The sequence below is a fragment of the Ursus arctos genome, unplaced genomic scaffold (genome assembly GCF_023065955.2).
Source record: "Ursus arctos isolate Adak ecotype North America unplaced genomic scaffold, UrsArc2.0 scaffold_7, whole genome shotgun sequence".
Lineage (NCBI taxonomy): Eukaryota > Metazoa > Chordata > Mammalia > Carnivora > Ursidae > Ursus > Ursus arctos.
The window spans coordinates 11,113,012-11,355,884 of record NW_026623089.1 but is presented as its reverse complement, the minus strand read 5'-3'; the positions used below and the strand labels follow the sequence as shown (position 1 = coordinate 11,355,884).

Below are 242,873 nucleotides of genomic sequence, written 5' to 3'. Positions count from 1 at the left end.
GGTGTAGATTGAGTGGATTTAGACAGTAGCAATGAGAAAAGACAGAAGGTTATGGATACGAGATAACAGGGAGGCAGAAGGGTGGGAGAAGTGGAAAACTGAGATAACTCCCATGTTAATGGCTTGGCTGTCTGCCCAGATTGTGGAGCCCTTCACGGAGTCAGGAAATACAGGAGGAAGAACAGGTTTCAGGGAATGTTAGTTTGGTTTTTCATCTGCCGATGGAGCACGTATTTGAAGCTGCTCAGTGTACACGTGGATACAGACATCCGGAGCAGAGGCAGAAGCCCAGACTGGTTTCGGGAGGAGTCTGTCTGCAGATGTCATTGTCGTCTCATCGTCTCAGTATGAGAGAAAGCATCACCTGGGGAGGGTGGAGAAGTTAAGAGGGCTGAGAACATGGGAGGATACTAACCTATCAAGTCAGAGGAGGAGGAACTATCTGAAAAAAAAAATTGATAAAGAATAATCAAAAAGAAAAGCTTCTATCTGAAACCCCTTAGGATGGCTACTGTCAGGAAACAAAAATAGAAAATAACAAGAATTGACAGCAATGTAGAGAACCCTCGAGCACCGTTGATGGGAATGTTGAGCGGTGCAGGTGCTGTTGTGTAAAAATGTATGGCAGTTCTTCAGAATTAAAAATAGAACCGCCATATGATCCAGCAGATCCACTTTTGAGTACATATCCGAAGGAATTGAAATCAGGGTCCCGAAGAGATCATTGCACACCGATGTCCGTAGCATTATTCATAACAGCCAAAAGGTGAAAGCAAGTGTCCACTAACGGGTGCATGGATGGGTAAACTAAATGTGATACCTGCATACAATGGAACGTTACTTGGCCTTAAAAGGGGATTTCTTTTTCTTTTTTCTTTTTTAAGATTTTATTTATTTGAGAGAGATCGAGAGAGAGAGAGAGAGCACACAAGCTGGGGGGAGGAGCAGAAAGAGAGGGAGAGGCAGACTCCCCGCCAAGCAGGGAACCGATGCAGGGCTTGATCCCGGGACTCAGGGATCACGACCTGAGCCGAAGGTAGATGCCCAACCGAGCCACCCAGGTGCCCCAAAAAGGAAGGAATTTCGCACACGTGCTACAATGTGGAGGAACCTTGAAGACCTCATACTAAGTAGAATAAGCCAGTCACAAAGGACAAATATTGTATGATTCCGTTTACATTCACAGAGACAGAAAGTAAAATGGTGGTTGCTAGGGTGGGGAAGAGGGGATGGGAGTTACTGTTTAATGGGTGGAGTTTCAGCGTAGATGATGCAAAAGTTCTGGAGACAGATGGCGATGGTTGCACCATGATGGGAATGCATTTCTGCCACTAAACTGTACACTTACAAATGGTTCAAATGGTGAATTTTATGTTGTGTATTTTACCACAATCTTTTAAAAGGCTCCAAGAGAGATTTCTTCAAGAAGATGAGATGTAACGGACACCTGATTTGTTTGGTCTTATTGAAAGGAAAGCAAATAACTGAGGGAGTATTTTGGGATATGTTAATAAGTACACAGAAAACCCCATGAACAGAAAATAAGCCATTTACCAGCTCCTTAAAAAGAAAGTTGTATAGGGGCACCTGGGTGGCTCAGCTGGTTGAGTGTCTGCCTTTGGCTCAGGACCTGATCCTTGGGTCCTGGGGTCGAACCCCCCATCAGGCTCCCTGCTTGTGTGCTCTCTCTCTCTCTGTCAAATAAATAAATAAAATCTTTTTTTAAAAAAGAAAAGCACAGCCCATGGCAATTTCAGCACCTACTGTTATCAGAGGCTGCACTGTGTAAAATCATCTAGAATCAATTTAGAAAAATCACAAACCTATGATCTGCATGAAAAGGAAGAAGTCCTCAAATCTGTGGTCTGTAACTTTGAGGACCACGAAGCTGTTAAGTCCTCCGGAGGTCTTGTCGTGCTCCCCCACGTTGTCCTTGGACTCCCTGGTATCAGAGTCGGCGAGACCAGGGTCCTACTCAGCACAGTCATCAGTCGGGAGACTGCCTAAATTCCTCACCCCCTCGTCCTTAACCCCATATTCCTAACCTGAGATTCTTCTACTTGCTCCTTTTCACCGGCTGTCAAGGATTGCCAGAGGAAAAATGGATAACCTTGCCGATGGACACCATTACAAATTTAGTTTCTGACCTCCACTGGGCCCTTAAAGCCACTCAGTGTTCTTTTGGTCCCTCTGTCTCTCCCCCATCAAGTATGTATAAAGTAGCACTACAGGACTGCTGTAAAATGTCAATGGAATAACACATTTAAAACATTTGGCCCAGGCTCTGAGACAGGGCGCTGAATAAAGAATCATTTTTATATACAAATTATTCCCAAGTCTTTCTCTCTCCATTTCCTGAGCTCCCTACTTGAATTCTGAATCTCATGGGCTCTTCACCCCCCTCAAAATTCCACTCTGGCATCCACTGTCTTGATGAATGACATCATTCCTGCAAGCCAGAAACATCAACCATGTACTTGACCATCTCTCTTACTCTATATTCCTTTAATCCCAGAGTCCCTGTGCATTCCATTTCCCCTCTGACTTGTCATTTAAATCCCCTCCCCCCCCACCTTTGGTCCACGATATCCACTGATAATGGAATACCTTTCCTTCCCGGTCCTTCACGCCATTACTCTCTCCCACTTCTAATACACTACCCATTTTGACACTAATCTTTCTTTTCCTTTTTTTTTTTTTAATGGGATTTCAAGTGTACAGAATTGGATTTATCACAGTCCTTGGTTTTCAACACACTGTCATCATTGGTCCACATGTGGCCGTTTTTAAATGTATTCATGTTTTAATGAAATAATGAACAACCGGGCACCTGGGTGGCTCAGTCAGTGAAGTGTCTGACTCTTCATTTTGACTCAGGTCGTTATCTCAAGGTCGTGAGATCGAGCCCCACGACAGACTCCACATTGGCGTGGAGCCTGCTTAAGATTCTCTCTCTCCCTCTCCCTTTGCCCCTCCCTCCACCCCTGCTTGGACGCTGGTATGCTCTCTCTCTCTCTCTCTCTCTCTGAAAAAAGAAAAAATAATAATGAACAACCATGATCTCGTCATCTAACCTGGGAACCAGTACATTGATAATAACATAAGCACTTACAGGGTTCTTTTATTTCTCATTCCTCTACCTTCTCCCCACAGACGTAAGTCCTATCCTAAAGTTGGGGTTTACCATTTTATTTTCTAAATTAGAATTGTAATGCGTGTACATGTGTGTATATATATCATTTAGTTTTCCTTCTCATAACTATGGAAAAGTATGCAAGGCCGTATGTACTCTTGCTTTTTTCACTCCTTCATACTTACTACCTTGGCTAAAATTTTAAAAAAGATTTGACAATTCCAAGTGGGCAGCTAGAACTCTCATATGTTGCTGATGGAAATACAAAATGGTATAACCATTTTGGAAAACAGTTTGGCAGTTACTTATACAATTAAACATATACTTTATGATCTAGCTATCCTACTCCAAGTTAGTTACCCAATTGAAATGAAAACTTACACCCACGCAAAACCCATACAGGAATGTTTACAGCAGCTTTATTCACATTCACCAAAAACAAGAAATATCTTGTGATAGTTAATTTTATGTGTCAACTTGGCTAGACTATGGTACCCAGCTGTCGGGTCAAACAGCCCAGATGTTGCTGTGGGGGTCTTTTGCAGTTGTGATTAACATTTACAATCAGTTGGCTTTAAGTAATGGTTACCCTCCATAATCTGGGCGGGCCTCATCAAATCAGTTGAAGGCCTTAAGAGCAAAAACTGAGGTTTCCTAAAGAAGCACTTCTGCCTTGAAGCTGTAACATAGAACCCCTGCCTGAGTCCCCAGCCTGCTGGCCAACCCGACAGATTTTGGACTTACCAGCATTCCTTACCACCCACCCCCATCACATAAACTAATTCCTTAAAATGAATCCTTTCTCTTGATAGATAGATATAGGTATCGATACAGGTGATAGAGATAAAGATAGATGTAGATATATGTATGCTTGTATATGTGTCTATATATCCTATGGAATTTATTTCTCTGGAGAGCCCTGATACGTATCCCAAATGTCCTCAAACTTCTGAACGGACACACAAACTGGTTCATCATCCATGCAAAGGAATAATGCTTAGCGAGGAAGAGGAATTAGCTAGGCAGGCAACAATAGGAATGAACCTCATGCATCATGCTAAGTGAAATACACCGCGTTCAAAAGGCTACATGCTGTATGACTCCGTTTGTATGAAAGTCTAAAAAAAGCAAAACTAGAAATGGAAAGTGGTTGCCCGAGGCTCAGAAGGGCTGGTGGAGGAGTTGACTACAAAAGGTATAGGGAGATTATGAGGTGTGATTGAATTGTTCTATAGCTTGATTTCATAATGGTTACATGACTAAATTATACCTTCATAAAAATGTGCTAAAAAATGAATAGGAGGCAGTCATGTAAAGAAAATTATTCCACCGAAAAGAAACTATATGGCAACATAAAATTGCCACCTTAAATATATTAATTCTGCAATATAGTAGCTATCTTTTTTATTTATTAAGTTGTAAATTTTAATTCCAGTATAGTTAACATACAGTGTTATATTAGTTTCAGGTGTACAATATAGTGGTCATCTTAAAAATGCTGTCATAAAAAAAATAGTATGTCATGTCCATTAAACTTAAGATATGTACTCTACATAAATTAAATATGCCTTGATTTTTAATTTAAATATTGTTAGTTAAGAAATTTATACAAAGGGGCGCCTGGGTGGCACAGCAGTTAAGCGTCTGCCTTCGGCTCAGGGCGTGATCCCAGCGTTGTGGGATCGAGCCCCACATCAGGCTCTTCCGCTATGAGCCTGCTTCTTCCTATCCCACTCCCCCTGCTTGTGTTCCCTCTCTCGCTGGCTGTCTATCTCTGTCGAATAAATAAATAAAAATCTTTAAAAAAAAAAGAAATTTATACAAAAAAAACCACCAATAAACTGAGACTAATAAAAACAACAAAAATCCCATGTGGTTGTGTGTGGCTAGTTAATTTTTCACTGCTGTTTAGTATCGCCTTGTGTGCCCATTGCAATTTATTCATTCTTCTTGTAATGTGCATTTTATGCTATCATGTATGGTGTTGCTATGAATATTAAAGAATGATTTCATAAAATATTTGTCCTTTTCTTGAAAATCTTTAGTTACTTCCATTGCCTACAGGATAAAAGGGGGGACCTTTGGACTGTATCAATAGGATGTCCTGGGCTCTGGCTTCTGTCTGGATTTAGCCAAAGGGGAGTACCGGCTAGGCTTGCCAGATAAAATACAGGACACCCCGTTAAGTTTGAATTTCAGATAAGCAATAATTTTTTTAGCAGAAGTATTTCTCGTGTAATCTGGCAACCCTTGTACTGGCAGGAAAGGGAAAAGAGAAAGGGAATCACATTTATTCCCCAAACTTCCCACCTGCTGGGCCACTGCCATAGTAGGCTGGCTGGCTGTCCCAATCATAACTTGCCTGGCAGCCCTCAACACACAGCTCTCCAGCTTCTAGGAATCGGTCCTTCCTCTTGCTCCGTCAGGCCTAAAAGTGGTAGTTAATAGCTCGCGGCTATTATTAGTATCGGGATACTGTACCAACTTCTTGCTGTTACTAAGTCCTGCCCACACTTTAGTAAATAGATCCTGATTCATTTCTTTTCAACTCTCTACTTTGAGTGTGTTGTCTGGGCCGTGCTGGAGACAGACAAGCCTGTGCCTCGCTCTTTGAGACAGAATACACAGATCTCCCCCGCCCCTTTTTTTTGGCACTCCCACAGCAATTTGTGTATACCCTTATAAGTCCTGGAAGGAACTTATATGGGACTGTCTCTCAGGCTCAACACACCAGATCCAGTTAAGCCCCTCTGATCCTTTCTGCTAGTTGGTCCCTCTTCTCTCCTTTGGGGTGGGATCTCCTATCTTGCTTTCCTCTCTGCACCTTTGGTATGAGCCCTGTACTCTGAGCTCTCTAGGCCCCAGGTCTCTGAGACCTCAAGAAACCTTTTCTCTCTGAATAAACCCAGATCTTGCAACAGAAAGGTGTGGCTTTCAAGGCCACTGTCTTAGTTAAATGTTTGAAAAATCCACTCAGGAGCCCTGTGAACTTCTATGACCTTCTAGGCCTTCGTGCCAGACCCTGACACATTCTTCCCCATGAGATGAGAAATGTTACTGTCTTTATGGATGAGGGCCGCAGGGCAGTAAGAAAGTGTCAGGATAGAATAAAGCCTCAGTTACCTCCAAATGTTAAGCCACAGCGAGGTACCTAGTAAGTGAGGGTTCAGTGCTTAAGAAAGATTTAAAAAGAGTTAATAATACCGGTGCCTGGCTGGCTAGATCAGTGGAGTGCGTGACTCTTGATCTCGGGGTTGTGGGTTTGAGCCCCACGTTGGGTGTAGAGATTACTTAAAAATAAAAATTAAAAAAAAAAGACTTGATAATACAAATAGTTAACCCCTTATTGAACGTTTCCCCCGGGCTGAGCACCGCACACACTACCAGTCTTCAACACGCCTGAAAGACAGTCAGGCGTGCCACCTGAGTTTCAGCTCCGGCCATCCTACCCTGCGCTCTGGGATGCCAGGCTGGGAGTCTGCAAGCTACGCTTCTCCTTCGTCAGAAAGAGTTTGGAAGGTGAAGGAAGAGAGACTTGCTCCTTCCTAAATCTGCTTGCTGATCGCCTCGGAGCAGCAGATGGCTCCAGTTTCCAACTTCTTTCCGCATTCCTGGCACAGGCTGGGGGAGGGGAGCGGGGAGGCCTGCACCTCGCATGTCTGAGCCCAGCTCCACAACACCCCTCCTCCAAGATCCCGAGGTAGCATGTGGCTGGGAGCCCCCTCCTATAAATTTATAGGCTCTTGTGATGGATTGTTACACCGGTGACCCCCGATGGATCTTGCCTCCTGAAATCCAGGCCCTCGAGCGGTCCCCTCTGGCAGGACTCGGGCTAGATCAGGAGATGGGCTTTGGCGAATGGGAGCAGACGGGAAGCAGAGGCTGGATGAGCTGGACGAGCATCTGTACTCTGGGATCCCTTCTCTCAGACTGTTGCCACCAGTAACCTCCTTGAACATGAAAGAGGCGGAGAGAGATTGAGAGAAAGGCCAACGCCTCAGATGTCCCAGCCTCCCTTCCAGTGGAAGACTGCTGCATGAATGAGTCTAGGCGAGACCAGCGGAAGAACTGCCTAGCCAACCAGCTAACCCCGAGGGGGTAAGTCTCTAAGCTTTGGGGTGGTTTTTGAGCAGCAATAGGTCCTGAAGCAGTTCTGGTAATCCCAGCCTCTTCCCTCCACCAGAGGGATGGTGGCTGCTTTCTGTAGCTATTCTCCATGACCTCAAGATACCCGTTTTGTTCTCTCAGCCTTCCAACACATGTTTCACGATCTCCCCATGTTCTCTCTGTGAACTCAACTAGCGTAATTTCTGTTTCCCTGACTGGACCCCAGCTGACACAAGTGCTGTTATATCCATTTTACAGATGAGAAAACTGAGGTTCAGAGAAATTAAGAACTATGCCAAAGGTCACTGCTAATAAGGGCCCCAGGCTGACTCCAGAACCCTTGCTCTACTCCATGGTAACATTATTAATCTACAGCAATAGGTAATTGTACTGTATAATAAACAGGTTGTTCCAGATTATTAGGATGACGATTATAATGAAGTGGATGTCACCACAGCAAGGGCTCTGTTCAAGATCCGGAAGGCTCCAGCTCCTGAGCCAGCAGAGGGAGCTCTGTCCCTAAGGACCCAGCCAGAGGCTGGCTGACCCAGAGGGGAAAAAAGATAATTCCCGTCATGGTCACAAGATTTGGAGCAGCTCTTCACCATTGGACACTTTATGCTCCTTGAGGGAAAGGGAGAAAAAGCAATGTGACAGTCATTAGACCCCAAGAACTGTGTCCATTTAAATTGTCGAAATATGAAACTGGGGCCGCCCGGTGTGAAGAGGAGTGTCCTTCAGGAGAAGGAGTTCAAAGTTCCTTCCTGTCCTCCTCCCACCTTGTGCCTGATTCCACTCCAAGGTTAAGAGGAGTTTCTCTGGGGTCAGCCATATTTGCCAGGGACAGAGTAACTGAGTAAAGAGACCTTGTCCCCGTCCCCGTGTGGTTCTTTCCTGAGTTCCTTCCTGTAAGATAATAACAGGAGGAACATAGGACAGGACTGCTCCCTCCTGGGAGAGCTTCTGGCTGTCTGGCCTGTCCTCCCTGCTCCCTTGGCTCCCAGACCTGCACCAACTCTGCACTTGCTCTAGAAGTCTTCTCGCTCCTGCTCTCTGGAAGCACTCTCCCTGATGATGATGGGTCTCTGTGAAACCAGCTCTTCCTCCCATCCCAGCGGCAAAACCTGAGACTCAAGTCTGAGCTCTGGAGTGGTAAACACTAGACCTCAAAACCTGTAAGCAGATCTCACAGCCCAACCAAGGTGGGGAAAAGAGGGCAGCACGGGGCCAGGCCCTCTTACCTCTTCTCCCTGCACCAGGGCTTACAGCGAGCACTCATGGGTCCCTTGGCTTCCCAGCTACCTGTCGTGGCCTCGGATTTTGGAACTAGATCTAGGTAGAAGCAATAAGCCAAAGATCGAATTTGGACATTCTCGACCTCCCCTAGCCAAAATGCCATTTTAAAAAATGAGGTAATAGGTAACACATACTAAGGAAATTTATCTTCTCATAATTCTGGAAGTAGGAGTCTGAGACCAAAGTATTGGCAGGATTGGTTTCTTCTGAACCCATCTCCTTGGCTTGCAGATAGCTTCTCCCTGTGTTTCCACATGGTCTTTCCCTGTGTGCACCTGTGTGCTAATCGCCTCTCTCCTAAAGATATCATCACCTACCCTAATAACCTCATATAACTTAATCACCTCTTTAAAAATCCTCTCTTCAAAGCCAGTCACATTCTAAGGTACTGGGGCTGAGGACTTAAACACATGTTCTTTGTGGAAGGGATGCAATTCAGCCCTCCATATAGACCACGTATGTCAAAAAATAAATAAATAAATAAAAGGAAATCCACATCCCAAAGCAATGTAGTGAAATTGCTGAATGTCAAAGACAAGGAGAAGGTCTCAAAAGCAACCAGAGAGAAAAGCCACACCTCGCTAAACTGTAGGATGCCTCTCCATCAAGCATCCTCAGATCCAGCTTCCAAATGAGCTCAGCCCCTGGCCTGTCTCTCAAGAGGTCTTGCCCTGAGATTTGCCTTCTCTGAATTTATACGGCATTCCAAGCCTGTAATGTGGCTTTTCTGTTCACCTGCAGCTGAGGGGGGCTGGCAAGGTCACCAGACCTCAAATCTGTCTCCCACACACACCAAAAATTAAAAACCCATTTGGTTTACAGCATCACTTTAAAATCGGATGTGTGTGGGGGTAGCTAAAGTGGACAGATGGGGTCTGCATAGTTGTCAGTGTAGGAGATGGGGTCGGTCAGTATGCTGAGCTGGGAAAAAAAAAAAAAGTAGCATAGACAGGATATAGTTCACAGTTTTGCCAAAGGTCCTGAAGGCAGGTGTCTTTGGTGAGGGAAAATGTTCCCTGCCACCCCTGTCTCTAGTGCTCATGGTCACCAGTGCCTGAGGCCTGGCATCTTACAATTTAAATTGTTGTGGGGGGTGGGGCGCCTGGGTGGCACAGCGGTTGAGCGTCTGCCTTCGGCTCAGGGCGTGATCCTGGAGTTCTGGGATCGAGCCCCACATCGGGCTCCTCTGCTATGAGCCTGCTTCTTCCTCTCCCACTCCCCCTGCTTGTGTTCCCTCTCTCGCTGGCTGTCTCTGTCTCTGTCGAATAAATAAATAAAATCGTTAAAAAAAAATTGTCGTGGGGGGTTTTTGATCTACTGGGGGGGGGGCAGCATCAGTCTTAACCCCGATTGTACCAAACATTTGTCTCTGTGCTAGGCAAGACCTCGAGAGATGATTGGTGAGCTGACTGATGGGAAACCCTGGAGAATCTTTGTCTGCCAGAGCCTACAGCGGACTCCGACCTGCTGGGGTGGGGTGGGGGGGTTGAGGAATCAGAACCGAGCTGTCCACCCACTGCTGTAGCCGCTGCATCCACCACCGTCCCCTCCTGAGTGGCAAGAGGCCTCCACCTTCTCCACGGACCTCCACTTCAGTGCATTCTCCACGTCGCGGTCAAATGATCTTTTTGAAAAAATAAGAATCAGACTACATCACTGTTTTGCTTAAAATCTTCTGTAACATTGGGAATGAAATCTAAACTCTTGGCTGTGGTCTGTGAGATCCTGCAAGATAATGGGCCCCATTGGTAGAGTTTCTTCTCTTTCTCTTCCTCACTATGATCCAGCCATCTGGACTTTTCTCAATTCATCAAACATAGCCAGCTCTTTCCCACCCCAGAGACTTTGCCCTTGTTCTTCCTTTTGCTGAGAATGGTCTTTCCCAGCTCTTCCTGGTGCCAGGCCTTTGTCATCTATTAAAACCCAGCTTGTATATCCTCTCCCTCACCTCCGATGGGAAGTGGATTCCCCTAGTTAGTCTTTATTTCATCCCTGTTTATTTCCTTCTTGGTGCCAATCATAAGCTCTACTTGTTTTGTTTGCTTGCTCTGTCTCCCTATCTAGAATCTGATAAGACAGGGACCCACCTCATCTCTTGCCCGTTGTATCTCTAGCCCCCAGCACAGTGTGGTGCATTCAATAGACTTCACACGCTGGGTGCTGTCCAGCTGGGGTCCCTGGACCCTGCAGAAGAATTCTTACACTCCAAGGGAACCCAAAGCTCAACAGAGTCACAAGAACTGCACCTGTGGCCCAGTCCAGCTCAGTTCCCAACCATCCCAGCTACTCTCAAAATGCAAATTGACCCCAGGAGCCAAAAGTAGTTGAAATGCAGAGCTAGCAACAGTTTACCTCCATAAATTCGACTCCCTGTTGCTCATGGTATTAACTCTGGTTTCAGGCACTCCCACTTCAATTAAGACTTGGCACACTTCAACATACCTCTGAACAGCAGGACACTGATTGAATTCGAGGTGCCAGGAAGCCAAATGGAAAAATAATAGTAAAACCACTGGTCCTTTTACATTGTAGTTAAAAGCTTGAACAAACAGCTATTACGCCTCCTCTAATGTTCTATTCTCTTCCAAATTAATCTGGAATAAGTAGAGTAACTTACACTGTTTTTAACCTGCCCCATTAGGCATGTCCAGTGTGGTCCACGGTGCTCTCAATGTGAGGCTCCACTTTGTCACCCAGCTTCACTGCTGGCATGCAATGTGGGTCAAGTTTATAAGATCTGTAAATGTTGAAAAGAAGGTTTAATTATTCAAATGGCTTTCTGCGTGTATTTTCAAATAAAACTTCTAAACAAATATGTAATTCTATAATTAAATTGTTCCTCCTTTGGTCATATAACTAATGGTACACCCATTCAGTGAAATACTGCTCAGTTATTTAAAAAGAATGAGGGCAATCTATACGCATTAATATGGAAGCACGCCCAAGATTATTAAGTGAAAACAGCGAGTTGCAGAACAATCTCTCTGTGTGCATGAGTATGTAAATATATTTTCTTGCAAGCATAGAATATTTCCGGAAAGACACCCTAAGTCATCGCTGGAAGTAGAATGGTGAGGGATGATAATCGCTAAAGTATGTCAGGCGCTTGCTCGGAGCCCGCCATTGCACCAAGAGTTTTCCAAATGCCTACATTTAATCTCCACAATGACCCTGAGAGCAGGGACTTACTATTATCCCTCATTTACAGATGAGGAAACTGGGCCAAGAGAAGTAAAGTAACTTAACTTCAGTGTCCTATATTGAGGGCTACATATATATATTTTTTAACCTTGAATTTGCATGATTACTTTTCCATCATAAAAAACTAACTCCGTGATGATTTAAAATCGTTCCCTCTTGGATTTTGAAACCAACAGGGGCAGGGAAAATGCTGAGTCTCACCAAGTTCTATTACACCAGCATAATCAATAAAATACCATAATACATCAAAACCCAGATTGTGTGGCTTCTAGCTCGTGCCCTTTTTCCGGCAGCCTTGTAGGGAGAAGGTGGTAAGGAGCCGCTGAAATCATAATGAGGACTCCGCAGAAGCAGGAGCCCAGGAATGAAGAAAGGCAGGGGGAGGCCGTTCTGATTATGGATGAGCTGACCCCACTGCTCACCACGGTGACATGAAGGGAGGCCCCCAGACTGATGGGTCGCACTGCCCCCAAAGTAGCCTAAGCAATTCAAGATCAACCACCAGCTGCAACCTTTTATCCAGCCCCCCGCCGATAAAACCCATTATTATTAAACACCTGCTACAATGCCTCCCACTAGCGCTTCGTTCGACACCCACGACAGCACAGAGCTCCGTTATCCCACTTCAGCAGCAAAGAATCTGGCACTTTGGGGAAATTCAATAATTTAAGTCCCACAGGAAACTGCAAGGTTGGGACTCGAAGGTAGGTCTGTCTGGCTCCCTGTTAACTCCAACACTGGGGCTCCCATGGGTGAGCTGATGGCAGCCGGATCTCCTATGTTCAGCCCTCCTTCCTAAGGACTTTCACCCAAATTGTGTAAGATGAAAGAAAGAAAGAAAGAAAGAAAGAAAGAAAGAAAGAAAGAAAGAAGGAAGGAAGGAAGGAAGGAAGGAAGGAAGGAAGGAAGGAAAGAAAGAAAGAAAGAAAGAAAGAAAGAAAGAAAGAAAGAAAGAAAGAAAGAAAGAAAGAAAGAGAAAGAAAAACTGCAAGGCTCCTGCCTCTGAGCCAATCTGTCTGCTCCCCAGTCCTCCACACTAGAGGAACATGGCTAAAGAAGCATCTGCTACCAGATCGCCCTATCTCCACCCGCCTGCCGACCTCCGAAATCCCCCTGTTCTGCCGCTCACCAACCCCAAATTCCGGAACTCCGCCCCACTGCAATCTGAAGATAGTGTTCAGAAACTCCAGGGTCTGCGACGTTCTCGGAAGGGCCCATCATGCCCTGAATCTCACGCTCTAGAAATCCGATGTCTTGAAGACAAGATCCTGCGGCGGGTCCTAAAGGACTTTCTAACGCTAAAAATAATGGTGACGGGCAAAGGCAGACCCGGCCAGTCTCCTGCCGCTCCCTTCCTTGCACTTGAATACGGGGCTGCCTGGAGTCACAGGTATGCACGCGCGCACACACACCGTTTTATTTTTTATTTTTTAATTAATTAATTTTTATTTTTTTAAGCTTTTAAAAATTTATTTGTCGGAGAAAGAGAGAGAGAGCGCAAGCAGGAAGAGTGGCAGGCAGAGGGAGAAGCAGCCTCCCCGCTGAGCAGGGAGCCGGATGTGGGACTCGATCCCAGGACCCTGGGATCATGACCTGAGCGGAAGGCAGACACCTAAAGGACTGAGCCACCCAGGCGTCCCCACACCCCTTGTTTTCAACCTGGGGGTCTTGGCTTGCTCTTCCACCTGCCTGAAGTGCCCTGGCTACCTGCCTTCGCACGACTGGCTGGACACTCAGCTCGGAGAGTGTGTCCTCCACCTCCAGCTGGGCTAATGCTTTCCCACCGCTAGGGTTTACTGCCCATCACAGGGTTCCTAGCCCGTGACATTGAAATGTGGCTCCCACTTTGGACCTCAAGTCTCAAGCTGGCGCCCAGGTTGCTCAGGGTCTTGGCTGATGTCCGGCATCCCAGGGGTGCTCGGAGCAGGTACGGCACCCTGTCCAGCGGTGGTGTTCGCAGCCTCCCGGAGGCCTCTCTGAGGTGTCATGGCGAGGTTCCCGCGGGGCAGACTCATTACATAATGCCAGGGCTTGTAAGTTTGCTGCTTATCCGAGGTGCATCTGCACGAAGCTGTAATTGAAATAGCTTCCAGGATGGAAAAAATCACTTCTAGAATTTAATTTCCAAGCTTGTGGCCTGGATCGTTCAAGCTGATTACAGGAAATGGTTGGAGCGCTCATGCTCCCTGTGCTGGATCCAGATGGGTGTGTTTACTAGGCTGAGAAATGTTAATCCTGTCTTTGGCCCCAGAAATGTCTGGCATTCACTTTGGAGGAGAAGAGAAAAATAGTGTAGTACAGCCAGTTAGCCTCCGTTATATTTCTCTTAAAGAATGTTTACTGGAAACAAAGTGAGGGGGGAGCGGTCTGCCAATTTGAACCTGGAGGGGCTGGGGGACCTTCGCTGTTCAGGACTTAGTGTGCGGCTGTTATTTTCAAAGGGCAGAAAAAGAATTTTGAGCACCATCAACAGCCTGGCCCATGCCGAGAGGGCTGAATGTGGACAGAAGGAGCACACCAGGAGAACGGAGCCGAGATGTGAATCTGCTCTCCACTGAGGGGTATCAGTAGGACCGTGCATGTGGTCAGATGATGACTTGACAAATACTAGCTCCACGTTGACTGAGCCCGGGCTTTTTGCCAAGCATTATGCTAAAAACTTCACATTCCTCCTGTCATGTGATCCAGTAACTCTTTGCAACAGCTACCAATTTTATCCCCATTTACAGTTGAGGAAACTAAGTTTCAGAGGGCGACTTGTCCGAAGTGGTACTTGGCCAACACTTCCACAACTTGACACAATTTTTAAAAAAACCCCTATGGCCGTAGCGCAGCTAGCCCTGCCTCAGGCTGGCCGCCCCTCCCCTGTGTAGTGAGAATGCACTTTCCTCCAGCTGGAGAACAGCAGGTGCCCTATGGGCCCCTAGCAAACGTTCTTCCGCACGGCGCTCAAGACCGCATAGACGACAGATTTATTAACTAAATGAGTGACCAGCCACTGCCTGCCCGGTCCAAGCGCTCTGAGAGTCTGTCTTTGGTTATAAGTGCAGTAAGCAGTGAGGGAGAGGAGTAGAGCTTTCTGGGCCTCCCAGAACGCTAAGGTGACAGCGAGGAGGGGAGGAGTCCCTCTTTGTCAATCAGGAGTGCGTCCTGATGCTGGCGCCAGAGAGAGCGTTGAACCCCCCTGTGGCCCTGGAGCTCAGCCCTGTGACTCATCCCCGCAGCCCCTGCCTTGCCTATGCTGTGTGTGGAGCTCTGTAATTAGTTAATGAACTATCTGAATGATATTTCTCTAGTCATTCAACCAGCCCCGTCCTCAGGGTGTAATTGTATTTAAGGTTATTTAAAAACATTGTTGTATCCAAATAGAGTTTACATCAGCAGACAGCCTGATTAGTAATCCTGCTATCCCTGGTGTATCTAAATCGTGCTATAAACTGCCTGGTGAGTCGTGCAAAAATGGCTGCCCCAAGGAGTTCCTCTCCCCCACCCCAGCGGGGCTCTGCTGCCAGAAACAACCGAACGTCTGAGAGGGGAAGTGGCAAAAGCAACCTGTGGCCAGAATCCAATTACCCTTGTTTCAGAACAGACTGTTTTCAGAGGATGTCTCCGCTAATTTGATGCTCGTCTTTAGACATGAACCAACTCTTCCTTATCTTTGCAAGAAAATATGCTGACACGGATCTTGGTCTGTCTTCCTTTACCACCTTTTTTGGAAATATGAGTGATACAGTTAAAAGCCTGGGTGTGGCTTGCTGAGCATCTCCAAGCCTCCATTTCTTTGTCTGTAAAATGGGAATCATCGCAGTCATGAGAGTTGACATTTTAGTGCACGGTTCCAAGTGTTTTGCATGAAATTATTTCATATGGTCCTCAGGATAACTCTGTGAGATAGTATTAGGTACGGTAACTAGGTACTATTATTATCCTCACTTTTCATGGCAGGAAACCGAGTCACGGAAAGGGTCACTAACTTCTCTAAGGCCACTTCCCTGCAACTAATGGAGCCAGGATCCAAATGCAGGAGATTTATTCTAGAACCTTTGGAGTAACCATTCTGCTAGTCTGCCTTTTTTTTTTTTTTACAAGATTGTGAGGATTCAGTGAGATTCGCTAAATAAAGATTTACTGTGTCAATACTGTTCTAGGTGTGAAAGTTAAGGAAAAACCCCTGCCCTCAAGGATCTCACATCCTAGTAGGGAAGGATTCTCCATGTAAAGGATTTAGTGCTACGCCCAGGACAAAGCCAGGGCTCAGTTCCAGCTGTTAGGGCTTTAGAAGTTTCTGCGTATTTTGGTTATATATGTACATGTTGTAATGCTCCTATTAGATTATAAATTCCCTGAAGGCAGATTAATTTCTGCTTCTTTTCTGTATGCCTTCCAACTCCTACTCCTTACATGTAGTAGGTAGTCAGTAAACATTTATTGAATAAGCAAACCTATTGATCCTGTAATACATGAAAGAATTACAAAAAGTGCTTTCTCCATGTATCACTGCAAAAATTCTCAATGCAAAGTCAATCTGTAGCTATACCTGCAATGTAGAATTGTGCATCCATGTCAATTGTTAGGAGGATCAAATGAGATGTGCATGAAAACCTCTTTGAAAACTGTAACGCACCAAAAATCGGTAATGTGTTATTGGTATATGTGATACGGAGAGGGAGAGAAAGAGAAAGACAGAGAAAGACAGAGAGAGAAAAAGACAGAAACAAAGAGAAAGACAGAGAGACACACAGAGAGAGACACAGAGAGAGAAAGAGAGACTTCTGTGCTTCCAGGGGAGCCGATGCTAATCCCAGGGCATGAACTGCCCTTCCTGTGTGGATGGGAACCCACCAACCACACAAGGCAGCAGTGAGTAAATAGCAAGTATTTGCACACAAGCCAACACGAGGAAATTTTCTTGTAAAGAAGCGAAAAGGTATACTAGTTGTCTATTGTTGCATATTACTCCAAAATTTAATGGCTCAAAACAACAGCAAACATTTCTTACTTACCACAGTCTCTGTGCATTAGGAATTTGGGAACAATTTAGCTGGATGGTTTTGGCTCCGTGTTTCATGCTGTCAAGATGTCAGCCAGGTCTGCAGTCACTGGAAGGCTTGGTTGGGGCGGGAGGAGCCACTTCCCAGGTGACTCACTCACAAGTCGGTGCCGGTCCTGGGTGGGCAGCCTCAGCTGCTCCCCATATGGGCCTCTCCACAAGGCTGCTGGAGTGTCTTCAAACGTGGCAACTGGTTTCCCCCGGCAGGCGCGATTCAAGAGACCAAGGCGGAATCTACCACGTTTTTTATGTTCTGTCTTGGAAATCACACACCCTCTCTTCTGCAGTATCGTGTTGGTCACACGAGTCGGCCTCATGCAACGGGGCAGGGGGCTATATATGGGGCGTACTGGGAGGCGCTGACCAGGGGGCCATCTTGGAGGCTGGCTACATGAAGGGGACTTGGGGCTCCGAAATCAAGAATAGTGGCCACAGCTGGGCCCCTTAGAGGTAAGAGCGGGAAGGCATCCTGGAGCCAAGGCAGTTCTGGGCACTTGAGTGGCAGACATCCCTGTCTTCTTGTTTTCCCCCTTCATGTCACCCTGCTACACCCCTCCTGTCTTCTGCCAGTTCCTTCCATGTTTCTCACTCTCCATTCCTAAAAGGAGAGCCTGATGGGTCAGTTCCTCTTTTTCCCAGGTCATCATAGGTTACCTGACAGCCTGCAAGTTAGCTTCTGGGATCCATCCTAGCCCAGACGTTTGGGGGAGTCAAGGTTCACATGGTCTAAAATACGGACACCTGAGCACAGGGGTCAGGACAGTCTCACTGAGATGACCTAGTGGAGGATTGCGGGGGTGGGGACGGGACAGAGCTCAGCAAGTGTAGTCTGCTCCACAGGCACAGGGCCAGACAGAGGAGCCACAGGTGGGGACGAGGAAGAAAAATACGGACAAATAAGTTGGTCCCTGGCCTCTCTGTTTAAAGAGGAAGATGCCCATAACCAGATAATTTTAATTAGACTATAGTAGAAGTTCCCTGGGGCAGGCCGGGGGGAAGACTTCTTTTTTTTTTTTTTTTTTTTTTAAGATTTATTTATTTTAGAGAGAAAGAGAAAGCCCGAGTGGGGGAGGGGCAGAGGGAGAGAGATTCAAGCAGAATCTCTGAGCACAGAGCCCGACGTGATGGGGGGCTCAGTCTCACAACCCATGACATCATGACCTGACCTGAAGCCAAGAGTTGGGCGCTTAACCGACTGAGCCACCCAGGCGCCCCTTGGGGAAGACTTCTTAAGAAGACTCCTGCCAGGGCCTTGAAGGATGAGATGGAAAGATCCAGATGAAGAGAAGCAAGGATGGCATTTAAAGCAGAAATGATTTGGGGGAAGGTGGGAATCTGTGGTAGGACTGGAGGGCAGGCCGGATGGGAGAAAAGCTGGTGAGGTCGGTGACACCGTGACAGAATGAGGAAAGGACTGTGGGTGGCTCGGAAGTCCCCCCCCCCCACCCGGCCCATAGCAACTCTAGAGGGGAGGCCAGGTCCAAGGCTTCCTATAAAGATTTGTAGAAACCTGCGAGCACCCAGCCCTTCAGGTTCTGGTTCCCGAGGGGCTGTGTAGGATTTGAGGAAAGTTGTAGTCTCCATTAAAAAAGACCGCCATGCTTATGGAGAAGTAATGGCTTCTCCCCCTAATGACTAGTTCCCTTTAATAGCAATCCCTCCGAATATAATTCCGCCAGGATCCAAATTAAGCCAGGCTTTATTCAGCATCAAGAAGGCCACATCTGCATAATGAAAAGATTTCGTCAGAGCCCGAGAAAAGTCTCCCGGTGGGCTCTCCATCAGACACCTCCTCATCCTCCCACAGACAGTCTCCCAACCAACTCAGAAAACGCCTGGAGAAGAAACGCCTTGGAGCAGTTCAGGCCCAGCCAACAAGCTTCTTACAGAGGACTCAAGATTCCTACGTTAAGTGTCCTACGGCCACTTTTATGTCTCACAGACCATGTTTAGAGTGGGACTTCAGAGGTAAAAGCGAGCTCCTAGACTTCCACTCAGAGACATGTGTGGCTTTGGTGAAGCCTGGCCTTGGGTTGGGGAACCTTCTGTTACCGAAGTTCCCAGAAACTGCGTGGCTTGTGGTTCAGCACCTGCCCTCTGCAACCAGCCTCCCTGGGTTTATATCCGAGCTCTGACACTTTCTACTGTGTGACCGTGGCTAAGTCACGTGAGCTCTCAGCACCTCTGTTTCTCATTTGTGAAATAGGGATTGTCCGAGTCTGTTTAAGCTGCTGTAACAGGACAGCGCACTGGGTGGCTTATAATCAACAGAAATTTATTGCTCACAGTTCTGGAGGCCAGGAGTCCAAGATCAAGGTGCTGACGTGGTCTCATTCTGGCGGAAGCCCCCTTCCCAGTTCATGGCCAGGGCCTTCTAGCTGGAAGAGGGCTGGGGATCTCTCTGGAGCCTTTTATAAGGCGCCCTCGTGAATTAATCACATCCCAACGGTCCCATCTACTATTACCATCACTTTTGGGGGTGAGGATTTCAGCATAGGAATTTTGGGGGGGACATAAGCATTCAGACAGACCGTAGCAGGCATGATAACACTAACACCTCCTAGTCAGGGTTCTTGTGAGGAGTAAGTGAATTATCCTCATAGAAGATTGGGAGCACTGGCACATAGAAAGCTCCATGTGTTTGCCATTATTATTATTTTAGTGCAAATTAATGCATCTGCAACTCTTCTCCCATTAAGCTGTAACTATAACAAATTGTCATTTGCAGTTAGCTGTTCGAGCCAAGCATCTAGCTCCGATCATGGAAGAAAGCGTCCAGTCACCAAGCTCTGCTGCTTATTACTCCTAAGTACACTTTGACTCTATCCACTTTTCTCCAGTATAGATGGTATTTATACAGCAGGCTTTGGACCCAGAGTGCTGGGTTCAAATCCTGACTCTGCTTACAAACTGGGTGACCTTGGGCAGGTTCCTTAACCTCTCTGAGCCTTAGTGTTATCTATAAAATAATAATAATGATACTTACTTGACAGGGGTTTGCGAGGATTGAATGAGATCATGCAGGTACCTGGAGCTTAGACATTCAACCAAACCTAATTTTCATTACCATTATCCCCATTCTACACCATCTCTCACCTAAATGTCCATTAGCCTCTCAACTAGTCTCCCGGCCTCCAATCTTGCCTTCCTACAAGGCATTCTCCACATGGCAGCCCAATGATTTTCCTAAAAACACAATCTGATCACGTCACTGCTTTGCTTAAAATTCTGCCAATGATTCCCATTGCCCTTGGTACAAGGTCGCACAGCCCGAGAGAGGCCTCCCTGGACCTTCATGATCTGGTCCAGCCTCCTTCATCAGCCAGAGCCCCGCTCCACCGTGCTGCCACCACACTGGCCTTGTTTCACATCACGAAGCTTCCCCAGCGCAGGCCTTCGCACACGTGGTTCCTCCGCACGCTCTTACGGCTCAGCTAACTGACTCCTGCTCACCCAGCCAAGGCCAGCTCACGGGTGACTTCCTCAGAGACGCCTTCCCCAGCTTCTGGCCAAGGAGGGCTGGTCCTTCTTGCTGTTAACTGATGTGATGAAATTCTTTGTATAGTTTTAATGCCTGTCGGTGTAGGAACTTGGTCTGGGGTTTGTGTGGTTCACGAAGCATTCCCCAGAGCTTGATGTAATGCCCGGCCTACAGTAGCCACTCAATAAACATTTAAAGAATTGTGAATTATTGAATGGATCAATTAAACAAATGTGGCATCCCTGCTCAGGACCTAACCCTCTTCTCCGAATGCCACTCCACAGAGCCCTAGTGCTCTGTGCCCTCCCTTGCTCTGTGGGGGCAGGGGCAATGGGACACACCGTTGAGAACCCAGCAGGCTGAGGACAGGCTGCCCTGTCACCGAATCAGAGCAGGAAGGCCCTCTTAGAGGCTGGGCATCCTGTTTCCCTGCTCCGTTAATATAGCCGGTGACCTGGAGCTCACTCCTGTTAGCAAGTTCTTCCCCATTTCGACCTTAATTCTGTCTCTTGAAAAGTTCCCAACCATTCGTGAGATTTTTGGGTGGGGGGGGAGAGAGAATGAGTGGAGGCGGGAGGGGCAGAGGGAGAGGGAGAGAGAGAATCCCAAACACAATTCACGCTGAGCGCAGAGCCCAATGTGGGGTTTGATCCCACAATCCCACGACCTTGAGATCATGACCTGAGCCAAAATCAAGAGTTAGAAGCTTAACTGACTAAGCCTCCTAGGTGCCCCCATTTGTGAGATTTTTATTTTCTTCTATGACTTCTGTATTTTCTGACTTTTATAGAGTGTATATAAATTGCTTTTGTAATTAGAAAACAATACATTTTTAAAATTTTTGAACACAAAACCTAGTTCTGCCCTATATATATATTATTATATACATATATATTCTTTTCCTGCCCTTTATATTAACAAGGAATCTACTCGCTGGCCTCCCCTCCCACGTTAGATTGGTGACTGAAACCAGCACACACACAGTCTGGCTTCCTGTGCCCTAGGACCTGCCTGCTATTTGCTCTGTGGCTGCCATTAATTAGCAAATGCTTTTTTCAACTTGCAAAGGCATTACCAGCCAGGAGCTGCCGGCCTGCAGTACCATATGGAGTCCCAGGGGGCCACCAGGTCCATCCCAGAGGGTCTTCCTCAGCAGTTCACGAGTCCGTCTTGGCTTCTAATGGCCAATCAACTGTATGGCAGAGCTTCACGGGTAATCCATAGGATTTGAATAAAATTAATCCACGACACAGAGGAATTCTGGCAAATCAAAACGGGTTTTTCCCAGGTGCAAGTGGGTTAACCTCTGGCCCATGGCCTATAAGAACAACCCTAAAGAACACAAAGAAAGGCCAGGTTAAGGCTTGTTGGGTGCAATGCTTCATTTACACAAGACTTTAAAATTTAAAACATGCTTCCAAACAAGGATATATAAATGCAGGTACTTAAAGTTTACTCACATTTAAAAAAAAATCAAACATAAAGGGAATAGTGCTAATTATTCCTCTCTGTTTCCCAAGAATAAGGCTTCTTTTTGTTAGTGAAAAGTGATAAAACGAAACCAGTTTGGCCTTTCAGGGTAACCAGCTGCTGCCCAGTACAAGAATAGGATCTTTAAACACAAATAACAACAACCAAAAAAAAAAAAAATCATTAAATAAGAAAGCCGAGTTCCTAGAGGGATCTAAGGAAAGAAATAAAGAGGGCCTTCCCAGTTTAACAACTCATTTTCTAGAAAATGGAAGTGGCTTCACAGAAATGCTCTCAGAGGTTTGTTCACCACAGCCTTGGAAAGGGAAAGAAAAACATGTATTCAAGCACAACGACAACAAAAGAGCTTATATCCAGTAGCCGAGAGGTGGCACAGAAACACCAAAGTGGGGAAAAGCTAGAGAACTTTCTCTGATCAGCTAGACACTCGGGTAAGGTGGGGAGACCTGTGTCTGATTATGTTACCTTCATATACACACACACATATATGCACGTGTGTGTGTGTGTGTGTGTATAGAGAGATTTATTCTAAAGAATTGGTTCACATGATTGTGGAAGTGCAAGTCCAAAATCTACAGGGTACACCAGCAGTCTGGGGATGCAGGGAAGAGTTGCAGGCCCAGTCCAAAGGCAATCTGCTGGCAGAACTCCTTGCTCGGAGGCCATTGGTCTTTGTTCTCTTAAGGCCTTCAACTGATTGGACGAGGCCCACCCACATTGTAGAGGGTAATCTGCTTTACTCAAAGTCCACTCATTAAACCTTAATCTCATCCAGAAAACATCTTTATAGAAACATCAAGAATAATGTTTGACCAAATACCTGGGCACCGTGGCCAAGTTGACACATAAAATTAGCCATCGCAGTAGTGTTATTTCCCTAACTGGAGTCTACCAATCTGGAAGGCACAGGTTGGCTCTTACCTGTCTGAATCTTCCCACAGGGCCTACTTGAGAGGTGATTGTCAGGGAGCGTTCCATAAATCCCCAAAGAGTGGAAGGATGGAACGGTGAGACCTGACAGACCCTCTGGAAGCAGCCTCGTGCATCTTCTGGGAACAACAGAGGATGTGTGACCAACAGCAGCTTGATCCCCAGAGTGCAAACCACAGGGCGGTAGAGATCCCAAAGGCACAACCCTGATCCTTTCTCTGCTGTGGAAAGGACTCTTCAGCCATACTCAGTCACACTTTCCAAGACAATAATAGATCTAGATAGAAACGTCTGTTCATTTGGATTTGAGCTCAGCACAGCCCTAGCCAGTGAAGGAAAGACAAAAGAAAAACACAAAAGCGTGTTGTGGCTTAGGGAGAGATGTCCCACCCTGGTCTCCGACCATCTTTTTATGATGTACGTACCTGTTTCAAGCTTCATCTTTCTCCCAACCCTATCATTAACTCTATGCAACAAGCTCCACATCTTACCTGTTCCTCCCACCCCAAACCAAGCTTAGATCAGCCCCCTGAGATTAAGCAGGCTCAGAGGAGGGCTACTGCTCTCCCAGTTCAAGCTCAATTTTTTTTAAAGATTTACGTATTTATTTGAGAGAGAGACAGAACACGCATGCAAGCAGGGGGGAGAGGGAGAGGGAGACAAGAAGACTCCCTGCTGAGTGGGGAGCCCAACATGGGGCTTGATTTCATGACCCTGAGATCATGACCTGAGCTGAAACCAAGAGTTGGCCACTCAACTGACTGAGCCACCCAGGCACCCCTCAAATTCAAAATTTTAATTCTAAACCCAGAATCTAATCTCCAGGCTTCCCCTTGGTTCCCCAGCAGGCCGCTGCTTAGACTGGAAGAGGAGGGAGGCCTGGGCCAGACATCTCAAGCAACTGGGGAGGAGGTGGGTCCTCAAGCCATTTTTAAATGCCAGCCCCCAAATTCATGTACTTGTAATTATCTGGTGCCCATTTAAAATTCCTTCTGCATCTGTAAAAATCCTTCTCATTCCTCCTCAGTCCCAGTAGAAAAATGGGCAAAAGATAGGTACAGACTGTTCAAAGAAAAGAAATTCCCAATGTCTCTTAAACACATGAGAAGATGCTCAATTACACTTATAATAATAGAAATGCAAATTAAAAGTACAAGGAGAATAAAACAGACTGGCGAAGATCATAATGTTAGGTAATGCAGTCTGGTAAGATTGTGGGGCTGGTGCAAGGCTAACCTTCTCTGACCTCCTTGGAGAGCAATTTGGCAAAATATCTCAAATTTTAAAATGCACTGGTCTGATGACCAAGCACTTCCACATCCAGGTATTAATAGATTTGTACATTCATGCAAAATGACGTGTGCCCAAGAATATACATTGCGGCATTGTTTGTAATAGAAGACTGGGGGGGACGATCTAAATGTCTATTAATAGGGGACCAGTTAAATAAATTGACCACTACAGCCACTTCAAGGAATAGGAAGGTCCATATGGACTGATATGGAAAATTTTGAAGGGTTAGTACTAAGTGAAAAGAGTAACGAGGATGCCAGTGCCTGGTGTGCATTTGTGAGTGGGAACACATGTGCGCATATATGTTGGTAAATGCACGGAGCACCCCTGGAAGAACGTCCAGTAACCTGGGAACACTGGTTGGTTCCAGAGCAGAGACCTGGGAGGCATGGAAACATCAGAAGGAAGGAGGTTTCTTTTTCACTGAGTACCTGTGATGGATTCATTTGTGACCCATAAAAAGCCTATGTCGAAGTCCTAACCCTCAGTATATCAAAATTTCCTTATTTGGAAATAGAGGCATTGCCAATGAAATTAGCTAAATTGAGGTCATGTAAGAGTAGTGAGGGTCCATAATCCAATATGGCGTGTATCCTTACAAGGGGAAATTTGGACACAGACAGGTGCACAGGGAGGACACTGTGTGAAGACAAAGGCAGAGACTGAAGTGACTCTCAGCAAACCACTAGAAGCCAGGACAGAAGCATGGAACGGGTTTTTTCCTGCAGGCCTTAGAAGGTACAAACCCTGCAGATACCTTGATCTTGGATTTCTGATTTCCACAACTATGAGACAACAGAAATCCATTGTTCTAAACCACCCCATTTGTGGTGCTTTGTTACGAAGACTTAGCGAGTGAATACAGCAAATGCGTACTATACCCTTTGGTGCCTTGTATGTTCTGTATCATGCACATGTATTATCAATTAAAAAAACCATTTTTTTTCCAACACAAATATTTGTTCCTCCCTGAAACCTTCCCAGATTCACCAGGCTGGGTCAATTGCTCCAACTTTTGGGCTCTGAGAATATTTTTATCTCTGCAACATCATTTGCCACATTGTCATGTAATTTAGCTGTTCACAGTGCTCTCCCTTCCACAAAAGGAGCCAAGCCTGCATTTTATTCATCATTGTACTCCTAGAGATAAACCCTCAAGTGTTTGCTGGAATGGATGACTAAATGGGTAACTAACTAGACATTTTTCACTGCCTTCCTACAGTTCCATCACTATTTACTGATTTTTGGCTTGATAAGCTATCAATTCATGTATACTTCGTGAGGGCAACATGGCTGAAACCTGACTCTAAAATTTGGAGGGTTTTGATTGGTGGAAGGAAAACACATCATTTAAAAACACACATAAGCGAGGTGCCTGGGTGGCTCAGTCGGTTGAGCATCCGACTCTTGATTTCAGCTCAGGTCATGATCTCAGGGTGCTGGGATCGAGCCCCACATCTGGCTCTGCACTCAGCGTGGAATCTGTTTGGGATTCTCTCTCCCTCTCACTTTGCTCTTCCCCCCTTCTCAAATAAATAAATAAAATCTTAAAAAAACAAATAAAGACACATACAAGCTTCTGCACACCAAAGGAAACAAGCAACAAAACTAAAAGACAAGCTATGGAATGGGAGAAGATATTTGCAAATCACATTTCCGATAAAAGGTTAGTATCCAAAATACATAAAGAACTTATACAACTCAACAGAAAAAAAAAATCCAATTTTAAAAATGGGCAGTTGGGGCGCCTGGGTGGCACAGCGGTTAAGCGTCTGCCTTTGGCTCAGGGCGTGATCCCGGCGTTATGGGATCGAGCCCCACATCAGGCTCTTCCGCTATGAGCCTGCTTCTTCCTCTCGCACTCCCCCTGCTTGTGTTCCCTCTCTCGCTGGCTGTCTCTCTCTGTCAAATAAATAAATAAAATCTTAAAAAAAAAATAAAAATAAAAATGGGCAGACGACATGAGCAGATATTTCTCCAAAGAAGACATGCAGATGGCCAACAGACATATGAAAACATGCTCAACATCACTTGTCATCAGGAAATGCAAACCAGGGGCGCCTGGGTGGCTCAGTCATTAAGCGTCTGCCTTCGGCTCAGGGCGTGATCCCGGCGTTCTGGGATCGAGCCCCACATCAGGCTCCTCTGCTGAGAGCCTGCTTCTTCCTCTCCCACTCCCCCTGCTTGTGTTCCCTCTCTCACTGGCTGTCTCTCTCTCTGTGAAATAAATAAATAAAATCTTTAGGGAAAAAAAAAGGAAATGCAAACCAAACCACAATGAGATATCACCTCACACCTGTCAGAATGGCTAAAATCAAAAACACAAGAAACAACAAATGTTGGCGAGGACGTGGAGAAAAAGGAACCTTTGTGCACTGTTGGAGGGAATGCAAACTGGTGCAGCCACTGTGGAAAACAGTATGGAGAGTCCTCAAAAAATTAAAAATAAGACTACCATATGATCCAGTAATTCTACTATGGGGTATTTATTCAAAGAACGTGAAAACACAAATCTGAAAAGATATATGCCCCCCTGTGTTTATTGCAGCATTATTTACAATAGTCAAATTATGGAAGCAGCCCGAGTGTCCATCGATACATGAATGGATGAAGAAAACGGGGTATACATACACGACGGAATATTAGTCAGCCACTCAGTCATAAAAAAGGATGAAATCTTGCCATTTGCAATGACATGGATGGATCTAGAGGGTATAACGCTAAGTGAAATAAGTCAGTCAGAGAAAGACAAATACCATATGATTCACTCATATGAGGAATTTAAGAAACAAGTGAACAAAGCAAAAAAAAAAAAAAAGACAAACTAAAAACGGACTCTTAACTATAGAGAACAAACAGATGGTCACCAGAGGGGAGGTGGGTGGGGGGATGGGGGAAATAGATAAAGGGGACGAAGAGTATACTTATCGTCGTGAGCACTGAGTGAGGTACGGAGTCGTGGAATCACTGTACACCGGAAACTAGTATAACGCTGCGTGCTAACCACACTGGAATTAAAATTAAAAATAAATACATAAGTAAATAAAAATAAAAACACATACAAGAGGTTCACTTCAAATGAGTTGGGAGTTCAGTACTTTCTGGGGAGATCGTTCCTCAAACAGGAAGAGGGGTGAGTTTTGTCTGGGGGGAGAGGAAGAGTTGACAAAGGCCTCCTCCCGGCACCGCTGTGCTTGATGAGGGACAAATAAAACAATTTGCTGCTCGTGCTCCTAAGGGTGCTTCTCGTTACGGGTCACAGAAGCTACCTCTGAGCTGGGTGACAGAGATTGATGATATGGCCGCTGAATATGTCTCCTAGCGTTGCCTTAACCTACCACAGAGCGGGCGGCTTCAAGCAACGGAAATCTATTGTCTCACAGTTCCAGAGGCTAGAAGTTGGAAATGGAGGTTTGGCAGGGCTGGGCTCCCTCTGGAAGACTCGAGGGGAGGCCCGTTCCTCGCCCATCTTCTGATGTTTGCTGGCAGCCCTTGGCACATGCATCCCTCCAGTCTCTGCTCCGCCCCCACCAAGCCTTCTCCCTGTGTGCGTCTCTGTGTCCGAATCTCCTCTTATAAGGATACTGGTCATTGGATTAGGGCCTGCCTAATCCGGTATGACCTCGTCTTTTTTTTATATAGCTTTATTTTTAATTTTAATTTTTTAAAAAGATTTTGTTTATTTATTGGAGAGAGAAAATGAGCAAGAGAGAGCAAGAGCAAGGAGGAGGGGCAGAGGGAGAAGCAGAGGGAGAAGCAGACTCCCCACTGAGCAGGGAGCCTGATGCGGGGCTTGATCCCAGGACCCCAGGATCTTAACCGACTGAGCCACCCGGGCGCCCCCAGTATGACCTCATCTTAACTTGATTCCACCTACGAAGTAAGGGCACATTCTGAGGTTCCTGGTGGATATGGATTTTTGGGGGGGAACACTACCCAACCTAGTAGAGCTGTTCAGCTGGCTAGGGCTCACTGGGAATGGAGAGGCAGCAAAAGAGGAAGGAGTATGTAACTTTACAAGTAAGCACAGGACTTGGAACCAGGCAGACTTGGTTACAAATCCTGGTTCTCCCCGCTGGTCAGCTATGTGAATTCGGGCCAGTTACTGAACATTTCTGAGCCTGTTTCCTTGTCTGTGCAATGGGTTTAATGACTCCTAGGTTTGCTGGGCAAAATAAATAAGATCAGGTCCTGACCTGCTTAACACAGCGCCTGATATTTTAAAAATTTAGTTTTGGGGGCGCCTGGCTGGCTCAGTCAGTGGAGCACGCAACTCTTGATCTTGGGGTTCTTAATCTTGGGGTTGTGAGCTCGAGCCCCACGTTGGGTGTAGAGATTACCTAAAAAATACATTTAAAAAAATTAGTTTTTAATGCTAGCGTCCCCATTTCCACGGCTCCTGCAATGATATGGCCCTAAAAGGGGGATATGTAGAGAAATAGCGAAACAGGATAGTTTATGATTAAAGGCCCAGAGGCCTGGTACAGAACGTACCTGCCACAGGAGGTCAGAAGCGGGGGCAGCTGGACTTGAGCAGGCCGACTGTAACTCTTAATAACAAACAGACGCGGAGTTAGAGCTGCAATCTAAAATCCTACAGCTAAGCCGCACGGTCGCCTCTCGAGCAACATGGGAGTCAGGGGCACCAACCCCCACGCACAGCTGAAAATCTGTGTATAACTTTCGACTCCCCCAAAACTGAACTACTAATACTGTTGACCAGAAGCCTTACTGACAACATACACAGTCCATTACCACATTCTGTGTTACATGTATACGGTATTCTTACAATAAATAAAGTAAGCTAGAGAAAAGAAAATGTGAAGAAAATCATAAGGAAGAGAAAATACATATACAGGAATGTACTGTGTCTATAGAAAAAAATCCACGTGTAAGTGAACCCATGCTGTTCAAATCCCAGTTGTTCAAGGGCCAACTCTATGGGTTTTTTCCCCTCCCCCTCCACCAGGGTATATTTCCAGAGCTTATCACTGAGGTCTTCATAGCACAACTAGACCAGACATGTGCTATTTTCCTATCTGCTCGAACACCTACTGCCCGGGGCTCCTCTCCCCTTGTGCACTCGACCATCAGGACATTAGGGAGAGGCCAGAGCTTCCAACCAGGCGGCCCTGCCTTCCTTGTCGATGCTGCCCAGAGCGGAAGGGTCATGTTGGGAGGGGTTGGCTGGTAGAGCTGCACATGGCTGCATGTGTCGATCTCTGATAACATCCCAACGGCAAACAAAAATGACTTGGGATGATCAACATTTTGCCCCGATCAGGGAGAACTGGCTGTTCTCTTATGCCAGCTCATGTGTTCCATTAGAAATGGATTAAATTATTCAGACGCTGAAATCTTTCTGGGTGACATTTGCATTCGGAACTCACCACGATAGCCGGGCGTGAGTCCACAGTCTCTGACCTGTGTTGTGAGTCAATCGGGGGCATCCCCATCATCGGGGGCCTGACGTGATCGGCCACCGCAGCCTGGGGCTGCTCTGTTTCCTCGGCCTTGAGAAAAATTACATGCACAAAACTTTGTTTCTGAATTGTAGGTTTTTAAAATTTTTCCCTGGTGACTAGGGGGACGAAGCCATCGATTCACTTATTATATTTACTGAGTGCCTGGTGAATAGCACGGGCTCTAGAATCAATTGCCTACATTCGAATCCCACCTGCACAAATCATGAACTTTGACACTGAGCAAGTTACATAGCATCTCTAAACCTCAGCTGCTTCATCTGTAAAGGGAGAGTCATCATAATACCCTCCCATAAGGCCGTTGAGAGGATCGTTCCAGGTTTGGTTGCTCAAAGCAGATTGTGAGACAGAAGTCAGCAAGCAGGGCTTCTTGAACCAGTCCTTTTAAGAGCAACACCAGTGAAAGGGAGAGCAGGAAGCAGAATAGGGCAGAGGGGAGAAGCTGAGCTCTGAGGCAGTGCCAAGGAAAGCAGGAGCCACCCCAGGGAGCGCTCTGCAGATGGGAGAGTCCTGAGCCCTACCCTGAGTTGGACCAAAAGGCAGGGCCCTTGTGCCCCTCAGGAGATCAGCCCCTGCATGCCGGGCACTCCTGCAGGGAGATCTTGGGCGAGGCAGTTTCCCCCAGCTCAGCCAGTCCCCCCAGGACAAGTGAGATTGATCTTCCTCTGATCTGGGGAATAAGTTCTTCATTCCTGAAAGGGGATCACAGCCTCCCCAGCAAAGATGAGATCATCTGCATAAAGCCCATCACGCAATAACTGGCCTGCAGTAAATACTTAGTCGATGGCAGCCTTTGCAATGACTGCTGTGACTGTACCTGTTCTTTGCCAGGCACTGTGCCGGAGGCTGGGACCCGGTGGCTGTCAAGATTCTGCACCTGCCCTCAAGAAACTCAATCCATAGGCAGACCAGACCATCCAGCAAGCAATTGCAGGGCGGTGCACGGGGTAGGGTGCCATAGGATTTGTAGCAGAGCATGTAGAAGGGGCACGTGCCCCAGACTGGGAGGGTGAAGGACAGTGAGGCCAAAGGGAATACCTGGAGTTGAAGAGCAGTTAGCCAGGCAAAGGGAGCTGCAGGTGCTGGGGGTGGGGGAGACGGTGGAAGATGCGGTGTGTGCAGATGAGAGAAGCGTGTGTATGATACAGCTCTGCAGGCCCAGAGTGGGCACCAGGGAGGGGGAGACAGGGTTTTGTGGACAGCAGGCCAAGGGGTGTGGACTTGAATATAGAGAGGGCAATGGGAGCCATGAGATCATTCTAATCCGAGAAAGGACATGGTCCATTCGTACTTGAACAAGGTCACTCTGGCTGCCATGGGGGCAAGGGATTGGACATGGACAAACTTAGAGGCCATTGCCTGGGTCTAGATGAGAGATTAGAGTGACCTGGGTCCCGCTGGGGGTACTGAAGAAAAAACGCACACAGTCAAGGAATGTTGAGGCGGCGGAATCCATAAGCTTGGCAATGACTGGGTGGTAAGAGAGAAAGAGGAACCCAGGGTCATGCTTAAGCTTCTGATCTGGGCAAATTCCAGAAGGCCTGGTGTCTTAATCCATTCAGGCTGCTATAACAGAACACCAGAGACAGGGTAGCTTGTAAACAACAGAAATTTATTTCTCACTGTTCTTTTTTTTTTTTTTTAAGATTTAATTTATTTATTTGTCAGAGAGAGAGCACACAAGCAAGGGGAGCGGCGGGCAGAGGGAAAAACAGGCTCCCTGCTGAGCAAGGAGCCTGATGCAGGACTTGATCCCAGGACCCCGGGATCATGACCTGTGCCGAAGGCAGATGTTTAACTGAGCCACCCAGGCGTCCCTATTTCTCACTGTTCTGGTGGCTGGGAAGTCTAAGATCAAGGCACCAGTACAGTTGGTACCTGGTGAGGGGCTGCTTCCTGGCTCACAGACAGCCACCTTCTCGCCGGGTCCTCTTGTGCTGACAGAAGAGGCAGGGATCTCTCCAGGGTCTCTTTTATAAGGGTACTAACCCTGTCCATGAGGGACCTAATCACCTCCCAAATGCCCATATCCAAATAATATCACATGGGGGAATAGGTTTCAACATATGAATTTGGGAGGACACAAACATTCAGTCCATAGCACCTGGGAAACTAATGTCCTAAGACCCAGAGGGGAAAAAAAAAAGCCACCACAGACAGACAAGCTCCCTGTTATTTGGAATGTCTCAGAGGAGCTGCGCTCAGCCAGCTCTCCAAGACTTACAGCTCCATTTTATTTTATTTATTCATTTATTTATTTTTTAAAGATTTTATTTATTTATTTGACAGAGATAGAGACAGCCAGCGAGAGAGGGAACACAAGCAGGAGGAGTGGGAGAGGAAGAAGCAGGCTTCCAGCAGAGCAGGGAGCCCGATGCGGGGCTTGATCCCAAGACTCTGGGATCACGCCCTGAGCCAAGGACAGATGCTTAACGACTGAGTCACCCAGGCGCCCCTTACAGCTCCCTTTTAGACAAACCCACTAGAAGCCCCTGATGCAGTACAAGTCTCAGAAACAGATAAATTAATCCTAGAGAAAACTGTTTCGTCTCTGCTTCTGCCTAGCAAAACAACAACAACAACAACACAACAACAACAACAACAACAGCAGTAGAGAATGCTCCCAGTGTTAAAACTGTGGTTGTAGTGGAAAGCAAATTGAACAAAGAGACACAAATTCACTTTGGATTCAATCTTCAATAAACATCAATATTTACTGAATATGAATTCTGAGCCCAGCCCTGTGCTAAGAGCTTCAGATAGAAGAGTAGACACTGACCAGTGAACTTGAGGGTCCAGCTCCTTCGGTAGTAATGTTTCTTATGGTAAATTGGTGCACTGGCATTTGGGTTTATATATTAGTCTCTTATGTGTTTGCTAAGCTGAGTCAATCCCTGGGGCTTACTCACCTGCGCATTTTAACAAAACTGAGTTTTTGGATTTCAAAGCTGACAGGCAGGACCCATGCAAATGGGAAACATTCCATTGGAAATGAATGATCTGGAGGCCATTCTCACAATTGTTGCAAAAGGAGTAACTTGAGGCAGGAAGAGAGGTTCCAGGATATTCTGTAAATTTGAGTTGAAAAATGAGGTCCAATATTAGCCCAAAGTGTTAAAAAACAAAACTCAACCCAAGTAAACTGAAGATCTAATTGGCTTTATTAAAAGATTCATGAATCAGGCAACATCCTGTCTAGCAAATAGATGCTCTGAGGAGTTGTACAAAATGGAAGGTTGTTTTTTTTTTTTTTTAAGGTTTTATTTATTTATGTGACAGAGACAGCCCGCGAGAAAGGGAACACAAGCAGGGGGAGTGGGAGAAGAAGCAGGCTCCAAGCAGAGGAGCCCGATGCGGGACTCGATCCCAGAACGCCGGGATCACGCCCTGAGCCGAAGGCAGACGCTTTAACGACTGCGCTACCCAGGCGCCCCAAAATGGAAGGTTTTTATAAGAAGGAGGGTGGAGTAAGAAAGTCAGAGGAAAAAGAAGGAGGAGGAGGGGAGGAGGAGGAAATAAAAAAGGATTGTTTCAGGCAAGACCTCTTCCCTTAGGAGGAAGGGCAGGGTTCTTAATTTGCAGATAACCTCATCTCCCTTTGGGGGCCAGAGAAGGCCCAAGTGACAGATTACCTCTTTGTGCTTATCAGAAAATTCCTGATTGACAGGTTTAGACAATTTCTGGGGGAGGCTGAAACTGAAATCACGTTAGGTATTAAATCCTGGTTTGCTGACTTGGCCTGCCCCAAGTAACACCATTTTGGACCTGTGGTTTTCTTTTTAATGAAAGCAACTTCCCAAAATATTTCTGGGGAAGGGAATGAGTCTGCATGCCTAAGAATCTGAAATGGAACCTCCTCCAAATTCTCTCTCTGGGGGCACATGCTCTTCCTGGGAACTGCTTGGTTTAGGTTACAAGTACAACCACCACTGAATCAACCAAACAACAATTTTCCATGACCGGACTTGGTCCCTACCTCCCAAATGAAGTTCAAGATCTAAGACAGCAAGAAACAACCTCTACCATAAGAAAGATCCAAACCCAAAAGAAGGTGATTTGTCTTTAAAGTCGTTCACTGCAATGATAGTTTGTATATTTGAGACGCATAAAACCACGGCTGACGCAATCTTTTTTTAGGCGTCCGAAGAAGGCAGGTGAGTTTCTATTTGCACTTGGCATTTTTTTCCCTGGCTTTGTTATGGTGTCAGATCAACATTCCGGAGCTCCTCGGACCCTTGAAAAAAAGTGATTAAAACGTACTCGAGGGACGCCAGTGTCCCCAAGTATCAGTGTATAAGGGAGCAAAGGGTGGGCGAGACTCTAGTTTAAAACCCACGAGTTTAGGCGCACGATGGCTTTGTTTTTATAGGAAGGAGCGGCAGCAGGCACCCTGCGCGCGAGTCCCAGTCCAGGGAACACCCACTCGGCTCCAAGCAGAGGAGGGAGTCTGAAAACCGAAACCGCCCGGCGCACACCGACGACGCCCCGGAGGCTGCCCGCCCCGCCAGCCAGTCTCGGCCCGGGAACACCCGCCAGGGCGGCGGGGCGACGGAGGAAGGGAAGGGGTGGGGGAGGGGCGGTCGGCCGAGGCCCCGCCCACGCCCCGCCCCGCCCCGATTATAGCCGATGACTCAGGGCGGAGCTCCGCATCCAACCCGCTCGCCGCCAACTTCTCTGGATGGGACCAGAAGTTTCTAGCCGGCCAGTTGCTACCTCCCTTTATCTCCTTCCCCGTTGGCAGCGAGAAGGCTATTTCCAGACACTTCCACCCCTCTCGGGCCACGTCACCCCCTCCTTTAATTCATAAAGGTGCTCGGCGCCGGCTTCCCGGACACGTCGGCGGCGCGCACCGCTCTCGATCCGGCCACGGCCAGCGAGCGACTCGGCGCCTGAAGGCCCGGCACCCCGCGACCCGGCACCCCGCGACCCGGCACCCCGGCGGCCGCCCCTCCGGGCCGACCCCGACCCAGCATGAGCGCTGCCACCCATTCGCCCATGGTGCAGATGGCGTCCGGCAACGGCGCCGGCGACCCCCTGCCCCCCGGCTGGGAAATCAAGATCGATCCGCAGACCGGCTGGCCCTTCTTCGTGGACCACAACAACCGCACCACGACGTGGAACGACCCGCGCGTGCCCCCCGAGGGCCCCAAGGTGAGCCAGCCTGCGCCGCGCCCGGGCCGGCGTCCCCCTCGACGGCGAGCCGCAGGGGCGGCTGCACCGGGCGGGGCTGCGGGGACCCCGGGCGCACCTGCCGGCGGACGCCCGCGCCCGGGGTCCGCCGGCTGCGCCCCGACGAGCCCCCTTCCGGTCCGCCCTTGGCCGGCGTCGGGGCGAGGGAGAGGCCCTTGAAGTGGGGGGACACTGCCCTCCCCGGGCCGCGTTTGGTTCCCGGGGTCGGCCCGGGAAGTGCGACCCGCGCGGTGGCGCCAGGTGCCGTCCCACCTACCGGCTCCGAGGGGCCGAGGGCCTGGTGGCTGGGGTGGGCCGGGGCTCCGGAGGGGCGGCCGGCCTGGTCAGCTCCGGAGGCCCGGGCCAGGCCCCATCCGCGGCCTCTGCGACTGCCCGCCCACCCCGGCTGAGGTCCGGGTTTCACTGCTGTCGGCGCTCGGGCAGACGCCGTAGGGGGCCACTCGCAAGCTTGGGGGTGGTCTCGAAGGAATTGTGCCTCCTGAAGTTCCTCAGCTTGGTCGAGGGGCATCTTGACTTCACTGTCTCAGGCACAGAGTGACTCAGGGGACTGATGTAAATACGTTTTTCCCCGTTTTTGTATCTGCAATTAAAATTGTATTACTGTTCGAAACGGTTTTCAGTAAGAATATATTCTAGTATGATTTGTTGAAAACAAGATGTTCTTCTCCCAGGCAGAGTCTAAACTAAAAATGTGAGACTGTCTCATGGTTGATGATTGCCTTAAGACATTGCCTCACACTGGCATGAAAGAGAATGGTTTTTTTTTTTGTTTTGTTTTAATGGCATACATTCCCTTCCTTGTTATGGTATTAAAATACCTGGGATTTGTTTCTAATACACAAATAACTAATACAGAAGTACTTTTGTGAATGCAGCAGAAGTGTGCCTCATTTCCATATCTGCAAAGATATATGCTCTTTAACCCTTAAGAGCATGAAAGTTTAGAAATAGAAATTTGGAATCAGTCTGTTAAAAGAGTACAACTAAGTGTGCTACACTTCCAATTTTCTATAAATTTGAACTATTTCAAAATAAAAACCTTGACAAAAAAGAAATACACTTAAAGAAAGGGTCATGTTATGCTGTCTGGGCAAAATTAAAAAAAAAAAAGCCATAAAGAGCTGGTCACTTGTTTTGAAGACTTAAAAATTCACAAAATTAAAAGTGCTTTATAAATCATTATTTTAAAAGAAGTGTTTGTGTCATCCACTTTCATTTCTATGCATTTTTTAAACGAAAAATATTGATGAAAACCTGGTGCACGACAGTGAGATGTTAAACATTCAACAACTTACGTTTATAAGAAATTAATTGTATATTTTTATCTGAAAATTAGTACAGGAGAATGTAATTAGCTGGGCTGGGCATAATTATATATACTTTTTTGTGTGTCTGTTCAGCCCATAATTGGGTGAAACTGAAGCACATTTCAAACCAGCCCTGTTCCTGCAGCCTGCATGGATGTCAATCTCTGCTGTGGTGTAAATCTGTCATTTCGAGGCCTCCTTCCTATGGAGACACGGACTGTCAGAATCTGCCTGCACCCTTTGTTGTGAGTGAAGGTCAAGTTTGAACATAGCCACTGTACGTGCAGTGTAAACCCAGATTGCCAACACTTTGTTTTTAGAATAAGACTCACCCAGCAAGTTGAGATCTTTGTGTACCCATCCAGTGGATTGGTTAGGCTGTGGTTTCATAAACCTTTTTAAAGGGAAAAAAAACCAGGTTGAGTTACTATTATTCTCAACAAATAGAGAAAACAGCCACTAAATCAGAAGTCTGACGCCAGAAAAGTGGACTTGAAAATTAAGTCAGCATTTTGAAGTTGAAAGGCCCACGAAGATCTTTTTTAGCTCAACCTCTTTCTTTTACTGAGAAAGAAACCCAGACAGTTCAAGTGTGTTTCCAGGGGTCACTCAGCTGGTACTAATAGCAAAGAGAACTATACCAGAAGGTCCTGATACGAGGCAGGGTATCTGCTCAGAAGAAGGTAGAAGTGTCTAGAATTTTTGTGAAACTGTGAAGCGTGCAGGCTGGAATACTTGGTTGTTTTGTGTCCTCCTGGCCACCAAGGACTGCGTGGCTGACCTCTGTGCTGTCATTACTTGGATGGTGATGACTGGATGTGGTAACTCAAGAAATGAGTTCTCTTTACCAGATTAACTACTTGAGGTTTGTCAGCAAGGCACCAGAACTTTGGAAGAGTGCAAACATTCCATTCATTGGCTCTTTGGGAACTTCACGGCTTTCTTACCTGTGCTTTGAGATACACAGAACATCTGGGTGACTCATTCAGTTTCACTTCCATGAATGACATCTTCCTCCAGACTAAATACGACGGAAAATCCTTCAATATTGTTTTATGTTAGAAATTGGCTTCTTAATGTGGAACGAGAAAGGGCCCTGGCATGAAACAGAGGGTGATTTTGGAGGAGCTGAGCTAAGAGGACCCTCTAACCATCCTTATCTTCAAGAGGAGATGAGATCCATCAGTAAAGAGCTATTTGTTAAACATGAAAAAACAGAGGAAGCCCTTTTTGGGGGGAAGACCGCTTCTGGGTGTTTATAGTCTAAGCTTGTTGGTAAAGGAATGGCTTTCATGGAAAGGAAGTGATTAGAACTTTGTGTTTCATTGAGTCTTGTACTCTGTCGTTTTCGAGTGCATCCTCCCACAATGCCCTGAGGTAGTTAGAGTGACTCTCTGTCCCTAGTTTTACAGAGGGGGCAAGTGTCTTGCCCTTCATTGAAGAGGCAGGGAGGCAGGGCGGCTACAGACTAAGACTTTGGGCTTTATCCAGGTCTGCTCTAAGCAACTGGACCTCCCCACCTGCAGTCTTCCTGGATGTTGGGCTTGCCACTAATCTCCTGGCAAGTTCATTCCGGTCCAGGCCCCTTCCCTGGCAGAGAGGTTGGCGCTCACTTTGGAGTCTGAAGATGTGCAGCCGCTCCTCCCGGTTCTCCCCTGACTAAACAAAGACTGGATGCTTTGGAGTGGGGTGCTGTGCTGCTGTCTCAAACCCTCCTGGGACCAGAGGGAGACCCTTCTCCCTCCACGAGCAGGGCTGTTCTAGCTTTGCAGATCTTAGTGGTCACAGCACAGATTCCCAAGGCCAGCAGTCTCCTGGGAAGCCTTTTAAGAACACAGATTGCCAGCTGCTTCGTCCCCCTACCTGCCCCTCTACCCCCCATGTTGAATCCGAATTTCGCAGGGTAGGGCCCAGAAATCTGTACGTCAGAGAAGTTTCCCAAATGATCATGATTTTGCCAGACTGGCATTTGGGAGCCACTGGTGGCCGGTGATCCCATTTTGTAGGGGGAGGGGAGCTGCAATTTAGTGTCGGCCTTCCTGCAAGTAGGCCCTGGAATCCCTCAAAGCTGTGCCTGCTTAACATCTAACATGCAGAGCCTTTGCCTGAGGCCCATTGTCCTTCTTGGTGCAACTCCCCTGGTGCCTGGCTTGTGCGAGTGTGAATATGGGAGTGGCAGTGCCCTGAGTCAGATTTAGGGCAGTCCCAAGACCTTCCTGTACCCCAGAAAGAAGTGAGCCAGAGCATTTCCTTCCTGCTTTGCCTTCCCAGCAGAAGCTCACCATAATAATCTGACAGATTACACTCGGACCCCGGGACAGGGATGGAGAAACATCCTTTCAGAGGAAATTGGAAATGTTTTGAGTTACGATTGAAGTAGAGAGACCCATTTATTTTCTGCTTCAGGTTTAGCCGAGCCTCCTGAATTTTCTTAAAGATGAGATCATTTTGCTCTTTGCAGATCGATTACAAGCTCTTGGGCCTCTTAGCAGAATCAGAGCACAATCAGGAAATGAGTGGCCATTCTCTCCTTTGTATTTTCTAGCAAGTTGCATGATGGGGGAACAAATTCCTTTGCGACTGATGAACAGGGATTTGTTGGGGGGGGGGGTGGATAAAGAGCATGGCCAGATGCCTTAGATGTCCAGCTCATCCAAGACCTTCATTTTACCCTCCAAAGAACAGGCTGTGTTTGGCTTATGTAAGAACTGAACATAATTCGTCCGGTTTTGTAGAGTAGACTTGCCCTTTACGAGGATAAAGCCGGTACCCAGGAGCTGTGGCGGCATTTGACATTAGCCAGGGCCAAGGAGGGCTTAGCTGTTTGATGCTCTTGGGGCTGGTTGTGAGTCGGAAAGCTTCAGACCACCCGTGGGGCTTGATCAGCACTGTCCTCCTGTCCCCATTTCTGAAACGACACACACTTGCCTTATATAAGGCACTCGACATGTTTATCAGTTCCTTTTGACCTTTTTTAAATGGTCTGGTGTTTATCGTCAAAAATAGGAAACCATGCATAATAACCCGAACCTACTCTTCCTCCTTCACATTTTTGCTGCTTTAATGTTGCTCTTAGATATTTAAGACATCTTATGCAGGAAAACTGGGAGCAGAAGACAGAGGCTTTGCTTATTAGGAACCTCTGAGGACCCATTAGTGCTGATGAACACTGAAGAAACCTCTGTCGTCGACCTGATTGTGGAATTTTCGAGTGCCTCCCAGCTCACCATCGCTGGCTAATTGAGTCTTGATTCGGGCTCCTCTTCTGCCTCCGATCTGACTCACAGCTGGACTTTTGAAGCTAAACCCCAAATCCCGTCCTCTGCAAATGTGTGGACATTGATCCTCACTGCTTGCTTGGCACGGTGCGATTGTGTGAGATGTCTGGTGTTATTAAGTCTTCACATATTTCTGTGAAGATTTCTTCGGGGCCTTAGGAGCGAGGCAGCTTGCAAAAGCTTCATGAGAGAGAATTTCTTTAGGGTAGAATGAACCTTATATTTTTTTGTTTATACACACATATATGTGCGTCTGCATATTTATGTGCCAAATGCGGGTTGGGTGCTTTACAAACCTTATTGCTTTAAATCCTCAGAAGAGCTCTCTAAGATGGAAACTATTAGATGCATCTGAGGCCTGTCAGCTGTGACACCACGGAAAGACTGTTGTGGCCAGAGGTTTTACCCTCACCTTTGGTGGGGGGGGGCATCTGGAGGGGTGACAGATAGCCTCGCTCCCCGTGGGCCTGACTGCTTCTCAAAACTCCTTTATGCTCAGAGCTCCCCAGGCACGGACGGCCCCAGTTGATTAGAGACCACTCGTTTCCTGAGCTTAGGAGATGGGCCCAAGTCTTCATTCATTCATTCCATGTGAAATTTACTAAGCGTCTGCTCTCTGCAAGTCATGGTGTTCAATGCCATGTGGAGGACAGGTCTGTCTCCTTCTCTGCCATTCTCCGTGCAGCATTTCTGACGTGTACCTCTCTCCAGTTGGAAGCAGGCTATCCCTGCTCCAGACTCCACGTTACTTTGATTGGAATCTTTCTTCCAAACGGTGGCACTTCCCTGCTTTGCTCTGGGGTCCTGTCTCTTTCTGCTGCTCAGTGCCTGGCAGGGTCTCCAACCTCAGTAAATGGTTCCGTGTGGAGAAGAGTAAAACCTGGGCCGGGCTCCGGAGTGGACAGGCTGGTAGAAGAAAAGCTGCCCTTATTGAAGTGCAGGCTCGAGCCCAGAGTTAGTGGAAGTTGCTGGAAGCCTTCTGTTGTTTCCTAAGCACTGAAGTGTTGTCCTGGGCTCCCCAAGGTCCCCCGGGGGCAGATTCCTTTTTACTGCATTTCTAAATGGCCTTTTCTCCACAAAGGACTTCAGTATTGATTCCCTAAGTTCATCCGTTTGAGTCTGGAGAAGCCCTTTTTTGTCCCTGCCAGAGACACAGCGTCTTGGAGCGGACAAGCTGGAGAGGCTGGGAGCTCCCAGCAGCCAGACGCCGCTAATGCCCAGCTGCACAGAGAGCAGGCTCCGTGCTGTCAAAGGAGTGTCTCTCTCTCTCTCACTTTTTCCCCCCATGTGGCCGGCAGTAAGACCAGACAGTGCACAGTGAGGCTTCTTATTCACTGGCAATTCAGAAAAGCCCAGAATTACAGATTGCTCACTGCCTACGTCAAGAGCCTGTAAACAGAGTGGCTGCCCCAGAGCTCCGAGCACAGAGCAGTGTCCCCAGTGACTGAGGTGAGACTCTTGCCACTGAAAATTCCCGAGCATCCTGTTGGAGAACAGCCATTTCCTATTTTGAAATCACGTCCTCAGTGTTCATTAAGGTCCAATTGTAGATTTTTTTTCCCCCGTTATTTTAAAGGTTCTTCTGAGACCCTGGATAGGTGAGTTAAATCCAGACAGCAGGAAGCTAGGAAAGAATGTGTGTGCAGAAGACAAGGCAGCCACGTCACTTTTTGAATCTTCCACCTTCATCCCACAGACCCTGAGTGTCAAGCAGGGGGACCAGCCCTCCTGCCCAGACAGAGCTGGGTTTTCTCCCTCCAGAGGCGCCATGCTGGGCGCATGGAGCTGTGGTGACTCAGAATGGAGCAGAGCACGGCACTCTCGCCTGCCCTGCCTGAGCCAGGCAATGACTCAGCACCGAGCACTGGGTCCCTGGCCCAGAGTACACTTGAACTGAATGTTCCAGGTCTTGAGCCTCAGCCCGGCTCGACCGGGCAAAACTAAATGCTTTCTCCCCTGCTGCGTTGTACCCTGGGAAGATGAAGGGTTTGAAGATTTTAGCCACAATTATTATTACAGATTGTATAGGTGTGGCAAGAATAGTGAAAGGGTGAACACATCCCTGGCCTTGATGTCAGACAAACCTGGGTTCTGGTGATCTCAGATAAATCACTCCTCTCTGAACCTTAGTCTCCCCTTCTGTAAAATGGGAACACCACCTTGCCTGTCCATCAGGATTGTGAGGTTCAGGGGGGATAGTGCGTGGAAAGTGATGAGTCAGGGCCCTACTGGACATCTGTGTTCAATCCGTGGAAACAGTCATAGCCTCCACTAGAAAGTAGGAGGGGATTCACCACATGGCAGACAGATCTGTCTGGACATGGCTCCCAGGTAGGCCTCAAGTCTTTTTTCTCAGAAGCAAGCCCCTGACCCCCTTGTACTACCTTAGCTGGCTGTCTTTTGACTAGTGTCTGGATGCCCTCAGCACCCTTCCCCGGGGTTCCCATGCCCCACATTACTCGGCGACACAGCAGGGGGGTCAGGCTGTTGGGCCTTCTGGAGCCTCAACCAAACCTGCAGCCCACAGCCCCAACCAGCTTCATCCCTGATTCATCCCTGATCCCTCTGCCATGATGGGCCAGGAGGCACTGTTTCCTGGCCTCTACTGCATGGGGTGGTGTGTTAACCCTCAATCTTGACTCCTTTAGGGGAGTGTTTCCCTCCACATCTCTGTACAGACCCCAGGACAGTTGCCAGGCAGGAGCGAGGTCCCCAGTCAGTGTTTTGGGGAAACTGAGTCACATTACCTAGGGGCTGGCCATTTGCACAGCTGTTCTGGACCCAGCTCTCTAAGGGGTGGAAATGTCACTGCAGGTGGAAGGAGAGGGGGGTTTGCTAATTGCCACTGCCCTCTTGGGGGAGTGTGGTTGTTAGAAGAATGCTTTGAGCAGCTGCTTAGGGTGGGGAAGAGAGTCCCCAGGAATTCCCCTCAAGGCAGCTACCCTGGGTTAAAAGGGCCCTAGCCCTAGCTGCAGTTGGTGAATTGGAGATTTGTGGGGGGAGGGGGCTGATTTTGTACAAAACGCCTATCTAGTGAAGCCCTGCGCCCTGATACCAACAAACACTTGCATAGTTGGTGGCTAGCAGATGGCAGAGCCAAGTGATTGGTCAGTGTTCCACCGTCATATGAGATCAGTCCTTGAAAAACCCATGCAATGAACCATGAGGGAGTCTCTTTATGTAACTTCAGAGTTTGCTTCCTGATATGGAAATTTCAGGTATTTTTCCATCTGTGATTCGTGATTTCAGATCCTTAGAGCAGGTGTCTCTACTCCTTTTTTCTGAAGAGGAACTAGCTAGGGTTTTCATTTCCCTTAAGCCATGAGTTCAGGAGCTGGGCATCGGGTGACTGGGTTTCTTGGCCTGGTAACTGCCCGTGTGACCTTGGGCCACACCTGCTACGTGGAATCCTTGAGGAGGGCTCCAGGGGGTGGGGCATATGGGGAGGCTGGAGGCTGGTGCTCAAATGCCAGCCATGGTCCATGGTGCCTCGCCTGCAAGGTGCCCGCACACCTTGCTGGGGGACACACTGAGACTGTTGGTGAGACGCCAGGAGAGGTTCTGCTCCCAGACAGATCCTCCTGCCCCGCCCTGGCCTGGGTTTTCTCACTGGGTCTCAGGGGCGGGAGTGCAAGGAGCCACAGTCAGAGCAAGTTGAGTGTGGATTGGTCTTCAGGGACGTCCCTTCAGAGTGGCTGGGCTGGGACTTCTTGGAGTGAGAGGGGAGGTTAGGGCTCGGCCCCTAGAGCGTTGGGCTGTGTTTGCTTCCAGATGGTAAAGCATTAGATACAGTTCCCAACAGAGAAAATAGCACCCTTGCTAATTAGTGTCCTTAAGACTCTCGGATAAAGGGGCTTCTAACTCCTAACAGGCTTATTACCGATTGGTGAGACGCTGAGGCTTTAGGCATCGTACACTATAGCCTCAACCAACTGTCGCTCCGAAAAGCTGGGTCTGTCAATAACCGTGTGTGAATGAAGGAACGTGATTGTGTAGGGCTTGGAGCAGGCTCAGTTTACAAAGCCTTTCTTGTGCTTTATTTCACTTAAATCTTGCAAAAATCCCTGGGAGGTGTGGGGATTTTTCCAGCTGGAGAAACTGAGTCTTGGTAGCCAGGAGTCCTGTCTGCGGGCATAGAGCTGGTGAGCAGCAGGGTGGGACTGGAGCTCAGGGTGAGAAACGCTTGAAGTCCGGGGCTCACGCTGGTTCGTTCCTGCTGGTTTGGACACAGCTGCAAAGAGACGAGGTGCTAAGTTTCATCCTATAGAAAGTTTTCCCTGGTGGGAACGTATCGGGACACCTGTCTCAGTGATCCCAGGATAAAATACGTGGGCTTTGATAACAGGCAATCAGATACAGCCTCCAGTAGCCCTGTCACTGGGCTGCGTCCAGAAATGGTGGTCAGCACAGACTGTTGTCTTACCAGAAGCACTGTGCACGGACTCCTGTGGAGGTGGAATTTGCTTGCTAGTCACAATTCACCTGGTGTCCATTATGTGCCCAAACTTGGGCGGAGGGAGAGACCCTTGATCACATGCAGTGGGAACTGGAGGAATTTCGAGTTTGCTGAGGGTCGTGTCAAATTGGCAATAATGCTTACTTCATTTCCATGGCCTGAGCCTGCCAAGCGGAAAGTCTTGGATGGATGTTGAAGCTCAACTGTCTGTGCTTTAGAAGGAAGTTTTTCTTTCGTTTTGTTTCCGGCCTGCTAGAAGTGAGCCAAGCAACTTAACTTCGATCCAGGCCCTAGATATATGGGGAGTTCAGGGTTCCTGTTTTCCTCCATCTTTTTTTCTTTGTTTTAGAAGTTTTGAAGTGTCATTAGTAAAAGTCAGTACCTGACCGTTGTGAATGCTCTTCTGGCCTCCAAACCCAGTTCCTGGATCTGTGCCCTGCTTGAGACTCCTGGGCTGTGGAGATGAAGTGCTCCGGGGCAGCCCTGAAAGTTAACCTTTTGTCACTCGCACCCTTCGCTCAGACCACACTGGTGGGAGCTATGACTTGTAGGTGCTGAGAACACATTGGAGAGCGCTGTGCCACGGAATTGAGGTTGAGGGTTGCTGGGGGCTGTTTTCAGGGTTCAGAGGCCACTCAGTGAACAGGGAACCAGTTGTGGATAGGTCAAGGCAAACCCTGCTCCCCAGCTGTCCCCAAAGCTGCGAAGACTATAAAAGTGCAGGGTTCAGCACAGTGGTTGGCATATCCCTGGTAGGGACCCAAAAGCTGTTGTTCTTACCCTACTTTTAAAGCACAAGGAGTCCTGGGGCGCCTGGGTGGTGCAATCAGTTAAGCACCCGGTTCTGTGTTTCAGCTCAGGTCATGATCTCAGGATCGTGAGATCGAGCCCCATGTCAGGCTCTGTGCTCAACGGGGAGTCTACTTGAGATTCTCTCTCTTTCTCTCTCTCTCTCTCTTCCTCTGCCCCTCCGAGCCCCCTTTGCTCGCTCTCTGTCTCTCTCACTGAAATAAATAATTCTTTAACAACGACAACAACAACAACAAAAGGCACAAGGAGTCCTTCCCAGGGGTCAGTGGCCGCCTCTTCATTTGGGACATGAAACATTGGGACACGTTGAATCCCAGTGACTTCCATTATGATTTAACTGAACACAGTTAAGAGTGGTCATTTTTAGATTTCTTTGATGTCAACTTTTCCTTTTGAGCTTTATGTGCATGTTTAAAGCTAAGGGGACCTTGGAATAAGGGCCATGAACGCCAGAGTGGGAAGGAACTTCACGTAGATAGTGTTTCTCAGTGCAGTCCTGGTTAGGCTTCCCCACATACCTACCCAATCACACTGTCTTGGGGTTGGGCTTAGGGTCTGCATTTTTATGCCTTTTCTGGGTGCTCCTGATGCCCCCTAGAGTCTGAGAACCACTGCTTCACAGAGTACCTGGACTCCCCTTCATTGTACAGCCGAGGAAAGTAAGGTCCAGAGAGGCGATGTGAGCTGCTTATATAACACGTATTTAGGGGCAGATCCAGGTTTAGTACTGAGTGCTGTCTCTCTCCTCTCTCTCCGCATCTCCTAGCTGCTTCCTTAGTGCCCACATTGTTATTAAAAACCAGCAGCAAAGCTCTGGTGCTCTGAAGAGTGCTCTTAAGCAAACAAGACTTGCGTAAGGGCTCACCCAAGCTCAGAATCTGACCCCAGGCTTCTCTCTTAATAATACCTTGTACTTCATAGGGCAGATTCAGGCTCATCTGGGGTAATGTTCTCTGCTTTTTATCCTGGCCATCTCGTGGAGTTGTTTAGTGCCCTGAGATCCGCCTCAAGATTTTAGCGCAGTGCAAAGCAAGGGAGAAGAATGAACCAGTTCATTTTATAAATGAATGTAGGGAGATAAGCGGTGAAAGTCTTATTTCCTAATCAGATCTTGTATATATGGATTCCTGACATCTTTGCCCAAAGATAAAGATGATAAGCTGAGCTGCACTGGAGAATAATACCTGGAGTGCTGTCATTACTCCTTAAGCTGTGGGGCAGGTGGCGAGGGAAGGACCTGCAACGGCCTGTCTGGTCACGTGATCGCAGCCCACCCCTCGCTCCCCAGAAGCGGAACCCCAAGGGGAGCGGTCCCTGGTCCCCACTGAGGTCAGAAGGGGTCAAGTCATGGGTCCTGTATTGAGGAGGCTGGCCTAACCAATAGGCTCTTTCTGGATGTGCTGGACCTTCTTAGGGGACTGAGGAGGCATGTTCTCCTCATACTCTGCGAGAATCATAACTATCACACATTTGTCTCTTTAACTTTTTTTCATTTTATTTTATTTTATATTATTTTAAGATAGGCTCCAGGCCCAGCTTGGAGCCCAGCACAGGGCTTGAACTCAAGACCTGAGCTGAGATCAAGAGTCCAGTGCTGGGGCGCCTGGGTGGCACAGCGGTTAAGCGTCTGCCTTTGGCTCAGGGCGTGATCCCGGCGTTGTGGGATCGAGCCCCACATCAGGCTCCTCCGCTATGAGCCTGCTTCTTCCTCTCCCACTCCCCTTGCTTGTGTTCCCTCTCTCACTGGCTGTCTCTATCTCTGTCAAATAAAATTTAAAAAAAATAAAATCTAAAAAAAAAAGAGTCCAGTGCTTCACCGACTGAGCCACCCAGGCGCCCCACTTTTCTCATTTTAAAATGTTGTCTTTTATTAGATTGTGATGAAAAGCACCATAGAAGACAGAACAAGCAATTTAACTCTTTCAGGTGGTGCTTTTTAGTTAGTAAACACTGACACAGCTGCTACTGACAGGACTCCGACCATAGCAGAGTGGACACGTCGGAAGGTGGGAGGCATCCGTGTTCCTGTTACGGGTCTTCGTCTAGGTGGGAGCTTCGCTGCTGGCTTCAGCTGTTCATTCATGTACAAGTGCTTACTCTTCTATTCTGTGAAGCTGGTGTGGCTTTCTACTTACCCCAGGCAGTGTTTTTCTAAACAAACCCCCCCCTCAGACGGAACTGGAGCATTCTTTTAGATGTGACTGAAGAGATGTGGGGTTTTTTATTAAATGGCATAAATGGATCAACTCCCACGGGACCCAGAGGGCAAAACGTCAAGGCCTCCCGGCTGCCCTTAACCCTCCCAGCCGGCAGCACCATCTCCCCGTCAACCCCAGGCTCAGAACTCAAGTCTTGCTAGTGGCCCTTCCCCGTCGCTCCTGCTGTCCTGCCAGGCACGGAGGCCTTTCCATTCTTCCTCTTGCGCACCTCCGTGGGTCACCCTTCCTTTCTGTGCCCTTGGCCCCGGCTTTGCCCTCACTTCCTTACCCTCATCCCTGACTCCTCCCCTCGTTTCCTGAGGTGTCCTGGTTTCTCCTTTCGGTTCCTTCTGTCTTGCTGAGGCATTTCTTGTCAGCAGCCCTCGGGACAGTGGATGTCGGGCCTCTGGGCCTCCGGCCTCACCGTCTCCAGCTCAGCACGTGCCTTCGGTGCTGTCCCCCTTCCCTCTGCTGCTCGGACTCCCCACCCCGCCTCCAGGGGCCACAGCTTCCCTTCACCAACCACAGGACCAAGACCAGACGTAGCACTTCTTCCCAGACCCAGGTGGCGTGTTGGCTCCAGGAGGCAGTGCCTGCTGTCCCCTCCTCTGGGCAGGCGGAAGTGCTCTTCCTTCCTCCCTCCCTCCTGCCCTCTATCCTTTGTCTTGCCTTTTCTCGTGTAGTTGTACAAAATATATTCAGTGAGATGCACAAAATGCGCAGCTCTTGGCAGGCAGCTGCCGTGCCTTCTGGATCCAGGGGCTTCCCCCAGGAGGAGCCAAGCCGCAGCCAGGTCCATCTAAGGTTTCCAGGCCCTGGGAGGGGCTGAGCTGGAGGCACAGCTAACAGTCGGCTTTGCGGGGGTGGTGGGGTTGGCACAGCCCTCACCTGTTAAAATCGGATAGGGTGGGTGGAATATGGCAGGGGCTGGGCAGTGGGGGGGGGGGGGTTCCAGGGAAGTCTATGCTTTGATAGGTTTGTACATACAATCTATCTGTTTACCACCGTGCAGAAAAAGAACATTTCCGTCCTCACAGAAGGTTCACGTCTCAGAAGGTTCAAGACCCTCCCAGTTACTCCCATGCCCTACGGGACAGCCGCTACTCTGAATCTTCTGTCAGTTAGCTTTGGTCTTCAGTTTTGATTCCTTCCACACTTTGGGATCTGCGCAGAGTGACTGTGTGCCTTTTTGGGGCGGGAACTCCCATGCCATGCTCCCTTCCGGGCGTCCTTCTTGCCTGTGCTCTCCTAAAACCCCCCAGCAGTCCTGCGAGATGGGTGCTGCTGGCTCCGTTTTCTAGATAAGGGAATTAAAGCTCACAGGTTCAGAGAATTATCTCAGATCACAGAACTGTTACTAATAGAGGTCAGAATCAACTGGCATCCTATCTAGGACAGCCCCGTCCTAGCTGGAAAAGCCCATGCATTTCCCCCATTTGCAGAGCCTCCCATGCTCTCTGGGGGGTTTGCTTCCTGTGTGTTTCGTGCTGTCTTCAACTGTCTTGTAAGCCCCTGGTCGGCAGGGATCGTGTCTCGCTGGTCTGGTAAGCCCGTAGTACCCAGGATCTGGGTAGCTAGAAGGTCACCAGGAGTACTCAGTGGATGAGGGCTTCCTAACTGCCCCCCCCGAGGATCGTGAGGATAGTTGAGGCTTTTGTACGTGGCTGCGAGGGAACCGTGAGCCTCCAGGCAACAAGCAGAGAAGATGTCCAGGACTTGTCCGGGCCCCTGCTTCAGGCTGGAAAGAGGGGTGCCCTGGTGAGGGGATCACATGCCGAGATGGCGGGTTAGGAGTCAGCACCGAGTAGCGCTGGGTGTCCTCAGTGCCTCTGCTACGTCCCTTCTGGTGCTTGTCTCACGGCAGGAATTGGCCTCTGAATGTGAGGCCTCAACCCACTGCCTGCTCTTGGGTGACCCGAGAGCCAAGCAGACTAAAATAATGCCGCCACCCTGAGCACGTGGGTATTCTAATCTGAGAGTGCCTGTCTGTTGGTGTCCGCAAGGACACAGCGACACCCTTGCCTCTCCTGTGTGCGGGAGGCCCGGGCAGGGGCTCAGCAGGAGGGCAGCGGCTGGCCACGGGGTCTGAAAGAGCTAAATTCCAGAATTCCAGGGTCCACCACCACTGACTGTTGCACACAAACACAGAAACAAGGCGAAATTATAATGGTCGAGCACGCGAAATGCAAATCAGCTTTCCTTGCTTGTGACTGGTTTTGCAGCAGTGAGTTACACCTGCAAGCTCCTAGATTCTCAGTCCTTGGCATTTGTTTGCAGTTCGGAGAGATGCCTTCTGGAGGAAGGATCGTTCTCCTTCATCGGTGACCTAGCCAGAGGAGTGTAAGTGGCACAGTTCCGTAGCGTCCTCCCCTGTAAAGGACCCTCTAGAAGGGTTCAGGAGATAGTCAAGACTAGAAGCCTTGGGGGTCCCTGACTTTGGTTGCTCAGCCCGTGGTGAGAAATGACATTGCCCCGCGAGTGACTAACCGGCCTTGTTGTCTGAAACAAGATCTTTCTCTGTGGTACATCTGGAACTTGGCCTTCTCTAGGGTCCCAAAATAGCCAGGCGGCTGAAGGGACAACTTCATGAGAGGACACGAGAGGGACCCCAGCCACTCCTCGCCAGAGCAGCCTTTGTTGGCATCATCGGACCAGCATAATTCATCCTCCGTAATTTGTTCTCCTGCTCTGCTGCCCCTGTGTGCCTTCTTATCTCCCTTTCTTGCAGCTTGTTCCAAAAATGTCCCCGGGTAGGCAGCCTGGCCCCACTGCCGCCTCTCTGCAAGGATGTCCAAGCTGTGTCCTGTGTTTGGGTCCCGCACAGCCCTGTGTTGTTAGGAAACGCTAGGACCTTTGAGGAAGCAGGGAAGCTGGCTGTAATTTAGTGAGTTGGACTGACTCATCCTCGCGCCTTCTGATCCGGGTCTCTGATTTGGGGGGCAGTCAGTGGCTCTCCTACATACGGCTGCTGGTTGTCACCCATAAAAGAAACCTGTCTGGCCAGTTTGGGAAATTGGGACGTCTCCGTGCTCAACGGATACCGTGGCTCACCTGCTTTCTCTTCATGCCTCTAACTCGTAAACGGCTGCCCATACAGCGGCCTCGTAGGGGAGGGGATGTCTGCCTGTGAGCAGCCTCGCTCTCTCTGCTCAGCCAGCTTGGCTGACGCCGGAGGTGGGGGAGGTGCCCAGAATCAGTCTGGAAGATGGCACTTAGCGCCATGTTTTTACCTCTTTGGGGGTGTTTTCTTCCCAGTTCCTAACCAGACCGTTTCTCCTTTTTGTGTTGTAGGAACCACCGTCCTCTGCAAATGGCCCTTCCCAGGAGGGCCCCAGGCTGCTGCCCGCTCGGGAAGGCCACGTCGTGTACCCCCAGCTCCGACCAGGCTACATTGCCATTCCCGTCCTCCACGAAGGCGCCGAGGGCCGGCAGCCGCGCCCTTCCTTTGTCTGTCCCCAGCCAGGGACACAGCGATTCCGAACCGAGGCAGCCACAGAGGCTCCTCAGAGGTCCCAGTCACCTCTGCGGGGTGTGGCGGAAGCCACCCAGCCAGATAAACAGTGTGGACAGGCAGTGGCAGCAGCTGCGGCAGCCCAGCCCCCAGGCTCCCACAGACCTGAGGTAAGGAGAGTGAGCTGGTGTATTCTGGGGCTGGCCCCACACCCTGGGCCAGGCACCTGCTAACACGCAGGGCATCTGGGCCTGGCCTGCAGCAGCAGAGGTCACCCAGTAAAGACAGCATGACAGCCCCACAGTGTCCCCCAGCATTTCACGGGCATGTGACCCCACAGGCAGGGGTCATGGCTTATTTTTGTGGCTAAGGAATTGGGGCTCAGAAGGGTAAACAGCTTGGTCCAAATGCATAAAGGTGAAAGTGTGGCATTTCTGGGACTGGGAGCCTGGCCTTCTGGCTCCTAATCTGGTGCTCCTTACTCCTACCGAACTTTCTGAACAGGAACACAGGGATAGCGATGTGTTATTTCATTCAGTTTAGTACTTATGGATCGGTATTAACTGCTTGGAGCTGTGTTGATAGGAAAATGAGGCACCATACCTGCCCACACAGTGTCCCATGGTTTAAAAGGAAACCCAAAGGCGCGCCTGGGTGGCTCAGTCGGTTAAGTATCTGCCTTCAGCTCGGGTCATGATCCCAGAGTCCTGGGATCGAGCCCCACGTCGGGCTCCCTGCTCAGTGGGAGCCTGCTTCTCTCTCTCCTCCCTGCTGGTGCTCTCTCTCTCTCTTGCTATCTCTGTCACTACCTCTCTCTCTCAAATAAATTAAAAAAAAAAAAAATCTTGGGGGGAAAAAAGGAAACCCAAAATAAAGAGTCAGGAAGTCAGCTGCTCGACGATAGGGTTTTATTTTTAAGCCTGAAGCCCATGCTTCAGTGCACTAATACCTAAAGAGTTCTTAATCCAGTTCTTAGCTGGGATTGGAGGGCCAGTGGACCCCAGTAGGACCCCTGAGCAGTAAGCCCTTCTGCGTGTCCCGTCTGCAGACTCTCCCAGCTGTGCCCAGCGGCAGTGTTCGTGAGTGCTGATTCTCGCTCCCTGTCTGTGCCCAGAGTTAGCCTTGCCTTCTCTGGCTCTGTTCTTTTCCTTTCTTGGAGAACTACCTGTATTAGTAATATTTTTGTTGTAAAAATCAAAAGCGACAGGATGCCTGGGTGGCTCAGTCGGTTAAGCGGGTGCCTTTGGCTCAGGTGATGATCTCAGGGTCCTGGGATCGAGTCCTGCATCAGGCTCCCCGCTCAGCGGGGATCCTGCTTCTCCCTCTGCTTGCTCTGCCTGCCACTCCTTCTGCTTGTGTGCGCTCTCTCTCGCTCTCTCTCTGACAAATAAATTAAAAAAAAAATCAAAAGTGACACATTAATCAGAGAAATCTGAATGGGGCCCTTTGAAGCCAGCTGGGAAAACACCCACCTGATTTTCTAGGCGGTCCGGGGGCTGGCCTGCTTCGGGCCACGCAGGATGTGCTGCTGCTCCGTGTGCCCAGCTGCATCCTCTGTAGATTGCAAGGGAAGGGTTAGAGAAGGTGACATCGGAACAACAGCAGCAGCAACAATGGAAGCAGCGCCTTGAGCACTTCTGTGTGTGGCCCTGGGGCTGAAGCATATTCACGGATTGTCTTCCTGAATCTTCTAGTCAGCTTGGGGATGAAGGGGCATCTTTTCCATACTATCGGTGCTCAGAAGGCTACTGAGGGATGCCTGGGTGGCTCAGTCGGTTAAGCATCTGCCTTTGGCTCAGGTCATGATCTCAGAGTCCTGGGATCGAGCCCCACATGGGCTCCCTTCTCAGCGGGGAGTCTGCCTCTCCCTCTTTCTCTGCCTCTACCCACCCCGCTCTTGTGCTCTCTCTTTCAAATCAATTAATTAATTATTTTTAAAAAGGCTATTGAGCTGGTAAGAATTGGGATACTCCTTGGCTCCAGAGCCGCGAGTCCTAGCAGTGCATTTTGGAGATGGTAAGGTTTACAGGTAGAAGGTCCCAACACATTACCCAGAGCAGGCACATAAAGGAGGCAGGGTTGGGGCATCAGGGCAGAGGGTCACTCATGCCTCTACTCTTTGTGTCTTGCAGCGATCCCAGTCTCCAGCTGCTTCGGATTGCTCGTCCTCGTCCTCCTCGGCCAGCCTGCCCTCCTCCTCCAGCAGGAGCAGCCTGGGCAGTCACCAGCTCCCCCGGGGCTATATCCCCATCCCTGTGATACACGAGCAGAATGTCACCCGGCCAGCAGCCCAGCCTTCCTTCCACCAAGCCCAGAAGACCCACTACCCAGCTCAGCAGGGTGAATACCAGACCTACCAGCCGATGTACCACCGGGTCCCGGGGGATGACTGGGAGCCCCGGCCCATGCCGGCAGCATCCCCATTCCGGTCACCCATTCGGAGTGCATCCAGCCGGGAGGGCTCTCCAGCCAGGAGCAGCACACCAGTGCACTCACCGTCGCCCCACCGTGTGCACACCGTGGTCGACAGGCCTCAGGTACGGAGTTGGTGTCCACAGACTGGCCCGGCAGCATCTCTCCAGGGGCTGAGGGGCTCTGTGCAGGTGCCCTGGTTCCTCCGTGGGGCCTAACTAGCTCACACACGTGTTACTGGGGGAAAGCGAGACCCTGGAATTGGCTGGTCATCAGCAGAAACGCAGGCAGGGCAGGTGCTGGGAACTCTCAGTACTTTCTTTCGCTTTTGCTCTCTGTCACTGCAGCTGCCTTCGGGGCAGAACCTCCACGACCTCGGGGGAAATAGCCGGGCAGCATGTGTCGTGTCACTCACACACCTGGGACCCGGGTCCCTTAGCGCCCACCACACTTTTTCAGGGCCCTTCAGATCCCTTCCACACCCCAGCCACAGCCTCGTCTCCAGTGTTCCAGGAAGCTTGTCTCCTTCCTCATGGGTACGCCTTCTCCACTCTGCAAGCCCTTTCTGTTCTCCCCGCCTCTGTGCCTTTGCTCACGCTGACCCAGCTCCCTGAGATGCCAGTACCATCCAGGTTCTCCCCATCCTCCAAGGGACCAGCCAGTCTTGCCTCTTCCGTGAAGCCGCCTCCTCTTCCTCGCGGCATCCCATCACAGTCCCTACGGCTCGGCGTGGGTTACTCTGTGCCTTCCAAAAGCGTTCATCTTACCTGTTCAGCTCTGAGCTTGACAACAGGAATCTGTCTTTCTCCTCTCTCCTGTGGGGCAAAGGACCACATTACATGGCCTGTTGATGAGCTGGCTGGCAGGCTGGCTGGCTGGGAAACCTTCCAGCGTGGTGAAGTCGTAGGCACAGTCCTGTTCATCCTTCAGAGGCAACTCGTAGGGCACATCCTGGAGGAGGAGGTCGTTAGTTTGCACAGCTTGTAGCTTAGCAGAGCCTTGAGCAGCCCTGGGCCTTCCAACGGGAGCAGCCGAATTGGTTCTCTGCCACAGTTTTTAGAAGGAAAGCGCCTCGTAGACAAATGCAGGGTGTCTTACTGTAAATGGGGATAGCACCGTCCTTTGGTTCTTTGTTTAGCTTCTTTATTTGGAAATAATTTCTACCTTACAGAGGAGCTACAAGAATGATACAAAGAAACCCAGTATACCCTTCATCCAAACTCACTGTTAACATTTTGCTGTATTTGCTTTGCACATCGTCCATGTGGTTTCTTTGTTGGAGATTTAATTGTAGATACTGTGCCCCTTTATCCATAAATAATTCAGGAAATATTTTCCTAAGAAAGACCTCATTCGTTACCACAGTACAATGGTCAGAATCAGGAAACTTAACGTCCTTGCAACATGGTTGTCTGATACACAGTCCACTTTCAGATCTCCTTGATAGCACTTTCCCTGTTCTAGGATCTAATCTAGGATCACGAGCACCTCATTTAGATATCATTTCTCTTCATTCTTCCTTAATCTGGAACAGCTCTTCAGAGTTCCTTTGCTTTCATGACCTTGACATTTTCAAAGAGTATAAGCTATAGAGCAACCTCTCTTAAGAGTTTCTAAAGTCATTTTTCTTACCCAGAGATCATTTTATTTTATTTTTTTTAATGTTTTTTTATTATATTATGTTAGTCACCATACAGTACATCCCTGGTTTCTGATGTAAAGTTCGATCATTTTAAAACCCAAAGAGGTGTGTGTGGCTAGTTCTGAGAGGTAAGAGCCGGAGTGAGGCCGTCCGCGTTGGCAAAAGAGGTCTGGTGGAAAAGGGGGTTGTTGGCGCTTCGATGGCGAAGTAGCCGCCGGCTCAGGAATCCCAGGAAAGCAGTTGCCCACGTGCAGAGCTAGACATGCTTCCCCTCGTGTCTTTCCCGTATATTTCCCAGAATCAGCGAAACAATATTTAATCCTATTTCTTCCTTAACCTTGTTTGTGGTGCCCTCCCTTTTAGTGCCTGTTCTAAGATTTCTTTCTGAAGGTTTGCAAAGATTTGACCTAACTGAACATTATAGTGGAATTTAGTATTTTAAATTGGGAGTACTTTAGAAATCATGTAGTCTAACTCTTATTCCCCAATTAATGAAATTAGGATGTGTGAGATTTTTAAAGGAGTTTGGCAGAAACACTCATTAGCAAAGCTGTGCGCAGCCCTAGGCGTATTGCGGCGTCATTCACAACAGCCAAGACACGGAAGCTGCCCAGGTGCCCATCGGTAGATGAATGGGCAGAGCAGCTGTGGGCTACATACACATTGGACTATTCTTAGCCACAAAAAAGAATGAACTCTTGCCATTTGCAACAACATGGATAGAACTAGAGGGTATCAGGCGAAGTGAAATAAGTCAGAGAAAGAGAAATACCATACGATTTCACTCCGATGTGGAATCTAAAAGACAAAATGAGCAAACAAAAACCAAGCAGACCCGTATAAGCAGAGGGCAAATTTATGGTTGCTAGCAGGGCGGTACGCGGCGGGATGGGCAAGATGGGTGAAGGGGGTTAGGAGGTACAAGCTTCCAGTTACAAGATCACGGGGATGAAACATACAGCGTAGGGAATAGAGTCAATAACATCGTGAGAACAGACGCGGCTGTACTTACTCGGGGGAGCACTGCGGAACGTGTGGAACTATCGAGTCACCATGTTGTGCTCCTGAATCTAACAGAGCGTCCTCCATCCCCTCTACTTCAATCATAAAAGGGGGGGTGAGATAGTCACTGAAATGCTAGGAGAGCCAAGATACTTGTTTGAGCACAGCCCATATCGCTTGCAGTCACGTTAAAGAGCATCTCCGCCGGTGTAGCCAGGAGTCCGTGCGGAGACGCGCAGCCGAGCGTTGGCGCCCGTGCCAAATTCTCCCAGACCTAACTATTTTGGGCATCTCGCTTATTCTCAGAAAAAGACATCAGTCTGGGCAGAAACCACGAGGCTGTCATAGACTTAAAAAAAAGATTACAACTTTTTTGAAAGAGGACGTGGGACTGTCACTCCCGGAACAGAGGCTGTCCCCACGGTGTCAGGGAGGGGCGTGTGGCAGTTACTCCTCCATGGCTGCCTCCCCAAGATTCTGAGTCATGCGGGACTTTGCTCTGAGCTAAACTAGCTCGGCAGTCGGCGAGGTTTCTGGTGAGCGAGTTCTCATTTTTGAAAACTACACTGGTTTTCTCTTCGCTGCCCTAAGAATACCATCTACGGAAAGATTGAGTGAGCGGTAACAGACGCAGGGTGATGAGTGGACATGAGTGGCTCGGTCCCACACATGATCAGTACGTTTTCACTCTCTAACAGTATGTGGTTGACTTCAAACATCTCTTTCATCCCGTTAAAGCCGTTCCCCAGTTTTCTTTATAGTCAGTGGTACTAGCAACAAACGACTGCCTGGGACTCTCAGCCAGTTATTAAAAATATCTTTGTGTCCTTGCCTCTTCTCAGCAGCCCATGACTCATCGAGAATCTTCACCTGTTCCCCAACCTGAGAACAAACCCGAAAGCAAGCCAGGCCCAGTTGGACCAGATCTCCTTCCTGGACACATCCCGATTCAGGTGATCCGCAAGGAGGCCGATTCGCCACCTGTCTCCCAGAAGCCCCCACCCACCTCTGAGAAGGTGCAAGTAAAGGTTCCGGCGGCTCCGGTTCCTTGTCCTCCCAGCCCCGCCCCTCCTGCCGTCCCCGCGTCCCCCAAGAATGTGGCTGCTGAAGAGGGGGCAGCCCCCGGCCCCGCCCCCACAGAAGCCACACCTCCCAAACCAGGGGAAGCTGAGGCGCCCCCGAAACACCCAGGCGTGCTGAAGGTGGAGGCCATCTTGCAGAACGTGCAAGGGCTGGAGCAGGCCGTGGACAACTTTGAAGGCAAGAAGACAGACAAAAAGTACCTGATGATAGAAGAGTATTTGACCAAAGAGCTGCTGGCCCTGGATTCGGTAGACCCCGAAGGACGAGCCGACGTACGTCAGGCCAGGAGAGATGGTGTCAGGAAGGTTCAGACCATCCTGGAAAAACTTGAACAGAAAGCAATAGATGTCCCGGGTCAAGTCCAGGTTTATGAACTCCAGCCTAGCTCCCTTGAAACCGATCAGCCACTGCAGGAGATCATGGAGATGGGTGCCATGGCCACAGACAAGAGTAAGAAAAGTGCCGGAAGTGGAGAAGATCCCCAAACTGAAAGCCAGCAGCCAGAAGCCAAAGAGGCAGCAGCTGCAAACCCGGGCAGCACCGGCACGACAGACACAGCTGGAAACCCAGCCGCCCCGTAGTCTCCGCCGAACGCCGCAGACCCCGGGCCCTGGGAGCTGCCGGTGCGCGCTAGGGAATTTTAAGTTGCATGCATTTCAGGGACTTGGAATCCATTTGTTTTTACTATTCGTAGGCGCTTGGTGTACACAGTAACTTGGGTGGAGGCCAAACACACTAATTAAAGGGCTAAAAGGAAAACGATGCTTTTCTTCTGTATCCTTATTCTGTACAATAAAGAAGTTGCTTGTTTCAGAGGTTTAACCCCATTGCTTGTTGTTGGGGCCCTCTCTGTGCGCGGGCACCGCGCGTTAGCCATGGTTGTAAGCTGTCTTCGTGGAGCTCTGGACCGAAGCAGGTTTTGGGCTGGGAGATGGGGTGTTAATTTCCCATCGCATAAATATGGAATCCGTTTTTCAGAAACGTTGCCCTTTTAATGGGATGAGTCTCTTCATCTCATAGCTAAAAATAGCTAACTTTAGATAGAATAAAAAGTGCAAGGAGCCCTAGGAATATCTGTATGTTGGATGACTTTAATGTTACATTTTAAAAAAGGAAAATAAAGTAATAATATAACTCAGGATGGTTTTTTGTGATTTCTGAAGTTTCGAGGAGCGACAGCATCAAGATTGGGTCTCACTGGCTTTAGTAACAGTCCATGGCAGACGCAGTTACAGGCCGGTTCTGGAATCCACGACCTCTCTCTGGGCCCGGCTCATGAGAGAATGATTGTCCGTCACATTTCAGCCTCAGATGGCAGCTGTTACCTGGGAAGACTCGGGGCTGTGCACCCCGTTGATGGGAATGTCCGTCTTTGGATTGGCCCAGCTCAGGAGCAAGGGGCTGGGAGGGTCAGACGCACACAGGAAAAACAGTCCCTCGAGCTGCCCGAGGCTGACCAAAGTGTTGTGTGCAGTCCAGGTCACTGGGGTTGGGAATGTGTTCTGTGAGAGTCTTGGAGTCATCTTTATCGGACACTTCTCTGAGTCATCAAACCGGGCTGGGTTTATGTTCCCAGATTGGGTTCCTAGAAGCCATTGGGGTTAGGGTCACACGCACTCAGAAGCCACTGGGTGGGAAGAAGATCCTTGTTTGTATGCCAGTGTCTTTTAAAAGCTTGGGAAGGACCACAGCTTCTGAATGTGCTAGATTTTGGTGTTTTAATTATAAATCAAAAATGGAAGAAGAAGACAGTCCTGAGAACTTGGAACCCCCAGAGAGCATGCTGACGTAGAGCCCCCATGCCGAATTCCTCAGGACCGGACTGAGTTTAATATTGGTGTGTGACTGTGCCATACAAAAATACACGCTCCCGGAGTTGCCACTCTTAGCCCGCTGAGAAAGGTTGAAGTCATTCGGGTGGGAATCCGCCAGCATCGTTCCTGGGTGAACTCATGTGGGGAGTATAAGCTGACTGCTGATGACACACCATTGATTCTAGAAACCTGAATGTGTAAATAGGGGAAAAGGCTTCTACTGGACTTTTTCAAATGAACCAAAGATAAAGAATATGACCACTTCTTTTTGTGACTTGGGCGTCCATGCTCAACGGACCTTAACGTGAAGTTTCCTTGGTGGTTATGAATCGGACTGATGATATTTTTATCACTAAACATCAGTAGATAGCCCTTTACTGTAGTTAGAAGATTTTTAATCATCCAAATCAGATGGTACCCGGCTATCCAGGTAGGAATTATCTGGCCTGTGTTGGTGGTCTCTGGGTCTTACATGGGGGCAACAGGCTGGCTGTTGAGCTGGCTGCAAAGTTCTTACTAACGTAACTGTCTCGGTCTCTGTAGGAGTCAGGGCACAGATATCCACTGAATATCTGTGGGGGGGGGGGTCTGCTTGTGTAATCATCCCGGTGCCCTTTAGAGAACATCAGAATGGGGAACACAGGCTTGAATCAGAACTCTTGGGTTCAGTTACAGTTTCTCGTAAGAGCTCGGGGACAATGGACAAGTCCCGTAGCCTTTTCCTTCCCTGTGTCCTCAGTCGTAAAATGGGGGAAAATGATTAAATGAAATGAGACATGTGGAGCAGTGGAAGTTGTACCTGGCATGTAACAAATGTTAGTTATTCTCAACATCCTCATGCAGTGGATGAGGCAACAGGAAGTGACATGCCCGCAGAGCCGGGAGCAGAGGCAGGATTTGAGTCCAGCCCCCGGGAGACATAAAGGTCATGTTAGCCTCACCACAGTGCACCATCTTCTTTAGCACCAAGTGGGCTGTGGTGGCCAAGAGGAACAGGACTATCTAAGGACCACAGAAATGTGAAAATAACCTCTTACCTCTTCCTAGGTCAGAGCATTTAAAATTATATATTAATACTATATATTATATAAATATAAATATATTAATATAAGTATATTACACACACACACACATACACACACACACATATAGTATCAAAATCATGTGAAATTCCTGTCTCCAGGTTGAAGCAGATAGCAAACGACTTGGAACTAGCAAGTAATGGCATCCACACTGAAAGCCACTTGCACCTTCAGTGCTGGCAGCCCAGGTCCCTGGGCTTGGTTTCCAGAACTTTCTAGAGCACTCCCCACATCCTCTCACCAAGGGTCTGCACCCCTCCAGCACATTCCCACATTTGGGTCTGCCCTTGGCCCTCTCCCTTCTTGTCCAGACCTTGCTCACCCTTCAGCCCGCCATTCTGTGAAACCTTCCCTCCTTGGACAGTACCTTCCTTCTCAGACTTTCCCTCCCCCAAACTCCATGCCTTCTGTCTGTTTGCCAGGGCGCAATTGTCTTCCAGCTGTTTGAACACCTCCAGTCATTTCCTGAGCAAGACTGTAAATTCCCTGAGGCAGTTCATTTTGAAACCTCCTAATTCCAACGTTGTTGTCCAGACCTGGGCACAGAGGTACCCTGGATGACCAGGAGACCCTTAAAGTCCCTTTGACTTAAGATCTTATGTTTCCCAGGCTTGACTGACATTTATTCCAAAATAAGCATCACTAATAGTTGATGAGAGTTTAGGGTTCTTGGCTGTGCTGAGTGTGGACAAGTTGTCTCCTCTTTATGGGCCTCAATCCCCCCCCCCCCCCGGCCCCATGAAAGGTGGGCCCTGACTAGGGCCCCTCCTGGTGGTCTGGATGCTTCTGGTGAGTCCACACTTCTTACGAGTCGAGTCTCTGTGCAGCTTGGAGCTCCACTGCGGGCCGTGCATTCCTGCAGCTCCTGTGCGAGTGTGGCCACTTTGCCCACTGTTCTGTAACATTATACAAATGTAATCATATGCCAGGGAACAGGATCCAGAGTCGCAGTTATTTTGGGATATGCAGGAGCCTGTGGGAAAATGCTGGAACATATCTGAGTCACTCAGGCAAATACCTTTCTTTCCGTGTTCCAGCATGTTTTGAGCTTCCAGGCGGCACAGAGCAGCTCCAGCAGGCGCACACGCCCTGTGTGTTGGGCCTGCCCTTCCTGAGTGGCACTCCCTGTTTCCCTGGGGTGCTGCCCCCTCCTCTGAGCTCTGAAAAGTAGTGCGGAGGCCTGAGAGGCAGGGCTGGATGAAGCCCTTGGAGGCCTTCTGGGTGGAAAGAAATTTTGGTGACGCCCCCAGAGGGGATTCAAAATAGAAAGCAGTAGTAAGCCCCAAGTAGGTGTAAGGGTGATCCGAATGTGCCATGTTACATTCTGCTGCTTTCTAAAAACTGGAAATGAAATTCCTCCAGTTGTGTGTGTGTGTGCGCGCGCGGGTGCGTCTTCGGGTGTGTTCTTGCTTTCCCGGGACTCAGGCCACCCGTTGTCCAGCGCCGCCCACTGGGAACCAGTCCCCATGGAGGGCGCCGAACAGGGCGAGTGGGGACCAGGAGCAGAGCACAGGGCGGGGAAAACCAGCAACGCTACCGTCCTGCTTTCAGGGAGAGGGAGGGGAGGCAGCAGGAGGTCCTGGGCACGGGTCCTCCCCAGACAAGGGAGCCCAGGACAAGGGGGCCAGAACTGCAGGTGCACCTGGAAGCCAGCCTAAAGGTGGCGCCAGGAGATACGGAGGGGATTGGAAGAAGCCTCCCAGGTAAGAAAGAAGGGGCCTTTGTCAAGAGCGCTCCTGTTCCTCACCCTGCCTGCTCCAGCCTGAGCTCTGCCCTGATGTCTTTGCTTGCCCATGCAGAGGCTGGGCTCTCCCCACATCCCCCGGCTCTTGCCCCAACAGGAGGAGTCCTACCATCAGTCTCTCCCTGGTTTTCTTCTGCTCTCTCTCTCTCTCTCGGAACAGGGCTCCTCCTCTGCCTTAGCCTGCAAAATCACAAACCAGAAGGAAACCTCTCCTCCTTGCTCCTCAGTTTACCCCCTTTATTATGAATATTGTGAAAGAACCGAAGTCACCACCAGGTCTCCCATGCACTGCTGTCCCAGCTGCACCCCCGCCCAGCACCCAGCACCCTGTGGACGCAGTGCTATGGTCATTGGTGCCACACCTCCCTGTGCTTCTCCTCATCAGAACTGCGGGACTCACCTTCTTCCCCTGCCCACTCCTAAACAGCGAGGTCTCCCACGCTCCCTTCCTCGACCTCCTGCTCTTATCGCTGGGGGATGGTTAGCCTGTGTCAACTTGGCAAGGTGACAGTACCCAGATACTTAATCAAACACTAGTCTACAGGTTGCTGTGGAGGTATTTTGTAGATATGGTTAATGTCTACAGTCCGTTGACTTGACAAAGGAGATTACCCTCGATAATGGGGTGGGCCTCACGCAATCAGTTGAAGGCCTTTAGAGCAACAACTGTTCCTGGAAACGACAAAAATTCTGCCTCAAAACTGTACTATCAGCTCCCACCTGGGTTTCCAACCTGCCTGCCTGACTACAGATTTCACACTTGCCTGTCCTCATTGTCGTGTGAGCCAATTCTTTAAATCGCTTTAAAGCACGTGCGCACGCGTACTCTCTCTCTCTCTCTCTCTCTCTCTCACACACACACACACACACACACACACACACACACACGCTGTGTTTCTCTAGACAACCCTGACTGACATACACTGTGCTCTCTGCTCTCACTGCGTCACTGGCTGCCAGTTTCCACACCGTGGTCACTTCTGGGTCTATGTCACTGACACCTTCCTTCTCCTGAGCACCAGACTTCTCTGCCCAGTTGCCTGCGGGGTTCCCTCAGCACCACCTCTGCTCTGTCACAACACACGCCTTTCTCAGGGTGCAATCTCAGATACTCGCAGAGGTCACCACCAGGAGGAGGAGTGACAGAGCCAACTGTCACGGCAGCCGGGTAGGGCCTGGGGGCAGACGTAGGCTGCTACTCAGCCCCGGCCTGTTGATGCTACGTAGGGACAGGGCTCCAGTGTTGTCAGAGTTTTCCAGTGTTCAAGAAAGTCCAGAAATCTGTTCATGTGAGATCTCTCCCTTTTTAAATATTTTTTAAATGTTTTTAAAACCCAGCCGGCCGGACAAACCCCATCTGTAGGCCAGATTTGGCCTTTGGGCTGCCAGTTAGCAAGTTCCAAGTCCCACTGTGCTGTATACACTTAATTCTGTCCCTAGTCCCTTCTGTGGCTCCCTTTGCTGTGAGTTGAGAGAGTGAGGGCTGTGGCCTGGGTTCCTTTGACCTCACTTGGGGTGAAGCAAGTCCACAGGAGAAGGGGGGGCAGACCAAGGGAACTTGGCCACCTGCTCCCATTCTTTCCATCTTGCTGAAATCCTTTTTCATTCCCCTGCCCATCCACGGCTTTTATCCTGTCACTCAAAGACCACCAACAGCACCTTGGGTCTAGTTCAGAGCTGGCCTGCCTTCAAGGTGCCCCAGCCCCTGGCCCCCCCATTCTAGAGAAGTCAGTGGATGCCTCCAGGCCCCCTGTGTAAACAAAACTCACACTCATCCCAGTCACCCCTGCTCTCTTACTGGCCTGCACTGGTCACCGGCATTTTGAGGGTGGTGGTTGTGAGCCAGCCCTGGTGTCAGACTGAGTTCCAATCCCAGCCTCCTTGCTCAATACCTCTGTGACCTTTGGCAGGCTCTTCACCTTTTCCAGCCTCAGTTTCTCCCTTAGTTAAATGGTGACAGTGCGAGTGTCAGACTGTACTTGGGTAACACATTTCATCTTGAGGACAACAACTCATCGAGACGGTCAGTGCCTGGGAGCACTTTCCACTGTTCTTCCCTCCATACCACCCAATGCCAAGGGGAAAGGGGCCAAGGAACAGGTCCATGGTGTTGGTTCTTCTGCTTTGCAACCTCAAGATGGTATCTGGGCAGAGTCCAGGGGAGGGACAATGGCACCCCATGCCAGTTTCTTCCCTCCCTCTCCATCTCCGTAACCTCCCTGTTCAAGTCTGGATAACATCTTTACAGTGCATTCCAGGCAGGGAAATTACGGTTGCAAGAAATGGGGAACAGAGACACTCCCACACCCCCACCACCATAGGCCGGAAAAAGGACCTCAAACAACAGGGTTTACTGCAAAGATCTCTGAGCCCTAAACCAGGAAACACCCAGGCCAGGCCTCGAGGGTAGCAGGCACTGAAGGAAAGCACAGAGCCAATGGCCCAGGGTCTGCCATTGAACTAAACTGCCAGCAATCCCTGAAGTGCTCTGTTCGCTCCCCACCAATGATTAGGACACTTGAATCAGGACGTGATGCTGTCAGGGGAGCACTCAGGTTGGTAACCACTGGCCATGCCAGAGATGGGCCTTCCAGCAGAATGGCCTCAGCAAAGGGAGACCAGGAAGCAGCATGGCTTCCGGGAGCTGGAACTTAACGACGGGCAAACACGAAGGAATATAGACACCAGGGCTGTGAGAGGCACCCTGGCTGTCAATGCTCCTGGCAGTCACCTAACGTGGCAGTCACCCCTCGGCACCCCTCAACGGTGTGTACATGGTCAGGATTGAGGGGGACAGTCCAACCCCAAAACCGGAACATAGAAAAGATGCCCCTTTATACAGCTCTAAATAAAATGCAAGCAAATTCAATCCTAGGCGCTGGGGTGTTGAGCCGGACATAGTCCATGTGAGGGCCAGCTCCCGACCCTTGGTGTCCGTGCTCAGCCGCACCAAGCCCTACAGGCCTGCCTTCCTGCCAGTCTTTCCCAGATACAGGAAGGGCGGGACAGATTAGACAAGCTTCCAGCAAAAACGACCAGGGTAGGCATCAGTCTTGTGGCACTTCGCAGTGGGCTAGCTCCAGGAATGCGGCCCTCTGTGAGCGACAGATTCTTGAAACTGCTCAGCTTCAAATGAGCAGCGCAGCGTGGCAATAATATGAAGTGTGGAGTTAACTCTCGAGTTCGCAGGCTCTGCTGGAGCTGATTTCTTGGGACGTGGATGTGCTTTTCTCAGCTTCTAGCTGTGTGAGGCAGAGAGTTCTGGAAAGTCCTAGAAGAGTCTTCAGAGATGGTGGCAACTGCATCGGTAGCAGGGACATCATCTAGCTTTAGAAGGCCCTCCTCTCCCCGACTTGCCCTTCAATCCCTCCCCCGGGACACAGCTTCCATAACTCCGAACTTGAACCTACATGGGCTCTCCATGGCCACACGGTTTCTCCTTATATCTGAACCTTTTAGCTTCCTCTCCCACTGCTCACAGATTCATCCTCTACATATCTTCTTCTTTTGTGTTTTTAATGTCAGCCTTATTGAGATATAATTCCCATACCACACAATTCACCCATTTAAAGTATACGACTTAATGTTTTTAGTACATTCACGGAGCGGTACAGCCACCATCACAATCAGCTCTAGAGCCTTTTCATCATCCCAACGAGAAAACCCCTTGCTCATAGTTGCTCCCTGGTTTCCCCTAACCCTCCCCACACCCCAGTCCCTGGCAACCACTAATGCACTTTTCGTCTCTATGGCTTAGCCTGTCCCGGTCATGTCGTCTAATGGGATCACAGAATACGTGGTCTTTGTGACTGGCTCCCTTCACCTGGCGTCTCGTTTTCCAGGCTCACCCCTGTGGAGGCAGGTGCCCGTGCCTTCCTTCTTTCCATTACCGAAAAGCATCCCTTGTGTGGCTAGACCACGGTTTATCTCTCCACTCATCAGTTGTTGGACATGTGGGTCATTTCCACCTCACGCGATGATAAATGGTGCTGCCGTGAACACTCACGTACAAGTTTGTGTGTGGACATATGTTTTTTGTTTCACTCGGCATGTACCTAGGAGTGGAATGCCGGGGTCCCACGGCGACTCAGAGCTTAACTTTTCGAGGCACTGCCAGCCTGTTTTCCAGAGTGGCTACCCCATTCTACGTGCCTACCAGCGGCGTGGGAAGGTTCGAATTTCTCCACGTTTCATTCTCTACATATCTTAGTTACAATGTTTAAGCGCACAGATGTGACCGACAGCTCAACGCGGAGCACCGGGTGACGGAGTTCAGCGCCGAGCTCACGCGCTCCCCCCCGCCCCCCCCCCCCCCCCCCCCCCCCCCCGGTCACGTCGGCGAGGCCCAGAGAGCCAAGCCGACTCCCAGCGTACCGAACGCCCGGCCGTTCAGCAGCGTCTCTGGGGAAGAGAAGAGGTCTGCGTGACAGGATTTCCTGAAGGCAGAGCACGTGAGGCCAAGACCAGCTTCCTCCCAGGGCCCGTGCATGCAGAAGGCAGCGGGCAGAAAAGGAAACAGGTACCGCTCGTCTTGGGTCTTGAAATGAGGCAACTTAGTTGCCCCTTGTAATTATTAGCTTGATCTGCTTCAGCCAACACTTCACGGCTGCAGGAGTCAGGTCGAATTTTCCCAGTTAGTCGCTTGAGCACCTGCAGGAGTTCCTAGGAGCAGGAAGTCCAGTGCCTTCGTTGTCAGGCCTCTCCCTTGCTCGTGGAGGTGTCCGAGAAGCTCAGGGGTGCGCTCACGCAGGTCGGTGGGGGTCAGTCCTGCTGTAGGCACAGGCAGAGAGAACGGGAGGTGTGATCTGTCCACCGGCTAGTGAGTGCTTCCGAGGCACGCTCAGCGTTGCTGTTGAAAGGGGGCCCTTTCTTGCGGGGTAGACCCTTGCTCCTTTTGCGGAGACCTGGTCTGGATCCCTAAGGCCTCCCCCGAGGGCCACATTCCAGGCTCTGAGTTCAAAGATTTCTTGGATCGCACGGATACACCCAGCAGGTAGACCAGAGCTCCCGCCTCAACCACACCCTGTGCAGGAACGGGCGCGGGATCCTCTTTAAGTCTCAGGATGGTGGCAACTGCGTGGGCAGCAGGAAAAGCTCCTGCTTCTCCGGCCTGAGGCCCAGGAGCAATGGATATGGACCTTTCCAGTTCACTGAATTGCAAACTCACCTACCTGATCGTATAAGCCGATACACAGTTTACCAGCATAAAGAATGTGGCTGCTCAGAGGGGTAATACGACGAGGTGCAAAAGAGGTTCTGCTAACGGAGGAGGCTGTGGATCTGTGGCATTTGTCAAGTGGCAAAACCAGGAGGGGCCCCGAGAAATGCTCCACTGGGCTGCTCTTCGACCCTTTACATTCCCTCGAGGTGTGATGCTGAGGGGTTCTTGTCACCATAACAAGACTTTTTCAGATACCTGCACCTGAGCAAGAGTCTTAGTCAGCTTTAACAGAACACAGCCAAATACTGTCAACCAATTTTTACCTGTGGGTGTCTGGGCCTCCAAGTATGTCTTCTCATGAACCTTCGCTAAGCTCCCTCACACCTCCCACCCTCACGCCCCCAAACCCCTGCTCTCCCATTTCTGATCTCTCTCACGGACTTTCCCTCAGAGCTTCCATATCCCTTTCTGTCAGTGACCCTGCATCTCTCCCAACAGCTTTTCCTGTCTTGGAATCTCAGAGAGAAAGGGCTGCCTGTGATCTGGAGATTTTGCCTCCAGAAGGCTCCTTGACTATTAGACACTTTTCCACTCTTTCTCCCTGGCAACCAGATTTGCTCATCAAGAGGTATTAAGGGTGGGGGGGGAGCGCGGATCGGGGCAGACTTCCTCCACTCTTTCAGAAAGCTTTATACCACTTCCCACTCAGGGCAACGAGGGCCTACTTGCCCTACATTTTCATAATTAAAAGAATCCACACAAAGATTTTTACCTGAATAATGAAAGTTCTAAGGTGACTCTGGGTTAAAAAAAAAAAAAAGTTCTAAGGTGACTCTGACATAGAAGCAGCTGGCATGATTTAGAGACTTCTCCCAACAGGTGTCCAGTTACATTAACATTTTTGGAGGTAATTTTGACAAATTATTGGGTCATAAAGTCCTTTCAAGCAAAAAAGATCATTATCCTAAATACATTTTTGAACACTTAGGACTTACAAATATTAAAAATATGGTTAACCCTTCCATTTTGATTTTTTCACATTTCACCCTAATGATCAAGATATCAGAAAATACATAGTCTAAAAATAAAGTGACATTTTGTAATTATTTCATGAACAGTTTTAAGGATACATTTTCTTAGAATGGCACAAAAGAGAGAAAGGGAGAGAGAGAGGAGGGGGTAGGTTGGAAGGGAGGAAATGGGTCCCAAGAATAACTTATTAGTACAAAATGTGTGGCTGAAATGATTGATTTTGGGTAAACGTGATTTTTTTCTGATACATTGGAATGCCAAACTCAAAGTCTTTCTTTAGCACTAAGGCTTTACCAAAGCTATTTAAAGGGGGTGAAATCACCCTGGGGGTAGGCGTGGGGGATGAATTTAGAGTACTGGTTAATGCTGGTGTGGCCTCTGGCCTCGGAGGACTGTGGCTGTTAAATTGGTCCCTGGGGTCCTCAGATCCTGGCTCTTCATCCCAGCACCCCCAGTAACTCACTCTGTGTTTCAGAGAGCCCCATCCCCTCCGACTCATGACACTCTGCCTCAGTTCTGTGATTCTTACATAGAATTCAACCACACAAATTATTAAAATCAGAGACGAGGTAGACCCTCTTGACCAGTAGGGGGCGACTGATGACTGTGCCTTCCATTTTTACCCCAGCCTAAAGGAATCCTTTACCGCTTTATCTGGAAGTCATTCCTATGATTGCGGGCTCCGTTTGGAATGAATTACCCCCTTCATTGTTTTTTTTTTTATTATTATTTCTTATAATACAAATGATACGCCAACAGAGATTAGGGTCTTATTTGAAAACCAAGTAAGAGAAGCAAGTACAGGGATGTGGTGTGGGTCTAAAGATTCGAACACAGGTGCACACCCATTCACTCTTCTGTGCCATGGATGAATGAAACACCCCCATTTTCTAAAATTGGGGAGATTTGTGAACCAGAAATAATCGAATTAGCAATCTGATTACCATTCCAGTCTAATAATAGAAACTGATGACACCCATCTGAGATATGGCCCAGTCACATTTTGGTTGGTTTTCTAGCAATGTAAGCCAGAGTGCGGGGGGAAAAGGCAAATGTTCTCAAGCACTTTAATGCCAGGTTTATTCTTTCATAAGGAGCGGGATCAAAATAATGTTGACAGGAAAAAACTGGATTTCCTTGTATGAGACTGGACTATTTTACCCTTGTATAAGACTGGAAACCCCAACAATGAGGCATGTTTGTTTCTTAGCTAACTTGTGAGAAAAACATCCCCACCCCCACACCACCACCACCCCCTTGTCTCCCATAGCCCTTGCTGGTGGCTGTAATCATGGCAAATCAGAGCACCCATCATCATTCCCCCTCTTGGAACCAGAGCTGCCTCCTTCTATGCAGAACGAGCAAAGTATGGGCAGAGAAGAGGCGGAACGTGATGGTAAAGTCTAAAGCCTGCGTTTGAAAGATGCAAGAAAGGAGTGAGAGGCAACTTCTTTCTGTGGAGAGAGGTAGTGCCAGTGAGGCAGATCGGCAGTTCACCCTCCTATCAAGAACAGCCAGAAAAGTTGGACTACACGTATAATAAGATGTGTGTTTGCAAGTGAGCTACCAAGGGGGGCAGGATTTGAGGGCCAAGATCCTGGAGAGAAGGGTTGGCACGGAGATCAGCTTTGAGGCATTTGCCCATTCTCAAGAGGCAGAGACGCTTCCAATGTTTTATGCTAAAGAGACAAAAATTGGAGTTCATGGCCACAAGGAGGAGGAGCCTAAGTAAACCTCTCAGGCTCCCAGCTGGGACTTCCCACGAGAAGGAGTTGACAATAGAAGAACCCTCACAAAGACTGAAGTCTAGTTTCCAATCAGCTCAATTTTTGGGCGGATTAAGCCGAGATTACTTAACCTCAGTGCTGTTGTCACTTTGTGCCAGCTCATTCTCGGTTGTGGGGAAGGTCCCGTCCCATGCCTTGTACAAAGTTCCGCAGCCTCCCTGGCCTCCACTCACTAGATGCCACTAGGCCCTCACATACACCAAGTTCAGACAACCCACAGTGTCCCCAGACATTGCCAAATGCCCCCTGGTGGCAAAATTGCTTCTGTTTTGAAACCAGAGTTTAAGGGTATCTGCCCAGACCCTAGCTGCCTGCCAAAAGTAGAAATAAATCTTACCATCACCTACAGCCTCAATTTATAGATATAGCTTTTCATACATGATATCCAGCACCTAATAAATCATTCTACAGAGTTGGTGAAGTTGACAGACATAAAAAGACAAATCCACAATCATAGTGGTAGATGGTAGGACACGTTTCTCAGGAATTGATGGGATAAGCAGAAAAAAAAAATCAACCAGATTGGACCACAGCATTACTCCCCAGCTGTGAGGAGGGGAGGGTTTCTGGAGAGGGCATCAGGTCTGGTTGCATGAGAGAGGGGTTCCAGAAGAAAGAGGCTATGATATTGTGATTTATAATAAAAAATACATATTTGGTCTCCAACTCTTCCAGGCATAGTTAGCTCTTAAACACTTGGAATTTTCTAAGTGGCAAGAGCTATAAAGGTGTCTTTTGTTATGTGAACAAGGTGACTTTTGGCAAGCCCCTCAGTCACCTAAGAATGGGGAATGGTCACTAGAGGAGCCAACCGTGTAATCAGGCAGGTGGAACTTTCAGACCTACTCCCAGACCTCTGGGGAGGGGAGAGGGGCTGGAGACGGCATTCAGGTCACCGATGGACAGTGATTTAATTGATCATGCCTGCATAAGGAAGCCTCCATAACAACTCAAAAGGAGGGGGTCTGGGGAGTTTCCCAGTTGGTGAACATGTGGAGATTTGGGGAGAGTGTTCCGCTTAGAGAGGGCACAGAAGAGGAGTGCCCTTTCCCCATACCTTGTATCTCTTCCATCTGGCTGTTTCTGAGTTTTATCCTTTTATAATAAGCCACTATTCTAGGAAGTAAAATTTAAGTCTCTGAGCTCTCTGAGCCACGCTAGCAAATTAATTGAACCCAAGGAGGGGTCGTGGGACCCTCCAGTCTATAGCCTCTTGGCCAAAAGCACAGCTGGTAGTCTGTACTTGTAACTGGTATCTGAAGTTGGGGGGGCGGGGGTTTGGCGAAGGCAGTCTCGTAGGTCTAACCCTTGACCTGTGGAATCTGACGCCCTCTCCGGGTCGGTAGCATCGGAATTGAGCTGACCTGTGTAGGACACCCAGCTGCTGCGGGAGAATTGCTTGGTGGGTGGTATGGAAAAAACCCACACATCAGAACTGGGCAAGGAGTGTCTTTGTGGGTCCCCTCTTTCCAGAGGCCTGATGTTATAAGACCTCTCCTCTATGGGTGGTCAAGTTTCCTGCATATATGCAGCTGTTTCTTTTAGTCCTTCCTCTGAAGATGATATTTGGCTGCTCTTCAAGAGCTGCCATCATAGCTCAGCCATGTTGGGTCAGCAAAGACTAGTAAGGCAGGCAAAAGGGCAGGCGGTAAGCACCTTCAGATCAACGGGGAGGTGTCCCCAGTCGGGTGGCAGCTGAATTCTCCTCTCCCACCCCGGCCATTGAGGGACCACCACCAGGTAACACCAGACTTGGACAGTCCTATTGTCTGAGAGCAGTCACTGAATTGAGAGGAAATGAATTAGGACTGAATCTCTGATTTCCATCTCCACTCTCCTCTCAGTACTTTGGCAAGAAGTACTCCAGCACACAGAAGAGGGGCCTGTATTAGTGATACCTGCTACGTGGCAGACATTATTCTAATTGCTGCTAAGACACAGAGAGTGTAAGCCTGGGATAAGAGATGGGTAAGGCCTATTCTTTGCCTTCAAGGAGCTCATCTCAGCCTAGCAGGGGTGAGGGGCTGATCGGCAATGGAACAAGTGAAGCGGGAGTTTGGATGCAGGGTCCCGGCGCCATGAGTGGCGGAACAGAATTTGCTAGTAAGATGCAGATGTAATCGGGACTCCTGTGTGTCGTTCATAGAGAGAGAGGACAGTAGATTGGGGGAATCTAGTTAAGACTTCAAGCATCTTCTAGGGGAGCAGGGGTAACATGAACAAAAAAGTCGGCCAGGGTAAAATGTATGAAGTGCATTCAGGGAAAATTTTTATTCAACAATGATTGAGAGCCTGCTCTGGACCAGACGCTGGGCTCAGAGCCAGAAGTCCATCAGCACACAAGACTCGGTCCATCCCCCATGTTCCTTTGGGCTGACCTAGCAGGGAGGTTGAAAAAGAGGCAATTTCAGGACCTTGATGGGGAGAAGTTCCCCAGCGAGCTGTCTGGAGTAGCTGGAGCACAGAGTATATGCAGAGTGCTCGAGGCAGACATGTCTGTCAGGTTAGGTAGGGGCCATTTTATGCCTTAAAATTCAAGGTCAGATCTTTTGCCCAGTTTGGTGACAGGGAGCTACTGAATTCTGTTGAGCAGGGAAGTGGCAAGTTACACATACACACATTAGGCAGGATCCTGTCTTGTCTTCGATTCTTGTCTTCGTCAGGCCAAAGCGGAGGTCAAGATGGAGAGAACATCGGCATGCACGCAGTGGATAGGATGGATCTTGAGGCCGGAGTTCAAGCCCGTGGGACAGGGAGGCCCTGTTAGTATTCGTCCTGTTTTACTCCCACTGCCTGTGAGGACCAGATGCTTGGCCTGACCTATGGACAAGGCTCAACAGCTAACACTCTGGGGGGGCAATTTCTTACATTTCGGGCCATTTCTTTCCATATAAATCCCTTGGTCACTAGGGCTTCATTTTCCATGTTGTTTAGGGAAAAAAATCTTTAAGCATAATCACGATAGAGATTAACTTTCTTTTCTTTCTTTCTTTCGTTCTTTCGTTCTTTCTTCCTTTTTGACATTGACTCCTTCCAGCTGGGAGAGACATTAGAGATATTTTACAGTCCTCTCACTTTCTTATGTGGGTGTCAGTGTTCAGAGAGCTCGGGTGACTTCCCCCCAGGGGATGGCAGATCTCAGAGTAAACCAGATCACCAGCGTGGGCATTTGATGTTGTTGCCTTCTCACACTTTCCCCTTCTTCTGCTAACAGAAGAACCTCAGTTTTACTTTGGGAAAACTCTGATCTTCCACTCTCAGCCCACGTGGCTCAGATGAGGCCAAACTCCCTCCCCTCTGTACCGTTTCTCAGGCTTGGCTACTCAGCGCCCCAGCATGAGCTCAGTGGCTTTTGCTGAAACTTTGAGAATCTGTCTTTTCCTGGAGAACCTGGAGTTTCCAGGGGTCACCATGCCGAGAAAACAGGCCCCCAGATGAAGTCAATCAGAGGAAAACAAAGCGGAGAGATGGAGTGAGACCAAGTTCTAACAACATAATTTGAGTCCCTGGATCCAACGATGCCTGACAGCTATCTACTCCTGGACTTTTCAGTGTGTAAACGGAACTTTTATTTGTGTTGAATGTCACTTGCAAACGCACCGGAACTAATACATTTCTGACTTGCATTCGTTTCTCTTTTTGACCCACAAATGTTAATCCCTGGGCTTGTCCAGGAGGCCACTTGAGTCTGTGACCTATAATTCCTCCTGCTGTGGAGAGCCTCCCAGCAAGATGATGATGGCAGCAGGGTGTGAGCCAAGGGGTACGCCATGGTTCAGCAACATGGAAAGGAGGCTTGGTTTCTAAAGACTCTGGCCCACGTTGCACCATAAATATCAATGGATTTCTGTAGTGACATCAACATTAATAGAAATACAAACAACCTGTTCCAATGAGAATCTAATCAGGATATACAGAATTCATCATTTCCGCCTCTGCAGGTATATTATACACATATATAAGTATACTATGTATATATATCAATTATACATACATATGTATGTGTACTTATATATATTCTGGTTTTAGAAGTAATGTATTTCCATTGCAAGAAATTTAGAATGTAAAAAATATATATAAAGAAAAAACTTTTCCAAGCTGCTAACACCCAGGGATAATCGCTATTTGCATTATATTTCTTCTTATTATTTTTTCTATGCATATATACTTTACAAAATTATTAGGCCATATATTCACTTTTGAGTATTGTTAAGTGAAAAAGCAGGCTATAGAAGAGAAGGTTAATGACAGCATTTAGGTTGCATTTATGTATATATCTTATGTTAGTCCTCTCAGGTCTGGGAAACATATGTCAGATTATAAATAGACATTTTCTGTGGAAATAAATTACAGAAAACTTCTACTTTCTAAGTCCTACATTTCGGTACTCTTTCACCTTTTGGGGAAAGCTACAGCTCTCCTTTGTAATCTGAAAAAATTAAAATGAATGGCAATTTCCTTAGCCTCAATCTCTCGTTCCTTGTTTTATATCACATACCCAGATGAACATTGCTATTTAGCCCCCAACTCCTCTGTTAAGACCAGTGTTTATAAAGTTAAAGTAAGCTGTATTATAGAGCACAGATCCTGAATGATAGAGCTAGAAACAGCCAGAATATAGCACTCTACCTTTGAAGCTCTGTATCAGAGCCAGGTGCCACTTAAGTCAATGGTAAGCAGTCATATACAGCAGTCGAATGCCCGCAGACGGTGACTTAGCAAGTCTGTGGGGCATTTGGCATGATGTATTATTCATCGAACCCGAGCTGCTGAAGGCCTGATAGAAAGGGACGGTGGACTAAGAGCAACAGGGTCATTGTGGCTCCCCTCCTACCGAGGAGGCATGAGCGGAAGGGCAGCAGGCAGGGGACCCACCCTGTCCTGGGGGGCACAAAGCCCCCATGCATTGGTGCCAAGGACGCTGAGCTTAGGGCTCTGTTCGAGGATGACCTCGCCGCGTACTTCTCCTGACACCCTGCTTTACCATTTTCCCAGCTCTCTTAGGCATTCAACTTCTCTCTGGATTTTCCCAGCAGTATTAACATACCCTCAGGTTACTCTCCTCACTCTATCCAGTTCTCGCCCCACCCACCCCTCTCCTCCCCTGCAAAGCCAAATTTCTTAAAGGAGTTGTCTACACTCATCACCTCTGCTTTCTTACTCCCTGTTTTGCTCAAGTTTTTTGGGAGTGGAAACCCATCTGGCGGGCTCGGGGGGGCTGCGGCTGCCATTGGAAGCCATGTGCAAGTCTAGAGAGACGACCGTCAAGCACAGCTCGTCTCGTAGAAACTTGGAATGGGGACTGCACGCCCATCAGGATCAGATACTCCTCGTCTCCCCTTCCCTCCCCTCCTTTCTTCTCTCCCTCTGTTTGTCTCTGGACATCTCCTCCTTTCTCCCCCTCTCTCTACTTCTCATCCAGCACTATCCCATAATGACCACTCCAGCGCCAGGCAGCCTCAGCGTCTTCAGCTCCCACTGTCAACAGACGGATGCCCAAGAGAGATGGGACTTAATTAGCCTGGTAATTTCCTCAATTGAGGAGACAAGTCATAGGTCACTGGCCTCATATTACAGGATACAGCTATTTTAGGGCCACTGGAGCATGGGCAGAGCAACCTCCCTTGGAAGGGATGGTGGAGAGAAGAACAGGCCATGAGAAGCATCTTTGTTTTCGTCCCGTGCAGTTTTTAACCCAAGGCGATTGGTTTATGTGCTTGGCAGCCTGAAAGCTGCTCTCACTGAGGTCGTAAGCAACATCTTTGTTGTTGAATCCAATGGAGAGTTTCATTTCCTTCTGGATATGGATGTTCAACAGCTTTGGAAACTTGACCCTTCTCCTGCTCCCTTTTCTATGACTTTCATGAAATGGACAATCTTTCGTCTGCTTCCTTCTAGCCTGTCTTGTGGGCTCCCATTTCTCTACCTCTCTTCTCACAGTTGGCTTTCCTCTGGGCCCAGGTTTTCCTTTCTTCTCCAGAGTCCTCTCTTCCTTTCGAGTCCCTCTCCAGGCCATCCCATTCTCCCACATGCTCACCATCACTTGCTCTGCACTAATAGGTTCTCTCTGACCTCCTCCCAGACCTCTTCACCACCTGGACAGCTCCTCTGGGTGCCCTGCAGGAGCGCTAAAGTCACTGTGTGTACGCTTGAACTCATCACCTTCTCCCTTAGACTTTCTCCTCTCCTGTTGTTTTCTGCTTCTGCAGATGGTGCTGCCTTACTGGCCCAAGCCGGAAACTGGGCAGCACGGTCAATGCCTATCTCTCCATCACTCTCCACACCCAGCCAAATACCCAACACAAAAGAATTGACAATAATTTCTTAATATACGAAACACCCAGTGATCTACTTTCTAAGTACCTTTTCTTTCTCCTTCCTGCCACCACCATCATTCCTGGGGTCATTCAAATAGCCAGAGTGTTCTTTTCCTTCCTCCTTTGTATTTTACTACTCATTTATTTATTTTTTAAGTAAGCTCTACACCCAACGTGGGGCTTGAACTCACAACCCCAAGGTCAAGAGTCACATGCTCTACCAACTGAACCAGCCAGGTGCCCCTCCTTCCTCCTGTTAAAAGAAATAGAGTTTTCGTACTTTTATATATACACAAAGACTCAAACAACTACCAAACAATCAAGACAGGACAGCTTTAACAGAAATACATACTTTGTCACTTTTTAACTTCTTGTTTTGCAGAATTTTAAACATACACTAAAGGGGACAGATTATAATTTTCTTGTGTTCCTTCCCCTCCAGCCCCAACAACCATTAACCCAGGCTAGGCCTGCCCCATCTGTATCCCAACCTACTCCCCCCTCATATAATATTTTGAAGCAAAGCCCATATATCCTATCATCTCATTCATAAATATTTCAGTATGGATTTCTAAAAGATAGAGATTTTAGAATACCATTACCACACCTAAAAAGAATAATTCTTTACATCATTAAATATCTAGTGTTTGTATGTCCAACTGTTTCATAAATGTCATACATTTTTTAAAAATTAGGATCTAAGTAAGGTCCATACATTGTGATTGATTGCTGTGTCTTTTTTTTCTTTAAGATTTTATGTATTTATTTTTTTATTTGAGAGCGAGAGAGTACAAGGGTGGGGGCAGAGGGAGAAGTAGGCTCCCCGATGAGCTGGGAGCCCCACATGGGGCTTGATCCCAGGATCCCAAGATCATGACCTGTGCCGAAAGCAGACATTTAACTGAGCCACCCAGGCGCCCCGATTGCTGGGTCTTTAAATGTCTTTTCATTTGTTGGTTCTCTATCTCTTTTCCTTGCAGTTTATTTAAAGAGAAAAACAGAAACTTGTGGTCTGTGCTGAGGTCATACCCCTGTAGGGGGTTTGCTGGTCTGGGTTTTTATTGATTGCATCCCGATGGTGCATGGAAGACTAGATCCTGTCTTCTGTATTTTCTATATACTGGTAATTGGATTTAGAGAATATCCTAGTCAGGTTGGGCTGCCATAACAAACTACTGTGAATTAATGGATAGAAATGTATTTCTCACAGTTCTAAAGGCTAGAAAGTCCGTGAACTGGGTGTCAGCATGGCTGGGTTCTATGAAGATGCTCCTTCCAGCTTGCAGACAACTGTCTTCTTGCTATGTTCCTCCATGGTGGAGAGAGAGCTCTGAACTCTCTTCCTCTTTTCAGAAGGACATTAATCCCATGGGGAAGGGGGCGCACTCTCATGACCTCATCTAAACCTAATTGCGTCCCCAAGGCTCTACCTCCAAATATCATCACATGGTCTGGGGGTAGGGCTTCAACATGTGAATTCTTGGGGGACACAGCATTCACTTCATAACAGAGCATATCTTTTTTTTTTATTAGTAGCATCATTGAGTCAGACTCTTAATACACTGGGTCTTAAGGTTAATTGATTTTCCTTAGTAATATAAACTGCTAGGACAAGTAAACGTTTCTAAATCTGATTATGTCCTCCCCTGTGTAAAATCCTTCAGCAACTCCCCATTTTTCTTAGGCTAAAGTTCAAGGGAGTGATCATGTGATTATTCCCTGGCCACCATGTTTGACCAAGGGGTGCACATGTGACCCGAGCCGGCCAATCAGAGCCCTTTACCAGCGTTTTCTCCTGGAGCAACTGGGAATCTCTTCTCCTAGGAACTCACCCTAAGGTCATTCCTTAGGGTGAGTTCCTGTGGAATTTCTCATAGAAAGTTCTCTCCTTTCTATGAGAAGACTTCTGCTAGCACAGTGGTGCTTAACCCTGGCTGTACAATAAGAAAAGTTCAAAAAAAATACACAAGCCCATGAAAAAAGCCAGACACAAAAGGCCGCGTATGGTATGATTCTGTTTATATGAATGTCCGCCACAGGCAAATCTATATAGAAAGAAAGTAAATTGGCGGTTGGTGGGGGTAGGGAGAAGGAGGAATGGGGAGTGACTGCTGAGGGGTCTGAGGCTTCTCTATGGAATGATGAAAATGTTCTGGAACTAGATATCAGTGATAGTCGCACAACTTTAAAAAGGTACATTTTGTGGTATGTGAAATATATCTCAATGAGAAAAAGTACCCAAGCCCAGACTCCCCCAGATCAATTAACTAAAAAATTCCACGGGTGGGGTCCAGGAGTTGACAATTTTGTAAAGCTCCGCAGCTTATTCTAATGAGCAGCTAGCCGTGAGAACCACTGTGAGGGTAACACACCAGCTCCCTCTCTTCCCTGCTCGCTCCTCCCAGGGGCAAGTAGAGAGACTGGGGAGGGAGCGCTTAGCATGCTTGCTCGAATTGTGTCTCTGTCCCTCTCCCATTCTCGCCCCTCTCATAGATCAGTTCAGTAGAGAAGATAGCCAGGAGCCCAGTTATGACCATAGACCTTAGTCTCTGTTACAAACTGAATTGCCTCTCCCCCAGATTCATACATCAAAGCCCTAATCCTCAGTGTGACTGTATTTGGGCCTATGAGGAGAGAAGGTAAACGAAGTCATACGGGTGGGGCCCTGTGTCCGTAAGAAGAGTACGAGACACCAGGGATGAGCTCACACAGAGAAAAGGCCATGTGAGGACACAGAAGGCAGCCAGGAGAGAGGCCTCAGAAAATTCAAACCTGCTGATGCCTCGAATAGGGCCTTCCAGCCTCCAGAACTTGAGAAAATACATTTCTTTTGTTTAAGCCACCAGTCTCTGGTGTTTTGTTACTGGCAGCGCAAGCTGACAAGGACAGTCCCCAATGCAGCTGTTTCTGTAACAGAGCAAGAGATAGGCAATCATATCTGTAAACCGCGATAAGCTTGTCTTATCTTTGCTAATTGTTATGCCTCCTATTCTTTTTTTTATTGTGTTTTGCATTATCTAGAACCTCCAGAAAAATGCCGAATATCAGGAATAACAGACTTCCTTGTCCTGTTCCTTAGGTTAATGAGAATGCCTCTAGTATTTCATGGATGAATATGACGTCTGCTTTTCATTTTTGATTTCTGTCTCAGTCCATCCAGGCTCCTGTGTAACAACGTACCCCAGACTGGGTAGCTTATAATTCACAGAACTTTATTTCTCACAGTTCTGGATGCTGGGAGTCCTAAATCAGGCCACCAGCATGGCTGGATGGGGGCCCTCTTCTGGGTTACAGACCTCTTGCTGTGTCCTCACATGGTGGAAGGGGCTAGAGATCTCTCTGGAGCCTCTTTTATAAGGCACTAATCCCATTCGTGAGGACTCCACCTTATGACCTCATCACCTCTCAAAACCCCCCTACTAAGACTATCACACTGAGGGGCAGGATTTCAACATATGAATTTTAGGAGGACACAAATATTGAGACCCTAGCAGACATGTTTCTTTAATAAGCCTTGACACGCTGTCTTGTTCCTGTCCACCTGTTCTGTCCACTTCTGTTGCTTCCTCTGCACACTCACTATGCTTTCAACAAAATTAACTACAGACTGTTCTCTGGATTTGCCATACTCATTAAAATGGCTCCATGCCTTTGTTCATCCTCTTCTTCAGCTAGGAACCCCCTCCCCAATCTTCAAATGCCTGGCAGCTTAGAGAGAACCAGATAACATTGTTGTTCCTCTTGAGACCCAGGACATAGGGAAGAAGATTCCTGCTTCTCTCCCCATTTGGGAGAATATTGGAGGAAACAGTCTCACCACTGTTCTCCTCTCCTTTCATTGCTTCCTCCCCGGAGGAGGTGGCCAGTCTGACAGCACTGCTCACATCAGTGGGGAGCTGGGGGGTGGGCGGGACGGTAACTGGTCTTAAAGGCAGGGCCCCAAGCTCCACCCTTCTTTCATTTCCTGAATTCATGTATGATGCTCTTGTGTGGTTAGCACTTCGTGACAGGGCCACCCTCCTGGGGAAGCGGGGTGGGGGGGTGTTGCGGGTGGGAACCTGTCATTCTCTCATTCCAAACACCTGCACTGTGACAGGGAGGGTAGGTCCAGTGACCCTTGCCCTGTGGGCCCTGCCCATTCAGTTCAGTGGAGAGAGAGGAGGACTCCATCTCCCTTAGGCCTAGGTTTAAGCCATGTTCAAATCCAGCTTTTACTGGAGCTTTGCACGAAGGTTGGTTTTGGTTTCCCATCTGGCTAGAGATCCTTGGACATATATTCCATTGGTGTGCATCCTGGAGGAGGGGCAGGGTGAGTGACCCACTTACAGACTCGCTCGGGGCTCTCTTGAAATATTTCCCGGATAAATGAGTGCACTGATTTACGGACCCCAGCCTTCCCCTCCTCCAGGAGTAGCTGCTGTCGACTGGGTACGTTTAATGAGCCAGGCACTATGGTCTCATTGCATCCACCCAATATTCTACTAAATACGTATCATTATTTCCATTGTAGAAGAAGAAATCCTCTATACCACTACCATTCTAACTATCTTAAAGCCAACCTCTGCTTTAAAAAAGTAGCAGACCCCGTTCCTCATAAAATCTGGCTCTATCTCTAGTTAGTCTCCATTCTGGCCTGCTCCTTAACGTGCCTCTCTATCGGTCATATGAGTGTCTGATCTTGCTGAAACATGCACTCTCCTACCTTCGTCCCCACATTCATTCGATCACAAATATCCGTTGAGCACCTACTGTGTGCTGGGTATGGAACCCGATGCTGGGGACATGGTGAGCGATCAAGGCAGACACAGTCTCTGACCTTAATGAGTTTTCCTTTAGCAGGTCAACAGACTTGAACAGAGACAGTGAATGCTACGAAGGAGAACTTCAGGCTGATGGGTGTGAGACAGAGGAAGGTAACCTAATTTGGGGAGCCAGGCTGGACTTCCCTGACAAAGTGATTAATTTAAGCAAAGGTCTCTGTGTGCTTGCTCAGGCTGCCTCTTGGGCTGGAATGCTTTTCTCGATGATTCTCTCTGGCCCCTGTCCATTATTCAACATCCAGATCCAGCGAAATTTCCAGAAGTCTGCCCTTGATTTTTTTAATTAAAATATAAAACAAGGAGCTAGGAAGTAAACAAACAAAACCCAAAAACCTTTAGAAATATTTCATCATGAGGGTAGAAATTGTTCATTGCCTACCGATACGTTTTCCCCTCTTCTTCCTTGGTAATAGCAACCTAAGTTGTAGCTGAATCTTTGTCCGGCCCCTTTGCAGCTGGGTTTGGCTGTGGACTGTAAGTGCGTGCTACCACAAGATATGTCCTTAAAAGGAGGCAGTGAGCTCCTTTTTCCCTCCTTCCCATGCTAATGCTCCGTGAATATGAAGACTGGAGATTCGCCTTGGACCATGCTGATGAGGGCCACCTCCTAGCGATGACGGAAAAGAGGCTGGAAGTAGCCTGGGTCCCAGAGGCCCAGAGAAACACTGAATTAGTTTCCTGGGGCTACCAAACAAAAATGGATTGCGGTGACAATCCATGTGGCTCAAAACAACAGAAGTTGATTCTTTCACAGTTCTGGGGCCTAGAAGTCCAAAATCAAGGTATTAGCAGGGCCATGCTCCCTCTGAAGACTCTAGGGAAGGATCTTTCCTTGCCTCTTCCAGCTTCTAGAGCCCCAGCTGTTCCTTGACTTGTGACAGCATTGCTTCAATCTCTGCCCCCTTGTCACATGGCCTTTTGCTCTGTGTTCCCCTGTGTCCTCTCCTCTTATTTTTTTTTCCTCTTCTTATTTTTTTTTAAAGATTTTATTTGTTTATTTTGGGTGGGGCAGAGGGAGAGAATTTTCGGGCAGGCTCCCCGCTGAGCGTGGAGCCCCACACAGGCTGAATCTCACGACGCTGAGATTGTGACCTGAGCCAAAACCAAGAGTCGGACACTTAACTGATGGAGCCACGCAGGCGCCCCTCCTTTCCTCTTCTTATAAAGGATGGAGCTTACCCTAAATCAAGGACGATCTCATCTTGAGATCCTTAATTGATTATATCCACAAAGACCCTATTTCCAAATAAGGTTGCTTTCTGAGGGTTCCATGTGGACAGGAATATTTGGGAGACACTATTCAACTCACAGTACTCATTACACAAATTCTAAAATGACTTTTCAAGGAAGGAGAGAAAAAAACCTGTTTTCTCTTGTTTATGCCATTATTGTCTTGGGTCTCTGAACCCATACCCTAACCACTAGAGTCATTCTGCAAGGCATGCTGTCTGTAGTCTGCTGGAGACTGCTCTCGGAAGACTGCCTGCCCCGCTCATGACAGGGGCTGGAGGGGGACGGGACCCTCCCCCAGTGACCGTATTATTGGACTATGAACAGACACTTGACCCAAGCTAAGCCAATAACATTCTTTCTTCAGGGGATTTAGAATAGGACTGAGAGATGGCCAGTATCTTAACTTGTCTCTTGAATGGAAGAAATATAAGTGTGTGAATTGTGGGATAGTTAGCTTCTGTTTTTCACATGGAGAGAGAAACAGAGAAAACTGGTCTCTACATGGAAAAAAAACCAACAATAACAGATGTTCAAAGAGAGGAAGAGATATGAGTTGGACAGGAAGTCTGAATGGTTCTCATTCCTTCTTAGTTCCAGGCCTGCTAGGAGGCCTGGCTGCATTTGTGCCCTTAGGTCAGAGATAATACTAGCAACAGGTTCCGAGAGCTTAGCATGGTGCAGGGCATACTACATCATCGGGCATATTGGTCAGGGCACTCTATCCTAGTTTCCACAGCGTTTTGGTGCCTTAACCCAAATTTATTTCTTGCCTCCCATTGAAGTCTTTAGCGGTCAGGCACCTCCTTCTCTTATATCTTATATCTACGTCATCCTGAAGAGGTGGCCTGCAAGCTTGCTGGAACAGAGGAAGAGAGAGATGGAGGAGATGCAGCCACTCTTTTTTTTTTTTTTTTTTGATTGTTAATTTTATTTTATAATTATGTAATATATCTGCAGAGTTTCAAAATCCAATCTACAAAGCAAGGTATATTTAGATAAATCTAATTTGTTGCCCTGTTTCCTCCACCCTATTCCGTCCTTTCCACTAAAGTTAACAATGGAAGAGTTATGTTTATTTTCCTTTTAAAAATAGAAGCAATCATGTGTATAGTTTTCCCTCCCTCTTGATTCAATGCCATACAACTTATCTCTACCTTGCTTTTTTATTTGTTTGGTTTTTTTTTTTTAATTGTGGTGAGATATACATAACATAAAACTCACCATCGTAGCCGTTATTGGGTGTACAGTCCAGTGTCATTGAGTACGTTCACATTACTGTGCTACCACCACCACCATCATCTCTAGAACTTTCCTCATTTTCCCAAACTGAAATTCCACACCCATTACACAATAACTCCTCATTTCCTCTTCCCCCCAACCCTTGGCAACCGAGTTTTGACCATTTTACGTACTTCATAGAAGTGGAATCAGACAATATTTGTCCCTTTGTGACTGGTCATTTCACTTAGCGTAATGTCTTCAAGTAGGTAGAGTCACTCATAGCTGCCTCAGTCCAAAAGTGACACATGTCACAATCCATTGGCTAGGTCCAGTCACATGGCCCCAAATGGACTGCAAGGGAGGCTGGGGAATGTGGACGAACACATGGAATATTTGGTGAGTACTCGGTTCCATGAAACACACTTTTGTCACATGATAAACTCTCTTTCTTGCTTAAGCTAGCTTGAGTTGGTTGCTGTCCTTGCGCCCAAGGAATTAAAATCATATCCATTATATACGTGCATCTCAACATCTGATAAATGGAGGAAGCTCAAAACTGCGGATTCTTTATTACTACTTGGTGATATTTTTGTGCTGCTTTTCAAAATTAGAGTTATGGAATCTTGGTATTAAAGGAACTCTAAATCTGGGGCGCCTGGATGGCTCAGTCGTTAAGCGTCTGCCTTCGGCTCAGGGTGTGATCCTGGATCCCTGGGATTGAGCCCCGCATCAGGCTCCTCCGCTGGGAGCCTGCTTCTTCCTCTCCCATTCCCCCTTCTTATGTTCCCTCTCTCGCTGGCTGTCTTTCTCTCCATCAAATAAATAAATAAAATCTTAAAAAAAAAAAAAAGCAAAAACAAAAACAAAAAACCCTGAATCCAGTTGAAGCAATCCTCTAACTTAACTTTCTGTGGACCACATATCTCTTTCAACCAGCATTTATTAGACAAGTGCACTGAGCACTTATGATGCATCAAGAACTGTGAGGACCATTGGGGACACAACATTGAGTAAAATTTGGTACCATTCTAATTCATGGAAAACAATGTCTGTTGATTCTAATTACTTGTTTGACCTATGACCTAAATGTTTATTATTAGATTGTGCTCATGAGGGAAATTTATGAGCATACCATGAGTATATTTTTGAGTCGTATAATTTCACTTCCTCTTACTTTCTCAACACTTTTGCTGTTGGTAGTACTGTATCAAGATTTCCCCATTTGTTTCTTCTTTGTATTTCTCTTTTTTGTAAAGCTAAATAATAACGATGTCACACTTTACAAATTTTTATGAATACTTCTGCCATCTACCTAGGGATGACTCAAACATTTTAAGCACAGAATAACTTTTCAAAATCTGTACTTAATGACCCAGAACCTATGATTTGACATTATTGCACAGCACACGAGATCAGTAAACATGGCAGGGATATGCAGATTTCTTATATGAATGTGGAATTGGGTGCAGAGAAAGAGTCCGTCCTGCATTGTGGTAATCAAGACACCTGGGTTGTAGTGCTGGGTCCTTCCACAAATTAACTGCATCACTTTGGGGAAATTTCTTTTTATTTATTTATTTACGTATGTATGTATGTATTTGACACATAGAGAGTAAGCAGGGAGAGTGGCAGATGGGGGGGGAGCGGGCTCCCTGCTGAGCAGAGAGCCCAACGTGGGGCTCGATCCCAGGACCCTGGGATCATGACCTGAGTCAAAGGCAGATGCCCAACTGACTGAGCCACCCAGGCGCCCCACTTTGGGGAAATTTCTTAAATTCCCTAGATCTTAGCCCTTCATCTGTAAAATGATGCCATCAAACTACCTGAAAATTTCTTTTTTTCATTAAGTTCTCTGCTTTCATGATTCTACAGAGAACCAGAAGGAAGACAGAGTCAAACATCTGGCATGATTTGGAAACCGTTTGAAGAAAGAAAAAAGAAAATGAGGACACAGGAAAACTCCACAGGCAAAGAAGGCAATATAAAATAATTCAGAAGAGTAGAAAGTGAAGAAGTAAAGTAAAACAAGTTAAAAAGGAGAAGTGGAAGGTAAAAGAAGCTATCATCAGCTTGTTAAAACTAGCACATAGTAGTTGTTGAGAGAATCAGTGCTTTTAAGGAGAAGGTGGACAAAGAATGTTGTGGGGTAGATGAAACAATGTGGGGTCACCATGAATGAATCATTCAATTTTGTTGGTTCTCCTCCAGACGAAGAAAGAATGATTACATTTCATGATTTCCTCCAGCCTCACAACAAAGCATGGTACAGTTGAGGAGAATAATGCTTAGCTCACAGTCACGTGATTCACATGACAATGGGCCCCTGTTGTACAGTGTTGTGTGAGCGGCTAACTCTCTCTGGTTCCTTTGGTCCGTCAGTGGTAATACTGCACAAACAGAAACAGTAGCTCCTGAACAAACCATTGCTTCCCACCCCATCCTCTCTCCTCTTCTCTCTGGCCCCAGTTGTCTTGCTCTTGGGGTCAAAAGAAGGATGTCCCTATCTGTCTTTAGCTTACTCTTCACCTTCTTAGGGCCTATGAGACCTTGGCAAGTTCTCGTGTGCTCTGCCTCTCCTCTGCCACAGCCCTTAATGGGGATGGTTGTGTGCATGACCTTAAGTAGACCGATGGTGCCTATCACAGAGTCTTATGCAGAATGGAAGCTCAAAATGTCCATTTTATTCTGTTTTTCCCCTCTATGGACGTTCTTCTCCTTTCATTCTAAAGAATAGATGAATCATTTAGAGCAGACCATCCCATTTTGCAAGAAGTTTCCTCGGGAAAAACACTATAATGTCACATAAGACATTATAGTTAGATCCTATCTATCTATAGACAATAAGTTTCAAGTCACAGAATCATGAATCTTAGAGATGGGAAGAACTCCTAGAGCTTACTCAGAGAGAGATGCTGGGTCATTTCACCAGTAAATACGGTGTTGTCTCCCTTTTTGCCTAGAGAGATATGGCCTTTGGTGGTTTTAAATATATTTACTCCTGGATAGCAATATCCTGTTCTTAAAATGACTGTTGTGGGTTGAATTATATCCCCTCAAAAGATATATTCAAGTCCTAACCCCTGGTACATGTGTATATGACATTATTTGGAAATACGGTCTTTGCAGATGTAATCAATTTAAGACAAGGTCATACTGAAGGCCTAATCCAATGGCTGGTGGCCTTGGACACAGACACATGGGGACAATGGAGGATGGAAGTGGAGTGATGCATCTTATAAGCCGAGGAACATTGAGGATTGCCAGCCACCACCAGAAGCTGAAAGAGGCAAGGAGGGACCCCTAGAGCCTTCAGAGGGAGTATGGCCTTGCCAACACCTTGATTGAACTTGTAGCCTTCAGAAGTTGTGAGAGAATAAAGTCCCTTGTTTTAAGCTACCCAGGATGTGGTACTTTGGCAGCCCTAAGAGACTAACACACTGACCAAATGACCACATCTTTCTGTCCCCTTTCTTATTTTAACCTATAGAATAGGACTAATTCTTGCTCTCAATAGCTTTGAGATTTCTGATGGAAATTTTAATATAATTAATAATAATTTAATAGTATTTTATATAGTATTTTTATGTTAAAATAATATATAGTTGGATGGGGAGATGCTTCAAGGACAAAGAGAGACATTCTCTCTATAGGTCCTCCTTTGTGTTGCTCCCTCCAGGTCTAGAGATCCTGCTGGGAGAACCCAGGCACCACGGAAACCATCTGTAAAAGCTGCTGATACTTACCTCCTATTACCTCAGAATAAAAATATGTCTTTTAAGTAATTTGAGCACTCGGGGCTGCCATGGAAAATCATCAGAGGTAGCATTATTCTCTTCCTTTGCCCCCCTCTCTTTCTTTTTTTTTAAATGGACTTTTCCTCAGAACTTGTTCACATCTTTTCCCTTAACGCCTCTTCCCTTTGGTACCTGACAGTAATTCTTGTTCTGATGTCATGGGTGATTCCTCACCGAGGCAGAGGTGTTATTTTCTCATTCTATCAGGACCTCAGCTATTTCTTTCAATCCATGCATAGACTTATAGCAGAGAGAAGGCTATTTTGATTGGCTATATTCCCTTACTTGTTAGGTTGTAAAGATGATTATAAATGGCATGTATCCCTAGCACTGCGGGGTTTTGGGGGTGTGTGTGTGTGTGTGTGCTTATTTTAATTCCAGTATAGTGAACATACAGTGTTATATTAATTGCAGGTGTACAATATAGTGATTCAACAATTCTATAGACTATGGTTTTTGCCTTTTAATATGTGAAATTGATATAAATCCCACTGACCTCCTGCTTTTTATTTATTTATTTATTTATTTTTTTTTTTAACATCTCTTACTGCTACAGAGAGAGAGTCACAGAGAGCCTGGAACTGACACTAAGCTCATGACCTGAAAAAGGATCCATTGCTTAATTACATCATCATTACTGATAAGCTTGCTTGTCTCCTACTTTCTAACTCCAAAAAAGGTTTCGTTCTACCTGGTGAAATAGGAATCCTCTGTCCTGGTGCTAGGGATGGTTTTGCACGCGTACTTTCCAGCTTCACTGTTAACTCTTTTCTAGAGCGTTACCAACGTTCTTTCTCCTCAAGCCCTAAAGAAAAATATGAGTAGCTCTTTCGTCGTGTTCTTCTACGCACACAATCCTTTGGCTCTCATCTGTCTCTGAAATCTAGACTTTTTTTGCCCTTTGCTTACCTTTTTTGTGTGCTCTAAGAAGAAGACTCTTTCTCAAATTAGGTCTTGGTTATGCTTGAGGTTTTTATGATTTTTCTAAAAAAAAACTGTGATTATTCTCAGTCAGCTGGCGCGCTCAGACACTTGGTGCTATTTTTAGCACACAGCAAACCTGTTGTTTTCAATTAGATTAATAATGGAACTAACTTTCCTGACTCCGTTTTTTTCCATTTTCTCAGTTAATAAAATATTTGCAATATGTCTCTGAAATTATCATTTTTAATAGGTACTCTCAACGATCCAAGAACTTCACAGAATACATTAATCATGGGTAGATTGTCGTAAGTATCTGGTTTATATATGTCTATATATATAGAGAGAGAGAAAAGATTCCATATCTTGTAGGGTGATTGGATGGACCCCCAAGGGTGGCTAGGGGTGATGGGAAGAAGGATAGGTAAACTGGAGAGATCGTTGACTGTTATTATGGGCTGAATTGTGTCCCCCACAAACTCTTCTGTTGAAGTCCTCAGACTGTAACTGTATTTAGAGATAGGGTCTTTAAAGAGGTAGTTAAGGTAAAATGAGGTCATATGGGTGGGTCCTGATCCCATATGACTGGTGTCCTTATAAGAAGAGGAGATTAGGACACATCTAACACATGGCAGAGAGATAATCATATGAGTACAGAGCAAGAAGGTGGCCAAGGAGAGGAGCCTTGGAAGAAATCAACCCTGAGGACGTGTTGATCTTCGACTTCCAGCCTCCACAACGTTGAAGAAAGAGATTTCTATTGTTAAATAGAAGTAAGTAGCACTTTCTTATGGGTGGCTGAGTTGCTAATACAGCTGGGTACCGTCCACTGCCCTTCCCTACTGTGGATCTCAGCTTCAAGGGCAATGGGCAGGCATGGAGGAGAAGAACGGGCGACAGAGCCATCAATTTGGAGATCTGCTTGGGACCACTCTGAAAGCTCTAGGGACGTCATCGATAGGCTGGCTGGCTGAGATGGGACCCTTCTTGAGGGCAGGGAAGGAGAAGCAGTGCAGGGAACAGCACACCTCCAACAGAGACCCCTGGAACACAGGGAGTTGGCTGCCAATATTCACACTTCAATAATTTGGCTGCTGTCATACTCAATTCCCTCATGACTGATGTTTTATCTTTCCTTAAGAGAAAAATCTTTACTCTCTAGAAATAGAAGGAAACAAGACAATTAATTCGTATAAGCTTCTGTTACACTCTTCATGGCTTTTTCTTCCTAAGTAACATAAGGAATTGCTATATTAAAAGGGGCAGTGAAAGAAAATCAAGCCCTCCAAAGAGACCTACAGATGTTCCTTGGGCAAGTATACTTGGCTGAATTGTGTCCCCCCCAAATTCACATCCATGAGGAGCCCATGAAGGCGATCTTAGGGGAAATAGGGCTTTTGGCAGATGTAATTGGGTGTTCAGATGATGTCATACTGGATGAGAGAGGGGGAGAGGCCATGTGACAGTGGTGGCAGAGACCGCAGGAACACAGCTGTCAGTCAAGAAGTGCCAAGGATGACTGGAAGTCACCGGAAGCTAGGAAGAAGCAAGGAGGGATCCTCCCCTACAGCCTTCAGAGAGACACGGCCCTGCCAACTCCCTGACTTTGGACTTCTAACATCCACAACTGTGAGAGGGTAGATGTCCGTTGTTGGTGGGCGCTGGTTACAGCAGCCCCAGGAAAGCGGCAGGGCAGGGGCGAGCACAGTGCTTGACAAGCACTTGACGGCTTGTGAGTGTTGTAGAGCGGTTACAGGTCCAAAGAAGAGATTTCAACGCTGTGGCGAGTCTTACAAAAGCGGCAGTGGCTAGCACAGACCTCAGGAAACCGTCCTCCCCTTCCTTCCAAACACAACCTACGGAGAAGGGACACTGCCGGCTGAAGTTCCACGAGACAGCCTGAGCGGGTCCATTGTCTCCAATAAGATAACATGCATAACGAGCTGGGAACTAGAGAATGCCTCCCAAACCATGAGTTAATACACCTCCAGTGTAAAGAATCTTCTATATTCTGAAGCATCAGAATAGCTGCTTTGGGATATAAAGTCAGCTAACGTTCAAGAAATCTTTCCCTTTTATGAGAAGCACTATCATTTAGCAACAGGTACAGAAAGTAAGTATTGGAACTGCAATATTTTTGGGTTTTTGGTTTTTGTTTTAAGTAGGCTCTATGCCCCCCAGTGCAGCTCAAACTCACCACCCCGAGATCAAGACTTGCGTGCCCCACTGACTGAGCCAGCCAGGTGCCCCAGAAACCGCAATGTTTTCTTAAATCTCTTAGATGTAAGCCCAAACTCTGAAGCCCTGGTTTTAATGTTTAGTGGATGGTGTGCTTGTCTTTTCTGCCAAAAGGAGTTGTGTGGAGGTTATGGAGGTATACGTTGGAAGCTGATTGTAAATGAAATCCTTCCTAGGTAGGGAATTACCGAGAGGCTAGGTGATTTGTTGGAAATCACACCGGATTAGAGATTCCAAGGTTGGTTTCTATGAGGTCTGATGTTAGAAATTTGTGCCCGACCCTAGACAAGTTGCTGTGAGTTGCCCAATCTTCATTAGGCTAGACGATTGCTAGAGTTCTCTATAATCCCCTCACTGAGTGAGAAGAGAGGGGCATTGGCCCTGTAGTAGGTGGAATAGTGTCCCCTCAAAAGATATGTCCAAGTCCTAACACTCAGTACCTGTGAATGTGACCTTATTGGGGAATAGGGTCTCTGCAGATGTAATTAATTTAAAGATGTCTGCGTGAGATCATCCTGGATTAGGGTGGGCCCTGGAGCCAATGACCCTTGCCCTTATAAAAGCAGAAGAGTTGAAGATTCACAGTGATGCAGGGGACAGGCCATATGAGGATCCATATGAAGACGGAGGCAGAGACTGCAGGGATGCAGCTACGAGCCAAGGAATGCCCAAGATCACGGATGCCGCCAGGAAGCGGGAGAAAGGCCTAGAACGGGTTCTCCCTCCGAGCCTCCGGAAGGAAGCAATCCTGTCAACACTTTTTGTCCTTCTGGCCTCCAGAACTGGGACGGAGCCAGTGTCCGTGGATTTCAGCCACTGAGTTTGTGGTGATTTGTAGGCAGCCTTAGCAAATGAATACCACGCCCTAGAGGTCGGGGGGGGGGGGCGGCCTGGCACAGTCGGCCTCTCTACTGGTGACACAAGAGTAAGCGTGGCTACATGGGATGATGAGAAGCCAGTGCGGCCCATCTTGGCCAGACCAAACACCTGTGGAATTCTAACAGGGGCTGCATCCATTTCCGGTGATGACTTAATATGCTTCATGCCCTTATAGTCCTGGAGCTCCGAAGTCCAAAATCAGCCTCACTGGGCCAAAATCAAGGTGCCAGCAGGGCCCTGCTCCCATCGGAGGCTCTCGGGCAGAACCCGCGCTTTCTTTGGCTCATGAACGTATCACGTCCATCTTCAAGTGTCTCTCTTCTGTCTTCATATCACCTTCTCCTCTGTGCGTGTGAAATCTCCCTCAGCCTTTTTTTCTTCTTAAATTGAGATGTAATTACATATAACATTGTATTCGTTTTAGGTGTACAACATAATGAGTTGATATAGGGACATATATATATCATCACCACTATAGTTTAGCTAATATACGTCACCACACAGTTATCATTTTTTTCTTATGAGAACTTTTTTTTTTTTTTTTTAATGTAGGTTCCACACCCAGCATGGAGCCCGACCGGGGCTTGAACTCATGACCTGAGCAGAGGTCAAGAGTCAGATGCTTAAGCAAGTGAGCCACCCAGGTGCCCCTATGATGAGAATTTTTAGGTCTTGCTCAGCCTTCTTCTTATTTGGATACCTGTGATTGCTTTTAGAGCCCACGCCATTAATCTAGGATAAGACCCTTAATCACATCTCAAGGTCCTTAATCATATTGGCAAATACACTTTTTCCCTGTAAGGCAACATTTACAGGTTCCGGGATTAGGATCTGATAACCGTGGAGGGCTATTATTCAGGTGGCTCTGGGGTGGGGGGGTTTCAACTGTGCTTTTGGTGAAATGTCCAATTAGGGACCTAAAGCAGTCCAGTAGAAGGGCTGGAAGCTTTTCCTCCTGCCACTGAGGGTTGAGTGGGGTGAAGTCTAGGCCTTCAGAGAATGTAGAATGAATACTACCTGTGTCCTCAATTCTCTCTATTCGATTTTTGAGTGTCTGCCTCCTGCTTTCATTCAATCCTCCTCCCAGTCTGGTGTCTCCCAGTCTGGTGTCCCCCAGCCCCTCTTTTGAAAATTCCAACCCTGGGGCACCTGGGTGGCTCAGTCGGTTGTGTCTGCCATCTGCCCAGGTCCTAACCCCAGGGGGTCGAGCTCCAAGCTCAGTGGGGAGTCGGCCTCTCCCTGTCTTCTGCCCCTCCCCCAGCTTGATGCGCCTGTTCTCTCTCTCTCTCTTAAATAAATAAATCTTAAAAAAAAAAGAAAAAAGAAAATTCCAACCCTTTGAACAGGTTAGGACCTATCCCTACGCTCTGTCTCCTCAGTATTTACCACTTTGGGCTTCAGCCTGTATTCCTAAGGGTGTTCCTCTCTTGGTTCTGGAGTGAGTGTGTGTGTGTGTGTGTGTGTGTGTGTGTGTGTGTGTGTGTGTGTGTGTTTGGAGGTTGGGGGGTGAGCTTGAGTTCCATGAATTAGAAGAGGACTGTGGTGCTTGGCATACTTCCTGGCAGTTCCTTGACCAGGAGAGGGTATGACCAGGTTCCTTCTGATTCACTCAAGGGCAAGCACACCTTGCCCCAAGGAATGTTCCATTTCTTCCAGAGACAGCCTAGTCTGAAATCACATGATGAAAACACTTTCTTCCTATTAATAGTACTTTTGAATCCTCTCCTGGAAAATCTATAAGCCTAGCATTATTGAATCAAAGAATTCTTCTTAGCTCCATTTTCACCAGAAGGGCTCCACATTAGCTGGAAGAGCTCCCTCTGAGTCATTTGGGATGAATGGTGCTATTCTTGAACACGCCGTTTCCGATCTCCAAATATATCTCTTGATAGAAGTGAGTGTGTGGGTGTATGTGTACATGTGTTCCCCCAGCTACGTGATTGTTAGTGGATTAGAGAATTGGAGGTACCAGAAGGTATATCTGAGTTTAGAAAGAGGGGAGAGGCTAAAATGATGCCAGAGAAATATCTGAAGGGGGAAGGACAAATCACGGGAGGACAGAGAGGAGGCACAAAATTCTCCTGGAATGTAGAAGCACAGAATGTTCTTTTGTGCTGGTGTTGGGAGCACGGTTTGCGGTGCCTAACGTTTTTTAAAATATGGAGTGTCCTCTTTGGAAAGGAAGATACAGAATGAGCGCAGAATTTGGTACAGGGCTTTGGATGAAATCCCAAAGTCCCGAAGTTTATGTATCACTAGCCTCAGGGAGAATTTTCTGCCTCTGATTTGAATCAAGGCCAACATCCACCTTCTAGTTATATGATTAATACCAATCACTCCTATTCCCAACAATGTGATTTGAGCTAAAAGCATCTGAATCATATATATTAACATATTTCTTCTTCTTTTAATTAAAAAAAAAATTTAAGTAATCTCTACACCCAACGTGGAGCTTGAACTCACAACCCTGAGATCAAGAGTTGGTTGCTTTACAATATATTTTAACATTATACATATATATTATATATATAACATTTTAAAATATATATTATATGGCATCTATGAAATAATATGAAATCTAGTAGGGACACTTTACACATAAAGTAAATTTTTACAAAATTACAAAATGACATTTCTGTAACACTTCATAGCTCAGGACACCCTTTCAGACCTCATTGAATCCTGCTGAGAAACTTGTAAAGAAAATTTTATATTTTCTCCACATTTTACATGAGGGAAGCCAGCCTTGGCGACAATTGGGAGATTTGTCTGCCCACACGGCTTTGATGAATGGAGCAGGTGGCCAGACCAGGGCTTCCCACTTGCCAGAGCTGGTGGGGTCACATGCAACTGGCAAACACTTCTGCCTACCGGGCCTGGAGCAGGGTGCAGGGCTGGTAGGGGGGTGGGCAGGGGAGAAGAAAAGAGAGTCCATCAGACTGTTCTTTCCTACCTGTCTCTCTTCATCTCCCTTGGATTTCTCAGCTCCAAGCTTGGCAGGCAGAATAGTAAGTAATGTGCTTCATAGTTCGGGCCAGCAGGAAACAAGGGGCTGGTGGTGAAGTGGGAAGTGTTTTCAGATCCGGAGTTTCTCTGTTTCTGCAGGTGGACACCCGTCCCTGAAGCTTGCTGTCCTCAGAGCCAAACTCTCAAGTTCTCATCATGAACTCACAAGGGGAGAAAAGTCCAGATCCTGGTCTTCGGACTTTGAATGTAACCCCCACCCCCCCTCCAAATTGTTTACAGGGCATTTTTTTTTTCTTCCAATTCAAAATGAAAATAATTATGCTGAGTCCCAAGGGAGTAACAGGCTCCTTCTGCAATGATGGGACAATGTGGTTAATGTCTGAGTGTTCCCAGCCTGCCCCCTTCACCCCACAGCTGGGGAGCTTTCTGGCTTAGCCTTGTGCTATTGCTTTCCCTCTGCCATCCTCCAAGAAGGGAGATAGCCTTAAGTGGTCAGATTTCAGAGCAAAGAGCTGAAAAAGAGGAAGGAGCCTGGAGAGGAAAGGGACAGCACAGATGCTGAAGGGGACAATGATGAGAAGAAAAGTAAGATTAAAAAAACAGCATACAGAGGACTTTATGGTAATTGAGAAATATACACAAAGGAATTGCATTTCCTTACATTATTTTTAATTGTTCGGAATGGGTCCTTTCTGAAGTTCAGCACTGCCCTGGACTGAGCCCCTTGGGCTGTAGCTTTATAAGCATCACACCTACAATCTAGAATCTTGATTAATTCACAGAACAGTGACGGGAAGAACTGTGAGAAACGATGCACTGCTTACGGGCAACTTAAATGTTAGGAGCTCGCCCTATTCGAGATCAGCAGCAGCATAACTCTAATCCTAAAATTAGATGAGGACCGAATTTTGAAACATGTTCGCCACATCTGCAGCTGGTCTCCTGTTACTCATCATGGGCCTTGTTAAAAACATCATCTTAGAGACTTTGCAAATCCCATTCCACCCTTGACTCCCCCCAGCTGTGTACCCCACCCCCTTGCCCAGCCAGTCAGGAGCAGTCCAAACACCCCTCCTCCAATGCACACCTTCTCCGCTTCCTCGCTGAGGAATTGCTGGAAAATTGAGGGAAAAGGGATGGAGCAGTAACAGGAAAACCGCAACCCTCTGTTTCCTTGTTGATAAGTGCTACCCTTACAAAATGGTGAGACACTGTGAGGTGTTCTTTTTCTTTCACCAGGAGAAGAAACAGTGAATTTAAAATCTGGACAGCCGTTCTAAGGATGCACCAAGTTTCTGCAGGAGCAAGTCCCCCCTTGCAGTGCAAAGTATTCTTTAAAAAAAATCTCTAACATGATTATCTAACAGACAGCATTTTTGACGATCGTTATTGCTTTATGATGGTACCAACCCCAATAGGCCATCCACCTGAGAGCTATAATTGGCAGAGAGGAAGAACAAGCCATAGTTATTGCTGTGGTTCAGAAAATGTGCTTAAGAAAAAACTCCGTTCCTTATGCTCCATTTAAAAAAGTATACAGTGCAGAAAAATGGCTGATATACTTAACCATACCTCGCTTTGACAGCATTTAAGATGTTAGGAAAGCTCAAAAGTACTAAGCAGCATATGAAGAATAAAAAGATCCATGCCTTGGATTTCTGGCTTGTCAGGACAAAGGTTCTAGACCCTTAGGCAGGAGATTACCTAAAAATGTGTCTGTGTGTGGTGGAAGAATGCGTTTTATACACACACATTTAACTGGTGTTTGGTTTTTTTTTTTAATTTAAAGCATTAAAAACACATGGTTAAAAAAACCAAACTGTACAGGAATATAAAGTGAAAAGAAGTTTCTGCCCTCCTTGCATTTCTGATCTGCCCCCCTTTCCCTTTCCTCTGAGGTAAACATACTTTCTGTATTTTATTTCAGAAATATTCTGGGCTTATAAAAACATCTCTCTCATTCTCCCCTTTTAAAAGCCCAAATGGCATACTTTAAAATACTATTCTGCAATTTGGACATTTTCTATTTAACAGTATATCTTGGACATTTTTTCCAAATTAGCTTTTTTAGAACTAATTTTTTAACTGTTTAATTGAAAAGTAAATGCATAACAGAAGGAAGTGAGAGACAGCTGGCTTTCGACAAATATGAAATCATCACTGTAAAGGCTAATTATCTTCCCTCTGGAAGGAGATTAAATGCAGAGAGATTAGATTCATTTTTTCTCTCTTAAACACACACGAAAGAATTATTATAGCTGGTTAAACAATGACTTGGGTGGACAATTTTATCGGGCCAATTAAACACTGAGTACTTTTTAACCCCCCAAAGTATAGAAATGAAGGAGATGATCTTCTCCAGTGAACAAAATGATCTCTTTCTTTTAGACCAATGTGACAATCTCCTGAGAGGCCTTCCCCCTTTTGCCTCTGTGGTGCTTCTCAAACAATTTTATATATGTCAAAGTGCTCCTGAATGGTTGTCACAATTTCCAGTTGTCCCTGATGAAGTTATGGGAGGTGGTAGCAGAAGTTTACTGGCAGACAAATCCATGAGAAATTGGCTGCGAATTGGTCAAATGTAAACATTGGGCTCACGAGCACCTTGGGCCTTTAACCACGTTCACTGCAGAGCTAAGAATGAGCAGACTCCTGACAGGCAGAATATGTATGTTTTAAAAACCCCTCCTTTGGAGAGTTCTCATATACAAACTAGACTGAAGAAAGTTCTCATCAACAAACAGCATACAAAACTGTGGACATGTAGAGAGGAAACAATGTTAAAAGTTAAATTTCACCAGAGGACACTAGAGTCCAATCAGAACCCAAAAATCTCAGAGACAAATAATAAACTTGATACCGAAGGCCCAATCAATAATCAGAGTTGAGTCATTTACCATCATTATTTGCGTAGGTTTAACTGTGTGGACACATTTCCTCACATTCATTGATTTCAGGGCTGGAGGAACCCTTGTGATCATCCCTTTTAATAAATAAAGAAACAGACTAAAAAACGATTTAGTGACCTGAGATCACACAGAGCTGGCTACAACCTAACTCCCCAGCGAATATGCTTAAATGAGTATAAGGACACCATACACGTAAAAAAAAATATGTAATATGCATGATGGTCATTCCTGTTTAAAAAGCAGAACAGCATCACCTGGACTTTCTAGTACAACCTGGGTGACATCATTCAAGGGCAGGAGGGCCTCGAATTAGGAGGCTGGAAGAAAGTGATAGAGGCTAGCAGGTAGCCACAGGCCAGAGATGGGGAGGCCAGCCAGGGAATGGAGAAGCGGTTCAAGGATTCCATAGCAGGAGCAAGGCAAGGCAGCTGTGGCAGGAGACTGGGGACCTGATATCCGCTAAGGACAGAGTATTTCCTCTTTTCAGCCATTCTGTTCAGCCAGGCATGCATTTAGAGAGAGAGGGGAGAACGTCAGGCTCCAGGAGCAACTTTTCTTCAGGTTTGTCTCGCTCCTAAAGATTCTGCTTGTTAACTCCGGATTTATAGGTAACCACCCCCATACAATGGTATTAGTTAATGACTGACTGCTGTTTTCTGCTACGCTGCTATCAGGCAGAACTTTCCAATTAATTTCATTTTAAAAAGTGCTGCTTACCCCTGGCTGCACATTAGGATCCTCTGGGTAGCTTAGGAAAAATGCTGATGCCAGAGCCTACCCCAGTTAGATTCTGAGTTTACTGGTCTGAGATCCTAGCATTGGTGTGTTTGAAAAACTCCCCAGGTGATCCTAATAGGTAGCTAGGGTTGGAATCATTGATTTAAAACATAAGGAAAAGTTTCAATCAACTAGCCAATTGTTTTCAAACAATTACAATAGCATTGCTTTCTTTATCCGGCAATGTGATTCATTAAAAAATAAAATAATTTGTAGAACATACAGTTGTCAGAGGACTTTCTCATTACCTGTTCATTTTTGCTAAGGAAAGTCAACATATGGTTGAATTCAACAGTAAATCTGAAACTGATGGTTCCACTGAATCTCGTCTCCATTATCTTCTGTGTCCAAGTCACATCATGAAAATTTGATATAGTATCACTTCTCTTGATCTTTATGTTGAAGATATCTGGGTAGTCCAGGAGGCTTGGTACTTATCAGAGATTCCAGGACAGTTTGTCATCATGGGTCTTTCTGTGCTATGGAAATTCAGCAGAGAAATCAGTGTGGGCTGGAATAATTGGTAACGTGGAATTCTTTGCTGCCTTGGGGCCCTCTCACTTCTATCTAGGCAGAAGGTTAAAAGTATTGCCTTCCTTTTCTTGTCTCCTGCCGCATTTTTTCCTCCTTTCCTTCTAAAACATTACAGATTACAGGAGATAGGAGTAGCAAGACTCACTGATATATAAAACTGAGAGTGTAATTTAAAGGCCATTGAGTTCAACCACCATCCGAGACCAAGAGATCTCCCCAAGATCGCGCACTAGACCACACCTGGAGCTGGACCTGACTCCCAAGGCCCGTTGGGTTCAACATACCAGCTGGCCTTTCAAAACAGACAGCTTAGAGATATGGGAGGGGGGCCTTTCCTCCTTCCACAGGAGGTTTTCCAGCCATCTTATCCTTGTCAAACTAGATCCCTTTTACTTCACTGATTAATTTTTTGACGTCTTCTCAGACCCATCTTGCTTAATTCGGGGTACGATAGCTTCTGAACTTTACTCCCTTCTTCCTCGCTAGAGCCCTGTGCTAATACTTGTGTTTTTTATTGTTACACGCTCCTGGTTGATGTGTATTTGTTGAATACCTGCTGCTGTCAAACGTCACAAGGTTCTAACAGTAAATACCAAAATAGAGGACGGCCCTGCCCCGCGGAGAGCCTGGCTGGGTCTAGACCCCAGTAACCAGCGTCTTGGGTTGCATTTCCCGGCTCTCCCGGCCTGGGTCTCTGCGGGCAGCTCAGGCCCGGGGAGGAGGGGGTTCCAGGTTGGATGTAAGGAGGCGGCCGGGCTTTCCTCAGGGCTGGAGCAAGAAGCGAATAACCCGCCGGCATGGGAGGGAAGACCCCACCAGTGAGCTTCTGCTCCATAGGTTACAAGGCAGGAGGGCAGCTGGCCCCTGACTCAGCCATGCCGGGGTTCGGCCAGCCGTTGCCTCTGGAGGGAAGGCGGACCCGCCAGGGGCGGGGCCTGGGAAGAGCGGGAGGAGAGTTGAGGGAGGAGGAAGGGAGGGAGAAAGAGCCTGTGGGGAGGAGCCAGGAGGAGAAACCCGGGAGAAGCTAGAGGAGAGGGCGGCGGGAAAGGGCAGAAAGGGGAGCTGAAAGAAGAAAGAGGCGCGCGGGGGAGAGAGGGAGGGGGCGGAGCCTGGGAGAAGCCAGGGGCGGGGCCACGGAAGGGGGTGGGGCCGGGAGCGGTGCCAGGGGCGGAGCCGGGCAAGGGGCGGAGCTGGGGGGAGAGGCCTCCAAGGCCGCCGCCGCTGCCGCCACCGCCGCCGGTGCGCGTTCTCCTCCGGCGGGCCTGGCGGCTGGGGCGCTCCCTCAGTCGCTGTTCCTCGAGGCGCGGGCTCCGGCGGGCCCAGCCGACTAGGACGGCCCGCGCGCCCCCCGCGAGCCGCCGCCGCCGGGGCCGGGGTCCGCGGAGACACGGGCGCGCCCGGCCGCCGCCGCCTCCTCCCTCGGCACCCGGGGCCGGCATGGAGCTCTTCCAAGCCAAGGACCACTACATCCTGCAGCAGGGCGAGCGCGCGCTGTGGTGCAGCCGCCGCGACGGCGGCCTCCAGCTCCGACCCGGTGAGGCTGGCGGCACTGGGTGGCCCTGGGCCTGGCACGGCGCGGCGGGGCTGGGCGGGGCGGGGGGCGAGGAGGGGGCGCGGCCGCCCCTCGGCGCGGGCAGCCGGGAGGGCGCCGCCTGCGGCCCAGGCGCGCGGGGCGGGGCGGGCGCGAGCGGAGGCGCTCGAGCTGTCATTATTTCCTGACGCGAGGGAGCGCCTGTCTCGCCTCTGCCCCTCCGCGGGGGACAAAGGGCCGGCGACCCTCGTTCCTCTGAGCGCGCCTCCGCGTCGAGATCCGCTTTGCTGCCCGGGGGAGCGGACCGGAGCCGAGCCGGAAAGTTCGAGCGAGGGGCGCCTGGCCTTAAAGGCCTCTTGCACTCTGGAGCGGCTCTGGCACGTCCTTCGAGACAAGTTCTGGGTTCGAATCCCGTCCCGATCTCGGGCCACAAACGATCGCGCCAATTCAGTGAAACGTCCTGCGGGAGGTTCACTCCCTGTTGACATCTATGGGTTTCTGGTCCCTTATTTTAAAGATGTGACTTCGTTCTGGTTACCTCATAGGCATCCGATTCAAAGCACCATTTCTTTGATTTTAGTATTACAACTGAACTGCGTTATAATGTTAAACTTTTAATACTTTCGTATGACTCAGTATTGTCATACAGGATGTATCGTGGGGCCATGTTTGGGTGTCGTGTAAGCTGCTAGGAGATGCCTAAGTCTGCAACGATTAGTTTGCGTTAGGAAAATTAGTTGACAGCCGTGAGTCAAACAGAGCAGTCCCTGCCCTCAGAGAGCTGACATAGGTCCAGGGGGCGGTTTCCTTTGTGGGGGCACTCGGTAGCACCTCCCCGTTTGAGGTTGCCCGTTCCTTTTCCTAATCACCTCAGAGAGCTTTCACTTTAGAAATGAGAGACTGGAGTTCTTTAAAGAAATAGCCAGAACATTTAAAACTTATTTGTAATTCTTTTTTTATTAAAGATTTTATTTATTTATTTGACAGAGAGAGACAGCCAGAGAGAGAGGGAACACAAGCAGGGGGAGTGGGAGAGGAAGAAGCAGGCTCCCAGCAGAGCAGGGAGCCCAATGCAGGGCTCGATCCCAGGACCCTGGGATCAGGCCCTGAGCCAAAGGCAGACGCTTAACGACTGAGCCACCCCGGCGCCCTCTTATTTGTAATTCCTGTGTGTAATGTAGACAAGGATTACATGGTATGAATTGAAAAGTATACAAAGTCCAAATGAGCATTTCATATCACAGCTGTTACATGTTATAAGATGGTTTCCAAGGACCTTTTCCCTAATATATTATTCCCAATCTCCCTACTATTCCCTAATATATTATTCCCAATATATTTCCATAATATAATGTTCCCTAATATATTATTCCCAAGCCTTACAGAAGCAGGTGGTGGTATCCTCTTTTTCAGGTGAGAAGACAGGTGTGAAACTTGAGTAACTTGCCTGAGCTCACAGAGAGGGCCTCCAGAACACTTTCCAGCAGGTTCCACTGCTTTCTTATGAGGACCTGCTAGTTGATTTGTGAGAGCAGTGAAGGAGAACTTTTTATTTTTTCCTAGGCTCTGGGTGTATCTTCTAGCTATTACATTTTATTTCCTCTATTCAGAATGGAAGAGAAATGACTGCATCCAGATAAAGTACCCGATGATCTTGGGACAGAAGTTGTTGTAGATGGGATAATTTTGGCCAGTCTCCAGTCATTCTGTTCTTCCTGATTTGACCATTTGCCTGGCACACTCCTCCACCCTGCCCCCAAGTTGGGGTAAGGCTTCAAATGCTCCTTGAAGACAGGTAGATGGCAAAATTCTCCAAGCTGCCAAAGAGCCACCTCTTTAGATTCTTAGGGCTTGACTATTACAGCTGGATGGAATTTGAGATCATCTCCAGTTCACCAGACAGAACATTTTTCTGTGCCTCATTTCCTCAACTAGAAAATGAGGGTTGGGCTTTTGAGTCCTTGTATATCACAGAAATGTTTTTAAAACAATACCAGTTTGTTCAGTATTTGTTCACTGTACATCCCGGAGGACAAGAATTAATGTGTTTTGTAAAGAAACGGGAGATCTCTAGGTGGTCACCTGTGAATTTGGGCAGTTGATTAAGACATATATAAATAGGGTGGACTTCATTATTTCCATTTCTAGCGCCAGTCTCTACTTTCTCTTAGCCTCAAAGATTGACAGAGGTGAACCAAGCTAGTGGAATTACTTGCAAGGAGGTAAGGTCACAGGAGTCCTCTGAATAGCAGGGGTTTTAAGTGAATTGTCATTTTCTTTCGTTTGTGTTTGTTTCTTTTACCAGGAGGCTCTCCAATCCTAATGATTGCTTGGAGATAAATTACTCCCCTCAGGTGAAGTCAGTCAACTCTTCTTGGATGCTGGCTAGCAACTTTCAGTGGAAGGCTACTGAAACCCATACTTCTGAGCTAAAGAAGCTCAGATGAGTCACAGGCTTAAGCCTTTAAGGAATATTCACAGGGTAATCTGGGCCTAGATTTCGGATTAAGCCATGTGATTTGTATTACTGTTCATATATCCAAAGTCCATATCAAAAGGCAAATTAAAACAATTTTTGTCTGAATAAAATGGCTGTAGTCTTTGCAATTAAGTTTATATCACTTCTGAGGATATAGGAGACCACAGAGAGAAGTAGACCAAAAATCTAGAGGAAGGAAGAGGCCATTATGTTTCTGAAGTAACAGTCTGTTTTGACCTTTAGGTGTTCAAGTGTAGCCAGCGAATAAAGAATCCCATACATTAAACTTTACCAAATAGTTTTTCCTATCCAGTATTCAAGATCCTTTCTAAAGAATGGCTATTAATAATGGTATTTTAATTAGATAAGTGCTTTTCAGATCTTTTTCTATAGAATCATTTAATATTGTCTTCATTTTATTGGATCTTTTCCCTCTGCTTTCATGGACAGTTTTGCTATTGTTTGTAATGACAGCATTTAAAATCTCATTGCTTCCTATTGGCTATTTAACTGAATAGATTACTGACCAAGTTCTTTTCTTTTCCAAAGGGCAGTATTATAAAACCCAAAAAGCCTGTGGGCATTGTGGTTTTTGTTTGTGGCTGTTGAACAACCAGAAAACAGTACTTTTCTTTTTCCTAGAGACATCAGAAGAATCACTATTGATATTTAAAGTTAAAATGACCATTTCCTTAGCCTGGAATGTTTGTCGGCCCCTTTTCCTGCCGAATTTATTCTGGGAGACCCAGCTCAGATACTGTGCTCACCCTAGCCCACATCCCAGAATTATTCGTCACATTTATCGTGTTTCCAGGTGCTTTTTATGCCTAGTGCACACTTCGCTTACAGCCCATACTGCATCATCAGGTGACAATAGTTTGCTTGCTTCTTCCCTAGTGGACAGTCTTTCCCCAAGGCAAGGACCGCACTTACTCATCTTGGTATCTGGGCTTTAGAGTGGTTAGGATGAAGAAGGTCTTTTTGGTTGAGTTGAGCTAGAGTCCAAGTTTTTTCTCCATAATATTGCCGTAAAGTAATATCATTGCCATGTTGTGTTATGCTTAATACTAATTTTAGGCCCTGTATTAGAATATTTTCTAATTGGGGCAGAAAATCTCTGTCCAGCTGGGTGAGGAAGTAAATATGAGGAAAGGTGAATTTCCACCTGTGTTATTTTTCTGATTTTAGCATCATTTTTTTTTTTTATCTTTGTGGTAGTATTCCTTATTTTCTTCTTTAACATTGTTTAAATTTTTTCAGTTTTTTCTTCTAGCTAAACACTTAAGTACTGTTATTTTTTTCTGGTCTTTCCAGTTTCTTAAGGGTAGTGAGGAGTCTGCGTTCATACATAGCAACTGCTTTTTGGTGGATGCTTATGTCTTTTGCAGGGTAATGACTACCAGAGATTGTTTTATTTGCTACCAAGGAAAATGATAAAGCTCTGTGTGAATATTCAGTAATCCCCCGAGAGTGGTGTTTTAGTATCTGAGAATAAGAATTATAATTTAAAGGCTTAAAAAGGAATATAATACAGTTTACTATTGGGGAAGGGTGATATGGTCTTATCTCTTTAGTCTTAAAATTGCTTCCACTAAGTCCTTGTGGCTTTGTCTGATATGATGGTGTTATGTAATTTCCTGCTGAGTATTGCTTCATTCTATTCTGAGACTGAGTGACCATAAAAAGATGGCAAAGCATCTGTCATATACATAACATTCATAAGCATGTAAACTATATTTATAGATATGATACTCTGAATGATGAATACCAGAGAACATTTTTTTGGAGGGGATAGTAGCTCTCAGTTAGAATTCACAGAAACCTTAAAAAGTGTTCCTGTTCTGCTTAGAGTTATTTTTTGATGAAAATTATTTTTAGTATGTCATATGAAGTTAACTTTTTTTGAATGAGAAATTATAGTTATGGAATTGAAATCCACATAGAACTTTTATCTCTTTTCAGGAATCCTATTTTATGAAACTAGATTCAGTTTATTTAGAGTTTTTACTGTCATTTGGTATTTACTTTGGAAAAAAAATGATTTTGAACTTTATCTTTTTAAAAAATCATGTTTAAAAAATTCACAAATTACCATGACAAAGCATAATAAGGCATTTTAATTTATTTTTTAAGATTTTATTTACTTATTTGAGAGAGAGAAAGAGAGCGCGCAAGTGAGCACGAGCATGAGTAGGTTGAGGGGCAGAGGGAGAAGCAGACTCTCTGTTGAGCAAGGAGTCTGATGAGGACTTGATCCCAGGACTGGGAATCTGAAATCATGACCTGAGCCCAAGGCAGATGCTTAGCCTACTGAGCCATGCAGGCGCCCTAGGGCATTTTAACTTAAAAATTGATTATTGGGGTGCCTGGGTGGCTCGGTTGAGCGACTCATTCTTGATTTCAGCTCAGGTCATGATCTTGGGATTGTGGGATCCGGCTCTTGGCAGTCTGCTTGTCCCTTTCCCTCAGCTCCTCCCCCCCGCCCGAGTGCTCTCACTCTTGCATGTGCGCTCGCTCGTGCTCGCGCTCTCTCTCTCTGGCATGAAAAAATAAATAAATAAATAAATAAATAAATAAATAAATAAATAAATAAAATCTTTTAAAAAATTGATTATTCAATCTATTGTAAAAATCTTTTTAACCATTTTGTTGAATAACTAGGTTTTTTCTTGGGGTCTTTAGTCTTCAGTTTCTTTTAAATGGCTTAGCAGTTTTATACCCCAAACCACTTTTCTTCAATAATTTATATTTCTAACAGGCTAGCAGTTAGGTTGATTGTACATTTATTTTATGAACATTGATGCACGCAAGGTAGAAAAGACCCCTCTTTCTAAAGTAACCCCCCTTCTTTAGTTTAAAAAAAAAACCAGCCTAACTTGTCTGATGACATTTGCAATCAAGCAGTACAGATTTGGGGAAGCTTTTGTGCATATTTTGTTGTCTACATTGTCAACCGAGATTAATAGTAGTAACAGCAACAGCTTTTATGTACTGAGCATTTTTCTGAATCAGATACTGTTCTAAGCCCTTGATATGTACTGTTTCATTTCATCCCCACAATAGACATCAGGAGGAGGGTTTTATTATTAACCTCTTTTTATAAGTGAGGAAGCTGAGGCACAGAGAATAACTTGTCCAGGTTCACAGAGTAGGAGAATGAGGCTTCTGATCCAGTATATGACTCCAAAGCCACATTTTCCCAGTATTGACAAAAATGTTTTGTAAACCTTTCTACCTTCTTGACTACAGTTACAGGATTTACATTTTTATGGATAGTATCCGAAATATATCTTTAGCCAGCATAATCATTATAGGGTAGCATATGGAGAAAATAAAAAAGCCTCAAAAGTCAAAGCATGCATACTGAGAAAGGATCTATATAGAACGAAAGGCTGATAATGGGACTACTGGTTGGTTCTTTGACCCTACCCCTTGCCCTGACTCCTTGTTGCAAAATTATTTTATGTTGTTACAGGGAATATTGTTATAGAATAGATTGCCCAGTGGTTTTTCCAAGTTCTGGTCAGTTTATCAGGTTTCTCTTAAGTTTTTAGAACATCTGCAGTCTGGGAAGGGACTAGATACAGGGTAGAGCTTGGAGCAGAAACATTGATATGTACTGACTGGGAACTAGTTCAGCCAGTGATGAGCAACCTGAAGCCTTTCCCAGTCTATCTGTTGAGAGTCCTAGATCCAATTTCACAGGCATCCTTGCAGAGCACATAAAGCAGAGAGGGAGTGAAGGAGAGAAGGTCTTCAGGACAACCACCTTCAAAGAGGGCCAGAACCTTTGTAGAGTCACTGGTTCCTAGACGCTTGTGTTCTGATCAGGCCTGAGCCAGCAGATGCCAGGCTTGCCAAAGGCTGGCTTCAGAGAAGAGGCATTGTCAAGGCCTTTGGTGCCAGAAACCAGGTGCCAGAAACCAGGGAATCCTGACAGCTTGGTGTTTCAGAAATTTGGTTGCAATCGTGCAGCTCCCAGATGCCTTAGCAGCATGACTCCCCTTTGTCCTAACTGCCCAGCCTAACTTGGCCCCAGTAAGGAGACAGAAGTATAGATTTATTGCCATTTCCTGAGCACCTGGCCTATAGCAGGTCTTCTGTAAAAATTATATTGAATGAATTGAAATGATTCTAGTCCCTGATCGACCCTGTGTATCTTGAGCAGCAAACGGGCTGTTGGGAGGATTAAACAGAGACTATAAGAACGGAAGACCAGAACACTGCCTCTCTTGCCAACCAAAAAAACCTGTTCTTATCTTCATTTTACTCATAAAGGGGGGAAATCTAACTTTTAAAGTCAGTAAATCTCTTGTCTTTTTCAATGAAAATAAATGGGATACAAAGACATTTTTATTTTTCTTAAACTGGCCCTTATGCAAAAAAAAAAAAAAAATCGCCTGTTGTTGAATTTGGTCCTTGTGATTTATAACAAAATTAGGTGATGGATTTGCAGATAGATGCTAGACTATTGGAAAATCAAACTAGTTTGTTCTGTTGATCGTGCGGATTCTCAGAGGCATAGTCTAACTTTGGTGTGGTTTCATGGGGATTTAAATGGGTTAGATCTTTGTAAGCTGTATTACTATCTTTCTATGAATAAACTAAACTGGTCTATTTCTGTGCAAATGTTTTAAAATATAACCTTTGAAAATTTAGTCTTGCAAACACAAGCCCTGAGAAGTAACAACAATGTCCTAGAACCTCTAACAAATTACTTGTTAGCTAGTCTGAGTTATAATCATTATGTATTAACTGACCATAATTGAGCTGAGAAGAACATTTGGAGTATATTTAACAAAATAAAGAAATAATACATTTTTTAAATTATCAGTAGCTGTTGATAATGTGTTAAGTAGTATTTTAGAATTGATGATAAACCCTGAACATTTAGCATTATAGTACTATCACAACACATACTGGTAGGATCTTAATTAAATCCTATGCTGTTAGGATGACTCATTTTCCGGTTGCTGTGAGACCCTTAAAGAAACTGCTCTCATTCACAAAAAAAGCATCCACTCCTGCCTGCTTTCTTTGGTAAGGCTGGTTGAATGAAACACAGGTTGATTTTAGGTCAGTGTTCCTTGTTGTTTTTTCTTTTAAGTTAATTCATTTTATTTCAGGTTCATTCAAGTTTAAGCATTCATTTCTTTAACTTGATAGTGGGATTATTTAAAAGTACATTTTCTTTCTTTTTTTTCTTTTTTAAAAGATTTTATTTATTTGACAGAGATAGAGACAGCCAGTGAGAGAGAGAACACAAGCAGGGGGAGTGGGAGAGGAAGAAGCAGGCTCACAGCGGAGGAGCCTGATGTGGGGCTCAATCCCATAACGCCGGGATCACGCCCTGAGCCGAAGGCAGGCGCTTAACCGCTGTGCCACCCAGGCGCCCCTGAAAGTACATTTTCTTTATGAATCTTTTTTTTTTTTGAAACAACTTTTCACTTATACTGAACTTCAAATTTCGGTTTCTGCAATGGTCAATATATACAATTTGAAACAGTCACAAAATCTGAAATACTAGGAAATTTTAAGCACTGCCATAATGTTTTTAATTTTAGTAGTTTGCATGTATAATATTAATGATGCTTCTGAATATCATTATACATTGTTTTTATGCCAGGTATATACATTCTTCTCCCTATTTCAGGCATATATACATCCCCCACCCTCGGGCAACAGACCATAGTGTTGAGCAGAGTAATAGCTTGCTACTCTTCCTTCTGGGCAGTTGTGCTTCTTGACTTCCAGGATTCATCTCTAGTAGCTATTTCATTTATTCCCCTTTACCTCTTTCCAGTGCACATCTCCCTTGACTTACGATGGAGTTACATCCTGATAACCCATTGTAAGTTGAAAATATCCTACGTTAAAAGTGCCTTTAATACGCCTAACCTACCAAACATAGCTTAGCATAGCCTGCCTTGAGTGTGCTCAGAACACTTCAATTAGCTTTCAATAGGCAAATCATCTAATGCAAATCCTGTTTCATAATCAAGTGTTGAATGTCTCCTGTAATTTATTGCATACTGCCCTGAAAGTGAAAACAATGGTCGTATGGGTACAGAATGGTTGTTAAGCGTGTGGGTTATTTACCCTTGGGATCACAGGGCTGACTGGGAGCTACAGGTAGTAGGGGGCTGCCTAGCATTGTGAACGTATGGTATTGGCATAACACTAGACCAGGAAAAAAAAATCAAAATTTAAAATTCGAAGTACAGTTTCTACTGCATGAATATTGCTTTTGCACCATTGTAAAGTCAAAAAGTCATAAGTCAGACCATCGTGAGTTGGGGGGGGGCATCTGAACTCCCTTTTCACAAAGCAGCAGCCTCATTTCCTCCCTGTAATTTTGTGTTCTATTTTTTTCTCCTTCCAAATTCTATTCAGTCTGAAATTCTGTGAGTCATTTATTTATTCTTTCAACATTTATTGAAGACCTGTCTGCTGGGCACTGTGCCAAAGAAAAAGGTGGATAAAACACTGTACCCTGTAGCTGAGGCTGTGGTCCAATGGGGGAGAGACTTACACAGGATTCTAGAGTGACAGATGCTGTGACAGAGCTTAAGGCCCAGTTCTGTTGGGAGGCTTGGGTTGGGTATTAAAATTTGAGGTTTTAGTGTTGTCTTTTTTTTCAAGGTGGTGAAAATCTGTTTTTCTTCCTAATAAAGAAAATGGGAAAAAAGGTGCTCTTTTATTTGATTCTGTGAAGCTGCTTCTAGCTCTAAATAGTCTGATTGCTTCTCTAAGAGTGGAAAGCCCTGGGAAAAACTAGCTATATACACTAATAAACTTTTAAGGACTTTTTTTCTTGGCAGACATAACTCTTTGTATGCATAATGACTTCATTCTAATTGGGTACTCAAAAAAAAAAAAAAGAAAGAAAGAAAAAAGGGTTTATGAGAATGAGTAGTGCCTACTGGCCAGACTGAAATAGTACAGGCTCTCCCCCTTACCTCCCACCCACAGGACACTCTGTGTTTGATCTAGAAGCATCTTCATTTGGCCAATTAAAAGGGCAAATCCTAGACCCGATGGTGGGTTTGAAGGCCAGCTTTTTGTTGGTGGGGACATATGGCGGCAGAATGACTATCCAAGCCAACCTAGATGGAAGAGAGTAATAGTTTCGAACAAAGTTTTTAGGAAAGGCTAGGAAATTATTTAAACACCAGCTGGGAGAAAGGTTGCATATATTTAATTGAAGTGCTAATTTTATGCATCTTGGTAGAGAGCTCTAAAATGAGGAAGGAAAATACCAATTGTTAGCTCTGATTTAGCTTTCAGGATCCTATTTCTGAAAGATATATCAAAGAGCAGTTTAGGGGAGCACAGGTGAGGGGTATATCCCAACCCTTGGGTAATGCATTATGAGTTTATTACTTGAGGATTTATCTAATCCTTATTTGAACTGACTAAATTGTCAGCTTCTTAAGGTAATGAGTTTGGAAAATTGTAATTTAAGCTGTACTTGCCTTCATTTATTCTCAAGCCATGTCTTTTAAACATGTGTGTCTCCTGTGCTAGTGTTCTGAATGGACTGTGAAGTCCATGCCTTCATAATTTTATACATTTCTAGCAGGTCCTCCCAGAACCCGATTATATGATCTGACCTTTCACAAAAGTCTTTTTTTCTTTGATTGTCCTCTGTCTTTTTGGAGTTGCACTGGCCTTTTCTTGAGATGTGACAATTGGAACTTTACATGTCCAAGAATCGTAACAATTTTTAGATTGGTTATTGTAGAGTTTAAAAAACAATTTCTGATATCCTTCATGATCATGGTCAAAACTTCGTGGCTCTGTTACTGCAGCATAATTAGATCCCTATTTTAATAGAAAAGTCTAGAAATTCTTAAGATCCCTTTCCTAAGTAGTGTCTCTCATCTTTTAAGTATTCTTAGGGTTATTTTCTGAAATATTTCTTTATACTAGCTTAGATCAGCTTTTATGCCAACTAACTATGTTATGAGATCTTTATGTAGATCGTAGTACTTTATTTCATGAAAGTGATTCGAGTCCTACATGGTGCAGGCATCATCTATGAATCAGACTGATAGGACAAAATTACTAAGGCAGGTTCCACCCAGTAACCTGCAATGCCTTAGACCAGTAATTCTCAATCTGCTGGTACATTAGAATCACCTGGGGGAAATTTAAAAAATACCTGTGCCAGGGCCCCACCCTAACCAACTGAGTCAGACTCTCTGAAGGGGAGGGGCCCAGGCATCCGCATTTTCTAAAGCTCCCAGATGATGATCCTGAAAAGCCAGGACCAGCAACCATTGAGTTAGAGTTCACACTGGGAAATCACCATCTGCTAGAACTTCTAAATTGGATTAGCTCCTTAGCTTGCTGAACGCTGGAAAATAATTACCATTAGAGAGTTCAAAAATATGTGTATCAAACTTTGCATTTATAAGATGGCACCTGAGTCAAATTATTCCCTAACCTGTTTTCCTTGCTTAATTAAATTTTGAGAACTGAAGCATGAGCTAACAATGGAAACTTTCAGTTCCTCGTGTTAGAACCCTTGTCCTCATCTGTTTGACTTTGGTGTTGGTGATTGTCTTTTCAGAGCAATAATATCCTTTGTCTTTAGCAGGAAATGAAACTTGGGTCTGATTATTTATGCATACTCTAGCACCTTCTTTTTTTTTTTTCTTAAAGACACAAGTGAAACTACCTATAAACTTCAGTAGATGTGTGAAAAGCAGGCTTATCTTGGGCTGAGGGAGCGCCAGTCACTCTGGGCACTTGGAATGAATGACTCATGCATTCTGCAGGCACACATTATTTAATCACTTGTTTTCTGTGTACCAGGAAGAGGAGGGCATGTGAAAATAGAAGCCATGTACTGCCAAATGGGTCTGAAATAAGAGTGGAAATGTTGACCTAATGGGTCAAACAATTGAGCTATGACAAAATACCCAAATGTCTTCGGGTGTATGTGACTTTAATTATTTCACTAATTTAAATTTGGCATTATTTCTAAAGTGCTATACTTTGGTAATTTGTAAGTTACCTCTACTAGGTAACTTTGAAATTCCTAAATTTTAAAACCTATTTGCAGATCTCAAATGTTTCTCTTTCAGATTTGCATGACACATGGGACTGTACTTTCCGAAGGAAAGATTAGGGAGCAATCTGTTTGTTGGAGCAGATCCATTACCTGGCTGTTCTTTGTGGAAAGATGCCCACTGGTCGCCCTCTCTGCCATGCGAGTCCTTCTGGCTCCAGAGTAGCCATTAATATTGGTGACAGGGTGTCCATTACCGAGCGTAGTTGACACATATGCTCAGACTACTATCTGCATGTGTCCTCTGTATATACAGACTCCGCAAATACCACCCTTTATTTCCTTAGTGAAGAGTAACAGGTTAAAAACACCCATTTTGAAGCGTACTGTGTGCACAGTGCTATACTAGGCAACAGAGTCCCAGCAGTTTAAAGAAAGACACCCTCCACTCCCTTCCTGTGCAGGTTATGTTGCCTGTTTAGGCCATCCTCTATTGTTTTATCTTGTCTGTACATGGGTAAGGGAAGCCATGTGCCCCTGCTAGACCTTTTAAGATAATTTAAAGTTTCCTCGAATTTTCAGGTAAGTCTTCCATTGTGAGAAATCACAACTGCATTATTTATTATATTTATTGAAAGATAAATGCTTTTAGCATTAAGAGTGCCATACTGGAAAAGACTGGTCTTTTGGGGCTTCCTTTAAAAACCGTAAAAACAAGATGTTAGTCTTATTAAATGTCATTGAAGATCAGCAGTTGGTAGGAGAAATCCATTTTCCATTTCAGTATTTCATGCTTACTTTTACTTATTATTCATTCATTTGGTTCAATAACTATTAAATGAGTGCCTGCTACCAGTGGCAAATAAAACAGGCATAGAATTAAATAAACAGAGTTGAGACTTAAGTCTCTCCTTTAAGTGGTTAGTTGAAACTACACTTATTTTAATTATTAGTATATTAGGAGTTATTTCTACCTTTTACTTATGTTTTCCATTTATTGTGTGTATGTAGTTTGTTGTTGTTTTGTTTTTTCTTTTTCCTACCACTTTCTTCATCTTCCATTGGATAGCTTGAATTTTCGTCAGGTGTCTTTCTGTTGCTGATTAATAGTTATACATTCTATTTATATTTTTCTATGGTTTCTCATGATTTAGTACTTATTTTCACATACATTATGAAAGTGTACCAATATTTGTGTCTTTTCTCCAACTATATTTTTACCTCCTTTTAGATTTTACCTCTTCTAGATTCTCCCTCTCTCCTGTGTGTAGAGGGTCTAGGGGAAGGGAGGAAGCTGCCTCTCGTGCTCAGTTTGCCGTTTGGACCCAAATGGGTTGCTGGGACCGAGACCGGATGCCTAGTTATGAACTGTTCAGACCTATAGGTCCATGTTTCATGTTTTGAGGAAATGAGATTCTGGTGCATATCTAGGCATTGAGATTATTTTCATGAAACATCTATTACTCTGAGAAGGCTTTCAGGAATTATGTCCTGCCATAAGATTTAATAAGTAAAAACATTTTGAAGGTTTTTTTTTTCTTTTCTCCTTTCCTCTTTAACAAAATCCATATGTAGACCCTTGAAATAAAAATCTTGGAAATATTTGAGTGGTGGGAACCTGGAATTCTAAACATATATACATTTCCCAACTTGAGCCAAAGGTTATTGAATATTTATGTGCCAGACGTTGTGTTGGGCACTTTTGCATAATTCTCTCATTTGCTGATTATTACAAACCCTGCAAGTTGGATGGAATTTCCACTTACGGCAGAGGAGCTGTTGCCGAGAGGGGTTCAGAGACTGCAGTGGAGCTGAGACTCTTCACCTGGGGCACAGAGGGCAGGCGGTACCCTCACCGTGCCCACATCTCCAGACTCTAGTCTCCTGGTTCCAGTGTCTGCCCAGGCTGTCCTTGTGTACCTGGCCCTTTCCTGGCACCTGGATCTCTGGCATGAGGCCCGCCCTCTTATGTCCACACACTGGTCCTTACATTCAGTCTCCTATGCAAATCTGCCCTGTCTGGATGGAACGGCTCCTGTGTTTACTCTCTCTTGTCCCCCCGAGTGGTCCCTGTGTAGTTCTTCAGCCTCCTCCTTACAGCTCTTCACCCCCCAGTACCAAGCTGTCTAGAGCCCTCCCTGCATTCAGTATTTGCGTGCCTATTATGTGTAAGCAGCCTGCCGGAGGTAGGGCTGACAAGAGCGTTTTGAATGATCCAGATGGGGAAGGTTAGGGTTAGTGGCAGTGGGTTTGGAGAGAAGTGAAGCAGTCATCAGATATTGAGGAGAAAATCAATAGGACTTGGGAAGGAAGAAAAGCACTTTGGATAACTCCCAGGTTCTGGCTTGTGCAGCTGGAATGATGTTGGGGAGCTGAAAGCCCTGTACAAATGTAAAATGAAGGTATTACACTCCAGAATGTTTTGTAGGGAACCTTATGGTGTCAGAGGTACATTAAAAAGAGCCCTGGACTAAGTGGGAAATGGTGTTCTAATTTTGACAAGCTTGTGTTGTATTGGGCACAGCCAGCCCTAACGTCTTTATCTGAAATAGACCTAGTGACCTCAACTTTGCCACTGTAAGTAGTGAACCCTTCTTTACACTGTGACTCAGTGTAAATTACCTGACCTCAACTTGCCTCTCCAATCCCATGCCATACCTTCTTTTGTCCATTCAGCATTTTGGAACCTGCTGTGTACCATGTACCGGGGACATAAAGCTAAACGAACCTAGGTCTCGATGAGCTTCCTGTTCCCTCAGGGAGATAGGGAAGTCAATAATTAGATGCCAATAATTAGAAACCAAAATAAGGTGCCATGATGGAAATAGGAGGAAGGTTCAGAAGGGCCACAAAAGAGTGCCTGATGAATTCTACTGGGTGGGTGGAATGGAGAATATATCAGGGCACACTGGTGACTTGCTCTGAGTCTGGAATGAAAAGCAGGCAGAAAGTGGGTGGGGAGCAGCATTCCAGACCCAGCCTGCGCACACTGCTGGACGGTTGCAGGAAGGCCAGGATGCGGGGGTGGGGGGAGGCAGGAGGAGGGTGGACAGGACCAGCCCATGCAGACCTTTTCAAGGAATTTGGACTTTGTCCCGAAGGCGGTGAGGAGTAGAAGTGATACATTCGGGTTAGCAATGTTCATATTTATCCTTTTCTAATGCCTACTGCATTTCTTTCACAATATTAATGTTAGACAAACTTGGCTTCAGGGCAAAGAGCATTATTTAAAATAAAGGCACTTATTACATCCTGATTAACAGCAGTTCACCAGGAAGGTGTATTAATCCCGAATGTCCATGTGCCTGACAATGCGGTCTCAAAATCTAAAGCAAAAATTAAGAAGGATAAATGGAAAAATATACACAAAGTGTGAGATTTAAAAAAATAAGCCTTCTCTCAAAAACTTCAGTGAAGCAGTCAAAAATATTAGCAAGTACATACAGGCGTTGAGCAAAATAATCAACAAAGTTGAAATGATGAGCCCCAAAGTTCAATAGTCTGTTCAAATGTTTGAGATCCATAATAAGGAATACTTTTTAAGTCATGTCCTGGTGAACACATACCTGTATGTATGTACCAGGAGCAAGAAAGTGTCATGAAATGTTTCTCTTTACTGCGCAGTTTTTCTATTTTCTGTTCTATTCTGTTTCATTGATGTTAATGCTGATCATTATACACAATCGATTTCATGACCCACTAATAGACTGACACCTTTTTTCTTGAAAACACCAAGTTTCAAGCACACATAGAACTTTTTAAAATTGACTTTCTGGATATCCCTCACCATGCCAAGCATTTTGGAACCTGCTGTGCCCCTCTCTGTCCCCCTCTGTCCTTCCTCCCTGCAAATGGAAGAGGACTTTGACTCCTGTTTTTACTGAGTCAAGGCCATCTGATCTTTTCCTTTGCTGCTTCTCCATTACTATATTTAGCCTTTCACCTTCCAGACCTGGAAAAAAGGTAGTGTCATTCCTTTCCAAGGTCAACTTTTACACCTGTACTTTTGACTTCAGCATCTTGTTTTCCTCCTTGAATATCTCCTCTGGTTATTTCTCCTTGATCATCCCATTAGGAACTCAGTCGTAATGGGTTTAACTGGCTCTCTCTGGACCTCAAAGATTATCTGTGACTATTCTTTTTAGTCATTAGAGCACAGAACTTAGTCATCTTGATAGTTTTTTTCTAGTTTTTGTGTTTTTTTTTTTTTATTTTTAATTTCTTGAACGGCTGGTGTATTTGCCTGGCTCAAAATGCCAAAGATGGGAAAGAGTATTGAGTTAGGAGGTTCTCACCCACCTTCTCTTTCAGCTGCTGTATACCCTGTCCCTTCTGCTTCTCCCACTCTGGAGAGAAGAGATATTTCAGTGGCATTTTTTATTTCATTTATTCTCTTCCTGTCCTTTCCTGGCTTCCTCTGTAGTGGTTCATGTTAACCTCCTATGCATTTTTCACTTGCTGCCCACCCCGCTCCCGTGGGCTGCATAGCTCCGGGTTGTTTCAGGCTAAGACTGTTGGAACACACTTGTCTTTTCCCTACTCAGGCTCTACCTCCTGTCAATGCTGTCAGCTAATCCCTGGCTGCAGTCTTGTTTTATTTATGCCATTATCCGCCTACCCTGGTCTCCAGGAAGCCACAGTCATTAGTTTTTTATTCAAATCTCTCCACAATTGGCCTCAGTTTACTTTTTCCAATCTTATCATCGGAAGCCATCCATTGCAGCCGCTGGTCTTCTGTTCCAGAGAGCTTGCTCCTTTATTTTTATATCTTCTTAGCCTGGTACAGTGCTTGGTTCCTGGCAGGTACTTGATAAGTGTTTCTCCACTGAAGGGACCATTCAAGAACAAACCTTGCACTTTCCTCTGCATTATTTTTCTTGCTGCTTTCCTTCTGCTTGAAGTTCCACTTCTGTGTAACTGTCCCTGGATGCTTTACCTCTAACGTTGTCTTCCTCTTCCGTATTTCTAGAGCTCATTTGGTACCCAAAGGGTAGAGTCCTACAGCTGTGGTCTATTCATCTGGGGTCAGGGTACAGGGTTATGGATAGTGGGAGCTCTTTCCTCAGAGGGGCATCTGTGTTGGTACATGCTGAGACTCGGCCTGCCTGATACAGAGATTCTGGCACATTGTTTGAAGAGAAATCAGGGTATTTTTAGTCTGTACACCAATGTGGATTCCAGTAGAGTAGATAGACTTTTAAAAATTAACAAGGAAATAAAATTAATAACTACGTAATATTGGGTGAAGAACAACTTTTTAAGTGTAAAGATAATGGAAAAAGGAGCGGTATAAGAATTAAAAATTAAAAATAGGTACAAACATGTCAGAGTCGACATCTTTAATATAAAAGGATTCATATCAATAAGGAATATACAAAAGTGTTAGAAGATGTGAATGAGAAAATCCTAGAAGAAGAAACATAAGCAGCCAATTTTATAATTAAATGTTTAATTTTACCTGCAATGAAAAGAAAATAAACATCATTTAGGCAATGGAAACCAGCAAATGAGAACAATTTAAAAAGAAATTCTAAATGGTGGCAAGAGTACTTTAAAACAAGCATTCTCCTATGTTTCTGGCAGAAGTCTAAGTTGGTGTAACCCTGTAGAAAGCAATTTGGTAATATCTGAAAGCTTTAAATTTTCTAATGTTTTCACCTACTAATTTCATTCCTGGGAATCTGTCCTAGAGCTGTTAATTACAGAGGCAATAAAATATTTGCATAATGTTCGTCATTTATCACAGTATTTTTAAAAAAGATTTATTTAGCTTACCGAGAGCAAGCGTGTAGGGGAGGGGCAGAGGGAGAGAGTCTTTTTTTTTTTTTTAATTTAAATTCAGTTTAGTTAACATACAGTGTATTAATAGTTTCAGGGGTAGAATTTAGTGATTCATCAGTTGCATATAACACCCAGTGCTCATTACATCAAGTGCCCTCCTTAGTACCTATCACCCAGTTACCCCATCCCCCACCCCCTTCCCCACCAACAACCCTCAGCTTGTTTCCTATAGTGAAGAGTCTTTTATAGTTTGTTTCCCTATTTTTACCTTATCTTATTTTTCCTTCCCTTCCTCTATGTTCATCTGTTTTGTTTCTTAAATTCCACGTGTGAGTGATATCATATGGTGTCTTTCTCTGACTTATTTCACTTAATATAGTCTAGTTCCATCCACGTCATTGCAAATGGCAAGATTTCATTCTTTTTGATGGCTGAGTAATATTCGTGTGTGTGTGTGTGTGTGTATACATACACACACATCTTCTTTATCCATTCATCTGTTGATGGACATCTGGGCTCTTGCCGTAGTTTGGCTATTGTGGACATGGCTGCTATAAACATTGGGGTGCAGGTGCCACTTCAAATCACTATTTTTGTATCCTTTGGATAAATACCTAGAAGTGCAGTCGCTGGGTCATAGGGTAGTTCTATCCTTAACTTTTTGAGGAACCTCCATACTATTTTCCAGAGTGGCTGCACCAGTTTGCATTCCTACCAACAGTGTAAGAGGGCTCCCCTTTGGGGGAGTGAGTCTTAAGCAAACTCCGGGCTGCGCTGGATCCCTATGCAGGGCTGGGTCTCATGATCCTGAGGCCAGCACCCTAGCCAAAACCAAGCATTGACCACTCAACCAACTGCGCCATCCAGGCACCCCATCACAGTATTTTTTAATGATAGGGGAAAAACTGGAAATCACGTAAATGCCCAAGAGTAAGGAAGTGCTTCCTTTAGTGGAAAATTATGCAGCCATGAAGTTACAATTTTGAACAGTATTTTAAAGACATGAGACAATACTCATGAAATGTTACAAGAGAAAAACTAGCATATACTGCTCTATTTGAGGTCTTGTGATGCGGTATGCACACGGACATGTGACCTGAAACAAAGCAAAATAAGTTACCTGGCTGGTGGGATGGGAGTGATGAAATATTTTTTTCCAATTTTATACAGTATGACTTTTATAATAAGAATGTATATTACTTAAAGTGTAAATGTAATGTCTTATTGGTTGGTTCCATGTAGAGGTTCTGTAGCAGAATGGTTAAGAGTACAAGCCATGAGTCACGCACGCGTGGCGTTGAATTGCAGTTCTGCCCAAAGAGAAGTCAACTTTATTTGCCTCCCACTAAATGTATCATTAACAACAAAGACATTCAAGATACAATAGTCAAAACTCAAATGAATTTGGAGACTATGAATTATTAAGTCTGTAATTACCCCATGAGTTATAGATTGATTATAAATTTCCCTAAAATAAAATTTAAATGGTAATAATTAAAGCGTAATTTTAATTTTCTACTAAGGGAAATATTATTTTCATTCTTGGTAATTTTTTCAGCTATTGAGCTACCACTAGTGTTACATTTATCTCCATGTGTATAACAGCCTTTTGCAACCTGGGTTTTGCAAGAGAATTAAGTCTTGACGTCCTCACACATCCACTGAGTGTAATGAATGAGCCTGGTCCGCTAGAATAGTATGTTATGTGCCATCCTTGGGAGAATTGAGAAAAGTCACCCAGAGCATGTTGTGTTGTGAGGAACCCTCGTTGGGATGCCTGGCACAGAGTAGGCACTCAAGAACAGGCACTGGCTCTTAGTGGTTTTGCCGCAGAAGTCACATAAAACAGCACCAGCTTTCTGGATCTCTGTGCGTGGCGTAAGCTTCTTTGGGAAAGGGTATTTTTCATGGTGTGATCCAGTAAGTGGACTTCTCTCTGACTGTTTCTCAGGCCTTGTCTTTGAATCTGCAGCTGGCTATGAGCTGCGGGACAGTGGAGGACTCCTCTGATTTGCCCTCTTGCCATGTACCAGCCTCTTTCCTCCACTGTAGGGCGCCAAAGTACTGCCTCCCATCTGAGGAGAGTTTCAGCTTGTCATTTCTCTCCCCCTAACTGTCCTTATAGCAGAAACCTTATTCAGGCCTTGGGTTTAATACTTTTCCACAAATGGCTTCATAGTAATGTATTCAGTTCTGGATGTTCATAACTGCCCTTTGGGGATGTTGATCATTTAAAGTAGACTGCTGAAGATATTGTTTTACTATGTTTTCTGATGAAAAATTTCTCACGATTGCTTATTTTCTTTCAGCTACTGATCTACTTCTTGCCTGGAATCCCATCTGTTTGGGATTGGTAGAAGGTGTTATTGGGAAAATTCAACTTCATTCAGGTATGTTTCTATAAAGTCCTTCAATTTGTCAAATTTAATGTGGTGTTCTATGGCATTTTCTTCTTTGAGGATGAATGTGGATTCTGTAATGGCTTTGATTCCTTTGCCCTAATTTTAGGTCTGCCCTAAGTAGGTATAAGCACCAAGTACCTACTGTGTATAATTATGCTAGTTGGTAGGATGCAATAGTGAGAAAAAAGTGACGGGCTCTCACCCTTGTGAGGCTTACAGTTTGGAAAGACAGACAACAGTAAGTAATCACTGAAATAAATGTATAATTACTTGACAATTGCGGTATGTGTTCTGACAGATAGATACACCCTCCGCGCTGATTTCAAGGGAGAAGGGGGTAGGAGAAAGGCTGGTGAGGTAGGTAGATGGCAGACCATGCCTGGCCTGCTCCGGGTCAGCTGTCTGTTCTGGATACGATCAGTTCTGGCCAGGGAAGGTTGTGATTCTCTTAGCATGCAGTGTGGCCCCTTCCAGGTATCCTAACCAGGCCAGGCAAATTGATGAAAAGTCTAGGTTACTCACCAGACCCTTGCTTAGAAGACAGACACTTGTGTCTGGGGTTCAGAGGGAATTTTGATAATAAGAAAAGAGATGTTATATAGGCAGGTTCCAAAAAGTCCTGAAAAGTACTAACTGAAATATTTTAAGCACTATATTTAAATATCTGTTTCTCCTTTGGCATTAGTTTTAATGAGTTATGAACTAATAGGCAGCTTTACCATTATTATCATGTAATTGGGAGTATAGCTACCTCTGTAGTATGCCTTTCTTACTCTTATAAAATAAAATTGTTGTGGGGTGCCAGGCTGCTCAGTGGGTGGAGCATGTGACTCTTGATCTCAGGGTTGTGGGTTCAAGCCTGACAGGGTATAGAGATTACTTAAAAATAAAATCTTTTTTTTTTTTTTTAAGATTTTATTTATTTGAGAGAGAGAACAAGCACGAATGGAGGGGGAGGGGCAGAGAGAGGGGGGAGAGAGAGAATCTCAAGCAGACTCCCCGATGAGCATGGAGCCCAACATGGGACTTGGTCCCAGGACCCCGAGATCATGACCTGAGCCAAAGGCAGATGCGTAACCGACCGAGCCACCCAGGCGCCCTAAAAATAAAATCTTTAAAAAATAAAATTGTTGTGCGTTTGGGAACTAGGTTGATTTCTGTGTTATAAAGCATGTATTGCTGGAGACCATCTAATGTGCCTTTGCTAGATTCTTTGGTTATTTTTTAAAATTTGCTTTTATTATGTAATATTTCATGGGTACAAAAAAGCTGTTTACCACAGATATACAGTATAGGTTATTGTAAAACACATATCTGCCACCCAAACTAGGAAATGAAACATAACCAGTGTCTTTGGATCCCTCGCTGTGCCTTCCTCCAAATGTGTCCTGCTTTCTTCCCTCCAAGAGCAGCTACTATTTTTAATTTTGTGTTTATTCCCTTGATTTTCATTACTGCTTTTATTTCATATGTATTCCTAAGTAATACGATGCTAAGGTTTGTATTTGGGGTACTTTACATCAATGATATTAAGCTGTTTGTGTTCTTCTACTTCTTCCCCCCCACCCCCCGACTCAACTTGATATTTTTGAGATTATCCCTGTTGATGTATGTGGCTTTAGTTCTTTATTTTTATCGTTGTATGAATAGATCATAATTTGTCCTTTCTCCTCTGTCAGTGGGTAATAGTTTGGGGGTTTATTTTTGCTATTAGAAATAATACCGCTGTAAACATTGTTGTATATTCTGTCTTTGGTAGTTTGTAATTCTTTTGGTAGGAGGACAAACGCATTTAGACATTGTATAACCATGCTAAGTATTTTAGTAACACTCTCCTACCTGTCCACATTTACATAAATATATTTTTAATTCATTTATATGCTGACAGGATAATTTCATAGCTGAGTGTTCTGAGCTAAAACTCATTTTCTATTGTTTAAATGAAGCTTGTGAAACTTTTGAGTTATTTTTCTTCAGTTTCAGTCAGATCCTGGAGCAATGAATAAATCACTGAAATCAGTCAGGAGATCTGAATCCCCAAACTTTATTTATTAGCTTTGAGGTATAGAGGGGGTTACTTAACATGGGTTTCATTTATCTATTGCTAAGACCCCAGGAATTAATGCCTTGAAACAACAACCTATAATATCACATGATTCTATGGATTGACCAAGAGGCTCTTTTGTCCTTTTTCTTCTGTTGTCTGAGGTCGTCTGTGTGACAGCATTCGTTGTCTCTGTCCACGTAACTCATCTCGCAAGGCCTTCCCTTGGGTCCTCTTTCTATCCTGGACACCTGAACATTTTTTCAAGGTGGGGGCTGGGTACCAAGAAGACCAGTCCCGGTGTGCAAAGTTTCATCAAGGCTCTGCTTGTGTCACTGAGCTTGCTAATACTCCATTGGCCAAAGGAAGTCACATAGCCAAGTCCAGAGTGAACATCAGAGGGGGCTTCACAAAGGCTGAGTCATTGGGGCCACAATGCCTGTGGGCCTCTGCTTTGTAAGCTGTAAAACAACAGTAAAAGTAACTGCCCTCTTTTTTCCCCTACAATATTGTGAGTTTCAATGAAATAATACACCTGGAGGTACTTAATAAATTATCACTATTTTATCAAGGCTCCTTTGGTTGTGAACACAAACCTATCAGCATGCAGAGAACAAAGTTTTATTAGGAATGCAAGGGCAAAACCAAGAAGTGGATGTTTTACAGGGTCTGAGATTACGTTTTGGGGCAGGTAGTCTCTGAGCACCGCTTCTCCTATACATTTCTTTTATTTTTCTCCTCTTTTGGCTTTCTGTTTCTGTGTATGTAGGACAAAATTTCTGCTCTTACATGGTACCCGCAGCCCTCAAGCCAACTGACAGCTGCTGTTCCCTACAGCCACTTCAGACTGCCTAGCCACCAAGAATTGAGCCGTGAGTCTAGTTCAGACCCTTGGGAAAGAGATTCTTATGCCCTGTCGTAAGTTCACAACACAAAGTTCAACCATGTTCCAGAGGTCTACTTCTTCAGTCAGAGCGGGAGGCCTTGGACTTGGCAGATAACCCAAAAGTTTCATATAAGCCGTGAACAAATATAAGTTGTTGGTCGATGAGTTTGTGATGCAGTGAAAGTCTGGTCATTTTGGAGGTGGTGAGTGAGGCATCTCCTGCCTCGGCCTTTGTTTACATGTGCTGTCCTTCCTGGCACCGCTTGCCTTTGTTTGGCAAAGTTGTTGATAAGCAGTGGGGGTTCCTGTCAACAGGACATTTTGGAAAAGGGAGGGGTGAAGAAAGAAAATGTAAGAAAGGAAAGAAAGGCAGGGAAAGTAATCTCTGTACTTTTTTTTTTTTTTTCCTCTTGTCACATCCCTTCTAAGGTTTGACTCTTAAGAGAGGGAGTGGGGAGGAAGCAAAGGAACATCTTTTCTGGGCCCCCCGCTGCTCTTCCTTCCCTCACCCACCAGCCACCAGAGAGAACTGCAGCCACACCCCAGTGTGTCACTCCGCCCCCACGCCGCCCCCAGCTCCCCACCCTTCTGCATCCATCTTCCTCTTCTCCCTTCACTCCCTGAATTCTCCGCCCTGGGATGCCTCATCCCCTCCCTGAGCCCCACTAATGCTCCTGCTCTGGCCACACCATCGGCCTGGCTGGTGGGAGATTTGCTCCCAGGGTGGACTAGAGCTAACACGATCCCTTCAGGTGCATTTTCCCCTGGGAGCATCTTACCTTCTGGAGGTTGAGGGTGGGGGAATAACATGTCTGTACTTCAACTCTTTCTCACTCCTGTTTCCCTCCTACTTATTCTCCACGTTTCAATGCACGAATTTTTGTTCTTCCCAAGTGAGATGGGAACATAAGTTTATTTGAACAGATGTCATTGACAGTATAACAGCGGCGTGGGTGAGCCATGCCACTGTTCTGACTGTCACTGAACTCTGAGCTCTGTGGAATGTAAGCAGGCGTGACTTAGGAACTGGATTAGTTTGTGAGGGCTGCCATAGCAAAGTCCCATAGACTGGGGGACTTAACAGAAATTTATATTCTCACAATTCTAGAGGCTAGAAGTCCAAGGTCAAGGTGTTGGCAAGTGGTTTCTTCTTTCTTTCTCCTTGGCTTGTAGATGGCTGTCTTCTCCCTGTGTCTTCACATCTTCTTGTCTGTGTTCACACTGTCCTTTCTCTGTGTTCATCTGTGTCCAAATTTCCTCTTCTAAGGACACCAGTCACATTGGATTAGAACCCACCCTAATAAATTCATTTTAAATTAATTACCTCTTTAAGACCCTTCCTCTAAAATCTGGTCGCATTATGAGGTACATAGAAGGTTAGACTCCAGCATATGAATTTTGGGGGTACATAGTTCAGCCCATAACAGGAATTTAATGACTACTGGAATGATTATTACAAAAGCATATCAAAGAGAATTCCCACTGTTACTTCTTTCCCTTTGTTTCACAATGAGCTAGGCCATTCCCCAGATATCATTGACTAAGGCACCCACCCCAGCGTTGGACTAACCTCGAAGATCACATAGGAGCCTTGGGTCAGGTTACTTCATCTGAGCTTCCAGTCGCCCACTGTAAGACAAAGCTAACACCTCCTTGATATGATCATTGTGAGATTTAATAAAGCTCCTCTTAAGTGCTTAGCATGATTCTTGGTAATAATAAGCATTTGATAGATGCTGGCTATTAATTTTTTCCCTTAGTTTTAAAGGTCACTTGGAGGTGTCAGATATTCTACTAGAGAACCACTTAAGTCCTGGCTATATAATTTTGAATAAATTTTAAACTTGGATTGTTTTTTCCAATAATGTTAATATTTGCTGAAACTAATGATATGAACATGTCATTAAAAGACTACATGGTGGGGATATATAAAAAGTAATGTTTTTAGTGGTTAAATATTAGCATCAGTGAAAGTTATATTCCATTATCCATGTGCCCCTTTTAAAAAAATGTGTGATGGAAGAATTTTCAAGTATTATTTAGTTGTATCCTTTGCTGATAATTGCCCTTCCTTTTAGCAGGCTCTGCCAGAAAATTGTTCTGTTAACCCTGGTGTCTAGGAAATACCTTTTTAGCACTGTTAGCCTTCCTTGGATTTGGAAGGCCTCTTTTGCAGGCAGGTGGACTTTCAGCTAGGGTATAATGTAGTCTGTCTCCCACAACTTGAATGTGTCTGACTTTGGTTTGATCAGTGGGATTTTATCAATATGAAGAACAGAAAATAGAAGGAACGTGTCTTGTGCTAAATAGATGAAAGAAAAGCTTCATGAAATATCAACATTTTTTATCCATTGTAGGGTCTAGGAGAACTTAAGAATGATAGATCTTATCACAACTGTTAATTACACATTAATTTTTTGTTTTCCTTTTTTCTCTTGGTCCCCTCCCACCCCATCCCCTAAGGATAAGATCCAGGGAGACAGGGGCTGTGTCCCCCTCTGCTGGCCTACAACAGGGCTATTCATAAATATTCAGCAAATACTTATGAGATTAACAAATAATTATGGAGTGCCTACTGCATGTGAAGGTCTGCACGCAGTGATGGGGACTGCAGGGTGAACAAAACTTGAAACTTCCAGGAGTGTAGGATTGGATCCAAGAGGTGGACATTAATTACCCAATCACGCTGTTTGATCATTAGGCTTAAGCTTCTGCAGAAGAGTGTGAGTTGTTGTAAGCACATGATGGAGGGGCCTGACTGGTGCAGTGGGGGCCCTGGATGGACAGCATCCTTGAGGATGTGCTGAGTCAAAGCCTGAAAAATGAGTGAGATAATCTGGACAAGGACAGGGTAAGGGCGGGGAGTGAGAGGAGAGATGGTTCTTGGCAGAGTCAGCAGCTGTGCAAAAGGCCCACATGATTGATGTATCCTCTGTTTTCTGTGTGATGTTGGGGAGATTGCTGTTATCTTCACTCGGATATCCATGAAAAAGTTGCATTAGGCTGCAGACTTTAAATGGGTCACAAAAACTCTTTCAAATCTATTTTGAAGATTGAGAAGACGATAAGCTCAGGGTAAGAAGTATCAGAATATAAAAAGCAAAAGCATATATTCCATGATATTTTCAGAAATAGTTTGAAAACTGTCAGGAATCTTGATTAATTTGGCAATAGAGGCTCTTGCTTTAGTCATTGAGTTACTACTCATAGTGTTGAACAGCCAGAGACACCGTTCACTCAAGTAGCTCTCATTCATTAAAATAGTGCTCACCATCTGCTGTTTCTACACTCTTCAAGTCGTGAAGATGTCTCAATCATTGAAATGGTAAAATGTATAATGCATATGGTTTAAAAAGTGTGATTTTAGTCTGCTGGGGAGACTTTGCTAGGACGGTAATGACGTGAAATATTTTATATACTGCAGTGATGAATGAGTGGAGTGTCACTAGCCTTGCCTCAGTGCTTTCCTAAAAAGCCATTAGAAAACCCCAGTTGTCGAGGGAAGAGGAGAGAAGCTGGTAGGGCTTCTTATGTTTAAATGTGAGTATAATTGTCTGTGTGTGGTTGCATTGTGAGAGAAGTAGATTGTTTCATTGTCTACTGACAACTCACACTATGACAAACATATAAGGTTCGGGGTAATGGTTGTACAACTCCATACATGTATTAAAGTCATTGAGTTGTATGCTTGCAATGGGTGAATTTTATGGTCTATAAATTAGATGTCAATGAAGCCATTAAAAACATTTAAGTTGGAAGGGAGCTTTTGATGTACTCTGTTGTCATTACTTCTGATTTTATCTTAACTAAAAAGTTAAATACCTTTCTCTTTAGGTAACTTCTGGTGATTTTTTTCATTACTAAAGTTGCTTTGAGGGAAATTTTGAAAGGCTGTATTATTTCTGACATTATATTTCTACCAAAATAGGAATGATTTAAAATGTAACTCAAATCCAGTCATTCTATATTCATTTTGTTATTCCTGAGGATCTCCGAATTATTTTGGAGGTGAAATTTTCATTGGTGACTAGGTTCCTGGCTAATCCTTAGAAGAGTCTTTACTTGTAGTTTAGGGCACCTATTCTGTGAATGGCTTTGGGTCTGGGAAGCAGGCAGCTAAGTGGCATCTTCTCCTCACTCTTTGCTGCTTCCTTCCTCTTCCTTTTACTCTCTCCCCAGGTATGTCGGTGCTGAATGGCCCTTACCTCCTCTCTTGGCTCCCTTCAGCCTCTTCCATTACTGTACACTTCAGAATTTTCCATCACCTCTCCTGTCCCTAATCTGAGCTCCAGTCTCCTTGGTACAGATGGTTTCACCTCCCTGGCAGGGGCAACGCTTGAACTAGACACACGAATGTGACCCATAGCTCTGAGCTTTCTCAAGGGTCCTCAGACAAGGAGGCTTCGTGTTGCTGAGCACATCTCTCACGGGCAGATACTCATTTTCAGGCAGAGATTCTTTAGAGATGGGCCAAAGTGCCTCATAGGCTATTCCACTACCATTCCAGTTTCCACTTACAGACCCATTTGTTCTTAAACTCCAGTTGTTTTCCTCAGTGATTCCTATGATGGTGATATTAAAAGTTTTTAGCTTTGGAAAAAGAGGATTGTTATGGTAAGAGTGACTCTATGTATGGACCACCCACAATTCTTCCCTTATATACTTTTTGAACTTTTTTTTCAATTGAACATTCTGAAGTGATTACAATCAAATTATTATCAGCTCTAAGTGTTGAAAAAAAGAAATCTTGATAAATCTAGTAAGTTTTCATTTACATTGACGTTGGCCCAGTTTCAGCCATCCAAAGCAGAAAATGATTACTGATTGAATTGACTTGGTTTTCAAGTTGGTTACAGCCTGTGGGCCTGGGGTCCCCTCTTGTAACGGCCGTGGCCTCCAAACTTGAAGCATGTTTGTGTCATCTCTCCAACGGTAATTTATCTTCATGATGGTAGACCTGCATCATGAATAAAAATCCCAATTATGGAGCAGCTGGGTGGCACAGTCGGTTGAGCATCCAACTCTTGATTTGGGGTCATGAGGTAGAGCTCTGCGTCGGGCTCTGTGCTCAGTGCGGAGTCTGCCTGAGATTCTCTCTGTCCCCTTACCCCGTCTTACCCCCGTTCTCTCTCTTTCTCACTCTCTCAAGTAAATCTAAAAAAAATACCAATTAAACTTCATAAACTTATGTAATTATACTTAGGTAGGTTTGAAACATTAAAATTTTCAATAAACATATAAGAAAACACCTTAACATTTTGGGGAGGATAAGCTACAGTTGTATGGAAAATGTACTTTCATATACAAATTCATTTTGCTCAATGATACTTTAAGTTTGACTTTTCTAGTTTTTTTAGAGTGTAAGAGATTATTTCATTTTATGGCAGGTCATTATTAGGGATTTAAATTCATCCTAAGCATTGTAAGCTGACCTGAATATGCTTCTGATTCCACCATTTGGTATTTTCGAAATGGTGCCAATTAAGAGCCTCTTGCCCTGGATCCTCTCCTTGTGAGTCATTGTCAATTTTCTATAAACCCAGACTTGGGGAACCTTTAGTAGGCAACAGAGCAACCAGTCAAGAAATATTGAGTAACTACTAGGTATGAAAGATTAATGAATTAATAATTGGCTTTTTAGTTAGTAGGAGAATTAGAAGCCCAATATGATAGACTTTTAGCTACCAGGTACCTGACTGAAAAAAATGGTGCTGGTGTAGTGATAGTATTACTTGTAACTCCACTTACTTGATGTACGAGGCTCCCTGAAATATATTCAGGGATGTATAGTGTTCTATTTCTGTTAGGAGGTACAAAAGCATTTCTGCTAATGTAGTAAAAAAAAAAAAAACAAAACAGAAATGGCTTTATTTACTCATTTATGTATTAACTGAGCTTTATGCCCAATATGGGGCTTGAACTCACAACCCTGAGATCAAGAGTCACATGCTCTACCTATTGAGCCAGCCAGGCGCCCCAGAAATGGCTTTAAATATAAAACAAAACATTATATTAAATATACTATGAATTCATATCTTTAGAAATTTAAATTCATGCATGAGTTTGCATAAGACCTACTTTATAGATTTATGCTCATATTCATGAATAAAAGTACTGACTGGCCAATTAATAGCTTATACAGTGGATATCAATGAAGTAGGTTTTATGCACACATCAGACTGGATTTATATTCCTACCAAAGATTTGTGTTTAAAAACAAAACGAAGCAAAACAGGATCCTTCAGATTGGAGCATAATTTATCCCGAGATAAACCATTAAGATTTCCCAATTATTAGCTTCTCTTAAAATGTAAAGTGTGTTAATATTATATGATGGCTCATTTAAAGAGACTTCATACATTAAAAAAAAAAGAGATCAAGAGAAACTAGTTAGTGTGTTTTTGACAGCAACAGACTAGCAGTACTTGAAGAGATAATAGCCAAGAATTTTCCAAAACCAATTATAAATACAAGTCAGAGCTTTAAGAAGTACTTTGAACCACAAGGGGAAAAGTATAAAGAAAACCACACTTCGGTGCCTCATAATGAAACTATGAAAACTGAAGACAAAGAAAACACCCTGAAAACAGACAAAGAAAAAGTGCACATTAAATTCAGAAGCATGTAGTGAGCCTTGATAGAAACAGTGGAAACCGAAAGACAGTGAGCGACTGATATTGTCAAAGTGCCTGTGTGGTACTTTTGTACCTTTAAAATTTAAGGAAAATAAAGACATTTTGAGACAAACCAAAGCTGAGAGAATTTGCTACCAGTAGTATCCGCACTAAAAAGAAATACTAAAGAGAGTTCTTCAGGCAAAATGTAAATGACTCTCCATGGGAGCATGGGAAGGGATGGAGATCCACGGAAAACGTAAATAAGTTGGTAAACTTAAAGGAATGTGGCTTTATGTGGAGTTAAAATCAATATAGATTTAAATACACAACAATAGAAACGATAGGGAGTTGACGGGGGTTCCTGTTCTAAGGTCCTTTCACTGACCAGAAATTAGTAAAACTGGTAAAAACAAAACAAAAAAAAACAAAAAAAAAAACCCTAAAACACATAGGCTTCTGCAAGTCAGGGTTCTTGTAATCATCCTCTTGATATAACCACTAACAAAATAATAAAAGATTGTAAAATGTGGATAAGAAGGACATAGAATAATAATTTTAAAAATCCCAAAAAAGAGAATTAAATATATAGAACGGTTAGGACAAATAATAAGACAGTAGATTGATTTCTAAATATACCAATAATTACATATGAATGGATTTAATACCCTGTTAAAGCACAGAGCTTTTCATACTGGAAGAACAGTCAAATCCATCTATAAGCTTCTCTCAAGACAAACACCTTAGGTTTATGTATAAAGAATGGTTGAAAGTAAAAGGATAGAAAAAATAAATCTTGTAAACGCTAACCTCCTGAAAACTGATGCAGCTGTACTAATATCAAAGCAGACTTTAAGGCAAGCATAGAGGGGTATACAGTTCAATAATAACAAAAGGCTTAGGTTGCCAGAAAGGCATAACAATTTTCAATTTGTACGCACCCGAACATAACTTCAAAATATATAAAGAGCAAGGAGTCATTTGACTGAAATTGGTTCAAGACTGTCCATTTGAAATGGCAGAGAAACACGTATTTTTAAAGAAGATTTTACTTAGAGCATGAACGGAGGGAGGGGCAGAGGGAGAAGAGACTCCTGGGGAAACGGGAGCCCAACACGAGGCTTGATCCCAGGACCCTGGGATCATGACCTGAGCCACCCAGGCATCCTACACATAAGTATTCTTTTTTTTTTTTTTTTAAGATTTTATTTATTTATTTGACAGAGACAGAGACAGCCAGCGAGAGAGGGAACAAGCAGGGGGAGTGGGAGAGGAAGAAGCAGGCTCATAGTGGAGGAGCCTGATGTGGGGCTCGATCCCATAATGCCGGGATCACGCCCTGAGCCGAAGGCAGACGCTTAACCGCTGTGCCACCCAGGCGCCCCTACACATAAGTATTCTTAATGTCGGTTTGACACAGAAGAAAGGAAATGTGAGCCAACTGTAATCCCCTTTCCTAATTCTCGTTTTCCTTCTTTGCCAACATGTTTCTATCCTCCAATATGTGTAGTGGGAACGCAGACCCCTTCCTGAGGCATCAACTGTAGAAGCCCTTCAAGAAGTTAAATATCTGTATTTGAATATTAAGTTACAAACAACTTTGAAGGATAGGTGTCCACTTGTCTCTGGATTCACATGTGGCCATAGTTCCAAACTCCACTGTGCCGGCCCCTCCATTCACGATGGACCGTATTAAGGCAGCAGGTGCTCTCTGGTTGGCCGTTTCCTACCCTCTCCTCTGAGAAGTGGAATCAGGAGAGATACAGGGCGTGCTCTGTCCTCAGGAATATAGTCTGCTCTTTGGGGACAAGCTAAAGGAGGTAAATGCCTGAGAGTCAACAGCAGACTCCCCTTCTCTCTTTATTTTTGCCTTTCGTCCTAACATGAATGGTTATAGAGAAATACAGAGAAAGTGGAGAGTGTCCGAAAGAGCAGTGAAAACAGAACCTACAAAGTAAGTTATGGTTATATGCCATAAAATGCTTTGTTTTTTTTCTCTCTCTCTCAAAAAAATAAAGTCTTAACAAAAAAATCTACTGGACCAGTTCAAATCAGAGCCAGTCTTTGGAAAAGGTGAGCCAGAAGAAAAGAAAATAAGAAAGCAAAATCTTTTTCACACAAAGATTTCATTCACTTCAATTGTCTGGCACATACGAATATGTATGTATTTCTTTCAGGAGCTCTTTTCATTGAATCTCACTTAACCTATTTACCAGATTAACCAACATGCCCCACTGCCTCTCTGCAAAGCCTGTTGGGGGGTGCCCTGGATGCCCTGGAGGCTGAAAGCTGGTGGCTGGTGGGGGACCGGGTAGGAAGCTCCCTCTCTCCTGGTGGATCGTTGTGGATTGTGTTTGTTCCCAAACCTGTTTATATCTATTTAACTCATTATTGTAATCACATAATTTAAATAGTAAATAAGCCCATTAAGTCTAAGTGCTAAAGGAAGCTGAATTGAATACTCTGGAAATACTAAATAAAGCTGCATTAAGAAGAAAAAGAATAAACAGCACCACCCATCAGTGGCTCATCCACAAAGAAAAGTTCTCGGTAAATCAGTGTGCATTTGAATGTTTCGTATGAAAAATTAAGGTAAATTGTTTTTTTTTTTAAGTCCTTTTTAAGCCTTCAAGTAAGATTAAAAGGACTAATGCCAAAATGATAACCAATTGCTCTTACAAAGTGGGGTTTGGATTTGATTTAAAGAATATCCGTGGAATGGGGAATAATGATCAAAGGGAACTTTATTTTAGCCATTAGCATTTACATTTTTAAGCCAATAGAATGTATTCATATATTCCCTGTAAAATTAACATTAATAAAAATAAAAAGGGTTGCTGGACACTCATCGTTGGATCAAATGCTTATCTTTTCTTTATGTCAGGAGGATGGATAGCCGTGTTGAGAAACGCGTAGATGGAATACTTCCAGGAGGTGAGGTCATGAGTGTCTCTCTAAAAGCATTTTTTTCTGAAATTGGATGAAAAAAATTTTAGACGAAAATCTTTATTCCACAATGGTTTATCCCCTTTTAAATGAGTCACTTCTTACATAGAGCAAGCAATTGACTCTTTTCCAGGACTATTGTTTTAGTTTGCCCTACTGGTCATGCTTTTTAAGATACTGCTTTCCTAATCCATTTTCTTATCTCGCTGGGAAGTCAGAATTCCTTGTCTGTCTCTTCCTGGAGGAGCCAGGGTTACAAAACTGACTTTTTCTCCCACTGTAATGTGTTTAAAAGGGTGAAAGAACATCTTTATGCCAAAGGACCTTGCTAGCCTAAGTTTCCTTGGACCCTTGGTTCCACACACATCCGCATCTCAACGTGGCAGCTTTATTTGAGCCAAGTTTTGTTTTTTACCCCCTGGTGAGTGATATAAATTAATACAATAGCCTGCCTTGGTGCTTTTAAAAATTTAATTACAGAATTATGCCTGATGCATCCTGGGACTGCTAAACACTAGTGCCCGATACTTCCACATTTTTCTTGTCTTAAAGCTCAAACTATAAAACATATATTTTGAGTCATTTAACGCTGTTACTAACATGCTCATTCTCGCCAGACTTTCCAGGCTTCCAGGGTTGTTATGTGCTGTTTCACCTAAAGCAAAATAACTATAGAATAGACATTGCTATTGTTTTCCATGTGGTTTTTTTGTTTTCCTTTGTTTTCTGGAGCTAGTGATTATGCCTGGAGATAGAGTGGCAAAGGGAGTGGGAGAAGGGCTCCACCCCAGGCCCCCAGGACCACAAACTGAGCCGAAGGCAGACGCTCGACCGACTGAGCCGCCCAGGTGCCCCTCCATTGTGATAATTTCAATTAGTTTTTTGAACGCTAGTGAAAAGAGGTAGCTGTTTGGAGTAGTGTTGATGTTGTTCAAGAATTATGGGGCACCTGGGTGGCACAGCGGTTAAGCGTCTGCCTTCGGCTCAGGGCGTGATCCCGGTGTCATGGGATTGAGCCCCACATTGGGCTCCTCCGCTGGGAGCCTGTTTCTTCCTCTCCCACTCCCCCTGCTTGTGTTCCCTCTCTCGCTGGCTTTCTCTCTCTCTGTCAAATAAATAAATAAAATCTTAGAATAAAAAAATGAGTAGGCTGTCCTAGCTTTACCTTTGTCTTTGACAGAAAATATGCTTTTTAGTTTTTTATTCTCTGCTTCACTAGGTTAAAACCCCTAACAAGTTCTGGGTTTTTTTTTTTTTTTTTTTTTTTTTTTTTTTTTTTAAGAAGGAGCTTTAAAAAATTGATATGTCGGGGCGCCTGGGTGGTTCAGTCGTTAAGCGTCTGCCTTCGGCCCAGGGCGTGATCCCTGAGTCCTGGGATCGAGTCCCACATCAGGCTCCTCCGCTGGGAGCCTGCTTCTTCCTCTCCCACTCCCCCTGCTTGTATTCCTTCTCTCGCTGGCTGCCTCTCTCTCTGTCAAATAAATAAATAAAATCTTTAAAAAAAATTGATATGTAATTCACGTGCCGTAAAAGTATCAGCCTTTTAAAAGTGTATATTCTCAAGGTTGTACAGCCATCAGCACTAATTCCAAAACATTTTCTATCCCAACTTACTTTGATTATAATTAGTCGATATCTATTCCCTTATTTTTACTTTTCATGTTTTCTTTTTGATCAGTGTGTGAGACTGGAAACAGACAGGAGGTTAAAAGACTTAAGAGAGCAATTAACCCAATGCAGTTCGTAGATCTGGTTAGAAGTCAGCTATGAAAAAGACATTTTTTTAGTCCATGGTCCCCACACTCCCAGCTGCTAAATTATTTCAAAGCAGACTCCAGAGAACCTGTTTATCCACAAATGCTTCAGTATGTGCTCCAGCACTTCCATGACACACTCTTTGCTCTGTCTTTATCATCATGTGCTAGGTGCCCATATTACATGGGTCTGTTTCTGTCTGCTCTGTGCTACTCTGGTATTCATGGGACCGTTCCTATACCAGTACCCCATTGTTTTATTTATCATAGCTTTATAGGATGTTTTGCCACCTGATAAACGATTCACTCTTAGTAACAATCACATGAATTACAAAAATTATTTAATCCTTATAGCTGCTCTCTGCAGCAGGCAGTTTTTTCCCATTCCACAATGAGAAAACCAAGAAGTCAGTCAAGTATTGTGCTGCCAAGTACAGGGTAAAAAAGTGGTGAGTTAGGGGTGCTTGGCTCAGTCGGTTAAGTGTCCGACTCTTGGTTTTGGCTCAGGTCAAGATCTCAGGATCCTGGGATTGAGCCTCGTGTCAGGTCTGTGTTCAGTGTGGAGTCTGCCTGGGATTCTTTTCTCCCTCTGCCTCTACTCTCCATGCTTGCTCACGCATGCTCTCTCTCTCAAGTAAGATCTCTTAAAAAAAAAAAAAAGTGGTGAGCTAAAATTCAAGTCTGGGGGCGCCTGGGTGGCACAGCGGTTAAGCGTCTGCCTTCGGCTCAGGGCGTGATCCCGGCGTTATGGGATCGAGCCCCACATCAGGCTCCTCCGCTATGAGCCTGCTTCTTCCTCTCCCACTCCCCCTGCTTGTGTTCCCTCTCTCGCTGGCTGTCTCTCTCTGTCAAATAAATAAATAAAATCTTAAAAAAAATTAAAATAAAATTCAAGTCTGAATTCTGACCTCAAAGTCCAGAACATTAAAGCCTCCCTAAAAAGGGAAGGCTGCTATTTGCAGATTCTTTCTCTCTTGTTTGATCATGTACATTATATTTTCTTGGATTTAATCTTCATTCTAACTTCCCAGATCTATTGAACTTCAGTCCATAATAAATATATTTTTAAAAAGCACCTCCATTTTACCACATTTTTTCTGTTGAAGTGGCTAACTAAACTCAAAAAATGAATATTTCATTTTAAAGTGTATTTGAATTCGTAAGTTGTATTTCAGTATTGATAGTATCAGTGTTTTTGTGGGGGGAAAAAAAAGATGCCTTTTGGTTTCCCAAGTGAGTTGATGTATGGAGTGAAACCTCTGTTCGAAGTTTAGTATTTTTATATTTTGGCACTGTGCCATTAGATGGTTTATTGGAAAGATGTTTATTGCATTTGTCTATGCACATTGTGTTTTTCATTGCTGTGATTTATTAAAATCATGATATGCAATGTTAATATGACATGTATCCAAAGTCAACTCTAGCAAGAAGTCATAAAGTAGGAAAAGGTCTTCGTAGTGTTGTCTTGTCTGGTTAGCTGCCAACACTGTAATTTGTTCAGCGTAAAATAGAAATTATTCCTGTGAGGTTAGGAGACCTATGGTAAGGATTTTGTTTTATTCAACAAAATACAAAATGTATTGACGTTGAACAGTATGTTGTTTGTTGCCAACTCCTACCCTTCTGAAGAACAAGTATCATGTTATGTGCTTTATTTATTATGTGTTCCATTTATTATATGACAGGTGCTTGATAAACGGTCTTGATCCATGCCTGAAATACTCCCTAGCCCAAGGTCGGTCCTTGGTTAATGTTTAATGATAATGAATAATGAAATGGCCTATAAAACCCTTGAAACTTTGGAGTAAATTTTCACCCTTCTTTATAAAGAATTATGAAACTCTTCCAAACTCTTGCATTTATGAAATGCCTAAAGCATATCTTCAAAGCACAATCCCTAAAATGAGAGTTGATTGATATTTGGGGGAAAATGAAATACTGTGTATCTCTTTGAAGAACGTTTTTCATATGGTGAATATATACCCATCACATTGGTTTTCCACAAGAAATTACTGAAACACTATTTCAATTATTTTTGGTGCTAATTAGGTAGTCTTTTTTAAGGGTGTAACTTTATAAACTGAAAAATTGCATTTGCATGCTGTCTTTCATAGACCATTTCTCATTTAATTAAAAATCTTTTGTGAAAAGTAAAAATGTGGATTGGAAAGATAATTGTTGGGCCTCTGGGTGTTTTCTTTCCTTTTTTCTTGTGTTTATTGAAGATTTCTTTAGTTCGTTTTACCATATATGGCCCCCCCCCATTCTTCTTAATAGATTATTTGCTCAGTGCTGGTGTATACATAACGTAGTTTTGGAATTGCTAAATCATACCCTTCCAGCAAATTCCCTAACCAGAGTACAGTATTACATACAGTTCTTTTTGTCTTTATCCTTAAAAAATACTGTTTTCCAGAGTTATTTACGTGAGTTTTTCTCTAGCAGTGTGGTTACATTGTCCATTCCAAGCAGAGTTGAGTTGCTGTTTGCACTTTGTTTTGAGTTGTCCCCTCCCCCCCCCCCCCCGCCCCACATTCTGGTTGAAAGGAACTATGTCTTTATTTTTGAGGAGATGTGAAACATCACCATGGTTCTAAGAGTCAGAACTATACAAAAGGATATACTCAGAGAACTGTCATGTCCCCTGATCCCCCTTCTTCCATCCTGTTTCTTCCTACCCTCTGCAGATAACCAGTCTCATTAATTTCTAATTCATTGCTCTTATTTTTTGTGTAAATTTGCAGATGTATGTATATTTTCTCATATCTTTTTTTTTTAAGATTTATTTTTTCATTTTAGAGAGCGAGCAAGCCCCGTGTGTGGGGGGAGGGGCAGAGGGAAAGGAAGAGAGAATCACAAGCAGACGCCCTGCTGAGCACTGAGCCTGACCTACGGGGGCTCCACCTCACAACCCAGAGATCACAGCCTGGACCGAAATCAAGAGTCTGGCACTTAACTGGCTGAACCACCTAGGCACCCCTCAGATCTTCTTTCTAACATAAAGGGTGGCACACTGTAGATATTCTTTTGTGCTTTGATTTGATAATATAAATTATTATATGATTTTATTATCTCCTTGTTCTATAAATATATCCGGTTTATACATGTAATATATCAAGAAATTATTCCTTGTCAGTTCCTAGACCATGCCTGATTCTTTTTTACGTCTGCATAGTACTCCACAGAGTGGATGTGTCCTGGTTTATTCAGCCATTCTCCTATATCTGGACAATCAAGTCGTTTCCAGTATTTTGCAATTACAAACTGCGGCAATGAATACACTTTAGTGTACATACTTCTGGGTTGGTTGTGTATCTTCAGGGTAAACTCACAAGAGTGGGATTAGTAAGTTAAAAGTAAGTGCTTATGTTTTATTATTAGGTATCACTAAATTTCCCTCCAGAAAAGTTGTATCTGTTTTTATTCCTGCTAGCACTGTATGACATGCCTGTGTCCCCACAGCCTGGTTAGGGAACGTGCTGTCATACCTCCGTATTTTCCCCGATCTGATGGATGAAAATGGTATCACTGCATTTTAGTTCACATTTCTCTAATTATAAGTGAGATTGAACATCTTTTCACATATGGAAGGCCATTTATATATCTTTGTCATGTGCTTTACTTTAAAGGGTTATAGCAATGTATATTTTGTTGTTAGATTATTTGTCTTCAGCTTGCCGGGACAGTAGCCCTTTACAGATACCAGACATTGGTGTGACTTTTCTCTTTCAGATCTTCCATGGTGGCTTATTTTAATTCGGCAGAAAGCGTTGGTGGGCAAACTTCCAGGAGACCATGAGGTCTGTAAAATTACCAAAATTGCTGTGCTGTCACTTTCTGAGATGGAACCTCAGGATCTTGAGCTAGAGGTAAGGTGGGAAGTCTTAGGAAATTTTATGGAAACTTAATATAAATATAATAACAAATAGGAGGATTTGGTTTAATAGACCAAAATCATAATTTTAGAGCTGGATAATATTTTTAAAGTAGTTTAATCCTGTGGCTTTCAAACTTCACTTTAGTAATGGAAACTTTGTTTCACAATCTGAAATCTAGTATATCAGATGCATGAAGGCAGGGCTGCTTTGGGTGAGGTGGTGATGCGGGGGAGGGGATCCTTGGGCCCCCCGCCCACGTGGCCGCTACTGGAAAGCCACTTTCTGCTTCTGGGGAGCCCTAGGACTCTGCAAAGTACAGTTTGAAAACTCCTGATTTGGGGGAGAGAGAGAGGGTAGTCAAGAAGGTGAGATTTGACTTACTCTATATGCTTTTTTACCTCTATTTATTGAAATTTTTCAAGCATATATTTCTTTTGTAATTTATTTTAAAGTTTGTTTGTTTGTTTGTTTGTTGTTGTTTAAAAGAAAGAAACCACCGATCTAGTGCAATCTTTTAATTTTTCAGGAGGGAACCAAGCCTATAATAGAGGGACTTAAGGCCAAAATAATGAGATTTTCCAGGGCCAGTATTTTTTTACCACGCTGTACTGCCTGCCACCTGGTAGAAGTAACCCAGGAAAGCATTCGTATCGTGTTTGCTGTTGGTGCGGATAATGGCATTAGGGGTATCATCACTCCGCCCTAGTCCTTGGCTATCTTTTTTTTTTTTTTTTTTTATGATTTATTTATTTATTTTGGAGAGAGAACGAGCGTGGGGGTGGTGCAGAGGGGGAGAGAGAGAGAGAAAGAATCTCAAGCAGACTCTGTGCTGAGTGGGGAGCCCAACATGGGGCTCGATCCCATGACCGCAAGATCATGACCTGAGCCGAAATCAATGGTCAGCTGCTCAGCCAGCTAAGCTGCCCAGGCGCCCCAGCCCTGGGCTATCTTGATCGGTGTGTGATGTGGGAGGCCCTGAAAGTTACGTGGGCTATCACATTTAATCCCTCAGACCACGCTATAAGGTAAGCTCTGTTGGCTCCACACTGTACGGATGAAGAAAGGAGGCTTGGCAAGAGTTAAGTCACAGCTGGGAAATGTGGGGTCTGGACCTGGGCTCAGGCCATCTGGTCCTGTATCACTCTGCTGAGTTGCCTCGCTGTTTACTAAACAGCAGGTAACAGGCAACATAGCACCCACTGCCCCACAATTCTATACGTGTTTTTTCAGACTGGGTTCTTGGGGAGGAAGTTTGGGGACAGGGTTAAATTGTTTTAAAAAATAAGTAGGGGCACCTGGGTGGCACAGCGGTTAAGCGCCTGCCTTTGGCTCAGGGCGTGATCCCGGCGTTATGGGATTGAGCCCCACATCAGGCTCTTCTGCTATGAGCCTGCTTCTTCCTCTCCCGCTCCCCCTGCTTGTGTTCCCTCTCTCGCTGGCTGTCTCTATCTCTGTCAAATAAATAAATAAAATCTTTAAAAAAAAAATTGTTTTAAAAAATAAGTAAAAATGTAGCTATTTTTATGCTTCATATTTTACTGGTAGTTTGACAATCTAATTTTAAGAAACCAACACTGAAATGAATTTAAGAGGGGGCGCCTAGGTGGCTCAGTCAGTTAAGCCTTTGGCTCAGGTCATGATCTCAGGGTCCTGGGATCAAGCCCCACTTTGGGCTCCCTGCTCAGTGGGGAGTCTGCTTCTCCCTCTCCCTCTGCCTCTCCCCCTGCTCCTGCCCTCGGTCTGTCTCTCAAATAAATAAATAAAATCTTAAAAAAACACGAATTTAAGAGGACCCTGATATTCTCTTTATTACAGGAATCAAAAAAAGAGGAGAGTACTTCATATTCCCCTTTATTGGTACTAAAGTTAGAACATTATTCATTATTGCTGATCCAGAGACAAATTCCTTAGATAGCAATTGGGCCTATTAAAAGCAGGTCTTTGTAGTTTTTATTTGCATTTTATTGTAGGGAAGAGCAGCCAGACTAGCAAAAGTTTTGTTAGTTTACTAAACCAATAAATCTGTCATCAGTGTCTTTGGATAGCGTTGCTGACAAATTGAAAGATCAGCGTGGCTTTCTGTCGCCAATCTTTGTCTTGAGGGGGGGCACCCCTTGGGCTGGCATTCTGGTCTGAGCATTAAGCGTGGGGACCCTGGTAGTTAGATTTAGAGCAGACGACCAGCTTGTCTAGCACTTAATCCACCTGTCAGTCATCAGTCTGCACATTTGCACTCCCAGCCCTGGGGTAATGTACTGTCGCTCCTCACCCAGAAAAGCTTGGGACCCGTGTTGGATTTTTCAGGGAGGTTTTCTGATGCCCTTTTGCCCACCAATCTGTAACATTTTTGAGATTAGTAGCTGACTGTTGGATAAAGCTGGGGTGGGGGCTGTTAGAAAATGACATTTACATGGAATTTTTAAACACAAAAATGTGAATATTACGAAAATTTTAAGAAGTTTTTCATTTTTCACATTTTTCCTTTTTTTCTGTCTTGTACTCTCAAGTAAAACAGATTATCTTTAAATGATTTCCCTCCCGTGAGACAGTTGAATATTTTTACAGCACTGTTGGACCCTATAAGCTACAGGGCTTAGCAGGGGGCATTAAGGGTGTGGTTCATGTTAAGAGTTGAAAATACATAATGATCCTTGTTGATTGGGGGTAAACATGACATAGAGAAAATATTTCCAGATCCCTAATTTTAGTGAATAGTTTGGCATACCTTTCTCTCAAGAGAGTATCAAGTTAGAAATTTGCACTTAAGCCTTTCCCCCTTCTTTTAGTCCTGTTTTGTGGTAGACGCACTTTCCAACAGTGAACAATAGGAGGAAAGGCAAAGAAGGCTGTTGAAATCGTGAATTGCTTATTTTCTGACACATTAATTTAAATCTTTGGGATCTTTATTTCAATTTCCATATAAATCTATTTAAAAGGTTATAGAAGCTTGATAATTTTTGTTATTTTGATTTTTTTTTTTTGGTGTAGTAAATTGTAAATGAGAAGGGAAAAAAACCCCACTACTTAGAAATGATCATTGTCCATGTTCTAGTGGGTTTTAATGGTTATTTCCATTTGCCCCAAGCTCTTTGAAGGAACAATGTTACTTTTAAATTTTCAGAATACTTTTCATTTTTTGCATTTTAACTTTTTTTCCTGTTTAACTCCTCTTATTTTTCATAAACATACTTATGCACATGAAAAGATTTTTTTAAACAAAACAGAGTCTTACATTTCTTTCTACATCTTTCTAATTTGGCTGCTTTCAGTGTTCTCACCCTTGCCCAGCAGGGCCCTCGGGCTCCTTAGTGTGATCACTGCCTCAGATTTGCTAGGGCCTAGTCTGTCTTCTGTAATTGGAGCAGAAACAGTCTTATTCCAGAGTCTGGAATTAGGAGATTTTCTAGTTTTCTGTCTTGGTTGCCTTTTTACCTCAAGTACAAGGCTTGTTTGCCAATTAAAAAAAATAAATAATTCACATATTATACAATTCACACCCATTTGCAGCATATAATTCCATGGCTTTCAGTATATTCAGTTTCGTGACCATCACTACAATCGCTTTAGAACATACGCACGTATGTTCTCCACGAAGAAACCCCGTGCTCATTGGCAGTCACTCCTCATTTCTCTCCAAACCCCAGCTCCCTCAGTCCTAAGCAGCCTCTCATCTACTTTCTGTCTCTCTAAATTTGCCTCTTCTGAGCACTATTTATAAATGGATCCTACAACATGTGGCCTTTTGTGACTGGCTCCCTTTTACTTAGCACAGTGTTTTCAAGGTGCATTCTGGTTGTTCGTATATAGCGTACCTGATTCCTTTTCATCCCACTGTATGGATCCGTTGCATTTTATCAATCCATTCATCAGTTGATGGCTATTTGATTGTTTTCACTTTTTGGCTGTGCTGAAGAATTCTGTGAACATTCGTGCACAAGTTTTTGGTGGACACTTGTTTTCGCCCCCCTCTACGGCATCCATCTAGGAGAGGAATTGCTGGGTCATATGGTAACTCTATGTTTAACCTTTTGAGGACCTGCCAGACTGTTTTTCAAAGGAGTGTGCCATTTAAAAAAAAATGATCTATACAAAGTTATGCAGCATCGTGGGGTTCAAAGAGATGAGAACATAGATGTTCTTTCTTTTGAGAAAACATCCTTTAAAGTTTTATAGGCTTCTGTCCCACGTCTGCATATCTTATTTGCTGTATCTCATTGCCTTAATAGATAACTGTATCATTTTCCATATTTGGTTTCCCTTTAGACATCTGTTTAAAATTTTAGCTCCAGATGGCCATAGATACCAACTTTTAAAGTAAAATTATTTTATTTTCCTTTTCTTAAACAGCACCAGCAACATCCCTTAATCTTGGTTGTGAAACGTAAGTTGCTAGAGTGATAGAAGAACTAGGGGAGCATCATGGTGCTTGTGGTGGTTTTCTTTTTGAGATCGTGCGTATCAAAGTTGTGATAAGGGCCTAAGCACACACTGCACAGAACTGGCTGGGCCTCTGGAAAGAGGGAAGGTGATCCCACTATCAACACTGTATTTTGTAATACCAAGAGCTCTGTCTAAACAAAGCATCTTTAGACTGGATGTGATCCTAAGAAGTTATTTTCTCTCTCCTTGTTTTTTAGTAGGACTAAACTTAATCCTTTTAAGATTAAAGAATGTACTTGTGATGAACACTGGGTGATTGTAATAAAAACAAAAAAAATGGTAGCCTGCTTTAAAATAAATGTAACCCTTTAAAAAATGATAGCGGTCTATGCTTTTCTAAAGGTAACTACGTGGAATATTCTAAAATATTTATTGAATTGTTTAAAGTAAATTTAAATCTCTATTTAGAAAAATTGGTTTTAAGAGACAGAAATAGACTTCCAGATTAAGATGGTATTGCGATCTGCTATACAGATCACAGTCCTTATCGGGAAAATTGGGGGCCATATTTATCTTAGAATTCAATTTTGGGGGTTTTCAAAAGGCTATTCCATGTATTCCATCTACATCCAGTGAGTCTGGGCCTTACCCCGTAATACAGCACATGAATATTTCCTGACGAATCATAGGAATATTCATACTAAGGGATATAAAGGATGGCTATTAGTAGCCTCATATCTGTTCGAAGCATATTGGGCCATCAAATGAATTTGTAACGAACTTAAAAAATGAACTTGCAGGTTTCAGAGATTTTTAGATTTGGGGGTTGTAGGTAAGGAGTTAAGGGATATTGAGATCGGGCTGTGTTCCAAGCCCAGGAAGGGGATAGATTTTTTTTTTTTTTTTTTAAGAGAAAGGAAAAAAGCAAAAGACATTGCCAGGCCTAGAGAGAAGCAGCATCTTCATGGACCCTACATGGGTGTTAGATTGAACTGATACTCTAGGCCTCCTGGGTTCTGGGTCTAGAATCGCAGTGGGAACGGGAGATTTGGCTCCTGCACAGTAAAGGGAACTTAAAAGGGCTGCAGGGGAGATGGGGGCCTGGAACCATACTTAGTGCTGGAAGTCTGGTGCTGGAGTGCAACTCCCCAGCTCATGAGAGGAAGCTTGTTAGGTTGTCTGCTCTGTGTGGGATGATCATGCATAAGGAATTCTCCTGTCGGTTAAGCTAGTGGCACCTGCCTTGAGAAATACTGATCTGGGCAAAAGATAAGGATCTGAATGAACACACTAGCAATCAGCATGAGGTAGTTGGGGTGGATAGGAGAGATACTAGGGGAGAAAAATGGAAAATGACCACTTGGTTTCTTGCTTAAGGGATCTAGTAGATGGTGCCATCGGTGAGATAGGGCAACCAGAGGAAGAACAAGATTTGGGAAACAAATGTTGATCAGTTTTGGGGATGCTGAATTTGAGAGACTAGTGTGTCAGTAGCTGGGAGATGTTATATTTTTATATCATGAACTCAGAGCCAAAGAGTGGCATTAGCAATGTGTGGCTAAACATACCAGTAGTTGTTAAAATGAAGAGAGGACAGTGTTTTCTAGACTGCATGAAGAAGGGGAAGAAAGCTAAGGGCAGAACGTTGGGAGACACCACCGTCTTTAGAGACAGAAAGGCCAACAAAGAAGACCGAGAAGGAGCAGTCAGAGGCGGAGGAAGAGCCCAGAGTTGTGGGGACCAGAGGAAGAGACCACAGGAGTAATTGTTAGCGTCCTGTTCTCAGAGATAAGGCTTATCCTCTTTGCAGTTGAGGAGGTCGTTTTACTCTGCCTAAGTGGTCCCATTAGGCTTTCCCTCTCTGACCTACCCCAATCAGACCGTGTTCTCACAAGTGACTGTGACACCATTTGTACCCTGCTAACTCATAGGCGATTCTAGGGTTGGGGAATGGATTAAAAAAATACATGTTCTGGTAAACTCGAACAGTGTTAAAAGATGGTAGGAACAGAGGAGAGAGGAATGAGTGAAGGGAAGGTCCTGGTCCTAGAGGGGACACAGCACTCTCCTGCCGAGAGCGAGGAGTGCCTGGGTGCAGACGAGATGGGCGCTTCAAGGCTACTTGAGAATAGCTAGGTCTTGAGCGTCAGCTTTGAAACTTTCCTGCGGGAAATTTTGCTGGCTTGGATACTCTTAAGGAATAGCTGTCTGACAAATGCATAATATCATGTTTTAGAAATTAAAATTGCAACAATCTGTAACTAGGTTTGGGCATATTTTCAATTTCTTTAAGAGTGTTGTTAATATGACCAGATAATTAACATTCTATATAACATTCTAACATTCTATATAAAAATTGCTAACCAACAGTTGCTCAGTGTCGCAAGCAGAGGCAGGGGACTAAGGGGAGAGCCTCTTTTTAGACTGCTTCTCAGGGCACCGGGGTGGCTCAGTTGGTTAAGTGTCTGCCTTCGACGCAGGTTATGACCCCAGGGGTCCTGGGATCGAGCCCCACGTCAGGCTTCCTGCTCAGCGGGGCACCTGCTTCTCCCATTCCCCCCGCTCGTGCTCTCTCGCTCTCTCTCTCTCAAATAAATAAAATCTTTAAGAAAGAAAACTGCTTTTCTACTGCTCCAGTGATTCTGTACCAATGAAGATGGGGGTGTATAGGATATATTCATGAAAGATGGGGAGTGACCTTTTCACAGGACTACTTATATGCATGCCCCACATAGGAATCTGGAGGTTCCCATGTATATTTCAGCATCAGAGATTATTCATTCATTTAGCAAATATTTATTGAGACCTCCCATGCCAGGTACTACTAAGGCACTGGAGATACAGGAGTCAACAAAACAAACATGTCTGCCATTATAGAGCTTCCATTATAATAGGGGGAGGACAGACAATAAATATCAGCATAATAATTATGTAGTATGTTGGGAAGTAATATATGCTATGGGAAATAAAAGTCAGGCAGAGTAAAGGGGGTGGGGGGAGTGCCCGGGGTGGAGATTGTGGCAGGTCGTCTGGGGAGAGGGTGTGTGGGCAGAGAGGACAGCTAGGACAAAGTGTCCGCCCCCCCCCCCAAGGTGGAAGCATTCCTGACGTGCTGAGGAGCAGCAAGGAGGCCAGTGGGGATGCAGCAGAGTAAGCAAGGGGAGGAAGGTGGTAGGAGGTGAAGGCAGTGGAGGGAAGATGAGCTTCTGGTTTTGGACATGTTGAGTTTGAGATGCCTGGTAGAAATTCAAACAGAAATGTTGGGATTTGTGAATCTATAATTTTGGGAGGGAGCTGGGCTGGAAATATCCATTTGGGAAGGAGAAGTTGGCATATAGAAGATATCTGAATCCATGAGATTGGGTGAAATCACTGAGGGAGTGAATGTAGATGGAGAAGAGGGTCAAGAACTGAACCTTGTGGTGGCCAAGACATTAAGAAGTCAAATGGTTGGAAAGGAACCAGTAAAAGAGATAAGGGAGACCAGTGAGAGCCAAGTGTACAGTGTATCAGAGAGGATGAGGGAGTAGTGAACTGTGTCAGATGCTCGTGAGAGGTTAAGATAAGGACCAAGAGTCCACCATTGGGCTTTTAGCAAAGTGGAGGCCATTGGTCACAATGAAGATGGCAGTGTAGGGGAGTAGTAAGGGTCGCGCGCAGTGAGGAGTACAGAGGAATAGGACACTAGCTGGCAGAGGAAGAGGCATCAAGTGAAGGTGTAAGAGGAAAGATACATCAGTGTGTTTCTATGCTGATGGGAGGTGCCCCGTGCAGGGCGGGGAGGAGAGAGCTGCTGGAGCAGTGTCCTCTTGCTTGGTTCTTCTCACCTTCCCTATCAGCTTGAGATCTTGTTAGTTTGACTTACTTTCTGGGAAATCGTTAGCTCAGTTTTGGCAGGACGGCTGTGAGTGACTTCATCTTTAGTCCCCTTGTGTTCACCGGTAGAGCAGGAGCGGCATTAAGTTGTAATCAGGTTGCAAAACCATGTGAATAGAGGTTTTGGTAGCTGTAATTTTGAAAAGGCGTAAGGTCTGTAAGATTCCGTTATGTCTGAATACAGTCCAATTATCAGTCTCCACTTCAGTTTCCCCCCAGCTTTATTGAGGGATAACTGACAGAATTGTCCACTTCCAAATTTCATAGAACAGGAATGCCTTCCCCTTTTTATTCAATTTATAATCAAAGTTTGAACGAGCTTTTTTTCTTCTCATTAAGGTTTTTTTATCCTGTTTATCATCTAGTAATAATTATTTAGTAAGTAAGACACCAATTATAATAGGCATTTAGTAACTGTTCTTAATGAGAGCCTACCACTTAGTGTAGTAATACAACCCGTGTGTTGAAAAAAATGCAGTTAGTCTGCATATGATTAATAGAATCTTTGTGTACCTTTCAGAATATTTGCTTTGTGTGTTGAGCTGCACGAAATTATATATAAAACCTTTGACTTTAACCAGGTAGCCTTCTTTAGAACCCCTGTGCCCTTCTCAACGTGTTCCCATCCTCTTCCTCATCTTTGTCAGTTGGACTACACATTTCCTGCAGCCTCTACTTACTGCTTCTTCAGATTTAACGAATCTGTGGTCCCAAAGAGTATGTTGTCATGCTGTTTCCATTAATGTGTGTGAGGATGGGAGGAGAAAGAGTGATTGAAATGTCCAGCTTTTAAGATTTCCAATAGATCAGACTCTTGACATCTTCTCAACTGAAACACTCCGTTAACTAGCAGGAATGAATAGCACAGAGAGCTGTAAAGTAATGCCCCTGGAGCATAGCAAATGTGTATTTTGCAATATTTTTTACCTTAGATGCTGATTTTCAAAGCATTAATAAGCCCTAACCAGAGCATTTTATTCTTCAGTTGTATTGGGTAAGAATCTACCGTAATTATGACCCTAACCTGAATTTCCTGCCCCTAAATCCTAAGGATATCCTGTCCTATATTCTTTGCTTATCCTCTACGGTAGCTTTCTAATCCTTGAAACCACAGCTATGCTTTCTAAGATCAGTTGTCTACTTGGTCATTTTATGAATGAGGCTTGAGGTTTTCTTTTGACCAACGTGCATGAGCAGTAGCAGCCCCTTCTGCACTCATACCTGAACATTTAACAAGCCGATATAATAACAATGAATTTTCTTTCTCTTCCTAATTATTTAGCTCTGTAAGAAGCATCACTTTGGAATTAACAAACCAGAGAAGATTGTACCATCTCCCGATGACTCAAAGTTTCTACTGAAGACCTTTACACATATTAAGTCCAATGTGTCTGCTCCTAATAAAAAGAAAGTAAGAGTTTAATTGATATGGGCTTGGAATTCATCTTTGATTAGTTTTAAGTTGAAGGGTAATTTTCTTCCCAGTAAACTTGTTTTCAAACTGCTCATCCTATGAAAGCACTATCTGGGCGTGGTCCTTGAGATTATTTTCACTTCTCTCCTAGGAAGTTGGGTATTATCCACATGACGCCATCCATTGAATTCCTGCAGTAATAGTAGACTGATTTCTTACAGGTTAAGGAAAGTAAAGAAAAGGAGAAGTTGGAGAGGAGACTACTTGAGGAGTTGCTGAAGATGTTCATGGACTCAGAGTCCTTTTACTACAGCTTGACCTATGACCTAACCAATTCGGTACAGAGGCAAAGCGCTGGGGAGAAGGACCCCCGTCCCCTCTGGCAGAAGGTACTTCTCTCATAGCTCAGAGCAGAACTGTTTACGGACCCATCTGGCTTCTGTAGTAAAACTCACAACATGTTTCTGAATTCTTCCTTCTCTGCCTTTTCCAGGTTGATGACCGCTTTTTTTGGAATAAATATATGATACAAGATCTTACTGAGATTGGTGTGAGTAATTGTTTCTAAAATAGCCTAAGGAGTTATAATTGCTAAGCAAATATTTTAAAATTACATTAAAATGAATTAAAAATCTCACTGAAGTGGGGTGCCTGGGTGGGTCAGTTGGTAGAGCACGTGACCCTTGATCTCGGGGTTGGGAGTTCGAGTCCCACGTTGGTGTGCAACCTACTTAAAAAAGTTGTGTGTGTGTGTTTTTTTAATTTAAAAAATCTCACTAAAATGTTTTCCCCTCTAGAACGGGAATCATTTAGCTGGGAAAGCCAAGGCGTTATTTAGGGCAATTTACAGCTCCACTGCCTCACCGCAGGCCTAGCTTTTTAGCAGGTTCCCGTAGGATAGAAGTAATTGAAGGCTGCAGAACTAATGTCATAGAGTTCCTATGAAAGAGAGGTTTTGTTTGTACTCATTGGAAATGTTGAAGCACAGTTCCCCTTTAATGATACCGGTCATTTAACTTTCCTGTCTCCTCATCTGGGAACTGGAGGAGACAAATCTCGAAGGACATTCCAGTCCTGCCAGTACTTGAATCAGGGAAGATAGGGAATGTGGGGGGATTATTGCATGAGGTTCCTTCCAGTTGAATGGTTACTGTGTCCTTTACTCTGTCACATATGTCAAAGAATTAGGACTGTCCGAGGACAATTCATTCAGTCCACAAATATGTATAGAAGGCTTGCTATGTGCCAGGTACTGTTCTGGACACAAAGTGGGCAGACAGCCGAATGGGTAACATATTATCTTTTCACTAAGTTTTCAAAAATTTCAAACCTTTTTCTCCTTTCTCTCTCCCCCCCCTTGGCGGTGGTTAGTAAATGACTTGACTTCAGCTGTGTCTACCACTCGATCGCTATCATGCCTCTGTTGAGAATGAGGCTTGAACATGTTCTTGCCTCTTTTTATGAGGCTGATCAAACTATGACCACTGAAATTCAGTGACGGGGAGAAAAATAAAGGTGACTATAATGTGAATTTTTGCTGTTTGCTGACATACTGAGTTCTAATATGTTTGGTAGAGTTTTTGTCAGACACTTGGAATTACCACTGAAACTGACGATTCACTGTACATTTCTCTTTTCCTGTTGAGTTTTGCATGATTGTTAGAACAAAAATACAAATAATGAGGGTGGTGGTAAGAATAATGAAGGCAAATAGACCCTTCACTTCACAATTTTCAATTCTAACCACGTTCCGAAGATCCTATCTGCGTGCTCCATAAAACAAAACCATGCGACAGGTCCTGGCTTATGTGGCTGTGGACGATGAGGTGGGTTTGAAGGTCGATGCGGTGGGTTTGAAGGTCATGCGAGGTTAAGGCTGGCTACAATTGTGAAGATGCAGCAGAAAGAGAGAGAACAATGGCCTGGAGCGCTTCTTACCCTTTGTTGCAGACAGTCAACTGGGAAATTGGAGTATTCTTAGCCTGCAAGGCACAGAAGGGGACAGGTCTAAGTGTAATTAATACTCTCCTAATTATGTTGGGTGACTTTGTAAGATAAGATACTCATGGAAAGGATTTTTTGTTTTGTTTTGGTTCGGTTTGTTCACTATGTGGATTTTAGCTCGGCAAGGCAAGTTTTTTTTTTTTCTAAACTAGAAAATAGGCTCAGTCGTTAAGCGTCTGCCTTCGGCTCAGGGTGTGATCCCGGAGTTATGGGATTGAGCCCCACATCAGGCTCCTCCGCTGGGAGCCTGCTTCTTCCTCTCCCACTCCCCCTGCTTGTGTTCCCTCTCTCGCTGGCTGTCTCTCTCTGTCAAATAAATAAATAAAATCTTATAAAATAAAATAAACTAGGAAATAGAGTCAGTCTTCTGTGCTCATAATAAGGTAATCAGAGTTGGTTGTATTCTGTTAAAGCCTTGATGCAATGGGGAGTTAAAAATCAACCTGTACATTGTGGGTTTTTTTTTTTTTCCTGTGCCAACGGGAATAATCACAATAGCTACATTTGTTGAATTCTTAGGATAAGGCAGGAGCTAAGTCAAACCCTTTATACATTTTACTCATTCACACAGCCTAATGCGGTAACAGTTTCTCCTATTTCTCAAATCAGGACGTGGAGGCATGGTGAGGTTAAGTGATTTACCTGAGTAAGTGGTGGAGCTTGAATTTGTTACCCAAGCAGTGTGGCTTCTCTGCTGAGGACCCTCTCAGGCAGCTTTTTTTTTTTTCTTTAAAGAAATCTCTACACCCAACGTGGGGCTTGAACTCACAACCCTGAGATCAAGTATCATGTGCTCTATCAGCCAAGTCAGCCAGGTGCCCCTCAGGCAGCTGCTTTTGAATTGATCACCATAGAGAAAGGGAAAGGCTCTTCCCTTTGTCCTTTTCCCTCCCTCCTTCCTGCCATCCTCCAGTAAGCAGGAAACATGGTTAAAAAATAGAAGGTTTCTGCTTCTAGGAAACTCACAAACATGGGCTGGCTTCTGTCTGGGTTGAAGCAAGCAGCTGTGCTTGTACAGAAGAGAAACAGCACGATGCTTGTATTGTTTTCAGACACCAGACGTGGACTTTTGGATTATCCCCATCATCCAAGGTTTCGTGCAGATTGAAGAACTTGTGGTTAATTATAATGAATCATCTGATGATGAGAAAAGCAGCCCAGAGACCCCTCCCCAGGAGTCCACCTGTGTCGATGACATGCACCCACGATTTCTAGTGGCTCTCATTTCACGCCGAAGTAGGCACAGAGCAGGTGAGTAGAGGGCTGAAATCGTGTGCTAGTTAAATTCAGACGAGGATGGTAAAGCTGCAGATGTGTTGAAATGCTAATGACAATAATGGATTTGGAAACATAATTGGTTTCAAAGTGCTCAGTGACTCTAAATAGTGTGATGTAATTGGGGACCAATTTCTGGAGGGAGGTGAAGGGGGAAAGTTAACAAAAGCAGGAAGAGAAGAAGGTATATATATGGAGAAGAGAAGAGAGTCACTTGGGATATGCTTCTAAATACCATTGTTCCCACTGACAGCCTGCATCACGGTAATAAATCCTTCCTGAGTGCGAGCACCCTTGGGAAAACCCTTCCCTTTCAGTTCACAGAAAGTATCTTCACTTCAACTTTGAAAAAACAATGATGCATATAGTGATGAGTTTTGGGGAAGTTGTTACCGTTCTGGCTGGCTCTTGCACATTAGAGCCTTCAAGCTGTCCTGAAACACGTACTTGGTTAAGAAGCATATCTGATCAGCCTACATGCTCTTTTTTATGTTGCTGTTTTCTGTTTTCATTGTCTTTTAGGAATGCGTTATAAACGGAGAGGAGTGGATAAAAATGGGAATGTTGCAAATTATGTGGAAACTGAGCAGTTGATTCATGTTCATAATCATACTTTGTCATTTATTCAAACACGAGGCTCCGTGCCTGTCTTTTGGAGCCAGGTTGGGTATCGATATAATCCACGACCCCGACTGGACAAAAGTAAGCCTGTCAGTTACTCGGTTTGCAAATGATGATTTCAGAGAGAATATTTTTTTAATATTAGGTACTTTATAGATTTGGATTTCCTGGGCTAGATACTTCATTTAAAACAATAATGCATGGTGAAATTTAATAGTGATAGAGTATTTGCAAGAAGAATAATGATTGTTGACAATCGAAGTAAGTTATTTAAAAATAACAAATTCCCTAACAATAGAGTAAAATATAGCTTATTTCACAGATTTTAAACCGTTGTTTCCTTGGTGAATACTTTCTTAAATGATTACTTTTGGAAAAGGGTAAATGTAGCCAATATTGATAAAAGCAGGAAATATCTGAAGACGGCATCTACAAAAAACCAGATAAGATGCCTTTACTTAGATGTCTCACTGTGAAAAGTTTGTTGTTGTTTTAAATATTGAGGATTTAATTTCTTCCAGTATTTTAATGCTAGCACTGGAATAGCTAGGTCATGTCAGTCTAATCAGATTACTCAGTGAGGTTGATTTTAAAAATTGTTTACAGAATATTTTTCTCTCAAAACTCAATATGTATTTGTGAGAATCCAGTAAACCTTCAGTTTTTAATATTCATATTTGTAGGAGGGTTTGTGGTTTCTTATTATGAACTACATGGAACCCTTTCTAACAACAGGCCGGATGCATGAACAATAAACATCCTAGCTTCACAGCGTGCGCTTCCGATGTAGTTCGGTTCAGTCTGATTGGGAAAAAAGGAATCCGAGATCTTTGACTTTGCATTTTATTTTAAAATCCTGGTTTTGGACCATCTTAGTTACATTTGGTTGTCAAAGTATTGAAACGTAAAAGTAAAGATGGAATAAACACTAATTTCTGTCTCAAACATTAGAAGGAAAAATAGATTTTGTATCACTTCTTTGTAGGTGAAAAGGACACTGTTGCCTATTTCTGTGCCCATTTCGAAGAACAACTGAAAATTTACAAAAAACAGGTGGGCTTTGATCTGTAGTAATAAAATGTTCCTTCGTATTCAGCCATGGTTATGTATCTGTTTCTTTAAATTTCATGAAAATAACAAGGTACTATTCGTAATTAAGCAAGATGGCATCTTGTCATGAAGTCAAAGAGCACATAAGCTGAGAGTATTTTCAATGTTCTTTAAGAAGAATTATCACTGAATCAGCTACTTTAGACTGTGTTTAGAGAAGAGATCAGTCTACTGTCAGTTAATTATTACAGGCCAGGACGTATCTAGAGTAAGAAGTGAAAGGCATCTCTCAGTACCACTTAGTTCCGTCTCCTGAAGATAACAATTTGATATGTATCTCAGTGTCTTTTTTTCTCTGCCCATCTTTCTTATGTTTTCTTGTGTAGGAATGTGATCATGTAGACTAAAATCAAGTGAAAACTCTTAAGTAAAATTCCAAGTTCAGTAAGATGACCAGATTCAGATATGAGATTCATACAGAACAGTCAGTAAGTCTTATCCATTAGCAATGACCAGTCTGAATGTGTAATGCTGTAGGATGCATTTTTCTAACAGCAACAACAAAAAATAGGAAGAGATAACCTAAAACCCAATAAACATACAAAAAAGGTAGCATGTGTATGGAGGCGGGAAGTGGAAGAAAGAATGACTAAGAACACAAAAGAAAACCTGAATAAACGGAGAGAAAATACCATGTCCCCAGAGTGAAGGATTAATACTGAATAGATGTCAGTTCTTCCAAAATTAATATATAAATTTTGTGCAATCCCAAAGAAAGGCTGAGCAAGAAAATAAAAAGCAAACGCTCAGATTAAAAAAAAAAGTTCGATAATGAGATAAAGGCAAATGGGGAAATGAGAACTCTCACATTGCTAGTGGAATCATAAGTTGTTGGTCCAGCTGTTTTAAATGATATCAATCAAAATAAAATATGCTTATACTGTTAGTCCATAGTTTTGCTTTTTGATATCTACACTACATATTATATGTAGAAATCATTTCCAGGTGGATATGGATCTGAATGTGAAAAGTTAACCATAAACCTTTTAAAGGAAAATATAGAAGGTCTTTCTTTTCTTTCTTTTTTTTTTTTTTAAAGGCCCAAGGCCTTAGCCAAGCCTCTCTTTGGTGCCTCTAGAACATCTTTTTGGCCTCGGGTCTTAATCAGGACTTAAAAAGTGCCAGCCAGTACCTCAGTCTCTTCTGAGTTAAATTCATCTGTGATTTCTAGGGTCAGGCTTTAGAATATGAAGGCCTAATTAAAGTAATGCCCACCCCCCACTCCCTTGCTTTCAGGGAGATCACTCTTGAGAAATCTTTATATGTTTGTATAATTGATCAGACTTGACCAAGTTTGATCAGTTTTGCTGCTGAAACCATAGAAACAAATACATGCAATTAAATGTTAAAAATAAATAAAATAAAAATTTTTATAAAAATGAAAAAATAAAAAGCGCTACCCATAATGAAAAATATTGATACATTTGACTTTACTAAATTTTTAAGTTTTATTGAAGTTTTATCATTTATTTATTGAAACTATTAAAATTAGATACGACTTAAGTCACCAACCATAGTGAAAAATTAATAAATTAGACTTTATTAAAATAAAGAATTTCTGGGGGTGCTTGGCTGGCTCAGTCCAGAGAGCATGTGACTCTTGATCTCGGGGATGTGAGTTCAAGCGCCATGTTGGGTGTAGACATTACTTAAATAAATAATTTAAAAAATAAATAAAAAGGGGCCCCTGGGTGGCTCAGTCGGTTGAGCCTCCAACTCTTGATTTCAGCCCAGGTTGTGATCTTAGGGTGGTGAGATCGAGCCTGCGTCAGGTTCCGCTGCTTGTGCACGCACTCCTACTCTCTCTCAACTAAATCTTAAAAAAAAAAAAAATGAACTTCTGTTTATTAAAAGGCACCATTAAGAGAATGGAAAAGCAATTCACAAAGTGGGAGAACCTATTTCAGATTTCTTAAATACATATCTAGGACAAAAGACTCCTCTCTAGAGTTATTTTTTTAAAAAACCCCAACTTTTATAAAACTCCCCAAAAAAGATGTATGGCCTAAAAGAAAACTGGACAAAAGACTTGAGCAGAGTTCATGAAAAGGTATATTTGACAGGCCATAAACATATGAAAGGTGTTCCACTTCATCAACTATGAGGGAAGTGCAAACTAAAACCACTTACGCACCAGAATGACTAAACTAAAAAGATAGTCTATGCCATGTTTTGTTAAAGACATGGAACAACTGGAACTCTTAAACAAACAAAAAAGTTTAAGCCTACCTGAGAGAAACGCATGTTCACTCCAGGAGGCCTGTACAAGAACCCTTATTGCAGCATCAAAGTGACCTGGCTTCGTCAGGAGGTCAACAGATAAAGGGTGGCACATTTCAAGCGCTGGATGCGATTGCCTAGGAAAGAGGTAGATCTGTGTGTACTAGAGCGGAGAGATCTTGAAATCACACAGTAGAGTGAGAAAAGACTGTGTAACAGCATATGGTGTGTTGCCATTTGAAACCCACAAAACAAAACTGTGTTATTTATATACATGTAATTCTTTTCCATATATATGTTCTCACACATATACGGCGTGCACCGTTATTAAATCAGCATACCTTTGTATGGGCTGAAAGGGCACACTTCGTGCTGCTAACCAGTGTTACCTCCAGGGAAGGCTGTGGGTCTGGGTTGCAGGGAGGAAGGATTTGACCTTTACTTACACTTGAACTTCTTACAATGTGAATCAGTTCACGTACCAGCAATATGTGTAACTAGCATTACAGAAAACAAACCGCAGTTTAGATGTAACACATAGGGGTACCTGGCGGGCTCAGTCAAGGGAGCCCTGCAACTCTTGATCTCAGGGTTGTGGGTTCGAGCCCCATGTTGGGTATAGAGATTACTAAAAAATAAATAAAAACTTTAAAAAAAATGTAACCCATAATCATTGTAAGAATTGTAACAATACTGAGATGTGTAAAGGAAGCCGAAGAAATAAGCTGCTCAGCACCCTCGTCCCTGCTCTGTGTCAACTTTCTAAAACCTGTTTGTGCACATCAGTTGTACGGGTGTATGTACTGAGGAGACACCTCCTTCTTTCTGACAGCACCCCGATAATGTTCCCTAACCCACCTGCCTCCCCCGGGTAATTGCGGTCTGAGAGGTGGACCCGCAGGTCGGTCTGACTCAGGGTGGCACCACTGTTCCTGTCGCCAGTGATTGGTTCAGGCCCTGGCCTGTGTGTGTTCATTGGCGGTTTGGCCAGTGAGGTATGATGCGAGGGAAGTCTGCTGGGAAGCTTCTGGGAACGATTTCCTGCTCTAATAAAAAGAGATACGGGAACTAACAGTCCCTCCGTGGTGGTTGTGTCTGGACTTGATGTGCTGCTGCAGCGGTGTCGAAACCGTGACTAAACCAGCCTGCGGACTGACCGATATGCCGAAGATGGCAGAAAAGATGGAAAGATCTGGGACTGGTAGCACTGAATTAAGCAGTTCTAGAACCATGCAACCTCCTGACTTCTTGTTCCAAAGATCCGAGTCAGTGATTTGTCATTTGCAGCAAAAACCATCTTGACACACACAGATTTACACATTTATAAAATTAAGTCAAAAGAGGACTATACCATATATACTATTCTGCGACTGTTTTCACTTAATATCTCATGGCTGTTTTTTCTCTCTCTCTCTATTGATGGACCCTTAGGATATAGTTTTGGCTATCTCAAAAATTTTCCAGAAAACAACGTTCATATATTTTGGAACACGTGCTTTATAGAATACATCTCTGGAAGTAGAATGGCTAGATCAAACAGTATGCATTTAAACTTGATACCTACCACTCTGTTCCCAAGAAGATCACAACAGTTTCTACTCTCAGCAACAGTGGGAGCCAGTGCTCATTTCTGCATGTAATCACCGGTGCTGACTCTTACCTAGGATTCAGTTTTTGCCTCTGTATAGATGAAAACTAGTTTTCTGTTATAAATTTGTATTTCTTTGGGTTTTTTTTTAGTTTTTATTTAAATTTCAGTTAGTTAACATATGAGGTAATGTTTCAGGTGTACAAGATTGTGATTCAACATTTCCATACAGCGCCCAGTGCTCATCACAAGTGCCCTCCTTAATCCCCATCACCTGTTTCTCCTGTCTCCCCACCTCCCCTCCAGTAACTGGCAGTTTGTTCTCCATAGTTAAGAGTCTGTTTCTTGGTTTGCCTCTCTCTCTGATTATTAACAAACTTGTAGCCTCATGTTTATTGGCTCTTTGTATATTTTCTCTTGTGAATTTCCTCTGTATCCTTTATTCTTTTTTGCTTACTGAATATATAGCACTCTTATATAGTACTGGTTTTAAGTTACAGGTGTATTCCCCCAGGTAGTTCTTTGCTTCTTTTTGTTTTCTTGTTTTACCTTTGCTTACTTACATTGTCGTCGGTTACAGAGGTTTTAAATTTTCCTGTTGTCACATTTGTCCATCTTTTTCTTTATGCCCTCTGGTTTTTAAGCTTAGAAAGTCATGTCCTGTCCTACAATTATGGAAACATCACTCCAAATATTCTTCTTTTTTATAACTTAAAAAGTATTTCAGTCACTAATGCATCTGTAATTTGTGTATAATGAGATGTAGGGAGCTAAAGTAAGTTTTTCCCCACCATTAGACAGTTATTCCAGTACCATTTATAGAATATTCTGTTCTTCTCCCAGAGTACTGTTATATTTTAGATTCCTCAGTGTACATGGGCCTGTCTCTTGGCTGTCTGTCCTGTTCTGCGGGTCATTCATCTGTTTCTACACACGCACTACCATCTTGACTGCTATAGACTTAGAGTAGGTTTTGCTCTCCAGTGGGTCAAGTCCTCCTTTATTATTAGTTTTCAGAACTTTTTCTGCATATTTATCCTTCCAGATGAACTTTAGAATTAACTTGTCAGGTCCATAGGAAGATCCTGATCAAATTTCGATTGGGATTGTTGAATATTTAAATTAATCTGGGAAGACTTGACATCTTTACAATATTGAATCTTGAATCTGGCTCCATAGTGTGTCTTTCCATTTACTCAGATTTGCTTTTTTGTATTTCAGCAAAGATTGATAGTGTCCATATGTAGGTCTTGTATATCTCTTTAAAAATTATTCTAAATAATTTAAATATTTGCTACGATAAAGGACCTAGTTCTTAATATGTATTCTAATTGGTTATTGCAAGTACGTAATGCATAAAATAGCTATTAATGCTGTCGACATACATGATTCTCATAAACCTAACTATAACAAGTGAAAGTCTAACTTTATGGGAAGAAAATTGATGCTTGAGGGGATAAATTTCTAACTGTGGCTATAACATATTTCTAAAACATAATTGCAAATAAAGTGATTAAAAACCACATTGAGTTCTTAACATCTGATTAAACTGAATTTGTTTTTCTTTACTCTCACAGGTTATTATTAACTTGGTGGACCAGGCAGGCAGGGAGAAAATTATTGGCGATGCTTACCTGAAGCAGGTGTTACTCTTCAACAGCTCACACCTCACTTACGTCTCATTTGACTTCCATGAACACTGGTAAGAGGGCTTCCTAACGGGAGTTCTGATCTGTTCCCATGTTTGTGGTACTTGCTGCCCCCGCTGCCTTAGCTTCTCGTCTTCCTATCAGGAAGAAACGTTTCTTCTTCTCATTGTTACTTAGTTTTGATTTTCATGTGGGCTTTATTTTGGCTAAAAATTTAGTTGTTCCTGGGGCGCCTGGGTGGTACAGCGGTTAAGCGTCTGCCTTCAGCTCAGGGCGTGATCCTGGCGTTATGGGATCGAGCCCCACGTCAGGCTCCTCCGCTATGAGCCTGCTTCTTCCTCTCCCACTCCCCCTGCTTGTGTTCCCTCTCTAGCTGGCTGCCTCTCTCTGTCAAATAAATAAATAAAATCTTTAAAAAAAAAAATTTAGTTGTTCCTGAAATATTTAGTCTGTCTTTCCCAAAACAACGTGGAGACAGAGAGTTCCACTTTTCCTTTTATCACTCAAAGAACTTCTGGAGCTTTTCCTTTCTGCTTGGGTCCAAGCTGGCAAACGTAATCGAGCCCCCTTACTTAAACATCATTCTGTTGTCTCGTCTTTATACTGTATTAGTAATACTTCTTTTCCTGTGGATAAACTTCACTAGAGTTTGCTGTGGAAAAACAATAACTGGTGAATCATTTTGATGGTAACTTTAACCTGTGTGTATTCTGAAAGCCAGGTTCTTTTGTCATAATCCTGGCTCTAATGTGGGTTCCTCTACCCAGGTATTGAAAATTTGGTGGGGAAAGGAGCTTCTGATACCTGTGATATGTTTCAGTGTATTTTTAAAAATATTTTCTTTCACAGTGCTGATTAATTATAAGCATTTATATAGTTGCCTATATAATTTATGGTAGTGTTAACCTCATGTACTTAAAGCAATAATTTTCTTAAATTTTCCCAAGCTATTTTAAATATTGTATCTTAAGCTAAAAAAAAAAAAACAAACCCTGTTATTAAACATTTTTTTTCTTTTGGCATGTATTTTAGCCGAGGAATGAAGTTTGAGAATGTTCAGACACTAACAGATGCCATTTATGACATTATTCTTGACATGAAGTGGTGTTGGTAGGTATTTCATAAGTCAATTTGATATAAACTCTCGGTCTGTGAGATCATATGGATTTGATTACTTGAAACTAAGCATTAAAATAATAGCGGCAAGCTGGAAAAGTATTTTCGTGTTTCTTGTTTTTGTTCCCAATTCCTATTTTCCTTTTCCAAAGAGTGTCGGTCATCAGGTATTGAACAGGGCAAAGGTGTCAGGGGGTCAGGCAAGGTGGAGTGACATGCTCTATGACTCTTTTTTAATTCCTTCTAATGCTCCATGGTCTACATTTCCTCTTTCTCTTCGCTCTCAGCATCCCTAACATGGCTCTGGGGTACTTGGTCTCAGTTTACAGGCATTTCAGAATTATCAGAGAAGGAAGGTGATCCTCAGACTGGAGGAGAGAGATTTAGGAAGAAGAAATAGGCTTGAAGGATAGGAGAGAACGTTCTATTAGACTTTAAGGCCGCAGGTGGCCAGAGAAATTAGACACGCAGGCGCGCTGCAGGACTCCTCACCGAGTGGTAAAGTGACTGTGTTCAGGCCACATGCATTTAGATGCATTTCTCCTTGAAGTCAAAAGGGGGGACAGGATGGTGTTTTAAAGTGCCTTCCGGCTTTAATGTATGGAAGAGCATACTCCGGGTTGTGCCAGCTCTGCTGAGTTGTCACGAGACTTGAGGCAAGTCATTCTGCACCTCAGTTTTTTGTTTTTCTTCAAAACAGGGATAATAACGTCTTTCTTATCAAGTTATCCTGTAAATTAACAACAGTGTCTACCAAGTAGTCAGTAATGCCTGTCACATAATATTCCAAACAAGTGGATAACCAGTGCTACTGGTGTAATTGCTACACTCTAAAGAATTGTGGTTTTTGAAAACCTTATTAAAGTACTTCATATTGTAAAATAATCCCAATCTATTTTCGAAAAGGGTCGATCAAGCCGGGGTGATATGTAAACAAGAAGGGATTTTCCGTGTCAATTGCATGGACTGCCTGGATCGCACCAACGTGGTCCAAGCCGCCATCGCCCGCGTGGTCATGGAACAGCAGGTAATTGGGGGGTCCACTGCGTTGTAAGTATTTGTTTCTCAATTTTTCCACATGTAAACCAGTAACTGAAATCGTTGTTCTGTAGAACATCCACAGCGTCCAGACAGCCTGGTTGCATTAAAACCTGGAAAGTACAACCTTCACTGGAAAAAGCTGAATTAAGTGGCATTTTCTTAAGTACTCATTTCAAAAATGTGAGGCCCAACATTTCCAGGTCGATCAGGTGTAGTCATAACCCTCCTTCTCTCGGCTCCAAATCCGGCCTTGTGTATTTGGGGCTGGGAGTCTGCAGCGCCTTCTGCTCAGCCCGCTGGCGCTGTGTCAGGCTCTGCCAGTAGGAGGCGCCAAAGGACGGCCGTGAGGCTGGAGGAGGCGGAAACTTCTTGACCTGTGTTGTAGCTCTCTTCGCGCCTTCTCTGCAGCTGTTGGTTCTTTTGGTGCCACAGAACCAGCCTTTATCCTGCACACCCCAGTCAGTGGCGGCCGCTTCCTGCAGTCCTAACGTCTGTTACTCAGTGCCCCCCTTTGGATCTTCAACCCCACAACACCTGAGTAATGAATTCGCAAGGCGGACGTTCTTAGCACGGTGTCTGGGCTTTTCTGATAGAACCTAGGGACTGTTTGAGATCGTGAGTCTCTCCCTTCTCGCGTTGCACTCAAGCAGCCAGGTTTTGAGTCTGAGCCCTGGCTCTGCTACCTCGTAGCTGCTGACCCCATGCAGAACCTCTGCCTCTACGCTTCTGTCTCTTCGTCCTTAAAATGGGCGTAATAAGAGTACTGATGGCAGCAGGGTGTTAGGAGGAATAAATGCGATAATTTGTATTTAAAAAGCTCTTAGAACCCCAGCCTCAGCGTCAAGTTCACACTGGCCAGTCACTTACTGCTCTGAACTGCTAATGTTGTTGTTTCAAGAGGCTTTTATGACAGTCTCACTTCATAGGCAAATTTAAAACAAAGACTTAATATAATATGAGCCTACACATTAAAAATTATACCGAGACGTTATAAATATTTCTACTTAATCATGTGTAGCAGTTGATAAAACTCTCCCTCTTTCAATTGTGCTTTATTTTGGAAAAGTCCGAAAACATCATTTCTTTTATTTAAGGGTCCGAGATTGTATATGAGCATGCTTCCTTTTTCTGCAGTGGGTATTTTATGCTATGGTTCCCTGACTTACATGTCGCTAATCCACCAATGTGTTAATTTTAGCTGAAAAAATTAGGTGTGATGCCTCCGGAACAGCCACTACCAGTGAAATGCAACCGGATCTATCAGATAATGTGGGCCAACAACGGGGACTCCATTAGCAGACAGTATGCTGGGACAGCTGCTCTGAAGGTAAATACCGACAGCCAGCTTTTGCGGATTATTCTGTGGGACACAGGATGGGGTTTTAAACCAACTTTATTTTTGGGAGAAAGATATGTGGCCCATAGATGGTAGTCTGTGTACTTGACTCCTTTTTGGAACGTTTGGCTCAGGCAGGGGTTACGTATTCCAGTTCTGCTGGGGCCAGGTAATGGGACCACCCATTCGCTTCAAGGGGGAGATGGGTGCAGACCTAACGAAGAGCATATCTTGTCTCGAGAGGGGGCTGTTCTACTGCTTCCTTATGGGGACAGAGGCCCAGTGTGGCTAGATCTTCCAGTTTTTCAAGGGAGTTTGGAAATCTGGAATTTCATGTGAAATAGTTGGTTTTTTAAATGTTACATGGATAATACATGTCTGTTGCTAGAATTCGATCCCTAGTATGATAATTTACCTCCACTGAATTTGAATCCCAACCCTGCCCCTTACTAGCTCTGCAACCTTGAGCAAGTCACTTAACCTCTCTGTGTCTGTCTCTTCATTTATAAAACAGGATAATACTAGACACACTTCAAGACTGTCATGGGATTATATGAGTTAATGCATGTGGGGGCTTAGACCATTCCCTGGCACACAGTAAATGTGCTGAAGAAATGTTTTATTATCTTTTTGTGGTGGTTATGAATAAGTCTTTTGAAGATCCTATAGAGCTAATCTTCACAGAATTTAATTTAAATATAAACTATAGTTACTGGTCACCAAATACTCCTTCTGTGGGCAGTAAGAAACAGTGGAATTAGTTTAAATTAGTTTTATGTTAATTTTCCTTCAAGGTAATAGTTCATCTCAGGATGTTTTATAAAAAATTGTATCAAGGTCTCAGCAGGCATCAGATAGTCCATCTTTTGGTTGAGTGATAAATATCAAAAAGCTTTTTATTAATTAAGGAAATTGGACTTTAGAAGTCCTTGTACAAGTTACTGGTTAAAGAGAAATACTTTTATGCACCCAACATCAGAACACCTAAATATATAAAGCAACAACTAACAAAATTAAAAGGAGGAATAAATAGCAGTATGATAATAGTAAGGGACTTATTTTTTTTTAAAGATTTTATTTATGTATTTGAGAGAGACAACATGAGCAGAGAGAGGGAGAAGCAGACTCCCTGCTGAGCAAGGAGCTGGACGCAGGACTCAATCCCAGGACCCTGAGATAATGACCTGAGCCGAAGGCAGATGCTTAACTGACTGAGCCACCCAGGCATCCCAGTAAGGGACTTTAATACCCCGTTCTCCACACAGGATCATCCAGGCAGAAAATAAATAAGGAAACAGTGAATTTGAATAGGACTGTAGACCAACTGGACCCAGCAGACATATATAGAACGTTTCATTTAGGAACAGCAGAAGACACATTCTTCAGAAGCACATGTGGAACATTTTCCAGGACAGATCATAGGTTAGGCCACAAAACAAGTCTCAACAAGTTCAAAAAGATAGAAATTATATCAGGTATCTTTTCTGACCACAATGGTATGAAACTAGAAATCAGTAACAGGAGAATTAGAAAATTCATAAATATGTGGAAATTAAACAACACACTCCTTACAATCAAGGGTCGAGGAAGAAATCAAAAAGGGTTAAATAAAAAAATAATTTGAAACAAATGAAAATGGAAACACAACATACCAGAACTTATGGGATGTGGCAAAAGCAATTCTAAAGGGAAAGTTTATAGCTATAAATGCCTACATTAGGAAAAAAGAAAGATCTCAACCTAACTTTACACCTCAAGGAAATAGAAGAAGAAAGTAAGCCCGAAGTTAGCAGAAGGAAGGAAATAATAAAGATTAGAACAGAAATATTTGAAAGAGAGACTAGGAAAAACAATAGAAAAGATCAACAAAACTAAGAGTTGGTTTTCTGAAGAGAGAAACAAAATCGACAGACCTTTAGCTAGACTAATCAAGAAGAAAAAGGACTCAAAATTATAAGTGAAAGTGACATTACAACTGATACCACAGAAATACATAGAATCACAGGTGGCTACTCTGAACAATTATATGCCAACAAATTGGACAATTTAGAAGAAAGGGATACGTTTCTAGAAACATACAACCTACCAAGACTGACTTATGAAGAAAAAGAAAATCTGAGCAGACAAATGAGTAAGATTTGATGAATCAGTAAGCAAAACCTCCCAAGAAAGAAAAACCCAGGACCAAATGGTTTCACTGGTGAATTCTACCAAATACTTAAAGAAGAATTAATGCCATTCTTTCTCAAATTCTTCCAAATGGAAGGGGAAGGAACACTCTGAAATTCATTTTATGAGGCCATGATACCAAAGCCAAGACACTACAAGAAAAGACAATTACAGGCCAAGATCCCTGATGAACGTAGATGCAAAAATCCTCAATAAAATGCTAACAAACCAAATTCAACAGCACATCGAAGGGGTCACACGTGATCAAGTGGGATTTATCCCTGGGATACAAGGATGGTTCAACATATGCAAACCAATAAATGTGATACGCCATATTAATAGAGTAGAAGATAAAAACCGTATTATTTCAGTAGATGCAGGAAAGGCATGTGATAAAGTTCAACATCCTTTCATCCTTTTGAGAGAAAAACTCAACAAATTGGGCATAGAAGGAGTGTACCTCAACATAGTAAAGGCCATATACGGCAAACACAGCTAACGTCGTAGTCAGTGGTGAAAAGCTAAACACTTTCCCTCTGAGATCAGGACAAACCAAGGGTGCCCACTCACCACTCCTATTTGGGTTAGTACTAGAAGTTCTAACCAGAGCAATCAGGCAAGAGAAAGAAAGAAAAAGCATCCACATCAGAAAGGAAGAAGTGAAATTGTCTGCAGATGACATCGTCTTATCCATTAAAAAGTCCTAAAGACGCCACCAGAAAACTGTTAGAACTAATAAATGAATTCAGTAAAGTTGCAGGATACAAAAGCAACATACAAAAATCAGTTGCATTTCTATGCACTAACAAACTATCTGAAAAATAGATAAAATAATTCAATTGACAATAGCATCAAAAACAATAAAAATACTTAGGAATAAATTTAACCAAGAAGCCAAAAGATTTGCACACTGAAAGCTGTAAGACACTGATGAAAGAAATTAAGACACAAATAAATGGAAAAGTATCCTGTGTTCATAGGTCAGAAAAATTAATACTGTTAAAATGTTCATACTACCCAAATCCGTCTATAGAGTAAATGCAATTCCTATGAAAATTCTAATGGCATGTTGGCTAACTGAACATAATAAAACAATAAAATTAAATTTAAAATTAAAAATTCTAAGGGCATTTTTCACATAAATAGAAAAACAATCCTAAAATTCATATGGACCCACAGACCTCTTAAGAGCCAAAGCAGTCCTGAGAAAGAACAAAGCTGGAGGCATCACTCACCCTGACTTCAAACTGTGTTACAAAGCTGTAGTAATCAAGACGGTATGGTACTGGCATAAAAACAGACTTATAGTCCAAGGGGATAGAACTGAGAGCTCAGGAATAAACCCACACATATACAGTCAACTAATATTTGACTAGGGAACTAAGAATACTCATTAGGGAGAGAGAGTCTCTTCAGTAAATGGTGCTGGGAAGATACTCACAATGTGAAAGAATGAAGTTGGACCCCTATGTTATACCACTCACAAAAACTAACTTGAAAGGTATTAAAGACTTAAATGTAAGACCTGAAACTTTATAGTTCGATCCTACAAGAAAACATGGGGGAAGCTCTGAGACATGGATCTCAGCAGTGATTTTTCAGATGTGACACCAAAAGCGTAAGTGAGAAGAGTAAAAAAACAAGTGGGGCTGTATCCAGCGACACAGCTCAGCACAGCAAAACAAAACAGAATGAGAAGACAACCTGTGGAATGGGAGAAACTATCTGCAAACCATATACCTCATAAGGGATTAATATCCAAAATATATAAGGAACTTCCATAGCTTAGTAGCAAAAAAAACAAATAATCTGACTGGAAAAAATGGGAAGAGGACCTGAACATTTTTCCACGCAAGACATACGAATGGCCCACAGGTACAGGAAAAGGTGCCCAGCATCAGTAGTTACCAGAGAAATGGCAATCAAGACCACAGTGAGATAACCACCTCATACCTGTTAGAACGGCTGTCACCAAAGACAAGACAAGTATTGGCAAAGATGTGGAGAAACGTACATTGTTGGTGGGAATGTAAATTGGCACAGCCATTATGGAAAACAGTATGGAAGGTCCTTAAATTAAAAACAGAACAGAGGGCGCCTGGGTGGCTCAGTTGGTTAAGCGTCAGACTCTTGGTTCTGCTCAGGTCATGATCTCACGGGTGGTGGGATCGAGCTCTGCATCGTTCCGGGCTCTGAGCTCAGCAGGGAGTCTGCTGGAGATGCTCTCCCTCTGCCCTTCCCCTAACTGTGCACGCACTCGTGGTTCCTCTCTAAAATAAACTTTATGAAAATAAATTTTTAAATGTCATTAAAAAATAGAACAGCCATATGATCCAGCAATCCTATTTATGGGTATGTATCGAAATCAGATCAGCGTCTCAAAGAGCTAGCTGCCCTCCCATGTCCGTCGCAGCATCATTTACATTCTTTATGATAGCTGAGACCTGAAAACAACCAACCTGTGTCCGACAGTGTGAATATTGAGCGAGCGAGTGACGGGTGTGTGTGGCGGGGGTGCTGGGAGGGCGTGTGTGCGATGGAATACTATTCAGCCATAAAAAAGAAGGAAATGCGGCCTTTGCAACAACGTGGGTGACCCTTGAGGGCATTGTGCCAAATGCAGTAAGCCAGAGAAAAACAGATACTGCATGATGCCACTTATACGTAGAATCTAAAGAAATCAAACTCAGAAGCAAGAGTTTGGTGCTTACCAGGGGATGTGGGTAATGGAGAGGTGATCGAGGGCACAGCCTTCCAGATGAGTCACTGCGCTCTGGGGACTTGCCCTGACACCTCTGTTATGAAAGGCAAGAGAAATAAAGCAATTGAAATCTTCACTGGATCATTCTACAGAGATTGTAATGGGCAGCGAGGTACAGAAATCTCTGTTCCTTCTCTGTATACACACACGTCCACATACAGTGGTTAAATCCCATCGTAATAAACTCTAGGGAACCATTCATACTTTCCCACATCGCAAATTTGTGACTTTTGAGTATCTTACCAGTTTGAGGTTTGAAAATCTTGTTGTTACATAGGAAGATTTGACTTGTAAATTATAGAAATTCTACAGATGACCAAGAGTGGATTTACTTTAAAGCACCATCTAACTGTGAAGCCTTGATGCCACAAATAGCATTTTAATTATTTGTTGTGCTCGGGTCACAGCCCAAGCTAGTAGATATTTTAACTTAACTACATTATTTAGAAATTATAAAAGCCTATAGAATTTTGGTTTTGTATTGAAAGCCCACATTGACTTGGGGAACGTTCTTATGTTTGAATCAATTGTCAAAATCACTTCTTCCTTGACAGGGTGACTTTACAAGGACAGGAGAAAGGAAGTTAGCAGGAGTTATGAAAGATGGTGTTAACTCGGCAAACAGGTATTACCTGAATCGATTTAAGGATGCTTATAGGCAAGCTGTTATAGGTAAGGAACGTGAAGGCCTTTCTTTCTTTAAAATTTGTCATTCCTCTGTGACTAGTGTTTCACAGAAACCAACTTCATTAACATAGTTCATGTTTTATATATACTTGTGTTTCTATATTCAGCATCTTACCCAAGAAATCAAATTCAAATTTTTACTAGACTAGAATTTGACGAATTTTTTAGGCTGAAGCAACAAAAGCAACCTTTCATTTCCATACGTATTTGTCAGTTTTCTGTTCATGTCACAGACAGCAGAGTTGAGGTTCCTGGAGTATGAAATGAGGTAGCCTAAAACCTCATCCACGGGGAACTCCCCATTCTACTTGTTTTCCCATTACTCAAGGCAGAGACATGTAGTGAGATGTCTGTCTTTCTCTCTTACGACATTTATCATATGTTCTTGCTCTGGACAACACACAAGCCTTTCCCGTAAGAATGAATGAACATAATATCAGGGTACCAAATTTAGGGATTATACTAAACCAATTCTTATCATTATCTGGAAGAGGAAATGGAGGGTGGCTTGCTCCGTGGAATTCATATGTTGGCAAATTTTTAAAATTTAATTTGCATGAAAGTATTACCTCACAGGATTGAAGTAAATGCAGAGCATTCTGGATTAGAGCCAAAGTAACAGCTTGTCCTGTGGTCTCTGAGAATATTTTTTAATCCTATTTTTTTAAATCTGAGTATTTGTTATATATGAAATAGTAGGGCCTCGACACTGGGCAGTTAGGAATTTGAGATGTTTGGTGTAAAGAAGTTTGGTTTCTGCCATGGGTAGTGTAGATGTTGACTGAAAAACTGGATTTGAGGCGTTTAATCAAGTAAAAATAAGCTACCTTTCCTCCGTTGATTGATGTAGCAGCTCAGTTACGTCACTGAGGACCCGGGCTCTGTCCCTCTCTCAGTCTGACCATCGTAGCATCAGCTTCACCCGAATCTTGAAGCTGGATTTCTTCGAAGGTGAGAGAGAGAGGCCGGTAGCAGTCTGGGTTTACTGTCTCCCCTGGTAAGGCCAGTGGTCGCACCTCTGTCCCAGAAGCTGCCCGTCTTGCTGTCCTGACCGTCTGTGGGAATGGATTACAGTGCTTTGTGAAGCTTGAGCCACGTGCCACACCACGAAGAAGTCAGCTTGTCTGTTCAGTTCCTATGCCCATTTTAAAATTGGCTTGTCTTTTTGCTATTGAGTTGTAGAAATTCTTTATATACTCTGAATTACAAGTCTCTGTTAGATGATTTGTAGCTATTCTCACCCAGTCTGTGGGTTGTCTTTTCACATTCATGATCATGCACTTTGAGACATAAAAGTTCTTAACTGTGATGATGTCCGCTTTGTCGATCTTGGTTGCTTGTGATTTTAGTGTCCTATCTAAAACTGAAAAGCCTAATCCAAGAGCACCAAGATCCATGCCTGTGTTTTCTTATGAGTTCTGTTGTTTTAGTCTTACATTCTCTTTTGTTTTTTAGAAATGTATTAGCAAATTAAGATGATAGATATTAACACTTTCTACCCCAGATTTGATGCAAGGCATTCCCGTGACAGAAGATCTTTACTCCATATTTACCAAGGAGAAAGAACAGGAAGCTTTGCATAAGGAGAATCAGAGAAGCCACCAGGAACTGATTAGCCAGCTGTTACAAAGTTATATGAAGTTATTGCTGCCCGATGATGAAAAGTTCCATGGGGGCTGGGCCCTTATTGACTGTGACCCCAGGTGAGTTGGAGTGATGTCCCGGTAATAAATGGCACTTACGTTTCTGATGCTGTCGTCGCACTAGTGGTCATCCATTAAGCCATGGGCATGGACGCGTGATGCATGGCTGTTTTCAAATACAGGGCTGGTCACTAAGGCAAGCTGACAGAGGCACTCACCTTGGGTGCAAAATTAAGGGGGTATTAAAACAACTCAGTAATGAAGAGAAATATTTTAAAGCAATATTTGATTTTTTTAAAAGATTTTATTTATCTATTTGACAGAGATGGAGAACACAAGCAGGCGGAGTGGCTGAGGGAGAGGGAGACACAGGCTCCCCACTGAGCAGAGAGCCCGATGTGGGGCTCGATCCCAGTACCCTGAGATCATGACCTGAGCTGAAGGCAGACGTTTCACTGACTGAGCCACCCAGGCGCCCCAATATTTGATTTTTTAAAAACCCAGATTGTAGAACAATAGTTCACAGCTGGGCCTCACCTCCCCACCCCCCAAATCTAGGTTTATTGTTCTGATGCACGTAACGGTGCAGCAAGAAAGCAGTGAGGCCAGTTACTCTGGTTGGTTGGGAGGTATCCTGGCCTTTCACAAAATAAATAGGCCAACTAATGCTCAACATATTTTAAACAAAAACCAGTTTCAAGTCATTCTTCAAAACGAACAGCAGGAACTAAGTTTATTCACCAGATTGAATGTTTGCTTCTAGGCTGAAATCTAACAGTATTATGCATCAGAAACATTGTAGAATATCCTAGACCAAGCTCTGGGGATAAATGGCTCTATTTAGATTTTATCTTAATAAAAGGCATAAAACAAGCTTGAAAGAACAACTGAATGCAAAGTATTATATATATATATAAAATATAGATTTTAATATATAAGTAAATATATATTAATATATATTAAAATAACAATATTGACTGTAGGTTCATTGGGAAACCTTTCATGTCTTTAAGTTCATGGATTATTTCATTTTGATAATCAATACGTTATATATGGATGTAATTTTCAGACTCTGAAAACAAGAGATGAGGGGCGCCTGGGTGGCTCAGTCGGTTAAGCGTCTGCCTTCGGTTCAGGTCATGATCCTGGGGTCCCGGGATCAAGCCCTGCATCGGGCTCCCTGCTCGGCAGGGAGCCTGCTTCTCCCTCTGTCTGCTTCTCCCCCTGCTTGGGCTCTCTCTCTGTCTCTCTCTGTGTCAAAAAAATAAATAAAATCTTAAAAAAAAAAAAAGATGAGGTTTTCCTCACATACAAATTAGCAGAAAAATTCTATGCTCCTATGAACCATTTGGTAAAAATTTTTGATTCATGTGCCTTAATTTTTTTTAATAGCAGCAGTTCAACTTAACGCAGCACCCCCAAAAAGGTAGTACTTTTAATTCCCATTCAGAAATAACTGCAGGTTATTTTGCTTGAGAGTTTTAACTTTGCACTTGAGATTTTTAAAGGTGTCATGATGGTCAATATCATTTTCCTTAGATCAAGTAGTTTTGTTATTTTTCCAGCTGTTTCATTTCTTTTTAATAGTATTTTTTTATTATATTATGTTAGTCTAGATCAAGGAGTTTTATTCCTACTTTAGAGATCATTGACATAGGGAAAGACCAGAAGGTTTATTTCTAAAGCCGACTCCCATTTTGTAAGTTCACCTTGCACCTGACTGGATATCCAATCCCGTAATTCTTGTGTGAAGTTGGTATCCTGGATGAGGAGTTTAAGAGCTTGCTCCACAGTTGAGATAAGCACTCTTGTTAGCGTCCGTAGAAGTCTCTCGCATTTAAGAGCAACATGTATAGAAACGCTCAGACTTCCTTCTGGCAGCTGGGCTCACTGGCACAACCGAAGCTGCTGTATTGTACCTGTACCGTGTGTACGTCCCGACTCAGTGCTGAAACCAGACGGTCTCCTCTCCTCGGATCAGGTCTTTAAGAAAACTTGTTGGGTGGTTAGATTCCCAAATCCATAATAACGTCCCAGATGCCAAATGCCTACTCCAGTGTTCTCTTTTCTTCATTCACATGATGAAATACTTCTCTTTTGTTCTGATTTTGTTTGACTCCCACCCCACTCTAGTGCCTAGCAATCGAACTCCTCATTTTTCTTTAATCCTGCGCTGTCCGAGCTGGCTTTCTGATAACCGGGAGCCAGTGCTTGTGTTCTGCTCGTCTTCTTTGGTAAAGCTCTTGATGTTCGAGTACACTACACGGATAACACATGCTGGACGGCTAGTGTCACTGCATCCTTCCCTTTGCTCGGTGGCCTCATTTGGGTTATAAGGGGAGGAGCACTTTCCAAAAAAAGCAGAGCCCGCTCTCCCTCACCGCAAGACAAGCTTCTGCATTCCTGCACATGACCACGTGTTTACCAAGTGGCGCTACCCAGAACATTCCAATGGCTATTTCCAAACAGTCTCACATTTCACGATGGATGATGAAACCTTTCTGGGCTTTTAAGTTCATTTAATTCTGCACTTACTGCTGCCTTGTCTTTAGGTCTCAGTCTGGCCCAGGACTTACGTGCCTGATGGTCATAGGGGAGTTAGTGACCTCCCTGTATTCCTAATTCCAAAACCCTTCGTGCTCCCAGCTCTGCCACTGTGGGTCTCTGCTCAGGCTTCCTGCTGAATCTGCCTTGTAGTTCCATTTGTATTTTCTGGTCTACTTCTTCATGCCTTTGGTTTAGGATAGCTCTTCGCTTAAATTCTTTAGCTGTGGGCCTCTAGCTAAGTCTCCCAATTTCCAGTTTGTTCCTGGATTCCCTGCCTCTCTTCTTCACATGTCACCACTGCAAGATGTTAGGTCTTCTAATTCTTTCTTAGATGGTCTGCTGCTAAGTTTTATTGTGAGAGAGTCCCTTTGCCCGTTTTGCCTGTGTTACGGGCGAGAGCACAACTGCCGTCTTCCTCCTCTTCTTCCTCGTGTTTGTTGGTGGACAAAAGAGGTCCATCAGAGCCACGGACCTAGTGGTACCTTTTGAACTTTGTCCTGTGGGACACTGAGAGGTTCTAAAGGTTGTCCCATCAGCTTAGATTTCACTGGCTGAGGTGCTGTCTTCCCCGTCTCGGCGATGCTGACACACAGGCAGTGTCTGATGGAGAACGGTTCCGTGCCGTCTCTTCCGTACAGACACTAACGTGGGGCTAAGGACAAATGAGCAAGGAGCTTCGCTGCTGAACAGGACAGTGCGAGTGTCTGAGGAAGTGATGTATTGATTCTCAAGCGGAGGACAGGGCTGGGGGTGAGTAGAGGGCGGGCACAGACTTGTGGAATCTGCCTGTGGTCTGCTCCTGGGTGACAGGGACAGAGTGCTCAGGTCTGAGACTCTCCACTCTGGTCTCGGAAGGATTTCCTCTAAGGTTGGCCGTGCCAGAAGTGGTTGCATCTGACGGTGGTTGAGGTGTTAGCTGCTTGCTGGTTTTTTCCTTGCCTCTTGTGTTTCCCACGATTACTGTTTTACTAGAAACTGCTGCCTTTGAAGCTGTGAGACATGACGAGGTGGATGGAGCAGATAATGAAGCTGCTGCTGTGGCGTCAGTGACTCTGAAGGTCTTGTGTTGGCGTGTTGGCTTGCGTAAAAGGCTGGGAGCTGCCTAGCGAGTCTTGGTATCTTTGTGGTAATAGGAGACACTTCGCCACCCTGTGGCTGGCCTGAGTGTTGCCCCTTTGGGAGGCACAGGGGATCTGGAGCCTTACATCTGGGCTCTAGAGGATGCGGAGTGGGACCAGCAGTGTTTCAGAACAGTCTTCTCTTCTCTTCTGCCTTTTCTTCCAGAGGAGATGCTTTTTCAGGTACAGGATTATTACCGTCTTCAGATGCACTACATTTTCCCCTCTGGTAGATTATTCTCTGATGGACATCATGTGTCCATTGGAATTTCCAAAGGTAATTGTGTGTCTGCATCGTGATTACACAGTTCTTTAAGACCCCTCTTAGCTCCTCTCTACTTTGTCTTGTGGTTGCCATCCTTAATGATACTGCTAAAATTTCTTTAAATTCACCACTGGTATTTTTCTTCATTTGCAAAGCTTCAAGATTTTCCAAATGGGGAACAGTTTTCCCCTGAAGGGAAATATTTGGGAACTGGCTCTTTGGCTGGCTGAGTTGCTACAGAACCTTTGTGCGGTCTATGAGCTGAGCCAGAGCGGGCCGACCCCGATGGAGGACAGGGAGAGGTAGCTCTGGGAATGACTGGGCCAGCTCAGGTCCTGAGCCAGCCAGCCAAGCACGGGGCATGGGGTCTTCAGCAAGTTGGTACCTGCCTGCCTCAGCCATTTGCTCCTGGGTTCTGTGTATATATTTTTTAAAACACCTTTATTAAGATATAATTTATATATCATATAATCCATCCATTTAAAGTATACGATTCAATAGCTTTTAGTATATTCACATTTTTATTACTGAGGAAGAAAGCCCTGTACCCACTAGCGATCACTCCCTGTTCTCCTGTCGGTCTGCCCGGACAACCACTAATCTACTCTCTGTCTCTATGGATATCCCTGTTCTGGACATTTCATATAAACGGGATCATATAACATGTGACCTTTTGTGACTGGCTTCGTTCACTTAGCATCATGTTTTCATGGTTCGTGCATGCTGTGGCACGTGTCCGAACTTCAGCCCTTCCTATAGCTGAATGGTATTCCGTCCTGTGGCTATAGCACATTCTGTGTTCTTCCATGGACGGGCATTTAGGTTGTTTCCACCTTCTGGCTATTGTAAATTATAATACTCTGAACAGTCACGTGTAAGTTTTGGTTTGAACACCAGTTTTTATTTGGGGTACATACCTAGGAGTGGACACTGCTGGATCATGTGTAATTCTGTGCTTAACTTTCAAGAAACCAGCTAGCTATTTTCCACAGTGACTGCACCATTCAGTATTCTCAACCAGCAGTGTATGAGGGTTCCAAGTTTTCCACCTCCTCCCGAATACTTGCTTTCCTTTTTTAATTGTTCTCCTCCTAAGGTGTGTGAAGTGGTATCTCACTGTGGATTTGATTTTTATTTTCTTACTGACAAAGGATGTGAAGGATTTTTTCTTGTGCCTGTTGGCCACTTGTATATCTTCCTTAGAAAACGGTCTATTGAAATCCTTTGCCCATTTTAAAAACTGGGTTCTGTGTCTTTTTGTTGTCGAGTTGAGCTACCTGTTTTGGTAAATAAACTTTTACAGGAACCAGGGTTAGGGTTAGTGTGAGCAAGCGAGCAAGGTTGCACAGGTGCAGGGTCGGAGCCTGTCTTTATCTAAAACGCTGGTGTTTTGTTCATCATATTTTGGCATTAATTTTGACTTTTTAAAACACTGCACTAAAAATTATCTTTATGTCTGGGGTTTTTGATGTTCCCCTTACATTTTGCGCCAGAGACTTGCCGCAGTGCGGTCCCAGCCGCTTAACTCTGGCGGAAAAACAGTTCCGGCCGCAGTTGACAAATACGCAGCCCTGCAGCGGCAGGAATGACCCGCTCCTTGCGCCTCCTCTCCCCTCCCCTCCCGGAGCGGCCCCGCACGGTCCCCGCACTGCCCGCGGGCCTCCCCAGCTCCACGCCGTGGCCTCTTCTGTCGCAGCCCCGCGGTCAGTCTGGATTGCCCGAGGCCGCTGGCACGGTGGCCTGCCGGTCCCGACCCCCGTCCAGCCCTGCGCGCCGTTGCCGCCAAAACGCTGGGCCCTGAATGACAGGCGCCTGGGGGCGCGCTGCGGGTCTCAAGAGCAGCCTGAAAAGTGCAAGGATGCCGGGCGTCCGTCCCGGTGCCCTGCGGGACCTCCACCAGCCCACTCTTTATTTTGCCCAGCTCTGCTGAATCCACTTTTTCTACCCCGAGTAGATGACCACTTCGCCCGTTTCAGTGGAGCAGCCACGCTGTTGCGCATGTGAACGCAAGGGACCCTTCCAGCGGCGGTGACGGCTCCTCCCCGCGGTGTGGGCGAGCTCCGGCGGGGGTCCGGGGTACCGCGGGCACCGCGGGCCGGGCGCTGTGCGGGGGCGGGCTGGCGGGGGCGGGCGCGCATGCGCCCTGGGCGCGGGCCGCGGCAGCGGGGGCGGCCGGAAGCGAGATGTGTCTGCTGGGCGGGGCTTGGCGCTGCAGTTGCCGCAGTTGCCGCAGTCTCCGCAGTCGCTGCAGGCGCTAGGTTGGGTGCAGGCGGATCTGAGCCTCGACTTCTCGACGGACGGACGGACTGACTGACGGACACCATGCCGCGCTCCCACAGGCCACCGCCAACCGCCCAGCGGCCCGGCAACGCCACCGGCAATGCCACCGGCAACGCCGCCGAGCCCAAGCCCGAAGGCGGCAGCCTGGCCACGACTTTCAAGATCTTTCTCCTTTTTGCAGGACTGATGGTTAAAGTTCCTGTGGGCTTGTATTTTTCCTGCAAATTGCTCCTTTTCCAAAGTCTCCTGTTAATGTCTCCTGACGACAGTGGCTTTTACGCGACCATCGTCGCGGTGGTGGGGCTGCATGTGGTGCTGGCGGTGTTTGTGTTCATCGTGTGGAAGGAGGGCATGCCTGACTGGCAGGAGAACAAAAACGAGTAGAGCAGCTCGAAGCTGCGAACGCGGGGGGGGGGGGGGGGGGGCGGGGGAGTATGGGGGGGGGTCTTTCTTTTCTCGTCCGTGTTGACAATTGTGTCTGTTGTGCGCTTCAGGGGGAGGGTGGGGGGAGGGAACTCTTCACTGCAGCGGAGACTCCAGTAAAACCGCGGGGTGGGGGGGGGGGAACCTTTTTCCTGACCGCCTGTTACGTGCCCAGTGCTTTTTGTTAAAGACATAATGTTTGTGACTGAGGATCCTGTTGGACGGATGTAAATATTACCGCCCGAATCGGAAGCTGGGACGAGGCCGCGCTGCCTCGTAGTAGACTTCAGTGCTTGTGGGAATGTGTGGTGACGTAACTGCGGTGGCTCGGCGGGAGCGGCCGCGGCCGGCGCGCGTGTAAGTACCGGCGCGCCTGTAAGTACCGCCGCAGACGGGGGTCGGGGCGGCGGGGGCTGCGGCGGCCGGGGGGGCGGGCAGGGGAAGCTGCGCGGATGCCGCCGCTCGGCCCCCGGACAGATCAGCTAGGGTGCAGATTTCGGGTCGGCCTGGGGGGTGTCGGATCCTGGCGTCTTAATCGCCGTATTTTTCGGTATTATTTTAGGTGAAAATCGAGGTGACTTTGTTAAATTAGGACCGTTCGAGGTACGCTGCGACACAGTGCTGATGTAAATTACTGCGGGTTCAGATTTTGGTCCGTTTTTCTCGCAGTGCGCATCAGACAATGACCTCATTCTGACGCAGTTGAAGGACGTGACTTCCATTGACAAATGATTTTTTTTTCCTGTTTTCCATTTGTTTTTCAGTAGCATTTTGGTAAACCTTGGCAGGTAGGTGTGAAATTCTAAGGGAGCAACACCCACTCGTACAGTGGAATTTTGAGACCAATATTAGAATGTAGATTAATATCCACCTTGTGATTGGAAATTAATATTGTTAATACTAGATGAGTATTAGAAGTTTTGAGTTCACATTTTGCCTGCTTTATCTGTTGGTTGTTTGTAGATTTTATACCTGGACGATTTTTTATTAGTAATCTTACAAAAATGTATATTTTGCTCTGGGTTTAATGGATTCATCAACTCATCTAGTATCTGACCCTTATTTTGATATTTGATTTGTGAGTGGAGGGAAAATACAGCAAAACGGACTTAGACTGAGGAAATGTTTACCATTCCTTAAAAGCCGAATCTGGAGTAAGAAATATACAAAGTGGTTTGGACTTGGTCCCGTTTTTGCACCTAAATGTTGTCATTTTTTTTCAAAAGATGCATCCTAAATGTGTGTAAAAAATATCCTTAATGTGCAGTGTCCTTTTGATGGTTAGGTCTCTTGAGATAATATAGACATTTTCTCCCTTCTGAGCCTGAGGGTTTTCCTTTCTTCCCAATCCCCTCCCCCCGCAGATTATCTTATTTATCTGAATCCTCCCACCTCCTTGACCACCACTCTGAGAAGAGACCTCTCCTCAGCTACCTACCCTTTCCTGACACCTAACCCCCTCCTCAAACTGGGTTCCTTTTTTTTCCCCTCCAAATGGATAGATTGCTTATACATCTGATTTAAAAAGTTAGGACTCACTGGTTGATTTTCTACCCCTCCAACCAATCTTTTATCTTAAGGGGTTCTGCTGTAGAAAAAATGTTGGCGAAAATGCAGATGAAAATGAAAATATTTAATTGCCTGTGTCATGTCTGTTTAGCCTCATGGATGCTACTCACAGAGATGTCGATGTGCTGTTACTGCTTTCTAACGCTGCCTACTACGTGGCCTAGTAAGTTGCTTCTTGATTTAAAGCTTTTTAATTGTTCTTTAATATGAGTACATTTCCTTACTAGAGTTCATGACAACATTAAGAATCTGGTTTTGTTATATGGAACTTCGCGTAACTGTTACATCTTATCAAGTTTGAAAATGTGATTTTAGAGTTGGAAGCAGTGTTCACGTAATCTTTTAGCATTTTATTTCCTGTATATTTTCCATGTTTTGTTGTACTCCATATACTTTCATTGTTAATGACTATACATTTTTTATTACTATAAAGTACACATTTCCCCACTGTTTAGCACTGATACTTCCATTTTATTGCTATTAGTTATGATACAATTGTCTTTGCACAGATAATTGTGCACACCCATGCTTCTCGTTGGTTACAAGAGTATGAGGACTGAAAATACGTTGTGGTTTATTGCCGGATCTCCAGAAAGACTACTCATTAACAATGCCACTAGCAAAAATAGAAGTACTTCATTTGCCTTACCAAAATCAATCTTTTTGTTTTAAGTAAATACTTTCTTTTTGCCCTTGTATGAACATTTTTTTAAAGTCATTGGCCCAGGTGCCCTTTGGCATTGATTGTATGGATTTTTTATTCTTGATTTTGGACGGCGGGTTTAGCTGCTGTGTTATTCACACACGTACCTTCAGTATATGTGTGTGTTTGCCTGCCTTTTAGGTTAAGTTTTAGGTTTGCTGGTTTTGTTCTGTAAAAGTTTTTATAAAACGAATTATATTTTGTAACTGATTTTAGCGTGAGATCCATAAGTTGATTCTCCTTTAGCTACTGAACTACATATTTGTTAATCTCATTTCATCTAGTTTTTAAAATGTTTAACTCTTTACCCCAGAGTGTACTGTGCCCTGGATGATTTTAAATGCACAGAAGTTGCTACTATTATATCTCAGCTGACAAGCCAAATATGCTTTTGATTTTAACCCTGTTTTTTACTTCCTTCCCCTTTATCCAGCTATGACGACGAAGTTGATAAAGTAAACCAGTATCAACGACTAAGTCTAGAAGACCTGGAAAAAATAGAAATAGGTAAATTTTAACATGCTAACCAAGTCCTAGGAAGCAAATACTGTTCTTCCACGAGTGGGCACACTGTCTGAGCCAGCAGTGCGACTTATTACAATCCGAAAAGGATACTGACATTGCAGGTAGTCTGTTTTTTAGGACTCTCGTCTATTTAGAGATTAGTGGTGGGTGATACAGTCTAATAACTATTTCTTTTATTACATACCTTGTGAAGATTAACCCAAGAATCAAGAAAGTTTAAATATTTGAGACCGAAGAAGAGTTTTTATTTAGTCTCATGAAACCAAATCATCACAGTAAGCTTGTATTTTGTGTACTCTCATTTAGAAGAAATAAGAAAAATGTGCTAAGTACCTGACCAATGAATAGTGTTAGTATTTTGAAGATACAGAAAAAAGTGAATTTTATGTGAAAGGTTTAACCATATTCATTTGGGTTTTTAGGTCCTGAACCCACTCTCTTTGGCAAGCCAAAGTTCTCCTGCATGCGACTGCACTACAGATACAAAGAAGCAAGCGGCTATTTCCACACACTGAGAGCGGTAATGCGGAACCCAGAGGAGGATGGGAAAGGTAATGAAGAGATGACAGTATTCAGTGATAACTTTTGATCTGCTCTTAGAAATCCAAGGGGAAGTGGGGACAGTATATACCATTACAAATGGAACCTAGCTCTGTAACCTTGCAATAGCTCCTTTGTCTCAGAAAGCAGGGAAATTAGCTTGTAGCTTGGGGCAGGGGTGTCTGTAATGGGAGATCACAGTGTGTTTGGTCATAGGGGTACCAGGGCTTTTTCCCACCACATCTGCCTCTCGGGGACAGTAGTCAGGGAACATTCCTGTCTCATTCATGGCTGTTGCCTCGGCATCTATTCCAATTGATTTGGTTCATTTGCCCTTTATTAACTCTTCTGTTAAAATGTTTTAGAACATTTTGAATTAGTGGGGAGAATAATGAACAAGAAGCAGTTTTCTGTAAACTGTAGCAAATAAACTTGTATTTAAATGTCAGACCACAAATTTCATTTAGGGTTCTGAATTACAAGTGCTGTTTCAGTATGCTTTTGGAGAAACTAGCAGGCAGTTGTACTTGGTTTCAGACACCCTTCAGTGCATCGCGGAGATGCTGCAGATAACCAAGCAAGCCATGGGATTGGATGTACCTGTAATTGAGAAAAAACTTGAGAGGTAAGCATACTACTTCGATTTTCTCAAGAATGAAGGACATTATTTTCCAAAGTCTTGTTTCTTTAAAAGTATTTGCAAGATGGGGCAAAAATCAAATTATGGTAATATATTGGTATTTAGATTGGGAAGTGTCAAATTTCTGTGGATCAAAAAGTAATACTTTTTAAATTTGCTCTTTTGAGAGTCTGTATAAGAAATACATTACTTGTGGCCATAATTTAAACAACTTTAAAACATACTGGCTGTCATTTTGTCTGTAAATGCCAGTGGGTTTTGAATTTGGGAAAAGAATGCCTGTAAAGAGATTATTTCACACTAAAATTTGGATTTCCCATCTGATTACGTTTCATGATCCATATTCGACTGGAGAAGAGCCTTGGTCGTCTAGAGAAAAACTGCTCGGTCTTGTGTTAGTAGAGAGAATTGTTTCCGTAGCTCTTTAATTTTTATGAAATATGCTCATGACCAGCAAGTCAAACATCCGTAGTGAAACATGTGGCAAATAGCAGTCACTTCTTCTGGTATTTACAGCTGTCATGAGGGATGCCAAATGAAAAAACCCTATGTTAAATATCCCATATCTTTTAAAATAATTGTGGGTAATCCACAGGAAACAAATTCTCCCCCCTCCCACCTGAATTCAGCCAAGTTGGAATGGGTGCAGCCAGCTTTAGTTAAGATGCTATAGATTCCCATTTATAGTCCGTGTTGGCTGGTTGTTCAGGTTGTCGATGCAGACCTGCCACAAATGGTAGCCACTTGCCACAAAAGTGACTGTAGTAGTCCCCCCTCTTCCCCCATCCACGCTTCAATTACCTGTGGTTAGCCCTGGTCTGGGAGCAGGTGTTCGTCTTCCCGACGCTCACAGTGCCCGTGTCATTCACCTCATCTCACAATGTAGGCATGTCATCATCTCATGTCCTCACCAGAAGGGTGAATACAGGAAGATGCTTAGAGAGATGATGTTTACGTAAATTTTTTTACAGTATTATAAATTCCTGTTAGTCTCTTACTCTGCCTGGTTATAAACTTTATCACAGGTTATATATGCAGAGGGAAGAACGTAGTATGTACAGGGTTTAATCCTATCTGTGGCTTCGGATATCCGCTGGGGATCTTGGGATATATTCCCCACAGGTAAAGGGGGGGGGGAACTGCTGTTGTCTGAATTTGGGGTGTGAATTTTTGTTTTTAATTCTCAGAATATACAAAAATGCAGGTTGAGGCAACCATGGGGAGGCTTCTCTCCCTTCCCTTACTCTACGCTTCCCCCTCCTCTGATTGCCAAAGGGAACCCAGCAGAAGGAAACCTGCAATAATGACCAAATCTAAAGCCAAAGTTTGGTCCAGAAGAACTCAAACATGAAGAATCCAACTACGTGAGGAGCTTCACGGCACAGGCTCAGATTTTACAGATCCAGCGTTTGCACAGGCTGGCTGTTCAGTGCGCGGGCTGTTTAAGGACAGGACACGCAAGAAACTGCTTCCTGGACTGGGGGTTAAAGTCACACAGCTAGGGCACCGTTCCCACTCAGTGCCCGGGGACAGTTTGTCAATGTCGTTTATAAAGGCTTCTGCTGCCCAGCTGTAAACTACTACCCACGGGTTGCCTCAAAGACTTAGTACCAAAAAAAAAATCTCATTAATCGTCTTTTAATAAATAGTGATTATATGTTGAAATATTTTGTATTTATTGGATTAAATATCAACATTTCATGTTTTTAATATGGCTAGAAAAATTTAAAACTACACCTAGCTTACACTTCTATCGCATAGTAGCGTTCTGGTAAATTTAGGTAATCCCTTGGAGTTGATGCCAATCAGCAGTGCAGTGTTTCAGAAATTGGGCCCAATTAAAGTAACAGCTTTCACTTACAGTAACTGGAACTGGTATATTGGATTTCGGGAGTTAACTTTTTTCTCTTCTAATTTGCAGGAAGAGCAGTAAACCTCATGAAGACATCATTGGCATCAGATCTCAAAACCAAGGCTCTTTGGCACAGGGAAAGAATTTTTTAATGAGCAAATTTTCATCTCTAAATCAAAAAGTGAAACAGACCAAATCTAATGTAAATATTGGCAATCTACGAAAGCTAGGAAACTTTGCCAAACCTGAAATGAAAGTTAACTTTCTAAAACCAAACTTAAAGGTGAATCTCTGGAAGTCAGATAGTAGTCTTGAAACCATGGAAACCACAGGTGTGATGGATACCAAAGTCCAGGCAGAGTCGGATGGGGAAATGTCTTCAGAGAATGACTCCTACCACTCTGATGAATTCCTTACAAATTCCAAGTCTGATGAAGACAAACAGCTAGCTAGTTCTTTGGAGAACGTAGGGCCCAGAGACCATGTTCTTCCTAGTTGTGGTATTATTGCTTCCGCACCTCGGTTAGGCAGTCGGTCCCAGTCCATCAGCAGCACTGATATTAGCATTCATGCTCCTTCAGAGACTGCTGCTCATGGAAGTGGGTCTGGAAAAGGCCACGAGTCTCCTTTGAAGAAAAGTCCTTCTGCTGACAACATCTACATATTGACTGGCTTTGCCAAGCCTGTGGATATTTACTGCCACAGATTTGTACAAGATGCACAAAACAAAATGACTCAGCTGTCAGAAACTGTGTGTGTCTCTCAGCAGGCTGGGGAGGAAGGAAATCAAATGACCAATCAAGTTTCTAATGAAGAAACACAACTGGAATCACCAGAACAGATACCTTCTCGGCCGTCTCAGTTAGACGTGTCTTCTTCTGCAGCAGGTCCCCAGTATTTGTCAGTGGAACCTGTGCATCCAGCTGTATCTCAAAAGACCTCTGGCTCCAGCACGCCTGAACTTGAGACGGGGCTTCATGTAACTCCTTCTCCCTCCGAGGGCAGCAGCAGCAGAGCGGTCTCTCCCTTCGCCAAGATTCGAAGTTCCATGGTTCAAGTTGCTAGTATTACCCAAGCTGGCTTCACCCAGGGGATCCACTTCGCAGTGGCAAAGGTTCAGAAGAGCCCTGCAGAACCTGAAGGGGTTAATGAAGTCCAGCAAAATGAACTTAAAAATATGTTTACACAGTGCCAGACACGAATAATTCAGATTTAGTTTTTAGCCACAAAGAATCCTATGGCTTTTACTTAATCCAAAAAGAGGTTTCACATGTTAGGCTATTTTAACCTGTACTGTCTTTGAAGCTAGGGATCACAGATTCTAATTATGTTTATCGGGAAAGGTTGTTATTTTAAAAGGAGCTGAACTGGAGCAGATTTCCAGATCTGAGAGCCAGGACAACAGAAGTGCATTATCCTCGAAAGTGTAAACGTGCGTAGCTTATGCACTACAGAGCAGCTGGTCTCTGGAGGTAATTTGGGGATAATTACTTTGAGACATAACCTGAACCTTTTTTGGAGTGGGGTGGATAACCGAAGTGTAGGAACTAAACACATCAAGGATGAACATGGACACATTTAGGGGAATAGCATTTTTCATAATTTGTCTTGTCTGTCCGTTCATTTCTATGTAAATACATTTAGTTTTTAGTGACTTTAGAGTGTTACTAGTACAAAGCAGCATTTGAACATTAAAAAATTCTAGTTTAGTTTTGATGGCTTAACCATTCCCTATTAAGAGTTAATTGAGGGTTACTGGTACTACAGTCAAGAAAGGTATGCCCATTTGATCCTAATTTCCCCCCATAGTCTACTTAAATTTAAAATATTCTGCCCCTTGTACACCCCAAAGTCTAGAATTAAGACTTGTCAGTCCTAAAACCTGAGACACCAGATGTGAATACCAGCACCTATTAAATTATTTTGCTGTTTTCAGGAATGGAACACTACAATTACCAGATTCCGGTAATTCGTGAAATGAGTATTCAAATTGTAATTTTTTGCAGGGGAACATTCCTTAACATCTTCTATAGACTATAACTAAATTATTGAAAACACAGTAGTCTGAAGCACAGTTGTACTAGAACGGATTTATGACTGTACTCCTGACCCCGTGGAACCATGGCCTCAGAAGAGCCCATACAAGAACGTTGCACACCTTATTCCAAACAAGTATTGGTTTGTCTGGTATCTTTAGAGCCTTACTCTGTTGAAGTGATTCTCAGCTAAACATTATGTCTGCTGTAACTCTGATAAGTATTTCCACGTTTGTTATTTATTAGTGGTATCTTTTTTTTTTTTTTTGAAGTGTCAAATCTTGTGACTATTTAAAATAAAATACCGTTGTAATTTAAAGTGACAATGTGTATGAGAATTCCTTAAACATTTTAAAGATAATGGTTGATTTCTAAATCAGAAAATTCATAAGGTAAATTTGCTATAGCTGATCACTTGGGTCTCAGCCATTCCAGTATTTTCCTCTCGGTGTTTACATGACTTTAAAAATGAAGTGCATCACAACCATCAAACAGCAAAGTTCACTGGCCAGTGTGTGGGCAAAGGAGAAAAGAAACGGGGTTCTGAAGCCCCGAGTTCCAGTCTCTTACCTGAGTGGGACGCCAGTAGGAGGACACCAGGCCGCACCACCTCCCACAGTAGAGGCGCTCCACCAGGAGGCCGTGGCATCTTCTCCCACACGTCACGGGAGGAGTCTTACAATCCATGAAAAACAATCCAAAGTTCTAATACTTTGGGAAGTTTTGTTTATTTGAACGAGGGTTTTCAAGGGAATTTTTCTTCAAGATCAAGCAAATTATGTACTTCTCTTTGGTAAATTACAATTCACATTGGCACGATCACACAGTAACTACTCTACTCTCTTGAATTTTATTCTCACAAATCCAGTTGAGTCTTCATTTTATTTCTAAAAGGTTAAGGAAGTCTTGTCTACCAGTTATAAAAATGAAAACCAGTTAGAATTCTAAATATAAACATTATTTACATTAGTTTATAAAAATAGACGAATTTAGGAAAAGTTAAACTAATAGTAATTTTCACTTCAGTTCATTAAGCACAATGTATTCCTTGGTTTCCAAGGCTGACCCTGTTTCCTTGAAACATTTAACTGATCTCATGTTTCCCACTAGGTAAGTTACTGGCTAAAAAAAAACCCCCACTAATCTTCATATGTAACCACTGCTACCTTATAAAAAGTAATGGTCTAAACATTCTAAACATTCTTGATGCCACAATTATACTACTGTACTGTATTAAATTGCTTTCTTGGTATGGGTAATGATATTTTTGTTACTTTAAAAACTTTTATGTTAGGGGCACCTGGGTGGCTCAGTCGGTTAAGCATCTGCCTTTGGCTCAGGTTATGATCCCGGGGTCTTGGGACTGAGCCCCGCATCAGGCTCTCTGCTCAGTGGGGAACCTGCTTCTCCCTCTCCCTCTGTCTCTGTCAAATAAATAAAATCTGAAAAAAACAAACACTTTGACGTTAAATCTGTAATTGGTCTGGGAAAAACTTACCTATAGCTTTATTGGGTATTCCTGGATTAGCAGATATGTTCGTTGACTAACACATCTGGAACTAATGGAAAAACTTACACAAAAGTTTAAAATCCAATACAATCATCAAAGCAACTAAATGACAATTATTAGGAAAACAATTTAAAACTTTATTTTCTACAGAAGGCATATTTTAAAAAGTTAACTGCTTTCTTCCTATTTGGGTAAAACCACCTATCCTAAGGCAGCATTCCCTTAAGTCCCATAAACAGTGGTTCCCAAATGCACGGGGATGAAATGAGAAAAATAAGGACAATGTAGTGTTTTTTCCAAAAAAGCTATTTATTCCATTTAAAGGACTCTCATTCTGAGATTGCCCTTTTATGAAAAAAAAAATTGTGATAATACAGTGGTTTCTTTCAGATTACTTGGCAAAATACATTGGCAACCCTGTCCCCCAAATTTTTGGAAATGTTACTGGTCCATGAAATCCAAAAGTCTGGGAACCACTGCCATGTAAAAGACTAATTTTGCAGGTTATTAACAACTGTTAAGTGGAAAAAAACTTCTGTGGTCAAATGTTTGGGAAATGATACTACAGAATTTCACACAGTCATGTGAATTAATGGCAGGTACACCCCAGTCCCCAAACTTGGACCACTAAACACATTCAGACCTACCGTTAATTGGAAAGACATTGTAAAAATCTGAAGTGAACAACTCCTCTGACTTTGGAATTCCAACAATTTTCTTCAAATGAAGTTGACATTAACATTTCAACAGAGTCTGGCCTATGACTTAGCTGAGACTAAGGAAATGGTATCAGCAACATTATCAATATTAAACTTTTAATATCAAATACATTTTTGTACATCGTTACTAATTTATATAATTATAAAACAATCAAAAGCTCCATAAAATCAGTAAGGTAAAAGCCCTTACTGAATATTATATAAACTTCAGATGTTATCAGGCTTGATTTCAGGAAAAGTCATTGGTTTTTGATACAAATTATCTACAAAACAATGTGGTATAAATGGTATTTGAATTTTACAATAATGTGGCTACAATCTGCCCACTACTCTCCCAGGTGTCAGATCTTTAAAGTTCATTTCCATTCACACATTTCTGCTGTTGAAGCCTGGTTCTTCTTAAAGACTCTAGCTGCTTTGCTCTGAGCCATCGCTCTCTTGACAGTGTTGTCTGACCGGCACTGAGAGATAGAAACCTGGCGTGAAACACAGAAATGGATTTAAGTCTAGACCCAGGACAGGATGTAGTTCTCTTTCTTCTTCTTTTTTTAAAGAACCTAGGAATACTGGGTTAGGGGTCAAGACCATCCGGTGGCTACATACAAGTCGAGAGCCAAGTTAGACTTCCACAAAGGGATCTCTGAAGTCTAGAGACAAAAAGCAAGCCTGTTCCACTGGTCACTGGCCAAACACAAACCCCCTTCACTAAACCCTTTCACAGGGTTTTTAAAGGCAAAACATTTCCACTGGTAGAAATCTGCCTCAGTTACTCCTAAAGACTGGGAGGTTCACACAGAGCTTACTAGAACAGCAATTATGGACACTAACTACTCACCGAGCTACAATGAGCAACTGGTGGAGATCGTCGGCAGTGATGCTCTGAGGATCGTTCTTGCGCATTTCCACGAAGTCGTCTTCAACTGCCTGCACCGAGAGAGGAAGGGGCTTTCACACCAGCGCTTATGAACAAACGCCGCGCACTACGTAGGGAAAAGCGAAGTAACTCGGCCCATGGGCTGATGCGAAATGAGGAAGTCCGCCTGCTGCGCGGGCTTCTTAGGAGACGAGGAGTCACTGAGAGGCACGCCGCACCCGCAGGGATAGCGCTGCTCACAGGCCTGGCGGGCGGCCAGGCAAACACCTAGGTCAGCAACGTGCACGGCCCACGGGGGAGAGTGATGTCAGCCAAAGCGGCAGAGGGAGGGAGGGCCTCAGAAAACTGCCCCCACCGCTGAAGAGGACCAGAGCACTAGCAAAAACTATCAAAATCTGCTTCTTCAAAAGTCTGAAAATTAACCAAAATACAGGGAGCATTTGTTCAAGAAAGAACACTGGGCTTTGAGGCATTTTAGCTTCCCTATCCACCCGACCCCCCACTCCTGCAGCACTGAAAAGGAACAGCCTGGCGACCACGAGACAGGGTGGTTCCCCGCGAGAATCCACATTCAAGGCCGTCTTTATTCAGCCTGACTCCGCTTACCCAATGTCAACAGCCTCTTCTCCCAGGGAATTTATCAAAAACAATCAGAAGCCATTACTGATCATCTTGGCTGCTTCACACACTGGATACTAGTTGGGGCAAACAGGCAGCTAACCAAAACCCTTACAAGAAAAAACTAGGACATGAGAATTTTTCCCTCCCAAAAGCCCCCAAAGGACGATCTATCTCTACCTCCCCAGGAATGCAGAAGGCCACACAAAGGGCCGTGCACATACTCAAAGATCGGAGCAGGCCCTAAGCTATCCGGGGTGACCTTCTCTGTGCAAGCAGAAAGAGAAGGGTGGGTCACGGTGGTGAACTGTGTGGCAGTGCTGAAGGCCTGCCATGTAGACACAGAGCCCTTGGCTTTGACTGGGAGACCTGTTTCTAGGCATCTGAGGAAATTAAATTTCTATCTGATCACTGACCTCTGAGCTCACAAACTCCAGGACCTACATACAAAGAATATGCTTTATAGAGTTCATTCAGAAAAGTCTAAGCAATAAGCAGCAACAACAAACCCCAGAGAGGGGCGGAGCCCCCAGTGCAGAACTAGCCTAGCATTTCAATATCTGGTTTTCAAAAAAATGAGACATAGAAAGAAACAAGAATGTCTGGACCCCTTCACTGGAAACAAAGAAGTCAACTCCCTCCCTGAGGGAGCCCACATATTGGACTTGCTAGACAGAGACTTTATTTTTAAGATTTTATTTGAGAGAGAGAGAGCACGAGCGTGCACAAGAGAGCGCAAGGGGTGGAGAGGGAGGAGAAGGCTGCGTGTCGAACGGGGAGCCTGATGTGGGGCTCAGTCCCAGGACCCTGGGATCATGACCTGAGCCGAAGGCAGACGCTGAACTGCTTGAGACACACAGGCGCCCCTAGAGAAAGACTTTAAATCAGCTCTTTAAATATATTCAAAGAACTAAAGGAAACCACATATAAAGAGCTAAAACAAAATATGAGAATGATGTCACACTGAATAAAAAGTATCAAGAGAAAAAGAAATATTTAAAAAGCAAGTAGAGAGGGGCCTGGGTGGCTCAGCAGGTGAAGCGTCCGAGTCTTGGTTTTGGCTCAGGTCGTGATCTTGGGGTTGTGGGATGGGGCACTGCATCGGGCTCCACGCTCAGCTCGGGGTCTGCTTGGGATTCTCTCTCCCCCCTCTGCCCCTCCCCCACTTGCTCACTCGCTCTCTCTGAATAAAGTCATTAAAAACATAAAAAGCAAATAGAAATTCTGAAGTTGAACAACATAACTGAGACTTAAAATTCAGTAGAAATGAGGCTCAGCTTTGTGCAGCAGGCAGAGCAAAGTCCCAGTAAACGTGCAGAGAGGTCAACTGCAAAGGTCCAGTCTGTGCAGGAGAACGTAAAGGGAGGAGGAAAACGAACAGCACCTCAGTGACTTTGAGACACCATCGAGTGCACCACCACTCACATACAGGAGCGCTGGAGACTGGTGCTGGAGACTGAGGAGAGGAGGGAGAAAGGCGCAGAAAGAAATTTAAAGAAATAATGGTCAAAACCTCACCAAACTTCTTGAAAACTTCCCCAAGATGTGCATTACTTTGCACACTCAAGCAGCTCAATAAACTCCAGTAGGATACACTCAGAGATCCACACCCACAGACACATCACAGCTGAACCGTCAAAAGCCAAGGAGAGTCTAGAAAACACAAGAGCAAAGGGCTCCCTGTGCCCCAAGAAGCCTCTCCAGAAATCAGCGAACTTCTCAGAAACTATAGGGGCCAGAAGGCAACTGGAGGACATACGTAAAAAGTGCTGAAAGAAAAGTCTACAAACCAAGAACTTCACATCCAATAAAACTGGTCTTCAAAAATAGAGAAATTAAGACCTTCCCAGATAAGCAACAACTTAACAGAACTAGTCACAGCAGACCTGCCCTACAAGAACCACGGAGGGTTCCTCAGGCCAAAATGAAAGGACGCCACGCGGTGACGTGAATCCATGCAGAGATGACCAGTAAAAACGACACGGGTAAATATAAAAAGCAGTACAAAGGTCTCTTTCCTTGTAACTTTTTCCCTCTCGTTTAAAGACAACAGCATAAAAGAAGAATTATAAATGCGCTGATGGAGCACAACAGACAGAAGACACAGAGACCAAACAGCAAACTTACCTCCCAGCAGTCACAGGAAACCACAGGTGATTAGACCATCTAAATCAACACAGGGAAATCGTTTCTTTTACCCCAAACGCACCTTGGTTATCTCATCGGATATGCTGTAATCCAGGAACCTCAGAAGGGTCAGGTAGATGCGGAACTTGTTCAGCACGGAGGGCAGCACGGCGGACAGAAGGCTGTCCGTGTACTCCTCCATGTTTGGGGGGATGAGCTGGGGCTGTAAGTGGATCTGGCAGTCTGCCTGGAGAGAGAAACAGGACACAGTATTTTCCACGTTCCTAAGTTAATCCAAAATTTCAGGAGGAGGCTTTGTCCATATCAGCCCGTGAAGGAATCAGGAAATACTCTTCATTACTGGGGGAGGTCACTTTCTAACGTTAATTTACAAGCACCATGCGATAATCACAAAAGGGAGCCTTTCTCTGTTACTTACACTTACTTCCTCAACAGGATCGGTAAATGCATAAAAAGGTAGCCAACCTCTAAAAAGCAGTGAATTAAAATGTTTCTGAGGTTTCCTTAATCCTGGAATGTGTACTCTATGTCTTACTGATCTGCCTTTCTAGAAACCACATAAAGCAAATCACACTTTCCCACAGAAAACTTACACATGGGCCACTTCATTCTCGTTCACAGGTAATGTCTCATAAATCACAGTGAACACGAGTTTACAGAGAAACTATACACCTTTTAAACAACTGGGCGTACTTCTCATCATGAAAAAACTCAATTTAAAAGCTCTCTTCATCAGTGACTCTGATGATTAACCAGAGCATTTCACCACAGAGCATAAAAATAATTATCATGTCATCGGGAACATTTTAAAAGGAACTCTGAAATATTTCTCACATAAGATTGACAGAAAACAATGGGACTGAGGCAGTAAGAACAAAGGTCTAGATGTGAATCAGGCAATTTATAGACAGCTTCTACTTTCTACGCCTGGATGTGGGAGGTGCTGCTGGCTGTTGGTAGCATGTGATTTGCCATATCTGGTTCTTCACAGATAGGTTTTCATCCTCAGGGCAGGAACAAAGTAATCAATTCTCTTCCTGATAACCAGCAGTCCCAATTTTGAAAGAAGTTTAACTTCTCAATAATAAGCCGTACCAAGAAACAAAACAAAAATATAGGGTATCTTTCCAATGTAACCTCCCTCCATCTTAAAATGTCTCATCGTACCGGTAGCAGTGATCTCCCCTCCGAAGTAATAAAAACATTAATATTGCAGGGGAATTCCATCTGGTGGTAACTGAAGTCATAATCCACCTTCTGCCAAGTTATTAGGTTGCTCAGCGCAGTCACATTATGAACACCTAGAAAATAAAAAAAAATTTTTTTTGTTATTTGGTTTTAATCACCTAAACAAATTGGTTTTACTGACATTAAGACATGAGGTTTCAGGGCGCCTGGGTGGTGCAGTCGTTAAGTGTCTGCCTTCGGCTCAGGGCGTGATCCCAGCCTTCTGGGATCGAGCCCCGCATCAGGCTCCTCCGCTGGGAGCCTGCTTCTCCCTCTCCCACTCCCCCTGCTTGTGTTCCCTCTCTCGCTGGCTGTCTCTCTCTGGCAAATAAATAAATAAAATCTTAAAAAAAAAAAAAAAAAAAAAAGACATGAGGTTTCTACTGCCTTAAAAAAAAAAAAAAGTATCTGAGGCACTGCTCAACTTCCTAAGCTAAATGTTCACTAAGTAATAGGCTTCACAGACAATACTGGTCAAGCTAAACAAATGTATTTTGGGGCCAAGACCCCCCAAAATCTAATCTAGCATCTGGTATGCCAACTGCGCACAAGACAGGTTCCCAGGAAGTACAATCACTTTCTATATGGTGTGTCCACAGCTCTAGAACAATACGGTAGAACTAAAATGATTTTTATGCAAAGAGATACTGAATTTTGATTTTTATACTCACCTGTGCCTTAAGGATACCCCATCCACACTATTTTTCCTTCTTTCTACCTTTACCTCTTGAACTTACCGCCAGCAAAGTGTCTTCTCAATACTCATCTGAGCACAAATAAAGCGACCTGCTTCCTTGCCAGTTTATAACAAGTTCCCATAACTGAGGTTAGTTCAAACCTTCCAACCTATTTTTTTTTTTCAGAGATTCTCTGAAAAAAAATTTTAAACTTCATATTGGGCAGTAAAAAATGTTTTATTAGATCTTCTCTACATTTTCCCTTTTAGCCAATATATGATTGAAGGCAAAATCTCCTCCCTTCTCAGCCTTTCAAGAGCTCCTTGCTATGTCCTTGTTCTGTCACTGCCTACGACAAAACACAGCTGATGTACACAGTCTGTAAGTTTATAATTCCCACATTATACAGATTCTTATGGCAAGCCTTAATCTCAAGTACTTGTGAAATGTGTGGCTCTGGATCAGTGATTCTTTTAAAAGTCATTACCAGATCTGGCTTTCACAGGAGGTTAGAAATGAAGGGAGACACCCACGTCCATACCTGGTGTGTCCAGCTGCCCTTGCTCTAGGAGAGTTTCATCAATCACAAGGGAAGTGTTGCTCGGCAGCTGGAGGAGCCCGCTGACCAGGCGATTGGCTGTATAGTCTTTGTGGGGGATGAATTTCAAATGGTTCATGTTCTCTATAGTCATCTGCAGACGAAAAGACTGCAAAGAGAAATTTTTTAATGAGCAAGGAACAGAGTTTCCCTGTTTAAAGAAAATACATACTTGAGGTTAAATACTTTCCATATGTGTATAAGGAAAGATCGTATCAATTTCTAAGGATGTAGCTTCAAGGCTTCTTGAGCTCTTTAAGCAAAAATCTTACATATACACCTTAAATGATAAATCTACATCTTAAATAAAAATTTCACTAAATCTATGAGCTGCTTTATTCTCAACTGTCTTGTTCGGTATTCTTCAATAATTTCTATGTTACCAGCGAACCAGAAACAAATGATAGGTTGTCAGATACATTTACCAAATATTCAGAAGCTTAACTTCTTCTACCTACAACCACCACAGGCCAGCTAAACAGAAAATATTTATTCAAGATGGGGAGAGAAATGCTTAATTTCCTTCGGTGCTCCTCAAATTAAAATCCCTTTCCTGCCTCAGCCTCCCGCAGACCAGGGAACGAACCGTCGCGAGGAGAGCTGAGGAGCAGAGCACGCTGAGCAGGCGCCGGGCGCTGCGGGTCCGAGAACGTGCTGCAGGCTGCGTCGTCTGAGCACGGGATCTGGCAGACCCTCCGCAACGCCCCCCCAGCCCCCCACGCCACCACTCAAGGGCCTGTGCACCCTGCTTCACACTCCACTCTCCCCTCCTATCACCCGTGTGTGGCAAGGGTGGAGACCGGGCTGGCGAGAAGGGCGCTGAGGAAGAGAGAAACTTTCAGAATGTACGGGATTATTGTACTACGGCTCAGTGATTCAAAGCAACGGGCAGAGGGCTGGGACCCCATTACGGACAGAAGCAAACAAGCCCTAAAGAAGCAGTCTGTCTAACCAGAAGGGGCGCGCAGCAGGGGCTCGCTCCCCGTGACAGACGCGGGTCGCTCACGCTGAACCTACTGTGAAAACCAACCAGGACGTGAACGAGCCAAGCGTCCAGAGTTTGGCGCTAGACACAGACACACAAGAGGAATGGAAGGGAGCGGGATATGGGAACAATGAAAGGGTCGAACCCACAAACCTACTACGAAGCGATGCAAATTAAAAGATCAAAAAGGAAATACCCCCCCACGCGATAACCTTGCGTACCTGCCACAGGCAACTTCCGCACGTGAACACGTACGCGTGTCCTAAGCATGAGCGCCAGGCTGCTGCTCGGACTTCACCTCCTGCCCTCCTCCCCACAACTCGTTCCACACCAGCCACACTGGCCTCTGTCGGCGTGCCTCCGACCTGCCTCAGCGCCTCCGGGCCTGCTCTCCCACCGCTCACAGGACGGACGCTCCCCCCAACAGAGCCACGTGGCTTGCTCCCACACCTGCATCATCTCCCCGAATTCCCGGAAGGCAAGACCTTCCCGGACCACACTGTATACACGAGCAACTCCACCCTAGCCCAGCGCCCCCTAGTCCCCTTCTCCTGGGCCTTTACTCTTCTCCATGGCACCTCAACAACATACTCTGTATTTACCTATATCAGTCTTCTACCACAATAATTTAAAATCTATTTCAGTAATTCCCAAACTGTGGTCCAGGGAACTCCCAAGGAGTTGCTGATATACTTTTATGGAGTCCACGAGGTCAAAGTCATGTATGGATAAAAGACCCATTCAATGTGCAAGACAGACCAATGAATTTACTACAGCAGAGTACAACAAGCTCACTGAGGAGATTACAGATTTCACACTTGCAACTATCCTTCGATGGGCAGTTTTGGTCTAGTACCAAAGAATATCCACAGTTATTCAAAAAGGCCAGCTTTCCTTCATATACTTCAATCAAAACATCCTATTACAAGAGACTGAGCGCAGAAATGGATCTGACAATCCAGCGGTCTTCTATTAATCCAGACATTAAAGAGAGGCAAAAATTCAAAACCACGTCACTTTTATCACTAATGTTTTTTGATTTGGGAAAACAGCTCTTGTTACAAAAATATTTTATGTTCGTATGTAACTGATTTATTTTCATGACTATTTTAGTGTATTTTAAGTTTTAATTTCTACTACGGTAGACTGATAAGAAAAACAACCCAGATAAGCTATACCTCTTTGAGTCCTCAATTTTTTCAGAGTGTCAAGTGAGTCAAGGAGTGTGAGAAATCCTGGTCTGTTTGGTCCACTGCTGTTTTAGGGCCTGGAAGAGCGCTAGCACTTACCCTCCAATGACACAGTCACATGAATGATCTATTTTAACCTCTTAAATCTACAAAATGAGAGGTGATGAACGCTGCCGGTCACATGAGTAGTCAGAAGCAACTCCCTCGTTCCCAACGTCTCACCACCACAGAAAACCTGCATTCCACACACCCTGGCAAACCAAGGCAGCTCTACCTTCCAAACAAGATTTAAAACTGGGACAATGGAGATAAAGCTCTTTATTACCTCAGCTACATGAACTATGCTCCTGTAATTTAGGTTTAAAGATTAAAGATTTTAATGCAAACAAAGGATACCAAGTTGCACAAACTGGCATCAACCCAGAGCATAATTTTAAGGGATTTACTTGCAATTGTGCTGTTAGACTCAGAAATTTCTGCTAAGGCATAAAATAAAAGTGAAATGTTTAGGGATGAGTATGTAAATTATGGAACCTGGCAGGCTGTTTCCCCTTAGTAAGATTAAAATCTCAAAGTTACATACTTGGGTTGAATGAAAGACAATTAGATGGATTTTTAAAACGTGCTCAGGTTTCTTCTTATGATTTTTTTTAAATTTGAGAGAGAGAGAGCAGAGCGAGGGAGAGAGAACACGAGTAGAGGGGGGAGGGGCAGAGGGAGAGCAAGAGGGAGAAAAAGGCTCCCCGCTGAGCAGGGAGCCCAACGTGGGGCTCTATCCCAGGGGCAGACGCTTAATTGGCTGAGCCACCCAGGCACCCCAGGGTATTCAGATTTCTAATAAATATTTATATTGATCTTACTGCTGGAACAAGATGTTGAATAATCCGGTACAAGTGTTCTGTGAAGGTACTATTCCGCGGGCAACCACTCAAGTTAACTGTGAATTTTCCCAGTGGAAGAACATCTCTTCTTGAATACCTAGAAAAAAAGATACCAACCCGTAAGATATTCAGGTGATTTCCTGATTTCCATCGAAAAGCAAAATAAGGTTAGCACAATATTGTAATTAAAAGAAAAGGTGAATTACTCTGACCGGTTCATTTATCAGAATAACAGCAATAAAAATAATAGCCAGTACTTATATGTGAGCACTGAGCGTGTGCCAGGGACTGCTCAGAGCGCTTAATGTCTCATTTAATCCCCAGACTCTCTGAGGCAGGTCATCTTCGCTGTATAGGTGAGAAATCTGAGACAGAAATCTGAGGGAACATGCCCGAGTTCACACAGCAGGATGTGGGAGACCTGGGTTCGAATCTACGGGGTTTGGCTCCAGAGTCTGTGCACTGAACCATTATGTACTCAGTCTGAAGTCCTAGCCGAGGAAAGACGTGGAATACCAAGACGCTGACTGCAGAGTCACTTCGAGGAAAACTAGGAAACCTAGCATTTATGGAACTAGGACAATGGTCTACGATGAAATACCGTGCAGTCATTAAAAAGTTCATGAAGGATTACAAAGGAAGAATGTTTAAGATATATTAAATGATACAAACAAGATCAGTGTTTAGAGAACCATGGAGACTTGTGCAGGGATGTACATGTACGTAAACAAGAAAAGATGAAACAAACATGAGCCAATGTGTTCACAGATATCATCTCTAAGTGGGTGAGATGATAGCCGATTTCCAGTTTCTTTATACTCCTGGAACTTGTTGAAAACACAGGTTACTTCTGAAATCAGGAAACCAAGACCTACAGTGGAGTGCAAGGAGGGGAGCACCTCAGCATACAGGTTAGATGTGTGCACACCGGGCCTTGCAGAACCTCGGGATGTATAAACAGAATTCAGAATGCAAAAAGAATAAAATAGCTCCTTTTACTCATCAGCCAGGTTCTTTGACTATGGCTCTTATATTTAAGGGAGACATAAACATAAGGTTAAATGTGAAACAGATAAGGTGGACAAAGGATTCTGTGATTTCGTGTAACACTTGTCACACTGCATGAATAAAAACCATCTGATGACGAAGCCAATAAACCAGAACACAGAAGTTACCTGAACAACCTCCCGCTCTTTTCCACTTTCAACAACACCCCCACTGCCCCTGCCCACCACTGGGAACACAGCACTTACACTGTAGAGATGAGATGCAGTATCAGGTACTCAGCGGCCAAGCTGTCTCCCAGAAGCGCATGCGTGAGGAACCCAAGCAGCTCCGCTCGGACCGGAGACAACTCGGACATGAAACCTGAAACGACTGAAGAAGGGAGGGAGACCACATTCACAACACACATACCAGCTCCTCCCAAGTGTCTCAGGCTAAGGAGGAGGAAAAAACCCAAGTGGAACAAAGCACTAAAGTCAGTAGACAACTAGTGTAGACCTAAATATTGGTCATTAAGGGATGCCAATCTTCAAAGTAAGACAGCCTGTAAACTTTTTTTTGCCTCATTTTAATAAAGAGAATTAACATAAAGGAAAATGGGCCAGAGTCCCGGCAATTACTAGAGAAACTTAACCTGAGGCACGAGGAACCGGCCGGCTCAGCCCCACCGGGAGCACAGGGCACAGACAGCTCCCGACGCGCACAGGGGCTCACAGTCTGAGGCTCACGGTCTCTGGCTCCTGAGGCGTCAGCACTTACACTTACAGGTTTTGCTCTCCTCCTTGTTAAGGCAAGCAGGCAGTAAAGGATTGATGTGCTGCAACTTCTGGGCTAAAACCACATGAATTCTTGGCACTAACGAAGCAGGAGGACTGTGCACTCTCTGCTCCTCGGCGGTGTCTGCGCATTCCATCGGATCCAGGAGTGAAGACGCATCCCTACGGAGAGAGAACGCTTCAATTCACAGACTTATCTCTGAAAATGAGAATTCAAGCCAAGAACGGTTCCACCTGTGTATCTCCTTAATGGAAAAGGGCTCCTCATTCTCAACTGTCAGGTCACACAAGATCTCAGGCCAGTTAGGTCATACGAGGCTATGTATGTATGTTTCGAGAACAAGAACACTTTTACTGAGTATGCTATAACTGCAATTAATGGGATACCATTAGGTATCTTAATTATTCAGTGTGGAAGATCCATTCATGTCTTATCTTGCTAATTGTTCTTCCTAAATTTTATTCCTCCATGACACCTCCCGTGAATAGTGAGTAGTCAAGCAGTGAAAAAGTGTGAGTTTTTCAGATTTGCTAAATAAATTAGCAGATGATAGATCTATCGCGATCTAACTGAAACAAATCACTACAATGTGTTCAGAACGGCAGACTTTGCAGGTTACAGTCACCACTCACACAGCCACCCTCCTTACACACAAGGATGGCGACAACCTTTACGTGGTCTGGACCACGTGCCGGGCAGTGTTCTTCGCCGTGCACACACCAACTCGTTAACGCCTCACCTACCCTGGTCTCCAATGAGGAAACCAAGCCCCTGCGGAAGTCACATGGCTGGTAAATGGCCAAACCAGGTTGGCACCCCAAGCCATCCAGCTCTCTGTGCACTAAGCAGCTTCAACCAATGAAGTGGCTGAAGCAGGAAAATCATCATCACCAGAAACAGCCAAGACAAGCAATTTGCTATACTCTTATTAAGGAATGCTATTTAAGTTAAAGTTGTTTAAAATTTGCCCTCCCCCCCTTATTTTTAATGGTGAAAAGTAAGCTCTTCTTACAGGGAAACCAAGATGAAAGTCCAGTATCAACAAGAAAACTACTGTGTAGGGGGTATGACTCCATTCTTTCGGCAAACTCAAAACAAGAAAGAATGAGGAAGATTTGGATTTTCAGGATTACCAAATGTGGAAAGTGTAAAGGAATATATACATCATGCTAACTTTTATATAATAAAGGAGAAATAAAATATACACGTGTCTACTTATTTTTGCAAAAAACACAGGAAAAATAAAAGCAAAAACAGGTTGGTTCCCCACGGAGGGTGAGTAGGAACTGGGCAGGGAGGATGACACCCCTGCATTCTTTGTGTATAGCTGTGATTTAGGCAACAGTATCAGCGTTTTCTGTACTTAAAAATCAAAACAATAAGGATAGAAGGAAAACTCTGAAGTGAATGGAAACAAATGAGCCTAACTACGTAAAATGAATAATAAGCGAAAGAACCAAAGGGGAAGAAAACTCACCCTAGTAACGTTAGACATAGCACTCTGATTATACACCTCATTCTAAAATAAAAAGTAGAAACCAATCTTGGACTCAAGTTATGAGGTTTGTTTTTTTGCAATGGTATGGATTACCAATTCTGAAATTACCTTCTCTGCACTGAGGAATACATTGAGAATAATCAGAGTCGAGCTTCTTTCTGTTAGAAGAAGAGTTACAAACATGGGAGGGAAAAGGGAGGACATCTGCGTGCAGAACCGGAATTAGAAACACTGTGAACGCACAGTTCTGACAGACTTGAAAATACATGAAGATATACATGTATGGGTATAAAATGTGCATTTATTTGTACACATACAGTGTACATGTATATGCACTTCCTAGCCCTGTCCACTAAAAGGGCACAGAAGCAATACCAATCCTGGTACCAATGAGCACACAAGCACTCAGATCTTGACTTTCATTTTTTAATTTTTTTTTTTAAAGATTTTATTTATTTGAGAGAGCGAGACAGACAGAGATAGCAAGAGAGAGCACAAGTGGGGAGGAGAGGGAGAGGCTGGCTCCCCGCTGAGCAGGGAGCCTGATGCGGAACTCATCCCAAGATCCTGAGATCATGACCTGAGCCGAAGGCAGATGCTTAACCAACTGAGCCACCCAGGTGCCCCAGATCTTGACTTTTAAATAAAATTCCTCACTAAAAGAAACTGATGCTCCTTAGAAAAATGGCTGATACTGCAGCTAGAGCATGGGAAGGACAAGATGAGGTTGAAACAGCATAATGTGTCAGAAAAGATATGTTCAAAAATGAGAAGGTCATGTCAGCAAGGCCCCCGAGCCTGCTTACAATGACTCCCACTAGCCAAATGAGATCATCTGGACCTCAAGCACCAGACTAACATACACACTGATACAAACAATTACTTAAATGCGAGAGAACAAAAATCTCTAACAGAATGCCAATAAACAAGTGTAGAAGGAATGACTGAGATAGAAAATCTCCATCTAGTAATAACTGATTCAAGAATCATCAATGGATAGGGGCGCCTGGGTGGTACAGTCAGTTGAGCGTCTGACTCTTGGTTTCAGCTCAGGTTGTGATCTCAGGGTCGTGGGATCGAGCCTCGAATTGAGCTCCATACTCAGCGCAGAGGCTGCTTGAGATTCTCTCTCCCTCTCCCCCTGCCCCTCCCGCTCATGCTCACTCTAAATAAATTAATCTTAAAAAAAATCATCAATGGATATTAAAATAAGTAGATGAGGGACGTGTGGGTGGCTCAGTCAGTGAAGCATCTGCCTTTGGCTCAGGTCATGATCGCAGGGTCCTGGGACCGAGCCCTGCAGTGGGCTCCCTGATCAGTGGAGAGCCTACTTCTCCCTCTCCCTGCCGCTCCCCCTGCTTGTGGGCATGCACTCTGACAAATAAAATTTTTAAAAAATAACTAAGTGGATGAAAGTTAAATGAGAAACTGGATATTAATGTAGTCTCCAAGTATCTCCTTCCAAATTATTTATTACAAAGTGAAAAACGGTAACTCTATAGAACAGAAAGCTGGCAGGTGCCCCCTCAACCAAACGATCAGAATTAACATCACCAGTAACGGGGCACACCTACATCACGTGCCTCCTGATACGACAGCCTGAATCTCATCACAAAAACCCAAACTGAGCTAGTCTACAAAATGACTGGGGGTACTCTTCAAAGGTGTCAAGGCTTTCTGCCATATGAGGACATGAAGGTGCCATCTGCAACCCAGGAAATGCCATGTGAGGACACGAGGTTGCCATCTGCAACCCAGGAAATGGGCCCTCACTAGACACCAGATCTGTCAGCACCTTACTGTTGGACTTCCCAGCCTCCAGAACTATGAGAAACGAATTTTTGTTTAAAAAAAAAAAAAAAAAAAAAAAAAGGTGTCAAGTTCAGGGAAGACAAAAGTTGAGGACTGTGCCAGGTTAGTGGAACATGTGACCCTATGGATCCTGGATCAGGAAAAAGGAAGAGGGGAAAAAACACCAGAAGGAACAAGACTGAAATAACTGGTGAAATTAAGTATGGACTGTGGGTTAGTGTACTATGTATTTATGGCAAAGTTCCTAATTTTGATAGCAGTACTCTGTATAGGAGAAAGTCTCTGTTCTTAGGAAATATGGACTCAAGCATTCAGGGGATAACATATGCAACTTACTCTCGTTTCATATACAAAAATGTGCATATGTAAGAGCACAAATGAATGACAGAACAAATGCGGCATGTTAACAACTAATAAATCTGGGTAAAGGGAGAAAGTTCTTTACAACTATCCTCCAGCTTTTCTGCAAGTTTGAAATTATATCAAAACAAAGTTACCCAAAAAAGAACAAACACACTCACCTTTCATCATTATTTAGTATACTTAGCACAGGATCCACAGACAGGACACCATATAACTCAAGAACATCATTGACTTTGAAACAATCCCAGTCTTCATAGACCTGACAGGAGATAAGAAATCATGTTGTTGGGGGGCGCCTGGGTGGCGCAGTCGTTAAGCATCTGCCTTTGGCTCAGGGCGTGATCCCAGCGTTCTGGGATCAAGCCCCATATCAGGCTCCTCTGCTAGGAGCCTGCTTCTTCCTCTCCCACTCCCACTGCTTGTGTTCCCTCTCTCGCTGGCTGTCTCTGTCAAATAAATAAATAAAATCTTTAAAAAAAAAAAAAAAGAAATCATGTTGTTGGGATTAAATAACACCCCAAAATCATAAAATATTAGTTTTAAGGTTAAAGTAATAATATCTTAGATTTTTAGGTCAGGAAATGGACCTTCAAAGCAACACTTTTATTTCATAAAATGAAACCAAGAGAGGTAAAATACTTGGCTGAAGTCATTCTCCCAGTTAGCAAATTAATAACTAAAACACAGGACTCCTGACTCTCAGACCAAGGTCTGTCGTCAATACACCACACTACTTCGAAGAAAAGGCTTTCCCAAAGGATGATGGTCAACTAACATTAGAAATATGCGTTATGGGGCGCTTGGTGGCTCAATGGGTTAAGTGTCTGCCTTTGGCTCAGGTCATGATCCCAGGGTCCTGGGATCGAGCCCCACATCAGGCTCCTGGCTCAGCGGAGAGTCTGCTTCTCCCTCTCCCTCTGCCCCTCCCTCCACTCGTGCTCGCTCTAATAAATGAAAAATTAAATCTTAAAAAAAAAAGAAAAGAAACCTGCATTATCTCAAAATCTATTAAGCACACAAGAGAAGGGGAAAAAACCCAGGATTACTAACTTTGGATTAATCCACCAACTATGCACCATCAGGAGGGTTAACACAAAACTCAGAAAGATCATGAGGTTTTTCACGATAAAACTTTCAAAGTTGTCTGTCTTTGACGGACTTTAGTAACTGGCAAAGCCTCCTCTTGGTGAGGCTGAACTGAAGCATGACGGGAAAGCGGTCCTCACTCTGGTCCCTGTGGTACAGAACTGAAGTGCCATTTAAGTTAAAACCATAAAATAAAAGAATGGAAATTCTCAATGATCATTTCTGAAACGTACATTGCTTGTTTCACCTATCAGGAGCCCAAAATCAGGGTAAGCAAAATAGAACAAAAAAAACCAACAAATTTTTTTGCCTTCTATTTTATTTTAAATACAAGTGAGAAATGGGTTTTGATGAGAGAAGAATGTTGAAAATGTTCGATATTGTTGGAAGCTGGGTGACAAAGGAAGTACATATGAATTAAAAAACTGTTCCACTTCTGTGTTCGAAATATCCTTCAATTCTTTTTTTTTTTTTTAAGTGAGTCCTACACTTAGCATGGGGCTCAAACTCACAACCCCGAGATCAAAAGTCGCAGGCTCCTACCAACTAAGCCAACCAGGTGCCCCATATTCTTCACATCAGTTTAAGAATGCCGTGGTAGACAGAACACAGTCTCCCAAAGAGTTCCAAATCCTCATCCCTGCAATCTGTGAACATGTTACCTTACAAGCAAAAAGGGATGTGCGTAAATTCAAGACCCTGTGATGAAGAGATTATCCTGGATTATCTGGCTGGGCCCAATCTAATCATGAAGGTCCTTAAAATCAGAGAATTTTTCCTACCTACAGTATGAGGGAGAGATGACTATGAAAACATGCTGTCTTTGAAGATAGAAGAAGGGGGCCCCAAACCAAGGAATGTGAGCACTTCTAGAAGCTGGAAGAGGCAAGAAAACAGATTCTCCCCCAGAACACTGAGAAGGGAATGCAGCCCTAAGGACACCTTGATTTTATCCTCAGTGAGATCCGTGTTGGACTTCTGACCTAAAGCCTGCAAAATGATACATTTCTGTTGTTTTAAAAGACACTAACACTGTGAATATTCACTCCGGCAGCAGTAGGAAGCAAACACAAACGCGAAGAGTACTCCATGTTAACTTCTCAGACACATTCCACATTCACGTCAAGGTCAGGTCTATAAAAGGTTTAGTACCTTCACAAGGCATGCAGGGCCCTTCTCCCCTGGCAGTGGAAAATTCAGGTCAAAAGGAGAAGAGAGGTTCAAGAAGTTCAGCTGTTGGCCCGCAGAAGCTTCAGTTTCTAAACGTTTTGGCTCTCCACACCACTGAAGACCACCAACGCTCCCTAAATTCAAAGAACAGCACTGCTCTTAGTCATTTTTAAAGCTTCCTGGAAAGAAAGAACATTCCTAAAGAGCCTTTCAAGTCTGATAAAAATGATGCTTCTGAACTCAAAAACTTCAAGTTGTTACAGTTCTTAAGGAAGTAACATGCTAACAAAACCCTCTGACCTAAAAGAGAACAAAGATTATGAAAACCTGAAAAATTTAATCATTTCTCCCATACGATAAAATGGCAAAAAACTTTCCCCTTCAAATCTCAAGTGTAAGTATTTTAAAAGTTAACACTTAATACAGTTACTTTGACATCTTTAACCTAAGAAATACATTGTCTACTGACAACAAACCCACTTTGGTAGAACATACTTTTTCTACTTATTACGCAGAATAAAACCATATAGCAATAAATTCATTTACCAAATATTTAGTAACATCCATTGTGTACTAGGAATCAGACTAGTTGTGGGGGATACAAAGATGATTTTAAAAATGCCCTCTATCCCTGAAGTAGTCACAGCTTAGGGCTTATAACTACTAAGAATCAATGGATAGCCTGCCACACCATAAAATATTGCTCAGCAATAAGAAGGAATAGACTACTGAGACACACAACAACCTGCATGGATCTCAGGTTCTGCTGAGTGAAAAAAGCCAATCCACAAAGTGTACATGCTCTAGGATTCCATTTAAGTAACTATTTTTTTTTTTAGGTTTAATGCTAGACTGGAATCTTTTTTTTTTTTTAATTGAAGCATACCTGACTATGCAACACTCTTGCAATAAAATAACATTAGTACAGACATGAAGAATGGATTAGAGTTTGCTAGGGGTTAGGGACCTGTGGGGAGGGGGAGGCAGGAGAGCAGTGGGCAGGACTCTAAAAGGGCAACTTGAAAGATATGGGCAACGAACTGTCCTGTGTCCCGACCGTGGTAGTGGCCCCATGAGTCTACCCGCGACGACACTGCCCAGGACAAAATACGCACACACAAGTGCGTGCAGGAACTGTGAATCTAAGGTAGGTGGGTGGTAGCAGTGTCCACTTCCTGGTCATGATATTCTACCAGAAGTGCAAAAGATGTTACCATCAGGGGAAACTTATTTCTTACAGCTACATGTGATCTACAATTATCTCAAAAAAAAAATTTAAAAATCTATATAGCCTGATTACCTAGAAACCAACAAACAAGTTACACTGTAAACAAATAATGCACTCAAATGTACAAAAACCCCTACAGTGTAACATCCAAATAAAAGCAAAAAAGAGGAGAGAGCATCAGTTGCTTAGGTGATAAGAGAATTAATCATAGATCCTGGATTCTAATGTTACTTATTGTTACGATACACCATTAATTTTAATAAACGTTTGGGGGGGTGGGTGGAGAGAAAGAACACCATCTCATTTGTATAGATTTACTACGAAACATTCCAATGCTAAAAACATTAAAATATGCCTTAGCTCTAAGGAAATATACTAATATGAACTTAATAAAGTAGGAAAACATATGGTTAAATGAAATTCGTCAGTAATTCTTTGTTTACCACTAACGCAATCCTACAGGTGCCCCCGATTAGACTGATTGTTTGACCCCCCTTGTTTGACCCTTCAACTTGCCCTCTGATGATGGTGCTAAGGAGAAGTGACTGGACACAAAAGGAGGAATAAAGACAAACTTATCTACTTGCCACAATAAAGAAACTCACTATTCCTAACACTGTGATTGGTGAAATCGAGAACGAAATATGCCAATTCTGACACGGTCTCATGCTCTTGGGATACTGCAACTTTTGGTCCCCCTGTGTTAATCAGAATTTATTGGGTTTACAGCACGTTTCGAGATAAACCACTACAAATGTGTGTAAATAGAAAAAAAAACACTGTCACTATCCTAAGGGCTCTCTGCTCTCAAGGTGAGGACGAAGTTACCTAGTGCACCACAATTTCATGGTTTTACTCTGATGTTTTCAATCTTACAAATTAAAGTACCACTATCTTGGGGCACCTGGGTGGCTCAGTGGGTTAAGCATCTGCCTTTGGCTCAGGCCATAATTCCAGGGTCAGGCTCCCTGCTTATCGGGGAGTCTGCTTCTCCCTCTCCCTATGCCCCTCCCCCTGCTTGCATGCACACACTCTCTCTCCCTCTCTCATAAAATCTTTTAAAAAAATAAAAAATAAAGTACCACTATTTCAAAAGGAAAAGAAAAAAGGATGTTTTCAGATATATTTTTTAAAAAAATTTCAGGGGGCGCCTGGGTGGCACAGCGGTTAAGCGTCTGCCTTCGGCTCAGGGTGTGATCCCGGAGTTCTGGGATCGAGCCCCACATCAGGCTCTTCCTCTATGAGCCTGCTTCTTCCTCTCCCACTCCCCCTGCTTGTGTTCCCTCTCTCGCTGGCTGTCTCTCTGTCGAATAAATAAATAAAATCTTTAAAAAAAAAAAAATTTTTTTCAGGACAAAGTACTAGGCTTCCATATTACTTAGGAGCTGAAATAAAAATATAAAGAATGAGAAAAAGAACTTTTTCAACTAACCACTTGAGATTCTTACAAACTAAAAGGAAAGCAGACGCTTCTCACTAAGTGATGCCTAACTGCTCAGTTATAAAGCACAGTCTGACCAAAGAGTACTATAGAAACTCTCAAAACTGTCTGTAACAGCGATGAACTTCAACGCAAGGTTGTCAAATCATTGTCAATTCCTAAATCTAGAGCTATAGTACACAACTAATTCTGAAAACGGATCTGACAGAGAAATGCACAGAAAGCCTGCTGGCACACACTACCTGCTTGCCTGGCACCTGCATGTTGCTCTTTCTGTTTATGGGGCTGTAGGTCCATATCTTCATCATCTTCGTAACTCCTCTTGTGACGACTGGGAGTGTAGGATGTTGAAGGACTGACTCGAGCTTGGTTTGCATTAACATAGGCGTTAAATGAAAAGTTAAGAAAAATCTACCATGAATTGAGGGATATCCTAAGGTAGGCTAATTACAGGGCTAATAAAAGATTATTGGTTTGGCAATCTGGTGAAAATTAAAACACCCTTTAAAAGGCTGGAGTTCCAGTTTTGATCATGAGAGTAACGGCTTAACCTCATGCCCCCTACCTGTGCTATAAAGAAATTGTACAACTGGATAAAAGACATGAGCAACTGTCTTCAGTCACTGAACACCATAAGGGAACATAAGGTTATAATCCTTGAATAAGGAAACACCAGTAAACTCCATACTCTTCCCAGCTTTCTCTTGGGAACATTTCCCAAACTGCAACAAAGTGAAGTGAAGGCCCTGTCCTTGCTGGGTAGAGAAACAAAGCACATGGTTCAGGGCTACGGAGCAACTGGAAGCTGCAGGACAGTAACAGAGAGGCAAGAGTTGCAGATAAAGATCCAGAAACTCATGCACATTCCATTTGCGTCTTTGGCTGAACACAAAATCATGGATGTACAAGTCAGGATTCCTTGAGGGCTAGCAGGGAACAGCTGCTAGTTGGCTGGGAGCTAAATGGAGATTTTGGATTTGTACAATACTAGAACTGGACCCTGATGAACATCTTGGGCACTTAGCTGTGACCCCAAAATAGCACATCTCATGAGTAAGGACTATGTCCTACAGACCGAGGGCCATTCCATACCCACCTTAACAAATTCCAAAACCAAGCCATGACAAGGTCAAAGTGATCCACTTAAATCACCTGTCTGTCAGAAAAAAATGCAACATTCTTGGAAGGAAGACAATGTTGTACATCAGCATACACTAACACATTACTAGTTATACATGAAGAGGCAAGAAAATATGACCTACAATCAGAATTTAAAATAATCAATAAAAATAAACCCAGAGATGATTCAGATATTGGAACTAGCAGATAAGAACACTAAAAAGGCAATCTAAAATTCACTATTTTTTTATATAGCATTTACTATGTTGAGATATGCTCCCTCAAAACCTTAAAATTCACAATTTTAGAAGAAAAGATAGACAAGGTACACGTGGGTGGCTCAGTTGGTTAAGTGTCCGTCTGCCTTTGGCTCAGGTGGGATCGAGTCCCACACTGGGCTCCTTCCTCAGTGGGGAGTCTGCTTCTCCCTCTCCCTCTTCCCCATGCTCGTGCTCACTCTCTAATAAGTGGTTAAAATCTTTAAAAAAGATAGATGAGTCAAAGATAAGGAATGTTAACAGAGAAAGGGGAACAACAGAAAAGAACCAAATGAAAAATCAAGAACTGAAAAATAAGACATCTGAAATGAAAAAAAAAAAAAAAAAATCCCCAGAATCTCAGTCACCTGGAGGACAGTAACATCTAATGATTATGTGACTGAATCCCCAGAAAACGAGACAATGACAAGAGACTGGGACAGAAAAACATCTGAAGAAATAAAGGCTGAAATCTGAAAAATACCAGTCCACAGATCCAAAACTTCAAAAATACCCAAGCAAGATAAACACAAAAATACCCACACCCAGCCACATCACAGAACTGTCAAAAACCACAGAGAAAGAGAGAACATCAGAAGCAGCCAGAGGAAAATCAAAGACGTTATAGTGAAATGATGGCTAGCCTTTCATCAAAAAGCAATGGGGGCCAGGGGCGCCTGGGTGGCGCAATCGCCCCAGCATGGGGCCTCCTTAAGATTCTCTCTCATCCTCTCTCTCTGCCCCACCCCCACACTCACTCTGTGGAGCTTTAAAAAAAAAAAAGGCAATGGAGGCCAGAAGACAATGGAACAAGACCACTAGAGTGCTGTGGAGGGAAAAGAGCTGTCAATCCAAAATTCTATAACCAGCAAAAACATCCTTCAAAAATAGAGGTGAAATAAAGACATTTTTAGTTGAACCAAAGCTGAAAAAAATTAATCACCAACAGATCTGTACTTTAAAAAACAAACAAAAAAGCTTAGTAAAATGACTCCATAAAAAAAGAAAAATGAGCTAGAAACTGTAACATACCACAAACACAAAAGACACTTTTCCCTCATTTCTTAATTTACATAGAAGACAAATTTTTTTTAAGATTTTTTTTTGAAAGATTTCATTATTTATTTGACAGAGAGAAAATACAAACACAGGGAGTGGCAGGGAGAGGGAGAACCTGGCCCCCGCTGAGCAGAGCCCAACTTGGGGCTCGATCCCAGGACCCCAGGATCACAACCGGAGCTGAAGGCAGCTAGACGCCCTACTGAGAGCCATTCAGGCACCCCCTTTTCAAAGATTTTATTTGACACAGAGAGAGAGACAGTGCGCGCCCACAAGCGGGGGAGCGGCAGAGAGAGGGAGAAACAGGCTCCCCGATGAGCAGGGAGCCCAATGTGGGGCTCGATCCCAGGACTCTGGAATCACCTGAGCTGAAGGCAGACACTTAACCGACTAAGCCACCCAGGTGCCCCAAGAAGACAAATGTTTAAAGCAAACAGGATAATATACTGTGGGCTCTATAGTTTAAGTACAAATGAAGTACAAATGTCGTACACAACAGCAGCAGCAGCACAAAGAATGAGGGGGATGAATGGAAGTAAACTGTTGCAAAGATCAAGGAACAAAGAAGAAATCACAAGGGAAATTAGAAAATATTTTGAGTTGAGTGATGGTGAAAACAAATTAAAGTCTGTGGGATGCAATCAAAGCAATGATTAGCAAGAAATGTATAGCCTTCAATGCTAATAGAAGAAAGGGGAGATTTGGAATTAATGATCTGAGCATCCACTTTGAGAAGCCAGAGAAAAATTAAAGCCAAACTTGCTTAAAAGGAAATAAAAGCAAAAGTCAATGAGATAGAAACAAATAGTTGGTTCTTTGACAAACCACTAATAACACTGATCAAGAGTAAAAGAAAAATTAATTAACATTATTGGAAATGAAAAGAGATCACTGCTAGATATCTCCCAGCCATGAAAAGGAAAATACGGAAATATTATGAAAAGCTTTCTTACTGACATAAATTCAACAACTGAGACCAAATGATATTGAAACAATTCCTTGCAAGATACAACTTATCACAACTGATACACAGAAAAAACTGTTAAAAAACCTAACTGCCACAAAATGCCAGGCCCCAAATTGGAAACAACCCAAATGCTCATCATGTGGAAAAAATAAAAACAAATAAAATCAGCAATAAAAAGGAACTAGCAACTCACGTATACACACAAGGATGAATCTCAAGTGTGTTAGGGAGAACAAATATCAGACACAAAAGACTCTGTATGATTCCATTTTTTGACACACAGCAAAGGTAAAATGAAGCCACAGTGAAAGAAATCAGGACAGTGGTTACAAAAGGAGAGTGAGGTGCCTGGAAAAAGACACGAGGCAACTTTCTGGCACAAGTCCTTTACTTGGATGGGTGTAAATTAAACGGGTGTGCATTTGTCCACTGAAGTGCACCCTTAATGTCTATGCATCTCAGGGTATGTGAACTATGCCTAAAAAAATTATATAAAAAAATAAAAATAAAAAGGATACTGAGATGTTTCCACATCTCTCAAAAAAGCCTACATGTTGTTTTCCCTTAAGAAATCCAGAAGTAGTTCTAATTTGAAACTATGTGTTTGTTTAATTATGGTACGCTCTTTTTCAGTACCTTTAAATCCACCTCAATCTTTTTAACAGTACTTCACTATAGGAATGTACCACAATTTTATCATTCCTCAACGATGCATACTTGGGTTGTTTTATAACCTTTCTTGTGTAGGACAAATGAAAAACATTTCATTAAAATAAAGACAAGCTCTGTAAATGAAGAACAATTTTTTCCCCAGCTAACTCGTACATCGGTGTAAAAAGACTAAGTTTCTAAAAAACTCAAAATTTAACTGCGGTCTTCTCAATTAAGAAAACAATCAGGAACCACTCAACATAGAAGAAACTTCAAATAAAGGATATTTCTTTTACCCATGTAGATTCCCCAGGCACTGGAACACAATAAAAAGTCTGTCTTTCCAAAGTGGTAGTTCGTGGGGAGTTTAAATCAACTTCTTGTTGAGGCTGTGATATACACAAAATGTATATTTAAAATTTTATCAAGAAAAATAAAAACTTTAATTAGCAAACCGTTTTTTGCAAAACCATAGTAGATATCTCACGTTAAGAATTAACAAGTACCAAATAAAAACTATCATTTTTTAAAAAAGAAAATGGACATAAAATCATTTCACATACAACCATCAATATACTACCTTCCCTCAAGTCCAGAATACATAGTTCCTGATCACAAAATTAAATCCTTTGTAATAAACAGGACACTTTATTAATTTTTTCAAAGACAAAGCACTGTCTCTTTCATAGACCACATCAATATCGGCCTATAAAATAGGAACTTAATGAAATATTCATTAGCAGTAACTCTGATATGAGATTTGAGTCAGATATTATTCCCTAGAAAAGGAATGTTCTCCATTTCAAATATACTGAGAAAATCCTAAGAGGTAGAAAGAACCCAAGATGTAATATTAAAATTTTACTTTAATAAGCACATACTACTTTTAGTACATACATTACCAAAAAAATCTCTTAAAAGTAAAATAAAATGTGTATTTCATTTGGGGGAGGGGGGAAAGACCAGAGAGACACCAGGTTTCAGCCTGAGCTAGTATGTACGAGATGTACAAGCAGGGCTTTCTGTGTTTGTTTGTTTGTTTCTTTTTCTTTCTTTCTCTCTCTCTCTCTCTCTCTCTTTCTTTCTTTCTTTCCAGGCCCAAAGTTTTCCTCGTTTGGTGCTTTTACTTATGATCTTTAGCAACACAATACGGAACTCTTTGCCTTCAGCAGTGTCACACACGGACAGACTCATCTATTTTATTTTCCTATTTCCAGATGCTGAGATTACTACCTTACGGTGATACTACATTACTGTGTATTGATAGATTAGGCTAATATATTAGACTTAGGGCTCCTCAAACAAGGGACACAAGTATTTATAAAGTTGACTCACTCGACTTGGCACCACATTTTACTCTATGAAAACACTCTCAAAGAAAAAAGACACTGGGAGACCTCAAGTTCATCATGTTATTAGTAAATCCATCTTTCACAAGTCCCCCCAAATAATTATAGGACGTTACATTTTTGTTTAATATAATCTTCGCAGCAACCTTCCAAATTAGGGCTGTTCTTCTGTCCAGACTGGCCCTGAACTAGAACACGTCACTCAAGCAGGAACAGCTTCTACTGTGAATTAACGTGCTGGTATTAGGGCTTATAAATCAATCTCTTTGAGGTTTGGGGAAGCAGGAGTCAGACTCCCAGAATGTAAAAATCCCCAGGCAGGAGCGCCTGGGTGGCTCAGTCGTTAAGCGTCTGCCTTCGACTCAGGTCATGATCCCAGGGTCCTGGGATTGAGCCCCGCATCAGGCTGCCTGCTCGGCGGGAAGCCTGCTTCTCCCTCTCCGACTCCCCCTGCTTGTGTTCCCTGTCTTGCTGTGTCTCTCTCTGTCAAGTAAATAAAATCTTTAAAAAAAAAAAAAAAAAAAGAAAGCCCCAGGTAATCTGATTAAACTAAGACTCCGGAGCACCAAAGCAGAAAACTAGACCCAGAATGGAGGTAACTCCACCAAGGTGCCACCTTTCTACTTAAGCACCTGCCTGTTCAATCCCCACCTCTGATACTTGTTTTTTCCCCAACAATTGACAATTACCATCAGTTTCAGTAGAACCACATGAAAAACCAATTTTAAAAAAATGCAGATATACTGTAGTTCCTCTGTAACTGCTTTTCTAGTAAGTTTCTACCCCAAGACTATCCCTTCCACAATCATAATTATATCTAAAGTCCTCTGCGTTCTTGCCTCTCCCATTACTGATAACGTAAGAGTTTCCATTACTTCTCTTTATCAAAGAAAGTTTAAGTTTATTAAAAACTTTTTTTCCTCCTAGGAAAAGGCAGCAGGATTTAATGAAATTTAATTAAGCAAATGTTAAGCCCCAAGTTAACTTCCACTTTTACTTTAAAAGAATTTATCATAACCTGTAATTCTGAAACCAAGTATATAGATACAAGAAAAAGAAAGGAATTCGTTTTGTTACTTACAATACTCTACCTTCTAAGAGATTTTTAAAAGATCAAAAACATATCAGAGAAACTCTTAAAGGTAAATAAAACATTTCACATGACTTCTCTGAACTTATTTACACACCAGATAAATATACTTAAGATCAACCAAAGGAAATAAATTCGCTGCTTAAGAAGAAATTCTTATGGAAATATATCTCTTAAGGATACATACCCCACACTCTGCTACATCTCTGTATTTTCCAAAATGAAGGACCTACGATCCAAAACAAAGGATAACAGCATCGTATCAGTAGATCTGAATCAAAACCACCATAAACAGCACAAGGATAAATAAAATTAATATCACTAATTATCAAAAGAAAGTTTCATGAAAAAAGCAATACATACACGTGCTTTTGTGTTTCGGTTAACGGTTTCATAAACTCCCATGTAAAACTCAGGGTCAAACATATCCTGAATCATGCAACGAAACTTCACAAAACTGTTAGGTTTCAAATAATGAAGGGGAACTTCATTCAGTGATGGTACCTTAAAGGAAAACAAGTCAATAAAATTATCTGTAAAACATTAAGCATATATACAGAGACTGTATATTCAGAACCACCCCCCCACACACACCAAGCCCCATTAGGAAGCCAGTGATCTCAACAGTCAACATAACAAAAGTGCTGGACACAAAAGTATTTTTTAAGTTCTTCCAAGTTTGTAAAATGACATCTGATTCTGTAAAAGGATGCTCTTCCTTAAGAATACAAGTAGCAGAAAGGCATTTGCTTTGTTGAGCTCTTCTCTTAAGACTAGTACATGCCAATGCTCTTTAAATGAAGGTAATAAAACAAGACATTCAGGGCTCACAACTACTGGGTTTTGTCTTAGAAAGTAACATGGTCAATTACTGCCACCTAGGGGCACCAACACAGAAGCACTGAATTGCTTGAATTTAAATTTCAGTTGAAAGAGGGTAAAATCAATTTTAATACATATGCACTTAAAGCAAAAGACAGCACACATTAATGTATATAGATTAAAATTTTAGTGCTCGCTTCAGCAGCACATATACTAAAATTTTATATGGATTACCACTCAGAGAGAAACTGAAAGTCGGCCCAACCCTCTCCCCTACAAACAGCAATCAACTTACCCATTTAGGAGCGTTATTTTCTTTCAGCTTTTCTTTAAAATACTCAATTACTTTCTTCTCCCAGTCAGGATTAACTCCATTTTGGGCTGAAAGAAAAATACACTTTTCAGAGCTGAAGGGACAATACCTAACAACCGACTACGCGGTCAGGTGAGGTACTTCACACTGGCGGAGCGCTGCCACACTGGGCACTCAGCTGCCCTAGTAAGGGGGTTGGCTAATCCAACGCAGGGCAGTGCTGGCCTCGTGCAGGCCCTCGGGAGCCAACAACCTAGTTGAGAATAACCCACAGAATGAGATACGAAGCTACTTGGACAAAGCAGCATGCAAACCATCATTTGTAAAGCACAATGCTCTTTGAAAACATTTTTATACAGATTGTTTTTCTTTGTAACTACCCTTAAATGAAATGGTGTTCTAAAAAAACTTTTTTTTCAATTTGGGAAGAATTTCAAACTTTCAAAAAAATCACATGAATCGTACAAAGAATACCTGTATCTTTGCTCCGTTTGCTTTATCTCGTCTCATATATTTCCCTGACCCACTTGAGATTAAATTACACACATCATATACTTTCACATTTAAGTATTTCAATGTGTTTCCTAGGAACAAAGAGATTATCTTATATAACTAACATACTGTTACCAACCTCAGGAAATTCAAAACTGATACCATACTTTTCATCTAACCGATCACCATATTCCAATACTATCCCTGACTGCGCTTTTTCCTCTACAGGAGCCTATCCAGGATCACATATTGCTCTTAGCTATCATGTCTCTTTAATCTCCTTTAATCTGGAACAGTCCCTCAATCTTTCTTTATCTGTGTTTTATGACATTCATATTTAAGAGGAATACAAAACCTGTAAAAAATATATATATACATAGACTGCTCCTCACTTTGGGTTTGTCTGACGCTGGCTTATGATGAGACTGCAGCTGTGCTTGCTCTACCAGACTGTTCCCTTAGTGATGCTGTGTCCTTCTAAAGGTACCATCCAGAGACAAGATGTCCATCTTCCCTTCACTGATGATGTTCACTTTAATCACCCAGTCAAAATGATAGCCAGTCTCCCAACACTAAAAAGTGTCTCCTGCAGCTTACTTAATAGTTGCAAAGGGGGCAAAAGGTAGAGACACTTCAAGACCGTGCAAAAAAATTTTAACCCCCAGATTTAGCACCCACCGACAACTCTTACGATGATGACTGCAAAATGATGAGAAAGGTGTTTTCAATGTCATATAAAAGAAAAGAAAACCAGGGCACCTGGCTGGCTCAGTTGGCAGAGCACGTGACTCTAAATCTCAGGGCTGTAAATTCAAGTTGCACGTTGGGTATATAGATTAAAAATAAAACTTAAAAAAAAAAAAAGGTAAGAAAACTAAAGCTTTGGGAAAAAAATTATGGGAGCTGGCCAAGACCAAAGCAAATTATTGCCAGAATTAGGAATACCTATTTTGGGAGAACCAGCAAATCACACAACTAGCCAATACTTCCACCATTTATATTCATCACTAGGTGCTATGTAGATGTGAAGTAAAGGAATTGTCTCTGTTACAGCGCTGATTGTCAGAAATACTCATAAAATCCTACTAACACCATGTTTAGCAGGGCTTCCAAACGCTTTTACATATTTGAGCAAAGGTGGGAATAAACTCCTCAGGCGATTCCGATGTGGAATGATGGTTAAATTCACTAGTAAACTGGTCCTCAAAGTGTGTTTCCTTGACCACCAGCATTAGAATCACCTGAGGTGTTAAAAATGCAAATTTTCAGCCCACCACAGATGTACTGAATCAGAAATTCTAGAGGTGAGGCCTAGCAATTCGTGTTTTGCAGTGCTAGTCCCTACCCACTGGCAGTCCCCTCCCCTTGGAGCAGTCATGGCACCTAGCCAGAATGGCATGACCCCAAAGCCCCACTTCCACAAGGACTGGCAATGGTGCATGGCCACATGGTTCAACCAGCCAGCACAGAAGATCTGCAGACAAAAGGTCTGCCGCATCACCAGGGCCCTGTATCTGGACCCCTCTAGCCCACAGTGAGGTGTCCCACCGTGAGGCATTACACCAAAGTGCGAGCTGGCAGGGGCGTCAGCTCAGAAGAGTTACGAGTGGCTGGCGTCTACAAGAAGGTGGCGCGGACCTCTGGGATCTCAGTGGATCCAAGAAGGCAGAACAAGTCCACAGAGTTCCTGCAGGCTAGCACGCAGTGGCTGCGGGAGTACCACTCCGAGCCCAACCTCTTCCCAGGAAGCCCTTGGCCCCCAAGAAGGGAGACAGCTCTGCTGAAGACCTCAAACTGGCTACCCAGCTGACAGGACCAGGCATGCCCACACGGAATGTCTAAAATAAGGAGAAAGCCGGAGTCACAACAGAAAAGAACTGCAAGGCGTTGGCCAGTGTTCTCATGGCCCGGCTCTGGCACCCAGACTAGCAAAACGGGCCAAGGAAGCTGCAGAACAGGATGTTGAGAAGAAAAAATACAGTGCCACTGGCAAATTGTGACAAAAAATAGTATAAATACATAAATAAAATGCCCTCTAAGTGACTCTGACGCACATTAAAGTTTGAGAACCACTATTACACTAGATGAGTGCCAATAAAATGATTATTGAATTAGACAAAAAGAAAAAAAATGGGTGTTTTTGCTTCCACTGAAAATGGATATTAAAGAAAAGGTTGAAACACAGTCATGACAGCACACCAACACTGCTATTCTGACTGCATTTGTGCAAGAAACATGGACACGTTTGGGGGGGGGGGTTGGCTGGCTGAGTTGGTGGGGCAAGCGACTCGTGATCTCAGGGTGGTGAGTTCAAACCCCACACCGGGTGCACAGCTTACTTTAAAAAAGAAAAAGTAAAAATGAACAAACATAACCATGCCACCTAACAGATGATAAAGCTCCATCAGAGAGTGACTGGGAGGTGGTAAGGTACATGTATAAAGACAGGATTTTCCTGAGGCCACCTTACAAATATCTGGTAGTGCTAGACAATTAAAGGACTGCAAGAGATAATTAAAAAAAAAAAAATCAACCATGCAATAACCGTCCATTATTCATTAAGCCTACGGTGTGTCCGGCACTCCACTAGGTTCAATAAGGATACTGAGAGCCGAAGAACTTAAAGCAAAGAAAAGCGGTGAACAGAAAGTAACGGCCAAAAGCAAAGAAGAGAAACGAACGCAGGGCAAATAATCTCAGAGAGGGCTTCTGAGGGAGGTAGTACTTGAGCTGGGCATTTAAAGAGGGGTAGACCTGAAACATGCTGAGGTAGAAGGAATTAGTGTATTCCAGACAAAAAAGAAGGACAAGGATGGCACTACCAGATATTCAAGTACACAGGGAACTCAGTGTCAGAAGCTGCATGTGGCCCCTATGACTAAGTTCTGTCTCAAAATTAAGCCATTCCAGCGGAAAACAGAGAGGGATTCCTGTAGACATGGCTTAATTATTTGGCTGTAACTGAGAGTCTGACCTAATCCACTCATGAATTCGGTTACCTAAGATAGTGTATTCATGATTTTGAGTTTAAGTAGGATCAAGTTGGGTCACTTGCAACCAAGAATCCTGCTTAGCACACCCATATCACTATATCATATTTACTATGAATTCTTGGCCATCTGAATTTGAGCAAAACTACACTCAATCTTGATCTGGTTTAAAAGTCAAGGGAACTAAGAAAAAATATATAAGCTCTCACCAATAGTGTATGAGCTTCTAGTTGGTGCTACCTTGATCCTGTCAATCTTTTTAATCTTAATCATTCTGCTGGATACATAGTGGTATATCACTGCGGCCTTAATACGCATTTCCCTAATGACATTGTACACCTTTCATGTTTATTGACCATTTCAATAAATTCTTTTGTGAAGTGCCTATTCACAAGTTTGCCCATTTTTAAAAAATGGGTTTGTTGTGGCATCAATGATTGTACTAATTCTTTGTGTATTCTAGACATAAGTCTTAAGTCATACATATGTAAGGCACATTATTTTCTAATTTGTACTTTTTAAAAATATTCTTTTTGTATGTCTTTTGATGAGTTTTTCATTTTGATGAAGTCCAATTTGCCAAATTTTCTTTCAAAGTTACAGATCCCAAGGTCATGAAGATACTCTCCTAGGTTTTTTATTTTCCACAATTAGGTCCGTAATTGACACCAAATTAATCTTTTTGTTTATATTGTGACATAGGGGTCAAGGCTCATTTTTTCCCAAAAAGATCCACTTGCTCCAGCATTAATTAAAAGGCTTTCTTTCTAGCATTGAATTGCTTTGGAACTTGTGTCAAAAATCAACTCACTGTATTCATGTTAGCCTATTTCTACATTCTCTATTATGTTAAACTGATCTATTTGTTTATCTTTATGCTGTCTTAATACTAAAGTCATACTGTCTTAACCCCTATGGCTTGATCTTAAGTCTTAAAATCAAGTACTTAAGTTCTTCAAGTTTGTCTTGATTATTCTCATCCTCAACAGGTCTAATTTTGAAGGACCACTTTATTGACTTCTGTGTAAAGTCTACTGAAATTTTGATAAGAGTTGTGCTGAATCTACAGATAATTTGAGGAGAACTGACATCTTAACAAAACTGAGTCTTCCAATCTATGAATTCTCCCATGGGAGAGAGAATAAAGGGCCCACACACGGATTCCTCCAGACTCCATCTGTCTCTTTTTCCCTTATGACCCGGCTTTATATCTTCACTATGCTGCTGTAAAAAATCTTAGCCTTGAACACAAATATACAGAGTCACAGTAAGTCCTTTTAGTGAATCTTTAAAGATAGGAGTGCTCCTGGGAATCCCAACACATGAGTATATTAATAGTTCATTTCTTTTAATTGTTGAATAGTATTCAATGGTATAACTTAATGACAATTTGTTCCTCCATTTAGTCGTTGAAGGACAGTTGAATTGTCTCCAGGTTTAACAACAAACAAAACAAATATAAACATTCGTGTACAGGTTTTTGAGTGAACATTAAGCTTTCACTTCTCTAGGCAAAAACCTAGGAATGGGACAGCTGGGTATACGGTAAATGTATGATTAATTTTTAAGATTCTCCCTGTTTTCCAGAATGACTGTACCATTTTGCATTCTCACCAGCAACATATTAGAGATCCAGCTGTTTGTATCCTTGCCAGAATTTGCTACTGTCACTGTGTCTTCCAATTTTAGCTGTTCTAATAGGTGTGTAATATCTCATCACGGTTCACATTTGCATTTCCCTAGTGGCTAATGATGCTGAATTAGTGAAGCATCCATTTAATGTTGGCCCTTTTTACAACTGGGTTAGTTACCATCGTGCTTTCTTTATACATTTTGGATACAAGTCTTCTCTAGGATTCGCAAATAAATTCTTCTTAGTCAATAGCTTATCTTTTCATTCTCCCAACCGTATTTTTTGCAGAACAAAAGTTTTTAGTTTTGATGATTACCAATGTTTTGTTTTATGCATGTCTAAAAATTCACTGCCAAACCCTGAGTGACAAAGATCTTCCATTTACTTTTAAAAGTTGTATATGTTTATAGTCTTAGGTTTTATACTTAGATCTGTGACCCATGTTGAGTTAATTTTTGTATAAGGTATGAAATTTTTGGTTAAAATTCGTATTTTTGCAAATACATATTAATTGTTTCAATATCTTTGTTGAAAATATCCTTTTCCGAGCAGCTCTTTCTACCCACGGGTCCTGTCCCCATGCTTTAATAAACCACCATTTTGCACCCAAAAAAAAAAAAAAAAAAAAAAGAAACAAAGAAAGCCAAAAAAATATATCCTTTTCCATTGAACCACTGAATTACCTTTGTACTCTGTCAAACAATGAGGGCAAGAAGGATGAATCTTACAAACATTATGCTAAGTAAAATAATCTAGACACAAAAGGACAAATGTTATAGGATTCCACCTATAATACTCCAAATATTGTAGGTACCAAGAACCGGCAGCAAATTCATAGAGATGAAAATTAGAACAGAGGCTCTTAGGGGGACACAGGAAGGAGGGGAAATTGGTGGCGAGGGGTATCTATTTCATCTTGGGTAAGTGTGGATAACATGTGGTTGTGGTTGGCAGAATAACGGCCCCCAGGCCCCCCACACATCTTAATCCCCAGAAACTGAATATGTTAATAACAAAGGGGGAATTTAGGTAGAAGATAGAATTAAAGTTGATAATCGACAGACCTTAAAACAGGGAGATTTTTCAGGGTAGGTCCAATTTAATCACAAGGGGCCTTAATGTGGAAAAGTGAGACAGAAGTAGTCAGTGATAAGATGAGAAAAGAACTCGAAGGGGGCCATAAGCCAAGAAACACTGGCAGATTCTAGAAGCTGGGAAACACAAGGAAATAGATTCTCCCCTAGAGCCTCCAGAAAGAATGCAGTCCTGTTGACAACTTGATTTAACCCAGTAAGACTCACATCATTCTGGCCTCCAGAACTGTAAGATAATAACTTTATGTTGTTTTAAGCCACTAAGTTTGTGGTGATTTGTTACAGTAAAAATAGGAAACAAATACAGTGTTTTTTGAGGAATGACTCCATTAACTTGTTGAGTTTATGTCCATAGAGCTATCGTATATTATCCTTTCCATGTCCATACAGTCTATAGTTTTATCTCCTCTTTTATTCCTGGTACTGGTAATTTGTGTCTTTTTTCCCCCCCTTTGCTTGTCTGGCTATAAACTTATGAATTTTATTGATCCTTCTGTTAAAAAAAAATAGAGCTTTGGGTTTCATTGATTTTCTTTTTCCTTCTGTTTTCAATTTCATTCATTTCTGACCTATCTTTAGTAGTTCCTTCTATTTGACTTGGGTTTATTTTGCTCTTCATTTCTAGTTTTAAGGTAGAAGCTTAAATTATTGATTTGAGACCTTTTCTTCTAATAAGTGCACTTAATGCCTCTTAGCACATCTTTGGCTGTATCCCAAAATTTTGATATGCTTGTATTTTCATTTAGTTCAAAATATTTTAAAATTCCTTTTGAGACTTTTTGATCCATGGATTGTTTGGAAACATTATTTCCACGAGTTTGAATTTTCTTGTCATCTGTTACTGATTTCTAATCTAACTTTACTATGGTCAGAGAACACACCTGATGATTTCAACTCTAAGATCTGTTAATATTTGTTTTATGATCCAGGATGTGGTTTATCTTGGTGAATGTTCCATGTACACTTGAAAAAAATGTAATATTCTGCTGATGTTGGTGCAGCATTCTACAAATGTCAATCAGATATACTTCATTGATGGTACTGTGAAGTTTTTCTATATCCTTGCCTATTTTCTGTTCACTTATAGACTACTAAAAGAGAACTGGTAAAATCTCCAATACAGATTTCTCTATTTCTCTTTTCAGTTCTATGAGTTTTTACTTCACGCATTGCGAAGTTCTGCTGTTAGGTGCGTTTACACTTATGTCTTCTTAGCAAACTCTTTTATCTTTGTGTGATGTAGCTCTTGTTCTCTTTTCGAAAACAAAACCTTTCTTAAAAATATTTTTAAATTTAAGGGGCAGCTGGGTGGCTCAGTCAGTTAAGCATCTGACTCTTGGTTTCCACTCAGGGTCCTGGGATCAAGCCCTGTGTCAGGCTCCACACTCAGTGTGGTGTCTGCTTGAGATTCTCTCTCCCTCTGCCCCTTCCACTCATGCTCTCACTCTCTAAAATAAATAAATCTTTAAAAACATTTTAATTTAAAATGAAGAATCCACTAAAGAGAAAGACCCGAGATCCAAGAAAAAAAACGAACTCATGAATGCAATGAAAACAAAAAAACAAAAAAACAAAAAAACAAAAAACAAAACCACACACACAAGCATAACAATTAAACAACAAACCTAAAAAGCAACTGGCACAAATTAGAGGAATAATTCAGAGGGCAAATTGAAGAACATCCACAAAGAAATCAGAGTTCTCAGTAAATAAATTATATGAAAATGTCAAATTTCTGTTCAATAAGAAAAAGAAATGCAATAATACAAACATAAGTTTTAATACAGTACTGCTCAAGAAAATACATATGCACCTGACAGCATAGCCTCAAAATAAAGCAACTTTTTTTAGAACTAAAGAGAAAAACAGAAATCACAATTAGAGACTTTTAACACAGCCCTCCCAGAAACACATATCAAGCATAAAACACAAAAGTAAGTATACAGCAGGTATGAAGAACATAATAAGCTCTCCAATAAATATAAATATTCAGGGTACTGCTTTAGTACATGAGACATTCACAAAAGTTCTATGTACTAGTCATAGAGGAAGCCTCAACAGATGCCAGGTGCATATTCTCTGTCCAAAATGAGACAAGAACTCACAAAAAAAGGAAAGCTTAACACATAAGCACCCTTATGTCTAAAATGACTTTTTTTATTTGAGTGCACAAAGAGGGAGAGGGAGCAGCAGACTCCTTGCTGAGCAGGGAGCCCTACACAGGACTCAATCCCAGGACCCTGAGACCAGGACCCAAGCCAAAGGCAGCCGCTTACCCGACTGAGCCACGCAGGCACCCCTCTACGATGATTTTTTGTTTTTTAAACAAAGAAGCCCCTACGAATAAATAATCCTTGGAGAGGAATTGGTAGGGGTAATTATGAAATTCTCCAAGATGGATAACAAAGAAAGTTACAAGGGTTAATGTTCGTGGACTACTAAAGTGGTGTTCAGAGAAAATTACAGATTCAAACACATTTATCAAGTACCAAGAAAGAATGGAAATGGATGAGCTTATTAGTATTCAACTTAAAAAGCTAGAAAAAGAGAACAGAGCAAATCCAAAGAATAAGAAAATAAAGGACAAACATCAATGAAACAGAGAACAAAAAACCCACTAATACAAATCACTAATAGTAAGATGGGCAAATTTTCTGGCAAGCCTGTTTAGAAGAAAAACAAAGAAAATTCAAAAGAATCATATAAATAAATAAAAATAACAAGATACAAACAGAACACAATACTAAAAGAAAACAAATAACTGTACAACAGAAGAACAAAATGAAAAAAGGGGAAATGCTATATAGATAACAGAAATATTAAAAACTGTGAAATACTATGAATTATAAACATATTTGAAAATTGAGGTAAAATGGATAAATATCTTTAAAGACTATTTTTGCACGCACGCCTGAGAGAGCGAGTATGGGGGGGGTAGGGAGGCAGAGGGAGAAGCAGACTCCCCACTGAGCAGGGGTTCCTGGGATCATGACCCAAGCCAAAGGCAGACACTTAACCGACTGAGCCACCCAGGCACCCAGAAATGGATAAATTTTGAAGAATATAAATTGCCAAAACTGCCACAAGACTGGCAGAGTTCACACTGTTAACCACAATTTGGTCAAAGAACACTGTACATCTAATATTGACATGAGAGGAAAAAAAAACTGCTGATCCTTCCTCTCAATGCCATAAGTCCCAAGTCCAGATAATTTTACACTTTAAAGCAAAGTTCACAAAAGATAAAGATACAAAAATCCTACATAAACTGTCAACTGAATCCAATGGGAGTATTTAAAAAAAAAAAAAAATCAGACCAAGCAGTATTTATCCCAATAATACAAAAATAGTTTATTATCAGAAAATCTTTAAGTGTAATCTAGAACATTAAAAAATTAAAGAAAAGGGGAGCCTAGGTGTCTCAGCAGGTTAAGTGTCTGCCTTGGGCTCAGGTCATGATCCCAGGGTCCTGGGATAGAGCCAGCAGACGGCTCCCTTCTCAGCAGGGAGTCTGCTCCTCCCTCTCCCTCTGCCTGCCACTCCCCCCACCTTGCCCATGCGCACTCTCTCCCCTGTCAAAAAAAAATAAAGTCTTAAAAAAAAAAAAAAAGATTAAAAGAAAAAATATAACCATCTCAGGGGACAGAAAACTAGGTATTTAATAAAGTGTAAAACCTACTTTATGATGAAAAATTATAAATTATGGCTTGATAGTAAACTCCGGAGTGTAAGAGAAATCATTTGACCTTGATTCTTGAAACACTGTGCTTAAAGCAAAATAATTTAATGACAGGATTATACTTCCTTCCCTACTGGTCCCAAACTAGCAGGTCCTGCAGGGAAAGCAATTATGCAATCATAATAATAGAAATGCTATTCATTGGTTTTTGACCTTTATAGTATGATCAGATAAAGCACTAAAGTACTGTAAACCTTGGTAATGCACAATGACTGACACAAACTAGACAGAAGCAATGGAAGGTTGTACAGACACTAACTTTCTCATCTTATGAAATAGAAACCCTGAAATAGTATCTAAAGTTGCTGGAGGGAAGAAGTAATTTTAGAATATGACTTTACATTCAAAAGGAAAGCAATCGAAGAATTAAAAATAAGGGAAAAACCAGAAGCTTCCCACTAAGATAGGAACAATAATGCAAGGAGGTCCCTCTCACCACTCCTTTTCAACACTACTAGAAGTCATAACTAATGCGGTAAGACAAAAAAAGGAAGTAAAAGGTGTACTGACAGAGAAGGAAAAAATAAAAGTGTCTATTCGCAGATGACATGTTTCTATGTAGAAAACCCAAAAGGAATCCACAAAAAAACCCTCCTGGAACCAATAAACGATTATACCAAGATTGCAAAATGAAAGGTTAATATACACAAGTCAATCATATTCCTACATGCTATCAATGATCAAGCGGAATTTGAAATTAAAAACACAATACCATTCACATTAGCATCCCCCAAAATGAAATTCTTATGTATAAATCTAAGAAAATATGTACAAGATCTGTATGAGGAAAACTATAAAACTCTGATGAAAGAAATTAAGGAACCACATAAATGGGGAAATATTCCATATTCATGGATAGAAAGACTCAATATTGTCAAGATGTCAGTTCTTCCCAACAAAGACTGGGCTAAGTGCATTTGTTTGGACAGTAAATCTTAAAAGTGGTCCAGAACAGTACAAACTTGCTTAGGGGTGGTTAGTATCCCCCAACCCCTGTGTGGGGATCTACAGTCCCACATGCATACAACAGATTTTAAATAAACAACACGGCGATTGTAAAGATGAAGGAACAAAACTTGAATTATTCAATTCTATCTTCTATGAGATAAATTGGAAGTGGTTGGTTGTGTTTAATATATAAAACTGTGAAACGAGAGGTATAATAGGTGCAAATTTTAGCTCATACATGAAATATTTCACTGAATTTGAATAATAGATTTAATACAGAAATGTATTCTTCTCAGCTATTTGTAACTAAAGAATGAATCAAGAAAATACATAAACATCAGTGGCACTATTTGGTAACTGCCTAATCTGTGTATTTTGCAGTTGTTTGTCCTATTAAAATTCACTTATTATCAGACAATTGTTTCTTTTTTGTACTGCAGGAACTTGGGAAGTTATTTTTATTCAAGGAATTCATTATACAAGTAAAACAAAAATCTTCAAATCTCCTGTGTGGTACCCGCCGATACGAAACAACATCAACACAGTGGAATTGAACAAAAAAAATATTCGAAAATGGGGGAGCAGGGGACAAAAGATGATAGAAGCAATGTCTAGAACTGTTTTGAAATATGGAATATCTTAAGCATTGTATGTGGCTTCATTTAATGATTATTACTGAAAATAATTCTGTAGTAAGAAGGGAGGTATTTAAAAAACTGATCTAGGGAGCCAAATACCCAGGTATGGTCCTGATTGAACAGTCCGGCTCTATAGTCTGTTATCTTAACTATTCTCTATTATCAAAAGAACTAAAAGCACTACAGATTCAATGCAATCTCTACCAAAATGCTATCTTTTTTTGCATAAATGGGTGATCTGATTCTAAATTTACAAGGAAATGCAAGGGACTCCGAAGAGCCAAAATCATATCAAAAAGGAAGAAAGTTGAAGGACTCACATTTCCTGATTAAAAACTTAGGCAAAGCTACAGTAATCAGGGCAATGGCATAAGGATAAATGCATAGACCAATACAATGGAAGTGAGAGTTCAGAAATAGAGCTACACATCTGTGGTCCAGTGATTTTTTGACAAAGGTGTCAAAATCATTCACTGGAGAGAGAACAGTGTTTTCAACAAATAGTGCAGGAGCTTCCAGGTTGGTGAATGCATCCACAACTGGGAGGTAGCTAGCATACCCTAGTTCTCTGGAGACAGAAGCATGAGGTACCATTCCAGATCTCACCCTACGTCCCTCTTCATCTGTATACTTTATAATATCCTTTATAATAAACTGGTAAATGTAAAAAATAAACCAAAACCAAATGATACTAGGACAACTGACTATCCACATGCAAAAGAATGAATTTGGATCCCTACCTCATACCTTATAAAAAAATTAATTCAAAATGAATCAAAGACCTAAATCTAAGAATTCAAGCTACAAAACTCTTAGAATACAAGTATAAATTTTTATGACCTGGCATTAGACAATGGGTTCGTAAATATGGCAATCAAAGGGAAAAGATATAAACTGGATAAATCTGACGTCGTCAAAATTAAAAACTTATACAAGTAAAATGTTATGGAAGTTTTTCTGTTGTTTTCTGTTCCCTTACATAAATTATTGTGTATTATGCACAAAAAAATTAAAAACTTACATCAAAAGACACTACCAAGAAAGTGAAGACAATCCAAAAAATGGTAAAAAAAAAAAATATTTGCAAATAATATATTTCTGACAAGTCTAGTATGCAGAATATACAAAGAAGTCTATCTCAACAATAAAGACAAAACCCTAATTAAAACATCTGCAAAGGATTTGAATACACATTTCTCCAGAGAAGATATACAAATGGCCAACATGCATATTGAAAGATGCTATTATAATTAGTCATTAGGGAAATGCAAATCAAGGAGTTACCACTTCATATCCACTAGGATGGCTATAACAAATAAAACAACAGAAAATAACAAGTGTTAGACAGATGTAAGAAACTGGAAACCTCACAAATTACTGGTGGAAATTTAAAACGGTGCAGCCATTTTGGACAATAGTTTGTCAGTTCCTCAAAGAATTAAACATAAAATTATATATGACCCAGCAAGCCCATGCCTGGGTATATTACCAAAAGAACCGAAAACGTACATTCACACAAAAATTTGCACATGGATATTTACAACAGCACTATTTGCAATAACCCAAAAGTGGAAAAACCAAGGGCCAATCCATGAATGAATGGATAAACAACATGTGGTATATCCATGCAATGGAATACTATTTTCAATCATAAAAAGGAAGTGCTGATATATGCTACTGCATGGTTGAACCCTGAAAATATTATGCTATGTGAAAAGCCAGACACAGAAGTCCACAGTATTATTCCACTTACATGAATGTCCAGAGCAGGTAGATCATAAGCAGAAGTAGACTGATTGCCACAGAATGAAGGAGGAAGCAACTGGGAGTGACTGGCTAACTGGCACAGGATTTCTTTTTGGGGTGATGGAAATTAGAGTGAATTGTAATTTCTAAATGGTTAATTTCATGTTATATGAGTTATAGCTCAATAAAAATTGTACGAGTATCATATGGTTTCCCTCATTTATGGAACAGAAGGAATAGCAGGGAGATCGGCAGGAGAAGGAAGGGAAGAATGAAGGGAGGGTAAACAGAAAGGGGAATGGACCACGGGAGAGGATGGACTCAGAGGGGAGCGGGGTGGGGGATTAGGCTAGACCAGTGATGGGTATTAAGGAAGGCACGTATTGCATGGAGCACTGGGTGTTATAAGCAAACAATGAATCATGAACACTACATCAAAAACTAATGATGTTCTGAATGGTGACTAACAAAACATAATAAAAATTTTTTTTAAAAATTGTAAACATAAAGACACTAAGAGGCGCCTGGGTGGCCCAGTCAGCTAAGCATCCAACTCTTGGTTTTGGCTCTGGTCATATCAGGGCCCTGAGAACGAGCCCTACATTGGGCTCTGCACTCAGCTCCGAGTCTCCTTAAGATTCTCTCCCTCTGCCCTTCCCACTCATGCATGCGCTTGCTCGCGCTCTAAAATAAATAAAATCTTAAAAATAATAAATAACTAAATAAAGGCACTAAAAGTAGAAACAAAGTGGTTACCTGTGGGGAAAGAGCATCCTTTTACTCATTTAATACCACTGTGGTTTTTTTAACCACGTACAAGTTATTATTTAACAACCTAAAAATTCATATACACATATTTATACCTTTTGCTGCAGGTGCCCAATCCATTCTCCTCAGAGAACTTGCCCCATGTTGAGGTATGGGCCTCAACAGTCAGGACTGTCCTACATAACTCTCTGCCCTGACCACAGCTGTTGGTGCATGATTAGACTCCTGACTCCATGCTGGGCCAACCAGATTCTCTAGCCCTACCATCTGGGTTTAAAGTAAAGATGCTACCTGGTGTGAAACTGAGAACAAGTAAATTTGGGAGCTGTGGAGTAGAGATAATTGTATTCATGTACAGAGATGAATGTGGCCTACGGGAGAAAAACTGACAAGAGTTGCTTAGATTCCTGCTAACCTTCCAGCTCCTGATTCCACTCCTGGGATGCCAAGACACCCTTCTTAACTTTGGGTTCTACAGCCTTACAACAAATGCTTTTTTTCAGTGGCCTACCAAGATCAGGATGATAGGAGAGATCTAAGGTAGGTACAAACAAAAGGGGATGAATTGTCTAGAATCATGGTGACAATAAAAAAAGTAGACTGACTTTTAGTCAATTTTATTGTTGCTTTAGATTCTCTAAAATGCTAATGATCAAGGGGCACCTGGAGGGCGCAAGTCAGTTGAGTGTCTGACTCATTGTTTCAGCTCAGGTCATCATCTTGGGTCCTGGGATCAAGACCCGCACCAGGCTCTGAGTCTGCCTGAGACTTTCTCTCTGCCCCTCTCCCCGACCTGCACTCTCTGTTTCTCTCTCTCAAATAAATAAATCTTTAAAAAATAAAATAAAATGCTAGCGATCAAATACTTCTCCCTACCCTCCTCCGCAAACCACTGCTTTTTGCATGAGCTAGTCTGGTTGTTAGATACAACCAAAGTACCTTAAATATAACCAATAATGATCTTGACCCAACCAACAATCTAAAGAGAAAATAGTGAAAGAAATCAGTCGATATGCATTCCTACTTTTTCCAAAATTAATAGCAGTTAATTTAAGAAAATTTATTTTAAATATTAAGTGATTAAGAGAAAAAAGTATACAGAACTTTTTTTTTCCTTTTTTTAAGATTCCTGCCTTTGTTTAAAGGAAGTGATTTGATATGGATCACTATATGAACAATCACTGCAGGGACTAAGCCATCAGCGCTATGCACATAACAGAAACCAACAAAGATATGTTGAACTAAAGTATTTCTAAATCACAGTTTAAAGCTTTGGATCTAAATGTCCTGTACATAAAATCTTTTAGAAACTCCAAGGGAAACATTAAAGATATTTTATGAAGGCTTACAGGAAAAAATTTACATATGAACAATTGTAATATAGCAGATAAAAAATCAAATACAGATTGATTCACGAAGATGAATTATGACCCTTGTAGTTATGATTAGCCACTCACCGAATTTCAAGTTTCCTATCTGAATGAAGAAGAAAGAATTAGGACTTGGATGTGAAAGTAACTCATACCTGGTAGGATCATGAATTCTCTGAATCACTATGAGGTCCACCAGGACTGTCCTAAGTCTGAGACTTGTGGTCATAGTATCCATCCCAATTCACACCTGACTGATTAATCAGTCTTTTCACTGCCTCTATTCAGCACATATTCACTGAGCATTTTTAATGTCAAAGTGTATTCCAGGCAATGAGGATATACTGGTGAATTGAGTCAGATACAGGCCCTGAATTCCCTGAGTAAAAAATGTAGCAAAGGAACCCAGGGAACAAGTTCAACAACTTGCTTTACATATGTGAAAATTAATGAAGGGAAACCTCACTAAAGTGGACCTGGGGGGTGCCTGGGTGCCTCAGTTGGTTAAGCTTCTGCCTTTGGCTCAGGTCATAGTCCCGGGGTCCTGGGACTGAGCCCCTGAGTTGGGCTCCCTGCTCAGCAGGGAGTCGGCTTCTCCCTCTGCCCTTCCCACCGCTCATGCGAGCACTCTCATGAGTGCTCTCTAAAATAAATAAATAAAATCTTTAAAAATAAATTAAGAAAAAAAAGGGATGCCTGGGTGGCTCAGTCATTAAGCTCAGGTCATGATCCCAGAGTCCTGGGATCGAGTCATGCATTGGGCTCCTTGTTCAACAGGGAGCCTGCTTCTCCCTCTGCCTGCTGCTCCCCCTGCTTGTGCTCGCTTGTGCTCTCTCTCTGGCAAATAAAGTCTTTTTTAAAAAATTAATTAATAAATTAAGAAAAATAAAGTGGACCTGGGATGCTAGAAGGGGAGGCTGAAAAGGAGAGCTGTACCACCCAATGTCAATTACAAGAAAAGTCAATTACAGACCCCTTAGGAGAAGAATCTTCAACAGGAAAGAATCATCAATTACAGGCTGGGGAGAGATGTACATTGCATTTCCTATAAGAAGTCTACTATCCCTACAACTCAGCCATTGAGAAACGAGCATCACCCTCAACTCCTGCTTTTCTCCAATGGGCTTTCCTTCAAAATAATCCATCCCAACTTCCTCCTCTGTAAAATAAAGTTCCTCTTCTTTGTGGGACTTGTCTACGGTTTACCATAGTTTGCATGTCCCCAACTGCAATTTCTCTGTTATTTCCCAATAAACCCATTTTTACTGGTACAGTAACTGGCAGTTTTATTTTTAAGGTTAACACATGTTACTTTCCAGGACACACAGGATCCTGCAGTAATCGAAGCAGGGAGTACCTAAACTTACGTTCCTGAAAGAAAAGTAAGAGTTAGCCAGGAAAGTACAAGTGGAACTAGAAGGAGGGGAACAAAGGAAATAGCTGATGCAGAGGCCTAGAGGCAAGGTTCAAAATCAAAGAAATGAAGGAGGGTTCAATAGGAGAGGGAATGCAGTGATGAGGTCTGAGAGCTAGGTAGAGGTGGAGCCAAGAAAGGCCTCATAAACCACAAGAGGCATTTCTCTATCTGGGTGAAAAAATCAATTTAAAACAATTACTACAAAATCGAAGAGAGTCTACAAGTTTAACACCTGACTTACTTCTCACAGAAACATACCTGTAATACTGTTATTATAGAGGCTTTCAACATATTCACGGTGATTAAAAAAAATACAGTAAAAATATATACTTCAGAACAGCTTCTACCAAAAAAGCCAAAATCATGACTATAAAGCAGTATTATTTTCTTCTCTGTAACACATAGTCTGTATGGGAAAACAGGACAGCCTGTGGGGAAACACAAGGTCCAGGTGCCCACAACAATTTACAAAATTTATAAAATACCGTAAAGCCAGGATTTTATACCCAAGCATACTCTTCCTATATTATAATGAGATGTGCCCCTTAGGATCATACACTTAGGTCGCAAAATCTGGCAAATACTTCCAAAATTACATCAAATATAAAATCATTTCATATCCGTCAGGACTAAGGTTTGGGGTATTTCTCATAAATTTTCTAAATATCTGTAACTGGAACTTCACCCTTAAGCACCAAAACTTTTTATTTTTGATGGATTTTCCCTAAAAGGTACCTATGCATCTACACCCACCAACTCTGCAGTTTAATCCTCACTCCACGTGGTGCAGCCATTATTTTGGACATCAATTATGGGCTCCAGTATTCATTGTGACCATCAATCACTAGGATATAGCGGAGCTATATGTGCCCCTTCCTCAAAGCGCCCTATGGATATAGTGATTTTTTTTTTTTTTTTTGCCTTTTTAAAAATATATATACACACAGTTTTAGATTTCTTCATCAGGTTGTCAATGTTCACGGACTACAATCGGGATGCCTACCCAGGCCTTCTTCTAATTTGCTGCTTCTAGTTTCTGCCTGGGGAATCAGAAAACTAAACTAGTTCAAACGATAGGGAAAATGAATAAAGAGTTGCTGAGTCCCACCTACAAAAAATACATAGATTTTACGCCACAGATTTTGGCTGCTGGAGACTATTTAGCTTCTCATTAGCGGTTCTCACCAATACCCCAAGGTGTTTCAAATGAGCTAAGGCCACTCCTACTACGCTAAGTTACCTCCAGGTGCTACAACCTAAGTGATTCCTGGTTTGCCTCCACCACTCCTAAGTGCAAAAAGAAAGGGGGAGGGGGCCAAAATGACCGGTTAACCGCACACAAGCCTAAATTTTCCCTCATGGGCACTTAACTGGAAAGTAGCATTTACAAATAAACTGCAACTAAAATTCACTAAGCTGGTCTGCAACATTCTCAGCTCTTTCTACGTAGGAGCTCATTTGAGTAGTTCCACATTTCTTGCTAGCTCTGGCACGAGAGGAGACGTCTACCAGACAGGTTTTAAAGTCATCCTAAGAGAAAAATTAAGCTCTTACACCCAATCTTATCTGGAAATGAGAGGATGTGTGTAATACAGTAGTTAGAGCCAACTTCTGCTGAGAGCGAGCACTCCCCCGACACACCGGAAGTTTTGAAATATCCTGCAGGCTCCCCGTAGGCAAAGTGCTTTTCCTTGCCCCGTCTCAGCTGGTCCCCGAAGGTTCAAGGACCCCCTCCGCGAACTGCCGCACAAGGGGCGCGGGCCCCCGGTGCGCCACCGAGGGGAGAGAGGCCGGCAATCACGGCCGACCGCCGGCTCCTCGCCGCGTAACCTTGGCAGCTCGCGAATCGCGAAATCGGGCAGGTGGGAGGCACCTGCGGCCGGCCGGGGAAGCCGCGGCCCGGGCCCCGGCATGGACGCCGTACCGGGGTGCCTCAACGCCGCCCGCGCAGGCCCGGCCGGCCGCGAGAGCCTTCGGGGGAGCCCCGCGTGGGGCCGCGCGGCGGGGTAGGGCCCCGGGCTCGGCAAACTCGGCGGCCACCGCCCGGCCCGCCCCCGGCGCCGCCACTCACCGAAGAAGCCTTGCACGATCCCGAGCGGGTGGCTGAGCCAATCCTCCCCACAGGGCATCTCGCCGACGGGCCGGGGCCGGCGCGGCCCGGCGTCCCGCGCCGCGGCTGCTCCTCGGGGGCTCGGCCGCTCGTCGCCCGCGCCCTCCCACGCACGGCGAGCCTCGGGGCGCGGGCCGCCCGGCCTCCACGCGCCTCAGGGAACGGCGGCTGTGGCGGCGACAGCCGAGGAGCAGCTGGCCACGGGCAGGCGGCGCGTGCGGATCCCCAGCCTCCACTTCGCACAATGGCGGGAAATAGGCGCCGCCGACCGCGCTGCCTGCGACCTGGGTGGAGCTCGCGCGGGGAGGGGCGGCGGGAGCGCGCGGCGCGGCCCCGCGGGCGGGAGGAGGGGTGAGTCGGCTCGCGCGGGGGCGGGGCGGGGCGTGGCCGCGACGCGGTGGCGTCGCGGCGGCGCGACGCGACCGCCATCTTGGAAATGGGCAAAAGGAAGGGCACACGGGGCTTCGGGGAGACTGGCGTCGTGGCTGAGGTTGGCGTGTTGCAGTTTATCACGCTGTGATAAATGTCCGGTTTATTAATTCATGATAGGAGGCCTTGCCCAGGTCGGAGGCGACAGCATCCTGAAAGCACAAGCCCAAGGAGAGGTCCTCTCTGGGCAAAATTAGTGAGAAACAGCCCTTGGGGTCCATCCACCTCCTCTTGGTGCTGGTTTTGTTTTTGTTTTGCTCCTTTCTCTGGAGCCCTGCCTGAAACCCATGTCGAGACTTTTCCTCAGCTGCAGAAAGTCTTATCCCACTGAGGGAAGAATGAATTTAGACAAGGGGCACTTTGAAAAACCCCAAACGCCCTTTGCTGTCCAGCACTATGTTAGAGGGACCAGTTCCTAAATGAGGAGCAAGCTCATAACTGAAAACATACGTGGTCGGCCTCTGCCTAGAAACTGGAAACAGCCAGGGAGCTTCGGCAGGTGCCTGTGGAGGGTGTGTACAGGCATACCTTAGAGATACCGCCCCTTTGTGCCACACCACTGCAAGAAAGCGAAAATCATAATAAAGCGGATCAGAGAATGTTTTCGTGTTCCAGTACACACAAAGACTAGGGGTATACTATATTGTAGTCTATTAAGTGTGCAATAGCATTATATGTAAAAGAAGGTGCATACTTGAATTTTAAAATATTGCTTAAAAGATGCTGTCCTTGGGGGGCACCTGGGTGGCTCAGTCAGTTAAGCATCCTCTTGATTTCAGCTCAGGTCATGATCTATCTCAGGGTCATTAGATGGAGTCCCACATTGGGCTCAGCGCTCAGTGGAGAGTCTACTTGAGATTCTCTCCCTTCCCCTCTGCTTCTTCCCTTCTTCAAATAAATAAATAAATCTTAAAAAAAGAAAAAAGATGTCATCTGAACTTTCAGCAAGTCATAATCACCCATCAGGGATCATCATAACAGAGTAATAATGAAAATGTTTGAAATGCCACGAGAATTACAAAACCTGTCATAGAGATACCCAGTGACCAAATGCTTTTGGAAAAATAGCATCAGTGGACTTGCTCTGAATGGTGTTGCCATAAACTTGGAATTTGTGAAAACAAAACAAACAAACAAAAAACAGAAAAACGCAGTTTCTGTGAAGTGCAATGAAGCATAGTAAAACAATGTATGCCTGTATGGAGATACCCTCAGAATGAAGGGTGGTGACATCAGCATACGCAAAAGATCAAATCTAGGGGTAAACTTTTAGTGAGGGCATTTGGAAAATATCCAAGTTCAGCGATGAAATAGCATGTTTCTCCTAGGCCTGGAATGTACCTGAGAAAACTGCAGTATCAGCAACTGAAAATAGAGCTTGTTCACAGAAGGATGATCTGAATGGACTCTGGAAAGTGGGGAGCCCAAGAGCAAGAACTGAATTCAAATCTCAAGCCCTACTTAGGGCAAAGGGGGGGGGTCATTTGTACTTCTCACTGTGAACTAATTAATTGGCATACTGGATTATGCATAATTATACATCTGGCTCTTGTGAGTTTGGGTGAGCTGAGAAAACGGAGTTTCAAATCCACAAAGCCACCACTTTGTTCATTTATTCGGTTGTTTAGCAGAGAGTGTTGCCAAGTCCCTCGTATTAAATGGAGAAATCCCATATTTTAACTTTGCGACCAGGAACATGCAAATTAAATATATGCAGACATGAAAATGTCTATCATAATAATCAAAGATTTGTTTCACATGCGATTGCAGACGGATACCAAGTCAGCCGTGGCTAGGGACACTTCAGTTTTAGGTTTCTCCCTCTGTATTTAGTTACTTATAAACAACCAGTTGCTCAGATTTACTTAAAGAGACACTGTGATGTTTTTGAAATGTCATTATTTTATAATGTGAATGACTGTTAACATCTAATTTTTCTGTGGGAAGATATTTGAAGTAGTTAATGAAAATGTAAGCATCCAGGGCAGGGTCCAAACAAGTACATCTCTATGGCATGATTTTTTCCCCACTACCAGTAACAGCACTTCTGCCCCCACTCCAAGCCTGTATTTTTAAGGAAGGCGATAAGTAATCCCCTTTACCTTTGTGAGGTAAAGGAAAAGGATGCTTGAGGGCTTTTCTGAAATGTGACATTTACACTAGAACTTGAAAATAAGAGTTAACTAGGCAAAAAGTAGGAGGGGAGAGTGTTCCAAGCCTAGGAAAGCAAAGCTTGCAAAGAAAAATTAAAATAATGACAATTTATTATATGACTTGACTACTAATAGTATTTATATAATCATAACAATGTTAAAATTTGAATGTCAACCTAGCCAACATTATAATTTAACTTTAGTGAGAGGCTAGGGGGGAAATATATCCGATGAGGACAAAGATCAAAAGGGGCAAAATCCTCATCATTCATCTGGGAAGTCAACACATATGCAAACGGGAAAACCTTCAGAAGTGGCAATGTAACCATATTAATTTAGAAACAGAAATACTGAAAGAATTGGCTGAAAGAGTTGAATGTAGCTGCCTTCAGGGTGGGGTAAAATTAAAAAAAACATTTGCTGGTTTTCTACGTATTTGTTATTAACTCAACCCCAACTGCACTAGAATTTCTGCTGGATTGTAAGCTCCTTGAAACGATGATTTTGATATTTATATGCTGTTTTATTCCTTAGCACTTAGAACAGTGCCTGGCATAGCATGGGTGTTCAGTAAATGGTTGCTGAATGGATAATGCACATTTTCCATCAGTTGCCTAAATTTCCTCTCTAGGTGTTTAAACACGTTTTCTTGGATATCTTTCCCAGAGACTTTGACCTGTTCCAATCCGAACTTTTTGCCCTCTACCTCTGGTATAAAACTGTCTTCCTAGGGTCTCCTACCACCACTATCCTAAAGATTCTCTTTCCTTTCATGTTGTCATTGAGACTTTGAAAAAAATCTGTTCCCTCCTTCTTCCATACCCATAGATAGATTGCCTAGGGGAGAACTGCAATTCTTAGTTTCAGAGGCGTGGCTCAGGCTGGTTGCCCAACTAGGGACTACATTTCCCAGCTGCCTTTGAGGCTAGGTGGGACTGCGTGATTAGGTTCTTAGTTTTAGGTTGGAATGTGCAGAAGCAAGTTGGTCTTTTGCATTTATCCTTTTCTCAGAACACAAAGGGAGAAGGGATTTCTTAACTATCTCTGTTTTCTGAGGAGTAAGTGGGGGCAACTAATAGGGAAGTTGGGCTCATTGATCAAGCCCGGACTTTTCTAGGCCAGTGGCTGCGGCTGTTGTGGGTCAGAGTTCTATTGTTAAATATGCTCTGGCTACTTTTTGTATGTTCAGTCTCAGAAATAACACGGAAGCCACATATGTAAATCAAAAGTTTTTAGTAGTTACATTAAGAGATATTAAGAGGTACAAACTTCTAATTATAAAATAAAGAAGTCACAGGAATGAAAAGAACAGCATAGGGAATATAGTCAATAATATTGTGATAACTTTGTATGGTGGCAGGTGGAAATTACACTTACGGTGGTAAGCATTTCATAATTGTATATAACTGTCAAATCCCTAGGTTTTACACCTGAAACTAACATAATATTATATGTCAACTATACTTCAATTAAAAATTGAAAACAAACAAGAAATTGTAGTGAGATACTATTACACATTCATTAGAATAGCCAAAATTTAAAATACTGGCAACACCAAGTACAGACATTAGTGGTTGGAAAATAAGATGATATAGTCACTTTGGAAAATAAAGTGGCGGGGCGCCTGGGTGGCTCAGTTGGTTAAGCTGCCAACTCTCGATTTCGGCTCAGGTCATGATTCCTGGGATCAAGCCCCCCACTGGGCTCCCTGCTCTGCGAGGAGCCCGCCTCTCCTTTTCCCTCTGCCTGCTGCTCCCCCTGCTTGTGCTCTTTCTCACTCTGTCAAATAAATAAATGAAATCATAAAAAATAAATAAATAAAATAAATCTTAGGGAAAAAAAAGAAAGTGGCAATTTCTTACAAAGTTAAATATACTTGACTATAAGACCTGGCAATTCTACTCCTGGGTGAAATGAACACACGTCCACATGAAGATTTTTAGATAAATGTTCATTGCAGCTTTAATAACAATAGCACCAAACTTGAAACAACCCAAATGTCCACCAAAAATGAATGGGTAAACAAATTACAATATAGCCATACAATAAAACACTATTTAACAAGGAAAAAAGAATGAACTATGATTCACATGACATGGATGAACCTCAAAAACATTGTTTAATCAAAAGAAGCCAAGCACAGAAGAATACATACTACATGATTCCATTCATATGAAACTTACTAAAGATAAATGTGGGGGTGGGGGTGGGGGGATAGGGTAACTAGGTGATGGACATTAAATAGGGCATGTGATGTAATAAGCATTGGGTTATTATATTATATAAGGCTGATGAACCACTGACCTCTATATCTGAAACCAATAATACCTTACCTGTTAATTAATTGGATTTATTTTTTTTAACATTTTTAAATTTAAATTCAATTAATTAACATATGATGTATTATTGGTTTCAGACGTACAGGCCTGTGATTCATCAGTCTTATGTAATACCCAGTGCTCTTTACGTCACATGCCCTCTTTAATGTCCATCATCCAGTTACCCCATCCCTCCAATCCCTCCCCTCCAGCAACCCTCAATTTGTTTCCCATGATTAAGAGTCTCTTATGATTTGTCTCCCTCTCTGGTTTCGTCTTGTTTTATTTTTTCCTCTCTTCCCCTATGATCCTCTGTATTGTTTCTTAAATTCCACTTATCAGTGAAATCATATGATAATTGTCTTTCTCTGATTGACTAATTTTGCTTAGCATAATACCCTCTAGTTCCATCCACATCATTGCAAACAGCAAGATTTCAATTTTGATGGCTGCATAATATTCCATTGCATATACATACCACATCTTTTTTATCCATTCATCTGTCGATGGACATCTGGGCTCTTTCCATAGTTTGGCTATTGTGGACATTGCTGCTATAAATATTGGGGTGCAGGTGCCCCTTTGGATCACTACATTTGTATCTTTGGAGAAAATACCTAGTAGTGCAATTGCTGGGTTGTAGGGTAGCTCTATTTTTAACTTCTTGACGAGCCTCCATATTGTTTTTAGAGTGGCTGTAGCAGCTTGCATTCCTGCCAGCAGTGTAAAAGGGTTCCCCTTTCTCCACATCCTCACCAACATCTGTCATTTCCTGACTTGTTAATTTTAGCCATTCTGACTGGTGTGAGGTGGTATCTCATTGTGGTTTTCATGGGTATTTCCCTGATGCTGAGTAATTAATTGAATTTAGATTTTAAAAAATGGTATCACCAAAAAAAGAGACAAATGTAAAAGTAGAAAGTGGATCAGTGGTTGAGTAAGGCTGGGAGTAGAACTTACAAAGTTATGAATTGCCTGAAAAGAGGAACACAAGGAAATAGTCTAGGGTGATGGAATTATTCTACTCTGATATATATTTTTGTCAAAACTCAGAGAATTGTATACTCATAGTTCATGCATTTTATCATGTAAATTGTACCTCAATAAAGTTGATTAAAAAGTAAAAAGAAACATAACATTTTTTAAAGATTTTGTTTATTTTAGAGGGAGAGAGAGAGAAAGAGAAAGAGGGGGTGGAGGGAGAGAAACTCAAGCGAACTCTATGCTGGGCACAGACCCAAAAGTGGGGCTCGATCTCATGACCCTGAGATCATGACCTGAGCCAAAACCAAAAGTCAAAGACTTAACCGATTGAGCCACCCAGGTGTCCCCAGATAACATGAATTTTAATAGTATATTTAACTGAACGTATCCAAAATATTATAATTTGAATCATCAACATGAAGATTTTTGTAAAGTATTTATTTATTTGAGAGAGAGATCACAGAGGCAGAGGGCGAGGGAGAAGCAGACTCACCACTGAGCAGGGAGCCCCGTGTGGGGCTCAATCCGAAAACCCCGAGATCGTGACCTGAGCTGAAGGCAGACGCTTAACCAACTGAGCCACCCAGGTGCCCCAATATGAAGATTTTTAACGGATATTTTACATTCTTTTTTTGAAATCTGGTGTGTATTTTACACTTACAGCACATCTCAGTTCAGACAGCCACGTTTCTGCTCAATAGCCACAGGTGGCCAGTGTGACCACATTAGGCAGCACAAGAGAAATTAGGGCCTTCAGTATTCAGATCAGAGGAGGTAAGAATCTTGCTCAAAGGGACGCCTGGGTGGTTCAGTCAGTTAAGCGTCTGCCTTTGGCTCAGGTCATGATGGGATTGAGTCCTACAACAGGCCCCTTGCTCAGTGGGGATCCCGCTTCTCCCTCTGCCTGCTGCTCCCCCTGCTTGTGCTCTCTCTCGGACAAATAAGTAACTAAAAAAAAAAAAAGAAGAAGAAGAAGAAGAAGAATCTTGCTCAAAGGCATTTTCAAAGCTCCTTTAAGATTGTTCAGGTAGGAGCACCTGGGTGGCTCAGTCAGTTAAGCGTCTGCCTTTGGCCCAGGTTGTGAACCCAGGGTCCTGGGATTGAGTCCTACATCCAGCTTGGGGAGCTTGCTTCTCCCTCTCCTTCTGCCCCCTCCCCCTGCTTGTGAGCGTGCTCTCTCTCTCTCTCTCTCTCGCTGTCAAATAGATAAAATAAAATATTTTAAAAAATTAAAAAGTAAGAGCTCTACAAACTAAAGAATCTAGCCTTGTGGCAAAGGTCAGATCAAGGATGTAGCTTTCCCACCCATGCCTATTAGGTTGACAGGAAAAGAGCTCAGGTCAGACAAGGAAGTAAAGAACACACAGCTATCGGGAATAAAACACCAGGAGCCTGGCCTGAAAAAGTCTGCAACTGGCCAAACTTTAAAGCGAGTCTCAGGCCCCACACTCATAGGAGCAGGAGGTGAGTCACCAAAGCTGTGCAGCTCCCAGAGAGGACATGCTTCCTCGTGCCATTTCAGGTATGGCCATGGAAGACCCTGGACAAGGAGAAACCTCCCCAAGGGCAAAGCTCAGGCCAGAGAAGATTGGAGACTGGGGAAATCATTCCAGAGCCCTGAACCAGAGGCAGCCAGGACGAATCATAAATACTCTCCACTATCAGGGCAGGAAGTATTTTTAATTTCTGCCTAGCAGGATTTAATCATTTTTGTGGGGACAGTGGGAGTCTCCAGGGCAGGTACCCTGCTCTCGGCTCTGCGACTGTCTCTTGTGCCTTATGGAAGCAGCCACATGAGACCTCATGGAAAAGGCTGAGCTGTGCCCAGAGATCCTGGGGTTTTAAGCCAGATGCAGCTGGTTGCTTGCTTTGGGGGGTGAGTATGTCGTACGTTTGGGAAGATGGGTGGTATTCGGTGGCCAGAGGGACAGACCATCGTGGTGACGGTCATGTGCCCGTTAAAATCTTCTTCCTCCATGCAGAACAATTACAGAATTGTAGTTAGGATGTAGCTACTCAGGTGAGGATGCTCTTCCTACCTCTTCTTGCACTGAGTGCCTTTTGTTGAAGTTCTCCCTCATGGAATGTGAACAGAAGCATCTCATGCAATGGCAGCCTCACTTGTTAGGATGAGACGTTTGTGCCTGAACCCCTCTGACCTCTTCCTGCTGCCGTGGCTGGCGAGAACTAGAGCAGTCTCGGAAGACTTAGGTTGAAGATGAAAAGCTGGTTACCTACATGTACTCTTATGTGGGTGAGAAATGAACTTTTATTTTGTTTGAGCCATTGGACTTCTGGGTCTTTTTGTTATAACACCTTACATTCCCCTGTACACCTGTATTGGACATCGTGTTTCCTGTATCCCACATAGGAAGACTTTCTTAGTTTACTCCTTTATTTTGATGGAGAACCTCCTCCATTTGCTTTCTTAGAAGATGTTCTTAGGGGGTAATTGTTTCGAGAGCTGAATTCCTTGGCATTTGACCTGTTTTTATCCTTCTGGAACATTTAAGGATCTTCTGTTTGTCTCCAGTGTTCTATTTTCAACTATTGTGCTGGGTACTCAACCCTTTCAATCTGGAAACTTGTATCCTTCACTTCTGGGAAGAAACATTTTTTTCTTTGGTGATTGCCTCCCCTACATTTTTTCTGTCTCTATTCTTAGCAGAACTCTTAATATTGGCTTTCCTTGCCTGGCACTCAAATTTTCTCATGTTTCTCCCTTAGCTCCCATCTGTTTGTCTTTTTACTCCACTTTTGGGGAAATTTCCTCATTATTTATCTCCCTTCTACTGATTTTCTTGTTTGTTGCCTGAACATTTCTTTTTAAAATAACACCCTGGTCTTGTTTCTTGGTTACAGAGCTTCTTACCCCCCTGAGGATATTATCGATAGATTTTGTAAATCTTTTTCTTCCTGTGTGAGTTGTTCCTTGTAAATCGCCATTTCTTCTTCCTTTTGTGTGTTTCTTGTTTTGATCTCTTTCACATTAAAGGAGCTTCTCAACTATGTGGTGGTTGTGTTTAAAGTGTGGGGACTTGGGGCGCCTGACTGGCTCAATCAGTAGATCATGCAACTCTTGATCTTGAGGTTGCGAGTTTGAGCCCCACATTGGGCTTGGGACACACTTAGTAAAAATAAAAATGAAAAAATAAAGTGTGGGTGATGTAGTTTTTTTGAATGTTGTCATTGGCGGGATCCAGAGCTGACGGCCAATAAAGAATGCTCGAGACATCTCCGGAGCAAAATGGTGGTTTTATTAAAGCACAGGGACGGGACTTGTGGGCAGAAAGAGCTGCTGCCTGCTTTCCTGGGCTTGTGAGGAGCAGCTGATTGTATACCTTGGGGTAGGAGAAGTAATGGTAAAGGGAAGTTGCAGAAGTACTTTCATATGTTAAAGAAGACTCAGGATCCTGGAGGAATGTTACAATCTGCCTATCTCGAGTATTTGTCCGTGGGCTGCAGGTTATAAGGAGATGTAATTTTACCTACATTTCCTTCTGCCTTTGTTTCCCACATCATGGGGACTAACAAGGTGATTGGGAGCTCAGAGCATATAAACAGGGTTTGTTGATTGCGAGCTCAAGTATGAGGTAATCTGGCCGGACTGTCTTCCCGGAGAACCCTGACTTCAGCCTCTCTACATGCCCCAAAGAAGATTCTTCTAATCTTCTGCCTAAAAGTTGAAGACCTGGCAGCCCGTGTTCTTGGAGCTGAGTGGAGAAACTGGGCTGGGTTTGTGGGAGAGATTATTTGGTTATTTAGTAAGCACGTATTTGCTTAATGTTCCTTCTGTTACCCACTCCAGAAGGGAAACCTTTACAGTCTTTTTTTCTAGAAGGTGGATGGTTAGTGGTCCAGTTACTCAGAGTAGGGGGAAGGGACCTAACTTCTTCAACAGTTTTAACCAATCTTCGTACTTACAGGACCTCTCTCTAGCTTCTCTGCTACTTCCTGAGGTGCCCAAGGTTATCAGGCCCTAAACCTTAAAAGGATCCTATGATGCAAATAAAGTTGCGCCTGCACTTTTCCCATTACTGGTTTGTTAAAGCACCTCCTACAAGTCCATTTTGTGTGTGTGTGCAAAATCTTGTTGCTGTCAAATCCTCTCCCATCCTCCTCATCCTTACTGGTTTAAAAAACAAACACACCTATTAGTGTTTTTTTGGGGGAAAGATTTTATTTATTTATTTGAGAGAGAGCGAGAGCCCACAAGAGAGCTAGCACAAGCAGGCAAGGAGGGGCAGAGGGAGAGGGAGAAGCACTCTCTCCACTGAGCAGGGACCCCAAAGCGGGGTTCGATTCCAGGACCCCAAGATCATGACCTGAGCCGAAGGCAGACGCTTAACTGACTGAGCCACCCAGGTGCCCCTACCTATTTGTGTTTTCAACAGGGCTTCAGCAGGAAGAAAATGAAGACACTTCTCTTCAATCTGGCATCTTTCCCCAGAAGTAACTTCTATTTCTGTTCATTCCTACTGCAATTGTTCTAATTTGAGCCACCATCCCTGCTTGCCTGGTCTGCTGTAGCAGCCTGCCAACTGCTCTTCCTACTTCCAGCTTGCTCTTTCCTTATCTATTTTATTACACTGAAGTCAGAGTGGACTTTCTACAGAGCAAATGTTATTTCTTCACCCTCCTTTCAACCCTTGTTGACTCCCTTTTGCTCTTAACTTGTAAGACCTGGCATCATCTGACCTTGCTGAGCTTTTCATTCTTATCTTCCAACTTTCTCCCAGGTACTCAATGGGCTCCAGCCAGACTCTAATCCATGTGTCTCTTCACACCCAAACGTGGCATCTCAGGGTATCCCTACCTACTGCGACTTTACTGAAATGATATCTTACCGTTTCCTCCAAAACCTCCCCACCAAATTTTCCCAATTAACTTCTCCTCATTGTCTTTCAGGTCTCGACTTTAATTTTTCCTCAAGGAAGCTTTTCATGTCACTCAACACTATGCAGGTCCTTTGTTGATGGTCTGATTGGTCTAAATACTTGCTATCTTTCCCCACAGAAGGGTTAGACCTCCCTCCCCCGATGGTGTCAATACCCCACATGACACATTCTGGGAATTTCTACATTACAACTTTCATCACACTATAGTTTAGTGTCAGTATGTGTTTAGTTGTCTTCCTGACCAAACTATAAGCTCTAAGAAGTAAGGGTCTTGTGTCTTATACACCACTGCACCCTCAGTGTTTAGTATATTGTCTTCCCACCCCATAGAAATGACAAAGATTCTCTCCTTGACCAAATTCTAGCAGTTTAAGGTCATGTCCCTAGAATGACCCCAGTCCTCCTTAAAATGCCTGCCCTGAGAAAGCTAAACACTGCCAGAAGAATTTACTGTTTGTTCCAGCCAAAACTTGGTGCTAGGCATATAGGCCCCTGAGCTCCCTTTCAGTGCAGTTATTTTAGAAAACTTGCAATTATAAATCCTTTATAATTTTGAGATGCAAATCTGCCACAAAGCACTATCGTCTCAAGGCCCATCTTCTCCCAGTCTGGTGGTGTATTGCTCTAACTTGTACAACTGCCTGTCAGAAACATATGAGAAGTTTGTTTCTCTCCAGATAAATGCCAATTAACAAGCCCAGGTGGCACAGTCACATGGAACAACACCCCTTGGCACCTCTCAATGCTTTTCCTGTAGCACTCTAGTCTTTCAAAAGTCTCCAGCCTTTTGTTTTGGGGAAGTTCGGTTCAGTTCATCATGTACCTTCCTTCCTGTTGTAATAGCTGTTACTGAGTAAAATCTATCCTTACCGCTATAGCCAGTGTCTGTCTTTATTTATCTCTGACAGTAAGCACACTAAATAGTTACTGAATTAATTAAACAGGTTCTATACAGGCGTGTGAACAGCTACGGGGGAGGAGTTTCATTATTTCAAAGCTTCTTTCAGGCTCTGTCTTCCTCTCCCACACTCCAAAAAGATATTATTTCATAATATCTAACTACATGAAAGATGACAATTACATCCAAATCATCCACAGTGCATTTTGGGATTCAACTAATCAGATTACTGCAGACAGATACAGAAAGCTATTTTAAAAGTAGCACCTCTAAATTTTAATTCCCTGGATCCTCTTTTAAACATGGCTTAAAAACTTCAAAAGTTTTGCCATTTCTATTTCTGGGCCAACAAAAGAGTTCAGTTCAGTCCAGAAAGACATGTGGGCGGGGGATGTGAGTGCGAGCGTGGGTGAACTGGGCTCAGCTTCGGCTACAAATGGCTCACACACCTCTTCTCTCTCAGTGTGGGTAGCACTCTGCTGTCGGCTCTTGCAGACTTCCGCTGTTTCTTCAAAATCTTTGCCAGTTACACTCTTCTGTTCCTACTTTTAAGAAGCCCACAGGGCCCCCC

At 43.7% G+C, this 242,873-nt stretch overlaps 3 protein-coding genes, 3 long non-coding RNA genes and 1 pseudogene across 23 annotated transcripts; 4 read left to right on the top strand and 3 right to left on the bottom strand.

Annotated features, from left to right (window-relative positions):
• Positions 1–7,012: 7,012 nt before the first annotated feature.
• On the bottom strand, positions 7,013–93,542 carry LOC113251999 (uncharacterized). 6 transcript variants are annotated; one of them, XR_003314678.4, is made up of 9 exons: positions 93,291–93,542; positions 51,628–51,709; positions 36,295–36,356; positions 34,912–35,235; positions 32,375–32,533; positions 28,477–28,532; positions 16,741–26,990; positions 11,154–11,273; positions 7,013–10,160 (listed from the first exon to the last, which is right to left on the bottom strand). It is a non-coding gene; the product is annotated as an uncharacterized LOC113251999 (long non-coding RNA). The 6 variants fall into 6 exon arrangements; XR_008957932.1 differs by lacking the exon at positions 93,291–93,542 and adding an exon at positions 36,910–43,471 and having other exon boundaries at positions 51,628–52,292; XR_008957933.1 differs by lacking the exon at positions 93,291–93,542 and having other exon boundaries at positions 16,741–21,600; positions 22,681–26,990; positions 51,628–52,292.
• BAG3 (BAG cochaperone 3) lies at positions 34,108–57,432 on the top strand. 4 transcript variants are annotated; one of them, XM_026494257.4, is made up of 4 exons: positions 34,108–34,616; positions 49,996–50,325; positions 52,288–52,692; positions 56,057–57,432. In XM_026494257.4, exons 1-4 carry the CDS (start codon positions 34,437–34,439, stop codon positions 56,873–56,875), a joined length of 1,734 nt encoding a protein of 577 aa, XP_026350042.1. In that variant the 5' UTR covers positions 34,108–34,436; the 3' UTR covers positions 56,876–57,432. The 4 variants fall into 4 exon arrangements, with proteins under 4 accessions (XP_026350042.1, XP_026350041.1, XP_048074686.1 ...); XM_026494256.4 differs by having other exon boundaries at positions 56,054–57,432; XM_048218729.2 differs by lacking the exon at positions 34,108–34,616 and adding an exon at positions 48,728–49,374.
• Positions 54,088–56,146, bottom strand: LOC130542982 (uncharacterized). Its single transcript, XR_008957936.1, has 2 exons — positions 55,222–56,146; positions 54,088–54,129 (listed from the first exon to the last, which is right to left on the bottom strand). It is a non-coding gene; the product is annotated as an uncharacterized LOC130542982 (long non-coding RNA).
• On the top strand, positions 65,297–91,607 carry LOC123000758 (uncharacterized). Its single transcript, XR_006408963.3, has 3 exons — positions 65,297–65,453; positions 84,378–84,554; positions 85,632–91,607. It is a non-coding gene; the product is annotated as an uncharacterized LOC123000758 (long non-coding RNA).
• Positions 93,543–98,747: 5,205 nt separating the features above from the next.
• Positions 98,748–182,562, top strand: INPP5F (inositol polyphosphate-5-phosphatase F). Of its 9 annotated transcripts, none has more exons than XM_026494259.4 (20): positions 98,748–99,058; positions 118,641–118,721; positions 136,710–136,846; positions 146,394–146,522; positions 146,747–146,914; positions 147,019–147,075; positions 149,582–149,780; positions 150,327–150,506; positions 151,411–151,478; positions 156,921–157,045; positions 158,025–158,102; positions 159,015–159,135; positions 160,348–160,476; positions 165,970–166,087; positions 167,607–167,805; positions 176,039–176,110; positions 177,084–177,157; positions 177,598–177,726; positions 178,253–178,340; positions 180,277–182,562. In XM_026494259.4, the coding sequence occupies exons 1-20, from the start codon at positions 98,962–98,964 to the stop codon at positions 181,421–181,423; spliced, it is 3,396 nt and encodes a 1,131-aa protein (XP_026350044.2). In that variant the 5' UTR covers positions 98,748–98,961; the 3' UTR covers positions 181,424–182,562. The 9 variants fall into 9 exon arrangements, with proteins under 9 accessions (XP_026350044.2, XP_044238131.2, XP_044238129.2 ...); XM_044382196.3 differs by lacking the exon at positions 98,748–99,058 and adding an exon at positions 121,547–121,649 and having other exon boundaries at positions 118,645–118,721; XM_044382194.3 differs by lacking the exon at positions 98,748–99,058 and adding an exon at positions 131,162–131,211 and having other exon boundaries at positions 118,676–118,721.
• A 1,304-nt stretch (positions 182,563–183,866) lies between these two features.
• MCMBP (minichromosome maintenance complex binding protein) lies at positions 183,867–230,929 on the bottom strand. Of its 2 annotated transcripts, none has more exons than XM_026494267.4 (16): positions 230,584–230,929; positions 211,660–211,745; positions 210,906–211,046; positions 210,730–210,771; positions 208,391–208,492; positions 204,293–204,437; positions 201,364–201,515; positions 199,284–199,384; positions 195,435–195,613; positions 194,924–195,047; positions 193,650–193,767; positions 190,558–190,723; positions 189,280–189,413; positions 188,174–188,338; positions 185,308–185,396; positions 183,867–184,948 (listed from the first exon to the last, which is right to left on the bottom strand). In XM_026494267.4, exons 1-16 carry the CDS (start codon positions 230,639–230,641, stop codon positions 184,822–184,824), a joined length of 1,929 nt encoding a protein of 642 aa, XP_026350052.1. In that variant the 5' UTR covers positions 230,642–230,929; the 3' UTR covers positions 183,867–184,821. The 2 variants fall into 2 exon arrangements, with proteins under 2 accessions (XP_026350052.1, XP_026350054.1); XM_026494269.4 differs by having other exon boundaries at positions 195,441–195,613; positions 230,584–230,928.
• On the top strand, positions 213,546–230,522 carry LOC123000741 (60S ribosomal protein L13-like; annotated as a pseudogene).
• Positions 230,930–242,873: the final 11,944 nt, after the last annotated feature.

What these genes read in the sequence shown, in the direction of transcription:
- INPP5F (XM_026494259.4), top strand. Translation starts at nt 98,962, where the DNA reads ATGGAGCTCTTCCAAGCCAAGGACCACTACATCCTGCAGCAGGGCGAG. An exon ending in TGAAAATTTACAAAAAACAG is followed by an intron (nt 151,479 to 156,920) that starts GTGGGCTTTGAT and finishes TTACTCTCACAG; the next exon opens with GTTATTATTAACTTGGTGGA. An exon ending in CTTATTGACTGTGACCCCAG is followed by an intron (nt 167,806 to 176,038) that starts GTGAGTTGGAGT and finishes ATGTCTGTTTAG; the next exon opens with CCTCATGGATGCTACTCACA.
- MCMBP (XM_026494267.4), bottom strand. Translation starts at nt 230,641, where the DNA reads ATGCCCTGTGGGGAGGATTGGCTCAGCCACCCGCTCGGGATCGTGCAA. An exon ending in ATACTAAATAATGATGAAAG is followed by an intron (nt 195,614 to 199,283) that starts GTGAGTGTGTTT and finishes CTCTCTCCGTAG; the next exon opens with GGATGCGTCTTCACTCCTGG. An exon ending in CTGCATCTCATCTCTACAGT is followed by an intron (nt 193,768 to 194,923) that starts GTAAGTGCTGTG and finishes CTTTTTTTCTAG; the next exon opens with GTATTCAAGAAGAGATGTTC.
- BAG3 (XM_026494256.4), top strand. Translation starts at nt 34,437, where the DNA reads ATGAGCGCTGCCACCCATTCGCCCATGGTGCAGATGGCGTCCGGCAAC. An exon ending in TGCCCCCCGAGGGCCCCAAG is followed by an intron (nt 34,617 to 49,995) that starts GTGAGCCAGCCT and finishes TTTGTGTTGTAG; the next exon opens with GAACCACCGTCCTCTGCAAA. An exon ending in CAGGCTCCCACAGACCTGAG is followed by an intron (nt 50,326 to 52,287) that starts GTAAGGAGAGTG and finishes TGTGTCTTGCAG; the next exon opens with CGATCCCAGTCTCCAGCTGC.